Genomic DNA, 227,819 nt, shown 5'->3' with positions numbered 1-227,819 from the left:
CCGACGTTCAAGTCGTTGCGTACGTGAAAACACCACCCGACCGTGCACCGGCTAACCCTAACCCGATGCCTACGTGCTGCTAATCCCGTGTACCAACCCGGAGTACATAAAATTTATGCACAGAGCGGACATGTGCGCATCCTCTCAGATAGTCGGTGATGCAATTCCTGCTACTTCTGAAAATTTGATAGCCTAAGTTGATTGTTATTGGTTGGTTAAAGGCATTTTCATTCATAATATAATATATTATTAAAAGTTATTCAAGAAAAAGAACTCGATTATTTTTAATCAACGCCTCACTGGTCGATAGCTTGACCACTGGGGACAGCTTAAAGGGGACAGCTAAAAGGGGACTGCTGTTACGCGCCTTGGGTGTGTCAATGGACGTCACGGAAGCCCTCTATCCGGTGGCTGCACTGTGGGAACTGTATAAATCCGCGCCACTATCCAAAACGATGGGAAAAAGTTGCACTGGAGTTCAAGCGTGGTGTTCTGTTGCGTGATCTCCCGCAGCTATCCTCAGGAAACCAACCATCTGCGTTCACTGGCCATCAGCGCTGAGCGCCACAGCCAAGAGCGCTGCGCTTTGTGTGTGTGTGTGTAGTCTAACCCTGGAGGGGAGAAAACAACAGCAGGAATAAAACTTGTGTCACACTTTATCTTTGAAACGCGCTCATTGCACCGGAGTCCGCAAACATCATGAAAACTATTCTCATCTGCCTGCTTTGTGGATTGTATGGTGTTCTTGCGAAAGGTGAGTAACAGGTTCACTTTTGTTGATGCCGTACCGCTGCGGGGTGCTCAGAGCACCTGCTGTAAAGAGTTGGGCTCCTGCTCGTATATTTAATATCTTATTTGGTTATTCAAAGTTCTTATTGAGTTATTTAGGCTACTACACAGCGCAACATTTGCGATGTGAACTAAAGAAGAGACGAGACTAGAAGTTGCAACCTAGAAAAATCCATTTTACGCACGAGTTTTATTGTGGATATTATTTCCCATAAACTAGATGGTTCTGCAGGGTCATAAGGCGTCCTAGTGCTTTTCTAAAAGAGAGTATTCTCCACCACTAAGGCAGGTCATTCACTCTTTTCTCTGCAAGAAAACAAAAGATACATAAATCTGCCTCTCGCCTTTGTGACACGCTGTGGTTCCGCTGCTCTTTTAACGGCCAATTAAGTCACCGGTGCGAACGTGTGTGTGTGAGACTGTTCAGTTTGTAAACCTCTATTAACACCGACTGCAGTGAGGGAGATAAGCGCTATCCTGCGGGACACTTGTTTGGATTATGCGGACCTCTGTGGCCCGGCTCCTTGTGCGCTTGGCCCCGGTTGAATGGACACACGCAGGGCGTTGTTTCCTGAGACTGATGAGTTTGTCAAATGGAAGTTCTGATATAAATGAACGAAAGGTCATGACCAGCTGAGGGAAAATACCCAGTGAGCAGGAACCGAGGTTAATTTGTGCTTATTGCTAAAACAGTCGGCAGGTTGTTTTTATGCGCTTCGCTGATCTCTCTCTATTGAAGTTCAGATCTTCACATACCGTACATACAGTGTCTTAATACAGATGAGCTATAAAAATGCTATCATTATATCAGTTGACACAGTCTATCTCTTAATAAACGTTTACTCAACTCTAATATTTCTAACATGCATTTTGTACCTATGTTTAATATTTCTAACATGCATTTTGTACCTATGTTTAATATTTCTAACATGCATTTTGTACCTATGTTTAATATTTCTAACATGCATTTTGTACCTATGTTTTGGACTTTTTTGTATGAAACTCGAAGCATTTGGTATTTAATACTTGTTTTAAATATTTTAAATCAATAGTTTTTATGTTATGTTATGTTATTTATGTCTGTTTTTTAAGTAAACTACACAAATTATCACAAACTATCTCCTGCTTAGCGAAATCGGCAACTAAGACACAACTAGAAACTTGCTTATTAGTCAAGATTTTAGGGAATTTTGAATTTCTATGTACATTTTATATATGTCATCCTACATTCATATACATTTCACAAACATTCATTTTCCATGAGTATAATTAGAATGAAATTTTAGGTTAAATAACGATGATAGTAACAGAAAACCTTGGATTTTTTTTTCAGAAAACACATTTAATTGAAAATCATCAAAAAATGACATAAAACATAAATGACATCATTCAGTGACATGTTATTGATAATTACCACTTTTTGTGGCTCATGTGTTGACTGATCACAACAGAATGCAGAAAGTTGAGAATCGTGGATTCTCTGGAAATGATTTTAGAGGCTTTGGGGACGAGATGGAGGGATATGAATCAGTGCAAAAAGACCTTGAGGTGCATGATTATCTTGTATTGAGTATCACTTTTGTATGTGAGTAATAAATCAGTTTCTTCCAACATTCCTGATGTGTCAGCGGGGAAGATTTTCCCAGTGTAAAACCATAAACTTTATCTTTTACTTTGTTGAAGTGGACGAGAACTGCACTTAATTATTAGGAAAGTGAGACTTTTAGACACTTTGCAGCTTGTTGAAGAACTTCCAAAATGCCTCTGAGGAGATTTCTAACTTCCCCTCTTTCTTCTTTTACTCTTCCGTGTGTGTGTGTGTGTGTGTGTGTGTGTGTGTGTGTGTGTGTGTGTGTGTGTGCGTGCGTGTGCGCGTGCGCTTGTTTCTTGCCTACTCACACACTGTGAAATCCAAGGAAACTGTATAGGAAGTGCTAGCAGTGTGAGTAATGCTAGATCTGCTCAATGGGGCATCCACTGGGAACAATGATGCTGACAATGAGTGGTAATAATGGACTTTAGTGATAAACTCACTCGCTGTCGTACAAGTGATTTAACTTCTCACACAGCAGTAACGTAACTGTGTTCTGGAGAGTATTTGGAGCCGTGTGTTATACACTCTATAAGGAGCAGTCACATTGAAGGACGGACTTCCCTGAATGATGTTTCCGCTGTTGTTTGGAGGAAGGAAGGGCGGACAGACAGCAGTCTTTATCTCTCATTAATAAACCTCAGCGATGGAGTGGAGAAATGTCTTTATTTGATAAACAAGAGGGACACTGCTTACGCATTTCCACACGAGTTGTCAAGTGGCCTGAGCGAGGAGATGTGAGAAGGGTCACAGATACTTTGTCCTGGATGGGGGACGTGCTGTGGAACTGGGAACTGGGACCAGCAGGGACCAGCAGTCAGTTAAGAGTTTAGTCTGGTGTGACAGAGCTTACAGGAACTGTCCCAACTATTTATTGGTTGTAAAGTGTTTTGTCTTGCAGGATTTCCTTTAAAAATGGTCCCATTTCAGCAAGTGTACACCCTCCTCAAGACTCTTTACATGCTGACCTTGACCTCTGACCTCACTGCAGAGCACCAATTAATAAAAGAGTTCATATGTGGATCAAGAAAAGCCATCAGACAACTAATCCCATCACTTGCAGTTAATCAGTGATGAGATGTTGCCTCTACACCTGTATTCTCATCCTTTGTCCTACCTCTGCAGATAAAGAGCCAAAGGGGAAGTACAGCGTGCCTATACTGGATGTGAAAACCAGGCAGCTGGTCCTGGATGCCAACCAGACACTACTGCTCAACTGCAGGTGAGTTTCAGGTAGATAGATCTGAGACAGAAAACCCTAATTTGGAACTGAGGTGGGATGAAGACGCACCATGGTTCACAACTTTAAATCACACTTTGGATGAAATTAAATCATTCATTGGGACACTGAGTTGTTGCAGAAACAAGTTGCAGACTTTTTTTCTGTAGAGAATGTCATTGTTTTGAGGTTAAACTCAGTACAGTTGAAGGTCTCTGGGAGGAAGAATCTCATTTTAAGATGCTTCCACATCAGAGAAGACGTCTTCAAAAGGCCAATTATTTTATTGTTCTTTTTTAATGACAGAACAATGCAGTAAAGTTTCATCAAAACCAGACCAGCAGTGTCTGCAAATCTGAGTTTTCTTTCTCATTTTCCAAAAGGAGAAACCAAAACATAAAGAATGTGACTTTAAAAGATCTTTGTAATGTCAAAAAAAAAATCGAAAAACCTCTTTATACCATCCTTTTGTCAGGCCAGACAGAGAAATTTAAATCTCTGGAAACATATTTTAATGAGGCTTTATTCCATCGTTCCCTCACCTGCACATATTAAAACAATCATTAGCTGAAAGGTGTTTTGACATTCAAGTGTATTCGAAGTGCAAACTTTCACAACTCTGCACCTGTTGACCAGGGGTCGCTGGGAGCTGACGTGGGCGTTCCCAGCAGGCTTGGACAGAGATCAGGTGCAAATGCAGGAATCTCGCTGTGGGAGGACAAACCAGCATTACTGCAGCCATGTGACAATCAGACGTGCACAGACCCTGCACACTGGCCAGTTCCGCTGCCGTTACCGACACCGAATCCGAAAACAGGCCTCTGTTTATGTATATATCACAGGTAAGACACTGGTCGAAGAGCATCACCCAGATCATTTCTTTATTCCGACTGTGTTTCTTTCTCTCTAGCTGTCCTGCACACTCTCTCACATTCATAGAGAAACCCCTCACTCCTTCAACCCCTGCATGCTTATTGTTTATATCCCCAGGTTAAACAGGATGTGGTGGGTGCTAAATACAGACCAATGCCAGAGAGCCAATTATATCTAAACACAGTTTGTCCCAACAACACATCCTTCTTGATGACTCTGGCACAGTTTCACCCCCCGCCTCTCCTGCCTCTCTTTTCTCAGCCCGTGTCTACCTCCCTGTCGTCTATATATAAATCCTTTTTTACTTTCGTTTACGTGCTACCTCGAGGCCAGGAATAGCCCAGCTGCTGAAAGGCTCAGGCCTGGGCAGAGTTTCCCAGGGCATCAGCCTTATCTGCTTTGCTCAGCCTTGCTTGAAGCATCCTGTGCTCGGGGAAGGAGGGGAAGGGCTTGAAGGGGGTGTGCTGGGAGGGGATGTCGCTGTGTCTCTACAAGGTAGCGGCGGGGAGGTGTGTGTGTGTGTGTGTGTGTGTGTGTGTGTGTGTGTGTGTGTAGGTGTAGCTGTGAAGGATAAGATGAAGGCCAGTGGCTCAGTAGTATCCAGGGGCAAAGGAGGCACGATGTCTGCCCGGGGCAGCTCCTCCCTGTCCTGGTTGAGGGGGGGGGGGTGTCGCTATCTAAGCACGGAGCTGGGCTGGAGGCCAGGGTCACAGGGCATGCTACTGTTTGGCCAACAGGACCCTCGGGGGCCATCAATCGTTCAGGTCGCCATGTCCATTAAGCATCAGACTTGGCCTGCAGCTCTGCTCAGACGATGCCTCCTCCCCGAGCCCTCTATATGAAATCAAAGCAAGAGAAGGAAACCCTCAGTCCGCTAGTCCTTGGGGTACTTTTGTTCGAATGTTCAGAGATTTGCTTTCCTTGAATAACACCCTACAGTAACAAACAATACACTGAGCAACACCCACACCTTTCAATGGCACAGAAATATTACAGTAGTCAAGCAGGGAGGAGAAAGCTCAGAGAGGCCGTTTGATTGCCTCTAAACAATCTGAGTGTTTATTGTTGACTTGAAGTCATTTGCTCAATGGGTATTCAATGAATGGGTGTGTGTATGTTTAGGAGTGTGTGTATGTTTGTTTTTGTTTGTTGTTGCGATTGATACTTGCAATTGTGTTTGTTTGTGTGTTTGTGGAGCAGCAGGTGATTGTTTTCTTGGTTTCCTATGTGCACATGAATTGAAAGGCTCAGTTTGCTCAAAATTACAAAAAAGGATTATTTTCTCTCTTAAAGCAAGGGTTCACAATTTTTCTGTCTGTCATAAAGCAACAATCAGGTGCCCAAATTAACATTGACATATGTTTTTCTTGCTGTAATCATTCCTCCTGTTCATACTGGCCATTAAGAGATTATAATGCACTTTCAGTGTAAGTGATGGGGGATAAGATCCACAGTCCTTCTTCCATGCAAAAATGTATTTAAGTTTATTTGAAGCTAATATGAAGCTTCAGTCATCCAAATTAGTCAAATCAAGTCAATATATTTTAAAGTCTTTTTAGTGCCAAAGTCCCTCTTTTGTTCTTCCACCATCACCACCATTGTCAGTTGAGACAAAGAAGGTTGGGGTTTTTTGTTTTTTTTTACTAAAAAGACTTTAAAAACACCTTTAAATACATTTTTTGTCCCCCATCGCTTACATTTTAAGCATATTTGGAGGGGATCTTCTAATGGTCGGTATGAAGAGGAGGGAATGATTACAGCAAGCAAAACCTGTTTCAATGTTTCAATGTTCATTCGGGCACCTGACTTTTGCTACTTGAATAATTGTGAACCTATCCTTAAACTCTTGTATCTTGCCATGCAAATAGTTTTGGGGCTTATTTGACCATAGATTTGGAGATTACCCCACTACATGAAGTCAAGTCAATTAATTAATTTATTTTGTCCAAAATCATGCATCACAAATTACCCTTAAAGGGCTTTACAATCTGTCCTCAGACTGGTCCCGATATCTCCCAAAAAAACCTTTAACACACAAAACAAAAAGAAGAAACCTGAAGAAGAGCAACAGAGGAGGATGCAGTAGATGTCTTATGTACTGCACAAAGTAGCCAAAATCCACTATGGAGAAACTGCATGACAATATTAGGGGTCCATATTAAAACATATTGAATATAAATCTGGGAAGATGTCAAGTAACTTCCAGGTGCTGCCAAATTGGTAGGACCTGGAAAGAAGACAGATTAAAAACAAGAGGCAAATTGAATTTCATTTGCTGTGCTCACAGCATTAAAAAGTTCAACTATTTAACAGATGCTCCTCTTTTCAAAAATTGTCCCTGTGAAAAGCTTCATCAGAACTACTTTCTACCAAAGAATCAGTTTAAATGTCAATTTTCAATGCTTTGAACATCACAAACATAATTCCACTAACCTCCAGTGTACTGGGGTGGAGGCAGAAATCTCAGAAATATTAGTCGATCGACAGATTTTGATAATCGGTTAATAATTTCAGTCATTTTTCAAGCTTCTTAAATGTGAGGATTTGCTGATAGTCTCTTTTTATACGACTCTAAAATGAATATCTAGTTTTTAAGCTGTTGTTTGGACAAAACAGAGTGATCTGCAGTTCTACTAGTAGCCTTAGAGACAAATATCTTAAAATCCAGACAAGTGTCACTGAAACTATCCGTGTGGCTCGATACAACTAGAGGTGAGAAACTATATTTTTTGTCATTTGAGTGATCCGACCCTTTAAACTTGACACATGCTTGTATATTCTCATTGTTTTCATATGATATTGGTGTGTAAGAAACAAAAACTCTTTGCTTCTGCATTTATTTTACATGCTTGTTATCTGTACCATATGCGTCCCTGACCGCAGTGTTTGGGTTTCAGACAGCCAGCAGCCATTTGTGGAACATCCGGCTATGAGCCCAGATGTGTTGTACATGAAGGAGAAGCAGCCACTGGTCATCCCCTGCAGGGTCACCCACCCTAACATCACCACCACGCTGGTCAAGGTCAGTGCAGAAAAAAAGAAATGATCTGTCAAGCATGCTGACACCTTGGATGTGTTTTCTACATGTAGCGAGTGTATCTACACACTTAACGTTACACTCACATTCTCTGCACATCATCACTTGCCCCAGTCAGTTTTTTCCATCAGGGCTCACATATGCGCACAATGCACCGTCCCGTTGTTTCTCCTTCTCCGGATCATTCGCAACATTGTTCTTATCTTGGCAGCCATTACTCTGTGGCGAGTGTGTCCGTTTGTTTGTGTCCGTCTGCGGATATGTGTGAAAGTGTGTGCGGATGTGTTTGTGAGTGTTGGTGCTTGAGTGCTGAGTGAGGGGGAGAGCAGACAGTCTTACTAAGTGCAAAGACGAGCGTTTGGAGTGCTCGCTGTCTGCATGTGTTCATGTTGATGTATCAGTTTGCTGGTCTGCAGATTAAACAAAACTGTCTGTCTGCTCGCATCTTCAAGAAAACCAAAGATGCCTCTCTTTTTTACGGGCTTTTTCCAATCAAGCGGCGCCCACGTCATCCTGTTGGCTTTTTTTTTTTTTCTTTCTTACCCCTGGAGACAGGACATGGGGTCTGGAGTGCCCCGTTGGCTCCCGGCCAGCACCACTTCCCACATCTCACCCTCCACCTCTTGTAGTAGCAACCCTGGCTGCCAACTTCCCCCCTGATGCTTTAAACAGCTGGCTTGCCTGGAGGAGGAAGCAGAAGCAGCTACTGTTGGCCTCAGCAGATCAAAGTGCAGTCCAATCTCTTTAATCAGGAGTGCTGATCATTAATATAGTGGTTTGTGCGTCATTGTAGGAAGCTTTTTGTGAATAACTACAGTACAGTATTTGTCATACAGTAGGCTCTGGTGAATAATGCCTACGTTTGTTTTTTGTATGCATGAAAACAATTAAGAAAAAAATGAATTAAAGGAACACTCTAGCAATTTAATACTACACTTTCATAATGTTGGGGTACTTGTGAGAGACAGATTTTAAAAAGAATAGTCAAAATCAGAAGCAGAGGCTGAGATATCTTTACTTTTAGTTTCTATATGGGTCAAGCTCTAGAAAATCTTAGATCCTACACTTCCCATAATGCAACTCAAGAGCATCTTTTGCCAGACCCTCTCTGTCTGGTAAATGCTCAAGTCTTGCCCCTACTTTATAACGCATGTTTCCTTTTTTTAAAATGTAGTCCCCAAGCCTAGATGACTCTATTTAACTCACATGAGTAATTTTCTTCAACTTAAACTTCAAAGCTCCTTGACTTAATTTAATTGACTTAAAAAAATCAAGAGGAAAGCTGTAACAAAAGAAAATGTCTAGGATCCAGGAAGTGCAAAAACATTTGGACAAGCCAGACCTTGTTTGTCACATCCTAGTATTTCTCCAAACTTTGAATCAGATCCTAAAACAGACATGGCTACACACACACACATGTTTTTGTCCTGCTTCCATCTCCTCAAAAAATGCCTGGAACCACTAAGGTAATTATTCTTAAAATAGCTTTCCTCCTCTTCCTTCATCTCCCGCTCGCTCCTCTCACCCCTCTCGACCTCCGCTGGCCAGCTTAAACCAGGAATCTTCTCAATGTCACTGGCCTCTGGAGTGTTTTTTTCCTGGAAGGATTTTGCACTTTGCCTGGATCTTTAATGCGACCATTCTCAGCGGGAACAATACCAAGGAGGCCTGACTCTCTCGCTTCTAGCCGTGAAAGTGACCGAGAGGTCCCGGAGGTCCGGGACGTCGGGGTTGACCTGGGGTTCCAGTCCAAATGTCTATATCCTGTAGTAACAGGATGCAAGGAGATGGACTGGAGTCACGTTTCTCATATCCTGACTCCTCTGGCTCTTTTCACTCCTCCTCTTGTCTCCACCTCTACCACCGCCTCCCCACCTTCGCCTTGCCTCCATGTTTGGTTGGTGGATGAGGGTAAGAGGGGCAGAAAGGGCACTAAGGGCACTTAGATGGGGCGCCAGTGAGTTTTGTAGGTGGGGAGAGTGAGAGGCTACTTTACAGGACCGAGAGGGACAGAGGAGGAGCTTAGCGGCGTCTGAAAGGGTCACCTCACTCTGAGAGGGGGGATATCAGCCAGTTCACACTGGGGGTGCAGGAGGGGGGATGTGTGTATGTGTGTGTGGTGGTGGTGGTGGCGGTGGGGGGGGTGGTCCACCTGTTCCCTTGAGAGAGGGTGGGAGGCTTCCACTGTGTCACAGAAACTCTAGTAAACATTTCCTTGAGCCTGCCTCGAAGAAAACAACAAGGTTACACAGTTACACAAGAGTCCATGTCAAGGTAGCCAAGAAGCCAGATTACAAAACGAACCCTGTGAGAATACAGACAGCTTCATGTGAAGATTTTTTTTTTGACTCATCTGACTCTCTATTGTTGGCATCAGCTGGAGATTTTTGTGTGACCAAAAATAATCCACTGATCCCAAAAAGGACTTGTGACCAAGATAGATCTGTTTCTTAAAAGCAAACAAAGGAGCTGCCAAAAAAGTTTGATTTTAGTTCAAACCCAATTCTACAAATTAGTCACTTAAGTGGATACAGTTTTGTTCAGGTGTTGAAAAAAAAGTGTCAAACGCTGAACCGTTAGCTGATGCTCTGCCTCCAAGTTGAGTCAAGACATTGTAGATTGTGCATCTGATGCCTTCTCAATATCTGGCTCCAATGCTCAGCTGGGACAACTTCTGATTAAAAATTACATTAATCAGCGAAAGAACATTCTCAAGTCCACTTCTGCATTACAGTAAACGTGAACAAGGACATAATCCATCAGAACTGCAGACTTGGACTTGAGTCAGTAACAACAATGAGATCTTGAGACTTGAAGTCTCCAGTTTCAGCCTGGATAAATCTCACAAAAATTAAACAAGGCAGTGACAGATGCAGCTTTGAATATAATTAGACCTATAGCCTACATTAGAAGGACTTAGCCTCAGGTTTTAAAAAAAAATGCTATTTTCAAATACCACTTATGATTCATATACTATTGGATAAACTGCCAGGAAATTTTGTACAGTCATGAAGATCAGGATCCCCAAAAGATAAATCCTCCTGATGTCAGTGATTGTCTGACTTTTTTAGCACCACCATGAGGTTTATATTTTCATTTTTTTAGTGAGATTTCTCAACTGTGTCTGGATTGTTATGAAATCAAGTACAAACATTATTGGTCTCCATGAACCTTTGGTGACCCTATAATATTTCAATCTGGCACCATCATCAGCTCCAAATCAAATTGTCCAATAATTTGTTAATCTATCTAATAGCCTTTTCCCCCTTTTTTGCAATGAGTGTTACAGTTTTATAGAGCCTCTGGCATGTTTGTAGACTCTTAGTCTTGTTAATAAATACTTTTCTCTTGGCTTGGAGTTGCCCCTCAGGACTCAAAATTCATCATGGATTTGGCACAAAACACTTTCTCACTCTGGACTCGATACATGTTTCTATTGACGCTGAGAAGCTGAGCCATTTTCCCGTTAAAATCATGTCATTTATTTTCTTTTCTGGCAGTGATGCAAATGACAAATGCTAATGTTTCCTCGGGTGTATTGTTGTTGTTTTTGCAAAGTTCTCACAAGTGAGCCTTTCCACCCTTATTTCCATTTTTTGTGGTTATAGTATCAAAATTCCTCATTGTGATAGTCTTCTGGGGCCTTAATTTCCCCACTTGTACGTGAGGTTTTAGTTGTGCTTGATGTGTGTTCTCATGGTTTTGGTACAGTCAAACATTTGAAGTGTTTTGCCTACTCCTCCCACAGTTCCCCAACCACAGCCTGAGTCCAGATCAGAGGAACATTATTTGGAGCAGCAAGCAAGGCTTCACCATCCGAACTCCCACCTTCTATTACATTGGCCTCTTCTACTGCCAGACCACCACTGACGGCGTAACACACAAGTCACGTATATACTTTGTCCACAGACCAGGTCAGCATGCACTCCGCAGCAGTACATAAATCACACGTAAAAATGCATGTGTCTCCCCTCTAGTCCACTCTGGCCTCTCTATGTATCATTTCCTATATTTTTCTCTCTCTTGTGCCAGTGAGTAACATCATGGAGGTGTATCTGAACAGCAGTCGTCCTGTGCAGGCCCTGAAGGGAGAGAGACTGGTCTTGAACTGCACTGCTAAAGGGGAGTTGAACACCAGAGTCAACATCACCTGGGACTACCCTGGAAAGGTCAGACGTGCATTCATGTCTGCAGAGAGTTTGTATGAACCAGGGAAGAACAGGATTAGACGACAAATGACCTTTGACAGAGACTGACTAGAGGTTTAATAGTCTGTTGCCTTCAAATATTCTTCAGGGAACAGTAAGTCACTTCACTGTGTCTGATCTGAAATAAGATGACAAGCTGACAGACTGTTAAAGTAAAAAACCTGACTTGCAGTTCCAGCTCAAGTACACGTTCTAGTCGCTTTATTGATATTTTAGCTGAGTGGAGTTTTTGATCCTACGCACCTGTCACTAAGATATTATGGTGTACAAGAATTTTTTATAATCTAATTAAAACCTGAGTATAGATAAAAGTTCTTCTTTAAAAGTTTATTTGAGCAAAAGTAGAAGGTTACTATGTATTTATTGTATTCAAAGTATAAGCTGCCATTTTTTAAAAAGTTTTTGAATTTTTTTTTGAAGTTTTACAATTTCAAATAGCAGAATGGACAACATCTTTACTTATAACAAATGTGGATGTAATTGATCTCAACTGCAGTAAAGTACCAGTACACTTTTTAAAAAGGCTTATTTCATTACGGGTGTATAACTTGTTGTATAAATTGTGTTAGTTAATAGATCATTTATTAATGTTTTATAGATTAGTTAGTAGCCATTTGTAACAGCAACTTTTGTGTCGCCAGGTTGTAAGAAATCTCTCTGGACTGTGGGATTTATCAGGAATAGTCACTTTTTAGAAAAGTGCTACAGAGAATCTAACATTTACAACTAATATTAATTACTTTGTAATGTAATTACAGTATATATTATAAGTATGCATTCTCTCTACCATGCAGATAAAGTATATAAATACATCACTCCAGTTATTTTAACTTCCATGTAAGAAATTCTCCAGCTTTGGGATTCACAACTTGACAAATTTAATTTGAACAACGTGCAGGGACTCTTAGCTGAGCCATCAGCGTTAATTCTCCGGCTTTGTCTCCCTGTCCACCTCCAGAATAACAACACCGGCTCCACCACCAAAAGGCTCCTGAAACACAGAACGCACATGTTATTCTACAGTATTCTGACCATCCCGAAGCTCCAGCGTGCAGACCGAGGCCTCTACACATGCCGAGTCACCAGCGGTGAAAAAACCAAACAACAGAAAGTTAATGTTACTGTGTATGGTGAGTTTTTTCCCTTCAGAAACGCCCTTAGATCATTCAACCACGTAAGGATTAATCATACACTATTGCTGCAGCTGCTGCATGAGTATCATTCTGATGTTTTCTTCGGCTTCATTATACTATCACTTCCTTTTTTACAGACTGAATCACTGTTGAGGGTGAGGGATAAATGTCACAATAGTTATGTTCATTCACTTAATCCTGTGTTTCCTAAATTTTAGACCGCCCATTTATCCGTTTGAAGCCAAGACATGGATCTGTGATGGAAGTTCAAGCAGGACAGAAATCTTATCGAATCACTCCCAAACTCAGAGCATTCCCCGTTCCTGAAGTCATCTGGTAAGAGACCACTTGCACTCTTAGATCAGAAACCACACCCTACTGCTTCACTAGAATTCTGAGAAAGTTTCCCCTTTAGTGTATAATTCCCTTTTTTGTGTAATTTCTAAATAAAGTCTACTTTAATTTCCGCCATATTTCCTGAGGAAGATGATGTTGGTTAAGCAACCAGCGATTGACAAAGATTGTGGCTCATATTGTTTTAATAATTGTAAAGGTGCTGTCCTTGAAACTCTTCTTGAACGTTGCTTTTTTTCTGACAGGTTGAAAGACGGCCAAGTGGCAGCAGAGCAATGCTCGAGATACCACATGGACGAGAATTCGCTGGTGATCCGGGATGTGGCAGAGGAGGATGCTGGGAAGTACACCGTCCTGGTACGAATCCAGGAACATGGACTCTACCAGAATCTCACGCTCACACTCATGGTCAACGGTGAGAAACACTGATTGAATTCCTCACCCACCAATCAGCCTTAGCTCTGTCTGTCTCTCTTCTCAGAGATTAAACTTTGCTCTTGTATCTCTGTGTGTGTGTGTGTGTGTGTGTGTGTGTGTGTGTGTGTGTGTGTGTGTGTGTGTGTGTGTGTGTGTGTGTGTGTGTGTGTGGGCTTCTTGGCTGACAGTGAGTCCTCAGATAGGGGAGAAAGCTGTGTCGTTGCAGGACCCGGGCTCTGTGCCACAGGGGAGCAGACAAGCTCTGCACTGCACATCCCATGGTGTCCCTCCTCCGCACATCCAGTGGCTCTGGCACGCCTGCCCATCCAAAGGCCTGTAAGTAGCTCATAAGCACATAAAAAAAGTCTATAAAATGAAATTTAAAACAGACACCTGAATAGTGTCAGTCTGCATGAACGTTAATTTTTGAAAATTATAAGAATCCTTAGATCTCTTTACAAAGTTGCAGATTTTTTTTTACAAACAGAACAATGAAAAGCTGTTTGAAATACACATTGAGACCAACCAAAAAAGCAAAATATAAGACAGAATATATGAGTTTACAGCAATACTGAGCTCTCTGTGTCTTTTGTTGCTTTCTAATTAATCAATTCAGTAAATTTTAACAAATTAAACTGCACTATGCAAAAAAAGGATGATATATGCTATTTTTATGTTTTAATTTTAATAATAATTTCTCATTGGTTGATATTCAATTAATCTTTACACATCTGTGTGTATTTTGGCTATAAATAATATTAGTGCCGTAATTTTTCAAACATGATAAAGATGTTTTATTTGTTGTCTGTTAATTCGGTGGTGTGTAGTGTGTGTGTGCGCGCGTGCACGTGTGCGTGTGTATGTGATTTTGAAAACGAGACATGTTTTGTCTATTTCAGCATATGTTCAGACAGAGTTTCCTCCTTGTAACCAGAACAGATGCCTTTGGGGGCCTTTCATGTGCAGGAATGTGTGAAAATGTGTGTGCGTGAACTCACATGTGTGTGTGTGTGTGTCATCATGTCTGTGTTTATATGTTTGTTTGCTTGAGCAACTCTTTTCCCATATGTTTGTTCTCTTACTGTCCATGTGTCCTTTTCCATATGTTTGTTTAAGTGCGTACAAATGTGTTGCGTGTGTGCGCGTATGTGTGTGTCAGTGTATGTTTGTGAGTGTGTGTGTGTGCCTGGTACATTCACAGACACAGTACACAGTGTATCTCAGACTTGAAAGGACAGAGAAAAAAAAACACACTTCAATAGAGGCCAGTTCCGTGCTCTCAGTCACGATTTGTTGGTTTCCAAATCAAACGCTATGATTTAATGAATTTCCTGTCCAGGACACAGGGTGAGAGGCCTGTTTATTATTGTGATTGCACACCGCATCCTGTGATGCTTTTTCTTATATCTGACACAGACACTATATATAAAGTTCTCATGAGAAATGGCCCAACCCAAAGATGCAGTGGGACAGTCATTTAGCCAACTTGCACAGTGACAGTACTAACACATACACACACACACACACACACACACACGCACACACACACGCACATGCACGTGTACTCAAGCAGGCACTTGCCAAAAACATTGATTGAGTTGTTCTTGGAGGTCAGACACTTATTGTGTTGCTCATGAACAAGTCAGAAAGGTTAAGTATTACCTGAGAGCACCACAGCAGCCGCCCATATTCTATTCCCCATCTGAGACACACTGACATCATCGGCATACTTGACCCTTAACCCCGGCACTCTCACATGGCGCCATGCCGAAGTGCCGCCTGTGTGGTTTCATCTGTCCATCTATGCCAAATGTAATCTACATAATGTACATGAAGATCTTTTAGACCAGATGGCAAAGCTAGAATATCTGATATTCACTGGGTAGAGAGATGTAAGCGCTTCATCCTGAAGAAATGTCGTCATTATTTAGAAGATCTGTTTCATTCTTACATTTAGATCTCAAGGTTATAACTATTTTTGAAATTTTGCTGCAGTTGCACTTCAGAATTGTATTATTGTGCAGACAAACAGCATATTTGAGAGCATGTTTTATCTTTTATCATGGTAAAAGTGGTAAGAAAATTATTTTATGATGAATTAGTTTAGTCATCGCTTGATATTTAGATTTAAATTAATTCAGATTGGGTTAATATGCAAGTAAATTCAAAATTTACTTTGGTCTATAAGTAATTACACTAAATATCTGGTATAAAAGAAAAAGAAGCAAAACAAAAACATCCAACAAAAAAGGCAAATACTCCCAACAAACCAGAAAATTAGAAAACAATCCAACATAGCATAAAGATGTCTACAGACTGAGAAGGTCCAGCTGCACAGTAACGTCCCAGCAGATTACATTTGGCCTCTTCATAGGCTGATTACTGGCCCTGTGTAAAGCTCTGTTCTGGTTCTGCTTCAGTGACTGTGTTGAGTGTGTTTCTTTAGACTAGTTTTTGGCTGGATCCTCACTAGGCCCCTTGTTCTTTGCAGCCCGGCTGCACCACGAGCCTGACGCCGCGCTGGAGGAGGCCCAGGGACAGTGGACCAGGCTGGGCCAGGCTGAGGGGGCCTCGCGCCTGGGTCCTGGGTCCACTCCTGGGTCTGGCCCTGGGAACCGCAGTGCTCTTATCTGGCCTGGGCAGGAGGCGCACTGGGCTTCCTGTGCGAAAATCAGAGCGCTTTTCCTCTTGTTGTTTGGCTTCCTCTCCGACGCGAGACGCTTCCCAGCAGCGTGATTGTCCCTTCGTCTTCAAACGTGGCACAGTCCGCTTCCTCAAGAGCTTGATCTATTCTTGAGAGCCCCCCCCCCCCCCCCCCCCACCAACACCACCACCACCCCAACTCTGCTGCCCCCCACACATACCTCTGCAACCCCTTCCCTCACCAGCTCTGCCCTCCACCCCAACCCAGCATCCTCCACTTCAACAGAAGAACAACTCCCCACCCTGGAGCTCCCTCCTCCCCCTCCTCCTCCACCACCACCACCACCACCACCACCACCTCCACACACTCATCAACGCTTCTCCATCGCAGCCAGAACCTTCAGTGACATTACCAGTGATCCCATGTGATGATCCTGTGCTTGCTAAACTGGTGTGGAAAGTGAGGAAAGTGACTTGGAACACTGCTGAGCAGTGAAGACCAGGAGACACAGGAAACAAGGAGGAAAATAAGCCACATCACTAAGGATTTAAGGACACCTGCTTTACTGATTATTTATTTATTTCCTCCATTGCCCAAGTTTCAGTCCTCCCCTCGCACCCAGCCATCCTGTAGTTGTTTTATGCTTTTTACATTTCACAGACATTTTGAGCCAGAAGAAGTGCAATTCCATCCATCCACCAGCCACATTTCTGGAGCTGCTTTGCTTTTTTATTGTGTCCTAGAGTGGTACTATAATGGGCGCATGAACCGTGCCTGTCCCAAGCCCTGATCTGATTCTGACATCCACAAAAGCTGTGAGTTTCTGTTCCGATTTTTAGCCACCGGTAGAGGGTCAAATGTGCTCACCTGGCGATGGATGGGTGAAACAGGAGAGAGGACAAGCTTTGTGTTGTTCACTATGGGATGCCTACAGTTCTCTATTAAAAGACTAACGGTCAGCAGCAGACGCCTACCATGTAGGAAGTCTCCACAGACCAAGAGACTATGACTGCCCTCTGTCATATTGTGTCATCCTGTGTCGTCCAGTGTCCTCCCATGTCAAAATGTCTAATGTTTGTTTGTCAAATGATGTCAGTATAACAGCCCTCTTGTCTTTGTATTGAAATTAAAAAAAAAACAGCCAAGTGTATGTGTGATACTACAAGCCATTTTAAGAGAGTGAGTGCCGTAAGTGTTTTAGTGCAGTCCATCTGTGTGTGTGTGTGTGTGTGTGTGTGTTTGTTTGTTTGTGCGTGTGTGTAAAGCAAGTGTGCGCAGGAACGTCTTTGTGTGCGTGCGTGTGTGTGTGTGTGTGTGTGTGTGTGTGTCCCATTCTACGGGTGTCTCCCAATGTGATCCATTCATTGTATACAGATGTTCTATGAGTAATATATGAATCTAATATTTAATAATTTTATACAACTAACTTACATATGATGAAATGACAATATTTGCCAACTTTGTATGAAACTGTTAAGGTGTATTGTTTTTTTGAAGTGTTATATCAGTTGTGTTTTTGCATTAAACTTTGCTTATACTTGTGTATGGTGTATGGTACGGCTCTGTGGTTATTTCGGGGTTGAAACAGAAACATGCAGGACAGGGACAGTGGTCAAAGTGTATTTTAGGCAGTGAAACAGGACAGGAAGAAAAAAAGCAGGAGATGACACCCACTGATACACAACTTGGAACAGCTCATTCATATTTCCAGACAGCTGCTCACCCTGTTGGCAGGCACACACTGTGTGAATGTGGCTGTGGAGTGATTGTAATTTTGTGTTTCTAACATCCACACATTCATCTAACTAATCATATTTGTGTGTGAGTGAGAGAGCCTTTCCTGGGAAGCGTGGGAGTGTTAGCTGGTGTAATCTGTGCCCATGTGAGTGTGCGTGTGTGGGAGCGTGTAGCAGGTGTGGGTATGTGCATGCATGTGTATATGTGTGTGTGTGTGTGTGTCAGACTCGCGGTGTCATGCACAGGGTGGGTCCCATCTAAATGCCAAGAGGAAGAGCAATCAGGGAGAAGAGAGGAACCAACCTCAGGGAGGAGCTCAGGACAGACAGACAAGGATGACGACAAGGATACAGACAGAGACAGGGAGCAAAGAGGGGCAGGGATACATCCATAAACAGGCACAGGATCAATGAACACTGTGGAAATTATAGTTTACACTGAGGGTGGTGAAGCTGGTGAAATAATGAAGCTGCATTCTTTGGTGTATGAGATTGGTCTACATAGATAGATAGATAGATAGATAGATAGATAGATAGATAGATAGATAGAATTCACATAATTATCATCATCTTCAAGCCAACTTTTACAATTTGTGTTGCACAAAAACACGTCCATCCCAATCTTTGCAACTTTTAAATGAGTGTTAAGATAAAGACTCACAAACAAACACAAACTAAATGTTAAGAAATGTAGAAATATTTTTTGGTGTTTTGCCATTTTGTTGATAAGAATCAGTGCAGCTTTATTTCATTGATATATTTAAATTTTTTGACAATATTTCTTATGTTGCTGTTTCCTGCTGCACTCATCGCCTTTATTAAATTATTAAAATTAAGTTTTATTCATAACAACATTTACTTATTCTTTGTTGTAGAGAGTATTAGCATATCTACATTACACTACTTGATATTTACAGTTATATTTGATCATAGATATATGAAATAATTATTTGCCAGTGTAGCGGAATAAAGAGAGTATTATTTAAACCCAAATTAGACCAAATATGCATGATTCAGATTTTTTTTTGGATCTAAGTTGAATGTTTCACCACTGCAGCTGTTATGACACATGAAGAAGTAGATGAAGAATACTGTAATTCATCACACATTTCACTATTTTATCGCCTCCTCCTCCTTCCTCATTTCCAAAATTATCATCAGCGTGTTGTAAGGCCTGACATCAACTCCTGTATGATTTCAGTTTTCTTCATCATCAGTCGATGAGCAGAAATAACCACAAAGCTGTTTGCATAAGCTCCAGTTCCCATAGCTTTACTGGTGTGTAATCTATGGATTTAGACTAGAGTCATTGAGAGGGACAGGAACTCTTGTCCTGGAAATGTGGGATGATTTGTTAAGAATGGAAGGAAGCTGATCCACAGGATGACAATACCACCTCTGCATCCTCCATGGATGAACATTCCAGCATTACATAGCACTCCAAAGATTCACTATTGTCAGCCTGCAGGACAGGGTGAGAGGACGTGATGCTATTGATAAAAATGGTAATGATGATGATGGTGATTATGTGAATAATAACATCAAGCAGCGACGATCAAGGCATTTTCATGCTGAGCGCAGCTGAGAAAAACATACACACACACACCTGGAAGCAGCTTAATATGACTTGTGTCAACACAGCTGAGTCCTTCTCCTCCTCCTCCTCCTCCTCCTCCTCCTCCTCCTTCTACAAGGTGTGTGTGTCCGACGTCCTCCTCCCTATGGAGCCCTGTGACAGAGAGAATCCCCGCCACGTCCACACACAACCACATCCTGAGTGTTACGCACAGACAGGAAGTGCTTCAGGGGAAGAAAAAGGTGGGTAACAGGATTTTGGCTGACATTGGCAAGACTGCAATTGAAAAAAAAAACACAGAAAGTGTCTTGATATTGCAGATTCTGTGGTGAAAATTGATCTAAAATACGCTAAACTGAAAAGAAGTTGCATCAGGGGATCATCACATGTATTTCACATGCTCTTACTCACAAAGAAACACACCTACACCACATTAACTACCAATACTTATCGACAGCTTGCATGTTGAGCTGCCCACTGGGTTGGAAGTGGGCAGGAGGTCTGGCTCAGAGACCCCTATTGTCTGCTTAGCGAGCCCATGGAAAATATGATCCCTGCCATCAGTGGCAGAGGTAACGAGAAATGAACCTTATGAATGTGTGTGTGTGTTTCACAGTGTGCTAAGTGCCGGTTTGCTCATGCGGATGTTTGTGCTTTTCACAGACGGTGGGGGTCCTGACTGTGGCAGAGGCCTTTGTGTCTGGAGTGTATCGTTGTGTTGCCTCCAACTCTGCAGGCACAGACCAGCTAGACATCCACTTCTACATCACAGGTGATACCAGACGAGATGAATCACCTCTTATAGCACATGGGCGTTGTTCTTCTTGTGCAAATCAGGGGATTTTTGTTTTCAAGGCTTAGAGAACTAATTACAGTAGGAAAGATCTAGTTCAAATTCCCTCTCAGCCCTTAAATAACCAGTTTCTGTTTTCTTTTTGTCACCTGATTACTTTTCTCTCTTGACGTCCTCCTCCTACATCGAGAGTAGGCATACTGTACATCAGCTGATCCACTTAATGCCTTGTCATTCTTGGCTTGCAAAATTACTTTCACATCTATATTTTGGGTATTCATCCAGAGTAAGGAATAAAGGTTAAATGTCATGCCAAAGTCTTTTGATCTGTTTGGGTTAGAGTGACCTTAAAAAGGACACATTCATGTTTTCCACGAAGAACGGTCTCATACACTCGCTACACCCCAAAATATTATTTCTTCTAATTTGAGGTCTGATATGACGTCAGTTATTGTCAGTTATTCATCAATCATCTGGTGATTTTCTTTAATCATGAACAGACAGTATCTAATAGATTGAACACATTGCCTTCTTTCCTATCTTGTACTCAATATTGCCAAAAGAAAATATAATAGTAGTTCAAATAAACTTTATTTATACAATATGTTTTACACAGTTGAACCAGGATTAAAACAATCCAGGATTCCAATGAGGCAAATAAAATCAGATTTTACAATATAAAATGGAATCAAATGTCCAACAATATTATAAGATAAAAGTAATAATAATAGTAAAACGGATAAGACATTTTGTAGATAAAATAGTGTGTTAACATTGATGAAAGGCTTCTTTCTTTTTTTAAAAAGATTAGTTTTAAGAAGTGATTTAAAAGATGTCAATGATTCTGCAAAATATGTTTGTATTGTGTATTAAATGTGTAGATTTTCATTTCTATGAGAAGTAAAAGAAACACTGTACTCATGCAGTAGAAGACAAAATGTCTTTGATTGACCATTAGTGAAAGGTACAGATAAATAAAATGTAAAGAAATTAAAGCTACAGAAAAGAAGAGAGCAGAGAAGATGGGGAAGGGATGGAGAAATTACTTTTTTGAGTTTGCAGAAGAATATATAAAGATTTTACTGCTGTGTTACGTTCATTTCACAGTCAGGGAGACAGGAGGCGCAGTGTGAGAGACATGCAGAGAGATCCTGCAGCTGGGTCAGAGTGCCGCTGACACAGGATATGATGCGGAGTTTAAAACTGCACCACTGTCTGCAACAGCATCCACCAATATGTCACAATGCAACGGTGCTCAGTTATTTTTAAATTGAAGAAATGAAACTTTTCCCTATCAAATAATCTGCCATTTGCTCATTCTTCAAAATAAAAAATGACCCTTCAGTGGGTACAAATTTTAGAACCACATCAGAAAAGGTCAAACCGCCTTATGATGCACAGTGTGTATGTGTCACAGATGAAGTAACACACATTAATGTAGGTTGAAATACTTGGCAGAACAAAGTAGCGTACGTGCATTGTGCTCATACTGTAGTTTTGTGTGTGACATGAGGTTTGATTTGTTACTCGGGATACATGGTAAGGTTTTTGTGCCATGTGTTTTTTAGTGTGTGTATGCGTTGGTGTACAAGACTCTGCCGAGCTGTTAGTGTGTGAGCAAGAGCGAAACAGGAACCTGTGGCTCTTATCGTTCCACTTCCCCGTGCAGCGCACTTCCTTGGACTGGCAGGTCCGCTTTATTTCGGGAGGCCTTGGGGTGTTCGGGAAAGATAAACACTATCTGCCATCAGGAAACTCTCGAGCCGTTTCCACGGGAAGTTTCAAATGGCTAAAGTAAATAAAAAGCCTTTTCACTGTATTCCACTAGCTGCTTTTACCCACAACAGCATTCAACATTGTCTTCAAAGGTTAGCCTACAAAAATGGAGGATAAGTGGAATCAGCTATCAAAAGTATACGTTTCAGGATCCAGACACACATGTCGAGAAACTGAGAGGGCTCATTTATCAAACAGGAGATCAGCGGTTTATATTTTGTTCATGTCCCTCCTCACCTCTCCCTTTTTATCAATCCATCTTTTTGTCTCCCTGTGCTTCCCGTAGACGTCCCAGGAGGCTTCAGTGTAAGCAAGAGGGAGGAACCTAGAGAGGGCGGAGACCTCCATCTCACCTGTATAGCCAATAAGTACCTGTTCACAGCGTTGTCATGGCAACGAGTGAACGACACAGAGGGTGCCCGATCCCGGAGTCCTGCCCTGAGTAGTGAGGTCACATCAGGGGAGTTCTCCCACTCCCTGCTCCTGTTGCTAAGCAACCTCACAGCCAGAGACTCTGGGACCTACAGATGCTCCGCCCACCACCTCGTCACAGGACAGGTGACACACCTGGACGCACAGGTGGTGGTCACAAGTAAGTCGTCTCTCCTCTCTGTCCTCAGCATCTATAATCTTATAATCAATAATGTACCGGAAAGGAAAACTTACTTTAAAGAGAAATTAACTGTTTTACTTTGTTGTATGAATTTTTTATAAAAAGCAGCTGATCAAGCAAAGGCCTCATTTATATCAGTATTATAAGATCATGTTTAAGCATGTTTGCTCTTCCGTTTAGATTTTTTTTAGATTATGCAACAAAAAAACACATTAAATCCATGGAAGCAAAGAAAGGCCATAATCATTTCAATTTTGTAAGCAATTGAATACTGAAATACATTTAATGTTGAACTACCACTAAATTTATAGCAATAAAATATTTGACACTGGAAACCAATTATCTGAATGCATATATTTGTAATCTGAATTCCCCTCTTTGAATTTTTAAAAGGTGACTTTTTTTTTTTCTTTAAATTTTTTTTTTTAGGATGCAAATTTTTTTTTTTGCGGGTTCACAATTTCAGATAGAAAATTCAAGTGTCCAGAGGTTTCCAGTCGCTGATCTGAACTTCTCTTTCTCACATATGACTGACAAAACGTAACCTGATAGAATAAAAGTCTAATGGAGTTGGACGCAACTCAGACATAGTTCTTTTAAAATATTGGACGCTTGAATTTTCATTCTGAATTTATGAAATCTAAAAAATACGTGAAAACAAATTTGAAATTATATTTTGCTAATTTATAAGAGGGAAATTCAAAGCACATAAATTCAGAAGGATGGTTTTTAAAGTGCAATATTCCAATGCTATAAATTATCTCAATGATATCAAAAGTTTTTATTTGTATTCATTATTCAATAGTGATGCAGTTTCACAATTACATATTTTATAGCTCATAAGTCTCAAATCTTTTTGGCCCTGTTTTTGTTTCCATGCAACTCATTGTGCAGAGGAACTGAAACAGTTCTCATGAGTTGAATGATTCAGGGGCTGAGCAGGGGCCCGAGAACATACCAGAAATTAGAAATTATTTATTGTCTCAGGGCCTTGAGTGAGTCATGGGCCAAATCTGTTTTCTGAATTATGATTCTTAATAACTAAATTTCAAAGACAGTTTTAAGTTGAGCTCTGGAAAATTCTCGACTTAAATTCACAACCTCCCCATGTTTTCTGCGTATATATGTACATATGTTGCACATACATGCAAACAAACAAACACCCACTCTCACAGAGATCTAGCTGCTTGGGAATTGGGTCCCCTTGGCTTCCTGGGGCCCCACCCTGCCTTTGCTCTTGCGCTCCAGCTCAGCACCTCTTTCACGTGGGAATGAGCTCTTGTCTGGAGGAAGAGCACACAATGGCACTTCCCACAATGCCACATTTACAGGCCCCTACACAGGGCCGGAGGAACAATCAGCCAATCAGACACTGTCAGGCCCCAGCCCCCGTGGACAATCATCAATTGTTGTCCAGGAGGAAGATAGGGGAAACAACAATCAGTCGCCTTGGTTAAGTGACTTTTCTTCATGTCTTTTACTGCTGTTCTTCATACAATCAGGGCTCAACACGTCAACTTCCTCCCCTGGGACCCCCACAAGGGAATTATTAGAGAGACAGGGTGACCAGAAAGAAAGAGGGGGAGCTAGAAAGGGAGAAAAAGGGGGAGAATAGAGGGACAAAAAACAAAAAAATGGGGTTAAAAAGATCCCAGGAGCAATGAGTCATTTGGTCTAATTTTAGTGTATGTGTATTACAGTGTAATTATAGTGCATGAGAAGGAAACTGAACAACTGTATTCAACTCATTGTGTGTACTAACAGGTCAATAACTGTCCAGATGATGAAATACTACATTGTTGTCGCTTTTTAGAATTGGGTTTGTATTGCAGGGTATTTCAGGGTGAATAAGGGGCCCAGGAGAGCACGAACGTCAGCTGACTCACAGGTTGAAGCCAAGGCCACTCTTTTGCAGAAATGTGTCACTGCGAGTGCCCGATTATTGTCCGAGAGTGGCACTGGTCCAGAAAAAATAGCGCTGGTTTCACTTCATCACAAACGTGTTTTGGTCTAAAAATAACTACAAATGTACTGAGACAAATGTCAACACAGATCTTTTTTTTTTGGCGGCTTTTGTGGCAGAAGAAGTAAAACTAGAGATACCACATTGTAAAATATACTCTCTGAACAAGTAAAAGTCATCTATTCAAAGTTTTACAAAAGTAAAAGTACAAACATTAACAGCAAAATGTCCCTAAAGTGCCTATGATTGATATTTTTATGATAACAATGGATCAAATAACTTTGTGTAATGTGAAAAGGGCTGCTGGTAGTAACAAACCCAGAGAGAATTATCATCTGACTCTGCAGCTTCCTTCAGGTCTATTGAGCTTTTTACAGTCTTTCAGCTCATTGTTTTGGTTTTCTGTCCTTCAACTTTACTGTTTTTGTTCAGCCACACCACTAGCACAGCACAGTTTTCAGACACAACAGGAAAAAGCTATAAAAATCCACTGAACATTACCTGCCCAGTGCCAAATGGAAGACAAACAACGTTAGCAAGTAGCCAGTGAACACAGTGGAGTTTAATTTAGCAGCTGAAGAGCCAGATATTTCCAAAAGAGACCAAAACAAAGCAAAAAGGATAGTGAATATTCATCAGGTTCACCAGAAACAAGACTCCACAGTTGTTCTGTGTCTGCTCGATGTATAAATAGCCAACTGTTAGCTACTTAAAGGTAATATTATGTTAGTGCTTTTGTATTTTTTTCTTTTATTTAATTTTCAATTATTTTACATGGGACAAAAAAACACAACAAAACTCCTGTAGCCTAAAATCTCCTCCAGAAGAATAACCCTCTCCCAAAATGTTTTTTACATGACCAGAAAATATGTGAGTAATTGGCATTCATCTGCCTCACTGTGTCCAGCATTGCTGCTGGTGTAAACAACATTTTAATGTGGCAATTGGTCAAAGAGGAGATACTTCTAGCTACTTTATATACTGTTGAGTAGTTAATCAATAAAAATGCACTGTATTTTTAAGCAGTTTATATATTCTCATGTAAAACCTTAATATAAGTTAATGTAGCAGAGTAAAAAGTACAATTCCCCTCTGAAATGTTGAAGTTTAAAGTAGCATAAAGTGGAAGTACAGTGCATCTACATACCGTATTTGAGTGAAAGCAAACTCTCAGACTTTTGCACTCATACTACACATGGTGTGTGCTTCTCCTTTCAGTTCTGGAGCCTCCAGTGCTGCTTGATAATTTAACAGATTGTACTGTCAACGTGAGCAGTTCGGTGACCCTCAGCTGTCCCTCTGAGGGCATCCCACCCCCGACCATCACATGGTACAAGAATGAACGTGCTCTGTCACAGGGATCAGGTAAAAACAACAATTTACCTTAAATATGCAAACAGAAGCTGTTATCTAGTGTCTAAAAGTTTGCACCACCATCTTCAGGCATCGTCATATCACCAGAAGAGGGAACCCTCCATATTGACCGGATCACAGTGGAGGACCAGGGTTTGTACACATGCCAGGCCACCAATGACAGGGGGTCTGCAGAAAGCTCTGCCTATATATGGGTCAACAGTAAGTATCTGTAGTATCTTTCAAGCATCTCTGCCTTTGATTGGCTTTTCAAAGATGAGGCTCTTCCATATATGGTTACGTCTAAAGTCCATTGTTCCCAGTTCTCTAAATAGATGTATAGTCTGGATGTACAGACATGCATCACATCACATAGTCTGTCAATTGTACAGGAGGAAGATGGTCAAGATATAAACAGAAGTCTTAATGTATATTTAACAGTTTCTGAGTAAACATTGATCAAAGTGTGTCTTAAGATAATCCCAATGTAGGACACAGTCTTTTGTTCCGTTTTCCTCATTCACACACCCACACACACTGTAGCTTATACGTCCGGTGGCAGACAGTGACAGGACAGACAAGACCCATGTGGCTCTGTTACCCCTCAGTTTGAGCATCGGTCTCCTGGCAGCAGTGGCGGACACGCTTCCCAGCTCGGGTCTGAGAGGAGTGGCTGTGGGTGTGAGGTGTTGTTGTGTTCTGATCAGTCAGGAAGGAAACTGTCTCCCGTTTTTATTTCCTCCGGAAGGGCCCGGCCTGCATCTCAGAGGGGCTCCACGCTGTAGTGAACTGGGCATTTCTACATCTTCCAAAGAAAAAACAAAAAAAAATAAATAAACTTGAGATTTAATGAAGAGGTAGTGTAGTGTTTATGGATGATGGTGGGACAGTGAAAACACAGTGCCCCCATTTGGAAAGGAGGAGAAAAATGAAAACATCAAGCACCTATGTAAATGTTTTTTATGAAAAGTATCTTTGGTTTCTCTGCAATTTCTCCTTTTTTTGATTATCTCTGAGTTTCATTTCAGTACATTTCAAAACTGTATTTGAATCTCAGAGATGCACCAAGGAATAAACTCATGGTAAAAAAAAGCCATTCATCAATGGTCAAAACCAAGTTAAAAACTATAAATATCAACAAAAACATCAGGAAATAAATGAATAAAGTTATTTTAAATCAACTGAAGCAACTACAATACACAGAATGAATAATAGAAGTTTCTATTGACTCCAGGCCCACCTGTGTGAAAAATTAAAGCTTATTAAGCACTAATATGTGTTTCTGTGTGTGTGTGTGTGTGTGTGTGTGTGTGTGTGTGTGTGTGTGTGTGTGTGTGTGTGTGTTTATGCAGGTGCCTCAGAAGCCTCATTTCTGGAAATTCCCACTCTCACCTGTACCTGTGTGGTGGCCACTTTCCTCTGGCTTTTGCTCACACTCTTCATACGCAAACTGAGACAGGTGAGAGGAAACAAGAGAAAGTTGTGGCATGATGATGATGATGATGTAACAAAAACACATATTCAGGTTTTGTTTATTTTTAAGAATGCTTTTCCGTCTTTCAATTGAATTGAGAATTGAAATGTGTCTACATATAATACACAGCAGTTGTTTGACACTTTCTTTTACATAAAATCACTTCTTTTCTTTCCTCCATCTTCCCTCGTGAAACATCAGTACTTTACCAAATTGTTTTTGGATGAATGCATGTAGTTTCCAGGGTTTTTTTCTTAGTAGATGAAAAACATGTGTATACTAAAGTTTAAATAACCAGTGCTTTTGAATGTTTTAGTCAGTTAAGTACTAAATGTAAACAGAAACTCTGTGAAGCGGACTACTTTGTACAGGCCTTTTCCTCGTTCCATGTTACGCTAATGTCTGTGCCAACTCGCAAGTTGGAGACTTGAAATTTTGCTGGATGCTGAAAAGGATATATATTAGACTCTATAGTCATATTACTCTGGCCTTTTCTCATAAGAATACATAAATAGCACACATTCATAATAGGACAATAAATACTTATAATAAATAGACTAATGCAGGCATAACAACAATACATAACTGACATAGATAGTTGCAGTGTATTTAAATTCAGTCATACACAGACACTTATCCACCTGCATCCTACTCATTCTTTAATGCAAGAAGCTGCAAAATTCAGTTGAACCATTTTACTAATTGATTGTCTTCCAGGTTTTATTTTTAAACTAACATAAGTAAAAATAAAACACCAGGAACTACAAATCTACATGTTGATGTTACTATGTGTAGCAATGGTATGCACTGATACATTTATAGAAAAACATCCAGGAACCGTTTTAAATTTTTGTTTCTAAAATTTACTCATTTTGTTTATTCATTTGTCTTACCAAATGCTCTCTTCCCTCTCTAAAGCCCAACAGCTCAAACACCAAACCAGAGTACTTGTCAATCATACTGGACACAGGAGAGGGGCCAATAGAGGAGCAGTGTGAGAGACTGCAATATGACCCCAACCAATGGGAGTTCCCCAGAGAGCGGCTCAAATTAGGTACACTTCTTGAAAAAAAAAGTGCAGAAATCAATGTTTTTTGCCTGCTTTTCTTAGCTGTGACAGGAGACTAGATGGCTTTTGGGAATGTAATGCCAAAGTTGGGAGCGTGGGGATGTATTTAAGATCACATAACAGATACAAGGACTTTCTCATAGGTCTTATCAGATTATTATTGGGAGTGACTCTCATTCCATTAATCAGACTTTGTGTCTGTGTTGTCTGTGGTGAGCTAATTAACTCCAACAAGGGATGTGTAAACTGTGTTTACTGGAACTAATCAGCTCTAATTATCATTGGGGTGGGATTCAGTTAGATGGATTGTTGGTGGGGTATAAAGTCCTTTCTTATCAGCATCTCAAGTCTGGGATAGATGATAATAGTGATTAATAAAGTTGCTCAAATACACACAAAGACACACCTTACTTTTTTTTCACTCAAACACTTTGTCTCTCTCTCTTAGGGAAACCTCTGGGCCGTGGAGCCTTTGGTAAGGTGATGCAGGCGTCAGCGTTTGGTATAGAAAACGCCACAAGCTGCAGGACTGTGGCTGTTAAGATGCTCAAAGGTACAAGATCAGCTCTCTGGTGTTATGATAGAAAATAAAATTACAATTCTCTGGGAGAACATATGTGCCACTTTTTTTTTTTCTTTTCTGCCTTTTGTCCACTAGAGGGAGCAACAGTCAGCGAGCACAAAGCTCTGATGACTGAGCTGAAGATTCTCAATCACATAGGCCACCATCTGAATGTAGTCAACCTCCTGGGAGCCTGCACCAAGCCAGGAGGTGTGTGTGTGTGTGTCTCCTACAGAATGTGTCATGATTATCATGTGTCATCATAATATAATATGTGTGTGTCTGTGTTTTTTTCTATGTGTGCAGGACCACTCATGGTTATTGTTGAGTACTGTCGCTATGGGAATCTCTCTGCCTTCCTGAAGAGCAAGAGGGAGGTGTTTGTGCACAACAGGGTGAGCTCAGCAGCCTCAACAGTACTGTTGTCCATACACACAATTAAAGATGGTGTCATTATAGCCACATTTCACATACTTACATACACTTTAGTAGTGCACACACACTAGTAAACCTACTTCTGCAATCTGTTTGAGGCTCAAAGATATTATCTGTTCTTGAGCAGCAGCCAGGTTTACTTCCTTAATTTCTTCTCACAAGTGATTAAAAACCAAGCAAATATCTCAGAAAGTATGTCAGCCTTTCAGTCCGGCCTTACAAGTGACTGTATGCTATTCTTTCAACATCTGTCACTATCTGCTGTACAGTATTTAATGTTCATTGATTTCATTCCATCTCAGTTGGATGAAAGAAAGGATGGAGAGCCAGGGTGTGTTGGCAGCGTTGGATCTGAGTTTGATGAGAGCGACAACAAAGAGAATGATCTAGGTAAGGACAGGAGATTAGTTAAAAATTCTCCTTTCTTTGTGCACATGCAAACTGCTTGATAACATGCCATGTCCCTTGTCTTTCTTTCTGCAGATCACAAATCTGCCTCCAATTCTCCTTTATATCTGAAAGATCTCATCTCCTTCAGCTTCCAAGTGGCAAGAGGAATGGAGTTTCTGGCCTCTCGCAAGGTCTCACACTTCTCTGTTCTGTTTGTGCAATGCATGTGAACATGTTTGTTTCCTGTATTTTATATCTGTACTCTGTGTTTCCAAATCAGTGTATTCACAGAGATCTGGCAGCCAGAAATATATTGCTGTCTGATAATAAAGTTGTGAAGATCTGTGACTTCGGTCTGGCCAGAGACATCTACAAAGACCCCGACTATGTCCGCAAGGGAGATGTGAGTTTGCATGAGCAATATGGTTCCACAATGAGAAGTGTTACACTTGCTTTTTGCAAAATCACAGGCATTACAATAAAGCACACCACTGAATGCAAATGAATGCAACTAAAAGCATTTGGAGGGATGCGGTTTTTGCACCGTGTTCTAACATTTACAAAAATTTTAGTCCTAATGGTAACACTTTTAGCAAATTAACAAGGAAAAAAGGTAATTTGAGCTTGATAGGTACATTTTGGAATATTTCATATTTAATTTTTAATTATGATTTAGTATTTTAGAATAAATGCTTTTTCAGATTTTAAAACCGGATGCAAGCATTTACTGCATAGAAAAAAAAGCTTTTTCAACAAATCTTTTTGTGAATCTTGAGGGGAAAAAAAGTTGTGGTTAAAACAGAAAATCTGTGCATATTATGCGAATACAATCAACATAACAAGCATGAAAATGTCATAACTGCTTCAGTAAATCCCAATACAAGTCCAGCGTTCATGAAACTTTGAGGTATAATACATCCTATATTTGTTCTTATCACATTAGCTTGCTGTCTGTCTTTTGGAAATATTGAGCAATGAACATCATGCAACATTTTTCCTCAAAAAGCATCTGTGACCCAACAACTTCAGCCAAACTTTAGGTTTCCTTACACAAGTGGTCTTTTGTAACTCTGGCCCTGTGCTTTGATTGGCTGAGCAGGCCCGCCTCCCTCTGAAGTGGATGTCTCCAGAGTCCATCTTTGACAAAGTGTTTACTACCCAGAGTGACGTGTGGTCCTTTGGCATTCTGCTGTGGGAGATCTTTTCTTTGGGTAAGAACACATCTGTTCAAGTATACATAGGCTGGACAAAATAACAGAAATAACACCCAATCCTAAAGCCCTGCAACCTTCCCTCCTAATCCTAAACATTTAAGATGGTATCAGAGAGTTGTTGATTCAACTCTGGTTAAGTCTTCACATAATCATGTATTACCGTGTGTGTATTTGTCCATCAGGAGCTTCCCCATATCCTGGTCTTCACATAGATGAGGAGTTCTGCCACAGGCTGAAGGGGGGAACAAGGATGCGAGCGCCAGAGTACAGCACACCTGAGATGTGGGTTTATATTTTTTAAAACACTGTAACCTACGGGGAGGAAGAGGTGTAGTAATTACAATGAATCTCTACTTTTATCATTATCCGGAAAGAGATTTACTTTGCAGCCAGATTGCAGAAAAAAAACATACATTAGTGTCTGAAATCTCCCAGAGCAAGACACAGCTAATGATATTGATGTGTGTGTTTGTGTGTGTACAGTTACAGCACAATGCTGGCCTGCTGGGAGGCCAGTCCCTCAGACCGACCCACCTTCACTAACCTAGTGGAGACACTGGGAGACCTGCTACAAGCGAGGGTGCAGCAGGTCATGTTTTGCTCAGATTTGTGATTTATATCTTGTATATGATCTACATTAAAAGACAAAGACACAAATATGTCACAAAACACGGTCTTATAAATCTCACACTTTGGGTCCTTCTCTTCTACAGGACGGGAAGGATTATATTCCTCTGGGATCTTTCATGACTGGAGACACAAATCACAGCAAGACCTTTAAAGAAAACCCCCTTGCTGTCACAAACCTGAGGTAAGAAAGTTTCACTGTTACTGAAAAGAAACACGAGAGACGAAAATGAAAACAGCATGTAAGTTTGATCCAAAGCCTCAAGATGTTACAGCTTGTTTTTATGTGTGGTAGAGAAGTTCTGCAATAGGATACAAAAATTTGAAAAAAAAAAGAAAGGAAGAAAAGTGACAGGTGTAGATGTGAAAGTGATAGGAAAGGCCAGTGTGATGTAACTGAAACCGCCTTTAGACACAACAGGAAAGAGATTGAGAAAGTTGAAAAATTCACAGTTTATGTTTTGAATCTTAATCCAATCTGTCCAGCTACATGAGGGGTATGGCCACACTTCAGACTTTTGAGGAGTTGCCCTCCAAGGAGCGGGACACCCCTGAGGCAAGAAAACACTTTCACTTCTACTTGCGTGCAAAGACGCAGAAACAATGAATGCACCACAACTTTGTCAGAATTACTTTATTACATAGAAGAAAAATAAACCCAATAACCCCCCTGATAAGCTGCTTGTCTGCATCCTTTTTTGCTTCAGGATGAGCAGAGCGACAGTGGCATGGTCCTACCATCGGAGGAGCTGAAGCAGCTTACATGGAATAACGGCACCATGAACAGAAAACTCGGCAGGTTGTGTTCCTTAATCTTTAATCTCTGACCTCTTAACCTTCCTTCTAACTCAGACTCTCTGTGCGTAGCAGGATGCATGGAACCTTTTATCAGTTGAATGCAGAGATTACAATCATTGCCTGGTTGCGTTAGAAGAAAAACGATGCAATGGCAAAATACTACTTTTTTTAATCAACTCCCTGTTGTAGAGGAAAACATTTGTCATACAAACATATTAGAAAAAAGATTAGTTCGTGTTTTAAGGGAAATAACACTGAGTCATTCAGAAATAAATTAATGTGCATGCAGTGTGCTCGCTTAAGGCATTATAAATAACATGTTGTTATGTTTTTTTGTGTTCAGGCTCTTCACCTTCAGTAAATGCCGGGACAACCAGGTGCCTTTCCTGCGCAATGATATCACAGGTCTCCGTGACGATGAGCCGTCCATCCTGCCGTGTGACTGGGAGTCCGATGAAGGGAACTCGCCTCCTCCTGACTACAACTCTGCCTTTCTCTACCCGTCCCTCTAGCATCTGCTCTTGTCTACTTCTCTGACAACTTTATACAAGATTTAAAATTTGTATTATCGTGTTCCGTATTTTAATTCACTCGTACATTATTCTGCTTTTCCACTTTGCTGTTTGCATCCTCTACCTCATTATAGTATGCCCTCCCTCCCTTAAGTCTAAACCTCCCAAATACTTTTCCCATTTTCCTCCTTTAACCAACACTTATAATTGTCTTGATTGGACACAAAACATCTCTTCCCCTTTCTTCTGTTTCCAGAAACCATATGCTGTCGTACAACAAAGCCTCCTCATTATTATCAAGTATTATCTTCCCAAACACAACCCTTTCCAAGAGCAGCTAAGTATTACCTGACAGTACTTATCCTGTGCAGTTATGTGGAATGTATTTACTGACCTACAACTATTATTAGAGCTTATTGTATTGGTACCTCATGCGCTGAGCTTTGTGAAGAGGAACACTGCTGTATGAAATTATTGTTCCTGTTACACAGCCGCTATATATGCTGGAAGACGTTATTATTCATTGATTTATATCATGTGTTAGACAGGATGTACCTGTCGATATTTATTTCAATGCTGTAACCATTTCACAAATAATTTACTTATTAATCATCTCTGAAATTTGATGTCTGGGTCTGACTTCTTCTGAAAGTAAATTATATTTGATTTTACGTCAAGCATCCTTTGACATAGAGGCCTGTCATTCGGACTCAACAAAAATGAACTCTCATGCTGTTTTTAAGTATGTTTCTAATTTACAGACAATATTGAAGGCATGATGGTTAGTTCAGTTAAGTGTTTTTCCCCTTTGATGTATTTCTTTTCCCCAAAACATTAGTCAATTCACAGAAAATTGGCAAATATTTTGATGCTCAATTAATCATTTTTTCCAAAATACTAAACAATCTCTGGTTCCAGCTTGCTGCCTTTCATATGACAGTAATTGAAGATTTCTTGATTTTGGACTCTTAGTCAGACAAAACAAGCTATTTGAAGTATCAACTTAGTCTACCAGGCATTTTTCAAAACTTTTTTGACATTTTATAGATCAAACAACTACTCAAAATACTCTACGCAAAAAATATATTTAACACAGATGCATTAGCTAAAAATATGAGCACTCAGCCAATCTTTTAATACCTGCACCCTGAGGCAGACCCCATTTTAACCTGTGACAAAAGCTTCCTAGTAAAAAGCAAGTTCGTTGGTACAGTGTTGACCCTGGTGAAGAAATTCTAAGAAAATTAATGGAATCATGTTTTCTAAGAACTTCCTCTTCCAGTTAAGACGAGATCTGATAAAGATAAAAGTTATTCACAAAGCATCTTAGCCCTTAAGAGAGCTCCTAAGGTGAAAAGCTGTTAGGAGTAGGGAGGAGGACTTTTAAGAGGCTTAAGAGTTTCTTAAGCAGAGGAGAAAATGGCGGAAAGACAAAGAGGCAGGAGAAATATTCTCCAAACGCTGAATGACAGTGAGTTAATGAAACACTACAGATTAGATTGTGCAGGGATAATATTTGTGGTCGATCACACAATAACTCAATAATGCTATAATGCCAGTAATGAAAGTGATGACAACGCCTTAGATATTTGTCAGCTAGAAACAAAAACATTTACATCCTAAGCAACGCTGCTACTTATAGACTTGCCACCACAGAAGCTGTCTCATTTTTCCACAGTAAATATCAAATAAATTATGTACTAAAATTACCACTGTGGTAAATGAACTTAAAATAAATATAACACCTATCAGCATGTAAATAGATTACTGCACAAGTAGGCATGTGTTTGCAGACATTTGTAGGCTACTTTTAAAATGCAGCTAACAATTTATTCAGCACAGATGTTCATTACATAAAAATAGTATTTATAATTTCACCATCTTAATAGAGACTAAATTCTGATTAGGCCAGTTTCACTGCCCACTAAATGCCCATTAAAGTGCATTTTTATTTTATTTTATTGATAAACCAATCACACCTTTTAAAAGAATGAGTCATACCTTGCAACAGGGTCAACCAAACCTCCTCAATAAGGGTAAAGTTTCTTTCCTAAATCAATCCTAAACTGGGACTCCTTGCTAGAAGTGTTTTAGGCTAAGTTAGGAGCTCTCTGAGACTATTCTCAAAATGTAAACATGCAATCTGTATCTGGATGACATCTGATCATGGGCCTCTGTGTTTTGCTTTTTCCAGATTTCTAGTTACCAATCAAACGACCAGGCTTAAATGGGGTCCGAGTGTCATTAGTAGACACGAATAGACGAATGATAGACTAATGATACTGTCATTTTAGTTTATAGCAAGAACTACAATGCCAATAAAACTTCCACATTTTATATTGTCAGCGCAAACTTCAGGGATTGTGCATAGAGTGCTATTTGCTTGTATTTTTTGTTTTGAAGATTAATCACTGAAGAATGTAACATGTTTTAAAATATTTCAATTATGGAAAAAAAGCTGTAACATTCACAACTGCAAAAAAAAAAAAAAGAAGAACCTCATCATGTATCAGTTTTGGTATTCTTTATTAAAATACTGCTGTACACACAAATATTGCAAAATTTGAGACAATGAACACAAGAGGGGCATAAAACATACTAAGATGGTGATTGTAGGTGTGTTGATGTGGGGGAAGGAGAGGAGGTTCATCACTAATATTACTGGAGTGTGTGTGTTATGATGTGGAAGATAGTGACATGAGCACTGACATTGTGTGTAGGCTGAGTCGGGGGGGGCACGTGTGTGTGCATTTGAAGGTGTGTGTGTGTGTGTATATGTGTGTGTGTGTGTGTGTGTGCGTATCTCCGTGTGTGTCTCGAGGGTTTTCTAAAGCACCACATTCACCAAAATACGTTTTTTGTCTGTTTGTTTTACTAAAACAGAGAAAGTAGTACATGATCTAACAAAACCGGCTCCCTGCAGGTTTGTTGCCCTCAAATACAGACCACTGACATCCACGACTTCAGCCAGGACACGGCCCATGATTACATCTTTTACCTCGACTTGTCTCTTATTTGACAGTGTGGTCAAATACATGTGATGTTGTTTTTCTGCTCACACATTTTTTTGAGAACAAGAAGGAATCAACAATGGTAGTTTGGCACAGTAAGGATTGTTTTTTTTTTATCTGGGTGAAGCAGATTTGCACCAAATTCATTTGATTTACAAACAGGACAATTGGAGGATCAATTGTGACATGAGATTCAAATGATCATCTGAGTATGGATCTGTGCTTAAGGGCAACATGAAAATCCCTCATGACATGATCTCCACAATGACGTTAACTTCCTAAAACCTCCATCTGAAGACGTCCCGCCCACTCCACTGTAGCTCATCTATCTGACTGGACAGGGGGCGGCCAATGACAGCCAAACACATTCAATCATTGGGCCCCTCCAGCTGTTCGTCATCCTGAGAGAAATCCAAGCCATTCGAGTGAGTGCAACAGCAAGCCCCGCTGCTTTGTCTCCAGCACGTTTGTTTATCATGATCTTAAAAAAGTCAAATAAAACAAAAAAACTGTTGGTGCCCTGGTTCCTATTCTCCTTCGCCCTCCATCCCTTCCCCCTTTCCCTAAACCCCCTCACCCCTGCTGGAATTGGTCCACAGAATAAAGAGTTAAATTGAGGCAAAAATGAATTGCGCTCCCGTATCCCATCATGCATTCCTGCACAACAACTGAGCAAAGAGGAAAACCAGCTAGAAAAATCACAAAAAGCATCACTTTTACTCAAATGTAGAGGGGCCCAGACCCCCTGAGGGTACGTGAGGTTTGGGGTAAAAGGAGGAGGGAGAGCAAGAGAGAGACAGAGGAAGGGGACATTGGGGACGGGCGGGGGACAAAATAAGGACATTCCACAAAGAGGCAGCTGTGGCTCCACCTCAACAGAAGCCCCACCCACGGGCTACACCCAAGTGCTGGACAGCAAAACCAAAAAGACCCATCCTTGAGCAGTTCATGTCACAAAAGTGTCCATTAACCAAAGGTGGTTGCTGCATATGTAACAAACACTTGGTAGACAGCATCGGGAGAAGACACCCCTTCCTCAGTGCCAACAGAAACCACGTTTCATCCCCCAATCCCAAATCCCGGTCCATGCTATCCCAACCCTCCCACACATATGAGCCTGATGTTCCACAACCTCCTGAACCAAAATGTCAGAAATCCATTGATTTTTTTTTTTTTTTTCCAGTTTTAAGAACTCTTCCCACCCGCCCAAGTGGTTTGTCCTTTCTGAGGGGGAACCAACAACCAAGGCAAAAAGGTGAGCTGGCCCATTTCATAAAACAGGTGCCATCCCGCCCCAATAAAAAGCCTCGAGTGGTGTGTCCCGTCTCCTAGTGCGTCAGAATGAAGGGGTGCATTCTCCAGCCGGAGAGAGATGCAGTCAATACAAAGCTGGATTTTTTTTTTGTTGTTGTTGTTGTTGCTTTGTTTTAATTCTGAGTCAGCTCTGGTATTTTATGTCCTTGTGTGTGTGACTTTAGCTCTCTCTGTACACCCTGTAGGCCACTCACACATATTCATAAAAATAACAAAAATTAACAAAAAAATTAAAATCTTAGTGCATCCTCCTCAGAAAAATAAACCCCAACTATAGAAATAAACAATAAAAGCAGGAAAAAAGTTCAAAAACTCATGGTTTGTTTGTCATTTTGTTCCCCAAATCTAAAAAAATGTCATCATACTCATCATCACAGCTTCCGTATCCGTCCTTTTTTTTCCTTTTGTTTTTCGATTTTCAGCTGCGGGGTTTAGGAAAACTAAAAAAAATACACTTTAGAAAAAGCCTTCCTGGTGGACAGGGTCAGTGTATGTGACTGAGGTTCACGAAGCCCTGCCCCGCTGCCTTCGCCATGCTGATGTCATCTCCATGAGCCTGGTTCTCCGCTGTAGTGCAATTGTGTGCTCCAGGTCCGGGCAGTCCCATCCCGGGCCCGAAGAGGGCGCTACAGAGAGCCGGAGGCAGCAGCCTGCAGCTCTTGGAAGGTACTGTCGAAGCAGCGCTTCAGGTCCGAGTAGGTCACAACCAGGACGCTCTTCTCATCCCGAGACACCAGGCTTATCTTCTCAGGAACGCCCGCGTCCAGCTGTGTGTGTGTGTGTGCGCACAGGTAGATACAGTAAATGTATATTCCATGAACATGAGGTACAGGGGTTCTGCAACTATTTTGGTAATGAATCGTTTAAGGAACCTCTTAAGCAAAAATGCTAACACTAACATGTTTAGTAACAGCTTCACAAATAGGATGATTTTATGATTATATTAATTATTTCATGCATCTTATATTGAGTTTTGGACAATGTCATGTTGGGCTTTAGGAAATTGTAAAAAATTAGATTTTTTTTTAGTTTTTTCTGACATTTTTAGACAATTTATTGAGAAACATGATTGGCATATTAATGGATGATAAAAAATTCCATTAGTTGCCGCCCTAATTCTAAGCAAGTTGGTAAGGGGCGGATATGAGCAAGTAAGGCTTCATGTCTCTAAACTACCGTTTACCCAGATAACGTAATGAATCTGAGATAAGCCTATATATTAACAAAAACATATCCATCACGGACTTATGAAGTGTGAAAGTCAGTTTTAATTAGCTACAGGCTTGATAAGTGAGAGGAGGAACAACAGAGGTGAGAAAAAACAAGTCTACCAGAAGTTCAAGTTGGTTGTCAGGTTATTTTTCAATTTTGCTTTTTGACGAAAACAAACTAGTTCAAAAGTGCTGAGAGATCTCATTTTCCCTGCAGCTCCTGCATATGATCAGATACTAACCAAATTCAAAACATGACTAATGGAGATAAGCCAATTATCAGTCTTACTCTTACTCTCTAATGGCAAACGCACGCATGATTGTTTTCGCCAGTGACGCGCAGTATGATGCTTGAAATGAAAAAATGAACATGGAAGGAAATACCAATAGTACTGACTTTGTTGAGGCAGGAGACAATGTGGCTGAGGTCGATCCAGGGCGTCCCAGCTTCTGTCACCTGGTGAAACAGGTGATCCCGGAAAAGCTTCAACAGGTAACGGTCGCCCGTTTCTGACCACGTGGGGTCCTTCTGAAACCTGATTCACAAAAAAACAAAGTTACAAGAGTAATACAAGAACCACACATTACAAGCACAGCAAGGCGTCTTCATACAAGTGCTACTTACTCTGGCCTCTCGTTGATGGTGCCCAGTTTGGCCAATAGGCGGAAGAGACGGCCATTTTGCACCTCCTGCAAATAAACAATGGCTTTAGTCCTCAACCCCACAAATTTTCAGTTTTGGGGGGAAATGGGGTGCAAGTATCCATTAAGTAGAATTGGTATTTTTTGGTGGGAGGAAGTGATGGAACTTAGACCAGCTGAAGTTGAATTGTAGGACTTAAAAAAGAGAAACGAATCATTTTCTAAACAGATTTAAAATGTCACATACTTGAGGTGACAAACTTTGAAATTGGCACATATGACATAAATCTTCCATTAGGAGCTGCAAGATGCAGTAAACTTCAGCTTGTGCAAATTTAAAAGTATAAAACACATTCACTCTGAGCGGTTAACACTGCCTTAGCTGTACAGAGAGAGCAATGCTATAGCTTGATACAGCAGGTTGAGTGCTAAATATGAATAAAAGAAAAGAACTGAATAATGAACAAACAATTCTCATAAACGTGCAATGACTTAATTCCCCCTCAAAAATAACAAGACTACGCAAGCCTGCAAGGAACATTGTCAGAAACTGAAACCCACTTGACTTTCAGTCCATACATGGTGCTGGACAGTGGTTTCTAACAGGTTCCAGAGGACACTTCCTCCATACAGAAAGTCAGTCAGAAGAAGTTGAATTTCATCAGACAACTGAGGACAACTCTCAACACTGCTAAAGCTCCTAAACAGTAAAACCAACTGCAGACTCATCTGTGCGGAAAACACTCACAGGTTATGATGAAAACGTGATATTTTTCACTCCATGTCAGATTATAGCTCACCTTTCATCTCTGCAGATATAATTTACTCCTGCCTCTCCTTTCTCTTCCTGCTGTCTGCCTGTCTCACCCTGTCAATCCTTTTCTGCACTGTTGGACAAAGTGAAAATTATTGAACACCAATCAACCAATCATGTTGGCTTCCTCCAGGAACAGATCCTTCAAACTTTCCTGCCACATTGGTCCCAAACCTCCGATTTGCTCTCCAAAAAGAACAAACTGCTGACAATTATTCGTTCTATCAGTTATGATAAGATTTTACTCAAAAACCTGATTGCTGAGATATGGAGACATGGCATCACTAGACAAAGCCTGTTAAATTCCAGGCAGATTGAAATAAATCATGTTTTCACATAATATATAAACCACACCTGTTGTTCAGTCTGTTGAGTTTCCCCTCATGGATGGAGAAGGTGACAGCTCATTCAGCTTTGGTACCGTCTTCATAAAATAATTTTCATGATCGTCACAAATATACAAATTATAAGAAGTAAAATTAGCTGCTCCAGACTAACTTCTTGTGGAGAAAAGGTTTACCAACACTGGACGTCTAAAGACAATTTATGATTATTTTACTTTTCGGTTTAGATGGTGTCTTTTTGTAACTCTTAAAAGTGCATCTCAAGTCACCTCCACACTGGCTCCGACGCTTGAAGTTTGTTGCATGATAAAATATTTTAAGATTGTTCAAGAGTTAGAGGAGACTAAAGCACGAGTTATTTTTATGTATCAATAAACCTCTTGAATTGCAATTATTTGCATCTGCATGTACTTAATCTTTTTTTTACATTTCAGATAATAGGATGTCCCAAACTGTTCAAATTCATCCATTCTGAAAAATAATAAAAAGTTATCACGATAATGAGGAATCTTTCTACAAAGGAAGGACTCTGTATGTATATATGTATATATATATATATATGTATGTATGTCCTCCGTGTATCTCTGAAATTGTTCATCCAATCAACTCCACGCTTGGCGGGTATATGGCTGGAGACCCAAAGGAGTGCAGTGTCGAATTTGGTGCAATTTGGACATGAGATGCGTTTAATATTAATAAGCTTTGAATAAATCAGTGAGCCACTCCGCTCTGTGCAGGGGCAGGGCGCAGCTTCAGGGCTCTGCCAACTGACAGAGTCGCGGCGTGACACGAGTCAGAGAAAAGTGCTCTAAAAAGAGAAAGGTAGACAGCGAAAACAGAGCTTTTAATCAATAATGGACACTCTTACCCCGTGTCTAGACAGAGAGCATAGTGTTAGCAGCAGTGAGTGACTACACAGGAGGCGTTCAGGTACATTGTTGAGCGTAGGTCACCTGCGTTTTGGATGCACTCAGAGCCCAGTACACAATGACTGTAGTTACGCACTGATATGTGAAAACGAACTAAATGGGTTTTATGTCTATAAAAAAAAGCAAAGCGACAGTGGGCAAGTAATGTAATCTGTGTATCTGCATAATGCCTTTACAAATTCATCACCAACCACCAAAACCTTAAAAGCAGCACCAAAGCGAGCAGCTTGACACAACAGTGGTGTTGCAATGACGCAGCCACTATGGCACACCATTGCCATTTCATTGCATGTGTAATCCTACCCATGCTACAGCCCTTCAGGTTCAGCTTGGTTTTTGGTTCCTCTAGGTTGCACAAGACATTTTCTGCTTCAGAAAAAATGTGTTTAAATAGTCAAAACATTTGTCAACAAAAGGCCTGCCAGGTAAACCCACAGCACTGCAACTATTCCCTGCATGCACATACACATGTAACACATAATGCAGAGACGGGCTGATAAACAGGAAATGCTACCACTCTCCCCACCAGCAGAGACAACAGCTAAGCTACCTATTTTTTAAAAAACCCCATTTATTATTACAGAGTGGTATTTCCTTGCTGTAATCAGCACTTCTCTCAACTTTCGTCTTCCATTTAAACTGCATTTAAAAAGATAAAGCCACCACTAGGCAAAAAATGAAATCCCCATTTGCAGTTAGAGGTGACAACATCAACCATCTTACTACTCTGTTTTGCGCATGTAAACGGAGTAAAAGGAGTAAAGGGGAAGTTGAGGCATGAACGAGAAGAAAGATGAGGTTACGGTCGCTTGTTTCACACATTCACACTCTTAAAGGTGGGGAAACAAAATTTGAGACGAGACTGAGAAGCGTACAATATACCATACAACATCCTGTGTGTACACAACTTCTGTTAGGAAACGCAACCAATGCCCCATATCTGACCACCACCCAAGAATATCAGCCTGAAAAGACCACAACCAAATAATGCTTTATCACGTGTGCTTTCGGTTCGTCATCCTGTGAAACGTGAACTCCCTTTGTGTGTTTGCATATATATTTGAACATGTATTATTTGAATACCTTGGCCAGGTCCTCCTCAATGACATCATTCCTCATCTGCGATGCATCCAGTTGTGTGTAAAATCGGGCTCCGATCATCGGCATAATGTCATTGACACTGCGCAGGCGAGACTGTTCAGTCAGCAGATACCTGTACATTCACAAAAAAAAAAATCAAGTTTGCCTTCAGATGGGTCAGAAAGATTAGATACACCCACACTCTTCCATTGTCCTAGTCAATGTGACATTTATTTTGATGCTGATACTGAAGGACTCCTTTCATAGGTATTTAAATTCTACTCATGTACAAAAGGCAATAATTAAAACATTGCTAAAATTTGACAGTTTCAGCTGTTATTTTGATAAATCAATTATAGTGCAAAGCCTTAAACTACATCAATCAAAGTGTGTTTACAGGTCTTGGGGAATACTACTGCAAATGTGGGAAAAAATATATATGAAGTGTTTTGTGGGTCCAAAGGGAGCTGATTGAAGTCGGATCACTCGAGTCAACATTGGTTGGGGCAGCAGACTACGAGTTTGAAAATGAAAAAAGTCCTGGAGTGCAGCATTACAAAGACGTGAGGTTACCAGACCTCTGCAGCCTCATCTCTGCCTGAGGCTACATCAGCTGCTACTAGAATAAAAACACTCAAACCTCTGACCGAGCTGCCGGTGGTCAAAGTCCATTGTGGGTAATTTAGGTCAGAACAACGATAAAAACATTTGATTTCTGATGTGGTCACAACATGACAGAACCAGTTCTGAGAGAGAAAAATGTAGTTAAAAAGTATTAAAGTTAAGGTAGTGGTTTGATCCCTCTGATTGATATATTATTATATATGACATCATGAGATTATTCATACTGAAGTATCAGTGTGTAAGCAGTATGTTACTGTTGTAGCAGCTGGAGTCGGAGCTAGTTTGAACTACTTTATATACAGTTAGACCATAAATCAGCTGTCAACAGGTGTCCTGACTACTTGCAGGAAACAGAAGGGTTGTTTTCCTTTTCCACTGCAAACTGTTTCAGTAATTGTAATGTGTTATGTTACAGCCAATGAGCCATTGTTGGATGACCAAAATGTTATTTTCTACCTTTTTTTTCTTTTCTGCTGTACGGAAATCATACCAAATTGTGACCCTAAAACCAAGGTACATACTGAACCATTAATTTTGTGTATCGTTACATCCTTTGTATTTAGATGTTTAAGTGTAAGAGCATTCGTCTTGTTCTGACACAAAAGGCCAATTCTCAGCTTTATCTAAAGGTGAGAAGTCGAAGCCTACTGGACTGACTGCAAGTACCGCAAGTTTCCGTTGTCATAGCATTTAGCTAACCTATGACTAAGAATGTTATCAGACATATTCTCTGCTCCTCCCAAAAATTCATCAGATCATACAGATATTATATACATTGCACCCACAACATTTCCTTCCACAAACTTTTATTAGCAGCAGATATAAAATCACTGTATAAAAATCAACTGCTGACGCAACTACCATCGTCAGCAGCACCAACTATAACCTACATAAATGGAATGTATGGCCAAATTAGGAAATCAATTCTTGATTTACAAAAACTTGTACATGCTTTTATCTGTACTTAGCTTGATTATTGCAGGTATCAGCCAGGGCTCCTCCACCATCTCCAGTTAGTAAAAAATGCTGCTGCTCGAATTATTACAGGGACAAAGAGGCCTGATCACATCACTGTTAGATTTTGTATTGATTTTAAAAATCATATTGCTCACTTTTAAGACCTTAAATGGCCTTGCAACTATGTGCATCTCTGATTTTTTGACCTGTTATATGCCCTCTTGGCCATTAAGATCCAGGGATGGAGCCCTGCTGGTTACTCCCAGGTCACGGTTGGTGACTAAGGGTGATTGGGCTTTTGCTATTAGAGCCCCCACACTATGGGACTCTACCTACTGAACTCAGACACACAAAGCTGAAACTATACCCTCCACGTCCGTGAGTACGAGAGGGTCCGCTAGGGTCCGCATGACGTAAATTTTGTCATCAGAGGGTATACATGTAGGCTCTGTATGGACGTCCGCATACCTCCAATTTATTGGAAGACAGTGTTGTGACCGCGTGGACAACGATCTACTGCGCATGTGTGGAACGCGTCCTCCAAGCGTACCCCAGAGAGCAGTATAAACAGAGCTACTACGTGTCTGTGGTGTCTGCAGCTGTCCGTGTACGCGTCTGCTCGGGAGTATAAACGAGGCTTCAGTCTCTAGCTTCTTTTAAATCTCTTCTTAAAATTTTTCTCTTTGTGAAAGCTTTTGGAAATGTTTGATATGTGTTTTTATTTATTGGATCTTTTTATTATCGAAACTTTATCTCTGCTCATGTCCTTTGGCCTTATTCTCATTTTAACTGCCTTGTCTGGTTTTATTTCCTTTTTGTAAAGCACTTTGGAACATTGTTAAGGAAAGTGCTGCATAAAGTTCATTATTATATGTCAATTTAAATTCTGGGAAATAGACATTAATCAGATGTGCAGTACTGACTGTTGTAGACATGAAAACTAAAAATATACTAAATATCATGTGTACCCTAAAAATAGGGTACACGATACATATATATATAAAACTTTTTAATTAGAGTCCTACTTGAGGACTCACGCTGTTGATTTATATTAAAATTAGTTGTAAAACTGGGGATTTATGGAGCACCTTGGTAGCTGTATTGTTACTGCGATGCCACATAACCACAACTTCCCTGGTTTGATTCTAGCCAGGGACCTTGGTTGCACATCATACCCATTTCTCTCTTCCCATGTTTCCTGTCTACTTCTTCACCGCCCACTATCAAATTAAGGCAAAAATGTGCCTTCATTTCTCACAGATGTCAACTTGTGCCGACATCTGAGAGGCACAGGATAAGTTGTGGCAAAGTTACAGCCTTTGGCACAGTATGACTGTCATGCAAGCATCGGACTGATGTGGTTAGAGGATAAAATAAAATAAAGTTTCTGGTTGCCAGCAGGCGAAGAGAAGATAACAATATGAGAAGATGAGAGACTGACGCAGTTGATCAGCAAAAAGAGGACATGGGGAAGTTAACAGATCATTTCAATAAGCTACAGATATGAGGTCTTTGCCAGATTTGGCCCCAGCCAGGTCTTAGGTGCTTTTTAGACAAACTGCGTTTCAGGCTGTGTCCAACTTTAAGAGAAGCCTTAATATGCAACATTTTGATTAAATACAACAGGTCCCAAAGATAGTGTCTGAACACATGCTGTTTCATGCCGCGCCCCCTCCCTTTCTTACAGAATGAGGTTCTTGAGGTCTGAAGAGTAGTTGATGGACACCAGCTCCATTGCCTTCTGCAGATTCTCCCTTTGAATGCCAGCCAGTGAGTTACATGCCAGCGCCAGTACCACCTTGCCCAGCGACACTAGGTCTGCTTGCTACAAAACAAAAGAAACATATCACCCAAACACTCATATCAAAACTGGCAAGTAGATAAGACATGACATTCTTCCATAACACATTCTGTTATGTACATTAATCACAGTCTACATCATAGAAAATACCTGGTACTGTGGCATGAGGGCAAGATGATTGGTCTGACTGTTGTCAAATGTTAAGACATCGAACACTCCAACACAGTTCACCCGTAACCTACAGAGATAGGAGACCATTATCGTCAATTCTTTGTGCTCATTTCTGTATTGAGTATGCACAACCACATGGTTGTGAAAAAAAGGAAGCCTTGACTGAAAATACTCTTCCGCTTTTAATGCATTTACAGTTAACAGTCATATCTACACTCTCAGAGGTGGAAATTGAAATCCATACTGTTCCTTAACACTACATTGCATATGACAGGCTCTAAAAACAAAATTGATCTACCCAGTGCAGAATAATTAAATGTCTGCTGAGCTATTTGTGTATGTGTGTGTGTGAGTGTGTGTGCACCTGGTCTTGCAAGTAATGAGAATCTTGCTGGGGTCCATGACACGGCAGGCCAGGCCGGCCGTGTGGATGGTGCGCAGGGCGGAGCTGAGCTGGACAATGTAGGCCCAGATCAGAGACTCTGGGAGCAGACCTGCATGCTGCCGTGGCGGGGGAGGTTCATGTTGTCCTGCACACAGAGAGACACAGGCTTTATCACACCAACGCAGCCTGAAGGGCTAGAACTGAACTGAACCTCAAACTGTCATCCACTTCCTTGCCAATCTTATCTTGTCAGTAAGAAACATCATTTCAGTCAATCTAACCTTACTCAGCATGATGAGAGAAACATTTCTGAAATTGCAACAGGCAGCAAAAAGTCATTAGTAAGAATCATAAATATGAAAACTGGAATAAATTGTCTCACTGTGCACCATTAACATTAACTATTTGTGTAAGGCAACTTTGTCTTACTCGTTATTATCTGCAACTCTGACTACAAACAGTAGTTAGGGTGTGTCAAGCACAAAGCCACACTTTCACACCAAGACAGAGTTGGTGAACGTTTGTTTCCTTACATGCGATTCCAGTAGGAAATACAGTTGCACTTGATGATCTGATGATTTGGGTAAAGTATGTTTCCCTGTGCAAAGGCATCACAGAAATTCTTATTTCTTTACAACTCATACAATTGTGTAGACATCAGTGCTTGATTTAACAGACTAGACAAAGCTCAGGATCTGAATGGTTTTGCTTCCTCTGTCTGCATTCCACTACATAGACCCTAGAGCACCTGCCTTAGGATCAGTTTCAGCCACAGTTTCCCCATGTATCTGGCGCACAAACATGTATATCAACTGTCAAACCAGGATACCTTACAGATCCAAACCTGAGCCCTCTTTGAACCCCAACAACATCCACCAGGGTAGTTTCAGTCCTTTTTTGAGATGCTTGTCAACCGAGTGGTTTTGTATATGTATATACAACCAAGGCGAACTTGAGCACAACCACACGCAATGCAAAATGTGAAAAGGCACACCCATGTACACCTAAGCAGATGACCTCATTAGCAAACATCTAAACAAACTCAAAAACGTGTGAACCAGAGCGGCGTATCTGAGGTGATGCTGGGTCTATTTGTGTGAGGGCATGGACGGAAGACCAACTCACCCCACTTCCTCTTGGTAAAATACGAATCTGCTGCTGGGTCATTGAAGTGTCTGCTGAACATAGTCTCTGCACCCGCATGGAAGTCATAGGAGAACACCAATGCTGGGGCAAAAAGAGGTGGAGAGGAGAGGACAAGAGTCAAAGACAGCAAACTACACAACCAACAACAGTTTAGTTACACACATTTCTTGTCATTCTTTTATTGTCACTCTGTCCTGCATTGTGAACATTTTTTATTTTCTATCATGAGACAAGCAACTGGAAGTTTGTTGTACTAAAACCTGGTTTCTATTAGGCAAAGGGACATTTTGAAAGCAAAACTTGACTGGAAAAATAGCCACTTTAAATGGAGCTTGAATGCAACAAGTACAGGACAACACCTACAACATTTAATCTTTTAGTACTTTAATATCAAGAATGTTAACTAATTGTAAAAAAGTATAAAATGAAATTAAGCAACAAAAAAGGGTCTTGCATCTACAGCCACTACTAAAAAGACACATGGACCATATCCAAAGGACACAAACAAGAAATTCACACACGGGTTGTGTACAAAACAACTGCTTATACACACTCACAGTGGTCTCCAAAGGCCTTTGTGGTGAAGACCTCCCTCAGCGTGACAGAGTTTGAGTGCTGAATCTTCTTCCACATGTCCACCAGCATCATGCACTTGGTGTTAACAAGGCGGAAACCTGGACATGTTTTGAAGAAACACAATACAAATATAGGCGATAGGAAATGAATACAGGTGTCTTACAATATAGCTACATCCTGCTCACTGCGTTTGAATATAACCACAGTGAGAGGTCATAATGCTGAACCAATAAGACTTGTTATGAGGCTTGTTTATGGTTGCTGCACAACAGTAACAGATTATTTTCCTTTTAAAAAAGGTCCAATGTTGATTTCCTGACAGTAGGAAAGGTGAAGACTTGTCTGATTTATGTTAAATGAACAATTCATCCAAAAGGTTCACACAAATGTACTTATCGCCAATGCAGTTACACTTGTTCTGGCTATGTATTTTGGAAATACAGTATGTATCAGTCTGCTGGCAATTCAATACAAATCACTCCACTAGGATCACTAAAATGACATTAGACAAAACTATTAAGTGTGCTTTGGACACATGTAATCATCTCAGCCAACTGGATGTCTTATCACTTATATGACGAGTTCTTCTCATCAATACATCACTTACCGTGTATCCTCCTCAGGCAGTAAGGCAGGTCATCTTTGCTGTTGACCGCCTTGTAGCAGGAGGTGATGTAGCTGAAGTTGCTGGTCTTCTGCATGCGGTTTGGTGGGGGGAGTGGTTCGAGGGGGAACAGGCTGTGGTAGCTGTCCACCTCAGACGGTACATCTGCCAAAGACAGAAGCGGTTTCAGAAGCAAAAAATAAATATGAATACACGCGCTACTGCACAAACAAACTAAAGATCCGCCAACTTTAAGTTGGCTTTATGTATGAACAATAAAGTCTGACAAAAAAAAGCACTAAAGTCTGGATTTACATTTTCATATAGGATTTGTTTTTACACTTACACAATAATATAAACTGACGTGTTGCATGACAAAAAACCACGTCAGTTACTGGAAGCGAGACCCACAGAGACCACAAAGACAATATATATTTCAACATCCCTCCACACTAACATGAGGAAATAAACTCCTTCCACATTTGTTTAAGCAAGAAATATAGGTTTGTTTACTTGTGAACACAAACAATAGAATAGAAACCCTTCTGTTCGACACAAAGCATGTTTTCTCATTCTGCTGCACACACAGGTGAATAATCAAATCAATAACTTTTTTGATGCGACATGGGTTCAATTACAACAGAGCAGACCCTTTACCTGGGTTCTCTGAGTGGTCGATCTGGGCCATGGTTATCAGATGTCTGTTTATCAACTCCTGGGGGAGAAACAAGAGGACATCAAATCAGACATTACCACCACAGAACAAGACTCTGATGAAAGGACATTGAGTGAAGGAGGAGGGAAAATACCTGTCGGAGTTCGTCGGCCATGAAGAAGGACGGGGCATTGGCTTTCGGCTGCATGTAAGCCACATGGGGCGCAGTGGGGGGATAGATATGGTAGGTAGGAAACACCTGTGATGAAACCAGAAAAACACAGCTTCCTATTTATTAAGAAATGAAAACCAGTGTGATGAAGTACATGTATTATTATTCAACTAAAAATCTCGAAAAACGAAACTCTTAGATCATCACATTGCCATATGAAGCCAAATTATTACCCCCAGTTGGCCACAAAGGCAAATATTTCAGATTGTGTACAGATGCACTGCTCTGCGCAAATGAGAGAAGCTCGCAGGCTGTAGCATAGTGTAGTGTGCAGGCATTATGGACCTAACTCTCTTGCCTCCCAAACAAAAAAGGGGTTCATATAAAGTTTTCATGATAATATCTGCATGTAATGCCATAGTATGAGCTACAAAAAGACAGACTTAAATGCAGTATTCTTGTGCACAATCATTTTCTGTCAACTATCAAATTAATCGCCAACTATTTTGATAATTGGTGTAATCGTTTTGAGTCATTTTTAAGAAGAAAATTTCAAAATTCTCTGATTCCGGCTTTTAAAATGTGAAATTTTCTAACTTCTTTAGACTTTTATGACGGCAAACTGAATATCTTCGGGTTGTGGACTATTGGTTGGGACAAAACTAGACATTTGAGGACGTTACCTGGGGCTTTGGGAAACAGTGATCAACATTTTTCACCATTTTCTGACATTTTATCGACCAAACAACTAATTGATTATTCAAGAAAATAATTGTTAGATGCAGCCCTACTGCAAAAGTCAAAATCAAGTGCGGTGGTGCATCTTTGTGTAGCTGGTTAGGATTTAAATTTTCGAGTGTGTTCCCAAATGAAGTCTGCAGATATTTTCTGAACATACCATCCCAGCCATTGGTGCCGGGGTGTTGTCCGTGTAGAAGTAGGTGGTCCCCCCTACGGTTTCTTTCTGGATAATGTGAGTGCCCGGGTCAGAAGCGGTGGTGGGCACCATGTAGTTGGCAGGGTTTGGGGTGTGGCTGCGCCGACGAGGAGCAGGTGAGGTGTGGGGTGTAATTTTTGGGGAGTGGAGAGGAGAAGATCCAGCAGACAAAGACATGCCTAAAATTGGAGACGAGGGGACATGTTTGAGACGTGTTTGCTTCAAAATGGGCATGACGCAATCACTAGCTGCTAACAAATAAAATGCATGAAAGCAGCACAGCAGCAAAAGAGTTCTTGCTTTTGTTTCAACAGTAGCACATGTGGTGCTTCACACAAAAGGGAATTCCCAAACTTGCTGAACTATACAATTTCAGGAGCTAAAGATGGAAAACAAAACTGAGCCATGTAGAAAGTAGAACAAAGCAAATATAACGAGGTGATTTCTCCATTCGTAGTGCTCTGGAAACACTCACCTGGGGCCAGCGCAGCAGCTGTGGAGCTGCTGAGGGCTGGATGTGGGAAAATAGGCGAGGGGAAGGCCTGGACAGTGGACTGAGCCATGGTGGCCATTCGTGGAGCTCCCTTAGGGATGAACTCACTTGCTGCCGGATTAGGAGCCTGGTGACACAGAGAGAAACATGCAAGAGTTACATGAAATCTACCACTCCTGTTAGAGACAACAGAGATGAAGATGGCAATTGATTGTTGATGGAAATTATTGAATGAATCCTCGTTGGACTGCAAGTACAGGCTTATACAAAAGCACAGAACTAAACTTTAAAAGCACATTAACATAATTCAGATGTCTTGAACGTGATGCTTGTGTGCTCACCTTTCTCCTTTGGGAAATGCTAAGAGCACCAAAATCACTGAACAGTGAAGATGTCGGGGAGTTCACTGGATCTGTGAAGGACCACAAAGTGTAAGGAGTCGAGAAGCGATATGTTCAATATTCATTGGACGAGTGCTGACCACTTCTCCACGGAGCAGTGTAGGGGTCTTACCATGAGTGCTGTGGCTGAAGTTCTTGGCACCATCGTTGAGGAGACTGGGAGAGCTGCTGCTGGTAGTCATTCGCTAAAGAGGGGAGCATCAAGAACAGATGTATTGCAGGAAGCTCTTTGATATGCATTTATATGCATCAATAAATTGTCATCCAATATTACATATTATCATTAAACACAAGTATACACAAAAATGCAAATTATAGGTTTTAAACTAACTAAACTTTTAAGTGATTAATTTAGCACTTCAGTTTGCGTGGGAATCAACAACTATAATGAGAACAACATGTGTGAATAACCTCAATTTACAGAGCTGTCGTTGTCACACCACATATTTAGACAGACTCTTGTACCTGCATCATTGAGTATTTAGACTCTGCTGGGCTTCCAAACCCGTTGACCCCAATAAAGCTGCTGCTGAAGTAAGAGTTGGTGAGATTGGCATCGCTCAGGGTTGCACCCTCCATCCCTGGAACTGTGGATGACAGAGACCAAAGTTTAGCATTTACTAACTGCGGAAATATAATTGAAAAGATCATGTTGTACTTGAGCAGACATCAAAAAGTAAAGTATGCATGCCTGCACAACAGAGTGTTTGCTTAGCCAACCACAGAGCTAATTAGACAGGATGTAAACAGTTCCACATCTGCAGAGAGAGACGATGCAAAAACATGCTGCAGGGCAATATCCACTATCAACACCATTTAATAATTAACTACTTTTTTAAGCGACAATCACTGGTTTGTGAGATTTCCAATTTGCAGCTTAAGTAGGTTGCAATTAACACATGTGATGTAAGTGGATGTTAGCTACTTGCTATTTGTTTACGTTGTGAAAACAAGACAACACGAAGTAAAAACAATGCCCCGTGTAGCCATTAGCTCAGTTAGCACACGTTGTACTAACGTGTAACAACAACGCTACAGTTCACATAAACAACATTTAACTAGAGAGACGCCAAAAGCAACACGATAGCCACTTTCTGAAAGCCACTTTCTGAAAGCAAAACCAGATGCATTAAAGTTAGTTGGCTAGTTTAGCTAGCTCAGTTAGCTTAGCTACACTCTCAGCTGTCATGCAAGCAGCAGGCCTCCACCAACAGCATGGCTGAACTTATGTGTTGATTTCAAACATAACTAACGCTAACCTGAAGAAAAAGCTACCCACATGACAGTGATGGAGGACAATACGTGCTATAGTACCAAGTAGACGGACTTAAATCATGTATGGTTGGTAAATGTGACCCACGTTGTTTTTGGTAGAGAAGAGGCCTCGCTGGATCCTCGGGCTAAATTTTAACAAAGCCCAGCAAGGCCCTAAAAAGTAGAGTCAAGAGTGGTTCACCCCGTGTGAGGCCTTGGTGTAAGTGTAACTCACTGGTTAAAAGCTGCCCCTCCAGAGATGTCCCTGCAGGCCCCAAGGTTTCACTCTTCTTGGACACACCGGTGCCCGCACCGCCCGGGCAGGCCGCCGCGGGGCCGCTGAGAGAGTAGCCCGCAGGCGTCCCGCCACCTCCGGCCATGGACAGCGGGACGGGGCTGCCGCCGCCGCCGTGCAGCGGCATGCTCGCCATGGACGGATCCTCGTGCAGGAACTGACACTCGTCTCCATAAAAGCAGGTTTTGTCTTTCGCATAGTATCGGCAAAACTTCACCTTGACATTGGGTATCCCGGCACCCCCGAGCGGAGCGGCTGAAGCTGGGAGTCCACTGTTCATGGCACCGCTGCTGCCGCCGCCGCTGCTGCCGGAAGACACTCAAACATAGAGAGACGCAGATAGCTGGCGAGCTAGCCAGCTAGCCTGCAAACAGTTTCCCCCTTCAAGGAGCGGATTAATACAACTTCTGCTGGTGAAGAACACTTAAGACGCTACAGTACTCACATTATAAGGCTAAGATACATTTTGGCTTGAGAAAATATCAATTTGCATGCGATGGATCCTGGTCGTCGTTGTCGCTCTCCATGCAGCTGCCAACAGTAGCCTGTTGTTGTTTTTGCTCGCAGCCAGGCTGCCGTGCTGTGCTAGGGACCAGCTAGCATAGCTGTGCATTGTGGGTATAGAGGTTACCTGCTGAAAATGTTCAAGCTGCAAGTTGAAGAAATTTCAGCACAGATCGTATAAACGAATAATGAAGCTGGAGCGGAGGTCTGTTGAGCCAAGTGTGCAGGATCAGTGCTCCTCAGTCTGAGCCAACCCAGCCGCCTGCTGGGTTAAAATAAAGTTTAATTTTATTGCCAAATTAATCTATGTTTGTAGCACCCAAAGCACCTTATTTATGTACAGGGCAAAACATAAACATCCGAGTAAGCAGCTGCGGCAATTAGAAATTAACCAAATTCTCAATTGAAATAATTGGGAGGCCAAATTAAATAAGATTTGATTTGCAAAATTCACGATCATAAGCCTGTATTTTAAGACAAACTTGTTAAAAATCGCACATTTGTTCACACAATCATAAACATTGCCGTATATTTCTGCTCTGGAGACTTGAAATGTAACTTTACAACCCCTTAATGTAAAATATTATATATTTTGTTTCTCATAATGTTTCAAAATATTCCTGCACACTTAAATGCATTTTTTTTCGTAATTGAAAAAGCAAAATCATATGATGATAAATATTGCTGGCAGTCATTACTGGAAACGTCACGACGAAGTGATACTTCCCCTCTATTAAAAGGTAGTCGTACATATCTTCTGCTTCAAAGTTTCGTGTGATCCGGTAGGGAGTATGTGACACTGGCAGTAAGCATTAATACAGAGGCAGAGAAATATGATCACTGGTGAGTCAAACCCTTTTGCTCTGTGGATGAATGATTGGCACTGCCAGATTCAAAGTGAATTTAAAGACTTTTGTGCCTTTTTAAAAGATGAATTTTAAGGATATTTTGTTTTTGGTGTTGTTTTGTAGCCTAATATTTTTTTTTAAATGATGGTGCGATAATATCAGATTTTGTATATTTTGAGATTATACTGTATAATTGATGTTTCAATCAAATGTTTCACATGTTCCCTGCATGCCAACATTCAGCATGCTGTGCAACAGTGCAATATGAGGAATAGATCAAACGTTCAGTGGGAAACTTGAGAGGCTGAAACGTATGCGTGTCTGAAAAATGATGCCCTGCTGGAGTGAAGAAATATTCAAAAATCACAACAATATTTGTGTGTGTCTTTTAATAACCAACAAAAAAGAGAACCGATTCGTAAGGACATACGAGTGGTGGTAGAAGTATTCAAATCCTTTACTAAAGCAAAAGTACCAATACAGCAATGTAAAAAATACTCCATCACAAATGAATAACGTGCATAAAAAATCCTACTTAAGTAAAAGTACATAAGTATTAGCAGCAAAATGTAGTTAGAGTATTAAAGTAAAAGTACTCATTTTGTCCCTCTAATATATTACTATATATGACATTAGTAGATTATTAATAGCGATTTAGGCTACTGTTATAATAATACTGAAAGGTTGTAAACCACTGGTTTAATCTTTAACAATGTGTTGTATTTTAAAAGCTTGTTATATTATCCATTGTGTCAAATCTTGTATCAAAGTAACTAAAGAAGAACTAAGAACAGCACTTGAGTAAATGTACTTAGTCACTTTCCACCACTGGGATATACACACAATATAATCAAACACCAAAATATTTAAAACAATGTAAAGACATAAACTAAGCTATTACCTTATATTTATAACAATATTGTTATTAAGTATTACTTGTTTTGCATCACACAGGTTCTCATATTTTAATTTCTCACATATTTTTTAAAAATTCTTTAAACTTCAACTTCATTTTTTTAATGACCTAATAAAACACACACAAAAACTTGTAAATAAAGTTAGAATTTGTAATAAATTTATAATTTTCTGTCTTTCAAGCTGTTCTCCTGCTGTGTGCGGTCGGGGTTTACTGCTCTGATGGCAGAGCGGTGCAGAGCCAAGCCTGCGTGCCCTCTCCTGAGGTGAGAGCTGGCAAGATGCTTATTGTTATGTCTTCTTAACAATGTCTAGCAAGCTCAAATACATCAGCTACTGTTGTCTATTTCAAAATTGACACAAAGTTAATTAGTTCAGTAATCCAGATGTGTGAATCCGACATGAAAGGAACACAACCAAGCCGTAGTCTAGAGGAGACATGGCTGGACATACTGTACATTTACAGGTCTTGAAAAATCTTAAAAGTGTTGAATTCAATTTCCTAAAAAGTTTTTTAAAAAAGACAAAGGTCTTACCTTTTTTGGTATGTGTTAAATATCTATGATGTACAAGTGAGACTGGTGTGGCCGTGAAGCTTTTTTTGTGGAGTTACTCATCTCTGTCAGACCTACAGTCAATATACAGTAACTAGGAGGCTCATTGACTCATAATAGGCAAGTGTAAACTTTAGCAAGAACTTGAATTGATTAATTATTTTAAATTGGTTAATTCATCAGTTTTCTGCCACTTATTTGGTCCAGTCCTGTTAATGAATTAATTATACAACTAGGAAGTAATTGTTGGCAAGTACAGACAGAAATGTGATATAAATGTCAATTAATCCATGTACTTAATAACTCATTTTAGGCCTCCGTGTCATTACTGGAGGGTTTTTTTGGTCATTTTTTATGAATGTCTGTGGCATAGTCCCTCAGGACCATTTCTAGATTCAGCAATGATACTTTAATTGTCTTTTAGAGTACATAATATGGATTCACTTAGAAACATAAAAACAAAAATGCAGAGCAGTAAGAGGCTGTAAAACACCTGACATCATTTATTGGTCATTCTAGTTTTTAACATCCAGCCACTAAAAAAGCGGATGTAATTCAGTCACAGACAGTGATAACATAACTCTGCTAAGAGTAAAAGCAGACACATTGTTCATTTTGATAGACAACTTGCTTTGTGGAAGGGAGAAAAAATAGAAATAGGCCTTTTTCACGGAAGACATTTTGACACGTCACAGTAAAAAGAAAAGCACAAGTGTAAAATGAACGTTGGCTGAATTCCATTTAGCTGCTTCAGGCTCCTCGTGTTATGCATGCTGGGTGTCATTAATGTTATTAGTAACAATTGTGCAAAAAATGCAAATTTAACAAATATTAAAGTAATTGTGGTGAATAATGGTTAACATCAATGTAAAGAATGTGTGATAATGAACTAAAACATCAGTCAAGTGGTCAAGTGGAATCAGGATTTACCCATTTTTGATGAAACCATACAGACATCAAATAGTCTTATCAATGTTTTATGTCTTTAATTACTGATAGCAATCTTTCTACCACGTTGAATGCAAAGTATTTAATTATTGAGTCTCATCTTTCAGGTGGAATGTTTTCTGCCAGCTGACTATCTGAATGCATCTGGTCCTGTCAGCGTGGAGGTGAGTTATGGCAAGAAACTCATTATCTCTCTGGAGGGCCTCTATGGATACTCCGACTGCCACTGGATCCAAGGAACAGACACAGTACCAACAGCGTGAGTGAATGTCTGTATGTGTGTTTAAGTCTGTTCCCTCCTTTTTTTAATGTTTAAATGCTTAAACTGAGGCTTTTCCTTAAACCTCACCAGGAACGGGAGTCACTCCATTATCCTACCACCGCTTTATGAGACAGATTCTGGGGAATACACACTGAGCTGTGAAGCTGGCAGTGGGACCAGGTTCTCACTGCCTGTGGCTCTGCATGTAGTAATGAGTGAGTAACAGTTCTCTCAGCACACAATACACAGACACCACTCAACACAGCCAACAAACACTTGACTGTTTGCTGCTGACTAATGTTTTAGGAATGCAAAACTAGCCTTAATACTATGATAATAACAATTTACACTATATTTTTTCTAGCACGTCCCACAAAACCACGATTGACGCTGATCAAGACAGAGAGCTCTAGGAGTTCCCCATATTTTAAGTGTGTCTCTGGAGGCTCGCCGAAGCCCACACTTAGTTGGACTGGGTAAGATTTTATCCATTACATCTGGATGTACATTGAAGAGTATGTGTAATTCATAACAATGTAGTCTACTGAAACTAACTTTATCAAAAAAAAAAACAACATCTTGTCGTAGTATAATTTTCTGAATAATGATGAGTCTCCTCCTTTTGAGCAGAGAGCCTTATAAGAGAAATGTTCCTGGAAAAAGCGAAACTGCAGAGAGGACAATAAAGAGTACAGACTATATTCATAAAGGAGTGATGTGTTGTGCTACTAACCTTGAAGGACAAGAGTGCTCCCAACTGTATGACTACGGTAATTAAATAATAACAAGTTAATTACATCAAACCTGCAAATTATTTATCCAAACCCAGAAAATGATTGCAGAAAGTTATTGATTTTCATCTATGAGACACAAATACACAACATGTGTATGTTGTGTACATTAAATTGATTTTTTTTAAAATGACCTGATCAGCTTGTTTGTGTGACCTGAGGCTCTGCTGTGTGTTTCAGACATAGACAGTGGGTCCATGGAAAATGAGGTTTCTAACGTGACCCTGAGCCCTGGTCAGTCTTTACTACTTCGCTGCCGACAAAAACGTGAAATACGAAAACCGTCTGTGTTACGGTGGGAGAAAGGCAGCACAATAAAAAATGCAGTTGCATGCCCTTCTAAAAACAAGGAGGAGGTGCAGTAATCCTACTGATTCACTATTCCTACTGAAAATTTCATGTAAACAAATGTGAATTATTTCTCTTTATGCTTGTCTTAACTGAGCCTAAGACACAAATCCCCATTGAAATTATAACAAATTCTTCTTTTTTCTCAGATCTGCATTAGAGATGATGTACATTTAGACAGTCAGATGTCCTACATGTTAATCGAATCAGTCAGTGTGGATCATACTGGCACATATACCTGCAGGAGTAGTAACAACAAAATGAAGTCTGTTAACATTCATGTCCAGGGTTGGTAGAATTCATCAAATTCACAACAATTATTTCTTTCTTTAATTTCAACTGTCACTAATCAATGGTTCTTGTTCTTTCTAATATTTAGTTCTAATTTCATTCTTGTGTCGCCTCAGCCGAAGGTTTCCTCTCTGTCCAGCTGGATGACAGCAAAATCATATCAGCTCAGGAGGAACCCACCCCCTGTTTGCAAGCCAATGTTTTCTACCACCCCATGCTGCAGCGCTGTACCTGGGAGGATCCTGATAAAAAAAGGACTAAATGCATCAGGGATGCCTGGGTAACAATGCACAGGTAGCTGCATGCGAGTAATGTTCCTCTGAGCTCAACTGTAGCAGTGAACTCCTAAAGTCCTAAAAATGTTGCAAAAGGCTGATTTCATATCAAAAATATGACACATGACACTGTCTTCTCAGGACTGTGAAGCTATGTGAGAAGCTCAAATCTGGAGAATATAAGTTACACTTGGAGGCTGGAGGACAAAAAGAAACAAAGAATATATCTGTGTGTGTTGTAGGTGAGAGAGATTCATTGCACAGTTTGTATCATTATTACAGCATCTTTTTCAATAATATTTTTTATATGGTACAAAGCTTGATTGTCCACTGACTTTGTTTCAGACAAACCTAAGTTCAATTTAAACACGGCTGATAATACCTTTACCATTGAGACCAGGAGTCCTGTGCCAGCAAATTATTCTTGGATGTCTTGTTCTACCAATGACAGGTATGCTTACTGTTAGAGCTGCACAGGTTAGAGGACACTGTAGCCCTCATGTATACACACTCAGATTCAGGTTTCCTAAAGTTCCTGCGCTTTGTTTCATTGCAGCTGTGAAGCAGACTATGCCTGGGAAGAGATCCCTAACACCAATGAAACAGACACAGATGTCTCCTGTGACAAGCCAATCAAGAGTTTACTTAGCAGACATCAAGTGGATGGACACCAGTTAAAGTTTTGCCTTACTAACTCAGTTGGATCCTGGTGCGAAACATTCCCAGTATACGAGTGGCCTTCACCTCAGCTCTCCAGAGGTAGTGAAATTTATTTCATTTAACAAAATTATTAAGTTAAATGGCCTAGTTTTTTTTATGACTGTCTTTACAGACTGTTGCTCACACATTGCTATTTTTCAGTTGTCTCAAATCCTGAGAACGGCAGCTTGATGGTGCTGAAAGTAGGCAGTTTGGTCCTGCTTCTGGCTTTGTGCGTAGTCAGCATTGTGCTCGCGTACTTTGTCAAAAAGAAGGTATATACATACATCTGCACATGTGCACACATACAACACAGACACACATGAAGACATGACACCAACATTTTTTGTTTCCAACAGAAACCCCAGTATCAGCCCCAGCTTCAGGTCATCCAGATGGTTGGGCCCAATGATAATGATTACATCTACATCAACTTCAAGGACTTTCAGTACGACCAGAAATGGGAGTTTCCCAGGGAAAACCTGGAATTAGGTATAAATGCCATTAATACTAGGCATACACCAGAATTTTTATTATTCTTAACAATGTGCAAATGGAGTTACATGTAGTGCCTGCAAGGTCCATTTGAGCAAAGACAGTACCTGTGTCCTCCTCAGGTAACGAACTGGGCTCTGGGGCTTTTGGCATGGTGGTCCAGGCTACAGCTTATGGTATTAACAAGCCCGGAGTCTCACAGCAGGTGGCCGTTAAGATGCTTAAAGGTCAGTATTTCACATATGTAATCTGTGAGTCAAACGTAAAATGTTACGGAGGTCATTTCAATACCTGATCTGGTATTTTACCTTGCAGAGAAACACCAGACTGTGGAGAAAGAGGCTCTGATGTCCGAGCTCAAGATGCTGACCCACATTGGTCACCATGCCAACATTGTTAACCTGCTTGGGGCATGCACAGACACAGGTGCATTTACCACTGCTAATCATGCCTGTATACAACTAACCACCAACTAATCACAGATGAGACATTCAGAGCTAACAATTAAATTATGTGACGCACAGTCTTAAATCAAAATCACTCATTGGATTTTATTTTATCCTAAGTAGGTGGGTCAGTTTTGCTAGATGAGATTTTTTTTAATGATAATTTTTACTGTGTTCCCCATATAGGACCCATATATCTGATTTTCCAGTACTGCTGTCACGGAGACCTGCTGAACTACCTAAAGAACAACAGTGAGCGCTACCACAAGTCTGTGACTGACGCTTTCAACAAAGACCGTTTCAGGAGCCTTTACCACAACCTGCAGCCAAGAAAAACTTCTAGGTGGGAACAGAAACAAATATTGTGAAAAGAGGAACAATATTGTTTTGCAGTTACATTACAGTCAAAATCACATCTGTGTTTTTTCAGTGAGCAAGAAACAGCAGTGGACAACTACGTGCCTATGTACAATTCTACCACTAGGGGGCAGGAGGACATCGCTCTCCTCACCATGAACTCCTGTGACATGGACAGCTTTGAAGGTCAGAGAACATGCACATTGCTAAACAGACAAACTACAATATCAACATGTAGAGCTCATTGGAGTGCAAATGGAACCAGTTTGAGCAGAGATGTGTCAATCCTAACTGATCCCAGTTTATCTGCAGATCTGGAGAGCTACGAAAACCCAGATGATCAGACAGACGACCTGCAGGCCCTGACCTTTGATGACCTGCTGAGCTTTGCCTACCAAGTGGCCAAGGGCATGGAGTTCCTCTCCAGCAAAAATGTACGTGACAAAGGGCCACACTGTGGACATTCTCGCCATTACAACTGTCAACTAATGAATATACATATGTGAATAAACTTGGACTTAGGAAAACGTTTAAAAAGAGCTGGTTTGGTTTAGCAGCATTTTTGAATGAAAAATGTTCAAGCAGAAGTTTCACAATGCGATCATGGCTTTGCGTTTGAGGATTATGCGTGATGTGATTCAAGTAAATACGTGGTTTATTGGTCCTGTCTGTCTGCAGTGTATCCATCGGGACCTGGCAGCTCGAAACGTGTTAGTGACAAAGGACAGGCTAGTGAAAATTGGTGACTTCGGACTGGCCCGGGACATCGACAACGACTCCAACTACGTTGTGAGAGGAAACGTATGTCAAATGATCCTGCCACACTTGTTTTACATCATTCTTTTGTTACCATGTCTGTGTTTTTTCATCAATATGACTGACATGACTTTTCTGTCCTTCAGGTGCGTTTGCCAGTGAAGTGGATGGCACCGGAGAGCATCTTCCAGGGGATGTACACCATGAAAAGTGACGTCTGGGCTTACGGCATCCTCCTCTGGGAAATCTTCTCACTAGGTATCCCTCTCTTCATGAGCATTCATTTAAAATTAAAGCACAAAATCAATCCGGCACAACAATTAATACAAACCCTGTTTCTGTAACTGTTGTTTAGGTGTCACTCCGTACCCAGGCATGAAGGTGGATCATCAGTTCTATTCAATGATTGAGAGAGGATTTAAGATGGAGTGTCCATATTACGCCAACGATTCTGTGTAAGTGTCTTCAGTCTGTATGCTACTCATATGTTTCTCTTGTAAATGGATTTGTGACACTTACCATATTCAGTCATGACAAAGTTGACATTTTAATCACTTGCACAATAATGACAGTGGATGATAACAGCAAAAACACACAGTATGAGACTGCATGAATGATGTGAATCATGGCGGACAGAGCCACCATATAGTTTCCTTTGACTTACAACCTAAAGATATTCTGGATAACTAAAAATCCTTAAAGACATCAAGTCTTTCTAGATACATGAACTTTGCTTCATCACGTTTGTGTATGTCTTTCCTCTCCAGGTACGAGATGATGTGTATGTGTTGGGCCCCGGATCCCTGCGATCGCCCTTCTTTCTCCAAACTGGTGTCTTTTATGTCTGTACAGCTGACAGACAGAGAGGAGAAGGTAGGCCTGTAGAGCACAGTCGACATATTCTGGGTAGAATTTAACCAATTACCTAGAAATAGTCTATTTGAAGAACTTTTCACTTTCATTACTGGACACAGAATTTAAATCTGACTCAGACTAAACATTAGCAGCTTAATTACTCTCATCTCCTCGCCTAATAAGAAGCACCTTTGTCTTTCAGCTCTACCATAACATGCTCAATGAGTCATCCTGCGACTACCAGAATGCACCGGCCATTTTGGACATTTCCTTCTTGACGAAACAGAACGAGAGCAAGATGCAATCAGCCAATGACTACTGTCAAACTCATGCGACTGAGGAAAGCAAAGCAGAAGTGTGTGACTCAGATACTGTGGAAACTGATGAAAAACTTCTGAAGAATTCTGCTACCGAGTGATCACCAATCGCTCATTGCCTGTTGACATTCAAACTATTTTATCAATAAGGCCTATATTATATTTCTCATTAAAATATTCTCAAGAATTACAATAGAATGCACTTGCTTCATATACTATTAAGATATTGTAAGCATTTTCAGAATGAATAAAACATATGTAGCATATATTTACCATAATCTGTGAAAGTAAATGACGATAGCTTTTACTTATGTTCATGCAATTCATTCAATTGTGTTCTTACTGTGAAAATGGGTAAATACAGTATTTTTTTCTGAAGTATTTGTACTCAAGGAGGTTATATTGTGCAGCTAAAATTTAAATCAGGTTTCATAAAAAGGATCCTATATATTCTCAGGTCTATACTGTAGACATGTAAGCTATGGTGTAGTAACTTTTTCAACAGTAGAACTTTAGCAACTGATTAACTACTGGTTAAAGATTATATCACTGTTACTATACATATGGAAACAGCCTTTAGCTTTAAGGTATTGTTAGGCAGTAAAATGTAATGACAGTTATTTTGTTGTGGTATCTTATATTATGGCAGCAGCTATAATCTGCAGTCTTTGTGTGTACAAAGGCTTTTCACACATATATTAAACCAAGCTTTGCAGATTTGATACAATGCATTTGTATACTGTATTGTCATGTTTAAGCATTATACCTGCAATAAAATGTACTTTATGTTAAACGAAGGACTGGTGATCACAAGTTGTTCCCAATGGTCTGGGTTATAAAATGCATCTTCAAAGGTTGTCTATGTCTGAGCTGTTGAACCAAAGATTGACTTTAGCTTCACATATTGTTTTATTTGATTTGTTTCTAGTAGCCTGAAGAGGAGTAAAAATTCAGTGTTTTACAAAAAAAAGAAGAAGATTGTAGAAATGTCAAGTCTAAAGCTCTAGAGACATGTTTTTTTTTGTCTTTCGTTCAGTCGACAGCTGCCAGTTTCTTCATCTAGGCAAGGCCAGAGAGCCCAGTTTGGATGATGGAGGAGCCGGTCTGCATCTAAAATCTGCATCACTGTGTCCTTTAAACTCTTCAGCAAATAACTCTTTTTTTTCAACGTCAGATTATTGGCTGTCGATCTGACAAATAAAATATTAACCATAGCCAGGCGCAGGGGGCTTGTTCTGTGTGTCCACCAGTGCGTTAACCTTGTATCGAGGGGTTTACATTGTCATGTCCGAAGGTCACTACACTCTGCCTGCGCGTCTACTAAACAGCGTCCACGCATGAACATGGAAATCGCAACAGTAAATGCTCTTCCTTACGAGGATTTTGTGAATATTTTCGGCAATGTGGTGGAGAAATGTCCCATCATAACAGCCGCTGTGTGGTCGAGGCGTCCATTTGTGAGTTTGGGTGCTTTTGAGGCTGCCATCAGTGAGTTCATTGATGCTCTGCCAGAATCAGGTGAGCTACAGTGATACGTTTTTATCAACGTATCCTGTTATATTTTGCGTTTTAGCTGTTTTAGAATGTGCCATTAGGTTCACTCTGCGCGTAATGGCACTAATCAGTCACCATGTGTATGCAGGTAAAGAGGGGATCCTCAGGTGTCACCCGGACCTCGCGGGCAGGGACCTCCAGAGCGGCACTCTGACCCAGGAGTCGCGTGAAGAGCAGACAGGAGCCGGAATGGACGCGCTGGACTCCTCGGAAGCTTCGCGCATGGCTCGGCTAAACAACGAGTACAAAGAGCGCTTTGGGTTCCCGTTTGTCATCTGCGCCAGGATGAACGACAAGGCGACCATCTTACGGCAGCTGTCCGAGCGCCTCGGGAACGAGCGCCCGGTGGAGAGGGCGCGCGGCATCGAGGAGGTGAAGAAGATATGCCGCCTGCGTCTCCAAGGTCTGGTGCTCATTGACGCACTGAACAAATTATGATACTGGATGTTGTGCCAGTTTTACCACCTGGATGTAAAGACTGATGCTGTTTGTATGAGTTTATAGGCTGTAATATTTGGTTTATTCCAAATGTATTATGTGAGTTATTCATCCATCATTCTGTACAATGAATCATTCAAACAACACGTGTGGATCAGTTATTCTAATTTAACAATTGAAATGATATATAACATATAGGCTTATATACAAATGAGCATTGATAGCCTAATATTGCAAACATATATTCTCGCATATGTACATTCATCATAAATCTGATTGTACACTACTGACATGTCTGAGAAACAAGGCACATTGAAACTCATGCAACCACAGTTTGTGCGAGTCCATCTTTACGCCGCCTCTTAAAGGTTGTCTCAGCATGCCATCTGGCGCCTAAAGAATCTCAAAGCATGTAAGGGAGATGAAGAAGTGTCCCTTCAGTCCAGCAAATGACAGACAATGGTATCCAATAAAAGGTGGCTGCGGTGGTCCTTGAGGGAGTTTAAGGGGGTCCCTGGAAAATGAGAACTATAGTCATCTCACATCCTAATTCTAGGATACCAGTGGTTTCACTTTTTCCACCCTAAAGCTTCCACTCAGATGGGGTCTATCAGGTCTTGTGGTCGATTTCTGTTGGGTTTCCGTCGTGCAGTATGAGTTTAGTCTTTAGAATAAGCGCCTCCTGTGGGTCTAGGCGGGCTCTCTGGGCCCAGAGGCGGAGAGAGTGTGGCCGTGTAGCGGGGAAACAGGAGGCGTAGTGACATGAGGGACCCCGCTCGCAGCCTCTGCCTGGTCTCCAGAGGTGATGGAGGAGTCCTGGTCCGGGTCGGCGCCCCTCGCCCTCCTTCGGTCCTCCTCCTTCTTCCACTTCATGCGCCGGTTCTGAAACCAGATCTTGATGTGGCGCTCGGTGAGGCTCAGGGTCAAAGCAAGCTCCACGCGGCGCGGCCTAGAGATGTAGCGGTTGAACAGGAACTCCTTCTCGAGCTCCAGCAGCTGGGCGCGCGTGTATGCTGTCCTTGTGCGTTTGTTTTCCTCAGTCTCCATCACATACGGTCCTACAGAGACAGACAGTCAGAGGCTTCAGAAATTTCCTGGACAATGGGATGAAGCTCATATTTTAAAAGCAGTTTAACTATTAATTTATTTATTATCATAAAGTTAGTAATTTATTTTTACTGAAAATTACCAACAGGCGTCAATGGAATGAAAGATAATTATGACCTTTAGTCGTCTGTGTCGGAAACCACAGTTTCATGACATCCAGAAAAAATAAACACTAGCCTACAATTCCCTCTTGTTGCTCAAGGAAGTACTTGAGACTTAAGCAACGATACAAAATTAGCCTACAGGTGTACAAAAACGTTTCAGCGCAGAAAAGCTTCCTCGCAGTTAAAATTTGGAAACAAGAAGTGACACAGACAGCTGCGACATTATCACACGGAAATATGATGTAGGCTAAACCACAAAATCCAGTTTTTGTACCGACAGATTTCTGGAGTAAAGGTTATAGAGTAAAAATAATAACTATTATTATATTAATGCCATTTATGCTCGTACAAATAGTTATGTTCCTACTGTGTGCATATGGTGACCCACATCTAAAATTAATCTCACTGACCAAATATTACAAATAAAAGAAAAAAGTCCTAAAGGCGGAGTTTATAGCATAATTGATAAAATATCGTGGTTTGAGATATCTACGAGCACAAACAGAAAGTCTTCGTGATGTGGTTTTGTTACGCAAAGGTTTTTTCAGATTTGCACATAAAGTCTTTTATTTTGTTTTTTTTTTACCCCTGAATTGCTGAAGCATGTTTTTAGAGGAGTGAAACAATTGACTTTTTTATACTCTTAACACCAAACTCTTCATCATTTTGTCAGGACCTCCTGTTAGAAACCAAGGGAATCCGCGACCCGACTGGGACCGCTGTAAAACTCCAAAGATCACCATAAACACTGTCAAAATATTTAAAAAGTATAAAGAATAAATGAATTAATATTACGGACAATTGTAGCAATTTTCTTACATAGTAATACCTACATCAGTTACTATAAATATCAATCTAAATTTGGTCTACATTCGTAACATGTACAAACCTAAAATAAACAAGTAAATAAATCACTCAGTTATTTTATTTAATTCAAGTTCAGTTAAGATGCCACATTTGGGAGTTAATATGTAACATAAACACATATTTTCCCATGTCTTTGTGAGGATACAAATTGAAACACGGTCTATGCCCAAATAGGCATAGACAATACATTTTCACTATTTTATAGTGTAAAAGGAGACATTTAATTGACATAATAATAACGTAATAACAAATGACTGATTTGGCTCGTGGCGTCTTTTCTATTTTGAGAAAGTTTTCCTTATATCGTCTCTTCGGAATGATTAAAACCCATTTTAATGTTGTCTTGAATGTTTCAGAACTTCACGCGACTTGTCTCTAAATCTACCGGAATTTATGCTTGTAAAATAAACCGATTGAAAAATGTCCACAGTGTGCTATTATTATCTTTACAATAATTTACAACAAAAGCTGTACGCAAATATAGGCTATAGATTACAATGTCACGGAAGAGGACTGTAAGCCTATACCGAGTTTTGGGAGTATGGCTCAATAATCAAATGCAATATGTCCAACATCAAATAAGTTGAGTGGAATGAAATGTCTTAAATTTGCTCTGATTTGGGAAAAAAAATAGTCAGAGAACTTCATAGATAGGCCTATTTTAGGTGAAGAAAGTGTTTGGTCTGGTGCGTCCTTGAGCAAAGTTAGAAAACTAACTTCTATTTGGTGGGCCTTTTATTGAAGCTTAATCTAATCAAAATGTCCAACCACTGACAGAAAAAATATAAGTTAATTGATTTTATGATTAAATTTAAGATGGAGGCTTTGGTTACACGCAAAGACTAACAATCGCTTGATACAAAACATCTACTTTCGTTTCTATGTGGCCAAACCCGGTTTAATAGATTTGGGTGTTTTAAAGGCATAATATGCTATACAGTGTACAGATTATTGATGGATTAAGATATGGGGATTTTTGAAATTGTTAATAGATGAAACCCGCATTTTTGTAACGATAAGACCTGATGAAAGCAAGTCCTGACCTTCCGGGCCTTTTACAAATTGACTGACAGGGTAAACTGAAACACCCTGGATAATATTGTTTTGAGCATGATGTCATTTGGGCCTCAGAAGAAAGAGTCAGCTGAAACTCAGTTGTTACTGCCATGACTACGGAGAAATGTTGTAAACAAAACCCTCCGTATATTTAATTTGACGTTTGGTGAGGACCGTTCAGGTTCAGCTGGCCTCCATTCAGTTATAAGGAAATTATATTTATTGATATGCAGGGGTGTGAAGAATTACCTGCCCACTGTCCCTTCCAGGTGTGTGAGTGGGATTTTGTGGTTTTCATCCAGGGGAAAGGGAGGTGATATCTGTTCTGATCCCCCGTGTCTCCATAACCTGCGGCAGGCGGGAGAGGCTGCTGCTGGAGCCCCTGCGGGTGGTGCAGCTGAGGAACACCTGGATCCTCCCGCATAGGTAGACTGTAAGCGGGGGTAATGTCAGGAAGGCTGGCCGGCTCCAAAGCTCCCATGGACGGCGGCGTGTAGACGGAGTGGACCTGCCTGCTCATGTAGAGGCAGGACGGCGGGCTGTGGCTGTAGTCCTCACCCTGTGATCTCTGGTAGGCACAGGGGTCTTTAAAAACCTGCGAAGGGTAGTAATGATCTTCCCGATTCATGGCTGCCGAGGACCCGAGGCTGTGGGGGCCGTTTGCGCGCACATGTACCGTACCTGCGCCCTGCCTCGGCGTCTCACCTTCTGCTCCACCTGCTTCTGGCGCAACTGCAAGGCCCTTACTGCTCCACGCAGGTGTGTCACTCTGCCACCATGTGACTCTGCAGCGACCAAACCATTGGTTTCACTGTTTGCTCAAAAGGCCAGACCTAGCTATAGCTCTCAGTTTCCAGGATATTCTGCAGCTTGTGGGATTTTTAAGCAAATTTGAACCAGAGCGTCTGTCAGCGTGTAAATCAATGCCACTCTGTAAATACCACAGCGTTTACCTGCATCCACCTGTGTTTACCCAGGTGAATCTGTGGAACCCTACCTCCACACAGATCCGTATTAATCTGATTCAGCCTAAAGCCATCGACAATTTATATGGATATATCTCTTGTCTGCACACCGCGGCTGATAAATCGATAGGTATGGGCGCAGACATTGGTTGACCTGCAAGATAAGAGCCTTTGATGGGGGACACAGTTGTCTTGGAAACTTGGATAAAAAGCTCTAACACCATAGCCTATTTCCTCAGCCCTTTTTTTTCATTTGTCTTGCACCTGGCTCTGACTTGGTGTCTTTTAAAATGTACCCATTACACTTCTGTAAATGCATCATTTAACACCATTTAGTTGGCCCCGTGGGCTTACAGTCCCTGCACGATGGGGCCCTCGGCGATAACAAACACGGAGCCGCTGCTGGTCGCTTCACTCGCTGCACTCTCGGCGTTGTTTGCTGGCCATTAGCTTTCAGCGGGTCTGAGTGTGTGTATTCGCCCCATTAAACAACCGTTCTCGTGGTAAACCAATTAGGTTGGAGTGAGCAACAGAACTCAATTAAACCGGCGTGCGCGTGGTGCGTGTCCCTCACAAGTCGCGAGCTCACCTGCCACGTTTGTGCCACATTTTGAGCCACAATGGGACTGATTTTCTATTTTTCAGGTAAACCTCAGTGTTTTATTTTATACCATGATAGTGTGTTTCAACAGGCTATTTGCATTGAGTTCTTCAAACGCGATTACGGCACTTTCCACGGTATCTTAATGGGGCACTCAGCGATGCAATAAAGTTCAAGTAAACCAATTCTATACAAATCACCCCCTGCACTATGGCTTAATGGTGTTTATATTTGATCATTGTTTCAAACAGGAAGGAAACAGTTAAGCGACGTTATTCTCCACTACAGTGGAGACGGACAACGTGATTTATGAAGCATGAGGAGCGTAAAAACGCAATTTCGCCGACTTTCCAACCACGTCATTTTGCATAATGGCTTAAGCGAGGGGTAATGTAGCTCCACTTTGCTGTATGGGTAATCACTTATCACGTGGAGTTACTAACCAAAGAGACTGCCACGTTTATAAACCTCTCTGCAGGTGGAACAATAAAAAAAGAGCGTAAAGCTTAAACACATGGAGACAGACCAAATGGACAAGACGGATATAAACAGCATTACAACACTTTCAAGCTTCAGTAAATGTCCATCTGGTGACCTGAAACTCCTCTGACCCCACTAAAACACTGTATTTAGGTAGGGGTTGTATCATATTATTATTATTATTATTATTGTACTTATAGTTAATAAATTACTGCATGCTGGAGACCACTAATACACGAGGGTTAGGGCACCTGTAGGAGTGTCAGGAAAACAAGATTTTTTTTTTCTCCTTTGACAAACAAAACCGTTTCTGATAGCCGGTAAACACATGTTTAAAAAAAGTTGGACACGATAAAATGTGCTTACCCAGTGGCGACAGCAGCATGGCTTATGTAAACATTATGAGCAGTGAATAATCACAGAAGAATGGTAATGATATTATAATTGAAATCCAACCTGCTGGACTGTAGGTGAAACAGAATAACACCAAACCACAAGTCTGTGTGAGAAAGGAGGACACAGAGATTCAATAAATAAAAATAGAAAAGAAACCTCAAATTAAAATGGCATTTATCAAAAGTTATCTGGACTATAACGGCCATTTCTTATTTTTTTCACTAACATTTTCTGTGGAAATGTAAGAAAAAAGGCTTGGACTTAACCTCAACACTACAATGTGGTTGTACCCTCAAAAGTGAACTGTTAATAATAATAATAAAAAAACATTAGTCCTCCTTCATCTGCAGGGATTAAAATGAGTCTTTTCTGTCTTTTCCCTCCATTTGCAACATGTCAGCCATGTCCTATCAGCCCACTGGCAGGTCTGTGGAGCATGTTGGCTGGTCAGAGGAGTGTCCACCTCTGTGTTTCCTGGACAGGGGAGTGGCCTCTGGAAAAGCAGTGTTCCTGACCTGCACAGAAGTCCTTTCATTTATGAAGTCGGTGTCTGTCTTTGTCTGTGCTCCGACCATCCTTCCCGTGTCTCTGCTCTCTGTTGTCTTTGTGCCTGTGGCTCCTTCCCTTGTCTCTATCCTGCTTCTTATCTTTGTTGCCGCGGCTGCTCCTATGATGTTTATGGTCTGTGTGGCCTCCATTATTCCTGTGATCTCTGGGAGGCGTTCTGCTGCGCACACGGCTTCTGTCCGGGGACTCGCTCCTCAGGCGTCCTCTTTTGGCAGAGCTGGGCTCACCGGTGTGCCGCTGCAGGCCGGTGGAGCGCAGGGTGTTGAGGAGGAAGCGCTTGTTGGTACTCCGCAGTGGACATTTCAACCTGACAGAAGAGTGAAGAACAAAGTTTTCAAAAGAGCGATAAGAAGATTAAATAAGGTGGATTCAAAGGAACACAACAAACAGATGACAATGAAACTAAAATTTAGTGTGTTGATTGAAAATGTGGAATAAATGACTTGTTGTTCAAGTATTATTCAACCAAAAACAATTTATATAGATCAAATAATTGAACAATATGATGAAAAAAACTTCTATGTAACTTCTATATTCTATTAGTACTGTTCTGCTTTCCTTTCCTATTTGGTGGTATATCAATTCATGTATGAAGTAACTGTAACTTGATTGTTAATGGTGAGCAACAGGAATTCATGACGCATCCTGCATTAAATCAACATGACTAATCATGAAGCCTGACTTAAATATAAAATGTTACAGACTGTTCTTCTGTCTGCTCCTTGTCAATTATGGAAATTGTATTATTTTGTTGTATTTTGAGTAAATTTTTGTGTTTCACTTAAATGATTGAAAAACTACACAAAAATAAGTGAATAGAAGCTAGAAATAAAAATAAGGTTTGACATATTTCCTTGAAAACTTACTTAAAGGATAGTTCACAATTTTTCATTAAAACAATAGTCAGGTCCTCATACTGACCATCAAATGTGCTTTCAATGTAAGTGATGGGGGACAAAATCCACATTTCTCCTTCTGTGTAAAAATGTATTTAAAAGTTTATCTGAAGCTAATATGAAGCTTCAGCCACTCAAATGAGTCAAATCCAGTAGATATCTTTCAATGTTACAGTCTTTGTAGTGCCAAAGTCCTTCTTTCTGTTATTATACTTCCACAGCAGCTCAACAGGGAAACACTGTCTGAGGAAACATAAAGAGGGAATTTGATGCTAAAAAGACTGTAAATGTGGCAGATATCCACTTGAAGTGACTAACTCAGACTGCTGAAGCCTCACATTAACTTCAGATAAACTTTTAAATATTTGCACAAAACACAGACTGTGGATTTTGTCCTCCATCACTTACATTGTAAGCGCATTATGAAGGGATCTTCTAATGGTCAGTACAAACAGGAGGAGAGATTAAGGCAAGATAAACCTGTATCAATGTTCATTCAGGCACCTGAATATTGTTTTAAGACAGACTTCAAAAATTGTGAATGTATCCTTTAAATGATTAACATTTTTAGATGTACAGTGCTGGGCAAATGTTTTAGGTATTTTAGATGTTTAGCTTCTTATCCATCACGTAATCCTCTCAGGGAGGCGTCTGATATGTCCCAAATTTATTCTGCAGCATGACAACAACCACAAACATCCAGCCAGAGTCATAAAGAACTATCTTCAGTGACAAGAAGAACAAGGAGTCCTGCAGCCAATGATGTGCCCCCCACAGAGCCCTGATTACATGAAGAGACAGAACCAAGTACCTTGAAAACCTGTGTGCAGGTGTACGAGGAGAACTGGTGCTGTTTTAAAGGAAAAGCATTGCCGTACCAAATACTGATTTCACTTGAATTTCTTCTGCACTTTGCATGAAGTTAATTGATAAAGAAAAACTACTCATACCATTTTCGAAAGCATCCTCACTTTACTTTTAGAGCCTAAAACATTTGCACAGTACTGTAGATGATCAATCAATCAATTAGTTGTTTCAGTTCTTTTCACTCATCTGGAACAATTTAGTAAAAATGAGCCCATTAAACATTCACAGAATGCTGCACAAGAGCTCACATAGTACTGACATTTCATTAGTTGAGAATATGGCATAGAGACATGAGCCTAAACATACCGTGACTACACACTCAAAGAACAAAAACGTGCCTCAGTGCAAACAAGCTGATAAGTAACATCAGAACGAGCATAAATGCCAAATGTGTGCAAGATGATACAGATGACAGTGCTCACCATCCTGCAGGGCCCATGGTCTCCGCTCTCACCCGAGCCCTGTCAGTCTCCTTGAGGAGCTCCTCCACTGCACGCCTGGATGGACAAATAAAGAAATAGTATGGCCTTAAAAAATGAGTCAAGTGAAGGGTAGAAAATGGGTAGAAGTTGTGGACAAAGATGGTACAAAACCTCAGGGGGGAGCCAAGCCAAGAGGAGAATAACACTGTGTAACAAATCTTTACTTGTTGTTTGTTCCTGGGTAGTAGATATCATTTCCTAATAGTTTGAGCCTAAAAAGTATGGAAATGTGCTATTATCCCCTTCAAACTTTGCTTTTGTGACCAGGACAGTGATCACTTTTGTACAACTTTAGGATAAATACATGTTAATTTTGATTCATATGCTTTTTTGTCTGACTTTATGTGAATGAAAATGTGCAAATTCGTCTGTTTTCCCATTGAAAATAGGTAAAATTTCAAAATATCATTGTCCAGGTCACAAGAGCAAAGTATGAAGCCATTTTCTATACTTTATAGCCATAAGAAATTGGTAAATAACACTTACTAACCAGGACAAAAACTGTGTTACATAGTGTAATTTAATTAACTGAGAGAAAACAGAGTAATGCATGTTGTGGAGGAGAAAGTGAATGATTAGTGAGTGAATGAGTGGAAGAGGAATTAGTACTATGTATTATTAACGTTAGTGTCCTGGTTTGAACCCCAGCTGCTGAATCAGCAGAGTGGAGGAAACTCGCTGATCTATCCGACCTTTAACCGCACAGCACAGCAACTACTGATATCTTTAGCTGGAGCTACAGTGGCTGGGTTTTCTCACAAGCACTTAAGTGTCACAACACAACAAGTACAACAGCTGTTAGACCACAAATATCCTGCCTTACATGGAGAGAGGTGTTACGGTTAAAGAGGGAAACGAGCTACAAGTGTGCGCACAGACAGCCGTTAAGAGCCGTTAAACAGCAAAGCGGTTACATACTTCTCCAGTTCACTGTCCTCTGCCATCGCGTTGTGATCAATAACAACTTATAACAAAGTTGATTCGGCTAAAATCGATGACTGTTGGTTAATTAACGAAGCGCCTCTTTTGTTTACTACTCTGCGAGGTCCTTCAACTGAGGACCTCGAGTTTTTTTTCTGTCCGTGATGATGCCTGATCACAAAAGCTTCTTTCTTTCACTTCCATTTCTGACACAAACCCCCCCTCACAACTTCCCTGCAAATGTTTTTTTAAGGATCACAAATAAGTTAAATGCTTTAATACTACTTGATATCTTGAATTTTGTTCATTTGCATAGTTTAAAACAAAACAAATGACAAGCAGTGGAATAATACGGAATCCGAAAGTGTTCAATGTTGAGTAAATAAAAAGACGTTTCAAAAGTTTTCATTTCATCGTAATGGTATTCCCCCAGTGATACTTTTGTTTTCTGTCTCTTGTTTCCTAATGAGCACTTTGGAGCTCCGTTGTGTAAGTATTCAAAGTCTTTGTTTACGTCAAGTATCAATACCACACTTCATCACAAGGTAAGTCCTGCATGCAAAATCTTACTTTAGTTTAAAAAAAAGACTATTTTCAGACTATTTTTCAGTGCTAAAAGTATCAATATTCAAAGTGCTTGTACTTATCATTATCATTATGCATTAATGTCGAAGCAGTAATGTTGCAGTTGGTGAAACTGGAGTTAAATGTAATGTACAATATTATTTGGGCAGTTAAATCTTAATCTGTAACATAACTAGTAACTATAACAAAACATTATCAGACAGTTGTGATTAACATTGGGAAGTGCAAGACAGCAGTTTATTATCGTTTTCTTATTAATAATTTATGAATAAAGGGAACAGTTATATCAGGTATGGGCTTTTATTAATGACTTGACAATGAACTCACCAACAGGAGAGATTTTTCTGTTTATTAATGACTTACAACTAATCTAAAGGCCATCAATAAAGACATTAGTTACAACTTGAAAAAGTGTCAGTTTCCTGAAACGAAGGAGCGGATGCAATAATTTGAATGGGTTGCAAGTCTAACAAAATATTTGGAAGATGAAAATATTATGAAGGTTTGTAGAAAAAGTAGTTATAACTGTAGTATGAGAGGAAAATGTGAAATCATATTTTGTCCACAAAAGAGCTACTTTCCAATAGATGTTGTTACTTTTTGCTTTTACTTTGTACTCACATAATCAAATTACAAACGATAACCTCATAATAAATTTAAAACAGATTATTTTTTGCATTTTTCTGTTCAGGCAGAGGTTCTGCTCTGGATTGACAGCCACTGGCCCCGCCCACACCGGTGACGAACAGCGGTGGGCGTGGCCAGCGCCGCCAGAGGCACGGGGGCGTTTTCGTGCGGGTTTGCGGAACGGTCCTTTGCGGTGAATGCGTGATTGAGGTCCCGCAGCTAATAATCGTCCCCCTTTTTGGGGCCGGAGTGCGCGGCGCGGAGGAGCAGCCGGATCAGGTAATATGACATCTGCATATATATTCTGCCTGCACGTCCGCGGTGTCACTGTGCGGCTGGCTGTGCATTGATATTGCCATTGTCGCTTCATCTTCATCTAGCTTTTTTTTTTCACCGCTTGTGGAGGGTGGGATGGAGTCAGACAGATGGGGGCAATGATTTAAAAAAAATGCTCTTGTCTGGTGTTCAAATGTGTTCAACGGGTAGCAGATCATGACACTGCAGTTAGTGCGTTGCCATGGTAAATTAGGACTATGACAGTGAGGAAAAAATGAATTTCCAATTAAATCAGTGTTTTTGTTGTTATCATTGTGTGACTGACTGTTGTGATAAAAGCAGCCTTTTTGCTACAGACATTACAAAACAGCAGCAGGCCTGTTCTTGCAAGTGGCCAACAGCCTTTCTGGATTTTTTCTTTTTTTGTTAAGATAAGAGACTATTTTTATTTGAATTGTATTTGACAGGGACAATGCAATTTAAAATAGTTCCTATACAGAGCATAAAACACTGATGTGCTGCACAGAGAGTTTATAGCTATTGCTAATTTTTAACTCTTCTCCCTAATTGGGCTACTTACAGCTTTCATTATCATAAAACCACAACACACTACAGATATGAGAGTACAATAAAATACACATAAACATTAAAATAAACAAACAAAAAAAAACTTTAGAGTACAATTAGCTAAAATGAGTACAGCTCTGGTTTGCTTTCAGCCAGCCAGCACTTAACCTTTGTTGTAATTGATTTTATATCCGGAATTAATTTGATTTCAGTTGTGCTCCAAAGTTGACAGCCCTTTATGGAGAAAGCTGATTGTCCAAATTTAGTTACTGTCTTGTCTTTGGATACATCTGGAAAGAGGCTCTGGGGCTAGACTGTTGATACATTTGAAAACTAATTTAAGAAAACATAAAATGAATAAAGCTCTCAAAGCAAAGTATCTTTTCAGTATGTGACAGTGATGCCACCAGACAGGCTTTTTGTCCATTATTTTTAGTGGTAAAGATGTGAAGTGTCTGATTGTAGATGGTGATGCTTGAGTCCATACTGTCATACAATATGAAAAAAAATGACGAGAGGGGTTTATAAAAATGTAGGCTAAGCCGACAAGACGTGAGATTTTAAATCTGTGGCCAAAACATCATCTCATCTTATTTGCAAATGTCATTCCTGCATGTGAGGTGTAGTTCATGGTTTGTCCCGGATTGTAAGATTAGATTGTCATCTTTGAAAAAAATGAAAAATGAGCATGAAGACAGGTGCAGGGCCGAGACTGTTATTTATTAATATAGAAAGCAGTGCAATGACAATAACAGCATGGCCTTGGACTCTAGCATACACACACACATACACATACACATACACACACTGGGATTAAAAGAGAGATATTTCACAAGCATTCACCAATCTTCATATGACTTGTGTTTAGGAATCTGTTGCTACAGAGTCCAGCGATGTTTTAAAATAGATTTAAGTGCTTTTCATGGCAAAGGCTCTAAACTGCTGCCACAGTGAAAAGCTGAAGACTTTACTTATTGATAAAGACTATTTGCAGGATCTGGTACCCAAAAAGCTCTTGCGCATGCTGTGCGTCCTGTGTGTGTGTTTGCCTGTGCTTGTGTAGACTTATACTTGCATGTCTACAAGTCTGTGCGTGTGTATGAATGTGTGTGTGTGTGTGTGTGTGATGTGGTGATGTCACAGCTTTGTTATAGGAACAGAGAAGCCTTGTGTCCTCATGATTAATTCATGTCCAGCTGCGGGATAGAGACAGAAGCAGCCAGTCACACACAGACAGGAGCACGTACTTAAAGGAGGCTGAAATAAGTAACTACCGGACCGGTAGCCAAGGAGACAGGAGAGACAGGTTGTCACAGAAATGGGTAGCCATGGAGACAAGACGAAAAAAGCAGCAAAAAACGAACCAAGGGGGCTCTCATCATCATCTGCACTGTCTGACAAGCTTTCAGGCTGTACCAGGGAGGAGCAGAGCATCCTGCTGAGAGAAGTGCATCTGTTGTGTGGCTCCTCTGCATCCTTCTCCGGCTACACTCTGAATGTCAAGCCCCACTGAACAGAACAGGCTCCAGGTCGTCATGGAGACAGGAGCAGACCCTCAGTGGAACAGAGGCAGGTAGTCACTGTGGCTTGGCTAGCCTGCTGCGTACTGAGGCACGCCCTCTGCTGTCCGCCGGTAGCATCATGGCCCAGAGGGGCTCAGGCTAATAGAGCGGCTGCAGGTCTGAGTGGCTGTGGATGTGAACCGCTGTGGAAGTGATCAGCTTGTACAGTGCATCAGCTCTGGGGACACTCTCTGCTCGGTGGAGTGCTGTATTTCAAGACTTTGCTTTAGGCATGTTCTCTTTCTGTTGCAGAGGAGACTGAGTGCATCTACTGTACACGGCCTGAACCAAAAGAGAGAATATCAATTCCGCTTTAGGGAATGTTTAAAGAATTCCTGCTATTTTTGTCTTTTATGTTCTTATCTCTTTTGTGAGCTCGGTGCCCTTTCAGAGCTTCACCTATCTCTGCTTCCTCCCATCCCCTCTCTCTTCTTTCTCATTTTCTTCACTTTTTTATCTCTTTTAGATTTTTACATCCCATTAATCTCTTTCACGCCCTTTGCTCCTCTCTCTGTCTAATTCTCCGCACTCTTTCTCTCTCTCTATGCTCCTTTCTACCTCTCGCGGACACTATTTTCCCTTTCTGTTGCTTTCCCAATCCCACTTCCTCTGATCTGTGTCCTCTCTCTCCCTCAATCCCAGATAATTCCCTCTCTGTGGAATTGGAAGATTGCAGCAGGCGAGAGCAAAAGAGAGATTATACTGCCAGATTAGTGGACAGGAGCAGCAATACATAATCTCAGCACACTCACTGACACACACGCACACACACACACACACACACACACACACACAGTGCCTCTCTCGATCCAATGCAGACTCACACATCCATGCGGACACGTGCGCCCACGTGCACAAAGTATTTGCCACATGAATAAATGCACGAGCACATAATCAGACACTTGTTGTTTTTCTGAAACAGCTGTTTAACCCTCTTGCTTTGCCCTCTGACCTGCAGGGTGATGTGCCATCAGCCACTGGGGGGCATCTGTCCTCTCTGCAACCTGTTCATCCTGTGAAGCTTATGGGATAGGAGTGTGTGTGCCCCTTCCCAACACTGCAGCCCCACTGGAGTCATTTGTGCCAAAGCTGAGTTGTGCTGAAGGAACAGAGATGGGCAGCCCAGGCTGCGAGGTGGGTCTCGCCGGGCCAGTGGAGCCAACCCTGGAGGCTCTGTGTTCTGAGTGTGGCCAGATCCACCGCAGCTGGGAGAACCACCTTTACAACTACCGCCTGGAAGTGGACGACGACCTTGTGTGCCACATCTGCCTGCAGCCGTTGGTGCAGCCACTCGACACACCGTGCGGCCACACCTTCTGCGCCCGCTGCCTGCGTAGCTTCCTCCAGGAGAGGGACTTCTGCCCGTTGGACAGGACGCGGCTGCAGCTGCAGGCGTGCCGCAGATCCAGCATACTGGTTCACAAGCTGCTGGACAAGCTGTCAGTGTCCTGCCCTTTGACCCCAGTCTGCTCCCTGAGCATGCCACGATGTGACTTGGAGGCACACCTCAAACACAGGTAACCACGCTTGCATACAGACGTACTAGATGAGTGTGCAAGCTGTGAACAAACATAATGACATATTAAAGACTATGCATGCATGACAGGCAGGTTTTCAGATTTGATTAATGCACTCTTCACACACTTTTCTGACTCATTCGCCTCACAATGCATCCTATTTGCAGTTGTGTAAGAGTCAATCAGATCATAAGCAAAGACAACAGTCACTTAGTTACAAGTGTAGTAGAAATAACCATGGAGACAAAACACAATGATCAGAGACAAGTTTTTCAGAGGAATATTTAAGGTCTTTATTGAATTGACAATTGGCAAAGACCTTGAGTTATTCTGCGCAGAGCAACTGAAATGAACAAACAATTCAGTTATACATATACAGTTGACAGGACACATCACCACTCTCGTTCGTTCATCTCATTGGCCCTCTATAATGCTTATAACACCTCCCTAAATATAATTGGCTGGTAATCAGAAAAACAACAGTGTCTGATATTTGTTTACCCTACGTCTGTCTTAACAAACTATCGATCATGCATAACCTTTAAGAGCGTGATGCCCCTGAAGAGAAAAGAAAGTCCCTAACTTCCCTACCCAAGAACTGTGACAAAGATCACAGAACATCCTGTAGAATATGAGAAGACACTTTATACATGAACATATTTCTGATTTAATAGCAATGCATAAGTATACAGACAAATAAAGGACTATAAGTATGCTTAAAAAGTATATATTGATTACATCATGAATTTTAACACATAACCTCAAAGTAATTGCATTATACTTATGAATTGTCCACCACACAAGTATGTTACCTTTGTATAATATTTTTCTCAGACATTATTTTAAAAACTACATTTAAGTGAAGTGCATTCAAAACTTCTCCATACTCACGACCGGAAGGAACATTTGGACATATAGGTTGTAGTCTGCAATGGTCAGACTTACCCATCACCTTCAACCTTAAAGGTCTCCGTCCATTCAGACGCTTTGGCTTTTGGCCCATTTGGACCAGGTGCTGTGAGACCCTGAGGGGATTATTGGGCTGTAGGTCATGTGACGGGGGATTAGTGGTTCCCTAACAGAGTCATGGGTTGGCTGACCAGAAGCTCCATGTTCTCATTCTGCAATCATGCTGAGCAACTTCAACACCAGAGACCTTTTCAACCATTTCTTCTGCGAGACAGCCAAGGGCAACCCTGGCCTGTGGTGAGTCGAACACAGCGTGATTTGAGGTCAGCGCGACTCGGGATGGCGAAATGGCATCTTTATCTCACCCATTCCTTGTTTCTATTCCGCTCCCTGCCTCTGAATTTACTTTCTATCTTGCTGTTTCTTTCCTTTCACCTACCTCTTCTTGCTGTCACTGTTGCCCTGTCTGGCACGCAAATGCAAGTAGTATGTGTGTCTATGCATCGTGTGTTGCCATTGGAGGAACTGGAGGAAGTTGTTGCTGCTGGTTGTTATGGATGAAAGTAGTGTTAATTCAGCATGTGACAGTATATTACAATATAGCACCATTTGGAACATTTACACTGCATAATATAGAGATTTTACTTTGCTTGATACAAATATTTTGGTTATAAATGTGTAAAAACCCACTTACAGCTGAGGGGAACAAGAATATAAACTTCTTTATTGATTAAGGAGTAAACTTCTAAAGACTGTCTGTTTTTGCTGCTGTTCTATTGGTGTTTTGACTCTTGCTTATGGACTGGTTATCCGTTGACCACCAAACACCTCTGTTAAGTTGAGGAGATTTTCCTTAACAAGCTCACACTAACAAGCTATGGCTAACAAGCTGTTAAAAGCTTTTCTGAGTCAGCTGTTTTTACAGGAAACTCCTGCCATAGTGTCTCGATTTTATATCTTTACAGCGACACTGTGTGGATTTTGCTGCTGAATTACTGTGTAGCAGTGATCAGGATGGTAAAACGTTACGTAATAGAAGCACGAGTAGAGAGGAGTCATAAAGTTGGCAAGCTGACTCAACAATGCCAGGTACACAGTCATATCTAGATAAGATACTGATCATACCAGACCAAGTACAGACGTAGTAACCAAACCGTAAGGGTGTGTTTTAATGCTTATAAAATCAACTTTTCATTTGTGAGAGGACAAATATGTTATTTCATCTTTTAAAAATCACACAGTCTGGCTTTAAGTGTATCCAAGATTGAAAATAGCAGAAAAACAAGCAAAGATGGAAGATATCTGAATTCTTTGGTTTGCTCTTATCCGTAAGATTCAGTATTTTATAGCCTATAAACTATAAACTTTATTGTCAATAATCTCCTTAATCAGTCACATCAACAGACGAGAACAACTCAGTAAAGTTGTGACAAGAAGACAAGGAAAAATCGTTTAAGACAGATCACACAAGTTCACTGTGAGGACTAACGTGACATTCTTTAGTAAAGATTAAACCTCTGGACCACGTGGGCTCGCCGCTCCCCTGCCCTGCAGACTTAGGTCTAAGATAGTAACAGGAGGCCAAGAGTCTGCTGTGGCTGTGTGACTTTGTCAGTCAACATTGTTTATGTTGAAGATTAAGGATCAGACCCTGGACATTAGATTAAAAGATGAGAGTGCCAGGCCACAGTGTTCTTTGGTGGTCAAGGTGGGGTTGCTGATCTTGTTACTGATTGTGTGTATCTGTTAGCAGGTTAAATGTTGGTGTTTCTCTCTGTCTGAGCAGAAAAGCTAAATGACAGGGAGACTGATGTATTCACTGTTTTTGTCTTTGATCAAGACATTTACTGGATCCAAACAGCTTTAATATGTGAACATTTTTCCCCTTTAAACCATTTTTCCTTGGGGTTGATGGATGAGTCAAAGACAGAAACCCATTACATAAGGCAACCGGTTATTTAGTGTTTTATATTTTAAATATTACAAGAGCAAAAAGGTCGTTGGAGAGCAACATCCGTTTTCCTGTTGTAAGAGATGGTCCTGGTTTTCTTAGGGAGTAGGACAGGAAGAACAGAAGCACTTAAATAATTCAACCAGTTTATAGCTGCCACTTATAGTAAATACCTCAGTCCATTAATAGTGAGACCGCATTGATCCCTTGAGTCTGTCTGTCTATTTTTAATTGTTTTCCAGTGAGGAGTATCAATATGTGGGGCAAGATTGATGCGTTCTTTTCTGATTTTGATGGAAATAGAATCAAGGTGGTATTTCTGGCATCTAAACTGTGCCAACACGATTAGTTGAGTAATCCCTGAGAAATTCTTAAACACATTTGATAATTGATTAATCGTCATTTATCAGTCAACAAGATTAAGAGTCTACAGCCATTCGAGCAGCTCTGTGAGGCTGTTCTTAGGCACAGCAGTGCTTTGAGCTAAATCTGATGTGCTCACAATGACAATGCTAACATGCTGATGTTAAAGGCCCTGCACAGCTATGACTAACCCACACAGGTGATTCACTTGTTCTGGTAGAAGTCTAATCAGCCAGAATAACTGAAAACACCTGTGGACATGTGCAGAGCCTTTAAGCAGGTATATCTACCACGTTCATCATCTTAGTTTGGCTCGGTTAGCATGCTAATATTTGCTAATTAGCATCAAACACAAAGCACAGCTGAGGCAGACGTGAATGTTATTAGTTTTGCAGTTATTAGGTCATAAATCAAAGTGAAATTTTAATCTGATGATGATGCTGGATGAAAAGTGGTGATAACACTGAATGAATGTGGCATGAATATGTGTATCATGGCAATCCACCAAACAGTTCAGTCCACGAATGTGAATTTCATGATGGAACTAGAGGAAACATCAGGGGATCACCAAAGTTATTAGGATTCCTTACTCTGGAGACCATGAATGTCCGTACAAAATTTCATTGTAATCCATCCAATAGTTGTTGAGATATTTCATTCTGGACCAAAATGGAGGATCAACCGACTGACAGGCCGACGATGCCATCCCTACAGATTTTGCTGGTTCTGGAACCTCTGATGTGATGATTTCTGCTTTTCTATGTTGTATGTCATCATAAATGAAATATATTTTTGAGGTTTTTTTTCACTGTCGGTCAGATAAAATTGTCACTATCGGCTCTGCAAAATTGTGATGGGCATTTTTCACTATTTTGTGATATGTTATAGACTGAACAATTAATGGATAAATGAAGAAATAAACAACAGTTGACAGAAAATAAGTCCTTTTCAATCTAAATGTGATCTAAAATATGAGATTTAAAATATATGAACTTTAAGAGCTGTAATCTTACATGATGGGATAATCATAGTCGGGCAACATTATGTTAAAAAGTGGAACTATCTGGACAGGAATCTGTAGAAAAATATGCAGCCAGTTATTTGCAATCTACAAAAAAATGTGAGGTCAGTGACAGCTTGATGTGGCTGTATCTTAATTCAGCTGGGACCTTTCCTACAAAAATAACTCTCTGTATCCACTGAATCCCTCTCAGCTACACGTGACCCTGCACTCTGAACTCCCTTGTGGAGGGGGGGGGGGGCAGCAAAAGAGAGAAACTCCCTGATGTGATCAGTTGAGCGTCACATCAAGTTAACTGATGCGGAACTTGATTTTCTTTACACGTCAGATGGACTAACAAACTGACGCCTGTTGCTTGGTGAAAGGTGCCCCGGGACGCAGTCTCAGCAGACCAGTGTGGACGGCCCGCGATGCGAGAGTGGGGACGAACGGGCGATGGTGACCAGCCCTCCCAGATCACCCCGCTCCCCGCAGACAGACCTGAGGGACGCCACCCCGTCGCCGCCCTCCGGACCTAACAACGCCTGCAGCAACGGATCCACGTGGACAGACGATGCCGGCCTTGACAACCCCGCCTTTGAGGAAAGCACCGAGGAAGACAGTGAGTCGATCCACTGCAGATTTAGATTGCCAATAAAGTCAATAAAGTTTAGATTGACACATTATATAATAACACATTATAAAAGACATTCATCTTCTTGTCCTCGCAGACTTTATTTGTCTCCCTCTTCCTTCTCTGTCGTAGGTGTGGTCGGGTTGGAGTGTGTTGTCCCCAGGGTGAAGCGGCCCCTCAGTAATCCCTGCATCCACCTCCTCCGGTCTGTCAGCTCCACCTCCTCAGGCTGGGACTGCCCCGAGTCCCCGCCTCTCTCCGCCGAAGAGGGTACGACATCTCTTCGTCCATCCTCCATCCAGTCTTTTTCACTGAATACAAGAGATATGAAATATAAAATATGTGAACTTATCCTCCTTGTGATTGTAAGAGCTGTAATCTTAGACGACTGGATGATCTCATTCAGGCAACATTATGTTAAAAGGTAGAAAGATCTGGATATTAAATTGTGAAATGCAGCTGTGTAATTTGTGTGTCCATTAGGCTGTGTAAAGTTGCCCTCCCTCCCTGAAGGAGAGATTACAGCCATAGAGGTCCACCGGGCCAACCCGTACGTTGAGCTGGGCATCAGCATCGTCGGTGGAAACGAGACGCCTCTCATTAACATTGTGATTCAGGAAGTCTACCGAGACGGGGTCATTGCACGAGACGGGAGGCTGCTGGCTGGGGATCAGATACTACAGGTGAGAGATTTCAGTTACAATTCTGTTGAACAAGTGCGTTAGTTTATCTCACATTCTGCCCCATTTTCATACAAAAAGGGAGTTTGCAAACGATCACTTTGACCACATTACTTCACTTTTTCAGTCAGTGATTGTTTTGCTCAAGATTAATGTTGATGTACTGTAGATGCTAAGGGCAACAGTATCAGTATATGTTGTATAAGTTCTCCTTTTTCTAGAGATCTTTTGTGCAGGTTTTGAGTATTATCATCTTACCTCATGTGAATCCTTTCTTGATATTTTAAATTATTCTTTCCAAAGCCTTGCAAAACGTCTTGTCATTGTTCTACCTATTTAAAGCTGCTTTAATCAATATTTTTTATTTAACAATGGATCATATTACTACTTGTAATGTAAAAAGGGTTGTTCATTGTGACAAATCCACAGAGAATTATCACCCAACTCAGCTCTTTGGAGCATTTAAGCAACTTTCAGTTCATAGTTTTGATTTTCAGCATTCTTCTCAACCTCATTTCCCGCAGGCAGTTTTTTTCAGTGAGAAAATTCTGATAAACTCGCTGTGCACTACTTGCCTGGCACAAAACAGCAGACAAAGTTAGCGACTGGCTGGTGAACATAGTGGAACACTAGAGTTTTTCTCAGGAATTCATGACCAAAACAGAGCTAAAACAAGCGTAAATTTTAAGGTTATATTCATCAAGTGGCCAGAAACATGACTCCAAATGAATGCTTATGTTGCTGGATGTGTGAAAAGGCATTTTAATGAGGTGATAATATGTTAGTGTTGTGTTTACAGCTTGTTGTGCTGCCCCTGAGTAGCCCAAAAATGTACAAATGCAGGTTTTAAACATTAATTTCCTTTGACTTCTCTCTCCCAAGGTGAACAATGTGGACATCAGTAATGTGCCCCACAGTTTTGCCCGCTCTACCCTTGCACGCCCCTGTACCACTCTGCAGCTGACTGTGCTCAGGGAGCGTCGCTGTGCCTCCCGGGCGCCTCCCTCTTCCTCCTCCTCCACCCCGGCCGTGCCACATGCGCCCTGCTCCACCCCTGAGGGCACCCCGTCCAGCCCCGCCACACTGAGAATCACCCTGCATAAGCGGGACTCAACAGAGCAGCTTGGCATCAAGCTGGTGCGGCGAACGGATGAGTCAGGAGTGTTTGTGTTGGACCTGTTGGAGGGAGGCCTGGCAGCGAAGGACGGCAGGCTGCGCAGTAATGACCGCGTTTTGGCTGTCAACGAACAGGACCTTCGCCACGGCACCCCGGAGCAGGCTGCACAGATTATACAGGTGGAGATGCATTCAGGCACACACAAGCCATTCATGCTTTCTTTTGTAAATATCTAAATTTGAGTGAGGAAATAAGCAAAAGAAATCATTCATAGTTGTTCCTAAAAGCAATGACTCTGATTTTCTAGGCCAGCGGAGAGCGAGTCCACCTGATGATTGGCCGACCCAGTAAACCAACTCCGCCGCCACCGCCAAAATCAAGCTCCACCAGAGACCTTTACTGCCTTGATCACTTCCTGCCTAACCACAGCTCTACCCCAAGTCCTGTGCCCATACACCTCTCCCGCACCAGCACCCACAGAGTGAGAAGATGACTGTGTGTGTGTGTGTGTGTGTGTGGAGATGGGTTAAAATATATGTTTACATGTCCAACATCCAAGTGTTTGTATTTTAAGATTTACCTGTGGACTGGAGGAATGTACTTTTATTTTTCAAAACAATCGCTAGTTAGCTATCTAACCCCAACTCAACAAGGTGAAATATGTACAGTATAATCATTACAGTAGAATAAGTTGCTGAAGAGACAATTTCCAAATATTAAAAGTAAGACTAAGGCTTTAAATAAATGTGGGAAGTATTACTACAGTATGTCTTGAGTATAGAGTGAGTTTTTTTCCTTCAAAGCAAGAGTCAAAAAGTAGTTAATGCCTGATGAGGTTTATCATTCATCATGGCAGTTAATTAACAGTGTGGATTATTTTTCTAGTGGGTTTGGTTTCCATTATCATTTCCAATTATCATCACAAAGTCGCCTCAGGTTATTCTGAGCTGCAGTGATGAAATGAGAGTTTAAAAGGGTCTAACTACACTGTAAGAAAATCCAGGAGTGAAAGAAACTGTGCACAATTAAAATACAACTATAATCATCAGTATGTATGTAGTTTAGTCAAATATAATATCCCCCCATTTGTTAGAGACTCTGTTTTAATAGAAATGGAACTGTAAAATTATTTAACTATAAAAGAGAGAGAGTCTCATCTGATTGGTCAGTAGTCGGGCTGTTGGCAGGTTTTGATCCTCTGAAGTGTTTTTAAAGTATTTTAAAGAGACATTCACCCTTTGCCATGAGTTGGGATTTTGCCCAGCTATAATGTAACAAAAGAGCAATTAACTTCTATTCCAATTAGTTCATTATCTAATTAGAAATCTCTTGCCAATATAAGAAAATTAAAGCCAAGCAAACATGATTTTTCTTCTCTCCAGCATTCATTTTGTCCCTGAGAACCTCTTTCAGAGTCACAAAATATCGTATGTTCTTTTAACAGAAATCTTACCAGGACCTTGAGTTGGTTGTCTTTCTTTTTGACATAGACAGTCAAAAAATCTGTGTATGTTTTTGGTGAAAATCAGAAAAAAATGAAAATGATGTGCAATGAGAGAGTAGAGTAGACTCAAGAACATTGAGCTGTTGTTGAGACTGAACCTGTGTTTCCTTTGTGTGATTATTCAGGATCTGTCCCAGTGTGTGACCTGTAAGGAGAAACATATCACGGTGAAGAAGGAACCCCTGGAGTCACTTGGCATGACTGTCGCAGGAGGGCGGGGCAGCAAGAGCGGGGAGCTGCCGATCTTTGTGACCAGCGTCCAACCTCACGGCTGCTTGTCGAGGGACGGGCGAATCAAACGAGGTGAGCGCTTCCTCAGGAACGACAGTAACGGGACAGATTCAGCCACATCAAAAACATTACAGCATCTTCTTGCTTCCTCCCTCCCTCCCTCAGGTGATGTCCTGCTGAGTATCAACGGTCAGGACTTGACGTATCTGAGCCACAGTGAAGCCGTGGGCACCCTTAAGGCCAGCGCTGCCTCACCCTCAGTGCAGCTGCGGGTGCTGGAGGTCAGCATGGTGGAGGAGCACGACCACGACCAGCTGCTGCCTCACACTCATGACAGCGACTTTGATGCCAACTGGTCCCCCTCGTGGGTCATGTGGCTGGGTCTGCCCAGGTGAGCACACAGAGGAGAGGAAGGGTGACAGAGGAAGGGTGTACTATATTAAATATTCGTGTTTTTATGATGTGTGAGTATCACTATGATATATTTCTTTGATGCAGTGCGATGACCTGAAGTCTGCTTCAAACTGATACTGAGAGTACTCTCTTCTATTTTTCACCTCTTTTTCCTTGGGCTGGACAGCATGAACTAAAATATACTGTATATCACAATAAATTATGACACTTACCTTGATAATGATGACATATTTTTCTGACAAATCAGTGCATGATGGTCCTGTCTTCATATTGCATTATTTCTGATTTATTTATTCTAGTTAATTACAGACTGAGCAGGTAAAGATTCTGGGTTTTTGGACTGGACTTTTGGGTGATTGATTGGTGCTGGAACATCTTATTAGATGTTATTGGTTGTTGCAGCTATTATTAGTTCAATTATACAAGATTCTACCAATTTATTGAAAATTGTAATATGTTTAAATTAAGGTCAGTCGGATATTCAAAATGTCAGTAATTCAAACATTTTGATAAATTGTCTAGTTTGTCTAGTCCTACTTTTTCTCCTTCATTCCCTCCCTCTCTTACCTGTTTGTGCTACTGCTCTTCGCTTCTCAAAAGTTCCCAGAAAAGTAGAGAAATAATGCAAAAATTGCTAAATTGACTGCAATTATTTGCAATTGCAAGAGGTAAATGTATTTAGAGGAACAGTATACAAAAAACAATGTTCAATTGGCAAAAAAAGATGTGTGGAAATCTATCCATCCATCCCTCCTTCAATCTACACTCTTTTCTTGCAGCTACCTGCACAGTAGTCATGAGATTGTACTGCGGAGGAACCACCCTGGCAGTTGGGGCTTCAGCATCGTTGGCGGCTATGAAGAAACCCACGGCAACCAGGCGTTCTTCATCAAGACCATTGTCCTCGGCACACCTGCGTACTACGACGGACGCCTCAAGTGAGTTGCTCTTCACACGACTATCTGTGGCTTATGTTAGCGGTGCCGTTGTGGTGAGTTAGTAGGTGGATAAACTGTGACCTGCAGGGGGCGAGAGGTAAGAGTGGCGTGATGTTAGTCCACACTACAGAGTGCAATCAAAGAGCAAAATAACATTTTCAGTTGATTTGCGAATTATATCACCTTTCATCAGAAACAACTGTGTGATTAGTAAAATTCAAGATTCCTAATACAAGACCTGCTATCATTTGCAAATTTCAAGAACAAATAATTAGTGCTTAAAAATACGATTATGCAAAATAAAGTTTACTTTTCTTTCCCTCTTAGAGAATAAAATTTTTGTACTGAACTTCATAGGCGTGGCCTTTTTTGCTGTGTCATCACTGTCTTATTTATCATCGTACCACAAACAACTACCAATAAACCAAAAGAAACACAAAACAAAAGAGCCCTATATGAGACGAACAGTAGTCAGAAAGATGGACATCAGATTAAAAAACGAAAGGTAAACCCTGACCTGAAGTTTTATAAAATGTTTTAGATATTGTGTGTCAAATTTAATGTCTTTCAACTGAACTCTAGCTGAATTCCTTCGTGGTTTCTCTTCTGGGTCTTATTTTCTCTGTATCTTTTGTTTCTGTAACAGAAAAATTGAGTAGAAGCTGTTTTTTTATTGTCAACAAATCCCATGAAAAGACCCAAACCAAGAACAACTAACAAGTATTCCCTGTGTAGCTTAAGTCTGATAAAGTTTATTCCTCTGGCTTATTTCACTGGCTGACATGTTTGCTCATGACAATGGACATGGCCACTTTATTTTAAATGCAATCCCACATAAACTGTCCTGCTGCTGTCTACTGTGGCTTGGATTGAACCTCATCTGTACACTGCTTTGCACAAAAGTATCTGCTAAATGAGTAAATGTAAATGCCATAAATACTCACTAGAACATCAAATCTGCAGCTGAAAATAGTCCCCAACAGATGCACTATGTACTCAGCTGTTTTAGGAAATATTTTATCCTTTGTTTTTTGTTTTTTAAAAAAAGAAAGTATATTTTTGCAACCCATTTTTAAAGACTCATATCTTCAGTAGGGATGAATAGGTTTGGGTAGGATGTTCGGAAAGTACTGAGAAATTATTGACAATTACAAAAATATAGAATATCGCAGGCTCAATTCTTTAGCTGTATATTGTCTCTTGCTATGTAAGCCACTCCCATAGCACATGTCAAATATAAAGACTTGTCTCCATAATGCTATTTGTACGGCACATCATACCACACTGTCAGGTCCTGTTTATAATCCATACTGTCGTCCTAGGTGTGGTGACATGATTGTGGCGGTCAACGGCCTGTCAACAGCAGGAATGAGCCACTCAGCGCTGGTGCCCATGCTGAAGGAGCAGCGCAGCCGGGTGGCGCTTACTGTGGTCTCCTGGCCTGGCAGCCTGGTATAGCTGGGCCGGATCATAAGCAGGCTGCGCAACCACACTGAGTCCACCCAGAATGTCCTATATTGGGAACGACCTTGGCCAAAGTGAACTGGTACACGCTACTGTACATCGCTCCATACCGGGCTTAATCCAGGACCAAAAGCATTCAGAGCTGTAGTAGACCCAGCAGGACCAAGCCTGTCCTGACCAGGTGGGAACTGATCCAGATCGTGCCATGTCACTCGACAGACTGCACTCACAAACACACTGCTGTGTTCATATGGTCATGTTGTCTTCACTCCCGCGGGGAGAATGATACTGCAACTGTTAACAGGCAATTTGTGCTGTATTCACCTCACTAGGCAGTTGTAGAATCCAGGGCTGTATTCAGGTGGATGCATCGTTGCAGGTAGAGATAGAATATTTAAAAAAAATAAAAAAAAGTAGCCTGTGATCCTCTGTCATCTAGGATAATGACCTGTAATCACTTTAATCAAGATTTTCTGCAACACCAGCGCTGTATCCAGCTGAATAAGCCTGAGGCCTTATTAGAAACCTGCCGCACCCTGGGGGCTCAACTGCCCTTAGGCCTCATCACCATGACAACCAGCTGTCCCATCAGCTGGAGTTTTATACATGTGTGTGAATGTGTGTTCTGTTTGTTTAATAAACATTTCCTTCAAAGGATTCATGGCTCCACAGCGTGCTTTTCCACTTTGCAAGTGGGGGATTTACTGTTGGAAGCGGTTCATTAGCGACTATACGCAGAGTCACTTAGAAAACAAGCCTTGAAAACACTGCTAGTATAGTGCTGTAGTAATGAGGCTTTATTTCATAAACAAAGTAAATCAACAGAAACATTAAGTGATTTGTTTCACCACTAACAAACATGTTCCAGCAAAGATATTCATTATAATGCAGCCTCAAGATTTGGTATCCTCTAAACGTGTATTTCGCAGCTTTGCAGCAAGCTTGTTGGTCTCCGCTTGATTGGCTGCAGCTGCCAGTTTGACCTGCAGTGCAATACGCCAGGGCTGATTCTTTTTAGGATGCAGTTTCTGGAAGAGAAACAAAACCGCACATTACAAGGACAAGATGGAAGGGGATAAACGCCTTATTTCCTTAATAAAAAGCAAAAAAAACCCAAAACATGTTACCTTCAGCTTTTTCTTTCCTGGGTCATGCACCACTCCATGTCGCCACAGACTCTCCTATTGAACAATACAGTAAGACCAGTTACCAACTGACATACCAACCACACTGTTTCAGCAAGTTAAGGGTGAATTTACCCAAATCTTAAAAAAAAAAAAAAAAAAAAAAAAAAAAAACTTCTTGTAGGGTGAAGCCATATAGATATTTTCAATTGAACATGCTTTGTGAGATACCTACTTCTGTGGTTTTCCATACAAGTATTTGTGTTGTTTGTGCTGCTCAAGACACTGAGAAGTTACCTTTGAAAACTAGATTTTATCAATCAGGATATTACAGACCCCATTGTAGACTGTTTTAAATCATAACTAGAGACAAAAGATGTAGTATCCTCAGTAACCAGAACATTATTTCTGTAAAGAAACAGTGAATGTAATATTTCAATGCTGCTAGGATGTAAACAAAAGTCAATTAGCCTCCGTTGTGGTGGTGTACCAGTATAAGTGTAAAGGTGGATCTCTCAAATCCCAAACAAAGTTGAGAAAATGTTTTGATTTGGATGGACTGAAGCTCATACTGAGGTGCAGGTTTACCTTCATGGCAAAGCTCTTCCCACAGCCAGCGAACGCACAGCTGAAGGGTTTCTTGCCCTCATGGTCTCCCAGTACGTGATTCTCCAAGTTGAAGCGACGAGTAAACTTCTTGCCACATCCTTTTCTGGGGCACATCAACATCCTCCTCTCCCCAGAGTGGACACGCAGCTCATGCTGGTGCAAGAACCAGGCGTTGTTAAACTGCTTTTTGCACCCTCCGCACGGCAGCTTGACTGAGAAAACGGAAGTCATGTTTCCATTCAGTGGCGTGTTACAGTACAGGTTTATGAGGAACAACAAGACAGGCGTTCCTACCTTTATGCTCCTTTCTGTGCTTCTGATATTCTGTCCACGTCTTCCCCAGGAAAGGGCACGCTTCATCCTCACAAGTGTAACCTGCAGAAAAGAGACAGGAGTAGTTCTGGTTAAACAAGGTAAAATTTGGGGGTTAAGAGAAGAAAAAAAAATGTTCCATTTATCAACAAACCTGCATGTACTTTCTCATGGTGCTTCAGTTTTCCACGAGAGGGAAATTCTCTTGTGCAGCCTTTGAAAGTACAACTACATTAAAAGTAGATTAAAAAGTTCAGATTTGTTCAGATGGTCAAGGACACAAAAATTCCAGTTATTCTTGCACAAATCAAGAAGTAACTTACTGAAATGGCAGAATCTGTTGGTGCTCACCCTTATGGGCAGTCAGTTGGTACCTCTTGTTGAAGTCCTTTTTGCAGCCCCGATGATCACACTGCAAAAAACAGGAGCTAAAAGCAAGCAATTTAATTCAAAGGGAAAATAAAAGAAACTTTAAGGATTACTGTACTCGATATTGCTTCTCCTGGTGCTGGTGAACTCGAGCCATGTGGTTCTTCATGCTGGCGTTCGTGACAAAGGCCTCGGAGCATCCTTCAGTCAGACACCTGGAGATCAAATGTAGCTTGAGTAACACCAAATTGATTTTAAATTTCCCAGTTTAAAAAGAAGAAGGGACACAGTGGCTTACTTGTGAGGTTTTTCCCCGCTGTGACTGAGCTCATGTCTGGTGAGCTGATAGCGAGTGCAAAAACTCTTGTCACATTTTTCACAGGAGAACGGTTTCTAAGGTGGAGAAACATTTGACACATAAACCCCAACAACATTAAATAGTTAATAGTCACTTTATGTTTGTCATGTCAACTATTTGCATGTGTTCAGTTTTGGCCTCTACCGTTTCAGGGCCACTTACCAATCCTGTGTGTTTGCAAAGATGAGCCTCTAGCTTCCATGACTTACTAAACTTAGCTTTACAATCAAAAAAAGAGCAAACGTAGCTTTTTTGGCTTTGCAACCTCTCCCCCATCTTTAATAAGAGATGTCAGATGTGGTGTTGTGGTCACAGACAAAACCAGTTGTAAAAAAGGGGCAGGACACTTACTGACCTACAACCAGCAGCTCACCTGTGCTTGATTTATCTTATTGGATCGTACCAACTGGAGGAAGAAAGGGGGGTATCCTATCTCATATGGAAAATGAAAAATATGGAGCAGATTTGACTTTTAAACATTTTTACTACAACAAAAAGGGACTTTTTCTTAAAACATAGCATCCTATATTGCTATTTATATATTCAGCAGTCACCTACATTCTGCTGTACAGGATTGTAGTACAAGTGATTCAGCATTTAAGATGTAAGAAAGTGATTTAGGCCCCTGAGTTTGATAGTGATCCCATTGATACTCAAACATTATAAACGTCTTTGACTCCTTCCTCCACATTGATTGATTCTGGTTTTAAAAATGTCAGACAGGCTCCTTGCAGTATGCATCCCTATCGGCTGATCTGCTGTGTGTGTATATGTGTGTGTGTGTGTGTGTGTGTCTGTGTGTGTTGTGTGTGAGCGCCAGCGGGAGAGGCGACTGTCTGTCTCCATTAATCACACACACACACACAGAATTTACTGCTCTAATCCTAATCTTATCAACTCTCCAATATTGTTTTGTGATACGTGTGATTTATTGTTGTCAGAAATTAGTCTTCAGTGAAATTCTTTGTAACCCACAAACCTGAAACTGAACCAACCAAGAGGCTACAAGTGACACTTATAAGATAATAGCAAATGCTAAAGGTGACACAAACAGAGAAGAGTCATAAAGGCAGCACACTGACTCAATAACACAGCAATATCTATCTGAAGTGTGTTGTCATTGGCTGCCGTAAGCTACTGGTCATACTAGACCAAGTAAGTCTGTAGCAGCAAAAGTCCTGAGTGTATTGATTTGAGCAAAGGTGCATTTTATTGCTTATGAAATGAAAAGCAAAAAGATTTTGTCTAAAAGTTGCATATTCTCACTTTAAATCAATGTAAATGCTAAAATGACCATTTATTTTAAGCAGGACTTCAAATATTAAAGATATTACCATACAAGAATGTATTTTAAGGCTTTAAAAACAAAGTCAGAGACAATTCAATAACACTATCTGCTTGTCTAAACATTTGAGATCACCCTCTGTGCCCATGCCATGCTCTCATGTGAAACCTTTGACTGACTCCTGTGAATGAGGCCTATTGAGAGCCTGTTGGGCGTTACCTCAGTGGCCTCCCACGCTTCAGGTGAGCATGCCTGGGTCAGTTGACACGGTTATCAGCCTCATCCGGTCCCCCCCTCCCTCACCCTCCGCCGCTGTCAGGGTCAGGATCAATACAGCTGGCCCAATATTCACATATATGACCATACAAACTCTATCACCCCACCTATCACACACAGAGATACAGCCTGCACTCTGTTTGGCCTGGAGTGGGATTTCCTTGTGCTTTTGTCAAACCTTTCAGGCCGATCCCAAACACACACAGGTCATGTGGACACACACTGTCACACCCATGGTTGCCTCACAGTCGAGAAGCAAAGGTGTGTGAGGGATCGTGAGGCGTTGGTTCACCCAAATTACAAAAAAAAATATTTTCTCACTTATCTCTGGTGGTTTTTAGCTATTTGAGGGTAAATCTGGTTTTGTTTGTCTGTTTTTTCCGCCCAAATACAATTCAAATGAATGGGATTATATTCCATTCACTACATTTAATACTTTACAACTGTACTGTACTTAAGTAGAAATTTGACGTATTTGTAATTCATGCTACTTCACACTACATTTCAAATATTGTACTTTTACTACACCACATTTATCTGACAGTATAGTTAGTTTAAGATTTCACATAGAAATCATATGATCAACCTATAAAATATAGGTAACGATTGTTATAAAGTGCCCAAAAGTATATTAATTTAAAATAAATAATAACATATGAATGCATCAATAGCAATAATCCAATAATATGACATGTAAAATGTCTGTCCTGCATAACGTGTACTTTTACTTTAAGTACATTTTGCTGATAATACTTTTGCACTTTTACTTAAGTATGATTTTGAATGCAGGATTTTACATCCAGTGAAGTATTTTTACACTGTGATATTTCTACTTTTACTAAAGTGAGGGATAATTCGACAAAAACAACTGTCACATCGTTAAAGAAATCAAAATTCTCTTCACAGTTTTCACTGGGAGCATTTCTTCAGTAGACGGCAGCTCCAAAGAAAGTTGACAGCGAAGTCTTTGAATTATCTAGAACAACTGGAAGACTTTTGTTTGTTTGTTGTTGAAGACAGTTTTAATCTTATTCATGTCCACTGTCCTCAAATGGAGGCAGAGATCTCAGAGACACATATGACACACACACAAATACATACATAGATATGCTATATATAATTAATACATGTCAATGGTAATGTTATTTTAATGCTATTTTGTTTAATTGACTCTTAATGCTTTGGCAATATTGTTGTTGTGACATTCATGCCAATAAAGCAAATCTTAATTTATCTCACAACCTTCATAATTAAAACTAAAAATCTGACTGTATCAGAGGTGTTGTAAGTGAGAACATACTTTATGTTTCTCTGTAATTTGGATGTAATGGCCTGCAATTAAATCAAATGTGATCAGCTAAGATATGAGGGCAGGTAATTGTGAAATTTCATATCTCTGTATCATGCTGAGCAGCATTTCCTCACACACCACTTCTCTTGCATCAGTGGTGCAAGCCTGTCTGAGTCCATATCCAATTATCTACTGTTTGTGTGTGTGTGTGTGTGTGTCTGACATAGCCTACTTTGTACTTTAGGGACAAAGACCAGTTAATTGGGGACGGCTTGTCCAATTGGGGACAAAAGCTGTGTCCCCAATTGGGATCTGGGAGCTGATTTCTGGGTCAGTGGTTAAGGTTAGGGTTCGGGTAAGTCTCCAGGAAATGAATGTAAGTCTATGCAACGTCCCCAAAAGTGACCTAACATATGTGTGTATGTGTGTGTGTGTGTGTGTGGTTAATATGTAACACCCCGGGTCGATACAGCTGCTCTGAGCTGCTGGCCAAGCTGACAGACTCAATCTGTGTGTGTCAAACGTGTGTGATTAAGGAGTTCATAGTGCTCCACAGCTTTTATCCACAAGCCTCACAACCCCCCCCCCCCCCCCTTTTTTTCTGCCCTTCTCCCTCTCACTTGCTTTCTCTCTCTCTCCCCTCTGTTTACCTTTTGTTCCTTCAATCAGTAACTTCCATGAGCCAGTGTCACACATGACGCTCAGGTGTATTTGTGAGAACACACACACACACACAAAGGACCTACTGTAGATGTATAGGCAGGATGAATATCATATTATGATATTTGGAGTGTTTTGGATGAGATATAATGGGAGTATTTGATCTTTGGTTAATTAGAAAATAGCAGCAATGTAGATGCAGTCTGTGTTCAGTTATGTTTAATGTGTTGCTTAAAGCTGTGAGAATATATAAAATAAAATATATTGAATACACATATTGAAAAATAAAATATATAAATATTTATAGGCAACGTTTTACTTAAACACTACAAGCAAATCCAGACCTTGCTGATCAATACCAAAGGCTTTGGCTGCCAGCTCACTCATTGATTGATTGCATTTTATTTTTCCATGTGTTTTTCCTGGTTTTATCTCTTCGGGTTGTTGGATACTTATTACTCTGTCCTGATAAGACCTGGGTCTGAATTCCCTGACCTCAGGCCTGGAGGGTTATGAGGGTGAAGACAACCTGAGCAGGTTTATCTCTGAAAGGTGCTCACCAGTGTCCACTCTGGGATTACAACGTTCATTTTGTGCTTTTTTTCCCCATCTTTTTAATTAATATATAAAGACTTTATTCGCTATGGAAAAATCCATCTTCTACATATATGAGTCTTCTTTTCAGATCTTTTCTCATTTAAGAAAATTCAAGTGTTCACTGTTGGCCTGCTCTCTCTCTCCCTCTCTCACACACACACACACAGACACACACACACTTCATCCTGTCAGCTGCTGGCCCTATCTCTGTAAACTGGTCCTAATTCGTGTAAATATTGGATAAAGTACTGAGGTGGGATGAGATAACCTATTTGTCACATAACCGGCCAGCCATTCAGCCTCCACTGATTAAACAGCACACATCAAGTGGTCCACACACACACACGCAAACACACACAGTGTAGGACAAGCGGTTCACACACACACACACACACACACATACACACACAGAGGTATGACTAATACATGCATTTTATTATTTTATCTAGAGAAAAATACAAAACGGATATTTCCTTTAAAAATAAAGGAATTCCTGCTGGATGGTGAACAGAAATGAGAAACTGTTGTGACGATGTTTACAGGCTGCTTTAAATGTTTAATGGCAGTTAATGATACCGGTGGTATATATAGATACAGATATATAAAATATATTTCATGTCACAGTTGTATTTTAACTTCTCAAAGGCGGATTATGTATTTGCATTGTGACTATTTACTAGTGAAGACAATTATTGAAAAATACAATTTCCATTTTGCCCAATCAAATCTAAATTGTGGATATTAAGAAATGTGTTGACTGATCAAAGCTGTAGATTCACCTTAAAATGTGATTTATGTGTTTTTTTTTTTTTTAATACTGTTGTTCTTACAGTATTCAATATCCTGTTTTCATTTCATTTTATCCTGCACTGAAAAGCACTTTATGCTTCTTGCTTAAAATATGTTGTACAAATATTTATATTTAATTATTATGTATTAAAAACCCATACTTAAACAGCTACTCAATCGCTGATACATGTTTTATATTGAAATCTAAGGAAGGTTCAATCCTGCTTGACGAAGTATTTTAAAACTGTACATAGTTAGACAGTAAAATAAATATTTGGTTTACCACCAACCTCTACATTACGTCTGTAGAGGTGTGCAGGAAAATCATGATGGATAAGTTTGGGAGAGTTTAAGGAGACTGCTGAATAATGATAAGTGTTGATGCTGCAACACCCAAAAATACACGCACCAGCCACTTTATTAGGAACACCTGTGCAATCTAATGCAACAGCTCTGCCATAAATTCTACATTTACGAAGCTTATACATTTTCAGTTTTTGTTGACATTGTCAGAAAGGTGATAATTCTACTTTATTATTGAGCTCATAGTGGTTGATGATGGTGTACTGGAGTGCATTGTATTGAAAAGTGTTCCTAATATTTTGCCCCCCTCATGTATGTTAATAATATAATGCACTCCAGTACACCACCACCACCCACTACAAACTCAATAATAAAAAGGAGAATTATCACCTTTCTGACAATATCACCAAAAACTGAAAATGTATAAGCTTCGTTAAAGTAGAATTTATGGCAGAACTGTTGTATTAGATTACACAGTTGTTCCTAATAAAGTGGCCGGGGAGTGTATATCAACTGTAAATTTGAGTGGTCAAAGATGAACTATATCTGTGGTTATAATGGAGCCAAGTCAAAGTAGAATTTTGAATGAATTAGTATTATAATACAGATCAACATTACTTATTACTGGACTCAGTAAATTTTATGTTCTGTAACCCAGGCCGAATGCTTGTTTTGAGCTCAGCACAATAACCTGGTGCACACTGCCACCTACTGCACTGGTAGAGAGAAAACTACCACCAGGCCTCCTACTGTAGAACGAGACTGAGATTGTCTCATTTACATCTGCTTTCACCGACATGTCTGAATGGGCTTGTGGAGCTCACACACCCACTAACCCAAGATATCACTGACAGCATCCCATCAAACTGTTACTAAACCCCAAACATCCAGTTTCCTTTCATTTCCCCCTTTTTAAATTGGAAAAATGATCTTACTCTACCTGGAAAGTACCACATATACATTTTCTTTGTCTGCTTGTTCGTTGATGCCAGGTTGACAGTGAGTCCTTGTGTTTTTTTGGCTGCACCGTACTATAAGATAAAAATATTTTAGACGTCTTGTGTGTCATAATACACATAATTCTCAAATCTTCTGTCTGACATATTTAGTACTTTTAATTTCTTTGGGTTTGAACAATAAATCTTGGCAGGACAGCATGACTTTGTCATGACTGTTGAACTGGTGCGGAAAATTAAACCAGTGAGTTGACCTCCTAAACTACAAAGACCATCCCTGCTGTCTTAAGTAGACTAACTGGGCAACTTTAAGTTTATTACAAGCTCATACTGGTGTTTTCAGTTATTCTGAATAGATGTCTGCTCACACTGAAGTCAGGCAGAGCTCTCAGGGAATTACATGAGGTGATTAATCTCAATGTACCACTGGGAATAAAAATGATCATGATGTCATAACATGTCCGCATACTGAGGTCAAATCAGAAACATTAAATGGAAACACCTGCGTGGGTACATCATGGGCATGAAGGGCCATTATTGTTGCTAGATAGCAACTTATTGACCTGAAAAGTTTGACTTGTCATAGCAACAATCAGTGGTGGAAAGTAACTAAGTTAATTTACTCAAGTACTGCACTTAAGTACAAATTTAGGGTACTTGTACTTTTCATGACCATTTCCATTTTATACTTCCACTACACTACATTTCAGAGGGAAATATACTTTTTACTCCACTGATTTTACATAAGCTATTTTCATGGTTTAAATTGCCTTTTTCTTTTTAAATGTTATGAAATTTATGAGAAAGTTCTGTATAAATTACTTATTTTAAAAAACATGACACTTAAATGATGCAATATTACTATTAATCTACCCAAAGTATCTAAAATTGGCTCCACATTTATAAACTATAACATTAAAATGCTCTTACACGTATTAATAACAATATACTGTTAATAATAAAACACTCTAAAAGTAGCCAGTATGCATAATGAGTACTTTTATTTTAAGTAAATTGCTGATAAGACATTTGTACTTTTATTTATGTAGAATTTTGAATTCAGGACTTTTACTAGTAATGGAGTATTTTCTGACTACAGTATTTCTACTTTTATGTAAAGGATGTGAATACTTCTTCCACCGCTGGTAACAATATGTAGCAAGTCATGACAAAGATTGAAGATGTCTGACTTAATATGTGCAGCAGGATTAGAGTCCCAACATGAAGTCTAATCAAGAAATTAAATGTAAACACGTGAGGGCCTTTTAATAGCTTATAGTCACCAAGCCCGTTAACCGAGGTCACTACTTAGATCTTACTTAGATTACTGATGGTGAAAACAGGATGAGCCTTGAATACCCGACAGGTGCAGGTGAACAGATGTGAAATGCTTGTGACGTGTGTGACAGTCGCTCTCAGATCGCCGGTGAAATAAAAAGTGCGTTTGATTTCACTGAACCATCAAAGGAGGACAATCATCACAGAGCGACAGCACATCACAGCACTTTACCATTCAGATCATTAAAAAACAAACAACATGACAAGGAGCGTGTGTACAAATATTTTTATTTCAGTGAGCACTTTATGCCATGAACTCATAGGGGATGGGCTCCAGCAGCTGTGGCTGGTTTTTCTTGGTGCTGACGAAGTGAGCGTCTCTGGGGGGAGCAGGCTGCGGAGACAACAAAGAGGGAAACTTCAGTCAGTTTAGAAGAAAAGAAATCCAGAATGAAAACACTAAATCTAACTATGGGTAAAAATAAAGTAACCTGGATCTGAACAGACAATAAAAATATAGTTGCAACTTTGTTGTTTTAACTTAAAATTTACAGACTATGAAGACCAGTTCATTCACAATGTACTCTAAATTATGCTATCAGGATCTCTATGCTTTCCCCATCTTAAAAACTGCAAATATTCAAGTTTTTGATTAAGATTTTGGTCGGTTTTGATTTGATTTATGGTAAAATGGCAGCGAGGTAATATCACCAGGTTTTATCAGTGCAAGTGACTGATTTACTTCAAAAATAATAGCTCTTATCAAGGATATCTTGACTTATCTTCTCAGCAAAAATCACTAGAAGTTGGCCACAATAAATGAAAAAGTCATTTTGGTTGTGCTCATACCTGACGCTTGAGTTCCACCCAGCTGCCCTTCTGCTTGGCCTCCATCTTCTTGCCCTCGTTCTCTTTGACACGCTGCAGGAAACTGTCCCTGCTCTTTGAGTGCTTCACATGCTCAATGCGCACGTTGATCCTCTTGGCCAGGATCTTGCCCCTGGGAGAATTAAAAAAATATATATATCATAAATGTATTTACATCAAACACATAAATCAAAACATTTGAGGAATGTTTTAGCTCAAAGTTCAAAGCAACGCTGCTGAAATATCTGCAGTTCTTTGCTGTCTCCTCAATACAACCCAGGTCAAACAGGAGTTTGGCTGGGATGCTTAAGGATGAAATACTTTCCCCCACGTGAATGACCACTGAGGACATAAACGATCCTTGTGGCAAAGTGAAGATGGGGTTACCATCGCTCATCCTAGATTAAGGGTACAAGCAAGCACACACCAAAGATTAAGCACCTGGAGGATTGCTAACGTGCACTCGAAACAAACATCACTCCAGCAAACATTGCGGCTCTGTTTTCTTTAGTCTTAGGTCCCAGTATGCAACACCTGTCAGTTTCATTGTGATGGCACACCACACATATCTGGCTTTAATGGGTCTAACAACTGCGAACTGGTTAAAACATAAATGGTCTGTTTCATTCGGGAATTTTAAGTCCTTTGGTGTGTGCCTGCTCGAGATCACATAACACACACAATCACATAAAATAAATACCACTTCCTACTTACTTGACCTGCTTGTTGACAATGATGCCGACAGCATGTTGGGTTACATTGTAGACACGTCCTGTCTTGCCATGGTAGCATTTATGAGGCATACCCTTCTGAATGGTACCTGTGCCCTGGAGAGAAATCACATACAATACTGTAAAAATGATAAGTAGCAACAACAAAATCATCATCATACACTTTTTCGCTTGTCATGACAGCATAAATACGATGTTTAATTTCCTCTGCAGTTTAACTTGATGATCACCTAAACAAATGTTTGTCAATACATCTGATACATCTGTATCACATGTGTGAAAGCCTCAAAACTCAGCTCTTCTCCCTTTTTAGTATTTTGTTGTTGATTGCTGCACTTCTATCTTGTTGCTTCTGTTATTTCTTATGCATTTGTCTACTTCTAGTTGTTTCTTACTTTATATGTTAAATTTAAAAAACCCTTCTGTCTAGGGCTTTCTCATTGCACTTCTACCTGGTTTGCTACTTGAGAATTTTCTATCATGGTACTATCGGAGTCACTCTTCTCTAACACTTGATTGTCTTGCCTCGCTTGTAAGTGGTTTTGAATAAAAACATCTGCCAAGTGACAAAATGTAAATGTCTTACCTTGATGTCAACGATGTCTCCTTTCTTGTAGATGCGCATGTATGTGGACAGGGGAATTGGGCCTGTGAAGTAAATACAGCCAATTAGTTCAACGTGCAGATTTGACAATTCTTCTGGACTTAAACTGTGGACTGATACGAAAAGAAACACTTAAAAATGCACTCACCATGCTTGCGGAAGGGCCTGCTGAACATGTACCTCGTCCCCCTCCTCTTGCCTCTGGTGTTCGTCATGATGCCTGATTACTGAGGGAAAAAGACATAATATTAGCCATAATAGAGCTTTAGGAATTTCTTCTACTGTAAACATAAAACATGTTTTAAGGATATAAAAAGGAGTATATTGCTTTCATCTAAGTGGTCAAATGGTGCTGGTAAATCAAAGGAGGAACTCATTTTCAGGTTATTAGTACAAGTCACTGATAAGCTTTAGTATGACTTGTAATATTACAACAGGAACGATGTACATCCAGGTTCGACATTTTACTGATTTTATTAATATTTTCAAACGTTTGACTGATATTTTATCAATATCTTTTGAACAAAAATACGATATGATTGCAGAGAAACCCCTACTTGCCAATATGCTGTCTGCTACTGAGGATAAAGAGTAGCTCATTATGTTTTAAGAGCTGATCAAGTGTATGAAGACAAAAAAAGTATGTGGAGTGACTGTCAAGTATGACTTTCTCTCATCGGCGTAAGATAAAAAATAAGAGTCCTGTCTGAGAAATTTGATGCAACACAACACATTGAACCGCCTGATAACACCGGTAACGTTACGGAAACATAGCAAGTTAACGAGAAATACCGACTAAACTGACGTAGAGCCAGCTATTTTATGCAGGCTTGTTAAGAAAATGAACTAATATCAAATACAAACGCCGTGTTGGCCTGTATTACAGCGTGTGAGGAAAACACAGTTTGTACGGACTTTTACTGCCTACCAGGCCCGCATGGAGAGCCACGCTGCTGCTCCTGCTCACATTAAACCGTCAATATAACCGTCTGGGACGTGTTTTAATGCGATAATAACCCACTGAGAGGTGTAAGGGAAGAGTTGCGGTGCATATATAGACGTTATTGTCAATGAATGACTGCAGAATTAAGTAGAAAATATGATTTAAGACGGAGAACATCTTACCCCCGGTCTCTACAAGATGGCGGGTACGGCGGAAAGAGAGAGCAGCAGTTCCTAGACTCCGCCTTGTAAAATTCAACCGAGGTCGGCTACGATACTGCCTGAACAAAAAAACACAGCGAGGATAAAGGCAGATCCAGAGTCAGCTCTTTTACTGGTTGGCATGGAAACCGAACTGCACGCTCTGTGCATTAACAGTAGACTGCATAAAAAATAGGCAGCAACTGACTCTAGATCAGATCTGACCGACGATGTTTTTGTGATTTTTGTTGACTGTTTATCTGAGTCTACGGAACAAAAAAAGAGAAAAATATATGAAAGAAATGGCTCAAGTACAAATTCTTGTAACGTTTTTCACACTTTCAACGCCGGACGAGTTTAATACTTGTATGTTGGTGCAAACACGTAACTCACAGCCTTAGTGATGATACGCATGCGCAAAACTTGAGCAAAGTGCTAACCTTTAATTTATTTGACGACACGGATAGCAGCTGTAAAACAAACAAACCACATATTGATGTGATCTCGACAAATTAGCCTTTCTCATGAGGATAAGATAAATATGAATGTGTGACTCTCTCTAAATCAAAAACGAAGCGATCCACTTTATTGATCTCGTTTAAGCGAAGGCGGAAACAGCATGCAGTGAACGCTCTCGTTATCTTTAGCGGTTGGACTGCCGTCGCGAGCTCAGCAGAGTCCTCACGCGGAGAGAGAAGCCCAGTCCTGTCAGCGCGCGGCTGTGTGGTGGAAGATGGCGCTAGCCGAATGGAAATCCTAATGACAGTCTCCAAATTTGCCTCCTTTTGTACCATGGTGAGTGGCAAGGCAGTCTCATACTGCCACTATTCGGGCTACAGGGTGATACGAAACCGCGGCTGCGCTGTTATCGGCTTTTAAAACCGTTAAATTATAAATAAAAGCACTAGAAATCACGTCTCTGCTAGCCAAGCAGTTTTCCGATCAGCCACCCAACGTCTACTCGGCTCTGCTCTCTTCACTAACGGCACCAAACAGACACTCCTGAGTGCTGACTGTTTTTTTAAACTCACACATTGACGATTTATTTGGTTAATATTATGTATAATATATATAACACAGCTTCTTTGAGCGCAGTGTCAGTGCACCTGCTGCAGCCGGGATTCACGGCTAACAGGCTAACGTCAAGATAACTGAAGCTAAACCAGCGTTAGAGGTTTGATAACAACTGGCACACAGCTGGGTAATGGATGACTTCACACTGATAGATGATTCATCTGCAGCATGTGTGGAGAAATGGTGCACATAAATGACGTGTTGGCCTTTGACAATCTACCAGTTAGTGTGAACGCAGGCGATGACGACATGGTTTAACATTAGCTTCGCAGCTGGGGACTCTCTCCTGCTCCGTGTCTACAGTTTGTTGCTGTCTGCATAATCGCGCAGTTTCACATTAACTCGTCTCACAGAAACATACTAACAGGATGTGCATGCCTCAAACGAACCCAGAGTGCTGGGCCGACTTAAAAAAAAAAACCCTCTGCGCTTGAATACTTTCTGTCCTGACACATTTTGTCATCTCAGCCGAGTTGTTATACAAGTGAAAGCTTCTTTAGAGAAGTGCGAGTACCAGCCAGGGACACCACAACTTTGCTGTCAGTTAAAAAAATGATGCATGCTTTTAGCACTAGTGGCATAAAAGGGTTGGGAGGAGATGGTAGGGGGGAAAATGCCCATTAGTTTTCTGTTTTATCCCAGCAACAAATGACCTTGAAAATACCAAGCTACTATCATACAATTTGGCAGTTTCTTGCTAATTTAGGAGTAAATGTGATTGTTTTTTGTTTTTTTTGTCATTGTTCTTTCCTCGATAATGCCTGAATTTATGTGTTGCATTATGATATTACTAAGTTGTTTGCCATTCACAGGGCGCCAATGCCTCTGCTCTGGAGAAAGAGATTGGATCTGAGCAGTTTCCGGTCAATGAGCACTACTTTGGCCTGGTCAATGTAAGTGAATGTTATTCTGTGTTTACTTTTACATCTCCCCTTGATTCCCATGTGCTCTGATCCTACTGTAAGCCATATGTGGTGCTCATTTCAGTTTGGGAACACCTGTTACTGCAACTCGGTGCTGCAGGCTCTCTACTTCTGCCGGCCGTTCCGGGAGAAGATCTTGGCGTACCGCAGTCAGCCTCGGCGGAAGGAGAACCTGCTCACCTGCCTGGCTGACCTGTTCCACAGTATTGCCAACCAGAAGAGGAAAGTGGGCGTCATACCGCCCAAGAAGTTCATCACACGGCTACGCAAGGAGAATGGTGAGATGAGGAAGGCAAACTGATATACTTTAGGGAGATATAATAATCAGTAGAACGCTCAGAAGATCCTCAAGTACCTGCAGAACATGAAGAATAGCTGAATTGTGACCCTAAACTCTCTCTTTCTTTGCTTTTTCCCCTCAGAGCTGTTTGATAACTACATGCAGCAGGATGCCCATGAGTTCCTGAACTACCTGCTCAACACCATCGCAGATCTGCTTCAGGAGGAGAGGAAGCAGGACAAGACCAATGGCCGCCTTGCCAACGGCACGTTGGACTCCCAGAACAACAACAGCAATGCCACGCCCGCTCCCACCTGGGTCCACGAGATCTTCCAAGGCACTCTGACCAATGAGACACGCTGCCTCACCTGTGAAACAGTAAGACGCCTCACTGCTGTCTGCGTACATGGAGACGTTTAAGTGGCTTACAGCAAACAAATTTTCATTCAAGCCAGACAGTCTTGCTGCTGACTTCAGGGATTACTGCATTTACAAAGATGAAGCTTCTTAATACATGTTTAGAGAACAGCTGTTTGTGGTAATTTCTGTTGGTGTGTGTGCAAACAATGTTTTCAGTAAACAGAATAAAATCGCATACAGTAGGATTTTTATCACCATATGGCAACAACTCCCATTGTGGAGTATTGACACATCAAACCTCTTGTCAGTATTAGGTTGACAAACAGAATTGTCAGGATTAGAGACTGCTTATTTTGATGTCTGTTTATTTTTGTTTTTATTTTTCAGATAAGCAGCAAAGACGAGGACTTTCTTGACCTTTCTGTGGATGTAGAACAGAATACCTCCATCACACACTGCCTCAGGTAAAGCTACAGTGCTGCATGTTGAAGCAGAGCTGCATCAGGCATTGAGGAAGCAGGAGTAGTAGTTATTTGGCAGGAAATTAATTGGCAATTATTTTGATAAGTGGTTAAATCTTTAATCATCACCTTTAAAGCAAAAATACCAAACATTTGATGGTTTCAGCATCTCAAATATGAGGATTTCCTCCCTTTTCTCTCTCTTACATCATAGTAAAATGAATATCTTTTGTGTTTTGGACTGTTGCTCAGACATCACCCATTTTTTTTACTATTCTCTGATGTTTTAAAGACTAAATGATTAATGTAGAAAACAATCTACAGTTAATCAACAATGAAAAAACACATAGCCCTATTTAAGAATTTAGCTCTAAAATGTTAAAGCCTACTTTTTAACATAATACAAAATGGACAAAATGTTTGCTAGTGTTGCAGTACTAGTCACCGTTCAATATAACTGAGTGTTTTACTTATTTTTAGCATGTAACATGCAGAGTAGTAACATTTTAAGAGGTTGCAATCAACCATATCATAAAGTGTATTTTGTTTTAAATAAAATTGCATAAAGTGTTCTTACCAGGTGCTGTTTGTTTGAGGCAGCTGGCTTTGTTTTTCTAGGATCAGTTTGAGCCAAAAGTCTGGAAAAAAACAAAAAAAACCACCAACCCTTGTGCTGTGTCCTTCACCAACCTACACAAGGAGAATGCAGCTTGAAATCAAAGATGTGGACTTCAGATTGTGTATTGACTAATTTTCTCTTTTTGGCTCTCCTCAGAGGTTTCAGTAACACAGAGACACTGTGCAGTGAGTACAAATACTACTGTGAAGAATGTAGAAGCAAGCAGGAGGCACACAAGAGGTCAGTATACAGGTTATGTCTTAATGTATGAATTTAAGCTTTTCTGTGCTGTATTTATATTTGGGTGTCTGACGCTGTGATATTTGTGATCTAGGATGCGTGTAAAGAAGCTGCCAATGATTCTGGCTCTGCACCTGAAGCGCTTTAAGTACATGGAGCAGCTGCAGCGCTACACCAAGCTGTCCTATCGCGTTGTCTTCCCTCTGGAGCTCCGTCTCTTCAACACCTCCGGGGACGCCACCAATCCTGAGAGGCTCTATGACCTGGTCGCCGTGGTGGTGCATTGTGGGAGGTGTGTAGGTGAACGCACAGCCAGAATACAAACACCTTTTTAACCGTCTCCACAGTAACCAGAGACACGCAGACAAATCACGGTTCTAATAATAAAATGCATTTGAACATATTGGCACAAGAATTAAGACGTTAGAATATAAATCATGTCTCACAGGAGGAAAAACAGACCCTCATCTGTCATTCAGCTGGGCCATTCTTTTTCTGAGTGGGAGTTTGTCTGTCGATGTTTATTCAGGGTGTTCCCCTGCTTTTAACACAGCGCATGCTGGAACAGATTTCAGCTCTTCATGACTGAGAATACAAATGATCTAGTAAAAGAAAATAGATTAAAAGATCAAACTTATCTGGAGCTGAGGGAGTCCTACTGATGTAAATGATGTCTGAGTCTCCTCTTCTCCCTACTGAGCTCAACTCCCACTTAACCTCCCTACTGCCAGGGTTATTTTAAGGGCAGGGAGATCTTTCATAAAATATATGTCATGATACAAGGTTATAAATGATGTGGGATCAGTTCTTATAATGTCATGATATTGCTTAAATCATACAGTATGTTGTATTTAGAGGCTTAAACTTGCTAAAATGAACATATGATGACTCATTTTGGCATTAGACGGTATAATCAGATACAGGAACAATACAATATTCATGTAAAATGTGATACTTGTTAGTCAGCTTTTTAAAAAGATGTGTTTGTTAATATTAAAAATAAAACCACAGCATTATTAGTCCATTTAAAAATCAGGTTTTCAGTGTGTAGCTCAGGATGATGGTGTTTAATCAGACGTTGGCTGACCGGTTTCACGCATGTGAAAGAGTTAGGTGAAGATTTGTAGCTGGTTATTGAAGTGGGTGGACCTTGTAGTGAAGGTAAGCAGCGCCTGTTCACCTTATTCGTTTTTGTTCTGACACGTCGAACCAGCAAAAAAATGTTTGAAAATAAATCCTCGTACACCCACACAGATGTTTGTACTTGTTGGATTAGACCTCTGCTCAGGACGACGTTGGGTGGAGTTACGCTGGAATTACATGAAGTCACCAAACTTCACAAAACACAAAATAATAAAGGTGCAACAAAACTAACAGGAGGATCAGAGAGATGTCATAATTAAGCAAGACTGTGTTTACATGCACACGAGTATCCTGATTATGATCAGTTGTTATGTATTGTGCATGTAAACACCTGATCCAGTGATCATTGTCTGCTATGCTCGCAGGTATGTCACCAACTTTATTTACACAGTAGTTAGTTAGTTCGTTAGTTAGTTAAACAAAAAACAGTGAGGTAAATTAAGTAATGATGATCATGCTGAAATACAGGGAAAGTCTGACCTCAGTCAAGCAGATCATAAATTGTACTGTCGTACTTGTTTTCCATTACCAGTGATTAGATGTGTCTGAATCTGGCAGCAGAGTTTAAAGAGCAAGAGATCAATCTCAAACTGTAAATAATGAAATAAGAGGCTGAGACATTCACACCATCAGAAACCTGGATACTGACATGAATGACTGGCACGGTTCTGGCAACGAGTCTAATCAGGCAAAATAAGTGAAAGCACGTGTGAGGATCGACTCTGGTTGTGTACAGTAATAAGATATATAGACTAACATTTACTCTGTAGAGCTAATGCAGTGTTTTATTTCTTTCCAGTGGTCCAAACAGAGGTCACTACATTGCCATTGTGAAAAGTCATGACTTCTGGTTGCTGTTCGATGATGATATTGTAGAGGTGAGTGAGTTTTATGTGTTCACATTAGAATTTCTGTATCTTTTTACACAGTTCCTGTTTTTTCTAACCCTGCTCTATGTTGGTTTTTTTCCCTGTTCTTGTAGAAAATAGACGCGCAGGCCATAGAGGAATTCTACGGTCTGACTTCTGAAATCTCCAAGAACTCTGAGTCGGGCTACATCCTCTTTTACCAGTCCAGAGACTAAACGTAGAGCGAGAGTTTCACCACAGAAACCAGTTCCCTCTCTGTGTGTGTGGAGCAGTGGACCATACGCCCACAGCAGCCCGCATGGTGTTACACCTGCCCGCACAGCTGTTAATTCATACCTGTGCTTTTACGCACTCAGCGCTGCAGCTCAGCCATGGAAGTCCCCCCCCCCCCCCCCCCCCGCCCACTCTTCCCATGTACCAGCTGGCCTCCATGTCCCTCCTGCCCCCCTACAACCCTTCCTTCATCCCCTTCACTCTGGCTGGACACTGCTGCTGCTGCTGCAGGGACAATGAGACGATAATGAATGAAAACTGTGTCAAGATTGTTTTTAAAAGACGCTGAATGAGGGTTGTACAGATGCCGGTTGGTCGTACGAGTGGCGTTCTAGTTTTTGCCTTGGGTGTGGGGTGAATGGGTATTTAATAATTCATATGATGTGATATTGGCCCGGTGTTGTCGCTCCCCCACACTGTTTATTCTGCACTGGGATTTTTGTAGAGCGGATCATGTTTTTGATCACGGCTGTAGATGCCGATGGGTGGGGGGTGAGAGTCCCACTTATGGGGGGGGCGCACTGGGTCGTGTATTTCTACAGTGTACAGAATGGTATTTGTATAAATATTACAAGAAGATAATATTATCATTGGAACATGTTAGACCTTGAGAAGATGTATTAACACTATGGTGCACTTTTGATACCGTTTTGTAGGTGTTGGCAAGTTTAATGTGAGGGTTTGCTTGAAAAAAAAAGGCCTGTTGTGAAGCGATCATTTTCTGTTTTAAAGAAAAAGAAATAAAAGCCAGTAAGATTGAAGCAGGGTGTGCTCTCTTTTCTGTGTCCCACAGGTGCGCACTGATGACTCATAGGCGCTCAACATCGCCCCTTAGCGGTGCTACCTAGTAGTTCTTCTTTTTCCACTGCAACAGGAGCTATTTTTAATTCATTCAGATCCAAAAGGCAGGTGCTTTGGAGAAAAAAAAAATCCAAATTGCCGACATGATGCTCGGTCAGCTCACTGTGGTCAGATACATGCACATTAACCCAGCTCCTCACCTATGCAAGGAGGTGTCCTGGAGGCTGCTGTGCCGCAAGGATGGAGTGATGAGGCACAAGAAGATGGAGGACAGGAGGGGAGGGATAGGAGGGAGGGAGGGGAGGAGGTTGGTGACACACATCAGGCTTGCTGTTAATAGCACAGACAGGACGAGAATAGCAGGGCGTCGCAGGAGGAGAGCGAGTCTCTGCATCCAGCATCTTCATATCTGAAACTCCAGTCAGACACCCAGAAGCACTGAAACTAACACTAAAGTGTCTCTACAGTATGTGAGTTTATTGATTGAGGAGCATAAATGTTAAAAAAATAATATTCATACCTGCGTGAAAATAGAGCTGCCTGACCACTTCACACACTTGCACCTGTCTGTGTCCTTGAGACAGCGCGGACTAGACACTGTGCTCTTTACTGAGTCTGGTCCATTTGGGACTCCTTCTTCATCATTGACTCCCCCCCTCCCCACACACACACACACACACACACACACCTCCTCCTCTTCCTCTCTTCCGCCGCTGCTCCGCTCGCTGCCTCCTGCACAGCCGCAGTCCACGGCGATGCGCCGTTAACGGCAGAGCCGCTCCGCGCTCTTTTCTTTTCTTCCATCATCCCCGCAGCTTTCAGGCAAAGAGAGGAGCATCCCCCTCCCCTTCACCCCCACCCCCACACCTCCTTCCACGGGCTGCGTGTCTGTCCGCCGCCGCTGCTGCACCACCATCCTTATCACTAACATGGACATACGAGGCTGCGCTTCTTCCATCTAGACGGGAAGCCTCACCTCACAGAGTCAAGGTAGGCTGCATGGGAGGCGGCGGAACGGGATTAATTGAGCATCCTCGACATGCATGGGGGGGAAAATTCAGCTTGCATCCTATTGCTGACGTGGAGCAAGCCAGTGTGTTTCTCTGATGCGAGGTGCAGAAGGTAAAGCTGCAACATATGGCCACTAGTGTGAGATGGATGTATGGTGTTGGAGAAAGGATATATTTCCATGACGGGAGCGGCGCTTGGTCTCTGGCAGCAGCCTTGAATTATTGCCGGCACCGGTGGTGGAGGGTTATCGATAGGAAATGTGGCCTGAAATTTGCTGCAAAGCCTGCTGCTTTTTTGTTGTTGTGTTTATTTTTTTTATGATCCTCTTGTGTTTCTCCTGGCCATGCATTAGTAAATAGAGCTCTTCACATGTGTGGTCAAAGCCGCAGGCCTCTGTTGTAACAGCTTTAACAGTCACTGCTGGGTTTAATGCCCAGGAGATTATACATAACCTGTGAACTGCCACTTTTTTTTAATTTCCAGATTCAGGATGTCAGACTGTAGTTATCTGGTGCAGTGGAAGGTTTCTGTTCCTAGTTGTACAATAGCACCATTAGTGTGTGGTCCTGCATAATGTGCATTCATTTCTAGTAGACAGTACCACGCTGAGAATATAACCTTGACTGCTCATGTTTATGTTGTGGAATGTGTAACACAGGTGTCTTTAAAGCAGTGGTGTGCAAAGAGGTGGGGTGGGGGCAGGAGGGAAACAGCCCCCTATGTTTTCAGATTGTGAAGCTAAAAAGACGAAGCAAAAACACACAATAGAGACACTTGTAACAGATTTTAATCTACATAGTCCTCCAGAGGATGAGGGCTTTTGTTTTCTGTACATAAAAGGGTGAATTCAACTATCATTATAGTGTTTGTTTGTGTTTTCATTTGTGTTTCAGACGGGGGGCACAATGAGTGAAGAGCCAGCGGTCACCCCCAGCTGGCTGACCCCTGACCCCACAGCATGGGCCAGCGGAGGTGGGGGTCCAATGGACAACAGCACCGGCCTGGGGACGTTTCCGCCGGAGGACTCCCTCCCGCCCAGCCAGCTGCCGCTGCTGGTCAACCCTTGGGACATTGTGTTGTGCTCATCTGGGACTCTTATAGCCTGCGAGAACGCCCTGGTGGTCCTGGTGATCTGGCAGAACCCGGCGCTCAGAGCCCCAATGTTCCTGCTAATTGGCAGCCTGGCGCTGGCTGACCTGCTGGCCGGCCTGGGCCTGGTGCTTCACTTCACCTGTGCCTACTTGCTTCGCTCCGATTCGGCCCAGTTGCTGACTGTCGGCCTGGTGGTGGCCTCCTTCTCCGCCTCCGTCTTCAGCCTGCTGGCCATCACCATCGACCGCTACCTGTCGCTGTACTACGCCCTCACCTACAACTCTGAGCGGACAGCGGCCTTCACCTACACAATGCTTGTGCTACTGTGGGGTCTTTCCTTGTGTCTGGGCCTGCTGCCGGTCACAGGGGTCAACTGCCTGGCGGAGGAGGCCACGTGCAGCGTGGTGCGTCCGTTGACAAAGAACAACATCGCTGTGCTGTCCGTCTCCTTCCTGCTGCTCTTCGGCCTCATGCTGCAACTCTACGTCCAGATCTGCAAGATCGTGATGCGCCATGCTCACCAGATCGCCCTCCAGCACCACTTCCTGGCCGCCTCACCCCACTACGTCACAACACGGAAGGGCGTGTCGACGCTGGCCATCATCCTGGGCACCTTTGCTGCCTGCTGGATGCCATTCACTGTCTACTCTCTCATCGCTGACTACACCTACCCTCCACTCTACACTTATGCCACGCTGGTGCCTGCCACCTACAACTCCGTCATCAACCCAGTCATATACGCCTTCAGGAACCAGGAGATCCAGAAGGCGCTGTGGCTGGTGTGCTGCGGCTGTGTGCCTGCCAGTGTGGCCCAGCGGGCGAGGACCCCTAGTGACGTCTGACCAAGCAGACCCAGGCGGGAAGAGAGAGGCGCCCTGGGTCAGCTCTGCTCCTCACTGGATGTGTCCGGTGTCACGGAGAGCAGCAGCAGCAGGGGAGATCAGCGGCAGAGGGCTGTGGCTTCAGTTCTCACTGAAGGTGTTGCTGGCAGAGGCAGTTTGATTACTTATCCACAGCCCGCATGGATGGATGGATTTTTTTTTTCTTTCTTACACTCACCATAGGGCAAGGTGTCTCACTGTCTTCCCCAGTAAAGGCCCCCTCCGTTCAATCCGTGCCACGCCCTTCCTCTGTTCTGCAGAGAGCGCTGAATGCATCACATGTTACAGGCAGCAGCTGTATATAGAATGTGCATATAGTTAACAGCACGAGAGCTTTGGTCGACACGTGCTTGTTTTTCTTCACATAGGGGAGGGATTATTAGTGTGCGCTCTCGCTCGAGCGTGCGTAAAATGCGCGCGGCAGATTTGACAAAGCAGTGTGTGCGGTGCGGTGCGGTGAGATGAGATGAGGGGAAGGGAGAGAGCGGCCGCGGCTGAGCACGCAGGCATTTATTTTTCCACAGTGAAAGCCCGTCTGGAGCAGCATCCCGTCGCTCTGCTGCTGCACTCTGAACGTGCGTCGAAAGCTAAACAGCCGCGGAGAGCTAAAAATAGACCCGGCGCTCTCTGATCCGCGCCCTGCGTCCTCCACAGACGCCAAGAGAGAGAAATCAAGCCGCTTCTTCTCTCATCGCCTCTCCCATCCCCCCCCCCCCCCCCCCCCCCCCCCCCCCCCCCCCACCCTCCCGCCCGTCTTTCTTTTCTCTCTGGACTGTGCGTGAATGCGTTTTAGTTCAGCTCAAGACAAAGCCCCAGGAGACCCCCACCATTAACCTCCTCCTCCATTTTTATTAAGATCGGAGGCATCAAACCGAATATAGGTCCATCGGATTATGTAACCACCTTATATCCCTCTTCTTGTCACTTTTCAAACAAATTGCTTTTGAATTCTTGAATGCTAAGTAATTTTATTGCTGTTTATTTGAGAAAACCTCACGAATTAGATTTTTATTTTAACACAAATATCAAGTGTATCTCTAAAAACTATCATCAAATCCCCACAAACCCACAGAAAAAGCAGAATTGTATAAGTGCTTTCTGTGTTGGAATCCACAAAATATGAATGAATCTTAATGTATTTCCATTTATTTGATCTCTAGTGGCTCTTCAGCTTCCTAAAGCAGTGGTTCTCAAACTTTTACACACCCCTAAACACACCCCTAGACACAAATTAGATCATGGACCCCCAACATTTTGTCCCAGGGTCCCCCATCTGATATAATTTTTGCTTTTTGATGTTTTATTACAGAAAGTGTATGAAACCCATGACTAAAATAATCATACATTCTGTCATTGTGTTACTTATGGATGGAATTAGTGAAAATAAATTATTATACTTTTTGCTGGGGACCCCCTGGAACCCTCTCAAGGATCCCTGGTGGTCCCCGGACCCGACTTTTGAGAACCACCATCCAAAAGAGCCCCACAACCACGTGATCTCTGATCTGCATGCTAGACTTCAGTGTAATTTGCATGCAACAAGCACAAATTCCTCTTTTCTCCCCTGAGTTCAGTGAGTTAGGTCACACAGGCCACTGCAGGCGATGTGTTACCATGACCCCAATAATTTAGTGAAGATATCCTCACATGTATTGCTATGAAAGAGCTATAATCATCACTGGATGGTCACAAGATTTGCACCGAATTTTTGCAAAAATGTGGATTTTGAAAATGTTTTTTCTGTATAGTGCAGAAGAGTTCAGAGGCATTCTTACAGCCGTGTTTTGATTATGATTTAAGTTTAACCCTTACATACTGTTAATATTCTAAGATTTCCCATAATTAGTCTCTGACAAATTTCTAAAACCACAAATCTATAATTTTCTATTCATAAATATCTCATTAGTCAGTTTTAAAGGGGCCCTTTCAGAGAGCAGAGAGTGTATTATTTAGGTTTTATGGAGAAAAAAGCACTCACAATCACACTATATGACGGTCCTATTTACCTGAATCACAAGAACATACCAGCCATTGTGATTTAAGTGAATTTAATTGGATTTGAAGACATTTTTGAATGGTGATTTATGATTTTTTTAAATAAATATGGACCAAATTTAACCTGAAACACCTCTATGGACAGAATTTCTTCTTCATTTTTGTATATTTTGGCTCAATTTAGAGAAAGTCACAAAAAATCAGGCTAAAAGTAAGATATTTAGGGTGTTTTTACAGCTCTCAAATGTAAAAATGGGTCAAATTTGACCTGAACAATGTGTAAGGGTTAACAAATTGTAATTCAATGGAAGCCCAAATCACAACACCTACCAGCTGCTCTGAGTTAGTTCTCCGTTAGGCTATTTTTTTTTTTGGTCTCAGAACTAGTATCGAAGCCAACAACATGCGCAAGCTAATTCCTCATCCATACAGATCATGTCAGCAATAACTAGCCTATGAATGGTAGTTATGTTTGTTTTTTAGAGGTGAAGCAATACTCAGACAGCAATAACATCCACGTTCCCGCCATGACTTCTTCCTGCAGGGTGAGGTACCAGAATGGCCGCTCGGGGGATTTGGGATGTGATGTAAGTGAACAGGCTCAGTGATGCTTCAGTGACATGAGTGGTGGGTTGATCACTTCTGGGCTGGAAAAAATGGACAAGATCATTTGTCACCGGTGACACCACTGCCTCATTCCTCCGCAAAAAGGGTGTTTTTTGATCATTTGCCACACCTTGATGAAATTGTGAACTTTTTTTGATGGGGGTGGGGGGGAGGGGAGGGTGTTGTTGTTGTTGTTGCCTCTGCCTTTTTGTGAGCATATGAACTGTCCTGAGTGTCGTAACCTCAAGTGTCCGTGCGTGATTCGTGCATATGATATGAGTTGCATGGCCTCTGGGTGTGTGCGTGTGTGTGTGTGTGCGTGTGTGCGTGTGTGTGTGTGTGTGTGTGTGTGTGTGTGTGTGTTTGTGATCCAGCAGCTCAGCAGATCATAATCTGTCTCCTTGTGTTGTCCGGGGGGTGGGGGGGAGGTAAAAACAGGTCTGAGGAATATAAAATCCTGTTGACCCTCTGACCTTAGAGGATAATGCTGCCAGTCTTCCTGTCAAATTCTGCGAGAAGTGGCCTCGTTACGTGTTTGTCCGAGAGCTTTTTGAAGAGAGACGGGACTAGGATGTGGACGCTCCAGCACTTCAAGCCAAAGTGAAAGAGACTCTGAATGAACTGGGATCCTAGTCCCGCTGTGTGTTTTTCTGTCTGCTCTATATCGCTAATATTCTACTACTACGTAAAATCAATCTAGTCTGGTGAAGGCAGGTGTCCGTTAAGTGACCTCTGAATGATTCTTTGAGCTAAAAAACGGCCACTTTCCAAACACAAAAGTAATGCTTCTTCTTTCTTTTCTCACTTCCTCACCTCTCTGAGAGCCGATAGAGCTCGAAAGAGGAGTCATTCCATGGAAACTGTTAAGTTTGGGTCCCCAACACTTAAAGGGAAAAAACGAGGCAATATAAAACTGTCAATATTGTTTTCAATGGCTGAAGACACTAATTCAAGTGTACTAATTACTATAAAATTACAATTTTTATATTGACACTTGATAAATATTGCATAAATCTCAGACTTTTTTGTTTTTAGGAGCATAATGTTTCCATCTTTATGGGAAATGTGTTAATCAAATTTTTTAAAAAAAAACACATTTTGGTGAAAATAGCATGATGTGTGTGTCCATTAGTTTCATATTCCACCCCGTCACATTAATGTATCTCTGCACCAAAATACTGTACTGTTCCTTTAAGTGACATCACTAAGAGGAAATGACATCATTTAAGAGTTTGAAGAAGACAAATTCAAAAGCTGGCGAGTTTTTATTTTCTTTTAGAACATTTTTGGTACATTTTCCTTTCAAAACCTTCTCTGTCAAGCATAACATATCCACCCCGTCATTCAAAAAAAACATGGGGAACACTTTTTTTAAATGAAATTTTCAAAATATATTTGTAAAAAACATGTTTTTTTCGTTCAGCTGCATGCTAGGTGTGGTGCCACAGGCTTTAGTTTAAAATTAAATTTAAAAAAAAAAAGAGTGCCTGAGCTTGCAAGATATGTTTTATTGCAGGTCTAACATATTCTTCATGCTATGAAATACAAAAATCTTCTGTCCAATCTGAACAGTTTCCATCGAATGACCAAGAAGCATCCGTGAGGCGCCCAGTCTCCGTCTTTCTGGCCTCAGATTATGAGTGTTGAGGAAAGCAGAGAGTAGCATTTCTAAGCTTTTGGAACGTCGCCTGTGTATGTGAGCTTGTGCACAGTGTCAGACCGAACCCTGTAGTTATTCGTCGAGCACCAACAGGTCAGGCTGGCACATCACAAACCATCACAAACTCTTATTCCTTTACCTTTGGAGAAAAGTCTATTTTGTTATATTCATTGAAAAGGTCTATTTTTTTCCACTTTAGTCTGGCCTGAATTCTTTCAGATTCTGATGTTGTATGATATACAGTATAACGGCGCTGTAAAGCCTTTTTCTGAATGTAGTAATAATCAAATTGTTTAACTGATATCCCCCTCCTCTTGACTAATTAGTTTCTGTAAATAAGGCATGCGTAAGAGAGGGGGGGACTTAATACCACCATGCATGGTGCTACCAAAGCCAGTCAAACTAGCAGATGAGTTGGGTTGCACCATTTTTTTCAGATGACATTTCTCCACATCAGCTGTTAACGTAGAATTTGTTCTGTTGAGTTTCCTCGCTTAAATATGCACCAGTTTGTAAAGGCTGGTTAATGGGCGATTGAGTGGCTACAAAGATGGGGGATGTTTGAGAAGAAAAAAAAAAAAAAGGTACACAACTTATTCTGATTGGTGAATGTTTTCCGCTCATGCAACCAACAGTATTATCAACCTGGAAGCTGTAAAGATCTGAGATGTTCATGGTTGCGAAGGTGTGAACAAGGGCTTTGTATCCAAGAATAGTAAAAAAAAAAAAGACTGTGATGTTGGATGTAATACACACCTGAATGGTTTCACCGTGCAACAGTACACTGAATTATGGTTGTGTGCGAGGTTTTAAAGATGCGTAGCCAAGGATGGTCTGTTCAAGACGGGAGGAGGACGAGGTGTCTTTCTGATGGTTACTAATCTAGAGCTAAATATCAAAACACTCAAGGGCCTGTGAATGTGTGCGTGTGTGTGTGTGTTTTTTGGGGAGGAGGTTGGAGATGAGGGGTGGTGGTGGTGGTGGTGGTGGGGGGGGGCACAGTAACAGCATCTTGTGTAGACGTATGCGTAGTTTTCAATGTGAAATGCACTTTATTTTTTGGATTGAAAAATGGCACAACAAATTAAGTATCTGCAAAACGAAACGTATAAACGATAATCAACATGCACTAACTTAACTGAGATATTGTAAAAACATTGTGTGAACGTGGTGTCTATTTTTCCAAGGTGTTAGTTGTGACTTTTTAATTGCTTTGGTTAGTTCACTCAATTGAGAGATCTTGTTAATTTTGTATTAAAAACAAACATGTGCTGTGCATAAAAAAACTCCTGCCTCGACTAATTTGTTCATCCTCGCCCTGCTGTCCCCCTTTTTTTTCCCTCTGTTTCCCTGGCAACTCCCTTCTTAGCTGTACCGTTACCATGGAAACTGAAATCTTAGAGCCAGGTATGTGTCGTCTCTATGACAACAGCGGAACAATAAAGAGACATGGCAGCCCGGCCGCGATCCTTCATTCATCATTTTATTTTTCTCCGGGTCAAAGGTTACAGAGCTCACACTAGCATATACATGACCTCCCTCCCCCCTCCCCCCCCCCCCCCTCCCCTCCCTTCCCCTCCCCTCCCCTCCCTTCCCCTCCCCTCCCTTTTCCCTCCTCCCTCCCTCCCATTCCCACACAGCAGTGAGCGATTGCAGACGCAGATGGCTCAATCAATTATCATATTTATGATCAATAAGACTTATTACACATCCATCTTCGCCACAGCGTTTCATTTCAGTGGCTTGAACCCGTTACATGCCGCTAAGCTCCTCCGTTACTTCCAGTTATTGTCATCTACATGTTAAAAACTTGCCTCATGATCTATGGCATATGCAAGTGTTTCAGTAAAAACATTAAAAAAAAAAAAAAAAAAAGACAAGTACATCGGTTAGCTCAAGAGGAAAGTTTCTAGCTTTTTTCCTACGCTCTTAAGCCTGGACTATACATGAAATAAGCACCTTCACAGGGTGTCTATAGTGTTATAACAGGTAGAGAAGCATCCACTGGGGTGTATTCACAGTGCTTTGAAATATAATCGTCAAACTGAAGATTTCAGAGTGGTCGGCATTACAGTATATTACTAGTCTCTTTACAGTGTTTATGCATCTTTGAATACACCCTCAGGGTTTCCAGTTTTGGACCATTCAGCTTATATCAACCTACAGCATGTGATTGTGTGTAGGTGTTAGTGTGTGTGTGTGTGTGTGTGTGTTAAAGTGTGTGACGACCCGTGAATGTGGTACAGTGGGCATTCTTTCAAGTGAGTGCGAGATTGACTGTGTGTTTATCTTCTTCAGTGATTATCCCATTTGTTCTGTGTGAGTATGTGTGTGTGTGTCTGTAAATCCAGAGTCGTGTGTTAATCGGACCAATCGTTGTCTTCCAACTCGGAGTCGTCCTCGGAGTCAGAGTATTCCACAGCGATGCGGCGCGACAGGATGGTGGCCACGTCGTTTCCGACCGGCTCCCTCTTGGCCTGCTGCTCCTGCTGCTCCTGCACCTTCTTCAGCTGGATGCCTACAGGAGAACGTGGAGTATGAAGCAGCGTTTTAAACTCACACTGGCTTAAATAATACAGTGTGTAACTCAATTATCTGAACCGCCATTTAGGAAGTCAAAATGTTTTTTTATTTATTAAGCAAACTTTCCATATAAACTCTGATCCCTAGGTCTATTTTAACCTACCACAGTTATGCTTACATGAATGCACTCGTAGATTATGGTTGACAGTTATTTTCACTTTATTATTTACTTCCATATAAATCGCTTAAATAATGCAGTTAAACTGGAATAGTTTAAAACCCGTCTGATCCGTTTGTGTTTAGTTACATTAGGCGACTGCAGTGGTGATGCTGCATCACAGTGACTGTAAGTAACAAAACATATATATAATATACAAGTAAAATATTTCTATCTCATATCTCATATAAAAATTCTGTTTTTTGGTGAATAATAAAAAAGTTTCACTAATTATAATCTGTATTCTCTGAGTAGAGTACTGTCTATGATAAAGTCATAAAAAACCCAAACATACTTAAAAGTATATAAAGTATATTATTATATAAAGTTAAGTACATTTTTAAGTTTAACACAATATATGCAGATGTATTTTCATTTCTATATGTTGTTTCAGTTGTATATTGCTCTAAAGAAGATACATACACACATCTTTAGGGGTACACTAACTACAGCTCTTACCCATACGTATGGCAGCAAGCAGATCGCTGCGGGCATCGTTGACCACTGTGGTCTCAGCAGGTGCAGAGGAGGACATCTTGTGGGTTGTAAAGTGGGAGGCACCAACTGGAATGGGAGGAGGTGGAGGGCCAGGAGGAGGTGGGGCGGCCTGGGCTCCAGATACAGGTGGTGGAGGTGGAGCATAGCCCCCAGCGCCAACCATTGGCCCAAGAGGCACTGGACCTCCAGGAGGTGAGGCAAAGGCAGTTTGGGCAGAAGGGATGAGAGGGGCTGGGGGAGGAGGAGGAGGACCGGTGTTGGCGTAGCCATCCATGCTGCGAGAAAGACAAAATGAGAGAGAATTAGTAGAGTTTTAATCAAAATCATAGTCTGAACTCAGGTTTGCTATCAGAAGTACAGTGACCAGGGTTTGTCAGTGGAGCATGAAGATGCTGAACCATTAGGTGGCAGCATTACCTCAAAGTTCAGATGGATGGAGTCAAACATGAACCTGTGCTGACTTAAAATTGTATTATAGTAAAGCAGGCAGATAATTTAATCCAAATAGTAAACACTATTATCAACCTAGTGTCAACCCTCTATATACTTCATCAATCTGCTCAGCTTCTGTTGCCTGGATTAGCAAAATAACTTTCTTCTAACTTTTATAAGTCAACCTTATTACACCTGCATTTTAAACATTTAAATGGGCATTCTTACTGAACTGGAAAATACAGAAAAAAGAGTGTTACAGTGTGGATGCAGTAATTTGTTTAAATATGTCTTACATTATGTTTTATGTCATGTTTTTGTTGGTTTTTGTTGCTGAAAGTCACAACAATATTAAAAAACACCTACATTTGTCAGTAAATTATTATATTTTATATTATATTATATTATAATATTATATATTATTACAGTATGGGAAAAGCTTTGGCTTGTATGATTACCTGTAGTCCACTGGTGGGAGGGACATAGAGCCACCGTTCATAGCCTCAGTGGGTGGAGGAGGCAGCGGGACTTGGTGGTGGTGAGCGCGGCCGAGCGTCCCGCCCTGATAGGCCATGGCCCTGCCCCTGTTATCTTGGTCGCCTCCTCCACGAGGGGTGTGCCCTGCAGCCATCTGGGCAGCCAGGACGCTGGGTGGTGGGCCAGAGTAGGTGTGGGCGTGGCCAGGGTGGTTCATGGCGTTGGGGTAATGGTGCAGATCAGTACCGTGGCCCCTGACGGAGGCAGCAGGAAGGAAGAAGAGGAGGTGGTGGAAGGTGAGGTACAAAAAAATAAAAATGTAGAAATAATACTGCACATTTCTTCAACTTGAGAGTTTAAGTTTAGCTACCAGACTGAGATTATTCAAACATACAGTATGTGTTTCTTATAAAAATGATGAAAATGCACAAACATACTAGTGTGTGTGTTCACCTACCTGTTCTCTGGCGACATTGAGCCCTCAGAGGAAGCACCTCTGTCTCTGTGTATGGTGTGTCGATGGTCCGGCCTCAGCTCTTTATCCAGAGCCATCATATTCCACTCCTGCCGACGGTTCCTGGCCTTGCGGACCTTCTTCACCTCCCTCTGTAACGTCCCATCCACACAACGCCTCTGCTCCTACGAGAAAGATAGAAAAAGAAAGCATTCAGACTATTGGACTGGGTAGAAATAACACCAGTAACTGGCTGGCAGGCAAATAAAATCTGACACAATAAACTGTGGTGTATTAAACCGTAGCATGATCTTGAACTGTACCTTCTGCTTCCTCTTCTCTTTCCTCTTGTCCTCGGTGTCCTGCAGCATCTTTTCCTTCCACAAGTCAAAGAAGTAGGATGGATCAGTGTAGAACTTGAGTGCTTCCTTGTGGTCATCCCTACAGAGATGGACACCAAAAAGGTTATACAGGTAAATGAATGTCTTTGTACATAAATGTCTCTGGTCTGAATGACAAGATAAGAGAAAAGGAAAGCATTTTTTGACAAAGTGTATGTCTGTGGGAAGTTGGGGATGAAACATGTGAAGCTATGAATATTGCAGAAGTTGAGGAGGCTGATGGAAGAACAAGGGTGAAATTATGAGTGCTGGATTCTGCATTTTCATCATAGAGACAGCATAACTGGAAATGACAGGATGAAAAAGTGGAAAGACTAGAGACAGAGAGAGGAAAGTGTGTTGCTGTGTAGTCAGCGTTAGGAGTTAGAATCCCACTGGAGACCGCCATGCTAAATATGTAATGCACTGAAGGTACTGGATAAAAGCAGCAGCCTAATAGTAAAAGGAAACAGCTCCAAATATGCTGCCCTACTGTGGATGTAGGTCAGTGATGCAACAAAATCAGATAAAGAACTTTTGAAAGGTTTTAAACATTATTGGCAACATTAACCTGATTTAATAGTTATACTAAAGGTCTTGTGTGTAATAGACCTGATCAAATTAGAGTGTTTTTGTGTCTTCCGCATCTTAAAACTGCATTTTCTACTTTCAATGCAGTTAAAAGTGAGAAAAATGAGTAAGTTTCACATTTGAAAGCTCAAAAATGACATAATAGATCCATTTTTATGATAGATAAACTAAATTATATGGTCAATTTTAGCTGTAGTCATCATTTTTTTACAAATTTTTAAAATTTCTAATGTAATCTGTCTAATCCAAAAGACAATTTTTAAATTGGCACCACTACAGAACCCTGCATTTTCACAAACAGATACTTTATTTATTTCATGCTGTTAAATGTGGGAAAAATAAATACGTTTCACACTTAAAACCTCAAATGTTGGTAAGAAAATTATAAGCAAAATTGTATGATAGCTCAATTTATGACAGATAAATGACACAATATGATACATTTAAACTGCAGTAATCATTTATACTATTTTTTACACACATTAAACATTTTTTTTAATCTAAAAAGGAGCTTTTAAATTGGCACCAGTGCAGAGTACTGGTGTTTTAATTGAAAAAATTGCAAAAGAAACTCTTGATTGAAAAGCAACTAACAAATTGTACATACAGAAATGTTTATGGCACTGCTTTTGCTGCCAAGACCACATGTGAGGTCTGAGCACTTAGTGAGAGCGACATCACCAACCTGTACGATGAGAGGATGCTGAGGGGCGGAGGCTTGTCGCTCTCATTGTACATCTCTTTGACAGGATTGGGCACGCTGCTCTTGGACACCACCTGCTGGTCCTGAGTGGTTGAGCTCTTGAAGGCTTTCCTCATGTTGATGTCTTGCAGGGAAACTGAGAGCACAAAAAGAGGAAGAGGGGACAAATGACTGGTTAAATGAATGGTCTACTGGAAAGACGGAAAAGGAAGAAATAAAATATAAACAACAAAGAAAAAGGCACTGAATAGGTGTTAAAAACAACAACAACAACACTGTCCAGGTTTGTGTCCTTTACTTTCAAAGATTAACGCTGAAAAACTTGAGACTGACAGGTCTCCAACAATGACTGATGACTTGTCCTTCCCCTCAGACCTCTAACCTCTGACCCACCTTCCTCCACCGTGGAGTCCAGCTGTGTGACCTTGACGGCCAGCCGGTCAATGCGGTCCTGGAGAGAGTTGGCGCGCAGATAGAAGGTATTTGCCTCATTGAACAGCTCGCCAAATATGTCCTCTGCATGTTTACCTGATAAGAAAGTGGAGGAGGACAGCAGAAAGAGAGAGACAAAGGGAGGAAATTTTTGAGAGAAACAGAAGGGCTTATGAGAAGGAGACTTGTAATCATTATCTGGAGCCAAGTAAATCCCCACAGAGACTCAAGTGCAATCAATACAATGGTAATGTGACACAATTTGAAACTGGAGTCTCTGCAGGAAATGGCGCCTCATACATATAGCAACAATCGTTGTTAATTAATAAATGTCTGCTGGCTGCAGGTTAACTTATTGCTACTACATGTATATTTATATGAAGCCCTTGACTGAAAACAACTGAATTAGTCTCTATTACAAGTGAAATTGTCATTTCGTTGAAGTTGTTAAAGGGATTTCTGGTATTGATGCAGACTCTTAACCTCAGGATTGCTGGTTCAAAGCACTAAAATTCTGTAAAAATGTTTGTAAGGGAAAGTAAACAACACTCTCCCCCTTCTTCAACAGCTGCTGTTCATGTGACACTGAGCAAGGCTCATATTCCCATTATTCTAGTGTAGCTGTTTAGTGGCTAATGTTGAATATTGGTGAATCTTACACTGCTTAACCCTAGTTGGTTGACGTCCAATCCCAGCGTCGTTCAGTCACAATGAGCTCTATATAATAATAAATCTTATTATCTAAGTTATAATAAATCCATGATGTATGGTTTAAGATTCACACTTGAAAAGCAGAGCCAGAGGTTAACAGCTTCAGAGTGGCCCACAACCCTTTATGACATGTGACTGAATATCATTTTAATAAATGTTTACAACAATAATGTTTTATTGCTCTGGTTCACAGTTGTTTATTTAACCCGTTATTTTGGACAATAATCCTGAAAAATAAGGATAACCCTGCTCTGAAATGAGGCTTTATAAAGGGGGGTCTGGGCCACTACAGGGAAGTAACCCGTAGTAAAAGTTGTTAGTGTGAAATGATTGATAGCCTAAGGTTAATGTTAACGCTGGACTCAAGGTAAATGAGTACAAAAAGCCTTTTACTACGAGGTTGCAAAAGATTTTCTCTGGGTGTCAAACAGGTTAAAACCGTGCCAGAGTAGTTTTAATACTGTCTTAATGACATTGTTTAAGTTCAAAACGCTGTGTGTAAAAAGGTGGTTTGGCAAACACACACAAACACACACTAAAGGCTATTTCTGTCCCTCCTGCTGACAGGATGAGCTGCAGGAAAAATATTTAGAGGAAGGAAGCATCACAGATCCGGCATGCAGAGCTCTGTCAACTCTGACCTCTCCTGAGGATTCTTATGGTCCACGCATACACACACACACACATACACACATGTGCACGCAGACATGTGCAATCCATGCATGTAGTCTGTAGGGTTGCTCCTCCAGGCCTGTGTGAGCATTTATATATAACCCACACAGCTGCTGCTGAAAGGCCCACTCCCAACGCAGGAACTCGACACAATAAGAAACAGACTGCAAATGGATGTGACAGGGCCGAAAAGGAGAGGGTTAACAGCTAAAATGGGACTGCTGATATTTTAACACAGTTAGTGTGAGATGGAGAAAACGGGTGCAACTGAGGATAAATGAGCAAATGACGACACGGAGCGCACTGTTGACGGGTTCTAATGAAGGACATTGAAGATGGATGGAAAGATAGATGCCCTTGCTGCTGTAATCATTTTTGTCTGCTACATTTACAGTTAGGATAACAATCGATATGAAACAGTTCAGTACACAAACACAGTTAGCACAGTGTCATCCACACTCATCCACACACACACACACTGAGTGTATCTGCACTGTCACATGCACACAGCTGTCCAGATAAATTCATTTTTACAGAGCTATCTAAAAGGATTACATTTCAACCCTCCGTGCTCCAGCGCGATGCCGCTGTAAGCCCGCTGCTAGGCCAGTGACCCTGAGGCCCTGTAACCATGACAACGCCCAAATCAATCACGGCTTCGGGACTGATGATGAAAGCATGTGGTCTTGTCCTGCTACAAAGAGGCTACACACAGTCTAGACAGTCGTCATACTAAAGTTAGATATTGTAAGTTTCTGTTTTTGATTTTACACAAAAACCTTTAGTTGTGTTTTATTTTCCAATATTTGCAGCTGTTTTTTTTTTCTTGCAAAGGCTACCATTGTCTGAAATGAGTTTGTGTGTATTTGTGTCTTACTTAAGCTGCTGAGCTGGCGGATGATGGCAGAGAGCGTGTTGTTCATCACACACTCCAGCTCGCTGCCGATGCCCTCGGGGAGCTCCCCTCGGCAGAGGTGACGGGGCTCGATGTTCCTCTTCACCAGCGGCATGGCAAGGCCTCACACCGACACAAACTGCAGGGAGACATAGGGAACAAGCACACGCACTGTTTGAGACATGCTGGTACTCTGGTTAAGAGAGGCTGTCTGTTATGGAGAAACCAGGTGTTGGGGAGCATCCGTTCTGCCGAAGACACTGAATCCACACCAGCTGTAGAAACACACAGTTGTACACATCTACCAAGGAGCTGGCAGATACATTTATCAATATATAACAGAAATCATAATATAAGGCTGGATACTGTGTGTGATTTTGGTGATATAGTAATATCACATAGATATAGTTTTGAACTGAAATTACAATTTATTTTCATTCTAAGTTAATCTGCTGACTATTTTCTTGATAAATTTGGTTTATAGAATACAGAAAACTGAAAAATCTGTATAATTTTGCCCAATGTGACATTCAAATTCCTTGTTTTGTCCAACCAACACTCCAAAACTTGGATATATTTTATTTACTATCACAGAAGACCAAGAAAACCAGCTAATATTCACAATAAAAAAGTTAGAACCAGTTTTAAAAAAAAATAATGATTTAAAACAATTATATAATGATTAAAATGGTCACCAATTGATTTTTGTCCATCAATTAATCAACTAATTGCTTCAGCTCTAGTTTTAATGTATTTTCTTGGTCTTAAAAGGCTTAAGTACAATAAAATGTTCACCTTTTCTAAAATTATTTGGCTGTTCTTGCTGACTAAAATGAACAATGAATGTTGGCTGCTTGGTCATTCTAATCTAATGTGGGATTTTACTTGAGAAAATGTGTCACCCACTCCTAATTTAGATGTAATATTGCATAAAACCCCCAATAATCCTATTGAAAATATATTTACACAATCGATTCCAAGGTGCTGAGTCAAAATTTAAACATTTGATTTCGTCAGATTCACCAAACTCTAGTTTACACTGAAGTGAATGAAAATGAAGTGAAATGCAATAATCCTGCAATAAATATTACTTCCCTGTTTCAGGGCATACATTTATTTCTAACAACAGAAATTTTGAGGGTGTAGTAGGCGGTGGTGTTATCATTTTGCACTGCATTTCATTGTATGGTGTTCCTGTTATTCTGTCCAACCCCTGTATATAGGCTACAGTATACTGTACTGTAATAACATGATAGCTTGGGTGAGTCAGTGGTCAGAAAGCCAACAGTGATGACGAACACTGTCCCAAAGCAAGAAGACTTGTAGCAACCAGCAGAGAGATTAAAGCATTAGGGATAGGAAGATACAGCGTGCCAGCTAATCCCAGGCAGGCTTGTCACTGGCCCAGCTGGAATCCTGACACAAACACAGATTCATGGATGTTGTCGGACAAACACCAAAAAGGCAGAAAATCATCGGTCAAGCCAAAATCGAATGGGCATTTTCACATATGAATGCACTGTTGCTGAGAATGAGGATATCCAGACTGACACATGAAGCTATACCGCTCTCTCCGGAGAATATGCAGGATTTTACACTTGCTTACTTGCCCACAACTTTGAACTTGCCTGCCTAAAATAAACCTCTACTGGCTCTGATCAGACACTCTCTGTTGTTCAAAGGACAAATGCTGAAAGCAGGAGAAATCCCAGGGTGCATCAGAGCAGCCATCTTATCGCCGCTTCTTCCTGCTTCCTGTTTTCGCCGTCTCGTTCCTGGCTCCCCTTTCCTGGTCCTCCCTGTGTCACAGCTCTCCTTCCCGTCCAAACACTTGGTCAGAACAATACAGCTACCGCTCAAGAAGCGGCGGGGAGGACAAACAGAAAGACAGATGGAAACATGCACGCACACTTTTCCAATAAAAGCGCCCGCACACAATTTTTAGCCTTGCCAATCAAACGATGCTCTCTTAATACTGGTTCCTGTGTTTATAATGAGCAGCCATGCCAAAAGAATAAATCACTTCAGAGAAAAGCAGATTGGAGAGACTACAGGAGCCTTGGCTGTGTAACAGATAGCTAATAATAGCCAGGTATAAATACACCTCAAACTACCCAAACTTGCAGATATTTAATTGTGATCACAGTGAAAATAAGTTTTTAAATCCTTGTTTACCCATCACAACTATATGGGCCTTCTAAGTGGCTTCCAATATTTATCCTTTATACTTTGTGAATCCTTATCTTATAAAAGACTGAATAGAAAGATAGATTAAGTCTTCAATACAATAAATCACAAACAAAGCAAGTAGCAGTGTTGTGCTATCAGTGTCTCAACAGGAAACTGCTGTAATTACAGATCGTGTCATTACAGCTGTCCAAGACAGAAAAGAGACACTTCTGTTCACGAGGCCAATTCCCACCAGCTGAATCCTTATCTGGTCACATTTTCTCAGCAAGAGACCCCCTGCAAACCCCAACAGCCTCACACCAATAAGAGAAAATAAAGGGTAAAATTACACCATCATGTGGTGCCACAAAGCACGCCGAATACAGTCAATAATGAGGCTCGGTTTGGAGTGAAAGCTCTGCTTGGATTTAGCAAATTTTAGAAAGACTGTGCTTGTGATGTTTGAAAAGGAGGTGATGCAAATGAGAAGATTGCATGTTTTTGCTGTCTGGCTGGCATGACAATCACATCAATGAGGCGAAATAATGAGCTACTGGGGGCGAGCTGGAGGAGGGAGGGAGGAAGGGAGGGAGGAGGGACGGGCCGTGTCTGCTTGTGAGAAATGAGGGGAAAGTAGAGGCTGAATGAGAGAGACACCAAGTAGGATAAGAGTGTGTGTGTGTGTGTGTGTGACAGAAAAGAGACAGTGAATGAGACAGTGTGTGAAAGAGAGGGAGAGAAAAGGTTGTGTGTGACATTAAGAGGGTGGACAAAGTGTGTGTGTGTGTGTGTTTATGTGTGTGTGTGTGTGGGTGGGGGGGGGTGAGAGTGTATCGGGGTGGGGGGAAGGGTAGGAACAGGGACCTCGGGGAAGCCACTGAAAGGTTCCCGGGACAATAGGGCTCCGTTCACACGGCAACAGCGCTAGCTCTCCCATGCATCCTCCCCCTCCTCCTCCTCCTCCTCCTCCTCTTCGACCTTCTTTAAGGCCCCCTGTACTCTTGCAATGAAAGCGTAGTGAGAGTGCTCCTCCTTCATCCTTCACTCACTCAGGGAGAGAGACTAGGGCAAGAAAAAGGAGAGCAAAGCCTGAACATAAGCTCAGCTCAACCACAACTCCAGAGAAGAATACATCAGCTTATGCTTTTACTCCCATACTTCGTGTTTCTGGCTCTTCCTTTTTGTAACGTGTTTGGATGCTTAAATTTTTACAACCAAACATGGACTCAGAGGCATTCAAGCATGCACACATGGACAAACACACACAAACACACCAGGTAGCCTCTCAAATGTCCCATTAGCGCATCTAAACGGCCCCTTCAGCAGCAAAAAAATGTCTTTGAACCTCGGAGGGGTGACACTCAGGGTGAAACACTTCCCCTGTGACTCCTACAAGATGCCCACATCGCTACGCTGACACGCAGCGAAAGAGGAGGCCAGATGTGAGAACTCCATTAAGCTCTGAAAGGGGAGTCATTACCAATTTATGAGTCGAGTACAGCTTCTTGTGTTGCAGGCTGTTTTGCTTGTTCTGATGTTATGAATAATACAGCTTGGATTACGTCAGGTCACACTGCCCTAAATATGGTGTTAAAAAAAAAAATTCTGCCCTGACACTGTGCCTCCAGGAACATCTCCTTATACCAATATTAGTCAGAGTAACCCGTGGTCAAACATTCATGGGACTGTGCCTACTCAATAGTGAATCCCTCGGGGTAGAGAGAAGACCAGGGAGCTAAGTGATAACTTTTCCCTTCTTTTCTGCTGCCAAAAACACTGAATATCTGTTAGGAGAGGAGATCAATACTATTATTATCATATTAAATTTTTTGCTGTCAACATAATGATTCAAGCTGTAATTGAGAACGGACCAAACTTGTTGCTGAAGTATAAATTGCTATATTTCGATATCACTATGGGGAAATATTCATATTTTGATCATGTCAACAACATTACCGAGGCCTAATATCTGTTGAGTAAATCTGCAGGATTATTCTTATTCAAACACCTGACATTTTGATGCACACCCTTCCCCATGCTGTCATAATCCTAATGCTGGCACAGATGCAGCTAAAACAGTTGATTCATCAATTAGCTGACCAGTCTATTGATTCAAAAGGTGGTAATCAATGAAGTAATAAAAACAGCAATTGTGGGTGTCAGCTTTACATCTCGCTTTTCTACTGTCTTTTTGACAGAAACTGGATAAGATTTCAGGGGGGGGTTGGCTGTTGGTCAGATTAAGTGAGCACCTTTTCACTAGCTGCACCACAGGATATTGGTAATATCTTCCCAATGAATAAAGATTAAGCTGCCATTATCAATATCTATAACTAAGATGTCTTCATTTATATCTCAGTAACACTTTATTTGGATTAAGGTTGGACAAATTGTGGTGTAATCACATGGATGTCATATTTAAGTTATATCTGAATACTATTATGCTTGTTTCGTGCCTAAAAATGCCCACTTTATCCACTCCTTTCACTCTTTTAGCTACCCACAGACTGACACACACATACACATACATACACACACACACATACACACACACACATACATACACACACACACACACACACACACAGGCGTGAACTAATGGCAACCGCGATCAATCACTGTTCCGCACCGTCGCTTCTCGTCATTGATGGACTGACCCACATCTGTTCATCCACCTCGGTTCCCATGAATTTTCTGCCAATTTTAAATCTAAAATTTAACCAACCGTTTTCTGTCTAGGTGCCTAACAAACTGATTAACACGCCGGCGTGAAAACAACATCAAATATGCAGCCAAAAAAGAGAGATTTAAAGTTACCCAGGCAAATGGAATAAATTCAATATTATGGTTAACGGTTATTATCCTCAACTGGGGGTCCGCTCCAACTGACCACTTGGTTAGCTAGCTTATGTCCAGTGGTCGACTTGTTAGTTTAGATAAATGAGACTACAGTCAACAGAAATAACCACACAAATGTCACCATTATTATAAAGGGTGTTATCAGTCGTTGTAAAAAGTACCATAAGGCCCTCACCAGTACTTGAAATATTAGAAGAAAGCAGCCCGTCCGCATGTCCCGTTAGATACTCCCATTAGCTCTGCCATCCTGTGTCCCCCCAAGCCCGTCTGGCCACTCCGGGGAAACAATCCTTTGAGGACAGGGTCACGCCCACCGGCCACATAAACCAATCAGATCTCCAAGCAGGGGATTTAACCCATGATGGGCGTTCAAATCAACCAATGGTATCTCTAGAATGGAATGATTGACAGGGAGACTCCCCAGCGCTGTTGCGAATGGAGGGGGCGGGGCTACGGTTGGGCGTTGCTGAAGAGCTTAAAGGGGGGTTTTTTACGCAACTGGCTCCCACTTGTCAAAATTATAAGGGCTTTAAAGATACAGATGGTGATGTGGTACAGACCTTTTGGCAAGAACTTGCTACTCATATTTTCAGCTTCATTGATGAGTCTTACACTTCTACTTTATGTGATGTTTTTATATTTTTCCAACACAAAAGCTATTCCTGTCAATACACTGTCAATTTTTATATTTTTGATGGCTAAATTTTGTATCCACAAGCGTAAATTTTCTAAATCCTCTCCTAGTTTACTGCCTTTCCTTGCAAATTCAGTCTCCTGTAATCCTTAAGCCATATGAAGAACCACAAAAGTGCCTTACTACTGTCTCCACACTCAAAATTTACTTATGTAAACGTGTCATTTTTATTTATTTACTTGTTTACTATCTTCAGTTCTCTTATTTCCTTTGGGGTTTTTTCGTTGTTTATTTTGTTTTTTATATACATGATTTTATTCTTGCTTTTTATTTTCAATGTCCTTTATGGATTTGTTTGACTGTTTCTTCTGTGTGATGTTTTTTCCTGTATTGTTTGGGTGTGTTGCTTATTTCAAATTTTGACCGATAAAGTTGAGAGAGGAGGAAAAAAAGACATTTTGAGGCCTGTGTGGATTTTGTCGACATGAAGACCTATTTCGATGATGAGCAATAGCAGAAAACTGTGCTGGAGAGAGTTTTAGGGGTTTAAATAACATGCTACAAGCAGTGATGCTGAGGATAAGCTGAGGTAGTATTGTATAACAGACTGAAATAGCTGGGCCAGCATCCTGCAGGAAGAGGTTGAGTGAAAGGACTCGCTATACTTAGATCTGTGCTTTACTCTCCCAGGTGTGTTTGTAGACAGCGGGAGAGGACTGTCATCAAAGCAGGGAAAGAGAGCAGAGAATAGTCTCTGGACTGTAGTCAGGGTTCAGTCCATTAGAAAGGGAAAGGGAGGTTCATTATTGAAAATACAGTTCTATTCTTGGACAAGGGGGGAAGCCACAGTCTGCTTTTGCTTTACAGTTGTCAGTTTATCATTTATAATTGATTTGGCCATGAATACCAAAGCACAAATACATGATTGTGACTATGTCATTAAGTGGGGCAGTTACGACTTAAGAGCATGTTGGCACAGTTGGACTTTTCAGCAAATGTATACCTTGTTCCTAGCTTGAGATCCTGGGCAATTGAGAAAAACATTGTAGATTTCATGTTAGTTCTGGAACGATTACACCACCTATTGATTAGTCGATCAACATAAATTGAACCTGCTACCATTTTGATTCCTGCCAACACTTGCTTTTGTTTCCAAGAAAAATGCCAAATAATCTCTGGTTCCAGTTTCTCAAATCTGACAATTTGCTAATTTGTTTTATATGAACTGCAAAATCAGTTTCATTAGATTTAGGGAAATTTTAACAGGATTTTCCCACAATATCTGACATAGACTTAATTAATTGAGAGCATAATCAGCAGATTAATCAATAATGAAAATAATTAATTGCAGCTTTTTTTTCCTCCATACATTTTGTTGTGAATATATATCAAACATTTAGCTGAAAGTATGTTATCCTAAAAACTTAAAGTAACCTTTTCAGATTAGTCTATCAAACAGTCATATATAGGTAATTAAATTAAAGACAATAAAGTGTTAAAATCTTTAAACTTGTCATGTAATAACCCTTCTGTGACACTGAGTATTGTTGTTAAGTATATGCTGAGTACAAGCGCAAAACTTGACGCACATGATGTTCCCATTAAAAACTGATTTTCCAGCAATTTCATACATATTTCCTGCCAGCTAATGTGATTTGTCTGAATCCTTGAGAAATAAACAGCTTAGTGTAGCAGTAATGGTAAACAACAACATCAATTTGTATCAAACATTAGCAGCTTGCACACACACACGCGCCCAAAATATCAACAATATGAATGTTTCCACTTTTATTGTCAGGATACTTGCTTCATGTAAAATATTTCAATACAATACAGTACAATGCATGTTCCATCTGCCATCCTCCATGCGATTGGTTGGTTTTGTCATCATGTTGTAAGGCTTGCCACGGCGTACAGCAGCTGAGCTCTCAGCCAGCGCAAACTGTTTCGCCACACTTACCATGAAAACAAAACCATGAAAACAGATTAAATTATAAACTACTAAAATCTTTTTTTTTTTTGTCATCTTTTTTTTTTGTCCAAAAACCCTCAACGCCACAGCTGTGAGGGTTCCACATCCTCCCAGCATGCTTCACAGCAGCTCAGTTCAGTCCTCAGCTGAAGCCCTCACAGGGCCACACACACACACACACACACATACAAACAAAAACGGACAGACAGAGACAGACAGGAGGACAGACGGACAGGGAATCTGTCAACGCCGGCAGTCACATAGCAGCTTTCAGTCTCATCCGAGCTTCGACAGGAAGAGGGTAACTGGCTGGGGAAGGGCGTAGGTGTAGACAGGTGGAGAAGAAGAGGGGAGGGGATGACACAAGAGATTAACATGTGCCCCCCAGCCCTGCCGTCCCCCCCCAAACCGAGCCATCTTCTTTTGGCTGGTTTGATTACGTCTGAGTAAATGAAACAGGTTGGATTGGACCATGATATCCATTCTTCTCATCCTCCCGCATTGTGTTTCACCCATCGGGTTTTGCTCTATAGCGTTGTTTCTAATACTTGGGTTATGGTGTGTTATCTTGAAGAAGTGCAGGTTGTTGTCATTCTGGCCTAATAGACTGCTGCAGAGAAGGTGCCCTCTGTGGGGTGGGGTGGGGTGGGGGGGTTTGTTGCAATGGACATCCCCACATCCCTCAGTACATTCTTTCAGGTGGGCGTGATGAGGGCTGTGTATGCATATGTGTGTGTGTGTGTGTGTGTGTATGTATGTGTGTTGGAGGGGTGTCTCAGTAGCGGTGGGTCTGGTGGGAGTACTGGGGTGGCTGTTGGGAGGTAGAGGAGTATCCCATGCTGCTTTGGGGCAGTGATGTGCTTGGTCCAGGGTTCTGGTAGGCAGCATGTGGATTGGAGCGCTGCAGGGAGAAGAAATTCATTAAATCCTTTTAATGTTATTCATTTTATCCTGAAGTGTTGGGTGAATATTTACTACACTGTTTGGTTCTGCTTCAAAACTTTGCTTCACTTCTGTTAATGACCTTGTTTTGGAGGTTGTGATGTTGACAAGCTGACACAAAGAGAAAGACAGGAGCTTTATCGTCATCCAAATGTCAAGCTAATTTTAATCAAACTTTTACAAAAAGGTGCAAAGAAATTAAACTTGTAATGTAGAAAGGCAAACATGTAGGTGGCAGTAATGCACCACAGCACTGGATGTCAGCTGAAGTATTCCTACTCTGTCACTTACAGAAAAATATTGCATCAAGGCAAAGTGACAAATGCATTAACCAACTGTCATCTCTCTATGTATGTTAAATTTTTCATGTTTCATGTTGTCTCAAGACAGTGACATGAGAATAAAACCGCAGAAACAACTGATCAGTCACCTAAGCTGACTTTTTCTTCATGACAGTATTTGTCGTACAGTAAAATCCATTTCCATGACATTTATACTGCATAAATTGTTTATCAACAAAACCAAACTCCACCATGAGTGAGTATAAAAATTCAAGATGTTTTATTTATTTCCATCCAGCTTGTAAGTAGACTACTTTGTGAGTGTGTGTGTGTGTGTGTGTGTGAGAGAGACCTACCTGGTAGTCTGAGGTCATTATGAGGCCACCTGAGGTAGTGGTGGGCGGGACAACTCGCACTTTCTTCAGAGGCGGGCCCTGGACGTGGCTGTTGTCAGGGTTGCCAGTGTGCCCCGCCCCATTTGTGTGGTTGTTTCCCTGTTGCTGCTGCTGGTTTTTCTAATACACCCCCCCCCCAAAGAAAACATGTACATTGTCAGTGCTGAAACCATATATTGTTCAGCTCCATTGTGTATTTACTACCTCGTTTCTCCTTCACCCTTATGTATCTAATATTGAAATAAACACCCTGAACAACTGTATATAAACAGGCACATTCATTGCTTACTTTGTCTGCCTTGTCCTCTGGCTCCTCCTCTGTCAGGAACTCCCTCTTGGGGTAGGGGATCTGGCAGCCTGCAAAAACACTGGGGAAAAAGGCAAAGAGGCTTGTCAACTTCAAACATTTATTCCCATGACTTGGGGTTAATTAGCTAAGGGACCCGTTTGACGTGTTAGACGTCCCTGGGGCATGTGATCCGAGCCTAAGGAGTAGTTACTCACTCAGAGGTGGGCAGCGGTTCCTCCAAAAAGTAGGGGTCCTGCATGGCCTGCTCGGATGTGATTCTACGGATGGGGTCCATGGTCAACAGCTTCTGCAGCTTTAATGAATTGAACACAATGTTAGCCTCAAACATGAAGGGGAGCAGTATGATGACAAGGCGTGTTTCATATGCCACCGAGAGCCAAACTATAGCTGCACTGCTGTTATGGATTTGCCATCATAATAGACTGAAGTTAAGCAGAATACATGTCATTGCTCTATTATTGATGCATTTAAACTCACCAAGTGGAATGCTTTGCTGTCTGGTTTGACTTTGTGTTTTTCCATGTACTTTATAAGGCTGCAGTTTGTGTATCTGTGATAGAGGAGAAGCATGTTGTATTAACTTCAATGCAATTACATCGTAATAAGAGGTATTACATGGTAATAATAAAAATTGTGTGGAACACGTCTTTTTTTTGCCAGCAGACACAAGACTTTGCTTTGCTCAGAGTTTGTTTTTAGATCTTTTTAAGAAAACTGGGACAGTGTTGCTCTGCAGACTCACGTGTTCCTTCTAAAGTCTTTCATCAGTGTGGAGTGTTCTGGCATCTTTTTGATGTCCTCCCAGTCTTTATCTGTCAAATGAGGGAAAAACAGGATTACAGCATGTCACACCCTCCCTCCCTTCAAGACCAGATTATTTAGGTTGTAGGGTCTGGATTACAATCTTTTAAGTACAAACATCACGTTGTTACAGCTAGAGCAACCGTAGTGTGCTTTGGTTTGGACTTAAAAATACCAGTTAAAATCAGGTTGTTTTGCATTTGCACAACACTCATGTGAATGAAGTTTTTAAACATTCTCCCCAATTATCTCTCGGCTTAAATTAAGAACCACGACCTCAGCTGAGACAATTGCAAAGGGATTGTTGAATGAGCCCTGGTGTAAAATTTGCAAGGCTTGATTTCCTACAGAGGCAAAACAAAATCCATCAAATAGGCTGGTGAGTTACACAACAAGAGCAGCAGAGATGGAAGAGAAAAAAGATCAGAAGTGGCTTATGTGAACTGGAAAATATAGCCCCAAATGTAGCCCTGCAAGTAAAAGTTTCTATGTTTGTGACTTGGCTTCATCTATAGTGTCAGCAGATTGATGTTCAGAGCCAACAGACCACATTATTGCCTTAAGAAAAGGAACAAGGAAATAATCTGCCTCTTCTAGGAAAGGAAAATGTTTATCCTTCCACACCATTTTCCGCTGAAAAGGCAACACAGTAACAGTAACATTTTGGTATAATAGCAGCTGAACAAAATTAACATCCCTTTTTGAAACAATTCACGTAAATGATTAATAAATTAGTGTGTAATGATTTCAAACAGAACAGATCCAAACACATCTTTTCTGGATATTTTCTCCCAAAGTCTGGCAGCGGTGGGGTCTCACCAGCAGGGAATCCCATGACGTTAAAGATGCGGTCCAGTTGGTCGTGGTGGTAAGGGTTACTGGTCTTGATGTCCTCCTGGCGACAGTGGAATATGGGCTCAGATGTCAGCAGCTCCGCAAAGATGCAGCCAATCGCCCAGATGTCTGAAAGGAACAGAACACACGCCAAATGCTATCATTAAGCTGGCAGCACATTTTCACAAATGGGACGTTGCGTTGACAGATGGTGTCGCGCGGTTCTCACCGATGGCTTTGGTGTAGTGCCGAGCCCCAAGCAGTAGTTCAGGTGCTCTGTACCAGAAGGTGACCACCACAGGGTCGAGATCGGCTAAAGGCTTCAGTGGTGAATTGAAGAGACGGGCAAACCCCATGTCCGCTGCAGAGTAGATATGTTGGTCAGTAGAGCAATAACAATGTTAAACAATAAATGACATATTAAGAGGAGACATACATACCAATTTTTACTCTACCCCTTTCTGGCCCTTCCCCCATCACTAAAATGTTAGCTGGTTTCTGAGGGGAAAATGAGACATACATACAACTGTAAATTGCTCCAACAATCCACATATTTAAAAAAATATATTAATAAATAAACTAAGATATTTCAGATTAGTTTGGCCCAGTTGTTGAGCTACAATCCTGTATATGGTGTGCAAACAAAACTCTATGTTGCTGCCCTCTAGTGGACATAATACACCTACTGCATCCCACAAGAGAGAAGATATACCATTTCACTTTGTCAATCAGTGCATGTGCATGGCAGATAATTCAGCATCCCAGTCTAACTGGTAATATCTGTCAACATATTAGAATACTCTTTATTTTTAAATTCTTACCTTACAGAAACTACTGCAATACAAACAAACCATGTAAAGTTTCCCGTATAGCTAAATAACTAAAGTTATATCTAAAAAATACACATATATACTTTGTAATAACCTTGCACCAAAACAACTAGAACATAATACGGAAAAAAGTGTAATCAAATTGTTAGTAATCTTGGTCAACTCAAACATGTTTACAAATCAAAAACATGCAAAAACAGATGGTTTCAAGCCATAACTAAACACATGCAGTCTGACGCAGCTTCACATGCCTTTCACTGATTCTTTGCCCAATAACAATTTTCCAATCTTTCATCAACTGGTGCCCTGTTTTCCCTTCTACCTAAATATTTTCTCTCTCTCTCTCTCTCCCACCCCTCCTCCCTTGTCCTCCCCAATCCTCTTACAAGGTCTCTGTGGAGGACCCAGTTGGCGTGGAGGTAATGGATGCCATCCAGGATCTGGTAGAGCAGAGACTTGACCATTCCTCTAGGAAGCTGAAGTGGCTTCTTGTTGGCCTTGGACGCTCTGTGGAACTTAATAATGTGCTACGGGAAGACAAGATAATAGTCAGGGTGGCGTGCATGCACATTACATGTTGACTGCAAAGTATTTATGTCCTTTTACTACATTTGGTTGGTCACAAATGTTATGCTACAGGCAAGACCAGTAACGCTGATGTTTGTGGCATGTGTTTCCACTTCCTCGGGATGGGAATGTGACTGTTGCAGCTCTGTGGCAGAAAATGGCATTTTAACTCATTTCTGATATCTTGCCAGTTGAAACTGCCAACTGTAATGCAGCAGAGGTTTGACAAATGTTGAATACTGGTGTATGTGTGTGCTTAATGAGACTTAGCAATGCATAATTAGCACCATTTTCTACTTCCTTACAACTGGCTGATGGTGTGTATAGGCGTCAGTACTATAAGTAATTCTGCATTTGTGAATTGTCCCTCATTTTATAAAAAACGGAAGTGTTCACATATATGCAAAAGACAGCAGATGGCATTAAAAATGTGTAACCTACTTCTGTTCTGTTTACAAGTACGCCTATGTGCTCATACTGTATATAAGTGGGAATGCACAGTATGTGCATGCATGCGTCTTAACTATAAACTTGCAAAAATTAATTATACAGATAAATATCCACATGCACTCATATTTGCATATTCTGTAGATTAGATCGCAATATATTTGATAAGTCATGTCATGCAGCTCCAGTGTTTGTGTGTGTGTGCATTTTACCCAAAGGTCATGTTCGGCGTAGTCAAAGAGCAGCCATACTTTACGGTCTGCGTGTGACAGGAAAACCTTCTGCAGTGAGATGACATTGGGATGCTTCAGCTCCCGCAGCAGCTGCAATATATGAGGACTGCATTCAGAGGACTGGACATACGCTCTCATAGCAGGAATCATGAATGACAAACAGCCAAATAACTGAACTGTGAGATGTAATAAATGAATGTGCTGAATGCCATCAATAAAACATACAGGGTGTGTAAAGCAGTGGTTCTCAAAGTGGGGTCTGGGGACCCTCAGGGGTCTTTGAGGAGGTTCCAGGGGGTCCCCAGCGAAAAGGGGAATAATTTATTTTCACTATAATTTCATCCATAAGTAACACAGTGACAGAATGTATGTACACTTATACAATAAAACATCTAAAAAATTTTTTTTTAAAAAATCACATCAAATGGGGGACCCTGGTCTAATTTGTGTCAGTTTTGGGATCCTTGCAATGGAAAAGTTTGAGAACCACTGTTGTAAACAATATCAAGAACAAATTAATCTAATAAAATACTGAAACTAATTAAATTCAAAGAAGTTAGTTTGATTTTGTTGAGGCCCTGTTAGTTTAGTGTTTATTATGTTTATGATGTTTTGTTAACTTCTGTATGCATTATATTCATGTTTATTCTCCAAACCAAAACCTACTTTTTCCTTCTTCTCTGACTCTTTTTAGTTCTTTGTGTCTTATGTCTGCTACTTATTTAACACAAGTTTCTTTGTAAAAAGACGGTGATTCTGATGTTACATAAACCACCTAGGAATGACATGAAGGTGTTTAACAGAGACCAAACGAAGAGACACAGAAAACTAAGCAGCTCTTACTGCAATCTCTCTGCAGGCTGACATGGAGATGCCAGTGCCTTCAATCTGCTTGAGGGCGTAGTCCTTATCATCCTTCCTACAAACACAGAGAGAGGCAGAGCAATATCAACACCAGACCAGACTGCCAGCCCCCTGAGAGCCGTCTGCAGACAAACATAAAGGGGGGCACTTGGCAGCTGGCACAGGGACTCTGAGAAGAGGCCGAGTTGCATTACCTCCAGATTTGTGTAATCAAGCTCACCTCTGAGGCTCAAAACAATAGAGGGGGAGAGGAAACAGGCCCTGTCTGGCAGCTGGCGAGGGACAAACAGAGCACTGGGACTGGCTCTCACTTGAATGAATCGGTTGCAACCCCTCCCTCCCTCTGGCCTAAATCATCTCATAAACCCATGCTTTGTGCCTCCTCAGGCCTCATCCAACTGCTGCAGCACAAATTAGCTCACAGAGTCTCATAAACAGCAGCCTCCTAAAGTGAACTCAAACATCTTTAAACACTTTAGGGCTCTTTTTGTGTGGTTCGGGCTGCCAGAATGTCCGGGGCTGTGATAATCCGCCTAGTATGGGCCTGGTAGCTCAAGAAGCCATCAGCTCTTCTCAGCTTTGGTCCAGACACACTGTTAAAAGGGTTTGTATTAGATACAGTGGAAAAAAAGGAAATAAATAAAAGGTTTAGAAATGGAGGTGGGTGACGCCCTGGTGGCCTTGGGGTCTTAAGGTCACAGTGTCCCTGGTTCTGGCCTGGCTGGATGTCAAACCCTCATCTGTCTCTCCCAAAATTTATCTCTCCACTGTCAACTCTGACTCTAGAAAAAACACTTGAAGGTGGGCTGCAGTTAAAAGGAAAAGAGGAGGGAAAAAAAAGAGCATGAAAGCAACACGACCACATATCAAATCATAGTGTGCAAATAACATTTTTACAATTTATACACAAAAGTAGTCAGGCTTTGTGTCCACAATACATGAACATCATTTGTCATGATTCACTAAAAGCACAACAAATTCATAAAAGCATGTTTTTAGGCATGTAAAGTAAGATGTGTTTGTTTGTAATTTATTTACTAAGGTGTGTATGCTTGAGATGTTTTTGCCTTAGACTGCAGTTTTTTAATAGAGTGAATGGTTTTCATACTAATTTGATGATATATATCATCAAATTAGTAAATTAGGCCAGTGTCTGCACGTATGTTCTTTACTAATGTGAGGTTTTTTTGTTGTTGTTTTTTTTTTAAAAAGTTCTTATTGTGATGTTGTTGTAGCAATTCCCTTTGTCCCAGATGAATGTCTCCTGAGGGAGACAACAAAAGTGACCTTGATAAAAGCTGCTGTGAAGATCTTTTCCTTGATCTTTGCCCCTGAGACCCTCAACATCAACAAGTGCTGCTACACATGCGCCTGCTTCACCCTACATCCATTACATCACCATTCATTTTACTTAATAAAACTTGACTTTACCACTGCTTTTACAACATAAGCCTCACATCTACAAGAAAGGCAAGCCACAATCACAACAGTAAAGCAAATGTCAGTGCTTGTATACATGACAGAAAGCGTCATCGGCAGCCTGACATATGAAAATCCCTGAAATTCAAACACACTGCCTTTACATTGTTCCTGTATTTCTCTGCATAAACCTCTGGCAGTATGCCTCCTCTGCAAGTAGCACACGATTCTAGCCTTGAAGGAGAAGAAAGAATAAATGAGATAAGTAAATAAAACGTATTAAGGAGAGGAGAAGTGCTGGCTAGAGGCCTTGCTGGTCATTAACTCACCCATCTTTTCTCTTCGCCTTGTACACATGACCGTAGGTGCCTCTTCCCACTTTGCATCCTTCGTACTCAAACAGGTCCTCGACACGCTCTCTTTCGCCGGTCAGCTTTACTTTAAAATCATAGTCCATTTTCACCAGTGTTCAGGCTGAATGTATCCGCTCCTTTCCTTTTTTTTTTGAAGCGTCGCTTGGGAGGCAACTATAAAGCGACTCCAACGAGCTCGGTTTGGTAATTCAGCTAGTTGCCTTCCCCCCCCAAGCGTGGCCCTTTCTTCCTTCAGCCCAGCTTCCACATCGAGTTTTCGGGTCAAATTTAACGCTCTGGAGGGGGATGTGTGGTGCTCGGAGATAGTCCAGGTGGGAAAACGAGCCCGAAATGTCTTCCTTTCTCTTGTTGCTACGTTTCTCTCAGCCGGTATCTGCTGCTCCAAAGAGACGCACTTCACTTCGGTAACGACGGCGTATTCCCGCACGGCACTGTCGTAAAACGTCGTAAAGAAGAAGAAGACAGCCCCTGGTGCAGAGGAAGAGCTTCAGAAAAAAGGACTAGACTATGGACTGTATGTAATATATAATATTGTATATGTGTATATTTAGAGAGACTGTATGCATATATAATATTTATATACAGTCATTGGACTAGATCAATGGTTCCCAACCTTTTTGGCCTGTGACCCCCTTAAAATAAAGCAGTCTACCCCTTTTCACATGTTGCATTGTCTGCCAGTTAACTTACCGATTATTGTCTTGATTCATCAGTTCATCGTTTTGTCCTTAAATGTCAGAAAATAGTGAAAAATATCAGTTTAAGTTCCCCACAGTCCATGGTTTTGTCTGCCTGACAGTCCAAAACCCAAAGATGTTCAGTTTATCATCATGTTCGATACAGAAAAGCGATAATCATAACCATATTGTTACATATTCCAATGGTACATTACACAAAGAAATACCCGCGTTTAATATAGTTTGTGTCTTTCGGTCAATTAAGTATTGACAGAGACTATTGATCCATTTGCTTTGAATTAAGACAAGAAGAGATTTTTTTCTCTACATAAAATAACATTTACCCCCAAGTTATGATACAAATCAAAAATACTTATTGAAAACTATTTATTTACACCTTTTAAAAACATTAGGCATAAAATCCTTTACAAAAGGCAAATAAATGCACCTCAACAACATTTAAAAACACTATAAGTGAAATATGAATCTGTTAAAATAGAATGAAATGAAATAGACAAGAATTTTTTTTTTCTCAAGTGCAGTCATAAGTCATTAGAATTTAATAATGGAAATAAAAATGCAGTATATAAACATCAGAGTTTGATTTAGATTTGGAGGTGGTGAAAGTTTGATGCACATTTAAGAGCAAATAGCCTAGTTTGAGACAAAATATGATCCATTTAAGACATATCATTGTAACATGGTGGTTGATAACCAATTACACACTAATTAATAGAAGAATAACAGGATGTGCAGAAAAAAAAACCCTTGTGATTTGGTTTCAGACATGAGCTCGTCAGTATTGGTAGTAAAGAACAAATCAAATCTTTTGAAGTAGCAATATCAGAATGTAAAAAGATTTCATTAAAAGTAAGTTTCCTGTATTCAAATTGTTAGACGGTGTAAAATGCAAGTATTAACATAAAAAACGATTACTTGTTCACAGAGCTCTTTTAAGAGTGTTTAAATTAGCAGAATGAAGACTTTATATGTGAATCGTGTATATTAAAGGGTGTTTTTTTAAATTATTCTTTTTACTTATCTGTTCTTGTAGTTACATTTACAATGTACCCTGTTCTTATAGAGCACCTTTCAGGAGGGTGCACCTTCAATCTCGTTGTACTGCTGCGCATTGGAAATAAAGGCATTTTATTCTATTCTATTTATATAAAGACAAATGAATATGTTGCAGGTACTCCGTACTGCAGCAGTATCATAGTTTAAAACTGCAGTAAATACTTTACTTTCTCTTTTAAATGTATCAGATTCAAAGTATAGTTTCACCACTATGAATGAATTACACTTGTGGTACAATGTTTGGACAAAAACGAACCCGGAGCTGTGTTGTTGCAGATGTTGTGTTACCTAGGAACTAATGTATCCCGGGCTGCTGTTTGGTCACGGACGGTGTAGTGTAGCACCATTGGTCCCATCTTGCGAGAGAAAGGAGAGCAGAGCGAACCGTCCATATTACAGCTGCTTTGTCAGGTACTAAATTCCTCTTAATGTCATTGTCATCTCATTTAAAACTATGCTGTGATTAAGTATTAACATCTGTGTACATTAACTCACTGATAAAGTATTTATTTAATTTGTATCGGAGGAGTTATTCAGCCTCACAGCTCGCTGCTAACACTGCTGTCGACGGACTGCTAAGGTGCTAGCACTCTGTTAGCAACTAAAGCGTTGCGCATTCAAAATGACACTTCGTATTCTTGGAAGATCCACATAAAAGATTGTTATTTTGTGGCGGCAGAGCTGTTAATCGTCCCTATGTGTTATCATCTCGATAATGTTATTATTTAATACTGCCGACATGATTCTTTGTCTTTCCTTCGTTGCCCTGCGTATACATGGAGGATACCTCCGTTTCGTTTATCGCGTCCCGCCTCCGCATCGCACTGATTGGACGCTTTCCGTGTCAGTCATGAGCAGCAGGCCGCTGATTGGCGGCTAACCAGGATGACAACGCCAGTTTTGTTGCTTTATTCCCCTGCCTTCAACATGGCCTTCCGTAGCCACGGTTGTAACTTGGCTAATGTCAGCTCACATGAAGAATGCGTTGTTATTCGGATGTCTTTTGGTTATCCTCTACATTTCATGAATCGAACAGTCGTCCACTTGTTAATTTACGTGAATCTGCGGCGCCAGTCTTCGGGCTAAATGTTAGTAGGATTACTGTAGCTTTCCTCCTGCTGGTGATGTCTTTCGATAGAAAATGGATGGCGTTAAAACTGTCGTCTTCAGCTAGAGATTAGTCACTAAACGAATAATTTTTATTTGCATTGCATGCTTACTCTGACACCTAAAACAACCGTGATGGTGATATAGTTTTAGTTATATAGCTGACCAAGACGTTTGTTCTTTATCTGCCTCAAAGAGAAACCAATAATTATAAGCTTATTTTGTTCCACTTGAGCATTGGAGCTGCTTTGTGTGTGCATATAGCTGTGCTGCTACGTGTGACTTCATGTGTTGTCAAATGTAAAGTTATAGTGGGCACTAAAGCCTCTACTCCACCCCTGACTGACACCCTCACTCATCTGTCTGCCAGCACTTTTCACGGTGATGGACCCTCCTGGTGGGGGAGACGAACGGCGGAGGCAGGCAGAGCGTCTTCGAAGGGAGGAGGCATACTATCACTTCATTAATGAACTGAGTGAAGAGGAATACCGCCTAATGAGAGACAGCAACCTGCTGGGCACCCCTGGTGAGGAAGGACACATCTTACATGTATACTTATATTCTCTGTATACAGTGCACTTTACATCACAGTGTATGTTATCCATGATCTGCTACCAGTCTAGGAGCAGGGGTAGCTCCTCTTGACGCACTGCTGCTGACATCATGTAACAACCTGCGCGCCCATTTGTTTAACAGGGGAGGTGACTGCTGAGGAGCTTCGGCAGCGTCTTGACGGAGCAAAGGAGCGTGTGTCATCTCAGCCCCGTACTGAGCAACGCTTGCAGACTGCTGATTCAGTTGAGCAGCAGGGCAGCAGTGGTGAAGGAGAGGAGAGAGGGGCTGGAGGGAGACGAGGAGCAGGTAGGGATATCTCTGTACGGCCTTTCCAAATCTGGCTTGTACTACTTATGATGTCGGGTGGTTTGGATTTTAGTTGCTGTTAATTAACCAACAAGCCAAAGAATAATATCAGAATCTCATAATCTGTCTAACAGACCTAAAATCAACATAATGTCTTATCAGTGGACTTTAGAACAGCCAAACAAATTGCAGACAAATGGCTTCATCATGAATTCTGTTAAACAGCTCTTTATACAAGCAACTTACTATTAAAAAGAGAGAACTGCCAGATTATTTTTAATGCATTGTTTAGGACAAATAACCATAAATGTTTTATTTGACTGTTGCATTTGCTTTGGCACGATTTAAACAAGGCTGTAAAATGACTTGATTGTGGGTCTGGCCTTGAGTAAGATATGACAAAGAGATGATATTGTTGTAAGTAGACACCAAGCAATAGCAATTGTTTTTTTAAGGGTTTTCCTGTACAAGAGAACAGATATTAGGTAGAATATGTTCACAGTCTTACCCATATGCGTTCTTTACAGGGGGCACAGAGCCCGGAGCAGAAACTTCTAATGGTGACTCATTACTGGAGTGGCTGAACACTTTCAGACGCACAGGTAATGCTACTCGCAGTGGGCAGAGTGGCAACCAGACATGGCGTGCTGTCAGCCGGACCAACCCTAACAGTGGGGAATTCCGATTTAGCCTGGAGATCAACATAAACCATGATCAGCCAGAGCCGGGGGAGCATAATGACACCTCGGAAACTGCAGAGCTGCCAGTAACTGCCCCAAATACAACTTCACCCTCTATACGCACTGCTTCCTCCTTCTCCAACCCTCGACCGTCAACCACACCCAGGCCAGCTCCTTACCCCTCCCCTCGCCCAGCCCTCAGTAGGAGGATTCAAACACGTCGCACACGCAGCAGCACTACCACTCTTTCTATGAGCCCCCCTGCACTTCCTGCTCCGGTGCCCCCCCCTGCTCAGAGGAGAGGTGCCACTTTGCACTCTTTAGTACCGCCTTCCACTGTTACCCCTCCTCTTGATCAGACTACACCTTCGCAACATCAACCTCTGAATGCAGAAGTAGAGCAGGGGCGTGATGATATGACTGTATCTCTAGACTGTCCCCGTGTGTCACCCCAGTCTGGGTCTCAGGCCCCAGCAGCGGGACATGAATCACGTGGCAGTAGGACTCGATCGCGTGGACGTTCACGCAGGGTTGCAGCAGGAGGTGGGGTTTCATCCCGCTTGTCAAGGCGAAGTCGTTCCCCCTTACACAGAACCCCTGTCCCCAGTACCACTCCACCATCCAGCAGTGGTGTTAGTGGTGTTAGCATCCATACTGTTGAGCCAGGCAGTGGCACAAGCTCTGTTTCCATGGAGACAGGGGAGGCTGTGGCAGAACCTGCAGCTCTAACGGAGCCAGCTATAGAGACAGGAGAACGTGAGAATGAGTCACATATAACAGGAGCAGGAAGTTCAGCAGTGCGCCGGCATCCCACCATCATGTTGGACCTGCAGGTGAGAAGGATTCGACCTGGGGAAAACCGGGACCGGGACAGCATTGCCAGCAGAACACGTTCACGTGCCCGGGTTGCAGAGAATACCGTCACATTTGAAAGTGACAGTGGTGGATTTAGACGCACCATCTCCCGCTCTGAGCGAGCTGGGATCCGCACCTATGTGAGCACTATACGGATTCCCCTGCGGCGCATCAGTGAGACAGGCCTGGGGGAGCCCAACTCCACTGCACTGCGTTCCATCTTGCGTCAGATCATGACCGGATTTGGGGAGCTGAGCTCTCTAATGGAGACAGAGGCTGATTCTGAAACTGTTGCACCTAGCCACATAGATGTTGGTGGTACAAACAGTAGCACCAGCCCAGCCAGTCGTCTACACACAAATGAGAGTGCAGCCAGCCAGGTTGGTTCAGGTGGGGCAGATCAGGAGCGGGTGGGGCTGGTGGGGAGTGAAGAGGACCAGGGTGGCCAGGCCAGGCTAGGAGGAGCAGTTGTGAGCACCACAGAAGGACGGGCCACCAGCAGAGACACTAACAACCTAGTAGAAAACGGTACTCTACCCATCCTGCGGTTGGCGCACTTCTTCTTACTGAATGATGAAGAGGATGACGAACACCCTCGCGGTCTGACCAAAGAACAGATTGACAATCTGGCCACACGTACCTACGGTCAGGCCAGCCTGGAGGGGGAGATGGGCCGCGCATGCAGCGTCTGCATCAACGAGTACGCCCAGGGCAACAAGCTGCGTCGCCTGCCTTGCTCCCACGAATTCCACATCCACTGCATCGATCGCTGGCTCTCCGAAAACAACACCTGCCCCATCTGTAGGCAGCCCATTCTCACAGTGCATCATGACTGACCTATTTGCTCACAAACACAACTATCATGTTCCTGGCTGGCTGAACTGAGCAGACCCAAGTAGGCTTTGCATGTACATAGCGCTTTCATGGTTTTATTTTTTTTTTGAGAATATCCATTGTGTTGAAGGTTAAGATGGTTGAACCAAAAGTGCAGAAAAAAAAGAAAGTATAAATGCAGAGAATTAACAAAACTTTATTTTTTTAGACTTTGTTTTCAGCAATTTGTTAATGTTTTATTTTCCTCTTCCTGTGACCTGTTTAGCTGGTCTGTGTCACAAAGCTTCAGAGACTCACATCAATGGATGGCATTAATGCTTAAGGAGCTCCTGTAGCCGCTGCTGACTAGTCTCACTTTAACTCTTTAGTGTCTGATACTATGTGACGTCTCTTTGTCACAACTGGACTTCACAAATCACTTCTAGACTCGATTTGTTCAGTATAAGCTGTAAATACCTCACCACTGCTTGTATTTAAAGGTTTTGAAGTAAGATGTTCCTCAAATGCCATCTATTCAGAATGGAAGCAGGAAACCTTCAGTTTTTTTAAAAAACATTCTCCATTTTAAAGCTTTGGCATCCATTTTAAAGTGTCCCTTTACCATTGGTTATTCTATAGGTCTGTTGGTGGGTTTGTTTGTTTGTTAAGCCCTCTCCATACTTCTGTCCCATATAATTGCAATACAGAATTCATCCATCAAAGTCACCCACTAAAATCAGTCACTTTGAAATCATCAACATTACCCATATGAGCAGCACAATTCAAATGAAATGCAGAAGGCAGGTGATAATCAGGAAGTCAGAGTTGTAATTTAATGAGTTGTGCAATACAGAGAGAAAATACAGTATTGTTTGTTTTTGCTGTTCATTGTTGTTTACATTGTAATGCCTGATTATCATCTCCACTTAAAAACAAAGTCTCCTTAACCCTGAAATCCATGTTTCCTCTTGTTTCTTGTTATGTTTCTGATGTGTATCTGACTGACAGACACCTTCGGACATGTCTCTTGAAGCAGCAGAATGTGGTTAGCTTGATAAATCTGCTGAGCAAAAATCTGGTACCCCTTCAAATCTAAAACATGGGAAGTAAGTAATAAAATTTTACTCAACGTTTATTTATCGCAGCTGTCCAGCTAACTCAGAAAACCTGCTTCATGAGACAGGTGTTGGAAAATTGTTGATGTTTTGAGCACCTGCTCCAAAATTACATTGTGTGCTCATGGAAATCTGTTAACAACAAAGCTCTTCATAATTGGATATGTCAAAATGCAACGATTACAGTCCATTTTGGTTCCAGTGCTACACCTGAATAAGCCAGTGTTAGTAATAAGGTGTCCCTGTGTGTCCATCTGATTTGTTTTTTACATGATCTGCACAGATATTGGCATTTCTTGTGTAGCACAGGTGGATTATTAAGGTGAACCACTTAGTCAGTGTGTTGTTATCAGGGTCACTGTGTGCATCAACAGTAACAGTACACAGGAGCTACTACATCTCTGCAGTCAACGTGTCACTTACAAAACTGCAGGAATGATCCAGTATGTAAGAATGTGTGAGAGTGGGGTAAAGTGTGTATGGTTTAACCGTGTGTGCATGTGAGTGTGTGGGTGCTGAAGGAAAGGTCCAGTGTCCGAATGAACCTGGTTCTCAGAAAGCTTCTGTTCAGTGAAGGTCCACCACAGACTTGGAGAGGCGGTTGTGGCCACTCATTTCAGAAGTGAATATTTATTCTGTTCCTATTTAATAAGATGGAAATCAACTTTTGAAACATGAATATGTATTATGTTACAATGTGATGAGAGTAAATAAACCAGTTATGATAAATATGTTACTATGTAATAAAATGAAGACATGGGTTTTCTTCTCTGCTCCTTAACAGTGGAATAAAATGCAGCTTTGTTATGCCTGGAGATGTGGTGTATATGGACATATATGGATACATGTGAGTGTGAGTCACTCTGGGCTGTGGGTAATAACAGAGTACAGTTTGTCTTTGAAAAATCAACACCAACACAGAAAGACTACACCCAGCGTCTCTCTCACGGGGTTCACAGTTGACTACTCCTTTTACTGTTGCACATGTTACTCTGATACTGTTACACACACAACAGTGACAGGTAGGAACTGAAATTACTTGTAGGCAATGGGACATGAATAACCAAGTCAAATGTTACACATATACATTAAATAATAGTTCAAATGCTGTAAATGATCAAACAACTGTACATTAGCCTTAATTCTGAAGAAGTCCAAAATAATTATGTTGAATAGGTAAAGATATAATTTATCACAGTATATTGTACAGCTCAACAAGCAACATAAATTAGTATGGTAAACAGTGGTGGAAATAATCAGATCCTCACCAATAGGCTACAGCAATGAAAAAATACTCTATTACAAGCAGAAGTCCTGTGTGAAAAATCCTACTTAAGTAAAAGTACATAAGTATTGGCAGCAAAAGTAAAAGTAGTGGTTTGGTCCCTCTGACTGATATATTATTATATATGACATAATTAGATTATTAATACTGAAGCATCAGTGTTAGAGCAGCATGTTACTGTTGTAGCTGCTGGAGGTGGAGCTAGTTTGAACTACTTTATATACAGTTAGCTAGTTTAGTCCTGTGGTTCCCAACCTAGGGGTCGGGCCCCTCTAAAGGGTCACCAGATAAATCTGAGGGGTTTTGAGATGATTAATGGGAGAGGAAAGAAGAAAAAACAAAGTTCTGATACACAGTTTTCAGTTGTTGGACTTTTTCACCAATCTTTGATATTTGGTGAAATATTGGATCATTTGAATATTTATTGAAATTAAACCATATGAGAAGTTTAGAGGGAAAAATCAGTATTTGGTGGAGCTGTTAACAACTCAGACATCTGAAATATGACCCCGACTACACACTGCTTTTTCATCTTTAAGAATTGCATTTTAAAAGCTTGTGATATTATCCATTATGCCAAAGCTTCATCTGAAAAGTAACTGTCAAATAAATGTAGTGGAGTAGAATGCACAATATTTCCCTCTGAAATGTAGTGGAGTGGAAGTATAAAGTAGCATAAAATGAAAATAGTCAAGTAAAGTACAGTTACCTCAAGTACAGTACTTGAGTAAATGTACTTAGCTACTTTCCACCACTGATGGTAAATACATAAAATATATAAATAAATAACCAGAAATGTTTCTATGGTTACAGAGAAGGTTGCGCGCGCGTGTGTTTACTAACGGCAGATGTCAACGGTTAAGAGCGCCAACGGCGAACAAGCTGTTCTTTATTACACTAAATATTTATCCATATTGTGCCACAATTACGTGTTTGAAACACATCGAGCAAACGAATGGACAGTAGAGAGGTGGATTATGCTGCAGGAGTGATTTGAAAAGTTTGTATGAACGTTTTGATAGCTTTGTTTTGCCGTAAAACTGGTTCGCCGATGGGGCGAGGGGGAGTGCTAAAAACTATGTGTTATGTTATTAACTTTTGAAAGAAGAAATTACATATTTTCCCCTTATGAGTTGAATTCAGAAGAAATTTAACGCACTCTTGCTAAATTCAATACACACCGTGTTTCTGCCACTATAGCCTCACTTGTTCTGGTATATACTGGTTATAATGTTGTCTAGCTTTATGTTAGCAAAGTTATAACTGACATTAACTTACTCAGTTTGACTGTTAATGCTCATGCCAGTGTTACACCACGTTTGAGCAGTTATGATTAAATAGGAAAGAATAGTGATTTGATAGTGAAAGTCATTTGTGGCCGGTATTTAACAATTAACGTAACCGGTTACATAGTCTCTCTTTAAATGATTAGCAAAAAATAAACATTTTATTTTCAGTTAGCATGAGTTCAGACTCCCCCAAAACAAATTACTTAATAAAAACGTAAATACAAAAATCTATTTTTCACTAGGATTAGTGATAGTGCTCTTAAATATTGACAAACTGATAGAAGATCAATTCTGAAAACTATTCAGTTTTGGTAACATATCTTTGTATTCTGCGTCCAAAGGCCGGGAGCGCACACGTATCCCATCATCCGATGCGCGTCCCCGTGGCTCAACTAAACGGACCCCAGTCTGTAAAGCCAGAAGGGACGAGATCGGAAGTCTGGCGATTGCCCTTCAAAATCAAGCTTTACCAATATGTATAAATGCTTTTAATTGATGGGCTGTAGCTAACAACTATTTACACCATCTATTAATTTGCCACTTAAGTCAGTGATTAATTATTCGGGTCTATAAATGTTGGAAAACAGTGAAAAAATTACCAAAACGATCTCCTTAAGCCCTAAGTGATGCCTTTAATGTTCAATTTGTAATATCAAAAAAGAGAAGAAGGCAGCAAATCCTCACAATTTAAAATCCTCAAAACATTGTTGTTAAACGACTATTTAATTATCAAAATAGTTGCTGATTAATTGTAATACAATTTTCAGGACAAGTCTCTAGTTTAATGTTACTAAAAATAAACCAACTAGCGTACACATGGTAGTGATGGATGTGAGGCCCTCAATATAGGCAAATATGTACTTATATAAAGATGTAAATCTAATTATATAACATGTTATCTAAACAAGTAATGCCTGCTATTGATGACATTTATGAAAAAGTATAGGAATACTTTAAATTAAAAGAAACATAGGCAATTTAATTACTTAAATAAGACACATATCTGATTAAATTATCACGCAATTATTTTCATTAGCCTGTAACTGTAATCTAATATAAACCTGACTGTCCACAGCTGCACCACCACACCACGATGAGTATATTTTAACCTACTATATATTGAAGCAGTAACCGGAAGTTGCGTGTAACTTGACGCTGGTTGAAGCGGCTATCTCCCTACAAACATTACCTCCGCTGTGCTGCCGAGACATCATGATCCCCGATCAGCAGCAGCAGCAGCAGCAGCAGTGGCGTCCGCAGCCTGGGCCCGCAGCAGCGTCCCCCTGTGTGTCTGTCGGTGAGCCATGAGCATGCCACCGCTCCGACCTCCTCGTCCCAGCCTGACCGACTCTTGTTTACCAGCGAGATGTATTTCAACCGGAGAGCCAAGAAGATACACAGCGAGGGAGGTAAGCTAAAAAAACAAAAAACAAAAACAAACACCCTATGTAATCTTTCTCACGATCTTGATTCCCTCCTGCCGCTTAATTCGTGACCTGTCAGTTTCTATCAGTGTCATGAATAGGCCTATAATGATCGAGCATATAGCGGCCTGTAGGACATAATCGTGCGGTTATGTGCTTGGCATAATAACGGGGATCAGTATTGTCCGGGACTGCAGCATGCATGTGGAGAGATCTGCTGTACCGGTATTTATCCTTCCTCCTCGCTCAGTTTTTTTTTTTTTTTTTTTTTGGCACCGGTTGGAGACTGCAGGTGCAGCTGCTTCAGGTAGCACCGTCTGCCCTCTATATAGGCTGGTATTTCTATATAGCAATGACCATGATAAGTATATGGATCCGTGCTGTGCTGTAACGAAAAGATAACAGCATATTTGCTCTTCATAGGAAGAATGTGAGTCCGTTGTGTGATCGTGTCACTATACTGAATGTACTGTATTTCCTATGGCATCATTATGGTATTATATAATTTTGTTGCAACAGACATTGTGGTATATTGACCTCCTCAATCGCATCATATGGGGATTTTTTTTCGCATGGGTCGATTCGCAAAAACATGTCGATTTCTTGATATGCTTATAAGATAGCTCATATCTAAATATTTAAATTCATTGTGCGATTCAAATGTCCAAACTCAGCTTCTATAGATCAGTCCAAGAACAGCCTATTACCTCGCCGACTTAAACACCACGTGACCGCATAAAGAGCGCTTTTTATTCCGAGCGCGTCCGGAATTGAATCTCTAAAGCCATGCACATGTGTGTTTTCACATCACTGTATTTATGGCACTCAAGCGTTGGAAAGGGGCTGGTTTAAACAGCTGCACACATGACATGTGTCTTCCGGACCATGTATGGACCAGGGCTGTTTATATTAAATAAACCCTCCATGACAAACTTAATAGTATAGGTTATAGTCACTCTTTCTGGCAGAAAATGGTTCATCCTCTCCATACAGTAGGAATTGGAGGGAGGATGGAGATGTTTAAAGTCAACGTGGGATGTTATGATTTCACACATAGCAAACTGAGTTTGGATTGTCCTGGAAGAGAGGAGCATGTGTTTGGCTCAACCAGTGGGTTTTAATAGTGACTGGCACATATTGTCCGGCTGCTTTGCTGTTATCTGTGTGTGTGTGTGTGTGTGTGTGTGTGTGTGTGTGTGTGTGTGTGTGTGTGTGTAGCTGCATGCCTCTTGCAGCTTCCAGAAATAGAAAGCAGGGCAAATTGTGAGCAGAGATGAGCGCCAACTGGGCCACACTGTCTTCAGGCCAGAGGTTCCCACATATATTAGTTGTTGAAATATTGGATGTTTTGTCACTGGGGCAGCACATTTTTGCCCGATGAAAGGTTAGAGTTAATAAGGGTTCAGGACCAGTTTCATACATATTTGTATTTTGTGTTTAAATGGGGTATCAGGTGGCCTCAAAAATGAAACATACTTCTGTTTTATTTGGCCAGTATGTGACTTTGACCCTCATGTGGAAGAGGTTTGATTGTGAGATTCGCTACTTAATTCTTGTTTATATCTGACCAGATAATGTGGGACATTTCTTTAATATTCGTGGAGATTATTTTTGTCTCATTGAGTCTAACAGTTGTTTAAGAGTGTCAGTCATTATGTACATGTGCACCCTCCTGGATTCTCCATGGTGTCTGTTCTCTAATCTCTTGGAGCCTGAGCTCTTGATTCTTTGCTCCAATTAGCGAGCTGCTTCATCCCTGGTGATGACGTCTGCAGCCTCCAATCTGTCACATTTACTCACACACACACACATTCACACACAGAATAATATCATATCATTTGTTTGTATTTATGAAGTGGGTGACATAAACTCTGACCATGTTTCTAATACCACCTTTTATGCATAACTACTCACAGGCACATAAAGCACTTCTGACATTGGTTGAGAAAACACATTATACTGTAGAAAAAAAGTATTTTTGTGTTATGATAAGCTAAACGAGCTGTAATCAAGATGTCTTATGGTTTTTGAAGATTGTCTCAGGCAGTTCACATTTTACCGTATGGATTTGTATTCAAATGTAAGGACACATGTTGTGTTGGCGGGTCTTCTTAATGTGAGTCATGCAGCTCAGCAAACTGTCAACAATATGTCTGTTTTCAAACGATAAAGACTGGTTGCCGTGGCTGCCAAGCTGCTGAAGATGCCATTTGGGAGATAAGGGAGGCCTAATAAATTGCAGCAGTGAGGTATTTACATGAGCTGAACACAAGGGGGCACTCCTGGGCAAGCTACAAAAGTTTTAGCCAAGTCCATTTCTGTGTAAACCCTTCAGACCCACATTTTCTTATGCAGGCATGAATCTCATCTCACTACAGAATGCTTCCCATGACAGGCACATACAAACACATTTACAGTGCAGTTACTGACACATAGATGTGTTGTGTGCGGTATGTGTATATTGACTTGTTGTCTTGTGTGTGTTGTTTTCTCCCGCCGCGGCCTCTGTCGCCCACAGAGCAGTTAGTGTTGACCACCATTAGGCAGGAGGCTTCTGAACTGCAGGACCCAGGCGCTACCATGCGTGCCCGCCTCACAGACAGGTTTGACAAAAGTGAGTTTGCTCGAATTAGACTGGATGACGCCCCGTTTGTTTCTGGAGTCCCAAGGTGCATGTGGCCATGTGCAACAGCTAGGAGCAGCTGTCTGCCAACCTCCGGCCCTCAAGAGCTACAATATGTAGTTACCAAGTGTCTCTGGATCTTGTCTGAAAAGGTTAAGACATGATATTACTGCTGCTGACCCTGAATACTCTGTAGCTCCTTGGGGCCTGGAGTGACGAATGCTAAACAGGAATTAACCCTTTCACTGCATGTGCTTGTAGGTAGTGGGGTGACCACTCATGTCAGACCGTGCTGACGAAGACAGATTGCTATGCACTGGGGCAAATCGTTCAATATGAAAATATATGCATGCTGTAGAACACACAACACATGCATCTATGGACATGGCATGCCTGGAAAGCACATGCACATGAACACTGCTGCATGCATGTACAATATATGACTGCTGGGTGTAGAGTTTGGGCAGGGGAGTACCTGCATGTAGGGGCTTTGCATGTATTCCGGCATTAAAAGTTGTATGTTCACCTGCGCGTGTGAGAGAGTGTGTGTATAATACACTATCAATGTGTGTGTGCATGTGTATATGTGCATATGCATACACTAGCGAAATGTGTGTTCATGTGCGTGTAGCAGACTCACCTGTAGGATTATCAGAGTATGGATTAGCAGTAGGTGAAGTTGCAGAGCAGACACAGATGGGATTATCATGCTTGCTCACTTGGCCTGTAAGAGGCTTTCTTGCCTTACCTCCTACTCCGTTACGGTGGCAAATGGACCCACTGGGAACGCCAGCAGCCTGGTCAACCAGGACCTGCACATAGGACCTCCAGGTCACCTAGGAGACCCGGACAACCATGGGACGTAGGGGTCAACCAGGCAGACGACGTTCTGTTGGTAATACTTTCCTGATCACACAGTGGGATTGTGGACTGGACAGAGACAAATGGGGCAAGATAATTTGTGTTTTAGTAATCTAACTAAGTCTAAGTTTTTGAAATCAGCGAGGTGATTGTGGTTTAGTGTGTAGCTCAAGAACACTTTGACAGGGCCTGTGGCTGCTGGAGGATTAAAACCTGAGACCTTGCTGTTATAGGCAATGACTTGAACAACTTTAACACCATGTTGCCAAAGACAGGAAGACAAAATATGCCGGTATAACATATTAATCTGATTTGTGCATGCACATTCAGCAGACCATGTGTAATTGCATCTAAACGGTTTTGACAGTTTTTCAGATAATAAAACAGGGAATAGTGGAATATCTGTTCTGCCTTGTGGGGGCGGGAGTACTTTGACTGCTGGAGATAATTGTAGCTATTCTACTATAAATGCTATTATGATTCATAGCTGTTTCCTTTCTGGCTCATTACATTTCTGAATTGGTTGTTTGGAAGATAGTGCATCTCTATTAGGCACGATTCAGAAGTTACGTTTGTGCCATTTCAAACACAATTCTGGAAGTCGTGCTAATTGACAGAGCCGCCAAGGGAGACGCCGCGATAGTGGCTGACATGTGAGTTGTCCCTTGAGTGAAGGCTTGGGCTCAGCACCAAGGCAGAGTGTCTGGTGAAATATGCTCTAGCATACTAGAAAATGTAGATGAATTATGCAGCCTGTCTCGTTACATTATTCAGTAGCCTAGCCTGCTTTCTAACAGTGAAAGTTTGGCATCAAGCCAGGGCACCTTGGGTTCAACCCAAAACACAACTGGTGTACACTATTAAGATATGATGAAGCATGACGTGTGACATCCTCTTCAAATTACATCTATGATGGATTTAATTGTATGCATTTTGAGACTACATTACCCATGCCCTGCTCATAGGAATGGATTGTTTCATCTGCTTGCTATGTAAAATGTTTGTTTTAATACTGTAGACTACTGATGATATTAAACTATTAGGCTATTAATCTTCTCTACATAATGGAAACAAGATTGCTCGTTGATTAATGCATAGGATTGTTTTTAAGCCTCAGCAACTAAATGGGTGGCCAGCAGTATCTGCTAGCAGGGTGTTTGTTGAAGGGGGATCAGTCTAGTCTTACCTGTTCTGGCTGCAGGTTATCAGACCTATGGTACCTGTCCGGCTAGTCTGGGTGCTTCATGTGTAATTTACCTGGCTGTGCTCTGCCCGGGTTTGCTGCTGACTCATCACTGGCGCATCAGTAATGAGTTACGGAGGTGACTGCAGCTCTACTCCATCAGAGATGAGTAACCGAGGCATTGATCTGCTCAGAGATGAATCAGAGCCGAAGTGGGCTGCTGAGAAAGCCATTATTGATCTGTTTGGAAAGGTAAAGAGTAAAGGGGTTAAAAGTAGAGATGTGGGGGGAATGAGGGGCACAATAAATAGTTCAACAAAAACAAATGAACACAAGGTATAGAAAATATATAGAAAATAGGGTTGCTTGGTGACAGGAAAAAAGATGTAGTTAATGTGCTTTGCCCCTCTCTAGCTTTGACCTTGTGTCATCCTTTATCATTTCTTTACAATCACCCACTATCTTGACTGACCCCAGTGACATTTGCAATGTGGAGTCAGTGCTGAGTTGTGACACATATAGCTCTAATAGGTGCAGAGGTAACAGCCTGGTAACAGATAGAGAGATGAGGGATAGGCTGCTTTATTATCATTTTGCTTGGACAGACTTTGACCCTTGCTCTCTGCCTTGTGCAGACACGTGCCTGTGTGGTGTGGAATAGCACTATGCTAAGGTTGGAGTTTTTAACAGTTTCCTTGAAGAAGCAGGCTTCTTTTGTAAGGAGAGAATGGGAATTAAATATATTACCACAGAAAAAAATAAATATTGTCCTCTAATTTATGGAAAATACCTCCCGCTTTGCTCTCATTTTGCCTGGGAGTGCAATATTTGTAGCTGTTTCTTGTAAACACACAGGCCTTAATGACTCTTTCAATGGAAAGGTGACAGCACATCCAGTATTATGGTTGACTGGCTGACATCTTGGTCATTTTACAATTCATTGCCTTCTTAAGAACAAGAAGCAGTGGAGTGGAGTGGAATATAATGATATTGAATTAATTTTGGTTATTGATGAGGGGAGAGAGTGATCCTGTTATTTATTCTATTGTTGTAGTGCTGCGGAATTAGAGTTTCGGGACTGTGGAAACTCAATCTGCGAAACCCTGCCACTACTTTTTCATGTCTAAATTATAAATGCAATTAGCCTGTTGTTGTTTTTCACTTACAGACATAGCCTCAGACAGACATGCATAATGCACAGATCCAAAAATTAGAATTACAATAATACATTTTAGGAGAAATAAGTGCTTGTGGAATTATTATAAAGCTAATATCGGAATATTTAGTGATATTAGCTCACTGTAAATGAACAATTGAGCTCTAAATTTACACTACAAGGTCTTTTGGGAATAATATAAGAATATTATCAAAAATATTGTCAGGATTTTTTGAGTGGCTGACCAGATAAATGTATTCTAGATAATATTCTTATTTGCTGGAGATACAGTATGGCGCATCTACACTAAACAAACTAACCAGAAAGATGAGCAGAAACCTGTGTGGAGTGGTCACTGTTGCACAGGCATCGCAGCGGAGGGGAAGCGACATAAAGTGATCTCCTGATGGATGGCTCTTGTCTCGGGGATGTCATTTGACCCATCTGTGCTTGACCGTAAGACCCCAAGGCGATATCAGGCTTCTGGCCCTTTAAAAGCGGAGCCCCGGCTTTCCCCCTCCGCTGCACTGAAGGAGCTCCATATGGCTTCCTCTCGTTGTCTCGGCTGGTAGTAGTGAGCAGCTCAGCATCAAATTGGAGGGAGGAGATAGTCCAAATCGCGCCGGAAAAAGGCTTCCCGAGGCGGCAGGTGGCCAGATGACACGGCGGCGGAGCTTGGGGGTCCAGTATCTTTCACAAGGGCCGGGAGCTTCCTCTTCAGCAACGCCGAAGGAGGAGAGAGTAGGCACGGGCGTGCTGCTGCATCAGTCCTCGCCTAGGTCTGCCGTTGTTGTACCAGCTGAGTAAACTGTGGCGTCCAGACCCGTTTGCGCGTCTCCCACTTCCCACAATGGCCATGTCGCGCCAGACATACTCACTCGTTATTAGGCGCAGTGGAGGATGAAAATTGTCCTGCTCCTGGAGCTCATGCGTGGGTGAATGAGAGGAGATCACGACGCTTTAAAATGGTTGGAGATGACAAAGCCGGTCGGGCGGGGAAGCAGAAAGTCTGCAGGAGGAGAAGCGTGTTGCATCCTCTTCTGTCACTTTTTTGGGGGTGGGGGGTGGGGGTCATTTGTGCATGTAGTCTAATAACAAGCGTGATGTGCGCCGGCTCTTCTCTGTTGCATATGGAGTTGACGTGCTGATAAAACAGGCAAACCCTGCGTGTTTGTTCGCCATTGTGCATCCCTCAGCACATCCATTATACGCGGGGGGGTCCCGTGGGCGTCGCGAAACGCGCGTGTGTGCATTGACGGTACCTGCATAATAATACTGAAAGACAAGGGGAGGAGGGGGGTGTTTATAACGGAAAACGTCATTGAATCGACCCCATCGGCTCCAGCATACATCAGCATACAGTAACCTCTAGTACTAATTGGTCGCCTTCGCTTTTGAACTGTAAACCTCGTCTCCAGTCTATGTCTGTCTCTCTCTCTCCCTCTCTCTTGCTTTCTCTCTCTATCTCTGTCTCTCACTCGCACTCACTCAGCCTCGCCTCTCTCCCATCAATCCAACGGTGCAGGACCTGCTTGCTCGTCCGCCGGTTACCGCAAGGCAGATGATGAGATGTCCGGGACCACTTCCCAGGCGGATCCCATAGACGCCACGGCGCGGATTGTGCTGCTCAACCGGCCACAGAATACCAAGTTCTGCGACAACCATGTCAGGTAGGTGCCACTTATTATGATGTATGTTGTGTTGCTTATGCACTGACTTTTTCCACACACTGGAAGTCAGAGCTGAGCAGAGAGGTTATGTAGATCAAAGATAATTAAATGCTTTAGTTAAATGTTGTTCTGAAGTTTTAAACAATGTTAAACAAACTGCAGCCAAGAAAATTACGCCGCACCAGACTTATGAAATCCACGGTCAGCTTATTTGATACTTTTTTGTGTTTAATCAAAGGTTGATAAACCCGTCCTGACCATGTTTAATTATAAGACAAATGTATTTTTTGGGCTGCAGCCTTTTCCAGGGAGGTCAGAATTCAGGGTCAGCTTGTCAGGATTCTAAAGGACACTTGTGCACCAAAAAGCAGAGTCGATATTTGCTCACAGGGGCTTTACACCCATGTTGTCAGGACAGCCTGTTACAGCCTGTTTGTATGTTTTTCTACCTGGCATGCCATGTCTGCTGAGTAGACTCTGGACTATTCAGGTTTTGTTTTGTTTTTTTTCCCTCGTAAATATTTCCCGTCTTTTAGTTTTGCCTTAAATAATAATATAACAGTAAATAATAATAGTAAACTAAAAGAACCTCAAAGGAAAACCTTTTTAGTTCTTTAGGGTCTACAATTCACAGGTGATAAGCCGTTAATAACTCACTTATTAAGTGATCATTTGCAGCTCTGCCAAGGCTGACTTATGTCACTGCCTCAAGTCCACGAGGGAATCTCAGTTGAAAATTGCTTAGCTTAACAACTTAACATGCTTGTGTTACTTAATCAATACATACTCATGAATGTTTAAGGCTGTCCATGAAAGTAAAGTAACTACATTCCCATGTGTTTACATAAAATACAGAGAGTGCCTTAGCTGTGTCTATCCGATCATAGGTGTATTCTGTGTTTGTGTTGTTAGAGAAACTAGAGGGATATTTGTAAAATGAGTGGATGGTGTTTTCATCTGCTTGACAGCCTAGGATTTCACTGAGGATAAAAGCTGTCTGATCTAATTTCTCAGACCCAGGTCAAAGGCTGTAGGTGTGATTCTCTTAGTCATGACATTATGCGGTCTGAGCAGCTGAGGCACGAAGACTACAAATCTAGGACCACAGTCTAATTTGCACACTTTACAAGAGTATCATTATTTCATATTTTGTGCTGCTGTGTTGTAGTGGCCCCTGACCCCTTGATCCAGCAGCAAACATATAAGTGAATATTCTGCTCGTATGTACTTTTCTGTCATAGGCAGGGTCATGGGCAGGGCGATATGGCACGTGCAGTGGAGAACCTCTTTTATCACCATCATCCCATATGTCATCGCATATTTTATGGCCTCAGCAGTGGTTGTAAATACTGCGAGTCATGCAAACAGTATTTAAGTTTGATTCAGACAGACGCCGATGTAATTTGTCCCTTGTCTTTACTTTTTTATTATTCCTATTTGTATATACTAACTGTGGCTGGCGCCAAAGGAGCACAGGGCTCATGTTCTGTGAGTGGAGAGCTTGTCGTTAGTCAATTGACATTCAATGGCCTCCCATTATTGTCAGCAGATTCAATTTCACTTTTAAAAGAGCCTATTTCTGCTCTACTAATAAGATTAAGGCGGGTGCTCCTTGGGTCATCTGATTGGATCATGTGTGGTGTCCTTCCCTCGCTGTATGCTGATTGGAGACACAGGAGCGATCTGGTTCAAGAGGCGTGCCCTTTGATGTCCCAGTGTTCCTGTAACTCTTTAGTTTGTTTTAAAGGTTCAATAGCCTCATTGATTTTTCAGAGATTAAAGCCTTGTAGCTTTTATCTATATACCCAGCTCACCTCCTCTCCATTCCCTGTGTCCTCCACCTCCATATTTCACCCTCCGCAGTTGCTTTTATACAAGCTGAGCATTAGTGCTGCTCTCCTGCACAAACGTAAAAAGTAACCCGCTCTCCTATTAAACTCACACATAAAAGGAGAACTTTCATTACAAACACTTTCACTTTTCAACCAATTACCTGCCAGTGTTCTGATTTTTTTTTTTTACCACTCAGATGAATGACTCCTCTTTGACTTCAGTTCAGTGTTTACTTTCAGCCTTTAATGTATGAAGAACACCTGCCTTGTTTTATAAAAACACGACAAAGCCACACATCAGCAGGAGAGCATAACCCCTGCAGCTAACAGCTGTTAACACCACCACAAAGTTGGACATCTATAGTATGAAAAATAACAGCCAGATGTTTTTTCTTTTTTTTTTCACCCCGGTCTGGTGGAAACGTGTTTGTGTGTGAGCATGTGTGTGTGTGTGAGGATTCTGGTATCACTTGTCTTTGATTAGATTAAGGCAGATTTATCCACTGGATCACAGGTGTAGTGTCACTAAATCCTAGGTATCTAGAGCATCAGGGTCAGGATACTGTGTAGGTGTTCGGCGTCTATGTGTGTGACAGACCAACAGCTGTTGCCTCTCGGTTTTGTGTGTTGTATGTCTTGCTCTTTTTACTTGTCTATGTGTGTGAGAGAGGTGGTTCTAGCTTAGGAGATCTTAGGAGATCCTGAACTATGATGCAGGGTTGTTGTTTGCCATTCAGTATGCACTGATGCACACACACACACACACACACACACACACACACACACACAGGCACACACACACACACACATAGACACACACAAACACGCACTATCCATTAAACAAAAGTCATTTCAGAACCTCTTACTGTTCGCCAACAGGCCTTGACTTGAAGGTTGACTCTATTATTTTTAGACTCTACTGTAAAAGCTCTTACGGTAGCTCCTGGCTATAACAAGGCTAATCAATATAGTTGTCTGATCAATACAGTTGATTGACAGACAGGTTGAGGTTGCCAAGGTTTCTTGTACCTATTTTCTGGGGTGTCGGGTCTAAATTTAGGTTGTTGGATTAAAAGTCTTGGTCTATTTATAGGTGTAATGTGTGTGCAGCCCATAATGGCTCTGTTTGTTCTCCCTGGGCACAATTGAGTGTTAAGATTTTTTTAAGTGCTGCAGTTATTAAAACCCAAATGGAGTCTGTTGTTATGTAGCCTTTAAGATAATGCTGTTGTAGTGTGTTTGGCTAAAAATCATTAGCACACCATTTATGCATTTTGCTAATGCACTATCTGGCTCTTCTTCATCTTTTGAATGTAAACAAAGTGTTAAGTATTTTCTTTCTTTGTGTTCTTCTTCTGTAGTACCACAAAGTATGGTGTCCTCACCTTTCTGCCCCGATTCCTGTATGAGCAGATCAGGCGGGCTGCCAACGCCTTCTTTCTGTTCATCGCACTCATGCAGGTAAACCTCACACACAAAACTCTGAACAACAGCGGTGTGCTGTTTGTTTGGTTTCAGTTTAAGTCTGTGGCCCGCACTGGCTTTTAGATGTGAACAGCATCAATAAGAGTCTACTTTGAAATATTCTAGGATTCCCAGAGCCCCAGCTATTTCTGAAATACTGTATTATGAATTTTTGAAAATTGATTTCTAAATGGCAAATGTTAGGGTAAATAATTATGATGAATATTAACAAATGGGTTACAGGCATAAGCCACTATTATTATGTCATACTTATTAGATATTGCTTATTTTTTACTTTCTTTTTCTTATGACAGATTTTGGAACTTTTCTGAGCTGAAAAAATTGTAAAATTAGGAAGAAGTTTCATAGAGGATAGTCACTAGATTGCACGCTGTTGTCCCTACCTGACTGAATGACAACATTTTCTTTTCCATGGATGGTAGGGAAAGAGGAGCACTTGTTTTTTTCCCCTCTATTTGAGCCTCATGGAAAGTCACACTAAGGCAGTATTCAGACCAAATCAAGCGTTGCAGTGCACCTCTGCAGCGGAGGTGTGGGGTGTGGGTGTGGGCAGGTTTATTTGTAACCTCCGTGAAACAATCAGAAAATAACGTTTTATTCCTCTCATTCACTCTCGCTACCGTTGCTCGTTCTCTTCATTCACTCTCTAGCTTGCTCTACTACTGCTGCTCTCTCTCTCTCTCTCTCTATTTATTTCTCTCTCTCTCTTTGGTGCTTTCAGCTCGCTTGCACTCTCTCTCTCTTTTTTTCTCGTCTATTTTAAAATGAGTCAGGAAGCTGTCAGCAAAGTCTAACTTTACTTTTAAAGTTATCAAACAAAGAGAAATGTGTAGTAATGTCCTCCCTCATGGCAGGGTTGTACAACTGTGATCAGTCTGATCGCTGGATGTGATTGGCCACTGCAGTGTGATGTCGGGTTGAGTTTCTCTAAAAGATTATTCGGGTTCAACTTTCTCACTGCAGGCCGCTGTGGCACCCCTGTGGCCCCCAGCCCTGCAGCGTTTACCCACTACCCCCATTCAAATGAATGGGAGGACTGGTGTTTTCACCACAGCGCTTGATTTGATGTGAATTCAGCCTAACCTCTCTCTTGCTAACATGGCTCCACCTGCCCTCCAAGGATTCATCATTATACTTCACTGCCTTGTGTGATTTGAAATAAAGGGATGTTGAGATGATGAAAACAATATCTGTCTCAACTGGTCTACCGTCAGAGAATGCAACCTGGATCAGTTCTTGTGAATAGCTTGTATAAAGCCTAATGCAGTAACAACTGATGTTTGTCTGTGCCATGATGATCCATAATGAATACTCTAAGTTTCTCAACACTCACTATTAGCAATGATTTCTGAGTGCTGCCTCTCTTGACTCTACATACAACTCTACAATACATTTCTGATTTGCTTGTATGTTATGAAGCACCCAGACCCTTCAGGCCATCTGGGACAGGCTTACTCACTGTTCCCAGGATCAGAACTAAGCCATGTGAAGGAGCCTTTAGTTTCTATGCTCCCCACCTGTGGAACAAGCTTCCTTGAACGAGCTCATTTAAATCACGGCTCAAAACATTATTGTTCACTGCAGCTTTCCAGTAAATTAGATAGGCACCATCTTATTAATCTTTAACTACCTATCTGCTTGTTTTTGTTTGGTTGTTTTCATTGTTGTTTAAATGCAATCTTAATGTCTTATTGTCTTATTTTCAGTGTATTTCTATGCCCTTGTAAAGCACTCTGAATTACATTGTGTCTGAATGGTGCAATATAACTAAAATTACCTCACCTTACCTACCTAACCCTACCTTACCACTCATCAGCAAATCCCTGATGTATCACCGACCGGTCGCTACACAACACTTGTCCCGCTCATCTTCATCCTCACCGTGGCCGGGATCAAAGAGATCATAGAGGACTATGTGAGTACCACAGCAGGAGTTAGGGTTTGTAAATGTTTTAAGTGTGGGAAGGACACCCAGTGATTATCTTGAAAACTAATACATCTTCTTTGATTTCTTTACAGAAAAGACATAAAGCAGATAACACAGTCAACAAAAAGAAGACAACAGGTATCGGCTGCATGTGTGTCTGTGTGTGTGTGTGCTTATTAATGTGCATCAACTGTCTGTGCACTTTTCCATGAGTGTGCTTATGTCTATTTGCGTGGTTTTGTTTTCCTTTCATGACGGACTGAATGGCTGTTGTCTGTCACTCACTATAGTGCAGGCCACGCAGCCTCAGACAAAAGTTTAGTGGCTCTGAATACTGTATGAGAGCTGCTCTATTGGTTGACTGATGGCCGTGTTGTCCTTGTCTCTCAGTGCTGCGTAACGGAGCCTGGCAGACGATCATCTGGAAACAGGTAACACTACTATCACAGACTTAATTTCTGTTGCTTTCTCACTCATCACTGCTGTGTTGTCTCTTGCTCTCTCAGTTTTACAATCCAGTTTAACATACTCTATTGGCATAAATGACTAAGAAGAAGCGTCAAAGAAGTAGAAGAAGCTGAAAAGATTAATTTCCTCTAACAATAGAGAAAATAGTAAGTGAATTAGCAATTGAAACTACAGTACTGTTTGGATACAGCAAGGTGTGTCCACACTTTTAAAAAAACATCCAGGTAATAAACCAAAAGATGCCACAATTAGGGAAGAATTTCTGCAAAAACAGAACAGTAATAAAATTATATAATATAATAGATATCTACTGCAATTGATCTGCAACTGCAACATGATGCTTTTGACTCCTTTAGTTTTGTGAAATTGGGGATTAGCAAATCATATTTCTTAAATGATTACATTACAGTTTCAGAGAAGCTGCATTTCTGTCTCTGTCTCACCTGTTGTGCATTGATCACACATTCTCTCCCCTTCTAGGATTTCTTGTGTGCTTCGTTTATGTGGCCAGACTGTGGTCACTCAGTCTTTGTTGGGTCAGGATCTTTCTGTGCTTTGGATGCGAGACAGTAAAAAGATATCTTGCGAATTAGTATCGATGTTTTAGGGCCAGATAGTAAGTGAGCTAGCTGGTTTGTTGTTTCTGGCCTTGATCTTGTTTGTTGAATATTTTGGTTTTCTGCAGTTTCTGCATAATCTTAAACCAAATTAAAGTTACCTGAAACAAATGGAAGTTGTTATAGTGCAATCCATGATCTAAGTACAGTATGTTCTCGTAAATCAAATGAGTAACTATTTCTTTGAGATCTGGTCTTACGTACTCTATAACTGCACCCAGCTGTGTACAGCCCTGGTCCAGCAGGTCAAATCAAATCAAATTAGAGTCTTTGTTATGCGAGTGACAACAGTGTAGAGCAGGAATTTACCCCCTTGTTTTTCAGGGTCAGAACAGGTGAAGGAATTTGCTCCAGCTGCTTTCGAGAGCCTTTCTCTCTGTGAATGGACAGATCTGTACTTCTCTTGTAAATTTCTGTTATTCACTGATTACACATTTTGCCTTTATTGTAAATCCTAAACTTCATTTTTGAGGATTTTGTAATTCCTCCCACTATTTGGAGTAACATGCAAAAATTCCCCTTGTGCTTTGTATGTGATGATTAATTACACATTGTGAGATCACTAGAGTAGTGCTTTGGTAGAAAGCCAATTTGCCCTTACTGTGGTCAATAATGCAGCAGTCAACATTCCTCAGATCACATCTCATGGTATGTGTTGTATTCTTGATTACCTCCACTCTTCTATAACCTGAACACAATCTGATTTCTTCAGTTCCTAGGAAAACAAGCAGCCGGAAGAACATGATAAAATAGTTTAGACCTAGACTGATATAGCACAGTCTGACATTGTTTTAACTTGCCTGTCCAACTTGGCGATGACATCCCCAAATACTTTCCCAGACTGCTGATGTTATCATATAGTTATTTCATTGGAATTGAGTAATCCAATGTGCCCTCACAAGTATTTTTCTGTTTTTCTTCATGGTTTAAACTGTCATGTAGTTTCTCAGAATGAATTTTCAAAACCCTCCAGTTTTGCAAGGCTGAATTTTCTCACTGGTTGTGACTTATGCAGCATTGTACTGTGTGCCAGAACTGATTTGATCAGTGAACTCAACTTTTTCTCATTTTGTTCTCTTTCTCTCTCTTATCTACATGCTTGTAATTTCCTTTGTGTCCTACTCTGTCCACCTCTGTTGCAGCCTAATCAAAACAGTTGAAGCTATGCGCCACTGTGCTCACTGTCACTTTATGTTTCGTCTCTCCGTCTTTGCTGCCTCTTGGCTGCTCACTAATTGACATGCCTTTTTTCCCCCCTCTCTGTCTTCCTCCCTTACCCCGTCCTATTGCCCCTTCCCCTCTGCCTTAACACCCCTCCCTCTCTTTTCCCCATTCCACTGTTGCACTGCTGAACCCTGGCCACAAGGTGGCAGTGGGAGACATAGTGAAGGTGACCAATGGCCAGCACCTTCCAGCTGACATGGTTATTGTGTCCTCCAGGTCAGACTTCACTGTGTGTATGAATGTGTATTTCTGTTTGTGGGCATGCATATGCATTTGTGAATGCATGTCCTTTAATATGTCTGCTCAGTTAATGTATTCCAATCATTTGTAGTATGTATGTTTTTAAACTTACATATTTACTTCTTAATGTAAATATTATTAGAGGCTGTAAATAAAGAAGCCAGGAAATCAACGACTTTAACAATTAAAGGATGATCAAAAATGTCATGGATTGATTGTCTGCTGATTTATAGACTACTAATTTCAGCACTACTATGTTTTGATGAGACCCTGCCTCTTCTTCACAGTGAACCACAGGCCATGTGTTACACTGAGACCTCCAACCTGGATGGCGAAACCAACCTGAAGATTAGACAGGTAGGACACTGGAGCAAATCTCAAGAGCAGAATGACTCCTGTAGTTTCTCAGTATTCTCAATGCATGGATTCGGCATGTGGTCATTGTGGAACTTCCTCCCTGACCTCAAATGCATGTTGTAAAAACAGTCTGCAAAACCAAAATTTTAAAAAGTTTTTGCTCTTAATTGTAGTAGGTTGCCCTTTGTAACACTTTTCAAATGAATAAATTCATTTAAGACCATTCATTTAGATAATCTAAGATCCACATGGTCACACACAAGTGATTGTGTTTCTTGTAGTTCTTGTTTTATTTCTATCTCCTGGTTTTATTGGTGTTTTTCCCGTTTAGTACCTAAGTTTTTATGAACCTTGTGTTTTAAAGAGGTTTGTGATCATTCTGTTTGGTAAAATAAAACTTGACTTAATTTGTCATCCAGGGTCTCTCGCTCACAGCTGCTCTTCAGAACCTGGAGGATTTGATGGCACTGTCTGGCCGTTTGGAGTGTGAAGGCCCCAACAGACACCTGTATGACTTCACTGGTACACTGCGGCTGGAAAACCAGAAGTGAGACACACACTCACACACACATACATACATAATTTGTTTCACGATCAGTTATTAATGGACTATAACAGGTGCATTTTCATTGTTTGCTTAATTCTTAAATTTTTAACCAATAAGTCTCTTGGTAAATTATATCTTTGTAAAAACAGACCTGGCAGAGAAAACATAGAACTATTTGCATAATACAGATTTTATAGTTATCTGATACAGCACAAATGAGATGGAAAGAGGAAAGTGCAGCCATTCCCAGTAAAAGCATTGCATTGTTCATTAATTGAATTAATCAAAAGGTTTCATAAAATAAACATTTGAGGCAAAAAAGGTAAAGTTTGGTGTCTTGAAAGAAGAAAATACTCAGTATGATACTCAGGAGTATTAACACCATGCATCTATTTTACTCACAAAAAAAGAAAAATCCAGGTTGCCCTGAATCTACATTCATTTATCATGTTTAGTTGCTTATCACCTCTTTTTCTCCTCAGTGCTGCTCCCCTAGGTCCAGACCAGGTGTTGCTGCGTGGCGCCCAGCTCAGGAACACGCAGTGGGTTGTGGGAATTGTTGTCTACACTGGCCATGACTCCAAACTGATGCAGGTAAACTTAATGTCTTGTCTGGATTCAGTATACTGAGTCAAGGCTCCATAACATGTGAGTGGGTGGGCATTTTGGAGTTGATTTTCATTTTTGTACTAATTAAAATCTCCCTTCCTTGTGAACTTCATCTAAATAGTTTAGGACTTTTAATTAACTATGTGACTCATTTATAACTGGGAGAGTATCCAAGCTGGGAAGTAAGTTTATTCTTCAGTCACAGGGTTTGAATTGCTGACAAATTGCTTTGCCAAAAAATGTAAAAAAAACCCCAAAAACAAACGTTTAATAATTTCACGTGTTTTTGTGTCATGACAAATTAAATTAGAAAATAAATGGGATTACAGAGTGATGCAAGTTGACTTATTCTCTGTAGAGAAACCTTTGTAACTGTATGAAACTGTCTGTCTTTGTGTGTTTCTTACTGAATTAATTGACCTCTCCTCCTCCCAGAACTCCACCAAGGCACCGCTAAAGCGCTCTAATGTAGAGCGAGTCACCAATATGCAGATCCTGGTCCTGTTCGGCATCCTGCTGGTCATGGCCCTGATCAGCTCTGTGGGTGCTGCCATCTGGAACAGAGAACACACTGAAGAGTCCTGCTGGTACCTGTCCCGGGCTGGTGAGAACACACACACCAACACACACCACACTTCACAACCTGTAACTTGACTTTTCTTACAAGAATGAAATGTGTTGATTTTGGATCACAGGTTGAAATTTCTTCAGATTTTAAGGAAGTTGGACCAGCACACATTTTAAGAGTGAGTGTGGTGTGTTTGCATGCAGGTGACATCTCCACTAACTTTGCGTATAACCTGCTGACGTTCATCATCCTTTACAACAACCTGATCCCCATCAGCCTGCTGGTCACACTGGAGGTGGTCAAGTTCACACAGGCCCTCTTCATCAACTGGGTACAAACCATTTGTGTTTTGTAATGCATGTTTTCAAATATTAAAAACTATATTTGATCAAATATTCCTCATTAATCTGCTTGTTGTTGTTTTTTTAACCTCAGGATGTGGAGATGTACTACTCAGAGACAGACACACCAGCAATGGCTCGAACGTCCAATCTTAATGAGGAACTGGGCCAGGTCAGTCCCCCTCTCCCCCCATAAGTAGTGGCTATAGGATGGAAAGTAGGAATGCCCAAAATTGCCACTACAACTATACTCTCAATTAAAACAGAGTTTGTTTTAATTTCCTATCATCTGTCTGTGTTTTGCAGGTGAAGTATCTCTTTTCCGACAAGACAGGGACTCTGACCTGTAACGTCATGCACTTTAAGAAGTGTACCATTGCGGGAATTACTTATGGGTCAGTCATCTTTTCTGCTTTTTGCAAATTCAGTCGTGCCTCTTACAGTAGTTTTACCTGTAGAAGAAGCCATCTACTTCAAGAAAAAGAGCTCAGAATGTCACTAAATACATCTTTGTTTCCTTTAATCCCTAATTGATTAATGAATTCATGACTCAGACTAACTTGTAGTAAAGACTGAGCTGTTTATTAGTTTACTTGATTCACTAGTTTATTAAACTCTTGCATGCTTGATCAGATGAACTAATCAACTCATCAACTGAATTGATTCCTTTTGCTATACAACCTCATTAATCACTGCAGCCACTTCCCTGATCTTGACTGTGATCGTTCAATGGAAGACTTCAGGTTAGTGACCTTCTCCTCACCGTCCCTCTCATCTGTCTTCCTTTTCTAATGCACTATTCTTTATTTAGTCTCAGCATGCTTTGAGAAGCCAATGTACTGTGTTTGCTTTGCTTGGAATGATGGATAAAAAAATACACCTATTTTATCCTGAAATACTGGATTTGTTGCTTGGATACCAGGAAATTCTCAAATTTTTGTCTATATAATAGTTAGATTAATTCCTCTTTGAATTACTGTTTTTGTCTCACAGCAATCTGCCTTCCAACAGCAATAATTCGACGGAGTTTGATGACCCAACTCTCATCCAGAACATCGAGAAAGAACATGTAGGTGTCTCATAAGATCTTCTCTGATTTCTTTCTTTACAACAAATTGATTCTGCACAAAATTGACCAGGTTGATAATCATGTCTGCTCTGGTTGTGTGTGTTTCCAGCCTACATCACCTCAGATCTGCGAGTTCCTGACTATGATGGCAGTGTGCCACACAGTGGTCCCAGAGATAGAGGGAAACCAGATCATTTACCAGGCCTCCTCACCAGATGAAGGAGCACTGGTCAAAGGAGCCAAAGGACTCGGCTTTGTCTTCACTGCAAGGACCCCGCACTCAGTCATCATTGAAGCTGTAAGTGTATATATGCACATTTTACTGTGGTAGATTATTTTTGTAATGCAAGGAGTTGACATTATGTGTTGTGTATTTCAGAGAGGAAAAGAGATGAGTTATGAGCTACTGAATGTGCTGGAGTTTTCCAGGTAGTACTTCCATACATTTTCTTCTCAGTCAATAAATAACTCTGTAACTGAAGTGTGTTTTGAAACTAAACCCACCTTCCTTTACAGTAACCGTAAACGCATGTCTGTGGTGGTCAGGACTCCCAATGGGAAGCTGCGGCTGTACTGCAAAGGAGCTGTATGTTTATCTCATTATCAGTGTAATTTATCACTCTAATAGTCTTCAAGAACTTTTCATAAGGAATTGCATTTTAATGCTGAATCGTTTTTTTTTTTTTTTTTGCAGGATAATGTCATTTTTGAACGTCTGACTGAGGCATCGCAGTACAAAGAATTAACCGTCGCTCATCTAGAACAATTTGCTACTGAAGGTAAGAGAGAGAAAGCGGGAGCAGAAGCTGTATCTGAGTTTGTTTGTTTGAAAATACTTTTTGTTTCACTTTATACTCATTTTTCTTTGTGTTGATGTCTTTACTGATCCATTGTTTCTTTGTCAACTCTACTTTTGGATTCACCTGTACATTTCACCTACACATTTCCAAAATTCTTGTATTCAAAGGCTTTTTTAATCATGGTTTTGTTGAATTGTGGTTTTTGTTAAGAAGTAATCTATTGTTGCCTTTTAGAAGCACATGTAACCCTGCCAGTCTGAAACAGAGGTACAAAGACTTCACAGAGAGTCACAAATTTGATGGTATCAAACCTGGCTGGGCAAAATCAAAAAAGATGTGCAATTTCTTACAGTAATGACTCATGACCTCAATTAGACTTTAGCCTTATGACTTAAAAAACTTGATTTCATCTTCAAGAACAAGCAAAGTACCCACATACTTAAAACATTTTTTGGACTAGTCACACCCTGTTTAAAAAGTAATCTAATCCTTTTCCATCACCACTCTGATTGATCGTCTTGTCTTCCTCTTATCCCATCCAGGCCTGAGAACTTTGTGTTTCGCCTATGTTGACTTGGAGGAAGGTGCCTACCAGGAGTGGCTGAAGGAGTACAATCGGGTCAGCACTGTGCTCAAAGACCGTGCTCAGAAACTAGAGGAGTGTTATGAACTACTGGAAAAGGTCAGTTTTCACTTTGTAATCTCTTACTTCGTAGTAATGTATTTATTTAGAAGTGCTGAAAGGGTCTTAAATATCTCTAAGAGTTCAACAGTTGTAAGATGTTTTGTTTTTTTTATTTTTTCCTTATTATGATGATGGTTATAATTTCTTTTTGTAGCAGATATAATATTGAATAAAAGTATTGATAGACTGATACGAAGTGAAAGCAGCGGCATGAAAGTATGTGCAAGTCCTCTGAGTACACACTGACTCATAAACAAGACTAGGTCAAAACCTGGTATATGTCTGGACTGCGTGTGAAATGCTAGAGGGCTTTTAATTGAAACGGATACACGAAGTGGCGGCATTCAGACGACCAGTGGCGTAACTTCATCACTCAGTCAGTGACTTACTCACTCGGCTAGTGACAGACATTTGCGTTTATAGAGCTGGCCCCGCTGTTGTGGTTCAGCCAAAAGACACATATTTCATGTTTGCCAGCAGGTGGCAGAGGAGCTCCATTGTTTCCTGCACTTCAGTAATCATGGTCCCACTTCAGTACTCAAGTCTAACTTGTGCTCAAGTTTTGTGTCTTATCTTTAAGCAGAATATAAAGACACATTCTGCTCTTCGCTAAAAGGTCTACCATATTTTGGGGCTGACATGTTGGTTGGTCAGAAAGTTGGCACTGTACAGAGAAAAAGTGAACAACAGTGATATAGAGATTTTAGCTGAGAACACATGCATGAGAGAGTTAAACTGATAGGTGGCAAAACCAAGGATTTAGAGGCGAGAGCAGAGGTGAGAAAACTAAGTGAAGAGGGAAAAAAGAGGAAGAGGAAGCAGGAGGAGAAGGGGAGCTCAGACTGGGAGACCACAAGGGTAATTACCTGCACCAGCCTGCCAAAAGCCCAATAAAACTGGAGTCAACAACACAGTAGTGTTACCTTGTGTGTCTGTGCGAGTGTTTGTGTGTGCATCCGAGTGTGTCTAATGAGGGTACACGTGCATTTAAATGCTGAACAAATTAAAGCAAGGGGGGGAAAGGTAATGGGTTACTTCTTGGCACGAAGACACAGGGCTGGTACAGAAGTCCAAGAAAGCTGCTGTGCCAACTGAACTGAACTCGCTGGCATCCTCAAATTAGATATAGATGATATTATCTGGAGAGAAAGAGCCCTCACATACAGGCTAGTGACGTCTGGTTCTATCCTAAATACGATTTCTTTTAATTTACTTGAATCTTTTTTTATCAAAATTTTCTTGTCACTCTCGTTTTGAATCTTGCTCCTCTGTTCCACCAACAGAACTTAATGCTGCTGGGCGCCACAGCCATAGAGGACCGTCTCCAGGCTGGCGTGCCAGAGACCATCGCCACTCTGATGAGGGCTGACATCAAGATCTGGGTTCTTACTGGAGATAAGCAGGAAACTGCCATCAACATAGGTGAGAGAAAAGCATTTAAAGGAAACACTATGGCCAAAATATAAGTTGTGGCTCTCAACAAGCAAATGGAAAGTGAGAGCAGTTTATAGTGGAGTGATGTAGGCAAATCCATTGGTGGTGTGGAAGTCCCCTTGTCATCTTAATTAAATTATGACCGAAATAATAGCGGGCATTATATGGGTCGTGAAATTCCAGACATGTCTCCAATCTCTCAGTCAAATGTGCCAGTGTACTCCGCGCAGAAGGGACTTAAAGTTGCTCAGCAATGATATTGGCGCATTTGGTTTCTTTTGGCAGTCGTAGAGGAAGTTAGTGGCAGATGTCCAAAAAAACAGAACTTGAAGAACAAAATCTTTGGAATAGAAACTTGTTGCTCCCAGTTTAACATTTGGGACATCACCAGAAACTTTACTGTACAAATCCTCTTTCATTTCTCATGCACCTTTTATACTATTACACTGACATATTGTATTGCCAGTACCTTTATTTTTTTGTATTCAGGATAATTATTACCTATTTTCCTATGTTTAAGTGGTGCAATGATATAGTTGAACTACGCACATCAGGCTACTATAGCACTATGAGGATGGTCACATACTGATGAAGGAGAATGGAGTGAGATAGCCGTGTGTGAAGCAGGATTTTGTAACTTCAATTATACAGGAGACCAGTCTTTCACCCGTGTTTTCACTTTGAGTAAATGTAATCTCTTTCCCATCCCCCATTCTCTACCTTCCACTATCTGTTTGTGCTCCTCAGGTTACTCCTGTCGTCTGGTGACACATGGCATGTCCCTCATCATTGTCAACGAGGACTCTCTGGATGTGAGTAAATCCTCCTCTTTCTCCTGCTGACTTCCATCCTGTCTGTGTACACTGTGGACAGTAGTGGGACTTTTTGGTGTGTGTTTGTGTATAGGAGGGTTGGGGGGAATGGAGGTGGGGGTGGGGGGGGTCTTAAGAAGGTTACCGTGGGAACAAGGGTGTGGTTCACAGCCAGATTGGTGGGTGGGGCTCTTTGTGTGCTCACAGGTGCAGGTAATTAAAGTCTCTGGTGTCCTTTTGGAGAAAGGGATGAAAAGAGATGGGTACTGAACTATCACTTCTGTCTCTCTCTCTTTCATAAGCATTCACATACAGTACCTGGCTTTCAATGATCTCACAGTATTCTCACACTATTTGTGGCTTTTTATCTAACCTATTTCCGGCTAAATGCGAGCTGAAGGTACAGAATGTGTATATCTATTTTTGTCACTGCTCCTGTTTGCTGTTTAGAGTGAGATCTGAGACCCTCTTTATCTCTACATTAGATTTTTTACCCTAGTTATGTGTTCTTTGCATTCAGGCTTCATGTGTGACTGCTTTACCTAAGTGGCTTGATTGCTGTCATGTGTCTCTGTGTCTGTCTCTCTTTCACACACTCACACACACACGCACAAATACTCCCAGACTCCAACATGTGTGCCCACACGACATGTGTACACACAAAATCACAGTGTGTTCACTTTTACAGTTTGTTTATCTGCGAGACGGAGGAAATTATGGCTCATAAATTTTAAGCATTGGCACTGTGTGTGTGTGTGTGTGTGTTTGTATAAGCGCCCATTTGTAGGCCCTATGTGTGTATTAAATCTAGATGGAGAGACATCTATATTTGCATTCATAATTTTCCCACTTCATGTAAGCCATTGCACAGATGGCGGGTGTCTTGGATTGTGAGCTTTGTGATTTTATGAGTCTATAGCATGAACAACATGACATTAGAGGCCTCTATGTGGTCAACATTGCATCCAATTGGAATCCTATGTGAAAGGATTTTGATGTGGGTCATGATTTTAGATTTAATTGCACAACTTCACACCTATAATAATTTCGCTTTCCTGTATTATGCCTGTTGTAAAAGAAGTATTTATGAAATTTTACTCTTTCACACACGTATGAAAGTGGTGTCTGGAAGCTCCCAGGCTTTGGGAACTGCTGGTCTAAAGCCAGACAGCATGCAAGGTCACGCAGACGCTGAGTAAATTGAGTTGGAGTGAGTGAACATTTAATGTCAGGGTAATAAGGGTACTTTAGCCTGAAAATTGCCTATGCAATTTGTACAAGAGGGTGAAAGTCAATACAGTTATCACTGTAAGTGGATCACTCTTAATATGGTTTGAATGATTCTGTTAGCAACCTGTCTACCATGTTTTTTTTCGCATACTATTCAAGTAAACAGTCAAAAGTCTGGTCAATATAGTCTGGCCTGGAGGATCAAACATTTGGCTCAAACAGCTGTTAACATAAAAAAAATCTAGATTTTTTTTTTTGCTCTGCTGTTATTTCTTATACATAATTGAATTATTGTCTGTAAGCCTTATTTTCGGCCAAAGTGAACATCATGCCTTTCTTTCCCTTTGGAAATTCCTCTACAGACATTACACATTGAAGGTACAGATATAGGTCATTGATATAGGTCTATTAGCACATCTGACCAACATGTTTCGTTATTATTGAGTCTGACTATTTTTCCACCTTCATGTCAGAAAAGAAAACGTTCAAATCCACTTCCACTGGAACAATTTTCAAGCAGAAGAAAATATCTTCTACAGCTGAGTGACTTGAAATGAGGCAGGGTGTATCCATGGAGGATGTTGGCCATAACTGAGAGGTGCTGTCTTAAGATGAGGCTTCCAGTATAAACAAAAGACTGTGGCAAGAGAGTGGTGGGTTGAAGTGGGTGAGCCAATCAAGTGAGCATTTAGAGAGGGGGTCTCTTTTCAGAATCATTATTTTCAGACAATTCTTTATACTATGTAGTGTCAAATGACACTAAAAGACAACTACAAGGAGGGAAAAAAGACACATAAAAGCTTTGATGTGCTCCATAAAATGAGCTCAACACTGCACACCGTTGTTGCATGTAATATCCTTCTCTCTGCCCATGTTTCCTGTCTCCCTGCACCTTCAACTATCAAATAAAGGCAAGAAAAAATATTGTGTGTGATGTAGTTTTAGGCTTTCCTTATGCCAAATGCAGACAAAGACTTTCCGTTCAATACACACCATTTAGCAGCAACTTAAAACAACTTGGAGGAGTAGGGAATCCGCCTTTCAGCTGGAAACCTGGCCTCAATATACTGTAATGGCAACTGTCCACCCTGCTGATGTGTTCTCAAGCAAGTTTTTGAATGTTCACTAACTCCAGGGGGGCTGTTTAGATAAAATTAGACATGATTCAGTTTCATTGTCGTTAAACACAGTAAGTACTGTGCTCTGTAGATGACCCTAACACAAATGAAAACGTCTAATTTTGGAGTGAGTAAAAAGCTACTCTGTGATTATTGTTGAAGAGTTTTAAGATGAAACATTTGTCATTACTCAGAGGGTTCTTTTTGTAAAGAGTTTGTACTAACACATTTGTTCATAGCGCACTGCAAAGCTGAGAGGGACAGCTGGTGGACATGAAACATACACGATGGGTCATGAGAGGAATTTTTCATGTGACAAGTGTATGATCTACAGTATGCTTTAGTGGTTGGGGTGTGTGTAGCACACTTTCACACAGCAAACATGAGACTCAATAAACATGATTAACTGCTTTAACAAAAACTTTATACTAAATATACAGTAATCACATCCCACAAACAATCAGAAATATGTCAGATCGGGTAGTCAATATCCTCTCAATGCACAAATCTAGATTTGGACATGTGGCTGTAAGAGAGGAAACATTCTATGTGTGTATGTATGTAGCGAGCTCGTGTGTTCACGTGGTGTCACAGTCATGCCTGTCGATCAGGACAACTTGAGAGAGGTCTGGTTCTGACTGGTGATCGGCTTGGATGAAAGCGGTACATTCTTATCTCTCACTTAAAATAACTTGCGCCGGCTCAGCTTCTTTATGTGCGTATGCCTGTTTGAAAGTGTAACCTGCATATGAGCGAAAACAGAAGCAGCTTATCAAAATGTTACCTCGAGGTTGACCTCTTTCCCCCTTTTTTATAAAAATTTGTTCTACCTTTTCTTCTTCTCTATCGTGCCATCTTCCTTCTGTTGTCAGTGTGAAGGCTGATCTGTGCAGTTGCCAGTTTGGCGGCAGATGCTCCCCCTCCACCCCCCTCCTTCTCCCCAACCAAGCCCATTCTCCGCTCCATGTCTCCTTCACACCACTGCCTCCACATCTGTCAGCACCCTCTCTATGCACAGGAAGCGACTACACAGCCTCTGTGGTGTGTGACAGGAAAAATATGTGTGTTCGAGGGAGAGCAGGAACAAGCAACAAAATATGAGTGTTTATCTTTGTGAAAGTGCAGGAGTGTGTTTGTGAATAAAACAGGGGAGTGTTTATTGTACTTTATTTATGAGATAGACAATCTGGATAGAGAGGGAAAGAGACAGAGGGGGAGATGAAGGGGGGGAGAGCTGGCTGAGCCATGTGAGGGCGATGAGTGAGTGGTAATGCGATCTCCTTTTGGTGCTCCTCCTCATCAAAACAAAACCCTGTGAGCAATGCCTCCTGGGTAAACGGTTTGCGACCGCTGAGGCTGTGACAAGCGCCATCTGTCACCTTCGGATCACATGCCACACACAGACTGACACAAATCTTTGCTCTGTCTGCTTCTGTTTAGTCAATACTGAAGGCCAGTCAAGCATGTACAGTTAAAGACGAATTTTCCTTCTTATTTCTGCCTCTGACACACACACACACACAAACACTCACGCACACACACTGTTTACTCTAGATGCAGTGGCACATGGTCACCCTGATCAACCTGATAGTTTCTGAATATACATTTCATCTAACTTTCCCACAATGCCCCTCTCCCCGTCACGCGGCCCGCAGGACAACTCTTAAACAAACAACATCTCTCTTCTGCTCATTAATCATCTTCATACACACACATTTACACACATTTAGTGCCTCAACTAGCATGCACTATTGTTCTGGAATTTACAACTTATGATGTTATTTTGTACATCTGGCCTCCCACTGTTTAAGTCCACATGTGTGTCTGTGATTTCTTTTTTTTTGTCCTTTTCTTACTTAGTGGAGCTGTGTGTGTGTATTTGTGTGTGTGTGTGTGTGTGAGTTCCTGGCTCAGGCAGCAGAGGATGTGGGTGTTTGCACAGATGCACAGTCTGATAATTAAACGGCATATTAAAACTCACTGGTGACAGAATCTGCGCTTCAGATATGAGCATGTCTTTCTCCACCTTCTTTTCACTCAGCAGCTCTACTCTCTGTCTTTTCCCCAGAGCAGTTCACACTCCTTGTCTCTTGTCTTTCTTCCTGTCTTTGTGCCTTTTCTCATTTATCTTCCATAGTGCTTTTTTGTTTTATACTCTTCATACAGTATGTGCATTTTTTATAATGGGTCTAATCAGTGTGTGTGTGTGTGTGTGTGTGTGTGTGTGTGTGTGTGTGTGTGTGTGTGTGTGTGTGTGTGTGTGTGTGTGTGTGTGTGTGTGTGTTTGTCCTTATGCGTTTTATGGTAAAGTATGCAATGACAGAAGGTGACCTGGGATATCTCAAACCGTCCCCATACCCTGCCCATTTTGTGATCCAAATATAAACCTGATAAAATTCCATGCAGAAGGGCCTGTGAACATGGTTTACAAAGTGTGTGTGTGTGTGTGTGTGTGTCTATAAAAGGTTTTCCGCCCTCCCCCAGCTCAGATGCATATGAAAAATAAACATTTAGTTTGGAACATAAAAATGCCTACAAATGAGATCTGTCATATTGCAACCGGTGCAATCAAAGAACTAAGCTTTTTTTCCCCCTCCGAGGTCTCCAAAAATAGCAGGTAATTTAGCGTGAGAAAGAGGAAAGTTACATAGTAACGCATTTTTCTTTGGTCTCGTGTTTGTTCTGTTTGAGAAAGTGTTAACAGATCATACTGGACCCTTTTGTGAGCTGTTTCTTTTCATGTTAAGACAGCATTCTTTTGTCAAAAGGATACAGTTAGGTCTGGACTTGCTGTTATTTAGTGAGTGTCTGCCTGTTAGCTTTAAGCGCTAACTAGTGTTTGTACCTTAGTTACCTTTTTAATCTTCTATAACTCCCTGGAGACTTAGCCTGGTTATTATCCCGAGTTATCTTAGCTGGCGCTAAAGCTTTGACAGGACCTGCTGTGACAAGTCGCAGTGGTGTTGGCTAGTGAACTGTTTGCATTCATTTGGGGATTGACCCATGTGTGTGACCCTCGCTATATTTGCCTCAATGACCTTAAAGTTACACAGGTTCAAGCTATGGTAAATATCAGACACAACTAGAGATTGAGACATTATATACTTATATACTATATTATATATTAAAATGAATGAAAAAATCAATGTAGAATTTGAAACTGTCCTTATATCATGTTGGGAAATGCTTCACAGAATCAAAGCGCATGCCATGAAAGTTGTGCAAGACTTCAAGTATCAACACCCTCTACCCTAAATATATGTCATGTACAGTGTTTTTATACAATCATTTTTAACTTACATGCTGTTTACTTTGCATTATGCTGCTGAGGCTTTTTGTGTCCATTCCTCTGTGATGGGGTGAGGACAAACTCCTCACTTGGAGGTTTTGTCACATTCTCATCTCTCACACATGCACTACATGTAAACACACACACAGCCCCTGTGCACTTACATGCTAACAGACACACTCAAACATGCATACATGTGTTTTTACCCCTTTATAAAAACACGCACTGCACACACATACACACATAGACGCTTTGAGTTTTAGAACCCTGACAACCTGTAATCTCCTTTAATCCTTTCATTATGTTTTTGTTTTCCTTTCGCCTGTTTGGGGAAAAAGGTGAGTGCAAACAGGAATTCCGGCATACAAAGAAAAACACACAGCCTCAGGCTGAGAAAACAAGAGCAGGGAATTTTTGGGGAATAGGAGGGACAGTTGTGTGCGGAGAGAACACGTGTACATCACTGTTTGGCAAGAAAATAAGAGACTGCACTGCTCATATGATTGTGTAGCTGATCATTTGACAGAGGGGTCACTGGACTCTCAGGTCTGATGGCCACCAGTAACCCACTGTGAAAGACTATCTAGATACAAATGGTGCCAAATTTTTACATGTTTGTGCACTTTTGTGTCTGGAATGTTTGGTCCTGTGTAGCTAATTGCTATGTGTTTTAGTTGCATTGCCTATGTTTCCACAAACAATTCTTGTTATGGATCATTTCAGTCTGCGTCAGTTCTTGTCGTTTATGTGCATGAGTCGAATTCCACCACAACTCAGAAAACTGTCCCTAGATAGCAAGTTAGGGAGCGGTACGCTACACTATTAGACCACACTTGATGGATAAAACATTCCTCTTCCGTCTATTAGATGTTGGACAGACTTCTTTTTTTGGCAATTTTGCCATTTTTGGACAAGTTGCCAGCATATATACAGCCTAGAAAGATTGGGGGAGAGGATGACATGCAACTGCTGGAATCAAACTGGGAACATTGTGGTTATATGATATGTGTTTTAAGCACTAGGCCACCTGGTTGCCCTGTTGGAGTGATTTTAATAGGCATATAACCTGGATGATCTGGTGATCTCCTTAAGGGAACGAGACTGTGGTTCAAATATTTTGAACTCTTATTGAAAAAGCTGAAACTATCAAGCAGAAGTACTGTAATTGCTCTTAACCGTATTTATCATTATTTTGACATGATGACATTTCTTCTTTGTTAACTAACAGAGCGGCCAAAAAACTGTCATGTAACTTAACTCTTGTTTAACATTCAAACAGTACAGATTCATGTTGTTTTGCTGATGCTCTGTAACATTGGATACCATGGAAATCATGTAAATAAAGAATTCAGGTGTGCGTGTGTGTGTGTGTGTGTGTGTGTGTGTGTGTGTGTGTGTGGGCCTGACTAGCTAGTAGCGTGCCTGCTCCTCCACATGGAATTCATTACATCTCTGTGGGATGTTTATTTTCTCTATTAATCCCTGTTCCTCTATTATCAAGAGCTCCATCAAAACTGCCCCAAACTACTGCCCTGCAGGCAAGCTGGCATCCACACAAACACACACTCACAAACACACACACACACACACACACACACACACTCTTATACTTTGCTGTTACACACATTAGTCCACCTCATTTATCTTTTTTCCGTCTCTGTTCTGGGTGTATTTGTCATTCTTTCTCCTTTGCCTTTCTTCATCCGCTGTGGTGTGTCGCTGCTTTGTGTGAAGATATGTGATCTAAGATATGATCCCATGGTTCAATATACCATCTGGAGCTTGTAGCATCAGCGTGTTGTGATAATGTCTACAACAACTGTGAACTTTATATTGGCGTTCTTAATTGTTTGGTGTACACAGAAGCTAATTAATTCTTCCCCCAGATGAAAGCATCTTGTGAAACCAGGAGCATATGTCTTCCATTTGCCGACGGTGGTTTTGACCTTTCAACAAATTTGTACGTGTGTTTTGATGTGCGATTTGTATTTTCACCACTTTGTGAGGCCGCAATATCCCCACAAAAGCCTAAAACCTGAAAATGCGGTCACTAGAAAGGGCTGCTGCCAGATTGCCTAAATCTTCCAGGGTGAGATTTAGAGTTATGACTGGTTAGGTGCAGATTTGGATTTAAGATTGTTGGCAATTAGTGGTGAGGTTCAGGGTTAGAGGTTAGGTTTTCACTGTAAGCCAACAGGGATTCCTCATAAATTCTTATACCACTAATGTTTGTATATTGCTGACCTGAAGACGAAATGCTTGAGATTTCGGATTGTCAGTAAACGCCTGTCAAAGTGTTGAAGGGGGAAAAAAGTGCATGTTCAATTAACAAAAAAAAAAGGTTTAAAAACAGTCTGTGTCTTTCTACTTGCAGGCTACTCGTGCCACTCTGACTGCTCACTGTTCATCCCTGGGCGACTCTCTGAGGAAGGAAAATGAGCTGGCATTGATCATTGATGGCCAGACGCTGAAATATGCCCTGTCCTTCGAGCTCCGCCAGGCCTTCCTCGACTTGGCATTGTCCTGCAAGGCTGTCATCTGCTGCCGGTAGGGAACACTAATTCATGAAACGTGCACACACAAAAATGTTTCAATAATATTTATGGGGAATTTTATTTATTAGAAAGCTCAAACCAGGGATGTTGCAGTTCATGATCAGCATCTTAACCCCTAAATCTACGAGGGATGCCCCATGCACACGCAAACGTGCAAAATTATGGAAACTTATAGGGTGCTTTCACAAATGTGGATCACCTAGAAAATAATTAAATTCTGAATTCACAAAGTATAATAATATGAAAATGTTGTTTTAATGTTGCAAATGATTAATTATTATTAATTAAAAACTGTCCATGATGCAGTTATTATAATTGTATTATTTTAAAATTATAGTTTAACTTTTAAACTCTAAATCGTCCTCTCAGTACTCACAAAATCCTACCAAAACACACAGAAACAACATAGAAATTGACAGTGTGGACAGAGTTCACACGTGGCAACCAAAAAAATTGAAACAAATCAGCCTGTAAGAAAGTGTGGAATTTTAATCTGTGAAAAGGACAAGCTCCTTTATTAAAACATAAATACACAAGACCATTGTGCGAGTCTCGACAAAACACCATGACATACCTGCACACTGCTGTCTCATTACCACTTCTTTTATTCTACATGGACATGACAGCATTTCCTCAGGTAAAGATGAGAGTGTGAGCTGTGATGGCGCGTTACACATCATCTTTTAATTAGATCCCAATGACCTCCAAAACATCTATCTATAAATCCAGCTAGAGTGTTAGTGGAAAGTGGGTGAGAGTGGTTGTCATTTTTAATAAAGTCAGCAAATCAAACACTGCAGGCACCTATTAAAGATAAAATGCAAACAAAAAAGGTCCATTGAATCTCACTAATTACAGATTAATTCTCACTCTGCTATGCGCATGATAGAGAGAGAGAGTGTGTCAGTGTGTGTGCGTGTGCGTGTGCGTGTGTGTGTGTGTGTGTGTGTATGCGCAGGTCTGAATACCTGGCATGTGTGTGTGTTTGTAAAGGTTGTCGGTTGCCCATGGTCAGTAAATGAATCAGGATGATAAAAGCCTGTCGCACTGCACAGCAGGAGTAATGTAATACACTGCACTGCATGGAAATGTCAGAGTCATGACTCACTTACTGCTGGTACCCCTGGACTGGGCACCAACACACGCACGCACACACACACACACACACACACACACACACACACAGAGGGAGCGTTGTCATTATACATATCCATTCATACAAAGTGCAGTCTGCTCATTGAATGTTTACTGCATGTTCCCTTTTTTGGTCATGTTCCACTCAGCACCAGCTGTGATGTTTAACAAAAGAGTTTCCACTCGTCCTTTGTCTGTGAGCGAGCGTGTGTGTGTGTGTGTGTGTTTCTGTGTGTGCGCGTGCAGGCAGGAGGGAAGTAATTGACTCTCCCTTGCATATCCAGGCCATATCCGGACTCAGGTCTCCGAGGCCTTGCAAACAGCCTCGAGCTTCCTTTACACTATCCGTCACTCCATCCCTCTCTCTGTACACCTCTCTCTCTCTCTCTCTCTATCCCTCTTTTCATCCCTCCTTCCTTTTGCCTCCCTACCTTGGACAGAACTGGGTATCTAACTTAAATTATTTTTTTTATGCAGACCAAAATGTATCCATAACAGTCAACAACTATCAACTAAGAGTTCCTGATATGAATCAAAATTTTATTAAAATTTAGATTTTTAGACTTTATTTTATTTAGCAAAAGTTTTTGTTTGGCTGCATGCATTTATGCAACATTTAACAATTGAGAACCTTGGCTTCTTTTGTCAAATGAAAACAAAAGGTTTCTAGTTGAAAACATTTTTATATTTATTTATTTAGCAAGGTATCAAATGAAGTGTTGCTCTGGTATTGGGTACTGAAACTCAGTCAGTGGTTCCTAACCTTTTAGGCTTGTGACCCCTTAACACAAATCAATGTCTCATCAAAGTTTATATTTATGTGAATGGAGCAGTTCGTTTCAGTTCAGCTGAGCTGCATGCACTATTTAATTTGAATAATTATAACGTCTGATGAGATGAAACTTAAGTCCAAATAAACATTGTTTTGTAGCATTTTTTTCCTATCCTGATGATTTATCTTGCAACCTCTTGGGGGGTCTCAAACCCCATGTTGAAAACCACTACTGTAGGTGATTCCTGTTGTGAGCGTAAGTGCACCCTCACCGCAATATCATTAATAAGGTGCCTGTGTATAACGAGCTATAGCTTTGGCTTTAAAGTATAGAGGTGTTGGTGAGATTATGTCTCACCCACGTTATGTGTGTGAGGGTTCACAGTTTGGGAATGTGTGTGGTGTGTGTGTGTGTGTGTGTGTGTGTGTGTCTCAGGGGATGCAGAGTCGGTTGCACCCGTATGCATGGGTTCCTGACTTCACTGCGCGTTTGTTTATAGGAGGACTTAGCGGCTGCTTATTTTCTGCCGAGTTCCACCGTGAAGAGCACTGGGAGCCTTTCATCTCCCCAACGCCAGACACTGTTAGCAGTGTTTAGAGGAAAGGTAGAGCGAGACAGAGAGAGAGATAAAGAGAGATTTGTGGTCAGAAGCCGAGAGACATACACTTCAGACACAGAAACAGGAAAAACAAAGAGCAGAGGTTGATCCCATCCTTCAGCGACGACTACAGAGGCCAAGACTCTCTGAGGTTTTCCCCTGCAAATATCCCACAGTGTGCAGTGTGGGGCAGGAGATGTGTGTGTGTGTGTGTGTGTGTGTTGGTGCATGTGTGTAAATTTGTGTGTTTTTGCACCCGCCTGTGTACGAATACTAAGCAGACCACCCAGCTGTGTGATTTCAGCTTGACCGGGACATGATCCTACTTATATATTCACAGAAGATAGACCATCTTTATGACCCGTGGGTTTCCAGCCGGATGTGTGTGTGTGTGTGTGTGTGTGTGTGTGTGTGTATGAAGGATCATACATCTGCTCATGATTTCCTTTTATCATATCGTCATCAAAATTATGATATTGCATTCCGCATACATGTGATGGCTCCTGCAGCGACACGTGATTTTATGTTATATTATTATCAAAGCTTTGACAAACATGCTAATACTGCATTTCAGAAGCGAGAGCTGTACTTGACACAGAAACAGCAATAATCATTGTGAATGTGACTCCGCCTTTTTCAAAGAACTGTTTGAAGTATTGGCCGCACTTAAAACGAATATTTCAGAGTTGATACTCAAATTGCTATCGGCTAATACATCGCTGCGGTTCAGGTAATTATTATAATCAGGGAAATGTAATATAAATATTTAATATTGGGATTGTGGTTAATCTCATAAGTAGCCAGTAGGCAAGTGGCACATTGTTGAATATCTACTTTCTGATACCTGATAGTTAACTGTTAAAGCTACAGTAGCTGACTTTGAAGAAAAATACCCCCGCCCCTCCTCCTGTAGCCCCTACCATACCTCCAAATGATGTTCAAATGTATGAATTTAAAGTAAAACCCAAACTTCCAAACTTAGTATACTGTAAATTGTAACGAAAACACTTGCCACTAGCAGTTTTTGTCACTCATAATACACATAAGCCACTACAGTTGCAAGTCCTGTACTGTGGGAAATATAACACGCTTTGTTATACAAGTTTAATCCCAGCATCAGTATCAGCTTTCTCCCATGTCCCCTCTTTTGTAGACATATTTGTTTTCACTGTACAGGTTGCAGGCAGTAAGAACAAGACTCACTAAAGCTTGTGCGCATGTGAACGACAGGCAGTAGGAACGCCTCCTCATATAAAGCATGTTTTGAAAACAGAGATAAAGACAATTCAACCCCAGTAACACAGTGTCTCACAGTGTGTGGTGCTGGGATTTCTCTCACAGAACCACAGCTTGATTACATTCCTACCAATCAAGCTTGATTACTCCCTGATATCTCTCTAAAATGAGCTATTATCCAGAGCTGAAACTTTGGACTATACAAATAAAAATCTAGTAAACAAATTCACATGAAAAACAGATTGTTTGAACGCCAGTGGCTGAGGAAAAAAAGAAACGCTTGTTGAAAGCTCCAGAATAGCTACTACATGGACCTTGTGATGAGATTGACGTTGAAACTACTGAAGAAAATAGTCCCTAATAGTTTACTGTAAAAATGCCTTGATCTTTGAATTAGCATTTTAAAGACCAAGAACAAGATGAGTGGCACCTTCTTCTACCAGCCTCCCCACTGGATTTTTTCTTTTTTACTTTCAGCCCCCACTAATTTAACGCTTCTACAGTTTCTCTCCATTGCAGATGAGGGCAGAAGTGAAGGATTGATGGAAAAATTACAACCAAAACCCCAGTGTGTGAGGATAGTGGCTGCCGGTCATCTCATCCTTTGGTTTCACTTGTTCACAGATTCAACACATGGCCCCATAAAATGCACAAATATCCATAGTACTTCAGCAAATGCAGCGGGCCCCGAGGGAAGCATCTGTAATCGAGCCTCCCTGGGTCCTTCATTGTCAGTGAAGAGACAGAACCGGTTATAGAGAGGGGATCAGTGATACAGGTCAAGAGGGTGGGGTACCACTGGAAGCTCCCTGAACACACACACACACACACACACACTCAGATATATGCAGTCATGCACGAACCCACACGTATATAAACACATCAAGCATGAGCTACCCAGAGTCTTATTAGTAGAACAGTGAATCATTGTTTCCTAATACCCAGTGAAGAGCAGTAAACAGAGCCCTGCAGTGTGTGTGTGTGTGTGTGTGTGTGTGTGTGTTTCAGCCAGCTCTGCATCCATCTCTTTATTTTTCCCTTTCAACTGTTTCCCACTCTTATTTTTTCCCAGGCTTTATTCTGTCTCCAAATGTATTTCTTTCTCTGTCACGGCACTCTTTTATCTTCCCCTCTCTTCTCCACCTCTGATTTTCCTCAAGTACAGACAGCTGTATACACTTAATATCAACCAGCCATAACTATCTATCTCTTCTCTTTCTACAGAGTGTCTCCGCTGCAGAAGTCAGAGATCGTGGATATGGTGAAGAAACACGTGAAAGCCATCACGCTGGCGATAGGCGATGGTGCGAACGATGTGGGCATGATTCAGACGGCGCACGTCGGAGTGGGAATCAGCGGCAACGAGGGCATGCAAGCCACCAACTCCTCTGACTACTCCATAGCACAGGTGGGGTGCAGGCAACGTTGTGAGACAGAACGCATTCTTTCATATGCATGGCTACGGTCTTACAAATATGTTACAGGCTTTAGAGGCATATGTAGATAATGGATCCCAGTCTGGTTGTCTACCCTGTTTATGTGTCTTTAGGCAAGATACTGAATCCAAACCTGTTCACTGTTCAGTTGATTTTGATCTTTGACCTCCCTGCGGGGGGACAACTAAAGGGAGAATTTACTTACAGCGGTCTCTCAAGTATCAGTACAAACACACAGCTTTTAGCAAATGTTTGTATGCTTGGAGTGAAAGAAAGTCTCCAAGCAAAATTTGGAAAATCCCCTTTTTCTGTTTTTATTTTGTTCATTTTCAGTTTTATACAAACTATTGAATAAATGGTCATTTTATACCAGGTCATTTTCAAAATTTAAATATTTGTCAATTCAATTTAAATTGACCTCCATCAAGAACAGCTCATAGTTCCCCATTAATTGTTTTGTTGATAATATACAGAAAACAATCAAGTCATTAATCAATGAAAAATGCCAAACATTCTGTTTTCAGCTTCTTAAATATGAGAATTTGCAGCTTTTCTTTGTTTTATATAATAACAGTAAATTAAATGTGTTTAGATTCTGATCTGTTGCACAAACCAATTTCAAAATGTCACTATAGGCTCTATGAATTTTTTATGGGACATGTTTCACTATTTTATAACTTTTAATAGACAAAACAAATTATTGATTAATTGTTTAAAAAAAAAAAAGACAGATTAATTAAAAATGGATTGAAAATGGATGAATTGTTAGCTGCAGTCCTTATTTCCATCATCTGTGTGGCTCAGAATTACAACTACAAGAAAATTATGTGAACAGGATAAAAATGAAATTCAAAGGAATTTCCTGATTACATAGTCTAGTCTTTTCTGTCTCTGTTTTACATACTGTGTCACTTTCTCTGTTTGAGTTGTTTATCTTTTAGCCCTCAGGCATCTTGCACAACTTCTCTATCAGTGAGCCTCCTCTTTCCTCAACTTTCCCTTTTTCCAGTCACATTCTTGATATCCTTGCTGTTCTTTGCCTTTTCTCTGATTATGTGAATATTTCTCTAACCCCTCTTTATGTCTCCTATTGGCAGTTCTCCTACCTAGAGAAGCTGCTACTGGTCCACGGGGCGTGGAGCTACAACCGTGTCACCAAGTGCATCCTCTACTGTTTCTATAAGAATGTGGTCCTCTACATAATAGAGGTAGGCGCCTCACCATCTCTGTTTAACACACACACACACACACACACACACACACACACACACACACACACACATACACACACAGTTACATTAACAGAGACGTTTTGCAGCTGTTTGTCGACATGGCTGACAGTGATGGACGAGGTGCCCTTCTGGTGTCTGCTTTCTGTCTTTATTGCACACACACACGCACAGAAAAAAGTGTGTTTAGATCAGCAGTGATGAGACCTTGGCTCCAAGGGTCGACAGCTTTGTGAATGTGTGTGCGTGTGTGTGTGTGTGTGTGTGTGTGTGTCTGTGTGTGAGATGAGGGGGCACACTGCAGCCCTGGCCTGCCTGTTATGAGGAGTATTTGTCAGCTGTGCTCCACACCCCTCTTTCCCCCCCCCCCCCCCCAACCATCACCCTCTGTCTGACATTAAGGATGCCAGCAGGTGCAGGTCCTCATGAGAGCCACTGCCTGTAGCCTACTGTCCTGCTCACACCACCACTCTGTCCCTGTGTGTGTGAGAGTTTCCATGATTATCTCACATGATTGGCTCCCTGCAGAGTGCTCTAGGCCAAAGGTTAGAGACTGTCTCTGTCCACTTAGTGGAGACAGAATAAGGGGGATGGGTTTGTGTGTTTTTGTGTATCTGACCTCACCCCTAGGCTGTTTGCTCCACTATATGCCCCAGGAATGCTACAACACCCATCAGCGGCCCCAAACATTTTCTCTATCTGCTCTCAGATCAGATTGTGTCTGCTCTCTGTGTGTGTGTGTCTGTGTGTGTATGTGTGTGTGTGTGTCTGTGTGTGTGTAATGGAGGTTTACCCTGGTCCAGAGTCACATTTAGACACTGTATTTTGGTAAATTAACTTCCATAAAGTCTGAGAGTGGTTTCAGCACCAGCCACAACCTGAGTTTGGAATGCTTCCTGAGTGCCAACAAGCACAGAGCTACAGGAAGTGTAACGACTCTGCTAGCACATTTTATATTTAAAAATCAATATATGCTGTGGAATAATTACTGTACTGATGAATGAGAACCACCATCTCTTTTCTGCCTCCATCTTTCACCAGTGTATTGTTATTAGCTCTCGAACTTATGACCACATCATATTTGATTAGAGATTTTATTTGTTTCTTTTTATTCAAGGTGTCTTTACCAAAGGGTGAAAATGTTGAAAATGAGTTTCCCGTTAACCTTCATGCATCTGTGAGAATATCTGAAAGCTCAGTTGCTCTCTTCCTGTACTGTAAAATAATTAAAGTAGGATTTTTCACATAAAGAAGTCTTAAGTCTTGTAAACTGAAGTAGACCCTCATTCAGGTAGCTGAATCTTAACTTATGAACAAAATGTTTTCTCTAAAAGTGACAACAAGTGACCAACAGTTCTCTGGATTTTTTTTTTGGCTCAAGTTAATTTAAGTCATGTGTCCATATCACTTGTGAACGCCAGTAAAAATTTGGCCATCTCTCCCTGCTGCTTCCACTATCAGTACCTCCCTAAGGCAGCTTTACCCTCCACTAATGTTCCTCTCATCCCCTCTCATCCCTCTCTTTGTGTTCCAGCTCTGGTTTGCCTTTGTGAACGGGTTCTCTGGCCAGATCCTTTTTGAGCGCTGGTGTATAGGCCTCTACAACGTGGTGAGTATCCGCCCTCGCTCCCTCTCGAACTGTCTCCCTCTTTTTCCATGTCTCCACTCTCTCCCTCAATCTTACCACCCCTCCCTGTTCTCCTGGATGTCAAGTGCCGTCTCTTGCTCTCTACCTATCTGTCAATCAATCTCACTCTACTTCGTCTTCTTATCACCGCTCTCTTTGCGTGCCAGAGACGTTTGTATGCGTGCGTTTCTGTGTGAGAGTGTCTTCTGTGTTTTGGCGACTGCTGTGTATGCTTCTACATCTGGTTTCTAATGCCTTCAAGCTCCCCAGTTTTAAAAAGTTATGGATTTCCTTTTAGTGATGTCAGTCTGATGTGAACACTGCTTGTCCAGCTATGTCAGTAAAAAAAAAATATATATATATATATATATATATATATGTTTATGTATGCACAGTGTTCTGTGGGTTTTTAATTGCTGTATGTGTGTGTTTACATGTGCAATCCAGATATTTACTGCACTGCCTCCATTCACTCTGGGGATATTCGACCGGCCGTGCAGCCAGCAGAATATGCTCCGTTTCCCACAGCTCTACCGAATCACCCAAAATGCCGAGGGCTTCAACACAAAGGTACATGCTCGCACACACACAAACCATGAGCTGCATCTAAAGTTAAAGCTAAATCTGTCATTTCTTCACTCTGCATTTGACTTGTAATGCCTTGTCTGTGGGATTGACGAGTGATGCCTGCTGTTTGTTTGGTGCGCCAGCAAGTAAACACGAGTGGCATGGAGACTTGGATATTTCCATGGCAACCCTAATGAGATTCATAAGGCCAGAATAAGGAAGTCTTTCATTTTAGAGGGTACAGCAGCAACCCAACCTACTGTGTATGTGTACGAGTGTGCGTAAATGTGTGTGTACAGGAGGGCACTTTTGATGGCAGGAACACAGTAAAAGTTGTGTGTTACTGTGAGGAATTGCTGTTTTTGTATGTTTTTATGAGTGTGGGGGCATATATGTGTGCTTTGGCTTTAGTTTGCACTGACTTGTTTCCACTCTTTTCTCTCTACTTCTCTCCTTTTCAGGTGTTTTGGGGCCACTGTATCAACGCACTGATTCACTCAATTATTCTCTTTTGGTTTCCGCTCAAAATGTTAGAGCACGGTGAGTGACTTGCCTGAGCACCTCCTCTACATTCAGCTAATTCTGGTGGTTAAGACTTTGTCATGAGGCATCTGTGTGTTTGTGTGTGCTCTCCACAGACTCTCCCTTCAGTAATGGTCAGGGAAATGACTACCTATTTGTTGGAAATATGGTCTACACAGTAAGCATCTTACTTTTATTTCCTATATGTGTGGGTGTGTTTTTTTTGTATCATGTTTTTATTTTTGTGTCTTTTGGCATGCAGTCATGTGCATTTTTCGAATATGCACAGTATTTGTGTACACACCAGCACTGTGTTGCTTACTCAGAGCTGTCAAGGGTCTCCAGTCAATCTAGTCTCGTCTAGCCGGGCTGTCTCCTCCCCACACTCATCCATCTCTTCTCTTTATTCACTTCTCCATCTCACACTCTCGCTATCATTTTACTCCCCAAATTTCAAGTGAATATCACTGGTGTTTATTTGTTGTGGTATGTGTGTTTGTGTAGACTACAGGAGGCTGTGTGGGGGTCCGGGGTATTTTAGTAGACATTGCTGAGTTTACTATATAACATTAATGTTTATTATCTCCACAGTCGCCAGTGAACTAATCCGGTTTCTCTGTTTTGTTTTTTTATTTGCCCTCCCACTCCCCTGTGTGTGTGTGTGTGTGTGTGTGTGTGTGTGTGTGTGTGTAGTATGTGGTAGTTACAGTATGTCTGAAAGCTGGAATGGAGACCACCGCTTGGACCAGGGTAGGAACATTAACACACTCGAATACTTCACACCACATGTCCTGTATTTTACTCAACCGTTGATAAATAAAGAGGGGGGGGAGGAGTCTCACTCAGTGAGGTTTTCTCATAACCTAGTCTAAATGCTTCACAGTCAGGGAAGGCATGGGAAAAGATGTGGTTTACCTTGATCTCGCGGCGAAGGTTTGAGGTTTCTCAAACTGCAGTTGCTTGCACCTCTTTGTCCAACCAGTTCACTTGTGGCTGTTTTTTGTTTTTTTTCCATAGCTCCCAATATTTCAAACATATCCACTGACAAAAGGACTTTGAAAAATGTCCAAATGTTGATTAAATTAATGAAATGAAAGAAGTTGAAATGAGTGAATGGACGTCATCACTGCTCAGACAAAGGAGGAAAATGGGGAGATTACCATCTGTTAGAAGAATAGTAAACACAGAAATAGAAGAGCGAAACAGATTTAATTTAAGATAGTTAACTTGGAGACCAGATGTCCTCATTCCTTTCAAAGAGTGTTAAATTCAAGTCATGAGAAATGTATTTTTCACTCATTTACATGGCTAGTGTCAAAAGTTGAAATGTATACAGGCTATTGTTATGAATTTCAGGTTTCTCATTTACATACAGTCGAGGATACGGGCAGCACAATGTCATGGTAACTTATTCAGTATATTAACTTTGTTACTACTGAGAATTTAATAAAGAACAAACTGCTTACTTTTTAAAGGTAAATTTGTATGTGGAATTCGTCCTCATGTTTCCAACTCTAACTTTTATTACTACATGCCACAACATCTGTCAGCTCTGGCTGCTGCATGGAATTCCAGGGAGAAATGGCACCCGCTAGCAGTAATAATGCTCAAACCCAGACTACACAATGTTGGCTCTTGTGGTTATTGAGAAATGACCTGTGTCCCAGACTATCAACAGCCAGCACAAGAAAAAGCAATGAAGCCTCGTTCACACTGTTAATGTTAGCATTTATGAAAATCCTGCTGCTCACTGTCACAATCTGCCAGAGAATAGATACATACCAGATGTCTTCTTGATAAGAAAAAGAACTCATAATATTAGTTGAATGCAGTGTATGCAGGCAAACCTTGAACAATTGTTCATAAACTTTGCCTCAGTAAAATACAAAATGATGATTTAAACAAGTAAATATCTGAACAAAGGATAAATAAACAAAACTAAGAATCTGAGAGAGCATTAAGTTCCAACTTGCGTGCCGGGAGAACGTAAGCAAGAGTTGGATGTAGAGTTAAGATAACAGTAGCTCAGATATGATGATGACGTGATGGCGACATGATTTTGGCTACTGTTGGAAAGGGAGAGACAGAGATTGGCAGGATGGACAGAAGGGCGCTGACACCTTTGTCCATTCAGCTGTCCACACAACAGCCAGACAGTAATGAAGCAGGGTCCCACTGGAATTCACACAGTGTCCCCTTACAGCGGATCACAGAAAGAGGGACGAAGACAGGGGAAGGAGGGAGGGAAAGGTTGTCTATATTCGGATGAGCTGTATGTAAGCTATTTGACCTCATGCTGTCTCTCTTTTTTGTCTCTTAATCTCCATCCTCCACTGAACTCCCTCTCTTGGCTCTCTACTTTATCTCCACCCCCCTCCTCCTTGTTCCTCATTCCTTCTGTCCATCTCTGTTTTAGTTTTCCCACCTGGCAGTATGGGGAAGCATGGTTCTCTGGATGGTCTTCTTCGCTGTCTACTCCGCCATCTGGCCCACCATCCCCATCGCCCCCGACATGCTGGGCCAGGCAAGTCACCTCACCGTAAACATGTGTCAGTCATTTCAGTAACAGGGGGTAAAGGGGGTTAAAATAGCCCTTCCTTCTACATCTCTTTTCTGTAACCTCCATCACCTGCCCCTCCCTTCTTGGTTGCCAATACATGGCGCCTATGAGACTCACCTCTTGGGTGTTCCACGTCGGCACTGCTGGAGCCCTGGGGGGAGATTTATGCCCCGGCAGCCCCTCTCACCAGGCTTCCCGCACCTGCTGCGTGTCACCCGAGCCCCGGTCTTTTACTGCCCTCTGTGGAGGTGTTGACTCAAGAGGGTGGGCTGCTGCCGGTGGTGATTAGGGTCTGGTGGGGGTGAGGAGAGTGTACGTGGGGACTCCTTGATTGAGAGACTCATTTTAGAGTTTACGGATAAAGAGAGGGTGGAGCTGGGGTGCCCCACTGAGTGGGTAGAGAGTCTCGGGAGGGGAAAGGAATAGGGCCGTCTCAACTCCCCTCAGCCCATTAATTCAATTTGTGTCAGAAATCAGGAATGCGGTCAAATATCTCTGCAGCTGCTCAGTCTAACTGGGGAATGGTCAGAGACACTCAACCGGCACCCCCATCCCACCATCGTCCCCCCCTAACTACCCTATTACCTCTCTTATTTCCTCTGCTCCCGCTATCTATATTTCCATCTGTCCATGGGGGACAGGGGATGGAAAAGAGTTGTAGATTCTTGCTCAGAATAACTGTGTGTAAGTTTGTGAAAATAATGTGCTATGTGTGTCCAGCTATGTATGATTTGTGTTGATAGTAGGGTGGTGGCGACCAACAGTCTGTTTTTATGATTATGACAAAGTGGAGAAAATCATTTAGCATGCCTTCATCCTCACAGTGTATAAAGACCATGTGATATACTGCATGTCCAGCCCTGTAAAAATGAACTGTGTGCCTCTGCATGTAGGTTTTTGTCACAGAGACAAACGTAGTGGATGTGTGGATCCAATTGGATTGTGTGTGCCTTGGTTGTGATTCCAGCTGCTGCAGAGGATATTTCCTAATGGTTTTCCAATTAATTTTCCTTTTTGCCTCTCCCTCTGGGAGCCAAATTGTCTCTATATCTCTGGATCCAAGCACGGGACACAGGAAACACATGATACAGGCAATAAAATTGAAGTTAGGGACGTCACAGTGCATGAAGTGTTTGTGCCTATTGACTTTAAAGTTCACGCCTAGAGACTAAGCCTCAGGCTTGTGAAACACTAAAGATAACCAAAGGGGACATGTTGGGTAATAAAGGCAAAATTGGAGGGATTTACAGTAACAGGCGAAGACAAGTAACAGAAGATACAGTCGCATAATGAAAGGAAGTTGTGAAAGAGTAAGATTGGAGGGAACCACAGGAGAAAGAGATGTGTGGGAGTAAGAGGTAAGACAGACAGACAGACAGGCGGTGGTTAGATGCATGATTAATCCCTGAAGACAGACTGAGGATGAGGGTCATAGGTCAGTGAGCCAGGCTGCAGGGACAGGTAGGGGGGATCTGTGGTTAGTCACCAGCATTTTCGTCTTTTAGCATCACAGGAGCATTGTATTTCAGTTATGGGAATACTGTGTTAAATCCAGTTTGTGGTTTAGATACGGGGTGTGAGAAAGCTGTTAAATATGTTTGGCTAACATTAGGGATTTTCAACTTCGGCCAACTCTGAATTTTTTTTTTTTTATGCTGTATATGGCTTTCAGTGTGCCTTGTCTCAAATTTCTCTCTGCCTTCGCCACATGTGTTTCTCTGTGCTCACTGCAGAGAAAAATGACTTAATACTCAATCTGAATTTATATACGAGCAAAATAAATGGAGCCTGTGTGTTGTCATTGCAGGCTGGCAGTGTGATGCAGTGCTGGCACTTCTGGCTGGGCCTGGTCCTGGTGCCTACTGCATGTTTACTCAAAGACTTTGCTTGGACAGCGTAAGTAAAACACATTTAATATAAATACATGGGAAATCCATACAGAGACTATTTAACTTAACCGAAGCGTTTACATAACCCATATTGAGTCTGTGTCAACACTTAAGCACACTTTACATTATGAATCACATGTGTCTGCGAACTAAAACACTCAAACTTTCCTTTATGTGTCTGATGAGCTTATTTCTGCTTTGCAGCACACGTCGCACTGTGAGGAAGTCTCTCTTGGAGGAGGTGCAGGAGTTGGAGGCGCGAGCCGTCGACCCAGGGGCAGCTGTACTTAGGGATGCCAGCGGCCGCAGGTATGTACAGCACACTGCAAATCAACATAGGGTCTCATCTGCAACCAGTTTTTTTATTTGTGTCAACAATCGGATTATTCTATTGATTTTTATTAGTTTTTTTACTTCCATTGCATTTATTTTTCTTATACGGTTCCTACCTCATCAGTCAAATACTGTAGCCACATATGACACAAATATGTGTTCTGAAAGCTTTGTTACAGGATGATTTTATACAAGGTTCATTCTAGTAGCGCTACTCATACAGTTAGTTAAGAGACAATCATTATTTATATTATCATGTTTCTGTATGTGTGAAAAATGACATGTCTGACTCCCCCGGTGGCACTGTCCACAGGGCCGAAGCCAAGGCTGAGGTCCCATAGAGCCAGAGCTGTCACGTGCGCACAGAGGTAGTTACTGGGTTTGACCTCTCCCACTGTGTGAACTGACCTCAAATGACCTGCAAGCTGATTTGGAGTGGCCTTCACTTGTTTTCCTTTTAACTGAGTTGACATGTCTCTATCTCTCCCTTATTACACATTCTCCTTTGTTTTCAGTATAATTTTTTACATGCCATTTTTCTTTTTCTATGTCCATAAATTTCTCCATCTTTGGAATTCTTCATAGGTGGATCAATATGAACTGCTGCACAGACCTGGTGTGTTTACTGTAGTCTGTAGTTTCAATCGCTGTGATTTAGCCTTGTGTGTGTGGTGTCACTAAAGATGTGTTAGAACTGATCACGTTGTTTAGTTTTGGGAGAAATCTGTTTTATTTATAGATGCTGTATGTAATTAGGATTGTAGTGGTTTGAACACTTACCAGCAGTGGTGGAAAGCAGCCATGTACGTTTACTCAAATACTGTACTTAAGAATAATTTTGAGGTACTTGTACTTTAATTATATGTATGTATGGCCTACGTTTCAGAGGGTACTTTTGCACTTTTTACTCAGATCAGGTTCTCAGATACAAAACATTTGATCGACGAATAAAATGTCATAGTTTTTATATATTTAACTACCCAACAGCAGATAAAGTAGTTCAAATTAACCCCACCTCAACCAGTTACTACATTAAAAAGCTGCTTATACATGAATACATCAGTTAAAATAATCTGATAATATAATTTATATAAGAATTAAACATACTGAAAGGGTCTATTCTGCATTTTGTTATTTTAATTTTGATGCTTTATGTATAATTTTGTGATTAAACTTCTTACTTTTAGTTAAGTACATTTTTTGAATGCAGGATTTACTTGTAACAAAGTATTTTTGCACTATGGTAGTGCTACTTTTAATTTGATAATGGGTTTGAGTACTAACTCCATCACTTTTTTCTAGTCAGGATTATAAAGAGTTGTATGATGCTCTATAATGCCTAAAAAAATAGATTTGAGTCAGTTACCATGACAAGCTGCTTTCTTAGAGCAGTTTGGTTCTTGAAAGGAGAGAAGTCTGAGGTATGTTTTCAGGTTGGAAAGGGAAGGCTGAGTTACCACACCACTCCTCCCGAACCTTACGCAGGGCCCCGTCCTGGACTCACCCTGCATATAAAGCCAGGGAAGCAGGACTGGATCCTTGAGTCCTCTCCATTTGGAATAAGAGGAGTAGAGTAGGGGTGGGCAGAGAGGCAATGGAGCAAAATGGAAAAGAGCACATCTGTGTTTGTAGTTCCTGGGGAGGTCCTGGTGTAGGCATGGGAAAGGATTGGAAAGGTAGAGTACAGGAGAGTCTCGGGGGAAGAGTTCAAACGGAGCACATCTTTGGGCCATTTTGAATCCAGAAGGAGGCCTGACAGAAACATCACAGCAAGGGAAAGGACAAGTTGAGTCGTATTGATCCGTCAGACTTTCATTTATTTGTCCAACCACCATTTAGTCTTTTATCATTCACTCGGCACTGTCATCTATCTAACAGACATCATTTTCTTTGGCCAAAGACTCCTTAAGCAAAGTTCAGAGCCCTTGATTTTTTTCCCCTTTTTTTGACAAACACTTCAGTGAAGTTTCCAAACAGTTACTTACAGTAATTTCAAAATTTCCTAACTACTTGCTCCAATTTTCTGTCCTTGAGGAGGGTGGCTCTAGTCCATAACTACTCTGTTGATCATCATATCAGAGCCACTGAGCAAGCGCCAGGGAAACCCCTCTTGTGTGAATTTAATGCTCCATTGGCAGATAAATGTCGAAAATATATCTTTTCAAATAAAATTGCTAGTGCAGTACATTTACACCCAACACCTATGGCTTTAATAGCTGCAATGATGGTGATGAGACTGGAGAGACGGATATGAACTGAAGAAGTATGTGTGCATGCGTGCATTTGTGTGCAATATCTGGAAAGGCCTTAGTTATTTTTGGTCACGGGAGGAGAGGAGCCGTGACGGCGTGTGGTCTCAGAACAGAGGATCCAGTCTTCTTCTTGGAAAGGGGGAGAAGAGAGGAGAGGAGTGAAGAGTGGGGGGGTGGTGAGGAATAGTTTACTGTGGATGTCCTCTTACCCTGCGGCAAGTTTATGACTTACTGTTGGGTTAAATTAAATGTCAGAAGCACTCAGATCTACCTCCTACCCACCTCTGGGTTTTAAAACCGCTCAGATTTTGTTAGTCTATTGATAAGTGTTGATCCCCGAAGAAGAAATTTAATTCTGGCTCGTATCCTTCAGGATAGGAGGAGTGTCTTAAAAGTTGTTAGACCTCCCGCTGGTTGGAGCTGAGAGCATAAAGAAATATAAAGGCACTGAGGATTCTGATTTAAGAAATATTTCACAGTAGCTAGTAATGGTGCTGTGTCGTAGTGCAAGTAGTGAAAATTCTCTTTAATTACCTACTTTATAACTGAGTGTTTATGTGACACTACTGGAGTAATTGTTCTGTCTTTCCTTTTCCTGCAGTCTAAACGAACGAGCCCATCTGCTGACAAGAGTCTTTAGGAAAACGCCTTCAAGTGTAGGACGCTCGAACTCGGTGCAGCAGACTGTGTCACGTGAGTATCTTTTTCTAAACGTACATACTTCAACGTTATCCAAGTTTGATAGCTGGTACCTGGCTGTAATTTAAGTTCAAATATTGTCGACCATTCTCAGTGGCTTCAGTAACCTCTAAGTGGAAAAGAGAATTGTGTTTGTCTCACTTCACTCTTATTACATTTCTTGTGTCTTAAAAACACACATACATACATGTTTTTTCATTATAAACTAAGTATGCAGAAGAGGAGAACAATAAGTTATGGTCTGTTTTACATATCTGTTAAACCAAACATGGAGCAATTTGAACCAAAAAGCAACTCTACTGATAGAGTACTGATAGAGTACTGATAAAACTGATAAAAGAGGACCCGAGTCCTATTATTTGCATAATATTTGGCTAAGAACACACACACTGAGTGACCAGCAAAATAAACCCCTTATGATTCAGTAGTTGCAGTCTTTGTTGTTGTTTTCTGGCGGAGAGATTTAGATTGTAGTTTCTGGTGGAAGTAAAAGCACAGCCAACAAAATGTGAAGTAAAGTAAACTGCACTTTCTGTTTTTCTGTTTAACATTTGAAATCTGTCTTCTTCTCTCGCTCTGCAGATGGTTATGCCTTCTCTCAGGAGGAGCACGGCGTGGTGTCCCAATCCCAGGTGGTGCGCTCCTACGACACCACCCGCCAACGCCCCAGCCTCTAGCCCCGCCCCAGACCAAGGCTTCAGCTCACCGTAGCAATGGTTGTCAAGGTGACAGCGGAGACAGACTTATGTGACACCCTCACGCCGGGTGACCGACCCCTGCTGTGGCCTTACGGGAACACTGACCTGACCCCTGGACAGGGGTGGGGGTCACGGTTAGGCGTGGAGGCCGTCGCTGGCGCATGGAGGACTGACTTGAGAGAAGGGACCAGGCCGACTATACGGAATAAACATTCTCCAAACTCACACAAGCTGCACAGGCATGAGCAATCATATCCACGCACAAACATGACAAGTCAAACTCAGAGACTGCTTCTCATATCTGTATACCCCACAGACTGGGTTTGGTTCATGTTAATGTGCGTTAACGTGTGTGTGTGCGTGTGTGTGTGTGTGTGCATTCCAGTGCGTCTGTATCTGCCTGTGCATGTGTGTCTGCACGCATTTGGCGCTCCTGTGTTTGTGTGCATGTGTGTGTCAGTTTGCGCGTGTTTGTGTGTGTATGTTAGCTTCCACAGTTCTGTCTCATCTCCCTCTCGTGAGGTGGGTTTAGCTAGTCTGTCATCACATGCCGACATCGGAGAGGAGGGGACGTCAAAATAAACACACACACACACACACACACACACACAGACGCAGATGAATTCCTCAAAAAGGGAGGGAGAAAGGCATAGACCAAGGACCACCGGAGCCCTGCACCCCCTGCACCAAACCTCGTCCCATTGCAGCACCAAGCCTCACTGCCAAACATCACAGTGATGTCACTGAGGCAAGACGCTCACCCTAAACTGGACCACCACCCTGCAACGCCTCCTCACCCCGCCGTTACTTCCTCTCCCTCCTCTTGCTTATCTCTCTCTTTCCCGTCATTCCTTCCTTCCTATCTCTCCATCTGGCAGCCTCCTCGTCTCTCCTCCTCTGTGGCACAAAAATTCCACTTAGTTTTTTTTTTTGTTTTTAATTCCGACCGCTCCTGTGATTCCTGATGCCACCTGTCTAGCATCGTCAGCTGACATAGAAGCAGCAGCAGCAGCAGCCTGGCATTAGAGCTTCCTCCTTCAGTTCTGTTGGACTCCCACTCTCTACTGGACAGTGTTTCTTTCTTTTTATTTTTTATTAAAGTGGACATGTGTATGTGTTTATAATTTCTTTTTTCATTAATGCCTGTTTTTGTACTCATTTACGTCTTAGAAGGAATATTTTACTTGAACTAGTGCTAATAGGCGTCTGAACAGAAGGGATCTGATTGAGACACTTGCGTGGATCATGTGTTTTTCTGGCTCTGGGATTTGTCTGAATGTAGAGTCTATTGTCCTTGTGCTTCCTGTTGAGGACACTCTGGTTCAGGAATGCAAGACTGAAGGGTCGGGAGGGGAGGGGGGTTGTCCATCCGAGTCCTAAACATTAAATCTAATCAATCCATGGCCTGACCAAATGTCTCTGTCTCCTGACTGTAAGCTCTCTACTCATGCACTCATGCATTTTCTGAATAACAGTGAAAGTACTTGGGGGAGTTTTGTGCTGAAAATAGAGTAGAAAAAAGATCAAAAGGGATGATTTGTGCATGAAATACTTATAGTTTCATATATTAACAGAATCAAACCTCTCCCACGCTCCCTTTCTGAGCTCAGGAGAGTTGGTGTAGACAGACCATTAGCAGATTAATACCCCCCCTTCCCGTCCCTGGATGCTGGAGTCCAACTGGAGATCCCTTTCCCACCCACCTTCCTGGATGCGTCCCAGCCCAAACCCGACTACAGCTGCTCCAGTATGGAGAATCCATCGGACTAGCTGGAGCCAGAGAGCCATTTAAGTTTCTCAGCTCATCCCCGGTGACTCCCTGATGGCCCGCTCCGCTTTCCACATTAGCCGAGTTTCTGGAGAAGCCTGCCAACACTGCACCTCCACAGGCTCAAAGACGTCGTCATAGTTTTTAACTGTCAACTGTTGTGGTTTATTGTTTCGGGTGATGTGACAGGTATTCGTTCTGTCCACCGTGGGTGGTAGAGCTGTCTGTAAGTGTGTGTGTGTATATAAGAAGTGTTTCTAATAGCTTAAGTATGTGTGTGTGTTTCAAGGGGATTAAGAATTTGAGACACTTCTGTGTGCAAACCCATTCACCACACAGCTTTGTGAACCAAGCCTCGTCTCTGAGCATGTATGTATGTAAATATAACTCACCTGGAGGGGCCATGGCAACAGAAAAATCTCCCTTCATGGCTTTAAAAGCACAAAACATGTATATTTATGACAGACGAAGGTAAAAGAAGCTCTCAAAACACTGCTTTCTGTTTTAAAAGTTGTTTATTTTCTCAAATTCATATGAAAAATGTCATTCCTGCATCATCAAATCACTGTATTTCACAGGGAGCAAACACATCGGACCTAAATGAATCCACCATTTTACAGATGTTCTTATTTTATCGCACACAAGCTGCCTACTGTATCTTACAGACACTGTGCTCGGAATACAGATGAGGTACACAGACGTACCAGTTTCAGCACTATGGGACATCTTTGGCTGCACGCTCAGTGGAGCAGCACATTCCTGAAGTTGCATGTTACTGAGTTACCAGTCGTGTTACAGACCCAGCTGCACAACAGTACACAGAATGGCTGACAAAACTTTCACTCCGTTTTTTTTTTTTTTTTCGTTTTTTTTCTCACATGAACAACCAGTAACTGCCATTTCTGTTCCTTTCTTATGTGGAAAATAGTGACTCAAAGCTGCCCTGGAGCTACCCGTGCCCTCAGCTAATGCACTGAACTGTGGGAGTGTTAAATACACACACACACATACACACACACACCTCTCACAGGAGAGAAGTGAAGGGGGTATTTGGCAGAGTTTTCGTTGTATAATTAACTCTAATCTTCAGAGGACTGCCTCTCACTCCCTCTCTATGTCACACACTCACACTTCTTAGGTACATTAACTGCCAGCCTTGCATGAATATTTTCATTTTTGGGGTCTGAGTGTGTTTCCGCTCAGGGCAGTTGGGGCAGTATTTTTTTGTTTTTTGTGGGGGGGGGGTTTTTCTTTTTGGGTGGCAGGAGGGGGGTTATATAGTAGGGTGGAGTGTTACAGTCTGTGTCCTGTGTTCACTTCATTAGAGTTTAAATGGTCTACAGGGAGATTGTGACTGCCTTTCACATCACACCACCTGCATTTCCCATTACATGCAGTTAACTCACAGTTACTCATACGACCACATCCCTCCACACTTCACACACGTACAGTACAAACATCTTTTCACATGCTTCATTTCCTCATACTTTAAACGCAAACAAACATATTCTGTATTGTATACCATTCACAATCATTCACAAGTGCAGATGTGCACATGGCATAAACACAGCATGTGGTCATAATTCTTTTTTTTGCTTGAATATCCACTTTACATACAGTTCACCGCTATAAATCACCCAGTCATCACTCATTCCTACACATATAAACCAACAAATCTTTTCTTTCTCTCTCTCACATACACATACATGCAAACACAAACACATGCACAGTCTTTATTTGAGCTGCAGGCTGCACTGAGCTGTGCATTATTACCCATCTGGGCTGTGTAACCCACCATTATGCAGTTGTTTATGCATCCATCTTACCCCATCGTAGGCTGAGCTTAGCTCATTCCAACTTGCCAAGAGATCATATGACACACTAAACAGACACACACCACTCACAATAGCAGAGCAGGCCCTGCTGCCAGTAACGGCTTTATGAGTCCTTCATGTGAGTCTGACTCTTGCCTTTCCTTTTCCACTCTGGCAGTGTCCACTGAAGGTCTCAGGCGCAGCCCGCACAGGTTAAACTTCACAAGTTAGTCTTCACAACAAAGTGGCAGAGTGGTCTGCAGGTTGGCCCCCTCATCACACAGTCACTGGAGGGTATTTCTGGTCACTGGTGACACTGGACCCACCGGTGGGAGGAGGACAGGGGGACTGCAGGGGTCTGTATCCTCCCTGGGTGGGGTCCAGGAATGCTGCGGCAGGGGCCACGGGGTGGGCGTAGCCGATGTATTGCGGGTGTAGGAACTGTCCCTGATGAGGCATGATTTGGGTGGCCTGCTGGCAGTTGAGTACAGAGAAGTTGGTGGGCATGTTGACGAAGACGCTGGCGTCAGGGGGCAGGCAGCAGGAGGCCTGCGCCCGCATGAGAGGGGCAGCGGGGCGGGAGGCAGCGGGCGGGGCAGAGGAGCTGGACGAAGTGGCTGTGCTGGACTGGCGGGAGGATGAGCCTCTAGAGGTGCCCGCGCTGGACATCATGGGAATGGTTTCCAGGAGGCGCCCACCGCTGGCACCGCCTCCTGATGCCCCTCCTGATGACAGCTCCTGTTTGGGTCGGAGGCAGCGGCAGCAGCACACAGCAACCACAGAACCCACCAGGATGAAAGCCACAAACACCGAGCCCACGATCAAGAACGGCACATAGATGGGCACTACAGAGAAAGAAAAAGAGAACACTTTAAATAGCAGCTCACAGAGATGCTTTTGTGGCAAAATATTGACTTCTAAGTGAAGGTTTAACTTCAAAGAAATACCGGCGCACATTCACATGTCTTGCTTCTCTGCACAGGCAAAGCTCCTACATGTGAGGGGAGATTGGGTAAGACAGTGAAACAAAAGACTGTGCAGAGAAGAGTGTTTGGACTAGAGTAGAAGAATGGAAGGTACACTGGGATTGGGTCCCCAGGGAGCCTCGGGCTCTCATTAGCAGTTATTAACTTTGTTTTGATCTGTTTTAATCCTCAGCGCCCTGCTGTGTCTACAACCTCCTCGACCCTGCACCCATGTGTGTGTGTGTGTATGTGTGTGTGCTTGTGCGTGTGTGTATGTGTGTATGTTTGCATGGGTGACATTCTTAAGCCAGGCTGCCAGCAGATATTTGTGACCCCTCTTTTTCTTCGGCTATTTATGACCAGCCCTTTGAAAATAAGTTACTCAAGTTGAACTACAGTACTTGGCTTCTGCTTAAAGAAGGGTATTAAAGTTGACTGATTTAATGTAGCTGAATGGGAGGTTATTCAGCTCTTTAAATCAAAGGAGCGAGCCCATTCCTTCTCACTGACCTTTTCTGTCTTTATATTTAAACCAGCAAATCATACTCCCAACAATGGGCTTGTATAAAACTTACAAATCTACCAATAAGAGCATCATTTTATGAAGTCATGAGGATCTCAGTTCCAGTTGGATGTCTTTAAACTTGATAAGTGAGCAGGATAAGCTCCAACAACAACCTTGAAACATGATCAACAATAACTTTCCTTTAAAAAGAATCATATTTTTTTGCTCTAACTGTACTAATGGCGAAGGCGCAAACTAGCGGACATTGTTGGCACAAATGGGGCAACAGGCAAGATGAGGTCACTCCCGAGGTGTTTCCCTCAAATGTCCATTCCCATGCTCGCTCTCACAGACACCTTGCAAACACAATAACGGCCATGTTACACTATAAGTGATTAGTTGTGTTTTATTGTTCCCACAGGGTGTAGTTATTTTCCGCTTTGAATGTGCCCGTGTGTTCGGAGGTGTAACTGTATGCCAACGAGAGAGAGGCAGCAACTGGCTCCAGTTTCCTTTTGTCTCTGGGTTCTTTGAAATACATCCATACGGCCTTGAGAAACGTTTCAAAATGCTCATCAAAAGTAGCCAGGTATTAAAAGGATTACTGTTTGAGACCTGCTAAAAGCTGGAGGTCCAAGTGGCAAAACACACAGGCTGGTGGCAAAGGAGGCCAAGAGAGGGTGACATGAAACAAACTAGGACCTTGACCCATTTCCCTTTTGACAAGAAGCGGTGTCAACTTCAGAGGTACCTCACATCCACACACCTTCCAATAAACAGGTTTTAACAGGGACTCTTTCTATAAGTGTGTTATGGAAACACACATATATAAGTTACAAAAAAAGAGCAGAAATGTCCCAGGGAGCCTTTTCACTGCCCTCTTTTCCTGCACTTATATGGCCTCCACCTCAACATCTCCGTTTCCACTGCAAGGCTGATGAGGATTAGTAATTGCAAAAAAACTTCTTCTTGTGTTACTTCATCCCTGCTTTCAATGCAGAGTCCAAAATGCTGCACTGTAAATCAGCGATGAAGGGAAAAAAAAAAAACACTTAAAGTTCAGTGTGCACAGGGGTGGAAGAGGGACTAGTACAAGTAATAGTCATGCATTCAAACTCCAGCTTAAGTAGAAGTACAGAAGTTTACTGAAAGTATCAAAAGTAAAACAGCTGAAACCTTTATCAGATATGACATTATTAGATTTTTACTGATACGTCGATGATTAAGTAGCATTTTACTGCTGTAGCTGGTTGAGGTGGAGGTAGTTTTAAGTAATTTATATAATGTGATGTAAATTAGTCCAGTTTTTTCCCAACATAGGGATTGACTCCTCTGCAAAGGGTCACAAGATAAATCTTAGAGGTCATGAATTGATTAATGAGGTAGCAAAGAAGAATCTTAATCTTTGTTTATGTTTTTCTGTGTCTGTTTGTGTCTGCGTGTTGGATAATTTTACTTCTTTGGGCCTTGAACGGTTAATGAAATGAAACCATCTGAAAAGTTTAGAGGGGAAATCAATCTTAGTGGAACTGCTAACAACTCAGATATCTAAAACGTGAGGAGCTCGAGCCAGAAACTGCTTTTTTTGTAAAAGGTCTCATGACAAAACTGGGAAACACTGATGTAATATTGTATTTTATAAGCTCATTATATGTTTTTAATGTAATATGTTTTTAATGTAATATCTAAATCAAGTAATGAGCGACAAGCTTCCAGATAAATGTAGCAGAGTAAAAAGTAGAGTATTTCTTTCTGAAATGTAGGGAAGTGGAAGTATAAAGTTGCATAAAATGGAAATACTTAACTAAAGTACCTCAAAATTGTACTTATGCAGAGCACTTGAGTAAACATACATAGCTACTCTCCACTACTGTTCTCACTTTGACAAATTCAGGACTTGACTGCTTACAACATTTAAAAAAAACACTTTATGTCTGTACCTCCTGCTACTGTGTGATTTTCTCAGCACAGAAATCACTTTTTGGTGCACATGGGGGTTGAAACACTCCTATTGTTCCTTGTCACTCTTCCACACCTGTTGCTGCAGTTGAGCTGTGGCAGCCATGCTGCAGTAACAGCAGCCCCCTCTACTAAGCTCTTGTTTTGGGCACAGTCTTTGTGGCTGGCTGGTTTGGCTGGCTGGACTCTCCCTTGTCTCTCCCTCAGCTATCCCACGGGCATTCTCCTATTCCTAAATACCATATGTTTCTTCATGTTGAGCACATTAATAATTTCCTGCCTGTTATTCATTGACATCACAGTGTGTATCTTTGCTGGATGATTAATAGGCTGCAAGCATATGAAAAATGAATAAAATGCAACAGAGCTGGGCTGTGCATTAAAAAAACACACTTTCTTTCTTCTTAGAGAGGAAAAAAAAGCTGCTTTTCTTTAAGTTATTTTGGCTGGAGGCCAATGAATGAAATGTATATACCTCTTCCTGCTGTGATAAGGCATGATAGTCTTAGCAAATGACAGATTATAGCTGGAGGTCCAAGAGAGGGCATAATATCCCCCAGGGAAATATGAAGTAAAGCCTGTGTTGCCTTTTTCTCTGATGTTCAATATTTGCTCCATTTTTTCGGGGTGCACTTATCTCCTTGTTCATCTTTTATTTACGTTATGATGCAGCTTCAAGAGGCTTTCTGGTAGATTAACTTATGGGAATGTAAGCAATGATGAAGGGGAAGAAAATGTGTGTTTTGTCACCTAATCCACCAGATAAGTTGGAAAGTATTGGTTTAATGTTTTGCTGTGGTTTTGGTAATGATGCCTCTGTTAAATGCAGGTTACATGTGTATATATGGCTGTCTTGATTAAAGCAGGTCTGAGTGTGAATCCCTAGAAAGCCCACAGACACCAGAGAGACTGCAGCAGGGGAATAGAGGGGGATCTTGACGATGGGAGAGGGAATCCACGAGTCTGGAAGGAAATGATACATAACGCGATTTGTGTTTTTTATGAACAGAGCTGTCAGCGCCTTTTGGTGAGCCACTGTCCAAGATCCGGTCAAGTCCAAACTTGATCCCCGTGGGGACAGCGTGATCTGAGCCCGGCCCCTCTGCACTGTTACAGGCCAGAACAAACACGGCTATTTATAAAGTGCAGCACGGCACAGTTTGCCATTTGTGAGCGCAGTTAACTGGTTTTTTGGAGGAGTCTGCTGTCTCCTGTGCAGCTGTCGTTGCCAACCGGGACAGGCAGTAGATGAACCTCTTAACAGGGAGATACTGTGGGTCTGTTGGGTTTACGAGAGGAAACTGAACCCTGTAATAGGCCTGCACTTCACAATATCAAATTTAAGACTTCTTGTGCATGCGCTTTGGGCATGGCGTCAACACTGTGTTGCTATTGTGGTTTCTAAGATACTTCCAATTAAATTAATTTGGAATCTGAAGTGAAGGGAGACACAACACTGAAGCAACAGCTCAATTAGTTTTAGTTGATTCATTGTCTTTGACATACTTCTCAGTCTTTCTTTCTCATAAATAACAATGAAGTCTATAAAAGGGATTATAGGCATTTACTGTGACAGTCACCACACTCTAAAACAACCTGTCAACACATTCAAGCCAGCAGAGTCACTGCATCACTTTTTAAATTTAGCTATTATACATTTTTTCTTATTTATGTCTTTTTTTCGTTGCATTTCGCATTTGCATTCAATATACATCCAGGATTTATTTGTTTTAAGCACGTAAGTAGTATTATTTGTGGTAGAAGTGGTTGCAGCAGGGTTGGGTTAACATGTAAACTCAAAGAAATTATAGGCTAATACCTGCACCGGAGTCCTTGTTCTCTTTGCTCTCTGTCCCGGGCTCCTGAGCCTGTCGGTCGTTGTCGCAGCTCCCCTGATCCAGCCGTGCGTCCGTGCTGGAGCAGCAGTAGCGCAGCTCGCACTTCCCGCAGCAGATGATCGCGTCCTCTGCATCGATCTTCTCCGGGCACTGGAACCCTTCTTTCCAGACTCCCTGAGAGTCGTGCCAGCCGTGGCAATACTCCCCGCTGGCTTTCACGTCGATAATGACCAGGAGTAGAGTCACAATCACGGTGACGGACATAGGGAAACCTCCTCCCCACATCCTCGGCCAGGTGGCCCGCGGCCGCACGCTGGCGCACTGGGAGAGAGAGACGGAGAGGCTTTCAATCCCCGCGTCTGACCCGGTGAGAGAGGTGATACGGTGGAAGAGTGCGATAAAGGAAGTTGAGGGGGTGAAGTGAGAGGGTAAGAAACCACTTAGAAGCTGTCATTTGTTAGAGCAATCCCGTGCGTAATTCAGATCCAAGTCTCCAAAAACGACTCCGCCGTGTAGGTGATTATCCTCTAGTTGTACAAAACACTCACTTATACTATTGAATGGTCACACAAATTATATAGTACTATATAGATTCCAGCTGTAAACCGTCAAAGCCACGGGTTAAATCCAGTATGGAAAGACTAAATGATCTCCTTTGGCACTGCAGGGAGGCTGCTCATGTCTCCTCTTCACTCTTCAAATGACTTTCCACAGGGATGCAGAGAAACCAACACTTGTAGCCTGATCCATGGGCGCACAGCTGCAGTCTATCCTGAGTCCTCTGACCGCCAGCCCCGTGCGCAAAGAAAACTTTTCAAACTTTTGTGGCGTGGTCCGCATTGTTGAGCGTCAAAAGTCAGTGAACCAGGTCTGGGCCAGTCTAGCCTGATTGAACTAAAGCGCGCAGAGTCTATCCTACTCTGCGTCACAGAGAGAGGGGCGTGTAAAAAAAAGTCAGATGCAAATACTCACCACCTCCATATTACAGTAATTATCAGTGTCAAGATGTAAAGAATAACACACAACGTCCGGTTCAAGCCTTTAAATAAATCCCGAAACGCACAATAAAATGAGCACCTGCTTTTGCTTCCAAACCATCTTTTTTCATCTTTATCTCCAGTTTACATGAAACTTTAGAAATGTTTTCGATTGGTGACACTAATTGTCAATTATGGATGCATTTGCTGTCAATCACTGTCAATACAAGCCTTCATCGTGATCACCTACACATCTGTCAACCACTACTTACTTTTTTTTTTTTTTTTTTTTTTTTGCGCTTTTGTGTATTTCCCGCAAACTATTGTTCATGTCTTGTCACGGCATCAACAAAGTTCTCTTCAATTCGAGCTTTGTTCCTGAATATCTTTCCGTTTTGTTCTGGTGAAGAGCAGCTGAGTCTTTAAGCCGTTTGGCTCTGCATCTGGAAGCATTCCTCTTCTCCACTCACCCACAGGGGATCTGCATGTTGACATTGCCATCTAGTGGTGTTTCCAGATGTTTGCAAAGGAGCAAACATCTGGCAATCATCTCCGGATGCAAGATTGAATGAATGGCTACATAATAGCACATAATACATAATAGTAACAGACCATGAAGCCCTAGTTAGGCCTGACATTCACATTTGTTTTCTAGACATTACTGTTATTATTACCAGTGGTGAAATGTGACTAAGAGGAGCCATATTTAATTAAGTAGGCCTGATATAAATTACAGTTGTGGGATATTGGAACTTAATTTAATGCTAAGCTATTTTATACTACAAATACTCAACTACATTTATATAACTGCTATGTTTACTTTGCATATTTTACATAGGCCTACAGTACATAATATGTGATTAGTTTACTGAAATAGGCCGATTATACATTGTTATGGATTAAACTAGCTCAACGTCGACTATAGCTACACATTAAATGCTGACTGTCTATTAATGCAACATTGATAATAATATAATTATATGTTAATATAGTCGAGTACTTTAAATGTCATACTTAGGTACATTTTGCTGATACTTCTGCACTTTTACATGAATGTACATTTGAATGTTGGACTTTAGCTGTAGGCTACAAGAGTATTTTTACATTGTCTTATTGTTACTTTTACCTCAATTAAAGATGTGAATACTTCTCACCACACTGCAGTGGTGAAAAGTAACATACATTTGCTAAATTACTGTAGTTAAGTACAATTTTGAGGTACTTTAATTGAGTATTTCCATTTGATGCTACTTTATACTTCCACTGACAGCTTTAGTTACTTTTCAGATGAAGATTTGACACAATGGATAATATAACGAGCTTTTAAAATACAACACATTGTTAAAGATGAAATCAATGGTTTCCAACCTTTTCGGCTTTTGACGTTTTACAAAAAGCAGTGTGTAGTCGTGGGTCACATTTCAGATGTCTATAAGTTGTTAACAGTTCCACCAAATAGTGATTTCTCCCTCTAAACTTCTCACATGGTTTCATTTCAATAAATGTTCAAATGATCCAATATTTCACCAAATGTCAAAGATTAGAGAAAAAAATTAAAAACTGAAAACAGATTTGTGTATCAGAACTTTGTTTTTTTTGTTCTTTCCTCTCCCATTAATCATCTCACGACCCCTCAGATTTATCTGGTGACCCTAACTGTATATCAAGTAGTTCAAAATAGCTCCACCTCCAGCAGCTACAACAGTAACATGCTACTTACACACTGATGCTTCAGTATTAATAATCTAATTATGTCATATATAATAATATTTCAGTCAGAGGGACCAAACCACTACTTTTACTGCAATACTTAAAGTACGTTTTGCTGCACTTATGTACTTTTACTTGAGTGGGATTCTTCATGCAGGACTTTTACTTGTGATTGAGTATTTTTACATTGCTGCATTGGTACTTTTACTTCAGTAATGGGGGTGGGGTGTTACTCGAAAAATAGGCAAAATGGGTAAAATAGGTAAGGGAGCCTGTTATTTGAAAAATTGGTAAAATGAGTAAAGGGTCTGACTACTTTTTCCACCACTGCAACACTGATTATTGCCCTTTTACTCCATTTCCCGTCATGCTCCACTGTGGTGCAAGCGGTGTCCGTGGCAACAGCACAGGAAGTGGCGCGCAACTGTTGAAAAACTGTCACAGACACAACAAACTGAACGGGATATTTCTTTCCTAATTCAACTCTCTGTGAAGGTTCGTTAGCTTTATAGTGAAGGTGTCAGGCTCATAAATAAACAGGGGCGCCTTTCTTACAACTAACCGGGCCTTCACAACGGAAAACGTAAGTGCTTTTTCAAATTTTGGCTAACGTTATATCACATTTCAGCTAACTTACCGTTAAGAAAAGCTGCACAAGCCTGGCCCAATGAACACAAATATACATTATATATATATTTATATATATATATTATATATGTATGTATTATACTTGCTAAGTATAAACGTACAACACGTTACAAAACAACACTGAAGCCACAGGACTAATCTTTTTATACTTTCTGTAAACAGATGTCATTTGTGAGAATTGGGCGTCCTCAACAACACACCAAAGGAAAAAGGCCTGTGCGCTCCAAGAAGGCAGCTGCTCCCAAAAGAGAGTGGGTGGTGAGTACAGACAGCTGTCCCCCCCCGCTGAAAAAAAGCTAACTATGTAGTTTACACTGGTGGAGCTGGTCATGTACTTGTACTTTTTTGGGATACACTTTAAGCCAGTATGAAGTAGCCTACAGTTATGCTGCACAATTTGGAGGGTATTCTTCCTTTGTTTGCTGTGAGTCTTTATCCTTCATAAAGTAATCTGGAAGACATCCTTTTTTGATAAAGAATATCACTACATTAAAAAAACAAACAAACAGATGGGGTTTGGGACAAGACAGCACAATCTGTAAAAGAAAAGAGCACAGGTACAGTTTATAATGCATTGAAAAGGGCTCAGATAGACAAAAAGATTACTAGCTAAAAATCCAGGATTATAGCAATCCCATTTTCTTCTCTTTTTGAAGTCAAAGGGTAAAAGTCATGTTTTCCATGGAGTGAATTGAGCAGATTATGTTGATAAGAAGGGCAGTGGTGGGAGGGTTCCTCTGGAGCATTTTGTAATTGTTTTTTTACACACGGCCATAATAATCTTCAAAATCTATGTGTCACTTTTACTGAGACCTTTGGGAATATTTCCAAGGCACAACAAGGTGAAAGAGAAATCAGATTTCACGTCCAGAATCTCTGAAACTAAATGGCCCACTTCATTCCTTTCTTCTCAAGGCTTTAGGCTACATACATGAACAGGACCAAAAAATATGTGCATGGTCCACTGAAACTGATCCATACGCCCTGCAGCAGGGGTGCTGAGTTAATTTGGATTTTTGCTTGGGAGTAATGAAGAAACAGATCAGGTTTTTGGGGCAGAAATTGCTCCAAAACAAGGAGTAAGTGGAAGTAGACTCGGTTTCCCATGCTTGAAGCCACACTTCCTCTGATATTGATATATTAGCTTCCTTTTCCGAGCGCTGCTGCTGCCTTATTGGTTGAATTTTTATTAATTGAGGTGAAGCCCTTGTTTGTATAATTTGCATATGCTGCCTTTTAATATTTTTTTAAATTATAAGCATCAATAAATATCTGGGTTATTAGTGATGGCTCAACAGAATCAGGGTTTCTTATTGATTAGCTATATCTACATTTTGAGAGCATCATTTTAGTGGAGAGTAGTTAGGCAGTAATTCCTATCCAGAACAGCCTTAAGAAGAGCTGCCTTTTATCTACAGGTGAAGTTTTCAATACGAGTTGAGTAGGAGCTGCTACTACTCTTCTTCCACCCGTGTACAAACTATATATTGATTTTTAAAACAATGAAACACTGAACAGTTACAGTAGTAGTAATGACAGCTGTGTGTTGTTGGTTTCAGAGCACCGTCAATGACCTGTCTGTGCACAAGCTGACGGCTGCAGAGCTGGTAAGATGTTTGACCATCTGCTTGTAGTGTGAATGGTGCTTTTTTGATGTTATATGTGTACATGTTTCATCTCATACTATTCCTTATGAATGAGCACTCATTACAATATTATTTGGGATTTTTTTACCTTGTAGAAGGCATCTGTCATTATACAGACTATATTCTTTTAAATAAACTATCTCAACGTGTAGTTAGATTAATGGATAAATGTTTATAGATGAAAGTCTAATTTTTTCCTTTCACTTCAGAGTCATCGGCATGAGATTCACAAGTCCCACAACAAGGCAGCGGCTCAGTGGGAGCTGAGAGAGAGAGCCTTGAAATCCCGTCTCAGACATGCTGGGAGTCCAGCACCTCTGGACCAGGCCAGCCTCAGCATCATCAGGGAGGTGTGTGTTTGTGTGATGATGATGATTTCACTGTTACTTTAACAGTTTTTTGTGCTCACTCGATGTTGCTGCCCTATACTGAGTTGATCACAGTGTCTTTGCTGCTGGTGATGGTACTGTTTTGTATCGCTGCAGGTTTTTTCTGACCAGCTGCTCCTGCAAGATGTGCTGGCCCGCTCTGATAGAGCCATGGCTGTGGTCAAAGACTTGTTTGGAGATGCTCCACGCAGGCAGACTGGTAGCAATCTTATTTGCTTTGTTCCTTAGATACACAGATGCATTGTGAAGAGGATCAAAGATGTAAAAAATAACATGGAGTCCATTCTAGTCCTCTGCTTATAGTTTATTTCTATTAAAAACGGACCCCCTTTTGAACAATATAGTTTGACTTTCCAACAAAATTAGATGTTAATGCAGATATTTCTCTTTATTCTTCCTGAGCTTTAATGTTCTCCTGCAGTTGTATACAGTATGTTTGTTTGTTTCCACAGGGCATCCCAGTGTGACCATGGCTCCAAACTGTGACTTTGACTCTGCACTGCCTGTTCTCCAGAGGCCAGATCCTCCAACTCAGCTGTCGCTCCTCAGCCAGTCTATGATGGACCAACAGGCAAGTGTGTTAAGATGATGTTATGTATACATTTGTACTGCATGTCTCTACCAACTTTGATCAATGTATTTGTTATTTTCCTTAATAGTAATGTGATGTATGTCTGAGTGTATTACTTCCATTTTTTTCTAGGACATTGCTTACATGTTTGCGTGTGTCATATGGCTCATTTCAGGCTCTCAATGAACTAGAAGCTTCAGAGGAAGACTACAGTGATGAAGATACTTGTCATGCTGGCAGTTCAGACTATAATGTCGTCCAAAGGTACTAATGCCTACAAGATAAACCGTGTCACCCTCCAGCACAATCTAAGATAAGATATGATAAGATAAGAGACTTGACTGGTGGCTCCTTGTAAGGAGGGAAATATCTTAATAATTGATTGTTACTGAAGTGTCAAACCCTGCTGACGTTGTTCATGTTGCTTTTCTTTGCAGGACGAATTTACGGAAAATGAAGGCAAAGACTCAAAGTAGAACGGTGCAGCGGCAGAAAGTCCATCGTCCAATCTCTGACCAGAGACACAGAGATGATGTTCCTGTAACTCCCTGCACATCAGGCAGAGCACCAGACCAAACAGGTAGAACTGATGAGCTTATTTAAGTGTATAGAATTGATCAGAAAACTTTCAAGATTATTTGTTTCATGCAGCTATTAAAACAATCCACCAGTAATAATATACTTTTTATCATGTGTGACCTTGTTGCAGCTCTAAACGCCACAGTGGCTGTTCAGCGTGTTCGGTCCAGACAGAGTCAGTCAGAGGAAGCCAAGGAGGAACCATCAGTCATGGTTTCTCAAGTTCTGAACCCTGAGCTGCCTCTCAACAACTCAGGTAATATCAGGAAGGTCCCTTTAAAATACTCATGAAAGTCATATGAGACTAAATGAGTCATCATCGTCAAATGTTTAGCATATGTTTTATTTTTTTCTGAATGTGTTTTTCAGGCAGGATCAGTAGTCGCACCACCAGGACTAGGAGGTGTGTTTCTAAGAGTTCAGAGCTAGATGCCTCCTCTGTTGCTTCCCTCAGCGGGGACCAGTCCAGTCTGGGCCTGCTTCAGACCATGTTGGGTCAGGTGGAGGCTGACTTGGATTCTTTGAGTCCTGAAACAGTAGCAGAGTCAGCACAGAGTCCAAAAAAGCACAGAAAGCAAGGCCTCACTGGATTCTCTGTCGCTTTGGTCTCCACTTTAGGGCGCGTAGTGCACCTCATCAAACAGGTACTGAAACAGATCCAATGCAGTCTTTTTTATTAAACACTCTTAAAGACATACTGTACACAAGGACAGACAAGGCTGGACAAAACCGGCTTTGCTCATGGAGGCCTTGTGCTACTGTTTGCCTCTTGAAACTTAATCATGGGAGATTTTAAAGATTATAGTATGAAATCATTTGAGAGTAAAGCTGTTACTGCTTATCGCCTTGATGTCTGACATTATGCTCGTACATTCTTGATTTCATTACATATATTTAACTCATCTCATTCTCTCGTTGTTAGAGAGAAGAAGAAGTTCAGAATGAGACTCTGGAGAGAAGAAGACTGGAGGAGAAGCTGAGAGAGCAGCGGGGGCTGATTGATGCTCTTACTGCTGAGACCATGACTCTGAGGGAAGAGGCTGCCGCCATGCAGGTGAGGCGGAGGGTAACTTACAGTCTGACGCTAGTATATTGTCCAGATTCCTACTGTGTTGATGGATCATGTATGAAGGAAGAAGTTGTCAATGTTTATTTTTTATCTCGTTTTCTCTTTAGGCAGAGTTGCAGCAGCGGACAGCAGAGCTGGAGCAGAAGTTGGACACAGTGGTGTTAGCAATGGGGGGACTTGGACAAATGGGGGGACACATTTATCCACCCCAAGAATCTGACATCAAAGCTGCAGGTTCATACAGTGTGTGTGTGTGTGTGTGTGTGTGTGTGTGTGTGTGTGTGTGTGTGTGTGTGTGTGTGTGTGTGTGTGTGTGTGTGTGTAAGTCTGTGCATGGATACTAGTGCGGTAAATGGTGAATAATTGGTTTTCACTTGTCTGTACAGTTTGTCAGTCTGCACCTGTTCCTGAGCGAACACAAGCTTCTGTTCCTCCTGCTGTTCTGCTCTCCCCACCTCAACAGAGAGACAACTGGCAACAAATTCCTGGTAACCTGATTCTTTTTAGTTATTATCTAATTTCAGCCATATGCCCATGTCATCCTCACTTAGTTCACTGAAAGAAGCATATTTTTGCCCTTCTTCCTCTTCCACAGTGACTCATCCTGTGCCACTGCATCAGGAGCTTCCTGCTGTAGATATCCTGCATTCCTGCAAGGACCTAAAGATCCACAGCTCGGCCTCCAGCCTCACCAGCCTGCCTCTCACCAGTCTGCCTTCCACTTCCTCACTATCACTGACCTCCGACCCTTTCAGCTCACAGCTCTCTCCAGAGGTCATGCTGGCTGAGATCGCTCAGCTGAGCAGACAGAACGAACTGATCAGAGCACAGCTCAGCCAGGCGAAGAGCGTCGGGTCAGGCACCGGAGGATCGCCTAACAGTAGTAGTGGGGAGCAGAGACAACGGTCGAGCTCCTGCAGCAGTTCAGGCAGAGTCACACCTCAAAGTGTTGGTGAGAGAAGGATTTCAGCGTCCAGGAGCACAGAGAGACGGAGCCCGCACATCCAGGCTGCTGAAGGAGAGCAACAGACTAATCAGGTGAGACTGAGCCTCTCCAGGTGGCAGCTCACATCAGAATCAGAGTCAGACTTAATTCACCAAGTTCATGTATACAGGAAATTTGTTTTGGGGCAGGTTTCAGAACAGCAAGTGAAGAAACAAGATAGCAATAAAATAGGAAAATAAGATTTGATACTTTGAGGAGAAAGATAACAAAAGTGTAGTGAATACTTATAATCATTATACAATAATATACAAATACCCAAAAATATATATACAACTAACTACAGGGGAAGTAATCTATGTGATTGGCCATATGTTCAAAGAAAGCTTTGTAAATAAATTTTACCACAAAATATTCTTCTCTTTAATGTTGTGGCTTATGAAGATTACATGCTTCTCTTTCAAAGTCCATGTTAAGTGTTTTGAAAATGTCTAATTAAAGAAATCAAAAGAAAATGCTAGTTATAGTACACATGTAAGTAATCATCTCAATTTATCATCTAAAGGATAATAGAGAACAGAATTAATCTTAGTCTCCATTAATCTTTCCTCCATTGAAACTTTTTTTCTCAAAACTAAATAAGAGGAGATTTTTTTTTGTTGCCCCACCAGATCTACAGAAATTGTGCTCATAGATAGACCTGTAGTCATTTTTGCTTTTAGCCTTTCTGTATAAGATGCTTTGAAACGCAACAAACACACAGAGAGGATTGAGAGAGAGAGGTCAGATCCAAACCTGGATGATCGTAATACTGTACTAAGGCTCCAGGAAGCCCCAGTAATCAGTTTTAAGTGATGATAATCCACATTCACACAGTATTTGTGTCTGTGTTAGGTGACGGCTTATGACACCCTCAGTGTGAGCAGCGTGACCAGTGTGAGCAGTGTGCAACAGCGCCTCCTCGAGCTGAACAGGCAAAGTGCAGCAGCCAGGGGTCGACTGCTGGAGCTTATTGAGCAGCAGAAGCAAAGTGTTTCAGCCAAAGTTTCCCCCTCTGTCTCCCCCGTCCCTCCCTCCTCCTTCAGCCCGCACACAGCAGGTACTTAGGATCAACCCGGCATGTTGCTGTCTGGCTGTTTGAGTACTGATGACTTATAAATCCTTGTATCATATCATTCTCAGCTGGAGGAGGAAGTCCAGAGGTGTCTGTGCTGATGCCTTCACAGCAGCCCCTGTTCAAGGCTGGTGGTGCCGAGAGACGGTGAGTAGGTCAGCTGGGTGAGAGAGACGTTTATAGTGAGGTGTTGGCGTGCATTTTTCACGTTGGATTTACACATTCTTTTACATTTTTCATGTAGTTCCTCATGTTAACATCACTCATAAACTGGATGTTTACAGTCAGGACATGGCTGACTGGTACATGTATTTGTGAATGTCACACACTGTCCGTTATACATGATTATTTCTGTGCTGCAGATCAGCTGGTTCTGAAGCGTCTTCTTCCCCAAGTTTTAGAGGAGAAGCCAGTGACGGCAACACACAGGTACAGATGCACAAAAAGAGTATAGAATTACATGGATGTTCTTAGTTTTCATCAAAATAGTATTATTTGGATCTAAAAAAAAAACATCCTTTCCTTTTCTACAACAGGTGGAGAAGCGGAGAGAGCGAGAAGGCTGGTTTGCCTTGTCCGCTCATGTACGATGACAAGAAGAAGAGTAACAGTTCAACCTGAAGCTGAGGAAATTTTAGTAAAATCTGGTTTTTAGTATTTTATCCACATGTTTTTAAATGACTGAATTAAACGTGATGAATTTTAAAATTAAACCCTGTTTTTTGTCCGACACAGTTTTTGTTTTTTATAAAGGAATCTAGAAATCTTTGACATTAGGAATGACACTGTAGATACTTGTTTGTTTACATTTCTTTATATATATAGAGAGAGAGAGAGAGCACTAGAGTAACTTTATTATTAAATCATGGTTGGAATGTGCAAAATGTGTAAACATGCAGCTTTAGAAGGATTAAGGTGCCCATGTTGGTGAAGACTTTACACATCAAAATCTGTTTGTAGTTCTTCAGGAGAACAGAAGTGCATATTGAAGAAACAAAAGAAAAATCAGAGGCCTTATTTTGCAATCATTTCCATATCTCATAGTTATAACTTTACTATCTCATAATTAGGAGAAAACTATCACGTATTAATGGACCATTTTCCACTACTCATACTGTTATCACATTTAGTTGCATTGTGGGTAATGTAGGCACCAAGTTTTGACAAGGAAGAAGAATTTGTAGAATAAAAAATACAAAATCTGGTTCTGCTTCATTGATGATCCTGTTATAGGAATGTAATGTTAAATTGATGGATAACTCTTAAAGTGTACAAATCTCAATTATTACAAAGTCATTTGTTTACCATGTACATTAACTAATACTAGTATTTATTTATTAGATTAATTTTCACCATGATCTCTCCCTCAATAGTGCTTCTTCTTTGTGAGCACTTTATTTCTGGACTATATTTAACATGTTACAACTAAACAGTGGTAAAAAACAACAACATATGTACCTGATTGATATGTGCAGATATAATATTCACAGTGCCTGTTTTTATTCAACCTAATAGAGATTTAATGATTCTTAATTCCCTGCCAACAGCCTTTGTGTGTATAATGTACATGTGTGAAGTTGCCACTTAAAACACGCAGCTCATTTGTGTGTTTGTGTGTGCGTGTGGATGTACATGCTGGAGGTGTAGTCTCCCGCCTCCAGAAACCAGCGAGCTGCCTGCAGTGGCCCCTCAATCTTTCAACTTCAGATGCATCAAATCAATCAAATCCCGCATCAAGGTCCAAAACAGAGCGTGGTCAGACTGTCTGTCCGTCTGGTGTTTTGTTTGTGAGGCTGTGGTTCGGTTTAGTTACGGTCTGTTTCCGTGTCTTGGAAGCATGTTTGATATCATTTAGTTTCAGTGTGTTTGTGTTTAATTTGTGTTTCTCAAAGGAAGAAATAAGTTGCGTGCCTGCAAGCCATGAAGAAAAAGAGCCAATGAGAGATGAGGAGGCGTAAAAAGAGTTGCTCCAAGCCAGCAAGTCTGCTCCAATGTGGCTTCAACTAAAGTATGGCCTCCACTGGCTATTTATGGCACAAACAATTCGATAGAATACACACAAACATTTGTTTTTCTTCTTTTCTCTGACTCATGTCTGAAGTCTTTCCCTATTTATTTTACTTTGATGCTCTTTTTTATTTGTTTTATAAAAACGTCATGCGGTTTAGTTTATTCACTGGCCTAAGCAGATATGATTTGACAATATAACAACTGCAACAATCAGTAATAGGAGCTTGAATTATTTGTCTTTTTATCAGTATGTTAGTTATAATCTGACTCATCTTTCTTGTCTTGCTTCGTACACACAGATCCTTACTTATGCTTTGCCTCCAAGTACATTTTCCCATTCATAAAATTGCGGGCAATGATTTTAATCAAACTTGCTGCCACAGCTGCCTCTAAATTGTTAACCTGATGGGAATTCTTACTGGTCAACTGGAATTCTGTATGAACATGATGAATGTGCTTATTTGATTTATTTTTCCATATAAGTTTATTCTTTAGTCAAGTCAAGTCAAGGATAAAGAAAAAAAACAAAACTCTTTAATGGGGAAAAAATGAAAAAAAAAACTCAAGGAGGACATGCACTAGATGTTCTGTGTACTGAATTTCTAAGGTGATTAACTGCTGTCACACAGTTCACAATCAGCCACCAGTAAGAGTTATCACGTCTAATTTTCACTTTGCTGGAGCCTCACGACAGGCCTGCAGGACTTTTAATGTCAAACAGCAACCAGTGTGGACCGTGGGCACCTGGGGGAGGATGCTCTGTAACCATGACGACTAATTTATGGTGATGGCAGGAGATAATGGGACCGTCATCACATTTAGTATAATTTATATTTAGTATTTATTTGTGTTGTCTTCTCATCTGTGGCTCTGATGTATTTATCTTTCTTATCTTTTCATGATGTACACACTGGATTGTGTTTGTTTGTGTGTGAGTGAAGCTGAAGTGAGAAAATGGAGCATTGCAGTGTGAAGTCAGCAGATGGCAACCTGGAGACATTATTTAAATTGAAGGAATGAGCTGGATGTCTCTGGTGCCTCTCAGACTGCATCGAGTAAACGTCCACTACAGAAAACTGCTTTCAAAACTACTTTGAATATTTTCAAACAAGTGGTGTCCTCATTTTTCTTTTTTAATACAGTTGAAAAAAGTGATTAAAAAAAGCATTTCTGGCACACTAATGTCGTCTTTCTACCCAGACTGAACTTGTGACCAACAGCTTCGTGATGTCTGTCATGGATGCAGCTGTGATACCAAACACTGTGGTGAAAGAAGTGTGACTACAGGTGATGATCCAGCAGAGAGCGACCAGCAACATGTCCAGCTTCCGTTTGAACGCAGGTACAGTACATGATGGCTAAAATTCAGGATTTTAAGGATATGGCTGGTGATTTTCTATATTTTTTTCTTATTGTCAACAAATCTCATGTGCGGAGTCAAACCAACGATCAATTCATCTACTTACAAGTATCGTGTGTGTATCCAGTGCTGATATATCTTATTCCTCTGTGCTGTAGACCTCAATTGTTGTCCAAAAACTGTTAAAAACACGTTAATGAGTCACACCGTTGCACTGGGTGGCAAGTTCCTTCACCACAAATATTACGGTCACATTAGTTTGTTTAGAAGCAGCTTCAAAGACTAATAACAGCGATCACGTTTTCAGTCTCCGGAGAGCAGTTCTGTGTGAGGCAGACAACTCTGAGCATGTGTGGGAACGCTGATCCGTTTACTGAGCTTCACTTGCTTGTTGTGCTACATATCACAATATCTTGATTCTGAACTGAAGTTTTTTTAACATATTTACAATGTCAAAAAGTTAGTATTATTGATTTAGAAACCCATTTTGTAATGTCATAGTAAATACAGTATCAGTCCTTCATCTAAGTTTGGTTGTATGTAGTAATATGAATACAGCTATTAAACAGATGATACAGTATTTGTTCTAAAATAAAATTACTTTTTTTGTGTACAATATTCTTACAAAAGTGATATGTAACTGAAATTGAGACAGATGGGGATCATCATGCTATCAAAGAAGTTCTTACACCTGAAACCCTTTTCACAGCGGACATTTTGACATGTCACAATAAGAAAAACACAGGTGTGAGTAATAAAATGAATGATGACTAAATTCCATTTAGTTGCTTTAGTTTCAGGGACCTGGTATCGGACATGCTGGCTCACTGTCACACTGTCATGGCCGTTACTGTTATTAGTAACACCTGTGCATTTTCCTACCATGACAAGTCAAAATAGGCCCCATCTGCTGTCATAAACGCCCGCTGTACGTACTGGTTCACTGGAATGGCGGGAACGAGGCTGAGCCATGATTAATGTTATTAGCTGCACCTGAGCTTTTCCTGACATTACAAGTAAAGATGCTGTTTGAAGTTGATTTGATATGAACATCTTTCCAGGAGGAAAGTAGATTGTCAGACAGACATAAATCTGTTTTAACAGTCACATTTTAGGAACTCGCCTCCCTTTTAGGGACAAAATGCAAGTCTCTATAACGTAAATCATTAAATTCTAGGGTGAAGTGTTGGTTAAAGGTATAGTTAGGGTTAGACAAGTAGAGGTTATGTTTAGAGTGAAGCTAAGTCTCCAGGAAATGAATGTAAGTCAATGTTATGTCCTTATTTTCTTGATATTAAATAACATTATTATTTTATTATTAGCAGTAGCAGAGTAACTATTCTGATTTATTTAACAATGATCTATTAAAATGATATTTGAATGTGTTTTATTTTGTATATATACTGCATATACTTTAAAAAATCATATTTCAATCAATATTGTATTTTTGATACTACTGAGAGCACTTCTGTTATCATCTTTGCAGTTTTTTTTTACCATATATATTTTTATTCCCTAATCTAATTTAATGTAATGTAATTTAATTTGATCTAATCTGGATTTGTTTGTTTTGCATCAACTGTACTAACATACCAGGCCTTCTCTGACTTCACTGACTGCTCTTCTGTGCGGCTCCTTGTCGCCTCAATCAAAAAGTCATAAATAAGTGGTCGTAAGCTGACTTATTCCCACTTCAGGTAGTGTTTGCTGTGGGCTTTAAGGTTTCAGGGGTGACGCTGGAGTAGGAAGGAGAGCTCTTGAGTTTTCCAGTCAGCCAGGAGTGCTGTGTGGGCGACGTCAATGGCCAGCAGGGAAATCAAAAGGAGTAAATATTGCAGATAATAACAGGATGGAGGCATAAAGGGGCCAGGGGCTGCAGCCGTAAACGTGGGGTCAAGGGTCACCGTGGAGACGCAGGGGGAGGCAGGCGGGGCTTATTGTGCCCGGCCCGGCTGAGTGAAGGACGGGGTGAATGGGGATTAACCCCACCCCAGTGCCTCTCAATGCACCCCCCTACCCTCCTCCCTCCACCACAGGACCCAGGGAAGGTTCCCATGTGACTGCCCCCCAACTCCACCACCTTTATCTGGGCCTCTCAGCAGCCGCAACACACACCTCCTTTACTCCTCTTACACACACGTATTCACACACGCATCGTGCAACATAAAGTGGAGGAAAAGAGCTCGACTGATATTAATCAGACGTTTTTCAGTGTTTGTGGGAGGAAAAAATAATGTGCAGGCATTGAGACTGGAGCACTAAGTCACACACACACATACAATGACGTGGGGGCACGGAGGAGGGGGGGTGTAGTTTTCTTTACTCATTTAAATCTGCCCCCACTTCACCTCTGTGAAGGAGGTTGAAGTCACTCAGAAAAACACACACTAAAGCTTGTGCACACACTCACATACTGGTTGATACTGTTGCCTGTGATGGTGTCCAAACCTGGAGGTTCACTGTCAGATGTTAGTAAAGCGATGTGAGCAAGAACTGAGGTATTTTAATGAAGTGATAATTGTATTTTTTGATGTTTACTTTTCTTTATTTTGGCTTTTAATCCATCTTTTCCCAAACTACAGTGGAGTTAATTTATTGGGTGTTTTTTTCGAAGGTGTCAGTAGAAATTCTTATGAAGTGTTTCTTGAGAAGGTCAATGTTCTTTTGCCAGAATTAACATGTCATATCTAGATTTATAAAAGCAGTGGTGGAGGAAGTGTTCAGAATTCAGATCATTTACTCAACCAAAAGCAACAAAACCGAATTCTAAAACTTTAATACTCAATTACAAGTAAAAGTCCTGCATTCAAAGTTTTACTTAAGAAAAGTACAGTACTATTATCATCAAAAGTTAAAGCACTCATTATGCAGAATGGCCCCTGTCATTCAGTGTTATGTTATCATATTATTGGATCATTAGTTGTTGATACAGGTAACACTTAAACGGTTCTTTAATGTCATTCAGGTGGAGCTAATTTTAGCCATTTCATGTATCATTGAGTAGTTTAATCTTCAAAAATGCATGATATTTTGCGTATAAAAATATAATATTCCCTTTTGGAAATGTAGTGGAGTAGGAGTATGAGATGAGATCAAATTGAAATACTCACATAAAGAACCTCAAAATTGTAGTTAATCTACTAAACTAAGCTACCACTGTAGTATTTAAGTTCCTAGATGTCATGAAATCTTTCCCTTTAATGTTACAGTGTGGTACTTGCACCACTAGAGGGTGATGTTAATGTGCTGCAGCGGCCTAATTTGGGGTCTTGAGGAGTTTATGTAAAACTATTTTGCCAACTTTCAGATCAGGTATGACAAACAAAGGCAGCATTAAAATAAATACAAATGATTGCAGCTTTTGTGGCATCTTCAAAGTTTAGTTACGGCATGAGCCACTGACACATTATTAAACAAACTTTACAGCCTGTCGGCGAGTTTGTTTTGATGCATTACTAAGTATTTGTTGTCATGTGCAGAAGCCATTTT

General features: G+C 41.3%; 17 protein-coding genes and 1 long non-coding RNA gene across 29 annotated transcripts; 9 read left to right on the top strand and 9 right to left on the bottom strand.

Annotated features, from left to right (window-relative positions):
* Nucleotides 1–283: 283 nt before the first annotated feature.
* On the top strand, nt 284–35,567 carry flt1 (fms related receptor tyrosine kinase 1). 2 transcript variants are annotated; one of them, XM_042398736.1, is made up of 30 exons: nt 284–754; nt 3,506–3,602; nt 4,236–4,441; nt 7,370–7,494; nt 11,258–11,423; nt 11,542–11,678; nt 12,676–12,847; nt 13,069–13,186; nt 13,450–13,619; nt 13,810–13,957; nt 19,696–19,819; nt 20,241–20,349; nt 22,433–22,738; nt 25,941–26,087; nt 26,166–26,297; nt 27,428–27,534; nt 28,468–28,603; nt 29,067–29,171; nt 29,277–29,390; nt 29,487–29,575; nt 29,918–30,005; nt 30,099–30,196; nt 30,286–30,408; nt 31,105–31,216; nt 31,402–31,501; nt 31,703–31,808; nt 31,933–32,030; nt 32,333–32,402; nt 32,554–32,645; nt 32,988–35,567. In XM_042398736.1, the coding sequence occupies exons 1-30, from the start codon at nt 700–702 to the stop codon at nt 33,154–33,156; spliced, it is 3,819 nt and encodes a 1,272-aa protein (XP_042254670.1). In that variant the 5' UTR covers nt 284–699; the 3' UTR covers nt 33,157–35,567. The 2 variants fall into 2 exon arrangements, with proteins under 2 accessions (XP_042254670.1, XP_042254671.1); XM_042398737.1 differs by lacking the exons at nt 19,696–19,819; nt 20,241–20,349; nt 22,433–22,738; ... (15 more) ...; nt 32,554–32,645; nt 32,988–35,567 and adding an exon at nt 16,113–16,423 and having other exon boundaries at nt 309–754.
* A 98-nt stretch (nt 35,568–35,665) lies between these two features.
* Nucleotides 35,666–53,559, bottom strand: pan3 (poly(A) specific ribonuclease subunit PAN3). 3 transcript variants are annotated; one of them, XM_042399001.1, is made up of 19 exons: nt 53,418–53,558; nt 52,913–53,277; nt 51,889–52,010; nt 51,536–51,608; nt 51,364–51,434; nt 51,005–51,149; nt 50,491–50,708; nt 49,575–49,679; nt 49,423–49,480; nt 48,769–48,930; nt 48,143–48,259; nt 47,565–47,666; nt 46,419–46,584; nt 46,034–46,121; nt 45,768–45,907; nt 42,505–42,634; nt 39,318–39,382; nt 39,090–39,228; nt 35,666–38,248 (listed from the first exon to the last, which is right to left on the bottom strand). In XM_042399001.1, exons 1-19 carry the CDS (start codon nt 53,435–53,437, stop codon nt 38,108–38,110), a joined length of 2,427 nt encoding a protein of 808 aa, XP_042254935.1. In that variant the 5' UTR covers nt 53,438–53,558; the 3' UTR covers nt 35,666–38,107. The 3 variants fall into 3 exon arrangements, 2 of the variants coding, with proteins under 2 accessions (XP_042254935.1, XP_042254936.1); XM_042399002.1 differs by having other exon boundaries at nt 52,913–53,274; XR_006093080.1 differs by lacking the exon at nt 35,666–38,248 and adding an exon at nt 40,135–40,221 and having other exon boundaries at nt 39,207–39,228; nt 53,418–53,559.
* Nucleotides 53,560–53,809: 250 nt separating this feature from the next.
* Nucleotides 53,810–63,426, top strand: flt3 (fms related receptor tyrosine kinase 3). The gene is made up of 24 exons (XM_042398999.1): nt 53,810–54,319; nt 55,423–55,505; nt 56,849–57,000; nt 57,094–57,218; nt 57,368–57,479; nt 57,634–57,773; nt 57,975–58,150; nt 58,292–58,430; nt 58,550–58,727; nt 58,850–58,950; nt 59,054–59,159; nt 59,265–59,467; nt 59,570–59,682; nt 59,767–59,899; nt 60,025–60,129; nt 60,218–60,328; nt 60,535–60,691; nt 60,779–60,891; nt 61,018–61,139; nt 61,384–61,506; nt 61,608–61,719; nt 61,817–61,916; nt 62,229–62,334; nt 62,519–63,426. The coding sequence occupies exons 1-24, from the start codon at nt 54,310–54,312 to the stop codon at nt 62,732–62,734; spliced, it is 3,036 nt and encodes a 1,011-aa protein (XP_042254933.1). The 5' UTR covers nt 53,810–54,309; the 3' UTR covers nt 62,735–63,426.
* Nucleotides 63,427–63,810: 384 nt separating this feature from the next.
* urad (ureidoimidazoline (2-oxo-4-hydroxy-4-carboxy-5-) decarboxylase) lies at nt 63,811–64,625 on the top strand. The gene is made up of 2 exons (XM_042398998.1): nt 63,811–64,151; nt 64,276–64,625. Exons 1-2 carry the CDS (start codon nt 63,971–63,973, stop codon nt 64,623–64,625), a joined length of 531 nt encoding a protein of 176 aa, XP_042254932.1. The 5' UTR covers nt 63,811–63,970.
* Nucleotides 64,626–64,698: 73 nt separating this feature from the next.
* Nucleotides 64,699–70,131, bottom strand: pdx1 (pancreatic and duodenal homeobox 1). Its single transcript, XM_042399084.1, has 2 exons — nt 68,009–70,131; nt 64,699–65,683 (listed from the first exon to the last, which is right to left on the bottom strand). Exons 1-2 carry the CDS (start codon nt 68,385–68,387, stop codon nt 65,316–65,318), a joined length of 747 nt encoding a protein of 248 aa, XP_042255018.1. The 5' UTR covers nt 68,388–70,131; the 3' UTR covers nt 64,699–65,315.
* A 227-nt stretch (nt 70,132–70,358) lies between these two features.
* si:ch211-140b10.6 (protein POLR1D-like) lies at nt 70,359–74,104 on the bottom strand. Its single transcript, XM_042399085.1, has 3 exons — nt 73,932–74,104; nt 72,954–73,028; nt 70,359–71,075 (listed from the first exon to the last, which is right to left on the bottom strand). The coding sequence occupies exons 1-3, from the start codon at nt 73,955–73,957 to the stop codon at nt 70,733–70,735; spliced, it is 444 nt and encodes a 147-aa protein (XP_042255019.1). The 5' UTR covers nt 73,958–74,104; the 3' UTR covers nt 70,359–70,732.
* A 1,117-nt stretch (nt 74,105–75,221) lies between these two features.
* lnx2a (ligand of numb-protein X 2a) lies at nt 75,222–90,930 on the top strand. Its single transcript, XM_042399082.1, has 11 exons — nt 75,222–75,425; nt 78,510–79,068; nt 83,678–83,913; nt 84,058–84,195; nt 84,409–84,608; nt 85,488–85,901; nt 86,030–86,203; nt 87,352–87,529; nt 87,623–87,848; nt 88,651–88,809; nt 90,132–90,930. Exons 2-11 carry the CDS (start codon nt 78,665–78,667, stop codon nt 90,265–90,267), a joined length of 2,265 nt encoding a protein of 754 aa, XP_042255016.1. The 5' UTR covers nt 75,222–75,425; nt 78,510–78,664; the 3' UTR covers nt 90,268–90,930.
* A 117-nt stretch (nt 90,931–91,047) lies between these two features.
* Nucleotides 91,048–93,421, bottom strand: gtf3ab (general transcription factor IIIA, b). Its single transcript, XM_042399083.1, has 9 exons — nt 93,208–93,421; nt 92,986–93,080; nt 92,806–92,902; nt 92,642–92,730; nt 92,473–92,546; nt 92,301–92,381; nt 91,986–92,218; nt 91,401–91,454; nt 91,048–91,301 (listed from the first exon to the last, which is right to left on the bottom strand). Exons 1-9 carry the CDS (start codon nt 93,319–93,321, stop codon nt 91,167–91,169), a joined length of 972 nt encoding a protein of 323 aa, XP_042255017.1. The 5' UTR covers nt 93,322–93,421; the 3' UTR covers nt 91,048–91,166.
* A 7,330-nt stretch (nt 93,422–100,751) lies between these two features.
* Nucleotides 100,752–103,898, bottom strand: rpl21 (ribosomal protein L21). The gene is made up of 6 exons (XM_042399667.1): nt 103,808–103,898; nt 102,831–102,909; nt 102,665–102,726; nt 102,062–102,174; nt 101,330–101,480; nt 100,752–100,874 (listed from the first exon to the last, which is right to left on the bottom strand). The coding sequence occupies exons 2-6, from the start codon at nt 102,895–102,897 to the stop codon at nt 100,785–100,787; spliced, it is 483 nt and encodes a 160-aa protein (XP_042255601.1). The 5' UTR covers nt 102,898–102,909; nt 103,808–103,898; the 3' UTR covers nt 100,752–100,784.
* Nucleotides 103,899–103,997: 99 nt separating this feature from the next.
* Nucleotides 103,998–110,822, top strand: usp12a (ubiquitin specific peptidase 12a). The gene is made up of 9 exons (XM_042399666.1): nt 103,998–104,620; nt 105,712–105,792; nt 105,887–106,100; nt 106,245–106,480; nt 106,850–106,926; nt 107,699–107,782; nt 107,877–108,074; nt 109,725–109,803; nt 109,908–110,822. Exons 1-9 carry the CDS (start codon nt 104,573–104,575, stop codon nt 110,007–110,009), a joined length of 1,119 nt encoding a protein of 372 aa, XP_042255600.1. The 5' UTR covers nt 103,998–104,572; the 3' UTR covers nt 110,010–110,822.
* Nucleotides 110,823–111,074: 252 nt separating this feature from the next.
* Nucleotides 111,075–114,532, top strand: gpr12 (G protein-coupled receptor 12). Of its 2 annotated transcripts, none has more exons than XM_042399693.1 (2): nt 111,075–111,334; nt 112,773–114,532. In XM_042399693.1, exon 2 carries the CDS (start codon nt 112,785–112,787, stop codon nt 113,811–113,813), a length of 1,029 nt encoding a protein of 342 aa, XP_042255627.1. In that variant the 5' UTR covers nt 111,075–111,334; nt 112,773–112,784; the 3' UTR covers nt 113,814–114,532. The 2 variants fall into 2 exon arrangements, with proteins under 2 accessions (XP_042255627.1, XP_042255628.1); XM_042399694.1 differs by lacking the exon at nt 111,075–111,334 and adding an exon at nt 111,563–111,858.
* A 5,208-nt stretch (nt 114,533–119,740) lies between these two features.
* On the bottom strand, nt 119,741–132,407 carry wasf3b (WASP family member 3b). The gene is made up of 9 exons (XM_042400207.1): nt 132,302–132,407; nt 127,081–127,237; nt 124,782–124,916; nt 124,371–124,524; nt 123,038–123,155; nt 122,718–122,899; nt 122,242–122,514; nt 121,313–121,626; nt 119,741–120,631 (listed from the first exon to the last, which is right to left on the bottom strand). Exons 2-9 carry the CDS (start codon nt 127,211–127,213, stop codon nt 120,474–120,476), a joined length of 1,467 nt encoding a protein of 488 aa, XP_042256141.1. The 5' UTR covers nt 127,214–127,237; nt 132,302–132,407; the 3' UTR covers nt 119,741–120,473.
* Nucleotides 132,408–134,535: 2,128 nt separating this feature from the next.
* On the bottom strand, nt 134,536–143,476 carry cdk8 (cyclin-dependent kinase 8). Its single transcript, XM_042399096.1, has 13 exons — nt 142,985–143,476; nt 141,216–141,291; nt 140,352–140,462; nt 139,512–139,652; nt 138,736–138,793; nt 138,525–138,656; nt 138,281–138,424; nt 137,403–137,472; nt 137,138–137,210; nt 136,855–136,952; nt 136,640–136,718; nt 136,312–136,470; nt 134,536–135,633 (listed from the first exon to the last, which is right to left on the bottom strand). Exons 1-13 carry the CDS (start codon nt 143,110–143,112, stop codon nt 135,508–135,510), a joined length of 1,395 nt encoding a protein of 464 aa, XP_042255030.1. The 5' UTR covers nt 143,113–143,476; the 3' UTR covers nt 134,536–135,507.
* Nucleotides 143,477–145,081: 1,605 nt separating this feature from the next.
* rnf6 (ring finger protein (C3H2C3 type) 6) lies at nt 145,082–151,029 on the top strand. Of its 2 annotated transcripts, none has more exons than XM_042399093.1 (4): nt 145,082–145,194; nt 146,261–146,416; nt 146,587–146,751; nt 147,279–151,029. In XM_042399093.1, exons 2-4 carry the CDS (start codon nt 146,275–146,277, stop codon nt 149,120–149,122), a joined length of 2,151 nt encoding a protein of 716 aa, XP_042255027.1. In that variant the 5' UTR covers nt 145,082–145,194; nt 146,261–146,274; the 3' UTR covers nt 149,123–151,029. The 2 variants fall into 2 exon arrangements, with proteins under 2 accessions (XP_042255027.1, XP_042255029.1); XM_042399095.1 differs by lacking the exon at nt 145,082–145,194 and adding an exon at nt 145,255–145,871.
* A 1,254-nt stretch (nt 151,030–152,283) lies between these two features.
* Nucleotides 152,284–202,885, top strand: atp8a2 (ATPase phospholipid transporting 8A2). 7 transcript variants are annotated; one of them, XM_042399279.1, is made up of 37 exons: nt 152,284–152,469; nt 153,917–154,197; nt 161,528–161,705; nt 164,899–164,998; nt 166,839–166,937; nt 167,042–167,087; nt 167,340–167,380; nt 169,401–169,474; nt 169,786–169,855; nt 170,275–170,402; nt 170,885–170,996; nt 171,447–171,615; nt 171,783–171,910; nt 172,015–172,092; nt 172,227–172,315; nt 172,619–172,663; nt 172,914–172,989; nt 173,099–173,287; nt 173,369–173,418; nt 173,506–173,575; nt 173,684–173,768; nt 174,332–174,471; nt 175,758–175,896; nt 176,656–176,720; nt 184,732–184,904; nt 189,878–190,061; nt 191,187–191,297; nt 192,853–192,927; nt 193,393–193,515; nt 193,974–194,052; nt 194,151–194,212; nt 194,728–194,784; nt 196,451–196,558; nt 198,402–198,490; nt 198,688–198,792; nt 201,670–201,761; nt 202,350–202,885. In XM_042399279.1, exons 2-37 carry the CDS (start codon nt 154,155–154,157, stop codon nt 202,442–202,444), a joined length of 3,567 nt encoding a protein of 1,188 aa, XP_042255213.1. In that variant the 5' UTR covers nt 152,284–152,469; nt 153,917–154,154; the 3' UTR covers nt 202,445–202,885. The 7 variants fall into 7 exon arrangements, with proteins under 7 accessions (XP_042255213.1, XP_042255215.1, XP_042255212.1 ...); XM_042399281.1 differs by having other exon boundaries at nt 153,914–154,197; XM_042399278.1 differs by having other exon boundaries at nt 153,864–154,197.
* Nucleotides 154,447–160,473, bottom strand: LOC121888033. Its single transcript, XR_006093120.1, has 2 exons — nt 160,356–160,473; nt 154,447–159,119 (listed from the first exon to the last, which is right to left on the bottom strand). It is a non-coding gene; the product is annotated as an uncharacterized LOC121888033 (long non-coding RNA).
* A 1,867-nt stretch (nt 202,886–204,752) lies between the features above and the next one.
* Nucleotides 204,753–211,768, bottom strand: LOC121888276 (protein shisa-2). The gene is made up of 2 exons (XM_042399714.1): nt 211,296–211,768; nt 204,753–206,892 (listed from the first exon to the last, which is right to left on the bottom strand). Exons 1-2 carry the CDS (start codon nt 211,597–211,599, stop codon nt 206,324–206,326), a joined length of 873 nt encoding a protein of 290 aa, XP_042255648.1. The 5' UTR covers nt 211,600–211,768; the 3' UTR covers nt 204,753–206,323.
* Nucleotides 211,769–214,381: 2,613 nt separating this feature from the next.
* spice1 (spindle and centriole associated protein 1) lies at nt 214,382–221,690 on the top strand. Its single transcript, XM_042399313.1, has 18 exons — nt 214,382–214,584; nt 214,812–214,907; nt 216,209–216,256; nt 216,505–216,645; nt 216,781–216,883; nt 217,137–217,255; nt 217,431–217,519; nt 217,693–217,835; nt 217,965–218,090; nt 218,204–218,478; nt 218,757–218,888; nt 219,011–219,137; nt 219,290–219,391; nt 219,499–219,941; nt 220,741–220,945; nt 221,029–221,107; nt 221,323–221,389; nt 221,497–221,690. Exons 2-18 carry the CDS (start codon nt 214,812–214,814, stop codon nt 221,551–221,553), a joined length of 2,352 nt encoding a protein of 783 aa, XP_042255247.1. The 5' UTR covers nt 214,382–214,584; the 3' UTR covers nt 221,554–221,690.
* The last annotated feature ends 6,129 nt before the right edge of the window (nt 221,691–227,819 follow it).

The sequence above is a fragment of the Thunnus maccoyii genome, chromosome 21, assembly GCF_910596095.1.
Source record: "Thunnus maccoyii chromosome 21, fThuMac1.1, whole genome shotgun sequence".
In the NCBI taxonomy this organism is placed as follows: domain Eukaryota; kingdom Metazoa; phylum Chordata; class Actinopteri; order Scombriformes; family Scombridae; genus Thunnus; species Thunnus maccoyii.
The sequence above is the reverse complement of the archived record's forward strand: the minus strand, read 5'-3'. Positions and strand labels throughout refer to the sequence as shown.

Bases quoted from the DNA above. Each gene is read 5' to 3' on its own strand.
- flt1 (XM_042398736.1), top strand. From the start codon at position 700: ATGAAAACTATTCTCATCTGCCTGCTTTGTGGATTGTATGGTGTTCTT. The intron at 13,958-19,695 runs GTAAGTAGCTCA...TCCTTCTACAAG, and splicing joins GCCTGCCCATCCAAAGGCCT to GTGTGTGTGTCCGACGTCCT. The intron at 31,217-31,401 runs GTAAGAACACAT...TTTGTCCATCAG, and splicing joins GTGGGAGATCTTTTCTTTGG to GAGCTTCCCCATATCCTGGT.
- pan3 (XM_042399001.1), bottom strand. From the start codon at position 53,437: ATGTATCTTAGCCTTATAAT. The intron at 51,150-51,363 runs GTGAGCACACAA...CTGTGTCACCAG, and splicing joins GCATTTCCCAAAGGAGAAAG to GCTCCTAATCCGGCAGCAAG. The intron at 42,635-45,767 runs GTAAGAAAGGGA...GTGAATGTACAG, and splicing joins GACCTCAAGAACCTCATTCT to GTATCTGCTGACTGAACAGT.
- flt3 (XM_042398999.1), top strand. The intron at 59,900-60,024 runs GTATAAATGCCA...TGTCCTCCTCAG, and splicing joins CAGGGAAAACCTGGAATTAG to GTAACGAACTGGGCTCTGGG. The intron at 61,507-61,607 runs GTATGTCAAATG...TCTGTCCTTCAG, and splicing joins ACTACGTTGTGAGAGGAAAC to GTGCGTTTGCCAGTGAAGTG.
- urad (XM_042398998.1), top strand. From the start codon at position 63,971: ATGAACATGGAAATCGCAACAGTAAATGCTCTTCCTTACGAGGATTTT. The intron at 64,152-64,275 runs GTGAGCTACAGT...ATGTGTATGCAG, and splicing joins TGATGCTCTGCCAGAATCAG to GTAAAGAGGGGATCCTCAGG.
- pdx1 (XM_042399084.1), bottom strand. From the start codon at position 68,387: ATGAATCGGGAAGATCATTACTACCCTTCGCAGGTTTTTAAAGACCCC. The intron at 65,684-68,008 runs GTAATTCTTCAC...CTGTCTCTGTAG, and splicing joins CTGGAAGGGACAGTGGGCAG to GACCGTATGTGATGGAGACT.
- si:ch211-140b10.6 (XM_042399085.1), bottom strand. From the start codon at position 73,957: ATGGCAGAGGACAGTGAACTGGAGAA. The intron at 73,029-73,931 runs GTATGTAACCGC...TTGTCCATCCAG, and splicing joins GAGGACAGTGAACTGGAGAA to GCGTGCAGTGGAGGAGCTCC. The intron at 71,076-72,953 runs GTGAGCACTGTC...CTCTTCTGTCAG, and splicing joins ACCATGGGCCCTGCAGGATG to GTTGAAATGTCCACTGCGGA.
- lnx2a (XM_042399082.1), top strand. From the start codon at position 78,665: ATGGGCAGCCCAGGCTGCGAGGTGGGTCTCGCCGGGCCAGTGGAGCCA. The intron at 85,902-86,029 runs GTGGAGATGCAT...CTGATTTTCTAG, and splicing joins AGGCTGCACAGATTATACAG to GCCAGCGGAGAGCGAGTCCA. The intron at 86,204-87,351 runs GTGAGAAGATGA...GTGATTATTCAG, and splicing joins CCCGCACCAGCACCCACAGA to GATCTGTCCCAGTGTGTGAC.
- gtf3ab (XM_042399083.1), bottom strand. From the start codon at position 93,321: ATGGGGGAGAGGTTGCAAAGCCAAAAAAGCTACGTTTGCTCTTTTTTT. The intron at 92,903-92,985 runs GTAAGCCACTGT...TTTGATCTCCAG, and splicing joins AGCGGGGAAAAACCTCACAA to GTGTCTGACTGAAGGATGCT. The intron at 92,382-92,472 runs GTTTGTTGATAA...TCTTTTCTGCAG, and splicing joins CCATGAGAAAGTACATGCAG to GTTACACTTGTGAGGATGAA.
- rpl21 (XM_042399667.1), bottom strand. From the start codon at position 102,897: ATGACGAACACCAGAGGCAAGAGGAGGGGGACGAGGTACATGTTCAGC. The intron at 102,175-102,664 runs GTAAGACATTTA...ATTTCTCTCCAG, and splicing joins GAGACATCGTTGACATCAAG to GGCACAGGTACCATTCAGAA. The intron at 100,875-101,329 runs GTATGAGCACAA...TTGTCTCCGCAG, and splicing joins GGGTGGAACTCAAGCGTCAG to CCTGCTCCCCCCAGAGACGC.
- usp12a (XM_042399666.1), top strand. From the start codon at position 104,573: ATGGAAATCCTAATGACAGTCTCCAAATTTGCCTCCTTTTGTACCATG. The intron at 104,621-105,711 runs GTGAGTGGCAAG...TGCCATTCACAG, and splicing joins TTGCCTCCTTTTGTACCATG to GGCGCCAATGCCTCTGCTCT. The intron at 105,793-105,886 runs GTAAGTGAATGT...TGCTCATTTCAG, and splicing joins ACTACTTTGGCCTGGTCAAT to TTTGGGAACACCTGTTACTG.
- gpr12 (XM_042399693.1), top strand. From the start codon at position 112,785: ATGAGTGAAGAGCCAGCGGTCACCCCCAGCTGGCTGACCCCTGACCCC.
- wasf3b (XM_042400207.1), bottom strand. From the start codon at position 127,213: ATGCCGCTGGTGAAGAGGAACATCGAGCCCCGTCACCTCTGCCGAGGG. The intron at 123,156-124,370 runs GTTGGTGATGTC...CCATCTCTGTAG, and splicing joins AGCATCCTCTCATCGTACAG to GGATGACCACAAGGAAGCAC. The intron at 120,632-121,312 runs GTAAGAGCTGTA...GTTCTCCTGTAG, and splicing joins GCTTGCTGCCATACGTATGG to GCATCCAGCTGAAGAAGGTG.
- cdk8 (XM_042399096.1), bottom strand. From the start codon at position 143,112: ATGGACTATGATTTTAAAGTAAAGCTGACCGGCGAAAGAGAGCGTGTC. The intron at 139,653-140,351 runs GTAAAATGCACA...GTCTTCCCGTAG, and splicing joins ACGCCGAACATGACCTTTGG to CACATTATTAAGTTCCACAG. The intron at 136,471-136,639 runs GTAAGCAATGAA...GGGGTGTATTAG, and splicing joins CAGAGGACAAGGCAGACAAA to AAAAACCAGCAGCAGCAACA.
- rnf6 (XM_042399093.1), top strand. From the start codon at position 146,275: ATGGACCCTCCTGGTGGGGGAGACGAACGGCGGAGGCAGGCAGAGCGT. The intron at 146,417-146,586 runs GTGAGGAAGGAC...TTTGTTTAACAG, and splicing joins CAACCTGCTGGGCACCCCTG to GGGAGGTGACTGCTGAGGAG. The intron at 146,752-147,278 runs GTAGGGATATCT...CGTTCTTTACAG, and splicing joins TGGAGGGAGACGAGGAGCAG to GGGGCACAGAGCCCGGAGCA.
- atp8a2 (XM_042399279.1), top strand. From the start codon at position 154,155: ATGTATTTCAACCGGAGAGCCAAGAAGATACACAGCGAGGGAG. The intron at 170,997-171,446 runs GTAAACTTAATG...TCCTCCTCCCAG, and splicing joins ATGACTCCAAACTGATGCAG to AACTCCACCAAGGCACCGCT. The intron at 193,516-193,973 runs GTACATGCTCGC...TCTCCTTTTCAG, and splicing joins CCGAGGGCTTCAACACAAAG to GTGTTTTGGGGCCACTGTAT.
- LOC121888276 (XM_042399714.1), bottom strand. From the start codon at position 211,599: ATGTGGGGAGGAGGTTTCCCTATGTCCGTCACCGTGATTGTGACTCTA. The intron at 206,893-211,295 runs GTATTAGCCTAT...CTTTCTCTGTAG, and splicing joins GAACAAGGACTCCGGTGCAG to TGCCCATCTATGTGCCGTTC.
- spice1 (XM_042399313.1), top strand. From the start codon at position 214,812: ATGTCATTTGTGAGAATTGGGCGTCCTCAACAACACACCAAAGGAAAA. The intron at 217,256-217,430 runs GCAAGTGTGTTA...GGCTCATTTCAG, and splicing joins AGTCTATGATGGACCAACAG to GCTCTCAATGAACTAGAAGC. The intron at 217,520-217,692 runs GTACTAATGCCT...TTTTCTTTGCAG, and splicing joins GACTATAATGTCGTCCAAAG to GACGAATTTACGGAAAATGA.